This window comes from Panicum virgatum, chromosome 9N (assembly GCF_016808335.1).
Source record: "Panicum virgatum strain AP13 chromosome 9N, P.virgatum_v5, whole genome shotgun sequence".
In the NCBI taxonomy this organism is placed as follows: domain Eukaryota; kingdom Viridiplantae; phylum Streptophyta; class Magnoliopsida; order Poales; family Poaceae; genus Panicum; species Panicum virgatum.
Window position 1 is genome coordinate 9,893,599 of NC_053153.1, and position 276,611 is coordinate 10,170,209.

At 48.3% G+C, this 276,611-nt stretch overlaps 19 protein-coding genes, 1 long non-coding RNA gene and 1 other non-coding gene across 30 annotated transcripts; 8 read left to right on the forward strand and 13 right to left on the reverse strand.

Annotated features, from left to right (window-relative positions):
- Positions 1 to 16,521: 16,521 nt before the first annotated feature.
- Positions 16,522 to 16,660, reverse strand: LOC120693665. The gene has a single exon (XR_005683121.1). It is a non-coding gene; the product is annotated as a small nucleolar RNA Z247 (small nucleolar RNA).
- A 5,747-nt stretch (positions 16,661 to 22,407) lies between these two features.
- Positions 22,408 to 27,239, forward strand: LOC120690287 (probable LRR receptor-like serine/threonine-protein kinase At2g16250). The gene is made up of 4 exons (XM_039972886.1): positions 22,408 to 24,584; positions 25,286 to 25,414; positions 25,993 to 26,015; positions 26,233 to 27,239. Exons 1-4 carry the CDS (start codon positions 22,936 to 22,938, stop codon positions 26,805 to 26,807), a joined length of 2,376 nt encoding a protein of 791 aa, XP_039828820.1. The 5' UTR covers positions 22,408 to 22,935; the 3' UTR covers positions 26,808 to 27,239.
- Positions 27,240 to 28,457: 1,218 nt separating this feature from the next.
- On the reverse strand, positions 28,458 to 31,532 carry LOC120691569 (phosphatidylinositol transfer protein 3-like). The gene is made up of 6 exons (XM_039974665.1): positions 31,271 to 31,532; positions 30,059 to 30,134; positions 29,749 to 29,925; positions 29,548 to 29,646; positions 29,184 to 29,429; positions 28,458 to 29,039 (listed from the first exon to the last, which is right to left on the reverse strand). Exons 2-6 carry the CDS (start codon positions 30,119 to 30,121, stop codon positions 28,731 to 28,733), a joined length of 894 nt encoding a protein of 297 aa, XP_039830599.1. The 5' UTR covers positions 30,122 to 30,134; positions 31,271 to 31,532; the 3' UTR covers positions 28,458 to 28,730.
- A 2,229-nt stretch (positions 31,533 to 33,761) lies between these two features.
- Positions 33,762 to 55,839, reverse strand: LOC120691087 (phosphatidylinositol transfer protein 3-like). 5 transcript variants are annotated; one of them, XM_039974048.1, is made up of 7 exons: positions 55,709 to 55,828; positions 47,703 to 47,707; positions 35,763 to 35,866; positions 35,143 to 35,319; positions 34,972 to 35,070; positions 34,629 to 34,874; positions 33,958 to 34,461 (listed from the first exon to the last, which is right to left on the reverse strand). In XM_039974048.1, the coding sequence occupies exons 3-7, from the start codon at positions 35,823 to 35,825 to the stop codon at positions 34,159 to 34,161; spliced, it is 888 nt and encodes a 295-aa protein (XP_039829982.1). In that variant the 5' UTR covers positions 35,826 to 35,866; positions 47,703 to 47,707; positions 55,709 to 55,828; the 3' UTR covers positions 33,958 to 34,158. The 5 variants fall into 5 exon arrangements, with proteins under 5 accessions (XP_039829984.1, XP_039829982.1, XP_039829981.1 ...); XM_039974050.1 differs by lacking the exons at positions 47,703 to 47,707; positions 55,709 to 55,828 and adding an exon at positions 36,749 to 37,040 and having other exon boundaries at positions 33,762 to 34,461; positions 35,763 to 35,864; XM_039974047.1 differs by lacking the exon at positions 47,703 to 47,707 and having other exon boundaries at positions 35,763 to 35,864; positions 55,709 to 55,839.
- LOC120691088 (CRAL-TRIO domain-containing protein C23B6.04c-like) lies at positions 37,428 to 55,938 on the reverse strand. Its single transcript, XM_039974052.1, has 6 exons — positions 55,709 to 55,938; positions 39,128 to 39,220; positions 38,839 to 39,015; positions 38,623 to 38,721; positions 38,222 to 38,467; positions 37,428 to 38,035 (listed from the first exon to the last, which is right to left on the reverse strand). The coding sequence occupies exons 2-6, from the start codon at positions 39,188 to 39,190 to the stop codon at positions 37,736 to 37,738; spliced, it is 885 nt and encodes a 294-aa protein (XP_039829986.1). The 5' UTR covers positions 39,191 to 39,220; positions 55,709 to 55,938; the 3' UTR covers positions 37,428 to 37,735.
- A 4,871-nt stretch (positions 55,939 to 60,809) lies between these two features.
- On the forward strand, positions 60,810 to 62,374 carry LOC120688693 (UDP-glycosyltransferase 73B4-like). The gene has a single exon (XM_039971082.1). It carries the CDS (start codon positions 60,810 to 60,812, stop codon positions 62,250 to 62,252), a length of 1,443 nt encoding a protein of 480 aa, XP_039827016.1. The 3' UTR covers positions 62,253 to 62,374.
- Positions 62,375 to 62,882: 508 nt separating this feature from the next.
- Positions 62,883 to 82,423, forward strand: LOC120691780. Of its 2 annotated transcripts, XR_005682378.1 has the most exons (5): positions 62,883 to 63,129; positions 80,412 to 80,589; positions 80,704 to 81,301; positions 81,656 to 81,738; positions 82,013 to 82,423. It is a non-coding gene; the product is annotated as an uncharacterized LOC120691780 (long non-coding RNA). The 2 variants fall into 2 exon arrangements; XR_005682377.1 differs by lacking the exon at positions 62,883 to 63,129 and having other exon boundaries at positions 79,085 to 80,589.
- A 10,342-nt stretch (positions 82,424 to 92,765) lies between these two features.
- LOC120689628 (dehydrin DHN1-like) lies at positions 92,766 to 93,700 on the forward strand. Its single transcript, XM_039971986.1, has one exon. The coding sequence runs from the start codon at positions 92,843 to 92,845 to the stop codon at positions 93,446 to 93,448; it is 606 nt and encodes a 201-aa protein (XP_039827920.1). The 5' UTR covers positions 92,766 to 92,842; the 3' UTR covers positions 93,449 to 93,700.
- A 45-nt stretch (positions 93,701 to 93,745) lies between these two features.
- Positions 93,746 to 98,342, reverse strand: LOC120689627 (BTB/POZ domain-containing protein At1g63850-like). The gene is made up of 2 exons (XM_039971985.1): positions 97,107 to 98,342; positions 93,746 to 94,348 (listed from the first exon to the last, which is right to left on the reverse strand). The coding sequence occupies exons 1-2, from the start codon at positions 98,271 to 98,273 to the stop codon at positions 94,073 to 94,075; spliced, it is 1,443 nt and encodes a 480-aa protein (XP_039827919.1). The 5' UTR covers positions 98,274 to 98,342; the 3' UTR covers positions 93,746 to 94,072.
- An 8,507-nt stretch (positions 98,343 to 106,849) lies between these two features.
- Positions 106,850 to 107,823, reverse strand: LOC120687792. Its single transcript, XM_039969809.1, has 3 exons — positions 107,491 to 107,823; positions 107,262 to 107,389; positions 106,850 to 107,178 (listed from the first exon to the last, which is right to left on the reverse strand). Exons 1-3 carry the CDS (start codon positions 107,775 to 107,777, stop codon positions 107,099 to 107,101), a joined length of 495 nt encoding a protein of 164 aa, XP_039825743.1. The 5' UTR covers positions 107,778 to 107,823; the 3' UTR covers positions 106,850 to 107,098.
- Positions 107,824 to 109,263: 1,440 nt separating this feature from the next.
- Positions 109,264 to 112,725, reverse strand: LOC120691581 (SCARECROW-LIKE protein 7-like). Of its 2 annotated transcripts, XM_039974678.1 has the most exons (2): positions 110,935 to 112,725; positions 109,264 to 109,643 (listed from the first exon to the last, which is right to left on the reverse strand). In XM_039974678.1, exons 1-2 carry the CDS (start codon positions 112,599 to 112,601, stop codon positions 109,550 to 109,552), a joined length of 1,761 nt encoding a protein of 586 aa, XP_039830612.1. In that variant the 5' UTR covers positions 112,602 to 112,725; the 3' UTR covers positions 109,264 to 109,549. The 2 variants fall into 2 exon arrangements, with proteins under 2 accessions (XP_039830612.1, XP_039830613.1); XM_039974679.1 differs by lacking the exon at positions 109,264 to 109,643 and having other exon boundaries at positions 110,208 to 112,724.
- Positions 112,726 to 128,548: 15,823 nt separating this feature from the next.
- LOC120688639 (cyclase-associated protein 1-like) lies at positions 128,549 to 133,797 on the forward strand. Its single transcript, XM_039971036.1, has 10 exons — positions 128,549 to 128,955; positions 129,290 to 129,461; positions 129,545 to 129,609; positions 130,669 to 130,990; positions 131,082 to 131,247; positions 131,924 to 132,033; positions 132,108 to 132,163; positions 132,254 to 132,310; positions 132,731 to 132,874; positions 133,378 to 133,797. Exons 1-10 carry the CDS (start codon positions 128,674 to 128,676, stop codon positions 133,462 to 133,464), a joined length of 1,461 nt encoding a protein of 486 aa, XP_039826970.1. The 5' UTR covers positions 128,549 to 128,673; the 3' UTR covers positions 133,465 to 133,797.
- LOC120688640 (glucan endo-1,3-beta-glucosidase 7-like) lies at positions 133,761 to 136,833 on the reverse strand. Its single transcript, XM_039971037.1, has 3 exons — positions 136,485 to 136,833; positions 134,268 to 135,328; positions 133,761 to 134,181 (listed from the first exon to the last, which is right to left on the reverse strand). Exons 1-3 carry the CDS (start codon positions 136,552 to 136,554, stop codon positions 133,987 to 133,989), a joined length of 1,326 nt encoding a protein of 441 aa, XP_039826971.1. The 5' UTR covers positions 136,555 to 136,833; the 3' UTR covers positions 133,761 to 133,986.
- Positions 136,834 to 150,617: 13,784 nt separating this feature from the next.
- Positions 150,618 to 156,900, reverse strand: LOC120691480 (ATP-dependent DNA helicase DDM1-like). Its single transcript, XM_039974552.1, has 16 exons — positions 156,794 to 156,900; positions 156,576 to 156,638; positions 156,351 to 156,474; positions 155,719 to 156,240; positions 155,521 to 155,619; positions 154,670 to 155,016; positions 154,404 to 154,599; positions 154,137 to 154,312; positions 153,201 to 153,451; positions 152,996 to 153,100; positions 152,824 to 152,918; positions 152,560 to 152,679; positions 151,744 to 151,863; positions 151,477 to 151,575; positions 151,298 to 151,399; positions 150,618 to 151,151 (listed from the first exon to the last, which is right to left on the reverse strand). The coding sequence occupies exons 2-16, from the start codon at positions 156,590 to 156,592 to the stop codon at positions 150,924 to 150,926; spliced, it is 2,601 nt and encodes an 866-aa protein (XP_039830486.1). The 5' UTR covers positions 156,593 to 156,638; positions 156,794 to 156,900; the 3' UTR covers positions 150,618 to 150,923.
- Positions 156,901 to 158,194: 1,294 nt separating this feature from the next.
- Positions 158,195 to 164,166, reverse strand: LOC120688240 (SWI/SNF complex subunit SWI3D-like). 4 transcript variants are annotated; one of them, XM_039970473.1, is made up of 8 exons: positions 163,602 to 164,166; positions 161,901 to 162,442; positions 160,704 to 161,402; positions 160,458 to 160,624; positions 160,109 to 160,383; positions 159,839 to 160,024; positions 158,838 to 159,010; positions 158,195 to 158,737 (listed from the first exon to the last, which is right to left on the reverse strand). In XM_039970473.1, the coding sequence occupies exons 1-8, from the start codon at positions 164,014 to 164,016 to the stop codon at positions 158,492 to 158,494; spliced, it is 2,703 nt and encodes a 900-aa protein (XP_039826407.1). In that variant the 5' UTR covers positions 164,017 to 164,166; the 3' UTR covers positions 158,195 to 158,491. The 4 variants fall into 4 exon arrangements, with proteins under 4 accessions (XP_039826407.1, XP_039826405.1, XP_039826406.1 ...); XM_039970471.1 differs by having other exon boundaries at positions 159,839 to 160,045; positions 163,602 to 164,154; XM_039970472.1 differs by having other exon boundaries at positions 159,839 to 160,036; positions 163,602 to 164,132.
- Positions 164,167 to 170,533: 6,367 nt separating this feature from the next.
- Positions 170,534 to 172,179, forward strand: LOC120690682. Its single transcript, XM_039973427.1, has 2 exons — positions 170,534 to 171,352; positions 171,973 to 172,179. Exons 1-2 carry the CDS (start codon positions 170,534 to 170,536, stop codon positions 172,177 to 172,179), a joined length of 1,026 nt encoding a protein of 341 aa, XP_039829361.1.
- Positions 172,180 to 173,642: 1,463 nt separating this feature from the next.
- On the reverse strand, positions 173,643 to 174,388 carry LOC120690684 (probable histone H2AXa). The gene is made up of 2 exons (XM_039973429.1): positions 174,112 to 174,388; positions 173,643 to 174,011 (listed from the first exon to the last, which is right to left on the reverse strand). Exons 1-2 carry the CDS (start codon positions 174,298 to 174,300, stop codon positions 173,790 to 173,792), a joined length of 411 nt encoding a protein of 136 aa, XP_039829363.1. The 5' UTR covers positions 174,301 to 174,388; the 3' UTR covers positions 173,643 to 173,789.
- Positions 174,389 to 177,010: 2,622 nt separating this feature from the next.
- Positions 177,011 to 179,609, forward strand: LOC120690683 (calcium load-activated calcium channel-like). The gene is made up of 2 exons (XM_039973428.1): positions 177,011 to 177,856; positions 179,275 to 179,609. Exon 1 carries the CDS (start codon positions 177,241 to 177,243, stop codon positions 177,853 to 177,855), a length of 615 nt encoding a protein of 204 aa, XP_039829362.1. The 5' UTR covers positions 177,011 to 177,240; the 3' UTR covers position 177,856; positions 179,275 to 179,609.
- A 21,643-nt stretch (positions 179,610 to 201,252) lies between these two features.
- On the forward strand, positions 201,253 to 203,622 carry LOC120690310. The gene is made up of 2 exons (XM_039972916.1): positions 201,253 to 201,617; positions 201,784 to 203,622. Exons 1-2 carry the CDS (start codon positions 201,497 to 201,499, stop codon positions 203,439 to 203,441), a joined length of 1,779 nt encoding a protein of 592 aa, XP_039828850.1. The 5' UTR covers positions 201,253 to 201,496; the 3' UTR covers positions 203,442 to 203,622.
- Positions 203,590 to 224,166, reverse strand: LOC120690309 (protein ILITYHIA-like). Its single transcript, XM_039972915.1, has 60 exons — positions 223,771 to 224,166; positions 221,963 to 222,336; positions 221,752 to 221,883; positions 221,245 to 221,626; positions 221,010 to 221,153; positions 220,746 to 220,930; positions 220,466 to 220,592; positions 220,302 to 220,375; positions 219,911 to 219,987; positions 219,776 to 219,812; positions 219,458 to 219,624; positions 219,132 to 219,315; positions 218,978 to 219,055; positions 218,133 to 218,252; positions 217,992 to 218,051; positions 217,317 to 217,439; positions 217,036 to 217,129; positions 216,779 to 216,957; positions 215,929 to 216,231; positions 215,699 to 215,815; positions 215,512 to 215,613; positions 215,295 to 215,435; positions 214,993 to 215,157; positions 214,383 to 214,559; positions 214,173 to 214,295; positions 213,998 to 214,078; positions 213,812 to 213,928; positions 213,512 to 213,684; positions 213,045 to 213,122; positions 212,827 to 212,974; positions 212,243 to 212,365; positions 212,067 to 212,123; positions 211,875 to 211,985; positions 211,558 to 211,749; positions 211,289 to 211,462; positions 210,813 to 210,923; positions 210,654 to 210,723; positions 210,499 to 210,577; positions 210,317 to 210,419; positions 210,070 to 210,240; positions 209,834 to 209,956; positions 209,639 to 209,752; positions 208,864 to 208,970; positions 208,741 to 208,792; positions 208,562 to 208,668; positions 208,401 to 208,460; positions 208,204 to 208,318; positions 207,960 to 208,070; positions 207,717 to 207,854; positions 207,516 to 207,638; positions 207,272 to 207,343; positions 207,012 to 207,124; positions 206,208 to 206,366; positions 206,035 to 206,131; positions 205,759 to 205,941; positions 204,777 to 204,971; positions 204,531 to 204,698; positions 204,312 to 204,444; positions 204,047 to 204,131; positions 203,590 to 203,948 (listed from the first exon to the last, which is right to left on the reverse strand). The coding sequence occupies exons 1-60, from the start codon at positions 223,898 to 223,900 to the stop codon at positions 203,909 to 203,911; spliced, it is 7,878 nt and encodes a 2,625-aa protein (XP_039828849.1). The 5' UTR covers positions 223,901 to 224,166; the 3' UTR covers positions 203,590 to 203,908.
- A 44,596-nt stretch (positions 224,167 to 268,762) lies between these two features.
- LOC120691814 (transcription factor MYB52-like) lies at positions 268,763 to 270,684 on the reverse strand. Its single transcript, XM_039975008.1, has 3 exons — positions 270,223 to 270,684; positions 269,324 to 269,746; positions 268,763 to 269,173 (listed from the first exon to the last, which is right to left on the reverse strand). The coding sequence occupies exons 1-3, from the start codon at positions 270,335 to 270,337 to the stop codon at positions 269,004 to 269,006; spliced, it is 708 nt and encodes a 235-aa protein (XP_039830942.1). The 5' UTR covers positions 270,338 to 270,684; the 3' UTR covers positions 268,763 to 269,003.
- Positions 270,685 to 276,611: the final 5,927 nt, after the last annotated feature.

A 276,611-nucleotide genomic window follows, 5' to 3' on the forward strand; every position in this document is an offset into this window, starting at 1 on the left:
CTAGACTTTTTACAAATACCTGCGGCTCTATCCGGAGATCATTTCATTCGCTAGATTCTTTTTTGAAAATGATTTCATACGCTACAAGCGTTGAACAAGGCAATACAAACAGCATCCAACCTGCAGGCTCCTGCACTGCAGTCGCCTCATCATTTGGGGGTTGTTGTTGTTCCAAATCCAAACGCTGACCAAGAACAATCCAAAACACACACGTCACAGCTTGAGCCTATATAGCAGTCTAGCAGATGCCCAATTCCGGCGCCGGCAGGCTTATCTTATATATCTTATGAGTGTCAATTAGTGACCTTTAGGTGCATCTCCAGCCTTTTAATTCAAAATTTTGTACTATTTCTTCAAAATCGAATCTTATTTTAAAAAATTAGTACAAAATTTTGAAAAAAAGGGTAGGAGATGCACCTAAGGATCACCAATTTGCATCTTAATTTATCTAATCCTGCAACGTGTGGTCTATCTAATCTCTGCTGATGAGAGGAGCACGCACAATTCCGTTCGTGCAGCTCGAGTGCTCGACGCCTCTTTCAATGCAGTACAAAGTGAATCAGCTTATTTTCTTTTACATAACACTATTGAATCAGCCGATTTTTTACTAGTGGCGCGCTTGCCACATATCGCTAGTACTGTACGGCCGGCGATCGTACAATATGCCGGTGTTGTACTGCTGACAACAGCGATAGCGCCACCAAATACTTCCACCGGTTTTACTTATACATGGCCATGCAGCCCAAGCCCGTTAGCCCGGCCCAAGACCCGTTTTTTTGGCCCGGCCCAAGCATGGCCCGGTCTAGTGACCTACGGGCCCGGGCTGGCACGGCCGGGGGTGCAGGCCGTGCTTGGGCCGCACCCCAGGCACGTGGGCCGGCACAGGCACGGCCCGGTCCCAACGGCCAGCCCGGTAGCGGCCCGGTAGCACCCCTCCGCGGCTCTCCCTCGCAGCCTTGCTGCCGGCCCAGCCCACGAAATTCCCCCTCCCCCATATAAAATCCTGACACCCCTTCCCACCCCCACCCTAACCCTAAAAAAACCTAACCCTAAAATTATGCACCTACCGGCCTACCGCCGCCGCCCGCTGCGTCCTCTCGTCCCTCCCGCCGTCCCGCGCAGGAACGGCCTCACCGCCGCGGATCCAGCTCGCCCGGCGCCCCCTCCCTCCTCCTCGTCCTCCCGCACTGCCATGAACGCCGCCAGCCGCCGCCTGGACCCTTCGGGAGCGCCTCCTCCTCCTCGGCCCCCGCGGAAGACACGGCCAGCGAGCCACGGCCTGGACCCTAGGCCGCCGGCCAGCCGCCCGCCTCCCACCCTCCCTTCCTCACCAGGAACGGTGCTGGGGTGAGAGCTCATCCGTGCTAGGGGTCGCCATGGCCGGGGTCCGAGCTCGGGGTCGCCACGCGGACGAGCTGGAAATTGGGATGTGGGCTGGCACGTCCCGTTGCTTTGGGCGTGCTTCATGGGCCGGCACGACCCGAAAAATAGCCCATAGTGCCATGCCTGGGCCGAAGGCCAGGCACGAAGCATGCAGCGGCCCAGCCCGTGAGGCACGACGGCCCGTGACGGCCCGAGTACTAACGGGCCCTGCCGGCCTGATGTCGTGCCGAGCCGTGTCGGGCTGGCCCGTTGGCCATCTATAGTTTTACTACCTAGCCTGTAGTTATACTCTTGCGGATGGATGTGCCGCGAGATTACTAGAGCAGCACTGCATCCTTAGATTAGAGCTACTCCAACCCACATCATATTTGACCTCCTACTCTACATTTAGGAGAGAGAAGAGGGAAAAACATCTCCAACCAAACTCCTATCTCATTCCTAACTTTGAGAGTCTCTTAAATCTATTGGCCTCCCCTCCTATATTTAGGAATATAATGAGAGTCTCTCATCTTTTGAGAGTGTTGTTGGAGGCCATTGTCAAATAAGAAAGATAAATAGGATGAGAGACCCTCGTATAGATGGAATAGGGACCAAAAGTAGGAGGTGGGTTGGAGTTGCTCTTACATACTCACGCTGCCACAGATCGTGCGAGTATGTAAGGCCATGTTTAGTTCCCAAAAAATTTCAAGATTCCCCATCACATCGAATTTTTGGACACATGCATGAAGCGTCGAGGTGGCTGGTTCCGGTGTCTGCGGGCCTGGATCTGCGGCCTCGGTAGGCGCGGGTGACGAGGCCTTCCGGCGGTAACGACTTGTGCTTGGGTCTGCATAGGCGGCGTCTGGACGGTGAAGTGTCCCCACATAAGTAGAGACTAAATGTGATACAAACATCAGTCCCAGGAGGCTGATACACATTTATTACATCAGATGGTACGTCACCGTACAAACCTCCGAGGAGGTGGACACTCGATACAGACAATAATAAGAAGTAAAAAGGCTACGGTGATACATCAAAGCACGACCCACATGGGATCCAGCTCGGGCTCAGAGTATCGCGCTAGCAGAATTAACTTGCAAAGGGCCAACACCACAGGCAAGGTTGCGGTTCGGACGCAACCTCTACTCGACGTCTTCAACAGCGTAGTCCGGATCTTCTTCTGAATAAAAACCACAAATATATATCGGGTGAGTACAAAAGTACTCATCAAGTCCAACCCCATCCACGGAGGGGGGTAACACAGATATGCGCATGATAAATCAAGGATAGGGCAGAGGTTTATTTGTGGTAAAGCTAGATTTTACACATGCAGGGGTTTAGTTTTTTTAAAAAAAGATTTTCTTAAAGCAGTTTCTCACTTAACCGAATAATCAGTGGGGTTGATCCTACACAAAGGATCCAAGTTTAAATGCTACCGGACTCCTCATCCGCAGTAGCTCACGGCACAACTGCCGGACACCTTCCAAAAACAACTCACACCATGAAAACATCCCTCCCAAAAGTCTAGTTTTGTGACCAAACCGTTACTCGTTCAATACCGTGAGCATGGCTATTCGAATAGGTTCTACATTCTGCAGAGGTGTGCAACTTTACCCACACGTGGGGTACCACAGCACGATCACCTTAGTGTCGGTGCAGATCCCATCAAAGCCATTACCCACCTTAGCTAGATCAAACTAGCCAACACGGGCTCCACCAAGGGGCCATTGACCTGACACCGAGGTTTAACCGGGGCATAAATCACCACGACCTTATCCCTTCTCCTTGGTCACCCGTTGTTCTCAGCTCTCCTGATGGCTATCAGACTAACTAGTGGGGTTTATGCTAAACCATTGCCACATACAACGGTCGAGTGGTTTGCACGATAGTTGAGTCAGGCAAGATGACACATCACCTCGGTCCTTAATTGTGACAGGATAGCTATCTCCCAACCTCCTTGCTCTACCACAATGGTACGAGCCTCCAACGCATGACAATCCACCCAGGGGATGCCATTCATCCATCCCATCTTAACATTTTATTCTTTACAACCCAATTTCCCTTCTCTTAATACTCATGCATTTTCCTTTTTATAAAAAATGTTGCAACCATTTTAGAGTATAATAAAATGAGTACCGGGTCCTAAGCGGCGCTCTAGCAGCGATCAACATCCAAATAGAATAAATCACATTTAGACATTAATCTAGGTGGTCAAGGAATGGTTATAACAAATCAAGGGGTGGCTATCCAATCATGTTTTCAGCAGTAAGAACATATGCAATTTTGTAAAACAGGTCAATAGGTTGTGTTTATAAAACTGGGTCGAAATATGCAATCAAAGGATGAGATTGAACTTGCCGTCTTTAAAGCCTTCCGGGAGGTCCTGATCGAGGTGCTGTCCTTTGGGTTCGGGGTCACGGTACTGATCCTTGCACACCTGCTCGCGGTACTGCTCATCGACGGGTTTTCCCTCGTTCACACCATGATCTACGGTGCACACAAACAAACACACAATAAAAAAAGGAAATAAAGGTTTTATCGTCGAGCTCGAATCGGAAGAAATTAAGATATGGATATGGGAGTAATATTTTTGGGTGGTTCTCTAATGGCATGGCCGAAATTATGTTAGAAATGGTGTGGTAAAGTTTCGGGGCAAACGGAGGATTTTTGGTGCATGAAATTATGAGTCGAAGGAGTGGTTAGGGGTTAAACGGGAGTTCAAGGGCTTCTTTGTAATTATTTTTGAGAGTGGAAAGAGTTGATTATAATTTTTGAAAATACTTGTGTTACTCCGGAAAGGGGCAGGGGTCTATTTGAAATTATGTTTATATGGTGGGAGGGCTTATTCATTAAAAGGAATAAGAGAGGGGCTTATTGGAAAATACTTCTAGAAGAGGAAAGGACTTAGTTGTAATTTCTAGAAATATCTGGACTGAACTAGAAAGGTGTAGGGGTCTAGGAGTAATTATTTTGTATAGTGGAAGGGTCATTTCTTAAATAGAGAGAATGGGGAGGTTATTTGGCAAAGAGTTAGAAAGGGAAGGGACTCTTAAATAAAAGAAGGAAAGGGTAGGGGCCTAAGGGAAATTTTGCCCTGTCTTCTCCTTCCTCCCGACCGAAACAGGGGAGGGGGGAACAGGGGCGCCGGTGGCGCCGATCCCGGCTCTCCGGGCCACGGCGGCGGCTGGGGTGAGGGGAAAAGAGGGAGGGGGCTACGGGGATTCGATTCCCGGCCCTACCTCGGGCTGGGACGGCGCGAGGAGGCGGGGCGACGAGGGCCGGCGGCGGTGGGCGGAGGTGGCCGCTGCGTCGGTGCTGCAAGGCCGGGGAGGGTGCGCGCGGGGGCTGGGCGGGTTCGTGGAGGAGCGGAGGCGCGCGGAGTGGCCTATTTATAGGCTGGCGAGGGCGAGGGGGAGGGGCCACGGTGGTGGCCGGTGGGAGGTAGCTCGGCGGCCATTAATGGTGTGGGGCGGTCTGGGCGTCGCGAAGCGGGGCAGTGGCGCTGAGGCGACGGCGTGCAGGGATGGACGGTGGCGCGTAGCGGGGAGGGGCGCGCCTAGGGGAGGTGCGGCACAGGGGGGGCTACTGACGAGGCGCCGCGCGGCGGCCGGCTCTGCTCCGCCGTGGCTCGCCAGGGCGGGCGCGAGCGCCGAAGCGGGCAAGGGGTACGGCGGCGCAGATGGACGGGACGGGGCAGCGCAAGTGGAGGCCGCAAGTGGAGGAGGGGTGGGGGCCGGGTGCTCGGCGTCGAGCTCTGCTCGGCGCCCTGGCGTGCTGTGCGTGGGAGAAGAAGGAAGGAGAAGGAAGAAAGAAGAAGGAGGAAGGAAAAAGAAAAAGGAGGAGAAAAGGAGAGAGAGAAAAAGAGAGAGAGAGATGCGGCGTGATTCGCGGCGGCGGTCGACGCACGCGCACGGCGGCTTCAGTCGGAAGCGACTCGCACACGGAATGAGGAAAAAGGGAACACAAGGACAGGGATTGAATTCGGGTGTCGGATCGGCGGATGATCGGAAAAAGATTTCGGAGAATCAGGAGCTCGGACAGGAAAGAATTTAGGAATGATTTGAGCTCAGCGACGAAAAAGATTTTGGAAAATAATATTTTTAGCGGGTGATTTATTTGGGCGTATTTTCGGGTTGTTACAGATGGCTCCGCTCCGGTGCAGCAAGATGGGATGGCATGATGGCGGCGCCGCACTCGGTGCGCGTTTCGAGCTGGGCACGTGCTGTGGCTTGGGTCGGGATGATCTGGGCGAAAGCCCTGGCCGCCAGTCATGCTGACGGCGATGGCGGCGGCGCCTTCGGGCGTCGCTCTCCCCGTTGGGGGCGTCATTTTTGAGCTCCACCCACCTTTGTTTGGGGTTCTCTGGGCGAATGCCCAGTCCAGTTCCTGGACGGATGACGGCGGCACCATTGGCGTCGTGACCTCCTTGGAGGCGTTGCTCCTTGAGACCCAACATAGTCTGGAAATCGGCGGCTGAGGGTGGTGCCGGCTATGTGCAGGAGGGTGAGCTTCAAGGGGGTTTACAAGCTCACGTGATGGCGTCTCGCTGTTATGGTGACGACCAAAGGTTGCTTCATGGTTGTTAGTTTGGCGGCATGCAGTGGATCACAGCGGCTGGCGCGGCTTAGTGGCTGTCAGTTCGGTGTGGCACAACGTCTGAAGGCGGCGCTTGCGGCAACGGCAACGTGGGACAACTTGGCTTGCAGCGGATTACGGGCGGGTGGCTCAGCTATGTTGTAGTCACTCCGGCGTTGTTCATCGTCGAAAGATAGCGCAAGCGACAACTTTGGGTTGCTGCCATGATAGCGGAAGCTTACGTACGTGTGCGTGCAACGAGTTGCTGTCGACCGACGGGGCGCGGTTCGGCGGTTCGATGGAGATCTGGGAAACAGGGCAACATTGTTCATCTTACTGATGGCAATTCATTATACGGATCCGTGACATGGAGTACTGAGGCAGACATGGCGAGGCCCCCGTGTACGGTGTCTTCGGCGTGGCGACGAGAGGTGGCGTCCAACGGCGGGCGAGGCGAGGCCCCCGTGCGTTGTGTTTTTCGCGGTGGCGGCTGCAAGGCAGCCAGCGAGAGGTCCAGATTCGGTGGTTCCACTCCGTCGGACGGTGGATTCCGTTGCAGCGGCACTATGGTGTCAGGTCCTGCATGGCGGTGGCCTGGTTGGTGCAGGGCTATCTGTTTTTCTTGTTTTCCCTATCGGTGTTGGATCGTATCTTGGTGGCGACTTCACGGGCAGGAGAATGTTGCTTGTCGCACCAGCTTGGCTTTGCTCGGCCAGCGTTGCCTAGTGGAGTGGTCTTGACCGCTTTTCGAACCGGTCAGGGCCTCTCGAGTTCTCCTCGTGTTGATGACCCAATCCAACCGGGTGAGTTGTGTTGTATTCCCCGTGTTGACGTCCCAATCCAACCGGGCGATTCTTGTTTTTTCTTTTTTCTTTTTGTTTCCTGGCTATGGCCTTCCAGAATCGTAGACTTGCATTTTTCTCTGCTATATCAATGAAGCTCGTACTATCTTGTGCGGTTCGTCCAAAAAAACGATGCAGTGCTGCTCTAGTACTACTTTAGCAGCCGTCCCTACCCTACTACTGCTACTCGCTTTGGGCAAGCAAATTCCTTCCCCTCGCTCGCCTGCAGCTGGCGCCGTACGCTGTGAATCTCACCGCACGGTGCCCGGCACGTGCGACAACCTTGTTCAGCGCCGCTCCAGCCCGCCGCTTGCTGGTACGGTACAGTGGCACAGTGCCCTGCACGGCTGCACCCCAACCCAAGTGGTGGCGACTGGTGAGTTGGCAGCGCTTAGATGTTACAGTGGGAGTACTGCATGGCATGGCAATTGTACTTGTCACGCGCGTTTAGTTCCCCATCCAAAAATTTTTGGATGTCAAATTAGCATTTTGACCGGATGTCGGGAGGACTTTTCGGACACTAATTAAAAAACTAATTTTAGAAATCACTTGGAAACCACGAGACGAATCTTTTGAGGCCTTTTACCGCGTCATTAGTACATGTGGGTTACTGTAGCACTTATGGCTAATCATGCACTAATTAGGCTTAAAAGATTCGTCTCGTCATGTACATCCAAACTGTGTAATTAATTTTGTTATTTAATTACATTTAGTGCTTCATATATGTGTTTAAAGGGGAGGTGAAAATTTTTGGGTGAAAATTTTTGGGAACTAAACGCGCCCTTTGTCACTTGCGGTCGAGGTTCCTGGTCATCCAAGAGTTCAACAGTTTCGGTGGTGGAATCTGGAAAGGAGAGGCGTCTGGACTCCGTGTGACTGTAGAGCTTTGCTTTAATAATTATTGGCCTGCATTGGCAGGCAGGCGTAAAGCAGGAGGTCCCAGAAATAGATGCGTCACCCACTCACGATCTAGCTTTAGATCCCAGCTTTATTATCCGCTGAAAACTTTTTTCGAGAACGATTTTGGCGTTTGTTTGTTGCGTTAACGTACCAAATTCCCTGGTGTATAGTTTCAAGTTCAAATGAGGTAGTCCCGGCCCTCCCGTCTAATAAAACGACATTGCTAGGGTTTGGACATCTGGTCAAAATTTTCATAGGACAGTCAGTCACAACATTATTGCTAAATAACAGTTGCAATATAAAAAATCAATGTTTGCACGTATCAAAAAAACACGTATAAAAATAACTCTCATATCCATTTCGAGGGTGGAAAATTTGCACCGCAACATTAAATCATATTTCATATAACATGGGTTGCATAACATAGAAAGCATAATAACTGCAACATCGGTACTTACTCTTGCAACATAGGTTTGATTTTTTCTGCTCGTCAGACAGTCTAATTCTAGCATTACCGCTAATAAAAACATAACACTCACACGTGCTCTAGAAATTTGCAATCTTTGGCCGACAACTAAAGTTTGTTCACGATGCTAAAACCGCCGAGAGCACACCTCTTAATAGGTACCAAATGAAAACTGCACTTCGCAAAAATTTCCCGAAAGGAAAAACATGCAATGGAGTTCCGAACTTAATCATGAAACTAGTCGCTGTTTCCTCGCACGCAAGGAACCTACCAAATCCGAAAATGGTCCTCGGCGTTTACCAACACATAAATACCGAGTTTATGCCGCCTGGTCGCAGACAGGCTGACCTGAAGAGGGGGAGCCTGACCTGAACTGTCTGGGCCAAGTCCCATCCATCCAGGTGGCGAGGGCGCTCGTTAGCCGATCGTTTACGGTTGGTCCGCACCGTACCGTTGGAGTATGGTAAGATTAATGATCCCACTCTCGAGTCTCGACACGACACATGGAGCTGGTAATACTGCGTTGCCCCGTGCCCGTACAGGCGCAGCTGCGTTTGGCCCGTACCCTGCCAGTAGTTCAATGCCGTGTTTAGAGCGGATCAAGTTGGTGGGAGAGTGTTTCATGGGCTCTCCCCATGCATGGCCATCATTAGCAGCCTAACCTTGTTCAATCAGGATCATCGAAGGCCCTTGGCTTGCACGTTTTTTTTTTTGATAAGATTGGCTTGCACGTTACTTCACCAAAAATGCAGCTAGTAATCGAATCCCCTGACCCGGTTCCTAATAAAGCTGGAATTTTCTCATGATTTTAGGCCTCTTTTCTGTTTGATTCTTGGTTTCACGAACGAACAATCTGACTGACTCCGGATCAGTGGCGGAGCCAGGAATCACGGCAGGAGGGGCTGCTTCCCTTTCTTCCTCCTCTAGCCCCTCCCCTCCTTCTTCCTTCTCAAATTTGTAGGAGGGGCTTAGGGGGGGCTTCATGGAGATTACAGCGGTAGGAGGGGCTTGAGCCCCTCCCGCCCCACCGCTGCCTCCGCCAGACCGCCCCTGCTCCGGATGCCAGAAGTCGTAGCTTTCGCCGGCCTTGCCAGTTGCCACGGGACCCGGCACTGTGTGTGCTGCACTCGTCAATGGCAGCGAGGCGATGCCGTGGCTGGCGGCCGGCGGCCGATCGCGCGCACAACGCTTTGGCGTGAAGCCTCGGGCATCGGGGCCGTCGTCCCCCGGACATTGTCGAATTGCCGGCGCCGGCGACGGAGACCTGGCCTGTGCGGCAGCGTACAAGCCAAGCCAACATGCCCCATTGCGCTCGCTCCAGTCCCGGGCGAGAAATCATCGTAGAAAACGATGGGCGCGCAGTGGCGAATCCATAAATTCTTAAAGGGGAGGTTGATTTCTTCTTTCCTCTCTTCTTCCTCTTCTTCTTCCTCATCTTTTCTTCTCTAAAATGAGAGGGGAGGGGGGTGCGCTAAGGGGGACTCCATGGTGTTTTTGGGTCTAGGGACTCTGCTGCCTTTGCCCCTGCAGGCGCGTATATATACAGACCAGAACCCTCGGTGCTGGCTTTGTCTTCTAGTGCCGTGCTAGCACTCAAGTCCACTACACTCTCGGCTCTACAGGTCTTCCAGGCGACTTGCTGTACACACGCGTACGTGTATTGCTATGGCCCATGGATTCAATGGATTGCTTGTCATATGGCACAGGTTTTGGCTCTCGTCTTGACAGGGACGTGTTGGATCACGTGGAAAACTGGAAATCGGTGTAGTTGTACGTTAGTCACTATGGTGCATTCGTACTCAGTTAGAATAGTGGAAAATTGTCCAATTGATCCGAGGTGCCGGGCAGGGTTACGTGCTCATTAGATCGTGGAATGGAAGAGGAAAAAGGGGCTTGGATCTCGATAGCAGTAGCAGCCAGGGCCCACTGCCCATAGTCAAGTGTGAGACAGTTGCGTAAAAACATTTCACGACCGGCACCCCGTCTGAATGCAGAATCTCGCTCACGTCTCACGAGGTAGAGAGCTCGTACCTGGGATCAAATCAATGGAAGCAACGTTACCAAGGCTGTGTTTAGATCGTGCGAAATCCTGCAAAATTGGCACTGTAGCGAATTGTAGCATTTTTTGTTTGTTTGTGGTAAATATTATCCTACCATGGAGTAACTAGGCTCAAAAGATTCGTCTCGAAATGTACATCTAAACTGTGAAATTAGTTATTTTGTTTACCTACATTTCATATTTCATGCATGCGTCTTTTGATACATTTAATAATTTGATGTGATGAGAATTTTGGAAATTTTGGAAGAAGTTAGGGGGAACTAAACACAGCCCAAGATACTTCACATGATCCAATCCAACACAACACATACAACTCGCGGCCCGCCACGCGAGCGCCGCCGTAGCCCCGCCCGCCATTACGCCGCGCGATCGGCATGCACCAACCGCGCGCGGACGGCGACGGCGGCGCAGCGGCGGGAGATGGCCGCGCCGCTCAGCAGAGCCATTTAAGGAAAGGTCCGATAGGCCGCAGAAAAGGCGCCTGGACTGGATGTAGCCCGATGGATATCGATCGATCGGGGGGCGCGCTGCCTACACAAAAGCCTACGGCCAACCGCTCCCCTCCAGGCCCTTGGCGCGCCCGGGCATTGAAGCGGCGCGCCTATATATAGCCGCCGCGCGCCGGGCAGGATGGGCGAGAACGACAGCGCCATTAACGCCGCCTTGAAGCGCCGGCCAGCTAGCCCGCCAGCCGCGCCCCGGTCCGCCGCCCGGCCGGCACCCCGGGCCGGGGGTCAAACGAGCCCCGAACGGGGAGTGTAAGTGTAACTACGCGCATGTGACGGTGGCCGGGCCCGTCGCCGTCGGTTCTCCGCCGTGCCTGTTTCTCCCGCTCGAAGGAACCGATCGATCGGAACATGGTGGAGTACTTGACAGTGGCATGGCATCGGCCTTGGCGAGAGCGAAAAGCGGCCGGCGAGGTGGAGTGTCCCGGCGCGTGACGTGAGCAGCGGCCAATCGCGAAACATGTGCTTGGGGTCAACGGCTGAAACACTAGTACGCGAATGCTTTGACTCGGGGCCCACGCTTGCAGCCTTGCAGGGAGCCAGGGAGGGAACACCGAACACGCACGGAGGAATGGAAGATGAGGAAGCGCAGTTCTAGCTACATTTTTTTTCTCGGTTGACAACTTTTAACCAGGAGGCCCACGCGAATTTTTCACGTGTAAATGCGTGTGCGCGATTGTGAGGATTCGAACCCACGACCTCCGACCTCGCGCAGCTTCCTTACCATACCACCTATGCATCACATGTGATGGGGTGGACCATGCATTCCTTTTGAAGTAACACGTAGATAATCATTAAGCACCGGACCAAGACACCGGCCGGTACTAAACGGCGTCTTTTAGTACCGACCGGTGTCTTGGTCCAGTACTAAAATGGTTCGTGGGACGTTTAAATTTGGACCTGGTACTAAAATGACCGCGGAGCGACTTTATTACCGGACCAAAAGTTAACTGGTACTAATGTGCAGGGATGAATGATCATTTTTCTAGTCGTGGAAGTTGCTTTGCGTGATAGAAATCGTTTTGAATTTTTCTTCAGTCCACTCTCGCGGCTAGAGATATGTATGTGCAATCTTGAAACGGTTAAATATATCAACGCATGGAAAAGTATCATGTCAATCCTTGCTAGTGTGCAGGCTGAACCGCTGAAGAAGAGGTTAGGTCAAAATCGAAATGCTTGTTTTCAATCCTATCCTATCTTTTGGAGTGAGGCTTAAACAATAATATCAACGATATTTTCTATATTATTTTCTTAGGAAAGTAAAATAATTGTTTGTACTAAGTATGTCTCGCATTGAATGGATTTTATTTGAACCAGATTGGTAAACCTAATTGTTTATCGTGGGGCTGGCCGGTCATCAACTAAGTTTTGTCCTTTTCCGGTTCGTAATATTTTTTTAACAGAAACCATACTTTGAAGTTGTATTCAGTAGCATTTCTTTGAAGAGAGAAGTCTTTCAACAATTGGTTCCTTGGTGGGTGAAAAAAGTACCCATGGACATGATTGGATTGTTGTCTTATACTCATCAGAATGTCAATGAGTTTTTTCTCCACCAACATCCAAGGAGTACGTAGAAGAGTAATGGCCGCATGTGTGAGAGTTAAAAATATGTATGCAGTAGACTTTGACTATCCACAAACGCATTATTGTTGCCTTCTGAAAACTACTACTGTAGTACTTTATGCCAATTGCACTATATTCTCCTATCTCATTTGTTGGAATTGGAAGTTTGGAACGGATCAAAGGCTGGCTCTCTGCACTCTGCGGGACGGGGAGGATGGTAGCAGCCTGGCAGGGGTGAATAGGTGTAGCATTGGCCTCTGTGTAAAATATGGTGAACGCCCTTACCCAGATTGGGTGGCCTGGTTTCTATTTATATGCAGGTATTACGTACAAGAGATAAAGTCCAAATCATCAATGGTTACATGTTCGTATCAACACAGGATACGTTTCTATACATAGCTAAGAGATAGAATAGAATATACGGAGTAGACTCCGAGATAGACTCTCTAACATCCTCCCTCAATCTAAACTTCCACTAGCCACGAAGATTTAGATTGCGTTGAAACTCCTTGAGACTTTGGACTGACAATGCTTTAGTAAAGCCATCCGCCACCTGATCCTTAGAAGAAATAAACTTGATAAGAAGCTCCTTTCGTGCTATTCTTTCTCGCACAAAATGATAGTCAATTTCTATATGTTTTGTTCTAGCATGAAAGACTGGATTGGCTGACAGATATGTGGCTCCTAAATTATCACACCACATTGATGGTGGTTCTTTGAGATGAATGCCAAGCTCACCCAGCAATGACTGCATCCATATCAATTCGGCAGTTGCATTAGCAACAGCTTTATACTCTGCTTCTGTACTTGACCGTGAGACCGTTGCCTGCTTTCTAGCACTCCATGAAACCAAATTCTGACCAAGAAAAATAGCAAAGCCTCCAGTTGAGCGCCGATCGTCCAAATCTCCCCCCCAGTCGGCATCTGAGAATGCATGTAGTTGCATTGACGCAAATTTGGACAAATGCAACCGAAATTTCAATGTTCCTTTCACGAATCTCAAAATTCTTTTAGCTGCTGACCAGTGAGCCATCGTTGGAGCATGTAGATACTGACAAATCTTATTGACTGAAAAAGATATATCAGGCCGAGTAATAGTTAAGTACTGCAATCCTCCAACAATACTCCTGTACCTTGTACAATCTTCTGCTGTCAGTGGTTCACCTTTGAATGCTGAAAGTTTCTCAGATGACGACAGTGGAGTAGGCGCCGCCTTACAATTCTTCATGCCAACTCGTTGCAGGAGATCCAAAGCATATTTTTCTTGAGACAAGGAAATTCCATCTGAAGTTTGATTCACTTCTATTCCCAGAAAGAAATGCAGATCACCTAACTCTTTGAGTGCAAATTCAGATCTCAACTCCTTCAATAGTGTAGAGATAGTTTTATCACAGGATCCAGTGACAATAATGTCATCAACATAAACTAGCATATACAAGGTAACTCCAGAATGTTTGTAAATAAACAATGAAGTATCTGACTTTGATGCAACAAAACCAAGCTTGAGAAGTTTTGCACTTAACCTTGAATACCAAGCTCTCGGGGCCTGTTTTAATCCATAGATAGCTTTATCAAGTTTGCACACATAATTTGGAAATTCCAAACTTTCATACCCAGGTGGTTGCTTCATATAAACCTCCTCTTCCAGAACACCATGCAAAAACGCGTTCTGAACATCAAGTTGCCTCAATTTCCACCCCTTAGTCACAGCAACAGATAAAACAAGTCGTACTGTAGTAATTTTAACAACTGGACTAAAGGTATCTTCATAATCAATTCCATACCTTTGTTTGAACCCTTTGGCTACTAGACGTGCCTTGTATCTGTCTAATGTGCCATCTGCCTTTGTTTTGATCCTATAGACCCATCTGCAGTCTATAACATTTTTTTCTTGAGATGGCGGCACAAGATGCCAGGTGCCATTCTTCAAAAGAGCAAAATATTCGTCATCCATTGCGGACTTCCAATGTTTATTTGCCAAGGCGTCGCGGACACTTGATGGTTCCGCAGAACATGAAAGGCCATACCGAACAGTCCCATCAGTATATTTTTTAGGTTTACTAATTCCCTTTTTAAGCCTGGTGACTGGGCCAGCTGGTGTTGAGGACGCAGCAGGGCCTTGTGTTGAAGACGTAGCAGGAGTTGGGGCCACGGGTACAAGTGCAACAACAGCGGACGCGTCACCATGCAAAAAGGTCTCGCCATCAGTGTCGATTGCTGCGCCAACATTGCCCGCGTCCAGGCCAGCCAAGTCCACACCAGCACCACATCGCGTGTCAGGGCTAGCCGAGTTCGCGCCACATCGGCCATTGTCGGGGCTGCCACTGCATCGCCCGACAGAATCCTCGGAATCAAAGAGGGCAGCGCGCGCAGGTGTCCCTGGTACGAGGATCTCATCCTCAATTGGCGCACCAGGCTGCTGGACACCATATTGCACGTCACCAGCACCGTTTTGAGCAGGAATTGCACCATTGTTGTCCAAATGTTCAGGCCGATTCAACTGAGAAACCTGCAACCCATCAAGACAGCTAGAAGCACACTGATTATGATCATTAGTCACATCAGTAATGCAAATATCATGATCCCCATTGCGTAAGAATTCAGGAAGCAAAAGAATTTCTTTTCGAAGACGAGCACCGGCATTCTCATGAAGCTTAGAAAAAGGGAAAATTGATTCATCAAAAATAACATCACGAGAAATATAAACACGGCCAGTGCTAGGATCGAGACACTTGTATCCTTTATGAAGAGGACTATAGCCAAGAAAGACACACCTAGTAGAACGAAAGGCAAGTTTTCTTGTGTTGTACGGACGCAAATTGGGCCAACAAGCGCAACCAAAAATGCGGAGCATGGAATAATCAGGATCATGACCATGAAGGATTTTAGTGGGGGTATCAAAATCAAGAACTTTGCTTGGCAAGATATTTATGAGATAGGTGGCAGTGAGAAAAGCTTCATCCCAGAATTTTAATGGCATAGATGCATTTGCAAGAAGGGCAAGACCAACTTCAACTATGTGGCGATGTTTTCTTTCTGCAGAGCCGTTTTGTTGATGAGCATGAGGACAAGAAACATGGTGAACAATGCCAACTTTCTGGAAAAAAGAGTTCAATTTTTCATATTCACCACCCCAGTCAGTTTGCATAGTTTTTATTTTGCACTGGAATTGTCTTTCAACAAAATTTTGAAAATTAAGAAAGACTTGATAAACATCAGACTTCTTCTTAAGGAGATATATCCAAACATATTTGCTAAAATCATCAATGAAGCTTACATAATATTCATGTCTACCAACTGACGTGGGAGCTGGTCCCCTAACATCTGAGAAAACAAGCTCAAAAGGAACAGTAGACACACTAGTGGAAACTCCATAGGGAAGCTGATGGCTTTTTGCACGTTGACATGAATCACAAACTGACTGGGACTTAGACTCTGCTAAACATGGAAGATTTCGACTCTTAACAATATGCCTAACTATAGGAAAAGCTGGATGACCTAATCTGCTATGCCAGACTTCAGAGGATGGACGTTGGACTCCAAGGATGAGCTTATCATGCGCTTTTATATTTGGTGCTGGCAAGGGATAGAGTCCCCCTTCACACCTGCCGTGGAGGATGACTCTCTTCGACACCTGATCCTTAATGAGAAAGAAGGATGGGTGAAATTCAAGAAAAGCTTTGTTATCTTTGGCTAAACGATGCACGGAAACAAGGTTTTTATGGGCGCTAGGAACACAAAGGACATCTTTAAGAATCAGATCACGATTATGCATAGGGGTATGAATAGATGCATTACCAACATGACTAATAATCATACCTGATCCGCTGGCTGTGTGCACCTTGTCCTGCCCGTGGTACTTGTCACGCGTTGTTAGCTTCTCGAGCTCGGACGTGACATGATCCGTCGCACCGCTGTCCGTGTACCAATTTGTATCAACGCCATATGATGCCACAGCGTTGGCACTCTTCTCATCTTCAGCCTGATAGCTTTCATCCCATCTGTACCAGCAACGAAGCGCTTCATGTCCGCCTTTGCCGCAAATCTGGCATGATTCCTTCTTCTTGCCACCACTAGTGCGACCTCCCGGTCCACGACCTCCTGGACCACGACCTCCTGTTGTGCGGCCACGGTTGGGAAGACCACGACCCCCTCGATAGCCACCGCCACGCCCTCGCGAAGCAGCATTGACGGAGGACTGAAACTGACCCTCACCATCAGGAGTTTCCTTGAGCATTGCAAGACGCATCTCAAAGGAAAGTAATTCAGCATAGAAGTCGTTGATGGTGATGGTGCCAATACGTCCCAAAACAGAGGAGACGAGGGAGTTGTAGTCGAAGTTGAGCCCGTTGAGGACGAACGAGATGAACTCCTCATCGTCAGGGCCCTTGCCGGTCGCCACGAGTTCGTCGCGAATAGTCTTCATCTTGGCGTAATATGCGGCTGCAGTCATGCCGCCCTTCCTTGTGGTCGACAGCAGCATCTTCAAGTTCGTGACCCGCGCCTTGGAGTGCGCGGAGAAGAGAGACGTGATGGCTGCCCACGCTTGTGCCGCCGTCTTGGCTTCAAGCACTTGGATCAACACGTCCTTGGACAAAGAATTGAGGAGATACCCAAGAACTTGCTGATCTTGAGCCACCCATAGGGCGTACTCAGGATTATCGACCTTTTTGATCGATTTGTCGGCCGCCTCGACATCAATGGTCTTGGTCGGAGCTGCGCGCGACCCATCAAGGAGCCCGTCGAGCTGTGCGCCTCGGAGAGGAGGAAGGATCTGCGCCTTCCAGAAAAGAAAATTATCTCTGGTGAGTTTCTCAGAGACAGATTGACCGAGGAGTGAAGACGTTGTTGACGAAGTCGAAGTTGAGGACAACGCCATTGATGAACTCTGCGGAAGAGGTTGCTCTGATTACCATGTAAAATATGGTGAACGCCCTTACCCAGATTGGGTGGCCTGGTTTCTATTTATATGCAGGTATTACGTACAAGAGATAAAGTCCAAATCATCAATGGTTACATGTTCGTATCAACACAGGATACGTTTCTATACATAGCTAAGAGATAGAATAGAATATACGGAGTAGACTCCGAGATAGACTCTCTAACACTCTGTTGACATTAGTTCATCACATCAAACCTCACCCGCAGTTTTGCTGCTACTCTATTTCTTTGGTTGCATATAAATAAGTTCTTTTACCATTCAGATTTGAAAATAAGTCTAACATTATTCATACATGGATCAGAAGAAAATTCAGGTATTATGAAAAATCACATCACAGTTTGAGACTGGATTTTCTGAGTATATCAGGCCAGATATGAAACACCTTATTTGACACATGAGAGACGATTCTGTTTCAAAAGGAGTCCAAGAAGAATAAACTTACATTTCGGACGAACTCCCTAGCTCCTCTCCCTCCATTCTTAAATAGATGACGTTAATTCAAGAACTACTCCGAGTAGTTTTTCTTTCTGAAAAGGAGAAATTCACCTACTAAATATGTTTATAACATGTTCAACTTTAGCTGTGGAATTGCAAATTAATTAATTTCTAGACAGTGGCAGAGCCAGGATGCCTATGACCGAGGCACAGAGCAGTAGAGGGCAAGGCACAGAGCAGCGGAGGGCGAGGAACCACGGAGGCAGCCGAGGGTGACGAACCGACAGCCGCCGCCGCCTTTATTCATGCATCAATTTTGACAGTTCAGCTCTAGGGAAATGGGCCGGTCATGGGCTGAGTCTGAAGTGTAAGAGCAAGTATTATGGGCCACGGGGCGTCGGCGAAGTCCGAGCTGGATGAGAGATAAAGCAAGAGAGAGAAGGAATCGGGCGTTTCGCGAGACGCCCGCGGAAGCGGGCGGATGCAGAAGCGGGAGGCTCCCATTCGCCGCTGCGCTGCGCCGCTGGCTGCCCATTGGCCAATGCGCTGCACCGCACACGGCAGCTGCTGCAGGAGCATTAAATGGACGCCAAGCTGGCTTGTTTTTCGCCCAGGTGCCGGCGCAACCATAGCTCTTGCTCTAAGAGCATCTCCAGCATATTATTTATCTCTCAATTCTATATATTTTCTTTCTCTCTCTATTACCAATAATAATATTATTTACATTTTCTATAGCCAGTGATGTAGCAGAGTACTCAAAGGATAGGATTGAGGGAGGAATCCCCTTATATTGGAGCAAGAGGGAGGTGTGTTTTTACGATCACCAGAAAATATATAGGTATTGGCGATGGAATTAGTTGCTAGAGAACCTCCCATTACCAAAAGAATATATTTTTAGTATTGGGGAGAGAGATAAGCAATTTGTTGAAGATGCTCTAAATATTTTATCTTGTTCTTCCTTCAGTTTCCATCCGAATAGACCTCTATTCTCATAGTGGCTGAACCTCGCATGAACCGGCACCGGAGTGTTCGACGCCCCCAGATATGGCGGCCGCCATGGCTCGCCATACTGGTGGCTCCCCACCGTTCTGGATGTGGTAAGGAAACATGACTGGACGACCTAGCATGCATCAAGGGATCGAAACAGGTACAACGGATACCTCCAGTTGGTTCCTGATGATAGCGGAACAGTAGACATTGATCATGCATGCGTTTAACTTCAAGCATAGTAGTACCATCCCTCGTACTGCAATTAGGACAAGTGTTAGTAATACTATACTGTTTGGAGAGCAGTACTAGTACCGCACAACGTCTGGCTACAACCTACCGCTTGCTAGCCTGTAAACACTACTGTTGCATAAATCACAAGAGGGTCTTGCTTTTTTTACATTTCTTTTTCTTCAATTTGCGTGCTGTACATATTTGGCTATCGCCCTTCCGGCCTCCGGCCACTTGGACCGGCAGGAAGCTTTTTCAGGTTTGTGTTAGTTTAAGCCAAGTAGGCTAACTGAATCACCAATAATGGAGCGACCGATCATACGGGCGCATCCGTGCATGCATCATGCATAGTATCCCAGATACAGAAGCTGCCGCAGTTGGTAGGTTACAGGTAGGGGGGAGGCTCGACTGGTATGATGCGGGCGGGCAGCTCGATCGGCAGGGGAGCAGTGCGTGCACCTAAACCCTCCCCGGCCTAAACAAACGGGAGAGCTCGCTTTGCAACCGGGACCTCATCGTTTTTTCAATCATGCAGATATAGTTGTTTAAGATTAGGAAAACCCAGAATAGTGCTGCATCCACCCTAAGCACATGCATTTACAGGGGACACTTCAACTAACACGAGAGCTTCTAGCTAGTGGCAGCAGCAGCTGCTGCTGCTGTGTGTGCATGGGTCCATGCAGATCTCGGCTGCATAGTGGGATCGAATCTGGCTGGCACGTTGGCGTGGTGTGGTGCCTTCCGAAAGGAACTGTGAAAGTAGTGTGCGCCTTTGCTGGGAATAAAGGCACGTATGCCATCTCAGAGGACAGGAGCGAATATATTTTGCTTTCAAAAAGCAAAGTTCAGATTTTATTTTTGAAATACCAGTCACGGTTCAAATCTGTAATGGAGACGTAAGGGCGTATTTTTTTTTAAAAAAATACCGTGGCTTTGATGAGCACATGCTTTTGCAAGTACGATGCATCCAAAGGGGAAGAGAAGAAACGCCCCCGCGATCCGCCTAGGCACGACCACCCGGGCGCCCGCAGGAGAAGCGGTCAAGTCAAACGCGCAGGGCGCAGGGCCGGAGCGGCGGAACATTCCCCCGTGCGGCCGGCGCCCGTGGAGCCGCGTGCGAAGCGAACAGGAACAGGGATGCGCAGGCGCAGATGGTTCCATTCCTACGCGCTCCCTCCCGGTGCTGTCTCGGACTCGGTGTCTCCAGCGCCAGCAGCCGCGGGGGCGGCAGCCGGCAGGGGTGGTGGTCGCGGCGTCGCGCTGCTGCCCGCTGCGGTGGCTGATGGGCGCAGCATGTCAGAGACTCAGAGGTGGCTTTCTCGGAGCGCCCTGGGCCCGTTTGGATGACACTAGCACAAAAAAATTTTTGCCTGTATGAAGTACTAAACGAAGTTTATTTGTAAATTTTTTTACTGTAACTTTTCGCGACGAATTTAATGATAGTAATTAATTGATGATTGACTACAGTGATGCTACAGTAACCAATTTCTAATCGTGCGGTCAAAGTCCTCATTAGATTCGTCTCGCAAAATAACATAAGTAATAGTTGTGAAGTTAATTTTACAAATTGTTTTTATTTAGTAATTAGTGATCAAAGTTTTTGCCTACTGGAGTAACCAAAGGCCCTGGCGTGGCGGGTGCCGGGTGGCGCCGCCGGGCAGGCGGCCCCACGCGCTGGGTGCCTCGTCCCGTCGTCCGCCGAGGCCTTGCCGCGCGTCCGGTCTGAGCTCCACCCATCATCGGCGAGAGCCGAGAGGCCGCTGGGTGGTCGTAGGCAGCCACCAAGTTGACTTTGACTCTCTCCTTGGTGCCCGATCGGCGGGTTAAGGGGGCGTTTAGTTAAAAAAAAAATTTATGCAGTATTCATTACATCGAATTTTTGGATATATATATATGGAGCATTAAATATAATTGAAAAAAATAATTAATTACATAGTCTAACTAATTCCTACGAGATGAATCTAATGACGCTAATTAATACATAATTAAATATTATTTGTCAAATAACAACGAAATGTGCTATATTACCAAAACTCAAACTTTTTCACCAACTAAACACAAACAATCAACACGAGTCATGTCGGGCGGCACGGAGCGTTTGCGTTGGTCTGTCTTTTCTCAACTAACGTCTGGTTCGAAATTCAGGCCGCGGCAAGCCCGAACGAACGCCGCGAAGTTTTATAGCAATTTAAATCGATGGGCAATTTTCTGCAGGATTTGCTCCGAATACAGCTAGTTTCTTTTTTTTAAGCATACAGTTAGGTTTCTTTAACCATTTCCAGCTCACCAGGGTGCTGAACGCTCGATTTTTTTATTGTAGCTAATGACATACCGTAAAAGGAATTGTTAACGCGCTACGTTCGCCTGGCAATTTTGCTCCAGCACCCGCTAACAGAACAGACATCGTCGAATCACTACAGCTAACGCGGCCACTAGTAAATGCTTAGATCTTGGCAGTCAATGCTCCAGAAAATGTACAGCCATGGTGCGCTATTCACGAGCTACTTTTTTCGGAAGGAGCTGAAAGTGGAAACGCAATTGGCAACACACGTATATTCAGAAACGATTCACGCACATTATTCTACAGCCTCCTGTAACATTTAACACCGTTCCATGTTTACCGTCATGTGATGCCAAGCTACCGGTCTACCCTGCAGGGCAGATCGTTGGGACGCACAAAGAAACCGAACCAGAACCCAGCGGCCGGCGGCCGCCCACGATCCAGCCACCAGCTGACCCAGTGGCCGCGCCGGCCAGCCGGCCGCAGCCGCAGGCCCGCTTGACCCAAGCACAGACCACAGCAGCAGCGGCCCCTAGCATCGTTGACCCTCGTCCCCGCCCATCCCATTCCCATCCCATCAAAAACCCCACCAAACCCCCCGAACCGGCCACACCCACCCGACCAACCCACCGCGCACCAGTTCATCTCATCACGGCTGCGCTCGCTCGGCTCTACCCATTCGGCCCCAGAGCCGAAGGGGGCCAGCGCCGCCAGATCGATCCCCAGGAACCTGAAGTCCACAACTGCCTGAACATCCACAGCCAGCAGCCAGCCGCGCTGCCGCCCGCGCGGTTCGGCCTGGCTGCGAGTGAAATGAAACCAACCAAACGTGGCAACAATGGTCTTGTTTGGTTCTCCAACGCTATTAGTGCTATAAAAGAAATCTCACATGTATAGTGTGCTAAATGAAGTCTATTTGTAATTTTTTTTAGAAATAAGTATAACTTTTCGCGACGAATCTAATAATGGTAATTAATTGATGATTTGCTACCGTGACACTATAGTAAACATCATCTAATTACGCAGTCAAATGCCTCATTAGATTCTTCAGGATCACTAGCGCAGGGATTCTGAAATTGATTTTGTAAACTAATTTTGTTTGACATTATAATTAACAATCAAAATGTCACTATTTAGTACGGTACAAACTAAACGGGGCCAATTCGCGGACAGCGCAGAGGGAGGGGAGGCCAAACCAAACCCTTCCCATTCAAAGCCCCCGAGGATTTCAAAAACATTTAACAGCCTGCTTACGCAAAAACAAAACCCCGGAATACGAGCACCGGCTTCCCTCCTCTCCCGTCTCCTCCCCCTCCTCCACTTCTCTCGTTCGTCTCCTACCTCCCTCTCTCTTCCCCCGCTCCGGCCGCCTCCGCAGGCGCCGCGCCTGCTGCTCGCCGGCGCGCGTCGCGGCCGCGGCGAGCTCGGGAGGTGCGGAATTCGGGCGCCGCTCGTGCTGGTTTCGAATCGGAGGGAGAGGGGGAAGCGGAGGAGTAATAATTGGGAGGCTGTTGGGGGGAGTGTAACTTTGGGCATTAATGGCCGGGTGGTGAGAGACGCCAAGGGAAGGGAGGGCTCGCTCCTGTGGTGCTGGTGGTGGCGCCCTGTGTTACCTGCGTAGCTCTGCCTCTGCGCCCCCCCCCCCCCCCTCGCCTTTATTGCGTTTAATTTCCCTCCGAATTCCAGCGCTTCCGCCTCCTCCCCAATCCCATCGACACCTGTAACGCGGAGTGGCCATGGAGGGCGGCGGCGCCGGCATCGGGAGGAGGAGGAGGCGCTCGAGGTGATGGTGCGCGCGCGCGGGCTCTGGGCGCTGCTGCTCGTTGCGCTGGCGGCGGCGGCGGCGGCGCCCGGGGCGGTGCTGGCGCAGGGGAATCTGACGTCGCGGTCGGATCTCCGGGGGCTGTACGCGCTGCGGGGCTCCCTCGGCCTCCGAGCGCGGGACTGGCCGCGGCATGCCGACCCCTGCGCGGCGTGGGCGGGCGTGGGCTGCCGCGGCGGCCGCGTCGTGTCGCTCACGCTCGTCGGGCTACGGCGCACGCGGCTGGGCCGCCTGAATCCGCGCTTCCAAGTCGACGGGCTGCGGAACCTCACTCAGCTCGAGGTCTTCAACGCGGCGGGCTTCGGGCTCCCCGGCTCCATCCCGGCGTGGCTCGGCGACGGGCTCGCGCCCACGTTCCAGTCCCTCGACATCTCCGCCTGCGCCGTCTCGGGGGAGATCCCCGCCTCGGCGCTCTCCGGCCTCGGCAACCTCACTACACTCAACCTCGCAGGGAACAAACTCTCGGGGCCCCTCCCGGCCGCCGCGCTCGCGGGGCTCACGCGGCTCAGGACCCTCAACCTCTCGGACAATGCCTTCTCGGGCGCGCTACCTGACGCGGTCTGGTCGCTCTCGGTGCTCAGCGTTCTCGACATCTCTCGGGCCAACCTCACCGGCGCATTGCCCACGACAGGGCTTGCGCTGCCAGCCAATGCGCAGGTGGTGGATCTGTCGGGGAACCTCTTCTATGGCATGGTACCGGAGGCCTTCCGCCGGCTGTTCGCTGGGGTGCTGCTGGCCAATATCTCTGGGAACTACTTTGACGGCAAGCTAAATGTGACCGATGGTGGTGGTGGGAATGCGTCGTTTGAGTTGAATTGTTTCCTTGACGTGCCTGGACAGCGTACCCAGGCCGATTGCCAGCAGTTCTATGCCAGGCGTGGGTTGCCCTATGATGGGCCAGTCAACCCACCCGCGCCGCAGCCTGAATCTGCACCGGCAAGGAAGAAGAAGCACAAGAAACTGAAGTACATACTGATTGGGGCCATTGGCGGAGGCCTCCTGCTGGTAGGTGCGCTTGCAGCCCTTGTGTTTTGTTTTGCGTATTCTGGGAGGAGGAAGCATGACCAGAGGGAAAGTGGGGCAACGCCAAGTGCGCCATCGGGAGTGGCAGCTACCGCCGCGGTTGGAGCTTCTGGTGGCACACAGCCTTCTGCATTGTCTGCAAACACGGCGAAAGTTGGCGATTCATTTGCTTATGACCAACTTGCCAGTGCGACCTCAGGATTTGGGGAAGAGAGGCTTATCAAGCACGGTCACTCAGGTGATCTGTACCATGGGGTGCTCCAAGATGGAACTGCCGTGGTGGTGAAGAGGATCACGGCGCGCGTGGCTCGTAAGGATGCATATCTGGCAGAACTAGATTTGTTTGCGAAAGGAATGCATGAAAGGCTGGTTCCATTCCTGGGGCATTGTCTTGATAAAGAAGAAGAAAAGGTTCTTGTGTATAAGTTTGTTCGAAATGGTGACTTGTCAAGTGCACTGCACAGAAAATCAAGGGATGACGATGAGGGCATGCAATCTTTGGACTGGATAAAGAGGTTGAAGATTGCAACAGGGGTGGCTGAGGCTCTTTGCTACCTGCACCATGAGTGTACTCCACCGATGGTTCACAGGTATGACCTTGTGTGTAGTTTTATGGATGTTATATTTGTTTCAATTGGGTATTTGTTAGCAATTTTTTTGTTTAATATGATAAATTCATAGATTTATTGCTGAAATTTGACGCTTATCTCAGCTCATTCATTCTTCTGATCATTACACGGGGTTTAGTTGTTGAACATCAGTCATCACCACTCATATTTCACAATTGATTTTTCTTCCTATTCATACTGGGGGTTTGAGCAGTTGCCGCCACCAAATTTACCCACAGAATTAGTGACAGCTAGGAGTACACCAAATATACGTAATCTATCCCAGCGACCCTGAATCAGCAATTAAATATTTTGTGCTAGATGCGACATATTCCATGCCTCATTCAGGTCCTGAAAATTCGATGCGGCAATGATGTTATTTGTTTTAGTTTCTTGTTAAGAGATTTGTTTTCTGCTGGTCTATATCATTTAAACACCCACCAATTTCGGCATGCAAAAGGCGGGAAGTTCTTTGTTGTCCTGATTTCACCAGGCATTTTTTTTTGTTTTGTTATCAATGTGAAACATGTAGTAGATGACAACAGATACCGATTTGTGGCTTCTCAGTTTTATAAACACAAAGGATTCTGACGGCAGAGACACTTTTTTTTTCCCAAGATCAATAAATTAGATGCAATGCGAATGCGCTGTTGGCTAATTTTATGAGTTATCTTCTATTACAGGGATGTGCAAGCCAGCAGTGTCCTTCTTGATGATAAATTTGATGTACGCCTTGGCAGTTTGAGCGAGGTGTGTCCTCAAGAAGGGGAAGGACACCAAAATGTCATCACAAAGCTGTTGAGATTTTCTTCGTAAGTTTTAGAGCCCGCCTCTCCATGGCTCATTTCTCTTTTCCATGCTAAACGCTTGTGTGGAGTTTGCAAATCCATACTGCATTCATTATTTGCATCATCCTGTTTCATTGGTAGCTTTATTAAACTATGCTAACCAGGAATTTTAGTAGGTGAATTAATTTTAAGATGAGCAAATGAATATTTAGTGAGCTTAAACAGCAGTGTCAGCATTATTTGAGCCAATCATTAGACAACCCTACTGTAAATTCCTGGGCCTGTACTTTGTCACGTTCATGTTTTCCTCTGTTGATGTGATGAAAACAAAATCCAAATGATATCAGTAAGTGTGATAACTAGAGCTAGTAAGAAAATGCAAGCCTAGGTGCCGTAAGCTATTTTGTCTGCCTTCCTCCCATTGCACTTTCCATATATTAGCATCCATGAACACATTTGTCTTATATTAGCATCTATGAACTAGTAGTACCCTTATGTTATTTTATAGTCAGATGACCGATTGTATTATTTCAGTACTTCCAATTTCTTATATTAAGTAAATCCTTTTCCATCTTCTGATGCCATATTTTGTGGAATCGCAGGACGGCGGATCAAGGTTCTTCTGGTGAGTTTGTGCATACAGCCTTTCATTTATTTCAAGCATTTTCATTTTCCAATCTATAGAATTGGTCATCAGCCCTCAGTTTCCTGGTGAAAATAAACTGATAAAGACTCCAGTCTCCAGTGTCCCATTTGTCTGTGATAAATGCTTCAATATCATCTCTTAATTCTAGTTGTTAGTGGATGCAAGTTAATTGATCAAATCTCTCTGATGTAAACAGGTTCTCCATCTGCAACTTGCTCATATGATGTCTATTGCTTTGGAAAAGTTTTACTGGAGCTGGTGACAGGAAGACTTGGCATTAGTGCATCAAAAGATGCTGCCACAAGTGAATGGCTTGATGCCACCCTGCGGTGTGTCAATATTTATGAGAAGGAGCTTATGAGCAAAATCATCGATCCAACGCTTATCATTGATGAGGATCATTTGGAGGAAGTCTGGGCAATGGCGATTGTTGCCAAGTCCTGCTTGAATCCGCGGTCTTCCAAACGCCCGCCGATGAAGTACATTCTAAAAGCACTAGAGAACCCCTTGAAGGTGGTCCGGGAAGATAACGGTTCCAGCTCGGCCAGGTTGAGAGCTACATCATCACGGGGTTCATGGAATGCCGCACTCTTTGGTAGTTGGCGGCATAGCTCGTCTGAAATAGGTCCTTCAAGGGATGACAACATTCTGAAACGATCAGAGACAATCAAGTCATCTGGTGGGAGCAACGGTGATCATTCTTCCTCCCGCAGGAGGCAATCCAAGGAGATCTTCCCTGAGCCTTCTGGCTCTCGTGACACCGAGGATTAGTGATAAAGGAGGACCTTTCTTTCTGATCCTTACGGTAAAAGGGTGGTCTCCATGAAGGGCTATGTTGGAGCTCCGCTGGCAACTTCTGATAGAATTCATTCGTCCAAAAAGTCAGGAATGTGAATTATCTCTTCTTGTCAATGGCTACACATCAGCACTGGCGCCATGGTAATCATTTTTGGGGGAAGTTGCGGATGGTATGTAAGGTGGACCTTGGTTGACGACAATGGCGTGCAGTTGGTGGTGGTAGTCAAGAATTCTTTCACTGTTGGAAGTCTGGTGTCTCTCTTCTGTCCATTTTCCTTTTCTTTTCCCTGATTAAAGAAAGAATGCGAGCTGATTCTTTTTCTTCTCCCTACTGTAATTGATTGCTTCATTATTGATCATAGTAGAAATGTTCGTTTAATTGATGCCTGCCAGGCTCTTGTGTTTTGTCTCGCTCCTTTTGGATTTCTTCTTTTTCTGTTCCAGTTTAGACGGGGTCCCGGAATGTTTTGGAGGTGTGGTGTCACCGTATGGGAAAACTGATAGTGCCATTCTAGGTGGGCCAGAAGCACTAGAAAAGGCCGAAAACCTGATGGTGCCTTTAAGAAAAGGCCAAATCTTCAAGTGTTGTCTGTTTGTGACGCGCTATTGTGCCGACGGCCCGGCCCAATAGAAAATGGCGGGAGCAATAAAAAGCAGAGCGCCTGTAGCTCAGTGGATAGAGCGTTTGTTTCCTAAACAAAAAGTCGAAGGTTGGACGCTTGATGATTCAATCTGATTGCGCGGAAGTCGTGGAAACAATCCACCAAGGTGGCATGCCTACAACAGCAAGTGCTCATATCTACGACGAATGCGCCCAGATTTGGCAAGATTTTATTTCGATATCAATAGAGCATTGTAATAGAGAAACAAATTGTGTAGCCGATGAATTAGCTAGAATGGCAATGGCCTCGAATTTGACATGTAATTGGGTCGATGAACCCCCTAGGAACATCCTAGAAGCTTTGGTGAACGATGTAACAATGTTCCAAGATCAATAAAGTGCGCCAAATGGCTTCAAAAAAAAGTCGAAGGTTGGAACCCTTCCTGGCGCAATTACCATTTTTCTATTCATGCTCAGATTTTATATTTGTTGCCTTTTTAAAATGTTAATAAAAAATTGGTTGCCATTATTTCCGGTATGGGGCATGTTGTACTCACTACTCATGTGACCGTTTGATGTCCATGCCTTCACAATAGTGACGCCATCAATTATGGCCAACTCCTTGCCTCATTTTTTCCCTTAAACTCGTCACATCCTCTTCTCATAATTGAAAAGGAAAACCTTTTTAAAAAATATATTAATGAAATTACTAGATGTCACAACTCACAAAGAATCTGAAAACCATTAGATGTCTGAGGATGAACAGACAAAAACACGAGGGTAAGAACATAGAAGCAATACATAGGCTACAGAGTTTCTTCTATAGTTCTATGCCATGTCATTAGAAAGGATGTAATGTCCAGAGTTATTGTCATTAGGATGTTCTATCACAAAAACATTTTAAAAAATAAAACCATTAGCATGGAGCTGAAAGTTCTCAAATCATCGACAATATCACTCAAGTTTCGAGTGTGAAAAGATAATCCTCGTAAAAAAGCAACATATTGAACAACAAATAATCAGAGTGGTACTTATGATAGGTACTTATTCATCTGACAACCACTGACAAATAGTATTAGTTATTCACTAACGAAGTACCTTGTACACCATTTCTCTGGGCATAAAATCAACCATGGTGATATCCAATTGTACCATGTACTGAATGAAATTCGAGTACTGCTACAACTTTGATTATGAACGAGTAATACAATGTCTCTTATTTTCATTTATTCATGCGAACACTCCCTTGGTCCTGTCCTCGTCAATTTCCTGTCAGCATAGCAAGCAGATACTACTCAGCTAGCTTTAGCAGCAAGTACCGATGGCTGCGGTTTAACTTCAGGAACCATGGTCCCATTGGTGACAGGGTTAGCATGGTCAGTTTTTGCATCATCTGACCAAAAGTTAGCTGTTTCGATGTCATCCTTGATCATCAGCTCTGAGTACTCCTCATGGTTGTAGATCACATCGCTGTTCCCCCCAAACTCTACCGGAAGGACTTCAGGATCAATGTACTTGTACAGGACCTTCATGCTCTCCTCATCCTTCTGGTAAACAAAGTTCACCTTCTCGATTGTTTTCGGGTCAAGGAAAACTTTAATAACCTGAAAGAATTTGCAAAATTTTAAGTTTGAAAAAAAGCAAACAATTTTTTTCCTGTATCAACACACATGATGGCATTGATTTTTTATGAAAAAAAACAGATACATAGAGTAAATTTGTGAAACGAGAAGGTTGAGAGTCCATACCTTAAAAAAAGCCTCAAATACTTTTGGGGGATTAAATAGAAATCCAATAGCCAGCCTGTCAGGGTAATGATTTTGCAGTATGTTCGCAGTTTCTCTGGCGGTTTTTATGGGCGAGGCATGGGCCATTGTCCATCCTGTGAAATCTATCAACCATACCATTTTCTCTTGAGCTTCAGGCAGGTGGAGGATAGCATTCTCCAAAGTATATACAAGGAACCGTATCTGCCCTTCATGGGACGAAGTATTCTGGAATTTTAAAAATAGCATACAGGTGAATCCTGAGCTATTGAAGCTAGAGAGACGAGGATTTTCAAAACGTAGCAAACAATAGAAAGTGTGAGTTTTAAAAGAGTGAAATTCTTGCCTGTTTTGTAGGCCTCATAACTACAATAGTTCTGTCCTCTCTGTCTCGGAAACTTGCCCTGTACATTTTACCTGTTTCCCCTTCAGCAGAAACATCAGGCTAAAAGGAGGTCAATATGACGTTTAGTCGCTTGGCCAGGATTCAGAAAAAAGAATAACTTGAGCAACACATGCAGGGACAAATAAGGAAGAGCAAATTTACCCAGCGAATGTCCTCAGGCCTGTAAGCTGCTCGCCACTTCAGACTTTCTTCCAACATTTTTCTTGACTTGGCAACATTCCAGTTCCTGGCTTCTAGGTATCTTTTCAAGCACGCTTCACTGCAGTACTTCTCACCACGGGCAGACAAAGGCCCAAGTGCAACTTTCAGTTCATTTATCTGCTCATAGGAGATTGTTGCGTGAGATTTCTCTGCTCATAGTTTATCAAAGCTAACAAAATGCACCAATATTTGCAAGCCATGTATTGTGCATTCACAGATTTATGATGGAATGAAAATTTTTTAAACTTACCTTTGCTTTTCTCTGCTCAGCATCATTTGAGTTAAAGTCAGGGGCATGCTTTCTCCTAAACATTATTTGTTCCGCTCTGAATGATGCTCAGACATAAAATATATTATGCATATAGTCAAAATAACAATACTACATAACCACACACCAAATACAAAATTTCTCTAAAAAATCGAAATCAAAGAAAAAAGCATTGACGGCAAGGTGAAAAAAAGAGAGATTTACTTGTTCGTATGGAAAAAGAGGGTATTAAATATTATTGATTCATAGACAGGTTGTAACACTTTGCTTTCAGGATATTTTACAAGCTGTGCAACCATTAAACTATACACTTTCTTTTCAGGGAGGGAAAATAATGGAGTAGACCACATCCAGGATGGCCCCATTTCTGCATGCCCAAATAAAGACGACACCACTGGCGGAGCTTCATGCGGGCCAAAGGGGGCCATGGGCCCCCCTGGCTTTGCAAATTTTACACGTAATGAACAGTGATTTTGACACTGACGTGTTAATTGTTTCAATCCAAGAAGAATAGCATGGGCCTCTTAACCTTTAGTGCCTTGACATGAACATCCTAATCAATAAAGGACACCAACATTAAAGAGACAAGCATAGAACAGGCAGCACCCAGTTACATCTGGTATGCCCCCGCTTGAATCCCGGTTTGCAATTCCTCTGTTTGTCTGATAGCTGCAGTGTCAAATTTCCTGTGATTACATAAGACGGCAGCACGGAAGGCCGTAAAGAGCAGGGAGCAGCTCGTATTTGATTTCGACCGGTTTGTTACCACTAGTCGAGGGAAAACTCTATTGCTCTAAACAATTGCTTGCAGGTGCCAATGAGCTGACACAGGTGAATTCTTATGGATCTGACATGAAGACATGGCAGAGGTAAGACTACAAGAGCATGCACATTCCCAAGGCAGGGGGCCGAGATCTCTGGACTCCTAAAGGCTCCGCGGCGAATCTGCACAACTTCCCCCCTCTAAAGGCCATTGTTTTACTTATTTCATGCCAATGCTAACGGTATAAAGTACTCTAAACAAAGAACATAAAAGGCGGCTTTAGGGGGATTGGTACAAGAGAGCATCTCTGTAATCTGCAGTCCGTACCATGCCAAGTTCAGAACTCAAGCGGCAGCGAATTCGCCACGGCCTTGCAGGACTCGACTCTACCCAAACAACAGGAAGGAGAGGGGGAAGGAAGGGTTCCGTACCAGGCAGGATACGCAGGAACCCGCGAAGTGGCGCAATGGAGAAAGGCTGTCAAGAAAGAGCCTCTGCCAGCGCCGCGGGGAAGAAGGGGGACGCGAGAGTTGGAGCGCGCTTTCTGCTCCTCCCCGTCCCGCCGTCCTCCAGCGCTCCTGTATTCTCGGGGCGCAGGGATTAACGCAACCGCCCTCGGCAATGGGAATGGGAGAAGAGCCACGCCGTTCGCGGCGGGAGAGAGAAGGTGGGTTGGTCTTGTTTAATGCCCCTGGCTTCCACATTTCTTTGGATCCTCCATGATGCCGCTGACGTGTGCCCAACGGACGGGCACGATGCCGGATCAGGCTAGTTGCCGCGGACCGACGGCTGAGATTCGGGTGTGGTGCGGAAGCCGCCAGCGCTTTGGCCTTTGGCGGCACGTGGGTGCAGATCAACGGGGATCGGGGGGCCCATTTGTTCCGGTTCCGCTCCCGCGACTGCAGGGACTGACGCGTGGACCCGACGGGCGTCCGGGTCCGCGTGTGCACACTCTGCAGTCGACTACGCCGAGAGCTTGCGCCGACGTCTTGAGCAGGTCCGAGTTACTGTATGCTGGAAGTAGTTTCTGCAGTGCTGCAGAAAAGACTCATCCGTTCATGCTGGTTCCCACGCGACACACCGACACCGCCGCACCGTTGCCGGCGGCACGGAGCGGAGCGGCGTGCACGGTGGTGTTCTATGTCTTGTTTGGCAGGCAGAGCTCCGGCCAGAGACCAAACGGGTGCTCATGCACCGGCTCCGGGGCCGGAGCCCCCCAAATCACGCTCTCTGGAGCTCTTCGGCAGAGCGGGAGCCAAAAAAAGGTGGCTCCGCGCGGCTCCTCCTATCCCTGGACGCCCTTGTCCTCGCGAGGCGGTTGACAGCGAACGGAGGGAACGAGGCGCGGAGGGAGCGAGGCGCGGCGGCCGGCGGCGCGCGGAGGCGGGGGACCGGCGGCGCGCGGAGGCGGACGGGACCGGCGGCGCGCAGAGGAGAGGCGGGCGGGACTGGCGGCGCGCGCCCTCGCTGGAGTTTGAGGAGGCAGCGGCGGGGCTGGGTGACAAGGGAGTTGCGAGGAAGGAGGAGGCGGGTGCGGGCTGGGCGAAGGGAGAGAAGGGGGAAGAGGGAAAAAGAAAAAGGAAAAAAGGAGGAGCAAAAAAAGGCAATTTAGACTTTTTACAACTTCAATCCAGTAGGTGAAGCTGTTTTGCCAAACGTTTTTCAAAACGACTCTAGCTCCACCAGAGAAACCACTCCACCAGAGAAGCCGGAGCCGGAACTGTTTTGGAGGAGCTGGAATCCTGCCAACAGTGGCGGAGCCAGGGTGAACTGCTAGGGGGGACTGAGCAACGTTGATATCACATTTAGGGGGGCTAAGCACTGTTATTTGCATGGAAGATAAGATGATAGTGGAAAAAAAATCTATGGACTGCCGGCCAGTAGGGGAGCTGGAGCCCCCCCGCTCCGCGCGCTGCCTGCCAAAGACCCCTAGGGCTCTGTTTGGATCCCAACTTTTTTTTCAGAAGTCCCTATCACATTAAAAAGAATCTTACTATTTTATAGTATTACATAAAATCTGTTTATAAATGTTTTTTGACAGCTGAGTGATTTTTCGCGAGACGAATCTAATGAGGCTAATTAATTTATAATTTGCTACAGCGATGCTACAGTAACCATTCACTAATCATGGATTAAGATACCGTATTAGATTCGTCTCGCAGTTTAGCTCCAGGGTTCTGCAGTTAGTTTTATAATTAATATTTATTTAATACTTCTAAATACAAAAAAATCTCTGAGACTTTCTTTAAAGTCTCTGTTTCAAAACACCCCCTACTCGTTCGGTACGAGATCCTGGATCTGTTCTGTTCTGCCAGGCCTGCCGCTGCGGCCTGTGGGCGTCGGACAAAGCCGTTCTCACTGCTCTCATGAGTGGTTTGCGACACCGGCACACCGCATACTCTGCTCTATGCCATTTTCACGCAGGGAGGCTTTGAAAAAAATAGTACTCAGAGTCAGACAGAAGAGAAACATGCAAGATAATTAATTTATGTAAGGTTGTGCCGGACAACCTTAGTAGGGGGTGTTTAGGAACAAGAACTTTAAAAAAAATCCCAGAGACTTTTTAGTATTTAGAAGTATTAAATAAAGATTAATTATAAAACTAACTGCGGAATCCTGGAGCTAAACTGCGAGACGAATCTAATGGTGTATCTTAATCTATGATTAGCGAATGGTTACTGTAGCATTACTGTAGCAAATTGTGAATTAAATAGGCTCATTAGATTCGTCTCGCGAAAAAGCACTCAGCTGTCAAAAAATATTTATAAACAGATTTTATTTAATACTATAAAATAGTAAAATTTCTTTTGATGTGATAGAGACTTCTGAAAGAAGTTTGGAACCAAACAGGACCTAAACTTGATCGAGTTTCTCACATGGTTAATTGATTGTAGCTGACAAAAAACATCTGCACAGCTGAAGTACTTTAAAGTATGAATCAAGTTGCATTTTTTTATGCAACGAGCGTGTTTATAATTTGGTTCAGAACATGCACGCCCTGTGTATCGAGCATTTGGACGCCTAGTAACACGGCGTACCTAGAATGATTGAAGTACAGTAACTGGGCTGCACTTCCAGCCTCCTACCATGTACACCATTTCTTTTGGGCCTTCCGGCATCCAATAACCCATGAAGAACATCCTCTGGTTACAACTCAGTGTATAGTAGATAAAACGTTCGAGCACTATGAACAAGTAATATCTATTTTGTTACTTCGTTTATTTTCTCTTCACTATGAACATTGTATTAGCACCTCAACTTACCTATTTCTTCCATTAAAGCTATTCGAATATCTCCCGTCAGAACAGGCTGATACTCCTCAACTGGCTTTAGCAGCAATTAGCGACGACTGAGGCCTGACATCGGCAACCAAGGTCCCATTGGCGACACGGTTAGCAGGTTTCGCGTCATCTGCCCAGAAGCTTGAGGTTTTGTTGTCATCTTCCAGCATCAACTTGGTGTACTCCTCGTGGTTATACACCACATTGTTCCTCCCTCCGAAGTCCACCGGAAGGACCTCCGGATCAATGCACCTGTACAGGACCTTCATGCTCTCCTCATCCTTCAGGTACACGAAGTTCAACTTCTCGATTGATCTCGGGTCAAGGAAATATTTGACAGCCTGAAAGGATCGAAGAATTTCAGACGCTAAAATTAGAATATGGAAAATAATAAAAGAAATATGAACATTTTTTCTGTATCAAATCTACAGATAGATTTCGTATCTTTGTGAATAAAATAAAACACAGATACTAAATTTACGAAAGGGGCAGGGTTGGGAGCCTTTACCTTATAAAAAGCTTCAAATACTTTTGGGGGATTAAACAGAAATGCAATACCCAGCCTCTCAGGGTAATAATTTTGCAGGATGCTTGTAGATTCTCTAGCAGTCTTTATAGGCGTGGCATGGGCCATTGTCCATCCTGTGAAGTCTATCAGCCATACCATTTTCTCTTGACCTTCAGGAAGGCTCAGGATTGCATTCTCCAAAACATATACAAGAAACCGGATTTGCCCATCATGGGACGTTGTATTCTGAAATTCGAGAAAACCATACAGGTGAATGTTGAGCTGATGATTTTTAGGAAGGAGGCAAAAAGGAGGAAAGGCTGTTCAAAAGAGGACGCCTTGCCTCCTTTGTAGGTCTCATAATTACAACGGTTCTTCCCTCTCTATCTCGAAAACTTGCCCTGTACATTTTGCCAGTTTCCGCTTCAACATCAACATCAGGCTAAAAGGCAGTTAGCATTTGTTTGATCACCTGGCTAGGGTTCAGAGAACAAAGTAACTTGAGCACATTTACCCAGCGAATATCCTCCGGCCTATAAGCTACCCTCCACTTGAGGCTTTCTTCCAGCATTTTTTTCGACTTGGTAACATTCCAGTTCCGGGCTTCTAGATATCTTATCAAACATGCTTCACTGCAGTACTTCTCACCGCGGGCAGACAAAGGCCCAAATGCGGATTTTAATTCATTTATCTGCTCATAGGAGAGGATTACCAAGTAAGTGAGAAATCGACAAGATGAGGGAGGGAGGGAGGGAGATCTTTGTAGAAATTAAAACCATTTGCTAAGCTTAAACAGATGAAGGTCCAAAAGCAGTTCTCTTTATGACAATATCATCCAACTATTTATGGATACTTAAATTATTAAAATGGAAAGGTTCGCCTGAACTGGCACTAAGTGCAATACACGAACATCAAAAGGTATGCGAGCTCTGATGGGCAAGGGTACTGTGGTGTTTCATTTGCAGCAAAAAAAAGTGTGAGTAGATGAACAAAGTGCTCATGTGCTGATGAAACACGTACTCCTAGAGAGATTCAGTGTGGGCTTCTACGTATAAACAAATTTCAAATAGAACGCTTAAGGAAAACCTCAGTATGAACAAAAACTTGTGATGAGAAGACAATTATAACAGTCACCTTTGCTTGTCTTTGCTCAGCATCACTGGAGTTGAAATGATAGGCATGCTTTCTCCTGAACATGATTTCTTCCACTCTCAAATATGCTCAACCCTGATGATGCTGTTGGTAAGAAAAAAGATAAATTTTAAGCAATAGAGAATAAAACACATAAACCAAAGTTAGACACTGTGGAGTTACTTGTTGTCAGAATATTTAGTTATATAATGTTGGAGTCTGGATGAATTTTATGCTTTCCTTATAAAAAGAAATGAAGGAAAAAAAATGAAGAATAGACCATAACCAGGAATTGGCCCCCATTCTGAATTTGTAAATAGCCTAGACGTGTTCGAGTGTTTCTATCCTGGAAGAAACTATATGTGCTACTAAGTAATTTTCTTTTATTCTGTAGGCCAGAGCTTGCAATGACAAGAAAGGCAATAAGTGATTTAGTATTGGCATTCAATTAGAATATGGAAATAAGCAGGTGATAGCAGCATCTACTTACTACATACTTTATGTCCCCTTGACTCCCATCTGAAATTTTCTACTGATACTGAAAGTATCAGCGAAAATGACAAACTTAATTATGATGATTAACTGGGATGACACCATTGATATTTTTTCCCGGTTCCTATAATCCCTAGGCAAAGAGAAAAGGCTGTTTCTCGTAACCTATATCCATGAACTCGAATTGAAGAAGAATATTAGATCTAACAAATTAACATAATAGATACAAACAAGAACATCGATCGAACAGGCATCGAGATCTCCTAATTCTCAACCAGCACATCTTTCCCCTCAAAGATGATCCTGTCCATACAACTTACGGCATAAATTTCTACAAACAAAGAACAGAAAAGCAGGATTGTAGCAGAACAGGGACTTTGGCTCACAAGCCGGCAACGAATCCACCAAACCTTCCAGCAATCCACGCAGACGGCAAGACCGCGAACGGAAACAAGGGGGGGGGGGGGGGGGATCAAGAAAGGCTCCGTAGTCCGTACCAGGATACGCGCGGCGCCCGGCAGGACGAAGATGCGAATCACCGCAATGGCGGCAAGACAGATCGACCTGACCAGGCCCGTCGCCGCGGTGGAGAAGAAAAGGAGAAAGGGAAGCGCTAGAGGTTGACTGGCACTTTCCTGCCTCCCCGCCGGGCTCGCTGGTCCTCTCCTCCTGTCCTCTCGGGGGCGCAGGAATCAACGCACACCGGCCACCGCCCTCCGAAATGGAATCACACGCGCTTGGCACTTTGCCAGGAGAGAAAAGGGTTTAGTCAACCGTCTGTGGCGGGCCTCTAGATTTGTTCTACGTATTTCTTTCAAAAAAAAGATTTTTTCTACGTATTTGTATACTCATGCAGCTCACATTGTTCTCATCTGTGCTTCCAGAGCCGCCGCACCGCAAGCGCGCAGGCGCGGTCGCCGTTCGCGCTACGGTGTCTTTTAGCGCAAGTTATATTGACTGAATCCCGATCGACTGTGTGTGGTGGCCTCTTGGCTTGGCCAGGGCGGTTAAGCTTCAGGGCCGTTTTTGGCATGAATGAGAAAACAGATTGGTCTAGGCTACATTTAAATTTTGAAAAAATAATCCAAGTGCGGTTTAAATTTGTTCAGATTTGATGTGGTTGTCTTGGCCTCATATGACATCAATATAACTTCATTTACTGGGATGGCAAAAAAGAGTAAAATTCGACCAAATTTGCCGAAATATTATACCCTTCATTCTTTTGGGGTTGGGGGTCTGACCGATTCCCAATCACCAAAGATGAAATTCTCTTGAAGTAGAATCGTCTGGACTCTGGGTATACCGTTTGATTACATGAACAGGTTTGAGTATGACCAAGTAATACATTATTTGTTATTCATTCATTTCTGTTTGATTGTCAAGTGTCAACAACTCAACATTCCACTACCTGTCTATTTCCTTCCTTGAAAGGTATACGAAATAGCAACTCTTGTCACAGGAGGGGTTGACACTCCATAACAGGCTTAAGTAGTAAGTAATGACGGCAGAGGGGTGACCTCAGGAACCAAGGGCCCACTGATGACATGATTAACATGGTCAGTTTTTGCATCTTCTCCCCAGATGTTAGCAGTTTTGATGTCATCTTTTGTCATCAACTCAGAGTACTGCTCATGGTTGTAAACCACAACGTTCTTGCCCCCAAACTCAACAGGAATGACTTTCGGGTCAATGTACTTGTGCATGACCTTCATGCTCTCCTCATCCTTCAGGTACACGAACTTCACCTTCTCTATCGATATTGGGTCAAGGAAATACTTGACAACCTGAAAGAATTTGCGACATTTAGGTTGCAAAAGAAAACAGCACCATTTTTCTCTATTGCTACTCCGTATTTTTGTTTTGAATATTTGTAAATATTTTTTTGATTGAACTTGAAAATATTTTTTCAAACGAATAATATTAGTGAATATAGACATACGTAACATTGGGGGAAGACTAAGAGCCTTTACTTTCCAAAACGCTTCAAATACTTTCGGGGGATTAAATAGCAATGCAACGGCCAGCCTCTCAGGGTAATGATTTTGCAGGATATTTGTAGATTCTCGGGCAGTCTTTATGGGCACAGCATTTGCCATTGTCCATCCTGTGAAGTCTATCAGCCAGACCATTTTCTCTTGACCTTCAGGCAGGTTCAGGACAGCATTCTCCAAAGTATATACAAGGAACCGTATCTGCCCCTCGTGTGACGATGTATTCTGAAATTCAAAAACAATACACAGATAAATATTTTTTTGACGAATTACTCAGATAAAATATGACCTTGCCTTAGAGACAGAAAGTGTTTTCCAAAGAGAACAAGACAATATCAAGGGTATAATAGTTTTTTTTTTAAAAAGGACTTCTATCTTGCCTGCTTTGCCGGTGCCATAACAAGAACAGGTCTCCCCTCTCTATCTTGAAAACTTGCCCTGTACATTTTACCTGTTTCTGATTCAACAGAAACTTCAGGCTAAAAGGCAGTTAAAATGATGTCAAATCACCTGGTCAAGAATCAGAAAATAATATAACTTGCGCAATACATGCTAACATGTAAATAGCCAAGGACTATGAGAAAGAACAGATATACCCATCGAATATCTTCCAGCCTGTAAGCTGCTCTCCACTTGAGACTTTCTTCCAACATTTTTCTAGCCTTAGCAACATTCCAGTTGCGGGCTTCTAGATATCTTGCCAAGCATGCTACACTGCAGTACTTCTCACCTCGGGCGGACAAAGGCCCTAGTGCAGATTTCAGTTCATTGATCTGCTCGTTCGTGGTGGTTGTGTGAGAAATTGATAAGGAAACACAATGCTGCAGTTTAAAGCCATGTATTTTGTATTTCTAACAGTTCCACAATCTTATGTTTAGAAATTACCTTTGCTTTTCGCTGATCTGCATCAGTAGAATCGAAATGAGAGGCGTGCTTTCTCCTAAACATGGTTCCTTTCACTACCAGCGTCGCTCAACCCTAAAATGGATGGCACATGTAGTGATTTTTTTTTTGTATAGAAATGACTAGCAGCAGACCAAATTCAATCCCAAAGACATAATGCAAAAGTACAAAACAGTGATTATGCCAGTTGCAAAGCAATACACTTGAATGAAATTTACTTATTCCAATGCAAACATCAGAAATAACAGAATATGTCCTCCAAAAGAAATAACAGAATATAGTTGCATATTACTGGTTCTTTGGCCAAGCAAAGAACTGTGAAAATCAGTACATGGAACTGTTCAGGTGTAACCCTGGTACTTTCCCAATTAAGTATCTAGGAATTCCTATTCACTATAGGAGATTGTCTAACAGACGAAGGTCCTAGAAAGAATTGAAAAGCGGTTAAGCAGTTGGAAAGGGAAAAATCTCTCAACTGGTGGCCGACTGACATTGTCGGTACCCTATAGCAGGGATACCCACTCCTACTGCAGCAAGACAGGACTCGTGTAGCCATCCGAAACTACGCGATAAAGGACGGAGCAGCCGGGCCCCACAGGTCAGGCTCTTTCCTCACCGGGCCAACGGCCCCGGACCCGCTCCCCGCTCTGGGACGGGTCCGGTGACGCCACGTGTCCCTGAGGAGGGGAAGCTCCGAGCCAACAGCCGAGGGCGTGGACCCCCCATAGGGGTCCAAGACCTCCCACGCGTGTAGAACCAGCATACCGCCGCGGCAGGGTCCAGGGACGCCACGTGTCCCGCAGGCGCGGGCGCGAGTCTTCCGCTGGAAGGCTCGCCCACCCACCGCATTCAATGCGGGTAGTTAAGGCGTGCTCTGCCGCCGCGGCACGCGGAGCAGCCTTTGTCAGGCCTCACTAAAGACCGCATATTACCGAGGTACACAGTGCAGCCGCATCCGCGCAGAGCCGTCTGCCGCATTAAATGGATACGACGGCACGTCACATTTTCATCATACCGTCTACGCCGCAATCTACACGGCCCGTTCAGATACGCTGCAGGCAACGCCGCAAGCTACACCCTGGCGCCGTTTCGACAAGACAGGTCATAGATATGCCGGACGGAGGATCTTCACGGGCAGAAGGAAATCCGGGAATGAGATCTCCTTCGCCTGCAACGCCATAATGTATGAACAGTATGTTATTTTATACTACATCGATTGGGCCCACCTGTCAGGGACCCAACGGCCATGTACGCGCCTTCCTTGAGATATAAAAGGGAGGCGCTCGCTGCACACGGGCGCTCAAGCTCTCGGACACACAGGCTCTCAAGCTCTTGGAGCACTAGCAATACAACACACAGTGGACGTAGGGTATTACGCTTCGGCGGCCCGAACCACTCTAAACGCGGGTGTTCATTGTGTTATAGACCGAGATCGAACTAAGCGCAGCTACCCCTCGAGTTCATACTCCCTTAGGGCTTAGGCGGGTGCCTTCCGCCACCCGGCTGCGGGTTAGCACACCATGACATTTGGCACGCCAGGTAGGGGGTTCAGCGAGTTTTAGTTCATCTCATCCTTGTCTCCATGGTATGTGTGGTGGAGCACTCTCACCACGATGACGCCGTGGAGATGGCGGAGGGTGTGGCATCATCCGCGCCACGCAACTCTTGCTTTCCTGCGCCGGGGGCAACCGTGCCCGTGGAGCAGCCGCCGTCAGCAGCGGCGCACGCTGCACATCAGCGAGTGTCAGGGCGCCCGTCAAAGGCCCGCTCACAAGCTGCGAGCGGCGGGGCGCTGGCGGCAGCTAGGGAGTTGCTCCGCAACCCTCCGGCTGCTGCAGCTTCACCAGACGCTCTGAGGCAGTAGCGGGACGACGTTGACCGTCTCCTCCACCTGGCTCAGGCCTCCCCCAGTTCTGCAAGGACTGGGCAACGACCTCCGCCCGGCAATGCGGTGGTACCCTACCACCGAAGCCAGGGCGGTGCGTCGACATCCGTGCACTCCCCCACTGTGAGTGCGCGAACAGAAGACCTGCGGGCGGAGCTTAACCGCAGGCGTGCGGGTGAGGACGCCCGCGTCTCCCTCGAAAGGGCGCGAGAATGCCGCCTCAACATCGAGGGCCGCAATCTCAACGCCGACTTGGATGCAGCGGCACCCAAGCTTCCGGGAAAAGCCCGGGCACCAGCGCCTGCCCCGGTTGCCGGGGTCGGATGCGCCACACTCGCGGATCATCTCCGCGCGGTGGCCTGGCCGTCCAAGTTCCGCCCGCACCTGCCGGAGAAGTACAACGGTACCACTAATCCGTCGGAATTCCTGCAGGTGTACGTCACCGCCATCACAGCAGCTGGTGGCAACGACGCTGTCATGGCGAGCTACTTTTATGTAGCCTTGACCGGGCCAGCCCGGACTTGGCTCATGAACCTCACTCCTGGGACGATTCAGTCCTGGGAGGAGCTCTGTGCGAGGTTCACTGCGAACTTCGCCAGTGCATACCAGCAGCATGGTGTGGAGGCTCACATCCACGCCGTGAGGCAGAAACCCGGAGAGACGCTCCGGGCATTCATCTCGCGCTTCACCAAGGTACGAGGTACCATTCCTCGTATCTCTGACGCGTCTATCATTACTTCTTTCCGTCAGGGGGTACGTGATGAGAAGATGCTCGAGAAACTGGCGACGCACGAGGTGGAAAGCGTCACCACGCTTTTCTCCCTGGCTGACAAGTGTGCCAGGGCCGCTCAGGGCCGCGCATGGCACTCAGCCCCCCAAGGCGGAGTCGCCGAGGATGGTGGCTCCGGAGCCACCGTTCAGGGCGGTGGCAAGAAAAAGAAGAACAAGAACCGCGGTCGCGGGGGACCCCAGGCTGGAACCCCAGTTGCTGCGGCAGTAGCACCAGCTGCAGCAGCGGCAGCTGGGGGCCAGAATGTGAACGGCAAGCGCCCGCGCCCGCAGGGCGGTAGTGGTGGTTCATGCCCAGTGCATCCCACCGCTCGCCACAGCGCTGCTGACTGCCGCGAGATCTAGAAACTCGCGAAGCGGGTCAGTGGGCGGTGTGAGCCGCCCTCCAAGGACGGCTCACCCCCTCCTCGCCAGCGGTCTGGCAAGGAGAAAGTCTCCGACAGTGAGACCGCTGCCGGGGGGAAGGAGCTGGGGTACCAATCCCCTGTTAGCGAGCTGAAGGGCGTTTACCGCCACGACAACTCCGACTCCGACAGTGAGGAGCGCCGCAAGAAGCTGTACGTAATGTACGGCGGAAGCTGGGAGCTTGTCTCCCGGCGGGACGTGAAGACCCTTTGCCGAGAGGTCCTTTCGGCGAAGCCGGGGGTCCCGAAGGCGGTGCCGTACCACAGGTGGAGGGACACCACCATCTCTTTCGGGCCATCTGACTGCCCGGAGAACATGGCCGGGGCTGGTGTACTACCTCAAGTCACCGCCCTGTCATATCCAACGTCAGACTCTATCACGTGCTGATAGACGGTGGGGCTGGCCTCAACGTCATCAGCTATGCAGTGTTCAAGCAGCTGCAGATCCCGGAGTCCAAGCTGACTCCCTCTCGCCCATTCTCTGGAGTGGGCCCATATCCAGTGTTCCCTCTGGGGAGCATCACTCTGCCGGTCACGTTCGGGACCGAGGAGAACTTCCGCACAGAGAGTGTCCAGTTCGATGTTGCGGAGGTGAACCTCCCGTTCAATGCCATCATTGGCAGGCCGACTCTCTACCGCTTCATGGTCATTGCCCATTACGGGTATTTGGTCATGAAGATGCCTTCCCCTGCAGGTGTCATCACCGTGCGGGGTGACCGCACCTCTGCCGTCGCTGCAGTTGAGAAACTGCATGCTCTGGCGGCAGAGGCTGCACGTTCCGAGGAGGACCCATCCACCTCGCGAGCCAGGGCGCCTGCAAAGTCACCTAAGGTTCAGCCGTCCGATCCGGACAATGTTCCCGTGAAGACCGTGCAGATCGGAGCGGACTCCTCCAGGACGACCCGCATCGCGGGAAACATGGAGGAGAAATAGGAAGACACGTTCATCACTTTCCTCCGGGCAAATGTGGACGTGTTCGCCTGGAAACCATCACAGATGCCCGGGATCCCCAGGGAAGTGATCGAGCACCATCTAAGAATCTACCCCGACGCCACGCCGGTACGCCAGAAACCTCGGAAGCAGTCCGTGGAGCGGCAGAACTTCATCCATGAAGAAGACCGCAAGCTGCAACACGCTGGCTTCATCGAGGAGGTCCACCGCCCTGAGTGGTTGGCCAACCCGGTCATCATCCCAAAGGCCAACGGGAAGCTTCGGATGTGCATCGACTACACCAGCCTCAACAAGGCATGTCCTAGAGACCCCTATCCTCTTCCACGCATCGATCAGATCGTGGACTCCACCTCCGGGTGTGACCTTTTGTCTTTCCTAGATGCATACTCTGGTTTCCAGCAGATTCAGATGTCTAGAGAGGATAGGAAGCATACTGCTTTTATAACAGTGGATGGACTTTATTGCTATATTGTCATGCCATATGGTCTGCGGAATGCCTTACCCACGTTTGTACGAGCTATGAATAAAACTTTCTGTAACCTAATTAGAGATATTGTTGAGGTGTATGTTGATGACATTGTGGTCAAGACTAAGGTAGGGTCAACACTAGTTGAGGACCTGTCCCTCGTCTTCGACCGACTACGCGCCACGCGCACGAAGCTGAATCCCGAGAAGTGCATGCTCGGTGTCTCGGCAGGGAAGCTGCTAGGTTTCCTGGTCTCACATCGAGGCATCGAGGCAAACTCAGCCAAGATCAAGACGATCGAGGCGATGAGGCCTCCTGGCCGCATCAAGGACGTCCAGAAGCTCACTGGATCTCTGGCCGCTCTTAGCTGCTTCATTTTGAGGCTGGCTGAGAGGGCCCTCCCCTTCTTCAAGCTGTTGAGGAGGTCCGGTCCATTCTCTTGGACTGAAGAGGCTGAGCAAGCCTTCCAGGAACTGAAGCAGCATCTCACCTCACTGCCAGTATTGGTGGCTCCAGAGCCAGGTGAGACGTTGTTTCTATACCTTGCTGCGTCTGCAGAGGCGGTCAGCATGGTGCTGGTGGCCGAGAGGACGGAGCAAGCCCGCCAGGGGGACACCAGGGTCCCTCCGACCAAGGATGGTGAGCCGGGCCACTCCTCTGTCTGAAGGTCCGGAGGAGCCTCGACCCAGTGGGACCCAGAACCGCTGGGGGCCCAAGGACCTGACGTGGTGGACAAGGACGAGCCGGACCCGGTGGCCAGGGTCCAGACCATCCAGAAGCCAGTCTACTATGTCAGCGAAGTACTTCACGAGGCGAAGGCCAGGTATCTTGAGACGCATAAGCTTATCTATGCCATACTTATTGCGTCCAGGAAACTGCACCATTACTTTCAGGCACACAGGGTTGTTGTAGTGACCACTTATACACTGAGAGCGATCCTGCACAATTCCAACGCCACGGGCAACATCGCCAAGTGGGCAGCAGAGTTGACTGAATTCCAGCTGGACACCAACGTCGGACCCCCAGAGCCGGAAATCAGAACACCAGTCTTCACCGAGCCCCATTGGACACTCTTCTTCGACGGGTCCGTCCGTGAGCAGCGGGCCGGAGCTGGTGTGGTCCTCATTGACCCAAGCGGAAATCAATTGAAGTACATGGTGCACCTTGAGTTCAAGGCCACCAACAACATGACAGAGTACGAAGCATTGATCTTTGGCCTGACACAAGCCCTGTCTCTGGGGATCCGGCATCTCCTGGTGAAGGGAGATTCTCAGCTCATCATCAAGTAGGTCCGGGGGGATTGCAGCTGCAACAAACCCCAGCTCGCGGCATACCTCATTCACGTGAGGAAGCTCGAGAAGGATTTCGAAGCCTTGGAACTGCAACATGTTCCCCGCGAATTCAACTCAGCAGCAGATGGTCTCTCCGCAAGAGCATCTACCTGGGCATCTGTGCCCGAGGGCGTCTTCGAAAGACGGTTGGTGAGACCTACCGCTCAGCCGGCCGAACTGGGTGAAGGGGATCAAGCTAGCACCTCGAAGCTAGCGGTCCCAGCGGCATTCCATCTGTGATGCCCGCCCTGGGTTGTGTGCTCTGTTGAGAACCCTGGAGACCTCATAGAGCCACTCCCACCTACTCAGGGAGGTCCCGATGCATGGATCTCCGAGATCCGGGACTACCTGAAAGACAATATCCTTCCTGATGACGATGTGTCCGCTGAGCGCATAGTATGATTGGCTAAATGCTACGCGGTGGTAGAAGGGGATCTCTACCGCCGTGGCGCCAATGGTATCCCCATGCGGTGCATTTCCCAGGAAGAGGGCCGCGAGTTGCTCGCGGAGATCCATGGATGCGAGTGTGGAAGTCATTCCTCATCTCGCACACTTGTTGGTAAGGCCTTTCGGCATGGCTTCTACTGGCCGACAGCACTTCGGGATGCAGCAGAGCTGGTAAAGTCCTGCAAAGAATGCCAATTCCATGCAAAGCAAATACACACACTGGCTCAGGCTCTGCAAATGATCACGCCCTCATGGCCATTCGTCGTATGGGGCGTGGATATCCTGGGGCCATTCCCCCGGGCCGTCGGCGGATACCGGTTCCTCTACGTCGCCATTGACAAGTTCACAAAGTGGCTAGAGGTTACCCCTGTGGTGAACATCACTAAAAAATCAGCAGTCGCATTCCTCAAGTCCATTGTGTGCAGATTTGGCGTCCCAAACCGTATCATCGCGGACAACGGGACCCAATTCAAAAGCAGACTCTTCCAAGAGTACTGCGAGGACAATGGCATCCAGCTATGCTTCGAGTCCGTGGCACATCACCGCAGCAATGGATAGGTCGAGAGAGCGAATGCCGAGATCCTCAGGGGACTCAAGACACGCACCTATAACTGCTTGAAGAAGCATGGTGCCAAGTGGGTTGATGAGCTTCCGTGTGTGCTATGGGGCAACCGGACCACGCCCAGCCGAGCCACCAGGGAGACCCCATTCTTCCTGGTCTGCGGGACTGAAGCATGCCTTCCCCCGGAAATTCACCTGTGCTCACCACGGGTCCAAACTTTTGACGAGTCTATGCAGGAACAGCTGCGGCGTGACGATGTGGACTTCATTGACGAGCGAAGGTGGCGAGCCGCAATCCAAAATGCACGCTACAACCAGGCGCTCAGGCGTTATCACCAAAGGTTCGTTCGCAGTAGTGAGCTCCGGGCTGGGGACCTTGTCCTAAGGCGGATCCTGAACCGAGCGGGGCTTCACAAACTCTCCCCCAGCTGGGAGGGTCCCTTCAGGGTGACGGAAGTATGCCAACCCGGATGCGTTCGCCTTGCCACAGAAGGAGTGCCGCTCCCCAATCCGTGGAACATAGAGCATCTGCGTAAGTTTTACGCTTAGACAGAGCAGGGAAAGAACTTTTCCTTTGTAATAAGATAGAATTAGCGTGCGGTCCAGAGCGGTGGGGGTCCGTCCCTGTAAACCCGGCATCTGGCGTCCATCGCACCACCGGCTAATATTAACGCGCGGCCCAGAGCGGTAGAGGTCCGCCCTCATAAATCCGGCCTCTGGCATCCATCGCGCAAGCCATGTATATCAAGTTGCAAAGGAAAGATTTGCTCCCAGTTCTGTCTTTGTGTCAAAATTTTATTTCGCATTCCGATTCACAAACTTTTTCCCTTTCTTACCCCCGCGCGGACTCTCACTCTTGCCGTTACAACTAAGATCTGTATTGAATTGCTGGACTACCGTACAGGTCCGGACCCCCTTTGATGTTGGAAGAGGGGTGCGGACCCCTAAGGACCTGCTCTAGAGAGGGGGTGCTCGTTTCCTGGGGTGGTCTGGAGTCCTATGTAGCCAATTAGCCGGTTCCGCACCCAAAGCCTACACGCTCCACCACCTTGTAATGAGCGCTCTAGTACCCAGAGCTGGGTAATTAGGGACCCGAACCTCGTTCTAGCTCAAAGGTTGGCTTCCTAAGTCCTACATGGCAGGTCCGGATTCATATCTCAAAGGATCAAGTATGACAGAATGGTCTCACCCTTTGATAGGAGAGGTCCGGGATCCTGTGAACCAGATCTGAAGAAGAGGTGCTTGTTTCCTGGAATGGTCCAGAGTCCTACGTGGCCGCTTAGACTGGTCCCGTACCCTAAGCCTACGCACTCCACCACTCTGTAACAAGCATCTTGCTATCTGGACCTGCGTACCCGGAGCTCCGGACCTCATACTAGTTTGGGGGCCCGGTTCAGAATAGGTCCCGCGGGCCTGCTACTAAGCTTTGACTTTGAGTGGTATGCAGGTTAGGCCTTGACTGGTGGTAGCTAGCCTCAAACCATTGAGGCTACCTACCAGGGGGTCCCGGCATCCGCTTTAAGGCTTCATGCAGATTGAGGTCCAGTCTCAGTGGTAGACAGACTCAAAACAACTGAGCTTGTCTCCCAGGGGGCCCGGAGCGTTCGCTTTGAGCCAGACACCAGGAATCGATTCTGCATGCGTCAAACAGCTAAGTTGCAGTATCATTACTACCATCCCAGCGAGTTTGATTTACCTCTCTGTAGTTTTTTCTGATATACAGGGAATAAGTCGCTCGTTTGACTTGCAATCTATGCTACACCTATGCCCAAGGACACTTGGTCAACATCATATGGGGGTTCGGAGTGTCTTCTCGGCTCGGATGGAAGATAGGTTCTAATAACTGAACCTATCTACCAGGGGGCCAGGGGGCCGGGGTGCTGCATACCGCAAACCACAGCAACTGACAAACAACTCAGTTGAAATTTTCTTCTATTTAAAATTTCAACAAGTACAATGTTTTTACATCTACAGAAAACAAAACAAAAGTGCTACTGCTGTGATGGCCCAGCTCCGGAATCTGCAGGCTCACGCTTGAAGTAAGCAGCGACGAAGTCGACGACCTCCCGCACGCCTTCCCGTGTGGAAGCTTCAGTCTCCGCCACCGGACCATCAACGACTGGGGCCAGCGAGATGGCGGGGTCGTGGCTTCGGAGGCAGGTAAAAATGTGCTCCGCCACCATCAGGATCAGCCCACGGCCCTCGGCTTCGAGGTGGCCGGCGAGGACCTGCTCCAGGCACTGGAGTCTCTCTGAAGCGGAGTCCAGCAACGGGAGGGCATCAGCGAGTGAAGCTGGGGGCTGTGCCACTTGGATTGGACTTAGTCCGAGTGGCACCAGAGCCGAGCTTGCTTCAACCGCCCAGTCGATGATTCGCTGGGCCCCCTTGCGCTGGTCCTCCTGCAGCTTCCGGACCGCCTCCCGCACCCGGGCGCCCAGTGCTGCTTGGGCCGCCTCCACCTGGCGGGTCCTCTCCTGGAGCTTGGCCTCCTTCTTCGCCGCCGACTCCTTCAGGAACTTGAGGGCCTCGCGCTGGCGCGCAAGCTGGAGCTCCATGTTGGTGGCGTGGAATTCCCGCTTTGCAAGGGACTTCCTATCCTCCTCGAGCTCCATCTCGGCAGCAGCCTGCTTGCTGGCGGTCTCCTGCAACTGCTCGCGCCATCCATGCAGAGTCTCAGAGAGCTTGTCGAGCTCCTGCTTGCGGATCTCGAGACCCTGGCTGCGAGTCTCGAGCTCGGATCGCTGGGCCATAAGGCTGGCCTCCACCTTAGCAATGGCCGCCTCCCGCTGCTCCAGGGCTTTCTCCCGCCCCGCCACCGCGAGCTCCCGGCAGAACACCATCCGAAGACTGGCTCGGTAGGACTCAAGGCCGGCCTCGAGTTTGGACCGAACACGCGCAGCATGGGAGGCTTCGTCCTTCGTGCGCCTCTCCAGGTGGATGGGCCAGTCGCCGAGGCGCTGGCGCTCGCTCTCCAGGGCCGCCTACTCCCGCTGGAAGGCTGCCTCGACAGTAGAAATCGCCTCTTCTATGGTCCGCTGGACCCGGACTAGCACCCGTGGGAGGGGAACTGCATCCTTCTCTGGGGGACCCTGCAGGAGCCGCCTACTAGAAACTACCTCCAGCTCCTCCTCTGCTGCAGGTGGGGAGTTGGGGGTGGGAGCACCTGGTGCATCTGCCGCGGGCACCAAAGTGCTCGTCGTAGCTGCGTCAGCCCCCGCCGGGCTCACTGCCGCCAAGCCCGGTGCCGCCGTGGTTGGGATCTCGGGGGCCACCGCGTCGGGTGTGGCTGCGCCTGGCACTGGCGCATCCGCCGCCGCCGCGTCGGGCGTTGCTGCGCCTCGTGCTGGCGCATCGGCCACCGCCGCGTTTGGTGCCATCGGGTTAGCGAAAGCCGCCATACCCGAGTTCCCCGCGCTCGCCGTCGCTCCCGCCGTTGCCGCCGAGGCCCCGGTCGCCTGGACCCCCGCTAATGAGCCAGCGGCGGTGGAAGAGCTGCCTGGGCGAGAGGCCCTGGCAAACAAAGAGAAGAAGCCTTCAGCAAAAAGCGAAGCACCGGGAATAAGGGGAGTGAACGGAAGAACACTTACCCCGAAGCGCCGGGTCTCCAGCGCCCACGGAGGCTCGGCGACTGCTTCTGCTGCTGCTGCTGCTCCAGTGGTGGCGGCGGAGGCGCACCTCGTGGCTGCTCCTGCTCCCGTGGCGGCGGCGGAGGCGCAACCCGTGACTGCTGTTGCTGCCGGGGGGAGACATCTCTCGGCGGTGGTGGTAGCGGCGCGGCTACTCCGGGGGTCCCGCGAGAGCCGGGGGCCCAGGAGCTACCCTGACCCGCGTCCTCAGCGGTCCTCTGATGCTTTGTGGCGGGCTCCATAACTGGGGTCCCGTCGCCGCGGTGCAACCTGCGCCGGCTCGCTTCCCCCGACGACGCACCGGAGCTGCTCCGGGCCTGGCTGGGACCGCTCGCGGCGAAGCTACCAGCCACGGCCTGCTTGCCCTTGGCAGAAGGGCCAGACCCCGCAGCGCTCGGCACGGCCTGTTCCTCGGACGCACCAGGGATCCGGATTCCACGGTCCGGATCGCCTCCGGTCTGGCGCTCTGCCAGGTCACCGTCGTCGAGGGTCGGCAGGGTGGCCAGCACCGCAGTCCTCAGGCGTGAGTCCTCGCAAAGAGGAACGACACCCTGGGGAAGGATCAGGTGCTCTGGGACGAAGATCTCCCCCGTCACCGCCCGCACCAGGACCTCCAGGGCTTCCTGGGTCAGATCGCTCCCCTCTCCGCGGTGGGTCCTGCTGCAGTCGTTGGGGCCGGTGAAGCTCCAAGCAGGACGCGACCGCTGCTTCAGGGGGGCGATCCGGCGCTTCAGGAAATCCCCGAGCACGTGTAGCGAGATGAGGCCGCCCTCCACCAGAGACCTGATCTTGCTCAGCACGGGGTCGAACGCCGGCGGCAGGGACGGCTTAGCCCGCCAGGACTGGCGGTCGGAGGCGGGTCCCTTAGTCGGCAAGGCGAGGCACTCGTTGGCTTCGGTGGTGGCGATCACCCACTCCTTGCGCCAATGCTCCCACTTCCCGCCAGTGAGGCCGGGAATGTAGGGCGTCAGCAGGTCGCTCCTCGTCTGGAATTAGTACGCCCCCACCTCATCCTTCCCCTTCCCGGACTTCACCAGGACGAAGAAGTGGTGGAAGAGGATGACGTGGGGCCGCACCCCCATGAACATCTCGCATAGATGGACGAAGATTGACGTCAGGAGGAGGGAATGGGGCGTGAGGTGCTGGAGTTGGAGGCCGAAATCTTCCAGCAACAACAGCAGGAACGAAGAGATCGGCAGCCCCACGCTGGTGGAAATGTGTGAAATAAACAGCACAAATTCCCCGGCGCGCAGATCGCCGAGTGTAACCGAACCCGCTCGGATTCCCCAGGCGGTCTCCTGAGAACTCCACCCGAGCAAGCGGCGCACCACGTTCAGTTCGTCCTCGGTCTAGAACCGGCGGGGACGGACGAGTGACGCCATTTTTCTGTAAGGGCGAAGAGCAATCTGCGCAGAAGAGCAAGGGGGAGAAGGCTCGAAGGCAAAGGGGCGCAAAGGTTTGGAAGGAAGAAGGCGAATGCGGAAAAGTAAACGTGGTATGCGGTTCGTCCTTTTATGAAGCCTGACCCAACCGGCGCGCCCCGGAACCGTCGCTGGAACCCAAGCGACGCTCACGCGTGGTGTTAACCGCCCAGTCCATGACAAGGGGGCCAGGCCCACCTATCAGGGAGGGCGGGTAACAAACAAAGGTGTGAAAAGGCGAGATCTGAACCGTCGCCCGTGCGCGAAGCGAGGCGGAAGCTAAGCTGACATGCGCGCATTAAGCGCTGGCATGACCATGCTTTTCGAAAACTGCGCTGGTGGTAAAAAATCTCGTTTACTCCGGCCGCAATAATGCCGAGCGTCGCTCGCATGACTAGGTGTACCACTGTGCGTGGGGGCCACGAGTCAGTAAGCCGTTGCGATGTGATGAGGCAGCGAAAAACCCGATGGATGGTCAAAGCCGGACAAGACTCTTGCAGTATGCATAGTCTAATGCTTGAGGCTTCAAGTTATGCAGTGCCAAATCACAGTAGCAGCCCCACCTGCGGGTTCGTCCCCTCTCCCGAGATGGGCCCGAGGGCCACTGTCGATACCCTGTAGCAGGGATACCCACTCCTACTGCAGCAAGACAAGACTCACGTAGCCATCCGAAACTACGCGATAAAGGGCAGAGCAGCCAGGCCCCACGGGTCAGACTCTTTCCTCACCGGGCCAACGGCCCCGGACCCGCTCCCCGCCCTGGGATGGGTCCGGTGACGCCACGTGTTCCTGAGGAGGGGAAGCTCCGAGCCAACAGCCGAGGGCGCGGACCACCCATAGGGGTCCGGGACCTCCCCGCGTCCGTCCGGACATCCCACGCACGTAGAACCAGCATACCGCCGCGGCGGGGTCCGGGGACGCCACGTGTCCCGCAGGCGCGGGCGCGAGTCTTCCGCTAGAAGGCTTGCCCACCCACCGCATTCAATGCGGGTACTTAAGGCGTGCTCTGCCGCCGCGGCACGCGGGGCAGCCTTTGTCAGGCCTCACTGAAGACCGCATATTACCGAGGTACACGGTGCAGCCGCATGCGCCGCATCCGCGCAGAGCCGTCTGCCGCATTAAATGGATACGACGGCACGACACCTTTTCATCATACCGTCTACGCCGCAAGCTACACGGCCCGTTCAGCTACGCTGCAGGCAACGCCGCAAGCTACACACTGGCGCCGTTTCGACAAGACAGGGCATGGATATGCCGGACGGAGGATCTTCACGGGCAGAAGGAAATCCGGGAATGAGATCTCCTTCGCCTGCAACGCCATAATGTATGAACAATATGTTATTTTATACTACATCGATTGGGCCCACCTGTCGGGGACCCAACGGCCATGTACGTGCCTTCCTTGAGATATAAAAGGGAGGCGCTCAAGCTCTCGGACACACAGGCTCTCAAGCTCTCGGAGCACTAGCAATACAACACACAGTGGACGTAGGGTGTTATGCTTCGGCGGCCCGAACCACTCTAAACGCGGGTGTTCATTGTGTTCTAGACCGAGATCGAACTAAGCGCAGCTACCCCTCGAGTTCATACTCCCTTAGGGCTTAGGCGGGTGCATTCCGCCACCCGGCTGTGGGTTAGCACACCACGACAGACATTAATCAATTTGGTCCTCAGCAGTATACTGTTGTACATGATGTCCTTCTTCAAGATCCCGAAAGGGGTCCGTAAGAAGTTGGATTATTTTCGTTCTAGATTTTTCTGGTAAAGTGACGAGCATAAAAAAAAAATATAGATTAGCCAAGTGGGATATCCTGTGCCAACCTAAAGACCAAGGGGGCTTAGGGATACACAACTTAGAGGTAAAAAACATAGCCTTGCTCTGTAAATGGTTATATCGTCTGCCAACGACAGATGGTACATGGCAGCAACTCATCCGCAATAAGTACATTGGGGCAAAGTCACTTGTGCAAGTCCAATGGAAAAACGGAGATTCTCATTTCTGGGCAAGCCTAATGAAAACGAAACAGGATTTCCTGAAATTCGGAACCTTCATAGTTAAAGATGGGTCACAAGTGTGTTTTTGGGAGGATAGATGGCTAGGCAATATAACTCTCCGGGAACAATACCCTCAGCTTTACAATATAGCCAGGAAAAAACATGATACGGTGGCTGATGTACTAAGTACACAGATCCTAAACATATCTTGGCGGAGAGACCTAATTGGTAACAAGCTGATATTGTGGAACAATCTTCTATCTCGACTAGAGGGAATAGAACTAAGACAGGAGAGAGATGAATTTAGATGAAATTTAGACCAGTCTGGTGTTTTCTCTGTGAAATCACATTATTTGGGATTAATCCATCAAGATACCCCAAACCTGAATAAGAAACTCTGGAAACTGAAGACCCCACTAAAAATCAAAATCTTCTTATGGTATCTCAGGAGGGGTGTCATTCTCACAAAAAAACAACCTAGTGAGACGAAACTGGCAAGGAAATCAACAGTGCTGTTTCTGTCATGAAAATGAAACAATTCAACATCTGTTTTTTGACTGCAGGTTCACTAGAATGTTATGGGCAACAGTATATGCGGCCTGGGGATTACCCAAACCCCGCAATATGTCTAATATGATGGAAGTTGGTTAAATGGAATACCCAAAGATTTTAAACCATTAGTGCTTGTGGGCGCGGCAGCTTTGTGTTGGTCTGTTTGGCTCTGCAGGAATGCGGTGGTGTTCGATAACAAACAATCTTCCTTTTTGCAGGTTATCTACTTGACGACACGTTGGCTACGTACGTGGGTTATCCTACAACGGCCTTCTTCGCAGAATATCCTTGTAGCAGCATCTCCATTTCTTGGCGCAGGTGGCCAAGGATTTTTTTTGCCCAGGCTCATGGGTGGCGGTCTAGTCGTAGGATTGACTGTCACTAGTGTACCCTGTGTTACCCGGACACCCGTGTCTTAATTTTTTTGCCGAGTCGGATACCCCGCACCCGTGTCGGATTTCAAGTGTTATTTGCCGTGTCCCCAAAAATTCTAACGAATCGGACACCCGCACCCGAGTCGGACACCGACACCCGCACCCGTGTCCATGTAACACTGAGTGTACCTGGTTATATTAAAACTCTTTTTAGGCTGTGTGCAGTTACGGCAGAGGCCGGGAACATTTTGAGTTGATGTATCACCTTGATGTATCCTCTTGAAATCAATAAAGTTTTCCCTTTCCAAAAAATATTACTGGTTCTATGCAGAGTACTACTGTTTCAGAATATTTACGCAGAGCGGCGTTTCTGCATACCAAAATAAATACACTGACGTGTTCGATTGTCTCCAGTAACTACCAAAACAGCAAGGACATCACCCCCTTTAGCTGATCCACAATTATGTACTTGTTCTGTTATTATGTAGCTAGGCCATAACCTTTACATGCCTTGAGGAGTTAACCAGCAATACCAGACAAAACCATGTAAAAGACAAGTAATTCACTGGATTTGGCAATTGGCATCCACTAGTAGAATAGTAGTATGGAAATGAGCAGGCACAGGCAGCACCCTCTTAGTTCTGGAGTTGTGGTATGTCCCCTTAACTGTTCCTGTTTGCTGATATGTACGTACATTGACAGCGAAAACGTGAAAACATACTCAATAAAGTAAGACTGTGTTCGTAAAAGGACGGCCTTAATTAAGCAGCTGACTCTATTGAGGCCATGTTTAGTTCCCACCCCATAAATCCCGTAAACGCAAAAAAAAAAATGTCACATCGAATATTTCGACACATGCATGGAGTACTAAATGAAGTCTATTTACAAATTTTTTTTCATAGATGGGCTGTAAATCGCGAGACGAATCTAATGAGCCTACTTAATCCATGATTTGCAACAGTAATGCTACAGTAACCATCTGCTAATTATTAATTAATCATAGATTAATTAGCATCATTAGATTAATCTCGCAATTTACAACCCATCTGTACAAAAAGTTTTGTAAATAAACTTTATTTAGTACTTCAAATTAGTAAGATTCCATCGCAAATTTTTTTTGCAAAACATCTAAACACGGCCTGAATGTCCGGATTGTTACTTACTTGGAGTTAAGGGGATAGGCTCATATACCTAACATCTGCCTGCGAGAAATAGTAGATCTGACGAAACGAAATGACCGTATGATACAACCAAGAACTGAAGAACATGAGTTCCACAGGTAGGCCCCATCAAGATCTCGGTGTCTCTATAGTCTATAGCTGTTGGGTGAACCTGCACGGTGCCATCTTTTTCCTCAAAAGATAATCCTTTTTTTCTTTTTTACGAACGGGGCACGTTCTTCGTTAAGAGGCTTCATTAAGATATAAAGATGGTCTTTTCTTTCATACCACTAAGACGATACTCCCTCTAATCTAGCATGTAGGTTGTTTTGACTTTTTAAAATTCGTAGTATTTGTTATGTACTGAACCGCACATCAAGAATTCAAGAATCTAGAAAAGTTACAACAATCTAAATTTCGAAATGATGAGGAAATAACAGAGAAGCCGTACAAAAGGGCTTGGACGGACGATCACAAGGAATCAACAAACAAACATAAGATTTCCATGCCACAGGACAAAAAGAGGACTCTACCAAACCAGTTTGCAATCGAGCAACAGCAGAAACAGGAACAGAGATGAGGATCGAGAAAGGCTCCATACCAGGATACGCAAAGAAGGCAGGCGGCCCAGGGAGCTGCGAGCCTGCGAGTCGTGGCGCACTGGCGGCAAGACGGGCCTGGCGAGGGCCGGCGCTGCGGGGAAGAAGAAGAAGAAGAAGAGGTGAAGGGAATCGGCGCTAGAGTTGGACTGGAATTTTCTTTCCTCCCTCGCCAGTCTCCACCACGCTCGCCGGTCCTCTACTCTGGAGGGCGCAGGAATCAACGCACTCGCGCCGAGACCGAGGAAGGGAGGGGGCCTTCTAGAAGGCTTTCGTGGAGGTCAGCGGAGGAGGTGTGGGGAGCTGGGAGTTTTTTTCTATTTTTTTTTTCGCCGGTCCTCTCTTCTCTCCTCGTGTCCTCAGTGGTGCCTCAGTGCGTGGAACACGAGCAGGGGCGCGCGCGTGCTAAGGTCCCCATGAGCGTGGAGTGATTTATTGGGTATTAAAATCTGCCCAGCTTAAGAATTATTATTAGCACTCGATTAGTTAGTATAATCAAATTTTCTTTCAAAATTATCAAAATTTTGAAAAAAAGATTGGTAGGTCCATATTTTGGTATGGCGAATTTTAGTATCCAACAACGGAGACTTTTTATTAGCAACACATCACCGTCGCCAGCGTTTTGTAGGTGCTATTGCGCAGCGAGCAAAAAGAGCCTCCTACGAACCAACGGGATCACGGCCTATCTGCCGCATGTCGTCGCGTCAACAGTGCTGGCACGGTTGCACCACCGGCTTCTGTCGCTGACTCGCTGTCCATCTGGACAGCAAACGATTCCACACTTTTTTTTTTATTTTGAGAGAAGATCACCATGGCTGCACCATGGAAAATCTGTCGGTGGAGTGGAAGGTAGCCGAGGTGGTAGAGAATGTAACAGGGTTATTGATTAGTTGCGTTAGAGCAAGTATTATGGTGGACGAATAGCCGGCGTATACAGGGGCGGATGCACACCCCAGGCCACCCGGGCCATGGCCTGGGGTTCGGCCCAATTTTTTTTCATTTTACAGTAGTTTCTATCTCTGGACTTGGATCAATTGCTGAAGAAGAATAAATATATTACTTCGCGATGACGCTTTTTGTATGTTATCTATCTTTCCGTTTATATTTTCTGTATCTTTTGAACTGTGAGTTTGTGGACGTCTATACTTAAAACTCGGCTCGGGGTTCGACTTAATCCTGGTTCCGCCACTGGGCGTATATCTACGTGGAGAAGTGAGAAACGAGGAGAGAGAAACAAACCGGCGCCTGGCAACGCACCCGCACTCCCGCAGGGGTGGGCGAAACTCACTGCGCGCGATGTAATTGGGTGGGCAAGAATCTGCAAAGCAGCGGGACCTGCTCCTGTGGCGCATGCCTCGTCGCCCGCAGCTGGCGCGGAGCGGACGTAAACATGCTCTTAGCTTAGCTAGACATAATAATCATTCAGTTATTCTAAGACTTAGACGTCCGATATATGTTCATTGTTGGACGCTCAACACATATTGCGAGAGACCATCACCAATGCTGCAATTATTATTTCTTTATGTTTTGTGTGAATGTTGTATGAAATAGAGTATTAATATTGCGGTGAGAATTTTCTATCCTCAAATCAGATGTCAATTATTTGAATACATATTTTTTTATTACAAATGGTTGATTTCGGATGTTGCAACGGTTATTTATGATGATGTACCGTCTAATGAAAAAGTTAGGCAAAATAGGCATCTTGGTCCCTCAACTTTCCACCAAGGGTCAAGTTGGTCCCTCAACTATGAAATCGACCAATCCAGTCCTTCAACTTTTGTTCTTAGGTCAAGTTTGTCCCTTAATTTTCAAAACGGTTAATCTAGTCCCTCAAGTTTTATGTTTGGATCAGGTCCATCCCCTCGGAAGCTCATTTTGTAAATATCTAAATATGTTTAACATCTTCCGCATACTTTTATGTGTATGTTTATTACAAAGATCGACTGCTACTTCTTTTTAACTATATGGTAAGTCTAGAGTAAGCACTCATATTAAGTTTGCCAAAAATAGTTAGCTTGCAGAAATCCGGATAAGCATGCAAATTACCGAGTTTGAACTTAATTGGAAATATATTTCTTAAAAAATAATTGGTCTAATCAGATAAGTAAAGTGGACAATTGGGCAAAAAAAAGTTAGTGACTTACCGTGCGCATAAATAGATTGATTAAGCACATAACACAAAATAGATACAATAGATATAAAGCATTAATATAAGCTGCCTGAGAAATTATGGTGCTTCAAAATAGTGAAATGAATATAAAAAATAGAATTTGAGGGATTACTTTGGCCAAAAAATGAAACTTGAAGGACTAAATTGGCCGATTTAAAAGTTAAGGGATGAATATGACCTAAAAACGAAACTTTAGAGACTAGATTGGCCAATTTAGAAGTTGAGGGACCAACTTGACCTTTGGTGGAAAGTTGGGAGATGAATTTGTCTATTTTGCCAAAAAGTTATTACGACGTACCGTCCAATGAAAAAGTTTCAGATCGTCAGACGTTAGGAGTGTCAATACTCATTCAACAATCTGATTGAGGCAGGCTCGTGCGTGTCACACTGTCACTGATCTCCTGATCTAGGGCTGGAAAAATAGCTCGAAGCTCGTGAGCCGCCTCGAACTCGTTGCAGCTCGGCTCGGCTCGGAGCGGCTCGCGAGCCTGAAACGAGCCGAGCCGAGCCGAGCCGCTCCGGCTCGCGAGCCGGCTCGAAGCTCGGCCCAATAGAGACCCATTATGGCCCGTGAGGCATCCAGCAGTCCAGCACTAAGAAAATAACCCTAACCCTTTTAGATCTCAGGCGCCGTCTCCCTGGTTCCCTCCCACTCCACTCGCGCCGCCTCCCAAAGCGCCGCCTCCCTCAGGTGTTTGCGCCCTCCTTCAGGTCGTCGCACCACCGGCCCCCGACGGCCAGCACCCTCGGCCAGGCGCGCGAGATGGGCGTCGGGGCACTCGCCGGTGGCCTCCTCCTGGCCGGTGCGTGGCGTGTCCCGGACCCCGACGGGCGACGGCAGCCTCCCCTCCGACGGCAGCTCCGACCACGATGGCGCCACCGGCGCGCGCGGAAGTGGCAAGGCGGAGGAGGATCGAGACCCTAAAGATTCTGCAGTACAAGAAGCAGAGTTGAGACTTGAGAGCAATGCTCAGTGCTCGCGACTTTCTACCGTGGCCACCGATGCGTGGAAGCTTCCGCCGTCTGACGCACGGAGAATCCAAGCTGCAAGCTGGAGTTCCTCGGCGGGAGGCGCTGCGGGGGCAAACGGAGGCCGCCGGGAGCCCGAATCCCTGTCAGCGTCGTGGGAGGCACCCCGGATCCCAGGCGGCCCGGCTGGACCCGGGCACGTCGAGGGGTTGCGGGCTTGCGGCCGGTACGTCTGGCGCCGGCGAGGAACAGCCTGACCCCGGCTGGACCTTGGCGATGGCCGCGGCGAGGACAGAGCGAGGCCGACGACGCGAACAAGACGGCGGGAACGGCGGCGGTGGTCGGTGGAGGACCCCCTGGCCTGCGCGTCCCGGCCCCCGACGGCGGCCTCCCTCTGGCCCCCGACGGCCGCCTCCCCTGCCTCCCCTACTACGTGTAACGGCTCGCGAGCCGGCTCGAGCCGGCTCGCGAGCCTTGTACGAGCCGAGCCGAGCCTCTACCACGGGCTCGAGAAAACACCGAGCCGGGCCAAGCTCGGCTCGCTCGTCCACCGAGCCTCGGCGAGCCAAGCCGAGCCCGGCTCGGCTCGGCTCGTTTCCAGCCCTATCCTGATCTCAACAACACTGATCGTCTAGTAGTTAATAGAACACTCTCAACAGAAGAAAAAAATGGCGGGCCGGCAGCGAGCGGTGCGGTCGGGAGTTCGCTGGCCGAGGACGACGACGTCATCGCTGAGAGTCACGTCGAGCCGGGAGAAGAAAAATCCAAACCGACTACACACTGTCTGACTTATGAATCTATATTTAAAAAAACAAAATTTCAAAAATATATGTCGAATAGGGAAATTTTCAAAAAAGGGTGCCTGTCGCCCCCCTAATGGGCGACAGGGTGCCTGTCGACAGGACCTAAATGTAAAAAAAATTACATTTAGGTCATGGCAACCATGACGCATTAAACAATGAACTTGTAAAATCTATATAAAATCGTAGAAAAATAGGAAAAATACAAACTCAACTATTCTGGATTCTATGAAATAATATCTACAACTTTTGTTACATAAAGTTTTTCATTTGATCAATGTATCTAAATCAAGAAAATAGTTCTTGTACCTAGAAAAATAGGAAATAATTCATTTGGTCTAGTTGTGCTTATCTAAAATTTACCAAACTTTTTTTATAGCTCTTAGAAAATAAAATAATGGTACTGTAAAAGTTATGGCTTCTAATACTCAGTATAGCAGCATGGATAAATAACCCATTTAAACTAGACATATTGCAAGATCTAATTTTAAAACTTATTCTAGAAATGTTTTCTGGGCCTACCAATTTTGTACAAACCTATGCTCACCATATGCAACACTCTGGTCAAAGATGACATACATACAAAGGATGGATCTTGAGATTTAAATAAAAGTGCATTAAACTAGTATTTAAAATAGAGCAATATACATTGATCAAATGAAAAAATTTATGTAACAAAAGTTGTATATATTGTTTCATAGAATTAAGAAAAGTTTAGTTTGTATTTTTTTGATTTTTCTACGAGTTTATATCGATTTTACAAGTTCACTATTTAATACGCCCTGGGCACCAGGACCTAAATGTAAATTTTTTTTACATTTAGGCCCTGTCGCCCTGTCGTCCACTGGATGGGCGACAGGCACCCTGTCGCCCATTAGGGGGCGACATGCACCCATTTTTGAAAATTTCCTATCCGACATATATTTTTGAAATTTTGTTTTTTTTTAATATAAAAATGAAAAAAGCGCCTACACACTTGTCCTACCGTCTCAACGGCCCAACCTGCGGCACATCTCTCGTGACCGGCGATTATGGGGGCCCAATCCCACACGGATGTACCTCTCTCCCCCCAACCCACACCAGAAAAAGAAGCCCAGCCCATCCACCCCGAACCACACACCTCCGCGCCCACCCGCACCAACCACGAAGCCGAGCCGCGACATGTCGCCGCCAGCCGAGCGATCCGGCCTCCCGGACGCGCCTCTCCACCTCATCTTCGTGCCATTCCTCGCGCGCAGCCACTTCGCGCCCCTCGCCGCCAAGGCTGCCGACGCGTGCGGGCAGCGGAGCCGCGCTACCACAACCGCAACGACGGCCGCCATCGTCACCACGCCGCACTTCGCGTCCCTCGCGCCGCCGGGCGTGCCTGTGCATGTGGCGGGGTTCCGCTGCCCGGGCGGGCACGAGGACTTCTCCCACCTCCCGGACGGCGAGGCCTCCTCCGCGCCGGCCTTCTTCTCGGCCGCGGAGGCCGCGCTGGCGCCGGCGCTCGCGGCCGTGCTCCGCGCCCAAGACGGCCCCGCGGCGGTCGTCTCGGACGCCGTGCTCTACTGGGCACCGCGCGTCGCTCGCGAGTGCGGCGTCCCGCACGTCACGTTCCACACCATCGGCGCCTTCGCCGCGGCCGCCATGGTCGCGGTCCACCTCCACCGGCCCGAGGCCTTCCCGGACCCGTTCGACGTCCCCGGCGGGTTCCCGCACCCCGTGAAGCTGCGCAGGGCGCAGATCAACGAGGAGGCTCTGGCGCACTTCCCTCTCTTCCGCGCCGCCGAGGCCAAGAGCTGCGCCGTCGCATTTAACAGCTTCTCGGCGCTGGAGGCCAACTTCGCCGCCTACTACCAGAGCCAGCTCGCCGGGCGTCCCAAGAAGGTGTTCCTCGTCGGCCCTGTGCGCGCCGCCGCCGCCTCTCCCCGCGCCGTCACCAGCGGCGCGGAGCGGGACCCCATCCTGCAGTGGCTCGACGGCCGCCCGGCGGGGTCGGTGGTGTACGCGTGCTTCGGAAGCACGTGCGCGCTGGGCGAGAGCCAGCTCCGCGAGCTCGCCACTGGGCTGCGCGCGTCCCGCCGGCCGTTCCTCTGGGTGATCCCAACGCCCGGCGGGGAGGCCGGCGCCAGCGCGGCCCGGGAGGAGCGCGCGTCCAGCCACGGCATGGTGGTGGCCGGGCGGTGGGCGCCGCAGGCGGAGATCCTGGCGCACCGCGCGGTGGGCGGGTTCGTGACCCACTGCGGCTGGAACTCGGTGCTGGAGGCCATGTGCGCCGGCGTGCCGCTCGCGACGTGGCCGCTCCGCTCCGAGCAGTTCGTGAACGAGGCGTTCCTCATGGAGGTGCTCCGCGTGGGCGTGAGGGTGCGGGAGGTGGCGCGCGGGGCGGACCTGGAGGCCCTGGTGCCAGCCGGCGCGGTGACGCGCGCCGTGGGGAGGCTCATGGGAGACGGCCAAGGCGAGGCGGAGGCGGTCGTGGCGAGGAGGGCCAGGGCCAAGGAGCTCGCCGCCGCGGCGCGCGCGGCGGTAGCGGAAGGCGGCTCGTCGTGCGGTGACTGGACACGGCTGGTAGAAGAGCTCAAGGCGTTACACGGTCGCGACAGCGATCCGCAGCAGCTGTGATTAACCCAGGAAATTAAAAAAAAGGCGAAATACACAGATTGTTCTGCGCTATCTCACGGTTTCGTGATCATAAGCCATAGGGACATGATTACATGACGGTAAAAAGAAAGATCATATTGCCATGGCAGAAAATGCACATTCAGTGAATAGGTCACTATTAAGAGAATTAACCATGCCTCGTTTGATGTATAAAGAAGGGGGTCTGAACTATTTACAAAGTTTAGATTAGGGATAAAGTGGTAAAACCATCCCACTGGGTCTGTTTGGATTAGGTGCTAATTTTTAGTCAGTCAAAAATTAGCTCTAGATTATCCAAATAGGGAGGCTAAATATGAGCTAAAACTTCCAACTAAAATTTAGCCTATTAGTCCTCCAAACGAGGAGCAAAATATCTTGCAACACGTGCTTGTGCATGGGTATAAGCAACTTTTCACAATACAACATCTAAAGTTTAGCCTAATCCTTCAAACAAGACTAATTTTAACCAACTGGTAAAATTTAGCAGTTTTGCTCCTTGTCAACTGATTGATTTTCCACTTATCCGTCAATCAACTTGCTGGCACGTCCGATTGCTTTGTGTGCAAATTATGCTACCGGGTCCGCTTTTGGTACGTTTCACGCCTGTTAATGCTTAGCAGGTCGGATTCAATTTTGGTGGAGACCCATCCTCTGTTTTGTTTGTTTGGCCTTCTCGTTTTCATCCCCATCGAAAGGATAGAGGTGGGAGGTGCAGGTGGCAGACAGCTCGCGGCGATTTCCGGTGATTTTTGTTCCTCTCCTCACCAGATCGAGGGAACTGAGGCGAGAGGGACAGTGAATCGGCGCCGGGCGTGTGCTCCTTGTGGACGGCGGCAACACAGCGATACGCGTTTTATTGGTAAATCTCCACACCAATCGAACCTACCAGATGTGATTTCCCCCTTGGTTTTCTCATTTGTCGGTGTTTTCTGATCCTCCTTGTGCGTTTCTAGCCAATGTGGGTGTTGTCTGATTCTCCTGTGTGCGATTCAAGCCGATTTAGCTTCTGTTTTGCTGTTATTTCATTTTAGGGTTCCATTTCGGGGCTGGGTGGGGGGGGGGGGGGCTGGTGCCTTGGGGTCATCCTAAGCAGATTCGGTAGTGGATGGGGATAGGGTTGAAAACGGTCGGGATAAATCCCGTTCCGTTCCGATTTCTACATTTTACCGGTCCGTTTTCATATTTTCGGACAAATTCGGAATCAATACGAAATACGGGATGTCAAATTCGAAAACGGGACGGAAACGGTTTGACCTATATTCCGATCATTTTCGTATTTCCCGTATTTGATCGGGATATCCCGTTTTCACTAATTCGGGATATACCGTTTTTTTAGCTTAAGCCTAACCAATTTCAAACCCAACCCCTTATGCCTTGATGTCCCCGCCTCCCTCCCTCGCCCGCTGCCTCTCTCCGCCTCTCCCTCCACTTACCATCACCAGCCGCCTCTCTAGCTCTTGTCCCCTGAGGCCTCGACTCCGGTGTCCAGTCGTCCTCGGTCGTCGCCAGCCCCTCCTCCGGTTGTGAGTTGTGGTTGTGACTATGTACCGTTGTGGTGGGATTTCTAGGGTACCCACAGCCGGGTGGCGGAGCGCACCTGCCTATTCCCAGAGAGGGAGTACTCGGGAAGGTACTAGGCGATTGGGCTGATCTAGCTCTAAGGCGTGCACACAAGAACACACGATCTAAAGTGGTTCGGGCCGCCGGAGCGTAATACCCTACGTCCACTGGGAGAAGTTTGGATCTCTGTATGAATCTATCCTCTGCCGGGCCTTGGCTTTCATCAGCCTGGCCCTTCCGCCAAATGTCGTGGAGCTGCAACCATGGCCGGGTGGCGGAAGGCACCCGCCCTAGCCCAGAGGGTGTGTACTCGGGGGTTAGCTAGTCCCAGAACGATCTTCCTCAAGAACACGATGAACACAGCAAGATTTAGAGTGGTTCGGGCCGCCGGAGCGTAATACCCTACGTCCACTGGGTGTTGTATTGCCTCCCCACGAGAGTGTGAGAGCTTGTGTTTGTCCGAAGCTGTCCTGTACACAGCGAGTGCCTCCCTTTTATATCTCAAGGGAGGCGCGTACATGGCTGCCGGGACCCCGACAAGTGGGCCCAGCGATGCGGTATAAAATATAGTACTGTTCATCATTATGGCGTTGCAGGCAAAGGAGATCTTTCTCTGGATATCTTTGCCTGCTCTTGGAGTCTCCCGTTCAGCATGTCTAGGCGCTGTCTTGTCGGAACGGCGCCCGTCGTAGCCAGCGGCGTCGCCTGCCACGTAGCTGAACGGCTGTGTAGGGAGCGGCGTAGGCGGTATGATGGAAAAGTGCCGTGCCGTCGTATCCATTTAATGCGGCTGACGGGCTCTGCGCGGGCGCGGCACAGGCGGCTGCACTGTGCACCTTGGTAATACGCGGTGCACAGCGGGGCCTGTCAAAGGTTGTCCAGCGTGCTGCGGCGGCAGAGCATGCGTCAACCATCCGCATTAAATGTGGTGAGTGGGCGAGTCCCCCTTGCGGAGGACTCGCGCATGAGCCCGCGCCCGTGCCCCCGGGACACGTGGCGTCTCCGGACCCCCGCACAGTAAAGGGGGGTCCGGACGGCGCAGGAGGCCCCGGACCCCTATGGGGGTCCGCGGCCTGGCTGTCAGCTCGGAGCTTCCATCCCTTAGAGACACGTGGCGTCTCCGGACCCATCCCCAAGCGGGGAACGGGTCCGGGGCCATTGGCCTGGTGAGGGAAGAGCCTGTCCGGTGGAGCCTGGCTACTCCGTCCTTACGCGTAGTTACAGATAACTACGAGGGTCCTGTCTTGCTGCGGTAAGAGTGGGTACCCCTGCTACAGGGTACCGACACACGTCGTGGAGCTGCAACCACGGCCGGGTGGCGGAAGGCACCCGCCCTAGCCCAGAGGGTGTGTACTCGGGGGTTAGCTAGTCCCAGAACGATCTTCCTCAAGAACACGATGAACACAGCAAGATTTAGAGTGGTTCGGGCCGCCGGAGCGTAATACCCTACGTCCACTGGGTGTTGTATTGCCTCCCCACGAGAGTGTGAGAGCTTGTGTTTGTCCGAAACTGTCCTGTACACAGCGAGTGCCTCCCTTTTATATCTCAAGGGAGGCGCGTACATGGCTGCCGGGACCCCGACAAGTGGGCCCAGCGATGCGGTATAAAATATAGTACTGTTCATCATTATGGCGTTGCAGGCAAAGGAGATCTTTCTCTGGATATCTTTGCCTGCTCTTGGAGTCTCCCGTTCAGCATGTCTAGGCGCTGTCTTGTCGGAACGGCGCCCGTCGTAGCCAGCGGCGTCGCCTGCCACGTAGCTGAACGGCTGTGTAGGGAGCGGCGTAGGCGGTATGATGGAAAAGTGCCGTGCCGTCGTATCCATTTAATGCGGCTGACGGGCTCTGCGCGGGCGCGGCACAGGCGGCTGCACTGTGCACCTTGGTAATACGCGGTGCATAGCGGGGCCTGTCAAAGGCTGTCCCGCGTGCTGCGGCGGCAGGGCATGCGTCAACCATCCGCATTAAATGTGGTGGGTGGGCGAGTCCCCCTTGCGGAGGACTCGCGCATGAGCCCGCGCCCGTGCCCCCGGGACACGTGGCGTCTCCGGACCCCCGCACGGTAAAGGGGGTCCGGACGGCGCAGGAGGCCCCGGACCCCTATGGGGGGTCCGAGGCCTGGCTGTCAGCTCGGAGCTTCCATCCCTTAGAGTCACGTGGCGTCTCCGGACCCATCCCCAAGCGGGGAACGGGTCCGGGGCCGTTGGCCTGGTGAGGGAAGAGCCTGTCCGGTGGAGCCTGGCTACTCCGTCCTTACGCGTAGTTACGGATAACTACGAGGGTCCTGTCTTGCTGCGGTAAGAGTGGGTACCCCTGCTACAGGGTACCGACAGTGGCCCCCGGGCCCACCTTGGGGGAGGTACGAACCCGCAGGTGGGGCCACTACTGCGATTTGGCTCTGCATAGCTTGAAGTTTCTTGCTGCAGAGGTCTTGACCATCCATCGGATTATTCGCTGCCTCATCACATCGCAACGGCTTATGGACTCGTGGCCCCCACGCACAGTGGTACACCTAGTCATGCGCGCGACGCTCGGCATTCTTGCGGCCAGAGTAAACGGATCATTTACCACCGGCGCAGTTCCCGAAAAGCTCGGCCACGCCAGCGCTTAATGCGCGCACGTCAGCTCGGCTTCCGCCTCGCTCCGCGCGCGCGTGGGCAACGGTTCAGATCCCGTCTTTTCGCACCCTTGTTCGTTACCCGCTCACCCCGCCAGGTGGGCCTGGGCCCCCATGTCATGGACTGGGCGGTTAACTCCAGGCGCGGGCGTCGCTTGGGTTCTGGCGACGGTTCCGGAGTGCGCCGGTTGAATCGGGCTTATAATGGGATGAATCCGCATTCCGCGGTTACTTTCCCGCATTCGCCTTCTTCCTTCCAACCTTTGCGCCCCTTGCCTTCGAGCTTTCCTCGCCCCTTTCTCCCCCACACAGGTCGCTTCTTACTCCACCGAGAGATGGCGTCCCTTGTTCATCCCCGCCGCTACCAGACCGAGGGAGAGTTGAACACAGTGCGCCGTCTGCTGGGATGGAGTGCTCAGGAGACCGGCTGGGGGGTGCGAGCAGGCTCGGTTCCCCTTGGCAACCTCCGCGCCGGGGAGTTTGTGCTATTTATCTCGCACATCTCCACCGGCGTGGGACTGCCGATTTCTTCGTTCCTGCTGCTGCTGCTGGAAGACTTCGGCCTCCAACTTCAGCATCTGACGCCGCACTCCCTCCTCCCTGACGTCCATCTTCGTGCATTTATGCGAGATGTTCGTGGGAGTTCGGCCCTGCGTCATCCTCTTCCGCTATTTCTTCATTCTGGTGAGGTCCGGAAGGAGCAAGGACGAGGTGGGGGGGGTACTACTTCCAGGTGAGGAGTGACCTGGCGACTCCTTACATTCCCGGCCTTGCTGGCGGAAAGTGGGAGGAGTGGCGCAGGGACTGGGTGATCGCCACCACTGAAGCCAACGAGCGCCTCGCCCTGCCGACCGAGGGGCCCGCCTCCGACAAGGCATCCTGGAGGGCCAAGCCGTCGCTGCAGCCGGAGTTCGACTCCGTGCTGGACAAGATTAGGTCACTGGCGGAGAGCGGCCTCACCTCGTGGCACGTGCTCGGAGACTTCGTGAAGCGCCGGATCGCTCCCCTGAAGCAGCGGCCGCGTCCTGCGTGGAACTTCACCGGCCTCAACGACTGCAGCAGGACCCAACGCGGTGAGGGGAGTGACCTGACTCAGGAGGCCTTGGAGGTTCTGGTGCGGAACGTGACTGGGGACACCTTCATCCCGGAGAACCTGATCCTCCCGCAGAGCGTAGTCCCCCTCTGCGAGGACTCCGCGAGGGTGGCGGTGCTGGCAACCTTGCCGACGCCGACTCTGGACGACGGGGGACTGGCCCCACGCCAGACCGGAGGCGACGCGAACCGCGGGCTCCGGATCCCTGGTGCATCCGGGGATCAGTCCACGCTGAGCGCTGCGGGACCCGGCGCCACCACGAAGGGGAAGCAGGCCGCGGCTAGCAGCGCGGCCGCAGCCGGCTCCAGCCGGGCACAGGGCAGCTCCGGTGCATCGTCGGGCGACGCGGGCCGGCGCAGGCTACTCCGGGGCGACGAGACCCTGGTCTCGGAGCCCACCGCGAAGCGCCAGAGGTCTTCTGAGGGCGCAGGCCAGGGTAGCTCCCGGGCTGCCGGCCCCCACGGGCCCTCTGGGGCGACTAGACCACCACCATCGCCGCCGAGGAATTCCTCCCGCCGGCAGCAAGAGCAGCAGCAGCAGCCGCAAGAGCAGCGGCAGCAGGCACGTGGGCGGCAACAGCAGCAACAGGTGCGACCCCGGGTTGCGCCCATGCCGCAGCCACAGGGACAGCAGCAGCGGGAGCAAGCCCGGGTTGCGCCTGCATCTGCAAGGGCAGCAGCAGCCGCAAGAGAAGAGGCCCGGGCTCCGGGGACGCTGGGTACCCGGTACTTCTGGGTTAGTGTCATCCTGCTCTCTTCCCTTGCGCCGGTGCTCTGTTTTCTTTTTTGAAGACTTTTCTGCTTTGTTACCAGGGCTCCTCGCCCCAGCGGCTCTTCTACCCTCGCCGGCACATCGGCAGGTGCCCAGGCGTCGGCGGCCTCGGCGTCGACAGCGACGGCGACAGCAAATGCGGTACCCACAGGTACGGCGACCTGCTGCTAGCTTCGTGGCGTATGACGTGATGCTGACTGGCGTGTCATTTTTAGACTCTGCAGCGCACAACGCGGCGGCGGCGACGGGGGCGCCGGTGCTGGGCGCAGCCGCGCCCGACACGGCGACAGTGGAGACGCCGGTGCCGGGTGCTGCCGCACCCGATGCCGCGGCGGCTGAAATGCCGGCTCTGGGCGCCGCGGCCCCCGGCCTGCGTCGGCGAAGGCCCAGTGCTGGGCGCAGCGCACCCGACTCGGTGGTGGAGATGCAGGTGCTGGGCGCAGCCGCACCCACGCTGCGGCGGCGGAGGCGCCGGAGCTGGGCGCAGCCGCACGACGCGCGGCGGCGGAGGCGCCTGAGCTTGGGCTGCGCCGCGCCCGACGCGGCGGCGGCGGAGGCGCCGGAGCTGGGAGCAGCCGCACCGACGCGGCGGCGGGGAGCACCGGAGCTTTTGCGCAGCCTGCACTCGACTCGGCCGCGGCGGAGGCACCGTAGTTGGGCGCTGCCGCACTCGACGGCGTCGGCGGCGGAGGCAACCGGAGCTGGGACAAGGCCGCACCCGACCGAGCGGCGGCGGAAGGCACCGAGGTGAGCTCGGCCGGCGCCCGACACGGCGGCCACGCGGGGGCGCCGGAGCTGGCACAGCTCGCGCCCGACACGACGGCAGCGGGGGCGCCGTAGACAAAGTGACCGCAAAGGCGGAAGCCCCCACTTCCAGCTCCGGTCCGGTTGCAGAGGAGGAGTTGGAGGTGGTCTTTGGCCGGCGGCTCCTGCAGCTCCAACTCCCGGAGGAGGATGCGACTCCCCTTCCCCAGGTGCTGTTGCAGGTTCGGCGGTCGATCGAGGAGGCAACCTCTTCCGCCGAGGTGGCCTTCCGGCAGGAGTGGTCTGCCCTGGAGAGCGAGCGCCAGCGCCTCTCCGACTGGCACACCCGCCTGGAAGCGCGCACGAAGGCTGAAGCCTCCCTCGCTGCGGAAACTCGGTCAAAACTCAAGGCGGACCAAGAGGCCTACCGAGCCAACCTTAAGAAGGTGTTTGACCGAGAGTTCGCAGTGTCAAACCGAGAGAAATCCTTGGCGCAGTGGGAGCAGGACTTCACCCTGGAGGTTGTTGGCTTCGCTGCTCAGCGGTCCGACCTCGAGGCTCACCTCGCAGCTCAACAGTCCGAGCTGGAGGCTCGCAGCGGGGACCTCGAGGTCCGGAGGCAGGAGCTCAACGTCTTCTCTGTGACTCTGCAGGGATGGCGTGAACAACTGCAGGAGAGAGCCCGCCAGCTAACTGCCGATGAGGCGGATTTGGAGGAGGGCCGGAAGTCCCTCGCCTAGCGGGAGGCTCACGCCACCGGCATAGAGAAAGAACTTGGGCGCCAGCGTGAGTCGCTCAAGAAGTTGAGGGACTAGGCGGAGGAGAGGGAGGCCGAGCTCGAGGAAAGGTCTCGCGAGGTGGAGGTGGCCAAGGCGGCCCTGGACACCCGGGTGCAAGAGGCGGTCCAGGAGGCGGTCCGGAAGCACTAGGAGGACCAGCGCGCGGGAGCCCAGCGGATCGCTGACTGGGCGGCCGAAGCGAGCCTCGCACTGGTGCCATTGGGGATGAGCCCGATCCAGGTGGCGGAGCCGCCAGCTTCGATAGCTGACGCTCTCCCAGTGCTGAGCTCTGCTTCGAATAGGCTCCATCGTCTGGAGCCAGCCCTTGCTGGTCAGCTTGAAGCCGAGGGTCGCGAGCTGATCCGGATGGTGGCGGAGCACATCCTGACCTGCCTCCGGAGCCATGACCTGGCCATGTCACTGGCGCCCGTGGTCAATGGCCCTGTAGCGGAGACGGAGGCCGCCGCTCGGGACAGCGTGCGAGAGGTCGTTGACTTCGTTGCCGCCTACTTCAAGCGGGAACCTGCGGACCCTTGAGCGGGGCATTGTACCTTTTTCCTTTTGCATTATGCAACAAACATTGTATTAGCTGAAATTTTTTGAAGTAGAAGAAACTTCAACTTAGCTGTTTGTCTGTTGATTTGCGGTATGCAGCGCCCCGGCGCCCTGGCCCCCTGGCGGATAGGTTCAATTGATTGGACCTGTCTGCCACGTGAGCCGTAGGAGATGCTCTGGACCTCCTTGGCATTGGGCTGCATAGTCTGTAAGACGAGCAAGCGCCTTGTTCCCTATGTAGTATACAGGACTACAAAGAAAAGAAACAAGCTCACTTATATAGTAGCAATGATATCGCAACTTAGCTGCTTGACGCATGCAGAATCCGTTCGTGATGTGTGGAACAAAGCGGATGCTCCGGGCCCCCTGGAAGATAGACTCAGTTGTTTTGAGTCTGTCTACCACTGAGACTGGATCTTGATCTGCATGAAGGCTTTGAAGCAGATGCTAGGACCCCCTGGTAGGTAGGCTCAATGGTTTGAGGCTGGCTACCACCAATCAGGGCTTAACCTGTGTACCACTTCAAATTTACAGCTTAGTAACAGGCCCGTGGGACTCGTCCGTGACCAGTGCCAGGCTGGTACAAGGTCCGGGGCTCTAGATGCGCAGGTCCAGGTTGATCAGCACTTGTTACAGAGTGGTGGAATGTGTAGGCTTAGGGTACGGGACCAGGCTAAGGCGCTACACAAGGCTCCGGACCATTCCGGGAAACAGCACGATCTTCCCGGACCTGGCTTCATCATCCCAGGCCTCTCGCAGCAGTGGCAAGATCACTTCGATGTACTCGATCTTTTGAGTTATAGGACTGGGCATGCCGTGTTGGATTTAGGAAACCAACTCTTGAGCTGGAACGGGGTCCGGGCCCTTAATTACCTGACTCCAGGTACTAGAGTGCTTGTTACAGGGTGGTGGAGTGTGTAGGCTTTTGGGTACGGAACCAGCTAAGCGGCTACACAGGACTCCGGACCACCCCAGGAAACAAGCACCCGCTCTCCAGAGTAGGTCCCTAAGGGTCTGGACTCTTCTCCAGCAGCAAGAGGGTCCGGATCTGTACGGCAGTCCAGCAACTCAGCTCAGATCTTAGTTGTAGCAACAAGGGCAGAGGTCCCCGCGGGGGTTAGAGAGGTAAAAACTTTGTGAATCGGCAAGTGAATTTAAATTTTAACACAAAGACAGAACTGGGAGAAATTATTTCCTTTGCAATCTTGTTGTACATGGCTTGCGCGATGGATGCCAGAGACTGGGTTTACGAGGTCGGACCTCTACCGTTCTGGGCCGCGCGTTAGCCGACGGTGCGATGGATGCCAGAGGTCGGGTTTACGAGGGTGGCCCCCAACCGCTCTGGGCCGCACGGTAACTCTATCTTATTACAAAGGAAAGGATTATTTCCGGCTCTGCCTAGGTGTAGAACTTACGCAGATGCTCTATGTTCCATGGGTTGGGCAGCGGCACCCCATCTTCTGTGGCGAGGCGAACGCTTCCGGGCCGGCATACCTCTGTAACCCTGAAGGGCCCCTCCCAGCTGGGGGAGAGTTTGTGAGCCCTGCTCGGCTCAGGATTCGTGTGAGGACGAGGTCGCCAGCCCGGAGCTCCCTGCTGTGCACGAACCGTTGATGATAGCGCCGGAGCGCCTGGTTGTAGCGTGCATTTCAGATTGCTGCTCGCCACCTTCGCTCATCGACGAAGTCCACGTCGTCGCGCCGCAGCTGTTCCTGCATGGATTCGTCAAAGGCCTGAACCCGTGGCGAGCCCAGGTGAATTTCTGGGGGAAGGCATGCTTCAGCCCCGTAGACCAGGAAGAACGGAGTCTCGCCGGTGGCTCGGCTGGGTGTGGTCCGGTTGCCCCATAGTACGCATGGAAGCTCGTCAACCCATTTGGCACCATGCTTCTTCAAGCAGTTATAGGTGCGGGTCTTGAGTCCCCTGAGGATCTCTGCATTCGCTCTCTCAACCTGTCCATTGCTGCGGGGGTGTGCTACGGATGCAAAGCATAGCTGGATGCCGATGTCCTCACAGTACTCTTGGAAGAGTCTGCTTTTGAATTGGGTCCCGTTATCCGCAATGATGCGGCTTGGGACGCCAAATCTGCACACAATGGACCTGTGGAAGGCGACTGGCGATTTCTTAGTGATATTCACCACAGGGGTAACTTCCGGCCACTTGGTGAACTTGTCGATGGCGACATAGAGGAACCGGTACCCGCCGACAGCCCGGGGGAATGGCCCTAGGATATCCACACCCCACACAGCGAATGGCCATGAGGGCGGAATCATCTGCAGAGCTTGAGCCGGGGTGTGTATTTGCTTTGCATGGAATTGACATGCTTTGCAGGACCTTACCAGCTCAGCCGCATCCTGGAGTGCTGTTGGCCAGTACAAGCCATGCCGAAAGGCCTTGCCAACAAGCGTGCGAGAGGAGGAATGACTTCCGCATTCGCCTCCATGGATCTCCGCGAGCAACTCGCGGCCCTCTCCCTGGGAAATGCACCGCATGAGGACACCGTTGGCGCCACGGCGGTAGAGATCCCCTTCTACCACCGCGTAGCGTTTAGCCAACCGGACTATGCGCTCAGCGGACACATCGTCATCAGGGAGGATGTTATCTTTCAGGTAGTCCCGTATCTCGGAGATCCATGCATCGGGAGCTCCCTGAGAAGGTGGGTGTGGCTCTGAGAGGTCACCAGGATCCTCTACAGGGCACACGGCCCAGGTTGGGCACCACAGGTGGAGTGCTGCCGGGACCGTTGGCTTTGAGGTGCTAGCTTGATCCCCTTCACCCAGCTCGACAGGCTGGGCGGTAGGTCTCTGCAGCCGCCTTTCGAAGACACCTTCAGGCACGGGAGCCCAGGTAGATGCTCTCGCAGAGAGATCATCTGCTGCTGAGTTGTGCTCGCGGGGAACGTGCTGTAGTTCCAAGGCGTCGAAGTCCTTCTCGAGCTTCATCACGTGTACGAGGTATGCTGCGAGCTGGGGATTGTTGTAGTTGCAATCCCCTCGGACCTGCTTGATGATTAGCTGGGAGTCCCCCTTCACCAGGAGCTGCCGGACCCCCAATGAGAGGGCTTGCGTCAGGCCAAAGATCAGCGCCTCGTATTCCGCCATGTTGTTGGTGGCCTTGAACTCAAGGTGCACCATGTACTTCAGCTGATCTCCATTTGGGTCGATGAGGACCACACCAGCTCCGGCCCACTTTTCGCGGGGCGGACCCGTCGAAGAAGAGTGTCCAGTGGGGTTCGGTGAAGACTGGTGCCCTGATTTCCGGCTCCGGGGGTCCGGCGTTGACGACCGGACCCCCAGGATTGCTTGGGGAGGGAGTCCACTCCGCTATGAAATCGGCCAGGATCTGGCTCTTGATTGCATGGCGTGGCTGGAAGTCCAGTTGGAACTCTGCCAGCTCTGCCGCCCACTTGGCGATATTGCCTGTGGCGTTGGAGTTGTGCAGGATCGCTCTTAACGGGTAAGAGGTCACTACGACAACTCGATGTGCCTGAAAGTAGTGGCGCAGTTTCCTGGACGCAATTAGTATCGCATAGATAAGCTTATGCGTCTCAAGATACCTGGCCTTCGCCTCGTGGAGGACTTCACTGACGTAGTAAACCGGCTTTTGGACAGTCCGGATCCCGAGTACCGGGTCCGGCACGCCCTTATCCACCACATCAGGTCCTTGGGCCCCCAGCGGCTCCGGGCTCCCACTGGCACAAGGCTCGTCCGGACCCCCTTGTGCGGGGCCCGGGGCTTCAGGCAGAGGTGAGGCGGACGGGCCCCCGTGTCCGGGTCCGGCTCACCATCTTTGGCCGGGGAGACCTTGGTGTCCCCCTGGCGAGCTTGCTCCGCCCTCTCGGCGACCAGCACCATGCTGACTGCCTCCGCAGACGTAGCAAGATACAGAAACAACGGCTCACCGGGCTTTGGAGCCACCAATACTGGCAGTGAGGTGAGGTGTTGCTTCAGCTCCTGGAAGGCCTGTTCAGCCTCTTCGGTCCAAGTAAATGGACCGGACCTCCTCAATAATTTGAAGAAGGGGAGGGCCCTCTCAGCTAGCCTCGATATGAAGCGGCTAAGAGCAGCGAGAGATCCAGTGAGCTTCTGGACATCCTTGATGCGGCCAGGAGGCCTCATTGCTTCGATCGCCTTGATCTTGGCTGGGTTTGCCTCGATGCCTCGATGTGAGACCAGGAAACCCAGCAGCTTCCCTGCTGAGACGCCGAAGATGCACTTCTCGGGATTCAGCTTCGTGCGTGTGGCGCGGAGCCGGTCGAAGATGAGGGACAGGTCCTCCACTAGTGTTGACCCTACCTTAGTCTTGACCACAATGTCATCGACATAAACCTCAACAACATCTCTAATCAGATTACAGAAGGTTTTGTTCATAGCTCGTACAAACGTGGGTAAGACATTCCTTAGACCATACGGCATGACAATGTAGCAATAAAGCCCATCTACTGTTACAAAGGCAGTATGCTTCCTATCCTCTATAGACATCTGAATCTGGTGGAAACCAGAGTACGCATCTAGGAAAGACAAAAGGTCACACCCGGAGGTGGAGTCCACGATCTGATCGATACGTGGTAGAGGATAGGGGTCTCTAGGACATGCCTTGTTGAGGCTGGTGTAGTCGATGCACATCCGAAGCTTCCCGTTGGCCTTTGGGACGACGACCGGATTGGCCAACCACACGGGGTGGTGGACCTCCTCGATGAAGCCAGCGTGTAGGAGCTTGTGGACTTCTTCGCGGATGAAGTTTTGTCGCTCCACGGACTGCTTCCGAGGCTTCTGGCGCACCGGCGTGGCGTCGGGGTAGATCCTCAGATTGTGCTCGATCACTTCCCTGGGGATCCCGGGCATCTGTGATGGTTCCCAGGCGAACACGTCGACATTTGCCCGGAGGAAAGCGATGAGCGCGTCTTCCTATTTCTCCTCCAGGTTCCCCGCGATACGGGTGGTCCTGGTGGAGTCCGCTCCAATCTGCACCGTCTTCACGGAAACATGGTCCGGATCGGACGGTTGGACCTTGGGAGCCTTTGCAGGCGCCTTGGGCTGCGAGGTGGACGGATCCTCCTCGGAACGCGCAGCCTCTGCCGCCAGAGCATGCAGCGTCTCAACTGCAGCGACGGCAGCGGTGCGGTCGCCCTGTACGGTGAGGACTCCGGCAAGAGAAGGCATCTTCAAGACCAAATACCCATAATGAGCAATGGCCATGTAGCGGTAGAGCGCTGGCCGGCCAATGATGGCGTTGAACGGGAGGTTTACTTCCGCAACATCGAACAGAACGCTCTCTGTGCGGAAGTTCTCCTCGGTCCCGAACGTGACCGGCAGTGTGATGCTCCCCAGGGGGAACACCGGGTGTGGGCCCACTCCATAGAATGGGCGAGAGGGAGTCAACTTGGACTCCGGGATTTGCAGCTGCTTGAACGCCGCATAGCTGATGACATTGAGGCCTGCCCCACCGTCAATCAGCACGTGATAGAGCCTTACGTTGGATATGACAGGAGCGGTGACTAGAGGTAGTACACCAGCTCCGGCCATATTTTTCGGGCAGTCAGATGGCCCAAAAGAGATGGTGGTGTTCATCCATCTCTGATGCGGCGCCGCCTTCGGGACCCCCGGCTTCACCGAGAGGACCTCCCGGCGAAGGGTCTTCACATCCCGTCGGGAGACAAGCTCCTAGCTTCCGCCATACATTACATACAGCTTCTTGCGGCGGTCGCCGTTGTCGGAATCGGAGTCGTCGTCGTGGTAGACGCCCTTCAGCTCTCGAGCGGGGGATTGGTACCCCAGCTCCTTCTCCCCGGCGACGGCCCCGCTGTCGGAGGCCTTCTCCTTACCGGCCCGCTGGCGAGAAGGGGATGAACCGTCCTTGGAGGACTGCTCACGCCGCCCACTGACCCGCTTCGCGAGCTTCTGGATCTCGCGGCAGTCAGCGACGCTGTGGCGAGCGGTGGGATGCACTGGGCATGAACCTCCGCTTCCACCTTGCGGGCGAGGGCGTTTGCCGTGTGCATTCTGGCCCCCAGCCGCTGCTGCCGCAGCCGGCATCGCTGCTGGCGCCGCTGCTACAACGACTGGTCCACCAGATTGCAGTTCCCCGCGATTCCGGTTCTTGTTCTTCTTCTTCTTGCCACCGCCCTGAGCGGTAGCACTGGAGCCGCCAGCCTTGGCGTCTCCACTTTGGGGGGCTGAGTGCCATGCACGACCCTCAGCGGCCCTGGCACACTTGTCTGCCAGGGAGAAGAGCGTAGTGACACTTTCCACCTCGTGCGTCGCCAGCTTCTCGAGCATCTTCTCGTCACGTACCCCCTGGCGGAAAGCTAGTGATAATAGATGCATCTGAGATACAGGAATGGTACCCCGTACCTTGGTGAAGCGCGAGATGAAGGCCCGGAGCGTTTCTCCGGGCTTTTGCCTCACGGCGTGGAGGTGCGCCTCCACGCCATGCTGCTGGTACGCACTGGCGAAGTTCGCGGTGAACCTTGCACAGAGCTCTTCCCAGGACTAGATCGTCCCAGGTGTGAGGTTCATGAGCCAGGTCCGGGCTGGCCCAGACAAGGCTACATGAAAGTAGCTTGCCATGACGGCGCCGTTACCACCAGCCGCTGCGATGGCAGTAACGTACACCTGCAGGAACTCCGACGGGTTAGTGGTACCGTCGTACTTTTCCGGCAGGTGGGGGCGGAACTTGGATGGCCATGCGACCGCTCGGAGGTGGTCCGCCAGTGCAGCGCAGCCCACCCCGGCAACTGGTGCGCCTGGCTGTATCCGGGCGTTCACTGGGGGCTTGGGTGCCACCACATCCAAGTCGGCGTTGAGGTTACGGCCCTCAATGTTAAGACGGCGCTCTCGCGCCCTCTCAACGGAGACGCGGGCATCCTCTCCCGCGCGCCGGCGGTTGAGCTCCGCCCGCAGGTCTTCTGTTCGTGCACCCCTCATGGTAGGGGAGCGCACGGACGCCGAAGCACCGCCCTGACGCTGGTGGTAAGGTACCACCGCATTGCCGGGCGGAGGTCGTTGCCCAGTCCTTGCAGAACTGGGGGAGGCCTGAGCCAGGTGGAGGAGATGGTCAACGTCATCCCGCCACTGCTTCAGGGCGTCTGGCGAGGCTGCCCCAGCCGGGGGGTTGCGAAGCAACTCCCTAGCCGCTGCCAGCGCTCCGCCGCTCGCAGCTTGTGAGGGGGCCCTTGATGGGCGCCCTGACTCTTGCCGGCGAGCAGCGCGCGCTGCTGCCGACGGTGGCTGCTCCACAGGCACGGTTGCCCCTGGAGCAGGAACACGAGGAGCGTGTGGCGTAGAGGACGCCACACCCTCCGTCATCTCTACGTCGTCCACACGAACCATGGGGACGATGAGGAGAGGAACTGTGACCAGCTAAAGAAATCCCCTACCTGGCGCGCCAAATGTCGTGGAGCTGCAACCACGGCCGGGTGGCGGAAGGCACCCGCCCTAGCCCAGAGGGTGTGTACTCGGGGGTTAGCTAGTCCCAGAACGATCTTCCTCAAGAACACGATGAACACAACAAGATTTAGAGTGGTTCGGGCCGCCGGAGCGTAATACCCTACGTCCACTGGGTGTTGTATTGCCTCCCCACGAGAGTGTGAGAGCTTGTGTTTGTCCGAAGCTGTCCTGTACACAGCGAGTGCCTCCCTTTTATATCTCAAGGGAGGCACGTACATGGCTGCCCGGACCCCGACAAGTGGGCCCAGCGATGCGGTATAAAATATAGTACTGTTCATCATTATGGCGTTGCAGGCAAAGGAGATCTTTCTCTGGATATCTTTGCCTGCTCTTGGAGTCTCCCTGTTCAGCATGTCTAGGCGCTGTCTTGTCGGAACGGCGCCCGTCGTAGCCAGCGGCGTCGCCTGCCACGTAGCTGAACGGCTATGTAGGGAGCGGCGTAGGCGGTATGATGGAAAAGTGCCGTGCCGTCGTATCCATTTAATGCGGCTGACGGGCTCTGCGCGGGCGCGGCACAGGCGGCTGCACTGTGCACCTTGGTAATACGCGGTGCACAGCGGGGCCTGTCAAAGGTTGTCCAGCGTGCTGCGGCGGCAGAGCATGCGTCAACCATCCGCATTAAATGTGGTGAGTGGGCGAGTCCCCCTTGCGGAGGACTCGCGCATGAGCCCGCGCCCGTGCCCCCGGGACACGTGGCGTCTCCGGACCCCCGCACGGTAAAGGGGGGTCCGGACGGCGCAGGAGGCCCCGGACCCCTATGGGGGGTCCGAGGCCTGGCTGTCAGCTCGGAGCTTCCATCCCTTAGAGACACGTGGCGTCTCCGGACCCATCCCCAGGCGGGGAACGGGTCCGGGGCCGTTGGCCTGGTGAGGGAAGAGCCTGTCCGGTGGAGCCTGGCTACTCCGTCCTTACGCGTAGTTACGGATAACTACGAGGGTCCTGTCTTGCTGCGGTAAGAGTGGGTACCCCTGCTACAGGGTACCGACAACCGTCATTTGTCTATGTATTTTTATGTACTCATGTCGAGTTTGTTGGATGACTGGGCACGATCGTACGGGTCGGTGTTTCTGTTTTACCTTTCCGTAGACCGTTCGCTTTCGACACTTATCCATTCGAATTGGTTCGTTTTCGTGAGTCCGTATTCGTATTCGTGTTCGTTTTCGATATCGCTTTCGTATTAAAATGTAAAAGTGAAAATGGTAACGGGGTTATCCCGACCGATTCCGACCGTTTTCTACCCTAGATGGGGAGGGGGCGGAGATCCGATGTTGGAACCAGAGCCGGAGGGGACGTGATGCGCTGCACCGAGGCACATCAATTTCATGCGCCAGCCACTCTCATCATCCTTGATCCTCCCCTCCCTCAGTAGCTACTACAGGCTAGCAGGCTTTTGTGCCGTGTTTGTTAGACTATTTTTGTGTTCAAATTCCCCACATACCTCTTCCATTTCTAGTTCACGACTTTGATAAAAGAGTTTCATGTCCTTGTAAATTTGTGTATGTGGTTGCCGAAATTTAGTGAGGACAGCTGCTCTATGTCTGTCTATCTTTTCATCTTTCAAACTATTGTCAGCTTGAATATTTAAGTTAACAATGAGGAAAAAATTCCTTCATTCTGAAGTCAGAACTCGGCTAGCAAGAGTGGTCCTCTCGGACCTGTGCTTTCTGCAGCCATCCATCCTGCTGCGACATTTTTGGCACTTAATATATTGAGCAGTTGTGCATGTTCGCAGCAGCTGAGGATTTTTGGGAACTGTGGGGCAAGTTTGCTGCGGTTCCTGGGTGGGGTTTTGTCAGGCAATGTGAGAGCTGGCCTTCTTATTGATGGATCCTCCCCCTCTCTCATTTGTTTTATCTGTTTGTATATGCACTTTCTGAATTTTCGCTTACATTTCATGCCTTTAAGATTTTGAGAATGCCATGTCGTAATGCTTATTTAATGTAAACTGATGAATCCTAGATTATCTTTTGTTGGTTCCTTGTTATTTGCATGTCGTAATGCTTGTTCCTTGTTCAAATGTTACCACAAATTTACGAAGTATTTCTATAATTTCACTCGGTATGAACTATAGTTTATTTAATTTGACCCATATCTACTACTTTCTGTATACCATCATCGAATGTATTTTGTGAAATAGGAGGAAGAGAGGGGTTTAATGAGACACTTATCATGTCCATCACTGGGATATTAACTCTGAAAATTGTAGAAATGCTCTTAGTATTGGGTGTGTTAAAGACTTCAATTAATCTTAGTTTACTGACCAGCAAGAATGCATCACTATTTGTGTGTGCGTGTGTGTGCGCGCGCGCGCGTGTGCGTGTGCGTGTGTGCGTGCGTGTGTGCGTGTGTGTGTGTGTATGTGGGTGTTCCAGATTTTGTTTTCTCTAAGTAGCCTTTTGAGTTATCTGTCTTATTACAATACCCCAAGCAGCTTGTATCCTGTTACTATGCATGTTAACAAATCGACCCACATTTTTTCGGCTGTCAAGTATATGCTATCTCGGATTGATTTTTTGCATTTGGTTACTCATATTGTCTTTTAAGAATGCTTTCTACATTTTGGCATTATTTTCAGCAAGGAGGTAATCAACTATGACAATGTCCGTGTTACCTTTGACGAGCTTGGGAAATCAATGAGTCGAAGCCATAAAAAATCTGTGCACATCCATGTTATTAACGCATTTTGCAGGAAGTTGTTCAAGGATAGACACCCAAAAGATTCGGGGAAATATTATTTCTTCTCACCTGTTGGCGTATGTGTCCCTCAAATTTACTCTTTCTTTGGTACATATGTTGATTTTGTTGTCCCTCTTTTCAACTATATGATTATGTAATATTTATTTGTAGTCTCTCTATTTCTTACATAGGATTATCTTATGAGCCATGAAGTCAATCAATCTTATATGTTTGAGAAATGTGGGAAATGCTTCAGACTTGCAAATGGGAGCTTCAACTTTGCGTTGTCAGATTATGTATGCCTTGCATACCCTACTGTGCTACTTCAATTTTTGTTTAATGCCTCTCTAAGAAATATATTTTCATCATTTATTTTTTGTCATTGTCACACCAATTTTTGAAATGATGAGTACACCTATTTCAGGATGCAACACATGTGAACTGTCTTTTCCACAATGGTATAATTTTCATCATTTAGTAGTTTGTAAACAATCATGAATTCATTACTATATTATTCTTTTTTCACTCACAAACCTGTGAACATTGTATTGAATTCCACGTATCTATATATCTAGCATCATTTCCCTGTATTATATTTTTCAAGATTTCGTCACTTGTAAATATCTATAATGCACTACCTAAATGATTAAGAATAATGAATATGTAAAACACAGCAACTGGAGCACCTATTTTTTTCTCACCCGTATGTTCTGTGGATTTGTGCATCCTGGATTGTCATCATGATCGAATGCGCCAGAAGTGATGTTACCTGCCTCCAATCATTTCGTGGTATGTTGTTTGTCTTTATTTATTTTTTACAAGCACCAGTTCAAAAGTCTCTTACTAACCATAGTAGTATATAACTTGCGATATAGAGGCCGGGATATGATTATTCCTTTATCTAAAAAAACCATAGTAGTATATTGTAACCATATACTATCATATTCATTAATGATTCTCCCCTCAACCCAATGCATACCTCAACATGTTGCTGGCAAAATGGTGGTTCTTGAGAGTTTCTAATCTGTTCCATCATGAGCCCAGTATACCTCTCTTGCATAATCATGTTTGAGTTTGACATAAAAGCACCGGTTGCTACAGGAACATCATGCTCTTTTGGACCTCTACCCCAATTGTTTGCAGTGAAATTTCCCACCTAAAGCACAAAATTGGAACAACAATCAGCAGAACCAACAAAGGGGCGGCTGTCACCATGAGGCATCATTGTAAGTAAACAATCTAACATCTTAATTTCTAAATTCTAAAATAATTCCACATCTAGCACTGCTGAAACTGAGGATCTTAATATAACTGTAACAGCTAACTAGAAATTAGTATGACTGCTCATCAAAGTACAAAATAGACAATGGTTTTGCAAGTCAAATATGTTGTTTTCTTCATCTCAGAAAAAATGAACGTCAGCATCCCATACCATGTTTTCCATGTTCTACAGATTTATGCCTAACTAAACTGACAAGAGCACCTAATCTTTTTTTGTAGATTCACTTTTTTAATTAATTGAGTTCGAGAAAGTGCCCGTGAGGTCATTAAGTCATCAGCTGGAAGGAGGAACACAAAGAGGATAACATGGGGTGGGTGGGGGAGAGAGGAACTGACATTGCCCGCCGATGCATCCTGCTCATATTTTTGTTGATCCCCCCAATAGATCTCCATCCGCTGCTTTCTCTTGCTTTTGGGAAGGTTTTCCTCCATGGCTTCACGAGGCTTACATAGCAGATTTGTTTTTCCTTTTGTGTGTCTGGGGCTGGAGGCAGAGCTGTGATAGATCACGTTTTTTGGCGGCTACCATAGCATGCATTCGCGCCTCTTTTTTCTGTGTATTTTTTAGATCAATTTTGTTAAACTATGTAATGGGCTAATGGTATAATTTTGTTTTTGCATGTTCTTTTATTGGGCCTCCAAAAAAGTTTCTATCGGGCTGGATTTTAAGCTTTGGTCGGTTAGGGGGTATGGTGTGTTTAGGGGGACGTCAGGCAGAAAAGGCCCCACAGCAGACAACAGGCAAAAAAGGCCCCCAGCAAACAGGCAAAAGGCCCCCAACAGACAACATGATAAAAAAAGCCCCCATCAGACAACAGGCAAAAGGCCCCCACCAGACAACATGAAAAGAAAAAGACAAAAGTCTATTTTACCTCCTCCAACTATCACCAAAGTTTGGTTTTCCTCCTACAACTATAAAACCGGGTATTTCACCTCCCTCAACTTTTCAAACCGTCCATTTTACCTCCCTCGAGCGGTTTTGAAGACTGTTTGCTACAGTAACCATAGTTTTGTCTTTTTCTTTTTTAAAAAAAATTCAGTTGAATCTTTGAAAAATCATAGTAAATCACAAAAAAATCATAAAATAGAAAATCCAATTTTGTTGGACTCCACATGAGTAGATATACGCAGTGAATATATTATATGGTATACTTTAGTACAATTTTTTTACTGTAACTTTAGATATATACTTTTCTGTAATTAATTTATAGCTACAGTTTTCATCGTCCCATTATGGTGAAATTTTTATGGTAGGCTAATCATTATATGATTGAGCTATAGTAAAAATTTTATGATTATTAGATCATGTATGACTGAGTTATAAATTTATCTATAGATTCGTCTAGATTTTTCTATAGATTTATCTAGTTTATATAGATAAATCTATAGATCAGTCAAACATGATCTAATAATCATAAAATTTTTACTACAACTCAATCATATAATGATTAGCTCACCATAAAAATTTCACCATAGTGGGACGACGAAAACTGTAGCTATAAATTAATTACAGAAAAGTATATATCTAAAGTTACAGTAAAAAAATTGTACGAAAGTATACCATATAATATATTCACTGCGTATATCTACTCATGTGGAGTCCAAAAAAATTGGATTTTCTATTTTATGATTTTTTTGTGATTTACTATGATTTTTCAAAGATTCAACTGAAATTTTTTTAAAAAAGAAAAAGACAAAACTACGGTTACTGTAGCAAACAGTCTTCAAAACCGCTCGGGGGAGGTAAAATGGACGGTTTGAAAAGTTGAGGGAGGTGAAATACCCGGTTTTATAGTTGTAGGAGGAAAATCAAACTTTGGTAATAGTTGGAGGAGGTAAAATAGACTTTTGCCAAAGAAAAACCACCAACATACAACAAGCTAAAAGGCCTCGAATGGAACAAAAGCCCACCAACTTGATAACAGGTCTGGAACAATAAAAGTGCGCCAGATATGCTTACTAACGGGTAACAAACATTAAGAAGCAGGCTGGTTTTGATCATATGTTGGTGCATGAGAGCGATGGGAGGAGTGGAGGCCTATTGTTAATGTGGAAGGAGGAGATCAAAATCAGCAGGAAAGATATTACGAAATATTATATTGATATAGTGGTAGAAGAGAAGGGTGGTTGGAGATTTACAGGGCTATATGGTGAACCAGACTGGAATCAGAAAGCGAGGACCTGGGAGGCGATCAGGTCACTGAAACAGGACTTGGTTGCACCATGGCTAATTATGGGTGATTTTAATGAGATTTTGTACAATTCAAAAAAGGAAGGAGGAAGACCAAGATCACAGAGGCAACTACAAGCTTTTCATGACGTACTGTCAGAATGTGAACTAAACGATATGGGTTTTACAGGAGATATTTATACATGGCAGAGGGGTCAAATCAGAGAAAGACTGGATAGGGCAGTTGCTAATTTACAGTGGTCCAACTTGTATCCACAAGCAACGTTGATCAACAGTGAGATGACACGTTCGGACCATAGACCCATAGTGATAGATACACAGTATCTAGCGCCAATGCAAGGAGGAAGAGGTGTAAAAAGATTTGAAGCGAGGTGGCTGCAGGAAGATACTGTAGAAGAGATGATAAAGGCGGCTTGGGCTAGAGCAAAGGCGCGGGGCCAAGGTCCTTCCTTTGCAGAGAAGGTTAAGGATGTCCATGATGATTTGCATAAATGGGATAAAGAGGTGTTGAAGAAGCCTGAAAAAAGAATGGCCAACCTAAAAAGAGAACTAGAGAGATTGAGAAGAGGACCCATGACGGATGCCAATACTGAAGCAGTGAAGCACAGAAAGAGATTATGGTCCGTCTAGAACTTATGCTTGAACAGGAGGAGATCTATTGGGTACAGAGAGCCAGGGCAAATTGGCTCAAGGAAGGGGATAGAAACACCAGTTTTTTTCACAATTATGCGTCAAAAAGGAGGAAGAAGAATACTATCAAGGGGCTGGTGGATAGTAATGGTGTGCTGCAAGAAGATGGGGAGGCAATGTGTAATATCGTACAAGATTATTTTCAGAACCTGTTTATGTCGGAGGTTGCGGAGGTGGATCAGAATATAATGTCAGATGTGTTGCCCAATGTTACATCCGACATGAATCAAGCTCTTACGAAACCCTTCTCCGGTGAGGAGGTGAAAAAAGCTCTATTTCAAATTGGTGATCTTAAGGCACCGGGGCCAGATGGAATGCACGCAATTTTCTACAAGAGGTTTTGGGAGCTATTGGGAGATGACCTGGTGAAGGAAGTACTGGATGCTGTGAATTCGGCCAAAATACCGGATGGATGGAATGATACGACAATTGTTCTAATCCCAAAGGTAAAAAATCCAACCATGGTATCTCAGTTTCGGCCGATAAGCTTATGCAATGTGGTGTATAAAGTCATTTCCAAAATGCTTGCGAATAGATTCAGAGCTACTCTTTCAGATGTTATTAGTGACAACCAAAGTGCCTTTGTGCCGGGTAGATTAATTACTGATAACATTCTGTTAGCTTATGAGAGTATTCACACCATTAAGAAGAAACGTGGAAAGAAAGGTTGTTGTGCTATTAAGCTGGATATGCACAAAGCTTATGATAGAGTGGAATGGTGTTTTTTGGAGAAAATTATGCTGAAAATGGGGTATGCTAGAAGGTGGGTTGATTTGATTATGACTTGTGTTAAATCTGTAAAGTACAAAGTCAGGGTCAACTCCATGGAAATTGAAATGTTTAGCCCAACCAGAGGTTTGAGGCAGGGAGACCCCCTCTCTCCCTACCTATTTCTATTGGTTGCGGAAGGATTATCAAGTTTATTGAGGGGTGCTGAAGAAAGAGGAGAGATACAAGGGGTGAAAGTTTGCCGGAATGCGCCAGTTGTTTCACATCTTCTCTTTGCAGATGATTCCTTAATCCTGATGGAAGCTAATAAGGATCAGGCTGTTAACTTGAAGAGCTTGCTCGACAGATATTGTGCAAATTCCGGCCAGTTGGTGAGCGATGCAAAATCGAGCATTTTTTTCAGTGAAAATACAGAAGTAACAGTGAGGGAGGAGGTGTGTGCAGCCCTGAACATTGTCACAGAATCGTTGAGTGATAAGTATCTGGGCTTGCCGGCTTTGGTGGGGATAGATCGTAGTGACTGCTTCAAACATTTGATCGACAGAGTTCGTTCTAAAACAAAAGGGTGGAAAGAAAAACTACTAAGCATGGGTGGCAAAGAGATTCTGATTAAGTCAATTGCTCAAGCCGTACCTGTTTTTGCGATGATGGTATTCAAAATCCCAAAAAACATTTGCAAAGGGATGACAGATGCCATATCACAATTTTGGTGGGGTGATGACGATGACCAGAGAAGAATACACTGGAAAGCTTGGTGGAAGTTATGTATCCCAAAGAGTAGAGGAGGGATGGGTTTCAGAGATTTAGAAACCTTTAATCGGGCTTTACTGGCCAAACAAGTATGGAGATTATTACTTGAACCAGAATCTTTATGTGCAAGAGTCCTAAGGGCAAGATATTACCCGGATGGAAAATTATTAAATGCTAAACAGAAGAGTGGAAGTTCATACACTTGGCAAAGTATATTGGCGGGACTGGATTGTTTCAAAAAAGGGTACATTTGGAGAGTAGGAGATGGGTCACAGATTAACATCTGGGAAGATAGTTGGGTCCCGGCTAGTCACAATCTGAAAGTTCTAACCCCAAGGGGTCACAACCTGCTCACGACAGTGGATGAATTGATTGATCCAGTGACAGGTAAATGGGATGAAGAGATGATAAAAAGCATGTTCTGGGATATTGATGCAAACAGAATATTGCAAATTCCTCTTGTACAAGGAAGAGAGGACGTGGTAGCCTGGCACTATAACAGAAAGGGATACTTTTCAGTGGGTTCTGCATACCATACACAATGGCTCCACAAATTTGGGGATAACAATGTGGATCTGAATGCGGGAAGTTCAGGGGGAGAAAGAGTATGGAAAACCTTGTGGAAGCTGAATGTCCCAGCGAAAATAAAAATATTCGGCTGGAGAGTTCTGCATGGCTTGTTACCTTGTCGTGGCATATTAGCTAACAGGCACATTGGAGAGGATAGCAGCTGTCCTATATGTCGACAAGGATGTGAGGATATAAAGCATATTTTGTTTTCCTGCGAAAGATCAAAGGAGATTTGGAGAGTGCTGGGCATTTCAGAGGAATTAAACAGACTCTCTGATACGGATCGATCGGGGTCTGTACTGTTGGCTGATATAATTAAACAGTCAAAACAAATTAAGCATCTGAATCAGGTGGGTCTGGCTGAATTATTTCTAACCGGAGGGTGGTATGTCTGGTGGGAGAGAAGAAAACAAGTTCATGGTGATACTGTTCAAAATCCGGCAAAATCTGCTATGTCTATCGCTACACTGACGACGAACTATATGAAGGCTGAGAAGAAGAATATAAAAATCAAAACGCAGTGGAAGAGGCCACCAGAAGATTTTCTATTGTTGAATGTGGATGCTAGTTATAACTATGAACGGAGTACAGGAAGCTCAGGAGCGGTGATTAGAGATGCAAGGGGTGTGTTCGTAGCTGCTGCCGCAAAATACTACGAAAATGTGCTTGATGCTCACATGGCAGAAGCGATGGCTCTCAGAGAAGGAATGTTACTAGCTTATCAAGTGGGGTGTCGACGCTTGATGATTCAATCTGATTGCGCGGAAGTCGTGGAAACAATCCACCAAGGTGGCCTGTCTGCAACAGCAAGTGCTCCTATCTACGACGAATGCGCCCAGATTTGGCAAGATTTTATTTCGATATCAATAGAGCATTGTAATAGAGAAATAAATTGTGTAGCCGATGAATTAGCTAGAATGGCAATGGCCTCGAATTTGACATGTAATTGGGTCGATGAACCCCCTAGGAACAGCCTAGAAGCTTTGGTGAACGATGTAACAATGTTCCAAGATCAATAAAGTGCGCCAAATGGCTTCAAAAAAAAACATTAAGAAGCAGGCTCAAATCAGGAAAAGTGTGCTCAGAGGATGGATTATAAATAAATCTACGGCCAAAACTGGTGATTGACACATAATGTAAATATCAATCAATTGACGTGGAGACACACCCAAAATTTAAACATACTTTAGCTATAGCTAAACTTTAGTCCATCCAAAAAATCATGATCAATTCGGACCCTCCAAAAGAAAATAGGAATACAGGCATACACCAAGGTCGTTGCCGGTTGGAAAAGGACGAGGGCGACGTCGACGTCGACGACCCAGTTCAATCACAAATGGCGCAAGATCGCGAGTGCTCACAAATTAAAATTACCTTAAAGATGCCTGATCCGCTGTGTTGCTAGTGGTAAAACCTCTACTGATGAGCTACTAGTGTGGTGTACTAGCTAGCGGCGAATTGGATATCATCAATCATTTTACATTTTCTGGGCATCAAACATGGAGCTTACGGTTACTGATTTGATCAGCTAGGTAGTTGAGACTTGGGAATTCCTCCCGGGCTCGGTCGTCGCGTGTGTTGACTGTTCACCAAGACTAATCTTTCCGTTTCTGTGGGTCTTGGCGTGTGAAAGAAGCGAAGATGTCCGGCGTGCATGTATCGACGCCGACTCGCCGCGTAAAAAGGTTTGCTCGACGTTTGAGGTTTTAAAAGCTTGCGTTTTGGTTTCCTATGTCGAAAACCATGTGATGTTATCATTATCACGGACCAAATATTTGGTGCATACTGAAGGTTCTATTTTGGTTGTACTGGAGTAATAATTGGTTTTACAACTTTACAACCAAATAGAACTTTTCAAATGTTTCCAAAATGAAAATTTCCACGTACTGATATGATATATGATGCTTCACGACAAATCTACTCCCTCTGTTTCAAATAATTAGTTGTTTTGATTTTTCTAAATAAATCTATCTATTATCTTAATACAATAGTGTTAAAAGAAGCCACCACATTCAACGAGAGGGCCTAGAAATTCCCATGTTAATCTAAAAAATAGAAGAACCTACACCGTTGGATTTTATGAAAATCTAACGGTCAAAACTAACTCAAAGAGTCCATATCTAATACGATCAATAAATACATAAATTCGAAATTAAAAAATAAAAACATGAAAATTGATTTCCATACAAAGTAGGAACCAAAATAGGAACCAAAATAGCTCACCGAAAGTATCATATGGATTATAAATATAATAAAAGGAAACATGATTTCATAACCCATAAAAGGAAACATGATCCAGTTATATATGTTTTTTTATTAACGTGTTATAATGGCCTATCCATAGCTTTCAAGAAGACATGTTCGTCCACCAGGACAAAAGGAAATAAATAGTGTGAGCAGAGGGAGTGCCACGATCGTGATGCTTGAAGAGAGGAGGATCAAAGCAATATGAAAGCTAGATAGATATAGAAGGGAAAACATTATACCAAAGCAAGACAATGGCGAGATTGATCCGTTGGACCAATCTCCACGCACAAAAGGTCACCGTGAACTCCAGCAAGATTGTTCCGCAGGACCAGTTGTAAATTAACTTGGCCGTAATGTTAAAGAAGCCAATGTTCATTGAAAGCATGTAGAAATTATGATGTTAATTGGAAAAAACAAAAGTACATGCACCATTGGATTTTATAGAGATATAACGGTTTAGACTAGCCTAATGTGTACTAAGTGTAACACTCATCTGTAAGGTTCCTTGTGATGGAACCAGTCCTGCCAGGTTCAATTTGACTCGGCACTAGAGCTCACATTTTCCTGGATTTATTCCCAAATTTAACTGATGTTATTCTTTCAGTGATAGGCAATGTGCCCGTCAACAGCGAGACTTTTATGCTGACTTCGTCAATATCTCAGGAATCTGCCAGCTCAGCCTGTTGAATATACTAAGGTGTAGGGTAGGGTGCGTGTATATACCAAGAAATTAAGTGAATTTCTGGGGGAATCAAAAGATGATTCTGATGAAGAACCAGCCAAGAGTCATAGAATGCAAGCTTCCATAGCAAAGAAGGTGATCGATAATAGATTGAACATGGCACCTTCAGAACATATTCCCTATGTATTTTTTATGAGTGTATTTCAAATAGATGTTTGAAATAAAATATAGAAGCGACCATAATTTGTATGTAAACAAAAGTGAAAAAAAAATCAAGAGGCAAATTAATATTAATCATGTGGTTAGCATGTGGAGGAGCTTGTGAGTTTGCAAACTTCAAATTTTATGATGAAAAAATACAGTTAAAGAAAAAAATAGTTATGATGCTTTCAATACATAAAGGAACGTATCTAGTGCAAACCACAACCTTCGTGAAAACTCATGCAAACCATACTAAAAAAGTTGTCTAAATTCATCAAAAAAAATTACACATGTAGATGGTATGATGATACACAACTTTGTAAAATATCTTATTCAAACTCGATTTCATTTGTGTGATATAAAAATAACAAATTTCTAACAAATCATCTGGACAGCTTTCTGGCTTGAAATTTGTTATTTTTATATCTCACAAATGAAGTTAAGTTTGGACAAGATATTTTACAAAATTGTGTATCATCATATTATCTATATGTGTGATTTTTTTGATGAATTTAGACGGGTTTTTGCCATAATTTGCATGAGTTTTCACGAAGTTATGGTTTCCACCAGATATGTTCTCATACATAAAACCATACTTCTCGACAACTAATCTCCTCTTTATCATGAAAATGAATACACATTCCACGTCATACAGTAGGATGATATAAAAGAACAGTATCTTGGTATGGGCCACTTCAATGAAACAATGATAATGAAAATAATATAATTTAATAAATTTATTTCCAAGTGAAATTTGAAAATGTTAGTATAAAAAACAATCTAGCTACCTGCGCTATTTGCGCAGGCAACTTTGCTAGTTGATATTATTTAAAAGACCAAAACGGCTAATAATTTAGAACAGAGTAAGTACTTAAAATTTGGAGCATCAGTTTAGAAGTAAAAATTGCTGGCGATGTGTTTGCCCAAAGAGCCATCTGAAGGGACCACGATCGGTATACAAAACCCAATTTGCCATCCAAAGTTTGCGTTTGGTCCTAGATCCAATGGTATACGTACGAACAATATAAAAGAAGTTAAATAGAATATGTCGGTTGAGTATTGCATCCAGATTACAAAATATTTCCCCTTAAATATTCAGATTACAAAATCAAGAAAAATGCAAGTGCAGCCAAAAGAATCATAGTACTTAAACTCTCATATTTTCTCCCTTCGTATTATTTGACTGGACGCATGCTGCAAAATGCACATACTACTACTTGATTTAAAATCTAGAACCATAAAAATGCACTTCATGTCATAATATCCTCGCCTTATGTATCACAAAAAAAAAAAGAATGCCCTTCAAATGGTAATTTCGTTAAACACCATCACTACAGGCGTTGTCTTGAACGAATAGCAATTCCCAGCTGAAATTTCAGCTCAATCGATCCAGACCCACCACTCACGGATGCGGTCAAATAATCACGGATTTGACCGAAATTTAGGGCATCTCCCGAGATGCTAACCCTACTTGAGGAAACGGCAGTGATCATTGCTTCTCCACCGTACCAAGCAGAAAAAAGTCTACTTTGCCTCCCTCAACTTTCACGAAAGTCTAAGTTTCCTCCTCCAACTACAAAACCGATCGTATGACCTCCTCCAATTCTTCAAAACCGGTCAACTTTTCTCCCTTACGGCTGAGGTGACAATGGTTTTGAATTTTTTTTGGATTTTTCATATGTGCAACTTTAGAAGTAACAAAGTATAAAAAATTATGATATTTAACAAAATGCTAAACTATAGAGCATGGATAACATTACAATAAGATGTACAAGATTTTGTTGAATGCAATTTAAATTGTTGAATTTCAACTGGACATAGAATCCAAAATTTTCCTAATTTTTTAGGTACCGAAATGATTGCTAAAAATTTGATAATATTATAATTGTGTATCCTTTAAAACCTTGTTGATGTGATATCTTTGTTTGGCACATGCTATATACATGTATATAGCATGTGCCAAACAAAGATACCAATCATTTGGGTACCATAAAAATTTAAATTTTTTTGATTATGCCTCCTTTTAAAATTTCAATAATTTAAATTTTATTCAACAAAATCTTGCACATATTATTGTACTATTATTCATGGTCTGTTTTAGCGTTTTGTGAAATATCATGATTTTGAGAGCTCTCTAGGTGATACTTTGTTACTTCTAAAGTTGCACGTATGAAAAATAAAAAGATTTGTCAAAAACACTATCACCTCAGTCTCAAACCACTTAGGGAGGAAAGTTGTCTGATTTTGATAAGTTGAGGGAGGCCATATGTCCGGTTTTATAGTTGGAGGAGGAAAATCAGACTTTCGTGAAAGTTGGAAGAGGCAGATCAGACTTTTTCCTATCAAGCAAGATCCTCTTGAAGATTCGGAACTTGGAAGCTCTTCTCGATGACGGGCTAGAAGCATGAGCCCAGAAAAATCCGCAAATTGCTGGCCCACACCGTCAAAATCCACGGACGCGGCGGCCTCAGCCACCGGCATCAAACTGTACGTCTCCCTCACTGCCCAGCGGGTCCCGCTCTTCGTCCAGGGCGACACGCCACCGAGCGGACCGTGTGTGCACGATGCCGCCAGCCCCGCCACAGAGAGCACGACGCCTTCCTCCAGGTCAACCACCAGCTCCGAGCAACGCGATCCGCCGGGCCGGACGGGAGAACTCCTCGTCAAACTTTTCCTCCGATTATTCATTCCCCTGTTGCTAGTTTATGCGTCCCCTTTTGGAAGTCGCGTCGCCATAGGCCACCCCACCACCACCACCATGCTTGCAGAGGATTTTATCCTCCCGACCAGGGGCGGAGTCAGAATTTTTATTATTATTAAGGGGGCTAATTATATTAATTTATATAAAAATTTAATTAAAATTTAAATATTCAATATAAATTTAGGAACCATACAGCTAGGCCCCTGTCTCCACCCCTGCTCCCGACGATCCGAGACCGAGAGAGAGAGAGAGTTTGCATGGTTTGCGGCGCCAAGAAGCTCGTTAAATATGGACATCCTGGATCACTCGGACGATGAGGAGGAGCAGGGCCGGTACGCCACCAGCAGCGGCAGGAGGCCAGGCTCCAGGTTCGGCGCGCGGCGGCTGAAGCGCAGGCCCGGCGGAAGCCACCACCACTCGCTGCTCATGGACTGCGTCGGCGGCAGCGGCGGCGACGTGGACGGCGCGTCGGAGGAGACCGTGCCGCTGCCGGACTACGAGCGGCTCTCACAATCCACGCGCCTCCCTGAAGACCCTCCCGGTGACGATGCCAAGAACCCGCCGCCGGCTCCGGTGGCGCCGGAGCAGCTGAAGGCGCCGGCAAAGCAGGCGGCGGCGTCCCCGCCGCAGCCTCCCCCGCCGCCGCCGACAACGCAGCAGCAGCAGCAGAAGCCGGCGGCGTGGAGGCTGATCGAGTACGTGCGGTCCAGGCACAAATCGGGGGGCGCCGGGGCCGCCAGCGGGTGCGGCGCCGCGTCGGACGGCGACTCGAAGAGCTCCGAGGATGGCAACGACGGCAGCGAGGACGGGAAGAAGGACAAGGCTAAGAAGAAGAAGCGGTCGTCGTGGCTGCCGGACCCCGACCGCCGGTGGCCGGTGCAGGGCTTCTACTAGCGAGCGCGAGCTCGCGTACGCCGTCCTCTTCGCAGTCTCGTCGGTCAAAGTAAAATCGTTAAAGGTCATGATGCGTCTCTGACTCGTGCATTGGTCCAGTTTTTCTCTTCATTTTCCTTCGTCTCGCTGTGGGTTTGCAATTTGCAATGCCAATGCATGGAGAAAAATTAACAAACATGGCATGCTTTTGGCCTGTATGACAACAATGTAATAATCTTTTCTAGAAATGCAAGGCAGCATCTTTTCTCCACAGCTTCCGAAGTACGGCCTCGATATCTTTAATTCTTAAGTCCCGAATGTGTTCGGAAAATTCGTGTCCATCTATTTCACAGCAAGTTTACACCAAATTTCAGAACCAGTTGCAGTGCTCTATAAATACTGCCACCGAAAACACCGCACATTGAGTGAAATTCACACAAACAGTGTTAAGTTAAAAACACGGAGCGACAGTGAAAAGGAGCACGGACAGTCAAAAGCGAAAACATCAAACACTATACAAAAATAGAGACGCAAGCACTATGCTAAATCCAGAGGATTTAGGTTGAGGCCTACAGCTAGCTACAGGGGAGACTGCACAGGCAAGCGCGCACTGATTGGACGATGCCAGACATATCCGCTCATGTCTCAGTTGTCCCCGCCCAGAGGAGCCCGGCCAGCGCGCCGGAACCACGTCTTGAACGCGGCCACTAGATGAGGGCAGTCATCGACGTTGCGGGTTGAAAACCCAAGGCATTGGCGCAGCAGCTCCTGGGCCTCTGGGACGGGCAGAGTGGAGATGATCTGAAGAAACACCTCCTCCAGCTCTTGGCAGTTCGTTGATTTGTGGAGCTGCATTGGTTGGACTATGTTCCGGCAGACATTTAGGACAGGGAGCCAGCAACGGACGAGCTTCATTCTCACCTGATGAATAGACAGACCGTAGAAGAGCATCAGATACACAGAGAAGCGCAGCTTCAAATCTAAAATGCATGAGGTAGATGGCATCTGTAAGCTATTGTCTAGAGGCCTTTGTCATTATTCATTCAGATAAAATCTTAAGAACTGATGTTGCAGGTTCAGTTTGACATCAAAGTACTAGTACGTTGATCACAGGAAACACTAGCCAGTAGCTACATAAACTGCAAATTCACAAATGGAATGGAACTGGAAAGAGAAATTTGTACCAAGAATTGAGCATAAACAGTACGCATGCAACAAACCATAAGATTTAGGGGTGTTAATTGGTGACCCTTAGGTGCCCCTCCAACCCTACCTAAGGATTACCAATTTGCACCCCTAACGAGATTTATACCATCTGAAACTTCTATCCTGGTTTCCTTTGAGAGGCAAACCAGATACTTTGAAGAAAACATTGATTGCAAGGAAAAGAGATGGATATAAGTGCATGTGCATAACAATAACACAAGAAACATATGTGCAACCAATGAATAGACTTATCCTTCAAGAAAACAATCCATGGGCACAGGCTGCTGGGGCATGATTGTATTATAGACATTACATGCCAAATAAATCAAGAACCAGTTCAACATCTTGACCTGTCATCTCAAACATATACTAGTAACTGAGAAAATAGGACTTCTTAATTAGTCATAAAAATTACAAACTCTGCAATCCAATGACGGTTTGGGTAGAAATCTGCAGATTAGCCTCTTCAGCACAACCAACTATTATAACCTGCAGCTATATACCACTTCGTTTACTGGCAGTCATGATGTAGATATTTAGTCATGTAATGAAAAGATGGAGGGTCTGCATAATTCTGGGGCATGCCTTTTGTGGTGTAAAAATGTAAACTTGCTTAAGATTAGAAAAATAAATGCATCCATGGATCTCATTAATTTGGGGGCTTCAGGCAAAGCTTCATTTTATGATGACAAGATACTGTTCTATCGTTTAGGAGATTTGCAATGGTGTAGCTTTGTTGATAAAACTGAAAGCAGACCTGAGTGTTTTTGTTTGCGAGGCTGGCCTATCAAAAATATTCAGCTGGATCTGCCACATTCACCTAAAGGAAGAAACCACTGATAGTTGGCCCACAATCTGGCCAAATGTTTTTAGGCCAACTCTATTCAACCTAGCTTAAAGCTTTATATACAAGGCCTTTCTTCACATCAAACTCCTTAAAGCATAAGTGCAAAACAATAAAGCATTAAAGCATTCATTAATACTGACCCTCTTATCTGCGAAATCAGATCTAGGCCTAACTTATCCTTTCCTTTTTTCCCCATCTTCTCTTTTCTGCAGGTAGCTTAAAGCTTTTCATCTGAATTCAATCCAGATTTGTTTAGTATTCCTACCATCTCCTAGGAAGATACCTTTCCTTGAGCTCTTTACCATCCTCAATCCAATAATATTATTTGTATACCTATAAATCCAAGCTTTATTGGAACTGCTCCTATATGTAATCGCGCAAATAGACATTCAAGTTCCCAAATCAACAGTAAAACACTTATATACAGGTGTATTACCAAAATAACGGCAATGCAATCCACACCATTTAAAATTGGTTAATTTAGCACTGATCGTCTGAATTCAATCTGGATTCATCTAGTATTCCTACCAACTCCTAGAAAGATACCTTTCTTTCAGCTCTTTACCATCCCTAACTCCAATATTATTTACAAACCAATAAATCTAATCTTTATTGGAACTGCTCCTGTATATAATCACGCAAATAGACATTCAAGTTCCCAAATCAACATCAAAACACTTATATACAGGTGTAAAAAATAACGGCAATCCCCATTTAAAATTGGTTAATTTAGCACTGATCGTCTGAATTCAATCCAGATTCTTCCTACCAACTCCTAGAAAGATACCTTTCTTTCAGCTCTTTACCATCCCTAATTCCAACAATATTATGCACATAGCTATAAACCCAATCTTTATTGGAATCGCTCCTGTATATAATAGCGCAAATAGACATTCAAGTTCCCAAATCAACATCAAAACACTTATATACAGGTGTATTGCCAAAATAATGGCAATGCAATCCACACCATCTAAAAGTGGCTAATGTAGCACCGAAACACGCATCAAAACATAGATCATCACAATCTATTAATCCAGTTAACGCATGAATAACACTTAACATAAATGAAATGAAATAGAAGCTAATCAATTTATTCAGAAAAGGTGTCTATGCTCAGTTATGTGTTACACCAGCAAACACCTAAGCAAAATTAGATTTAGGGGTCAATATTAAGAATCCCAAGACAATTTAACACACTGGGCGATGGGCACTACTTCGTATTAACAATATATAACCTATTTTCCTTGTGGTGACTGGTGAGTCATATAGACAAAAATGTTATGAAAGTCATGTCTGGTTTTCTAAGCTTTCCTATAAACAATTGACACACTGGGGCACTACTATGTATTGAGAGAAAAAAGATGCTAAGCCACAAAATCATTGTCTTCTAATATTGGAGCATTCAATTAAAATATCTTATAAACTGCAGATAGTTAAATCATGCTAACAGAGCATGGTATTATGTCGATATATGCAATCTATCATCAACCGCTTTGTAACAGAAAAAAATCACATGGGGATAGCCATATTCTTACCAAATTGTCACATTTAATATTGTTATTTACCTTCATAAGATATGATATGCATAAAAAGACATTAAGCGAGATTATCCGTTAGCAGGCTAACCTGCCGAGGTACCAGAGTCTCTCCAGTGATGACTGAATTGGCAAGCCTGAGTGTGCATCTTGTCACAAGCATCGGCAGCCCAGGTGTCATGTTCCTCCACATGTCTGCATCACTCAGCAACTTCTGCAAATCAGTAGCCAGTGCAGCCTGATCACTCCACAGCGTCACAGCATTATCCGCCACCCTCAGATCGACCATCCTCTCAATGAGCCAATACAGGTGCTTCACATTCAACGCCGCAGACTGCAGGTTCAGCTTTTGTATGGCCTCGCGTTCGTCACTGTCCACCGCGACCCTGAAGTCTGGGCTCGCGTACTTGCCCATGAGCTCCTTTACTGTATCCAGGCGCGACAGAAATGCCTCGTCAAGCACCTTGCGGACGCAGTCCCGCGACGGGTAGTCCTTCAGGAGCATCGCGACGAAAGCCTTGGTGGCAGCGTGGACGGGGTGGCCGTGGATCGCCGAGTGGATCAGGCCGTGCAGCATGGCCTCGGAGGGCGACCTGGCGACCTCCCCTTCAGCGGAAGAGGGACCGGGGGCGACAGGGGAAGGGGAGACCCGGGCGAGCAGGTCGGCTGCCTCATCGGCGGGAAGGAGCGGCGCGATGTCAATGACGCGGGCCTCCTCCTCCTCTGACCAGGGCACCGCCTCAAGGAAGCGAATGCACGCCTCAACGCAGGCGTCGAAGAGGAGCTGGAGCGCGACGGGTAGGAGGTCGAGGGCATCGGCTGGGGAGCGGATGGCGCCCGCGAAGTCGAGCGTGTGGAGGAGGCGGAGCACCTCGACGTGGGCGTGGAATGGGCGGGGGCAGGAGGGGGCCGCCGCCACGGCGAGGGAAAGACGGCCACCCGCGGCGGCGAAGGGGGACGGGGACCAGCGATCGGAGAGGAGGGCGGCGAAGTAGCGGGAGCGAAGGAGTGAAGCCGACGAGACGTGCAGGTTGAGGAATGCTCCGGGGGCGGCGGAGTGGTCGCAGTCGGTGCCGGGCTTGACGTCGGCGTCGTCGGGAGAAGAGGGGTCGAGGTGGAGGCGTAGGAGGAGGTCGGCGTTGGGGAAGGAGAGCGAATCGGGGGAGGAGGCAGAAGCAGAGGGGGGAGGGGACGGCGGCGAGCAGAAGGCGGTGAGGCGGGAGCTGCTCGCCGACCGCTGGCGCTTGCGGAGGGACATCGCCGGCGGGGTTCGATTTGGGGATTTTTTGCTTTTCGGGAATGGCGAGAGGGAGGGCGGTGGAGTGCGTCGGTTGCGCGCTTTTAAAAGAGGAAGCGAGGACATGGGGCCAGGGGGGATGGATTAAGATTAGGATGAGGATCCATCTGGATAATGAAGCCTGAAGCCTGTATAAGTTTAGCTTTGGTATGATTGTCTAATTGGAGTGTCAGCATGGAGAGCCAAAACGTAAGCTGTCCAATTTTGAATAGACGGAGTAGATTTTAAAGGGGAACTGTAAATCAACTTTTTGGTGCAATCATGTAAACTTTAGTCTGAGCCACTGAATTAACATCCAAACGACAGCGCAGGGGGAGTGGGAAGGGATATACAAAAGTATAATTAGAGACGGATGATTAATTGTAAAATTACTCAATCTCACCATACCTCTTGAATGTTGATTCGGTGACCCAGATTAATGCTTGTACGGTTTGCACAACAAATTTGGTTTGCATATGATATGTTCCTATTTTAAAAACTTACTACTCCTTTCATTTTAAATGTATTATTTCTCATTTTAAGCATATTATCTCAAACATATTTTATATAGAGCAAATTAATTTGTTCGAAATGTATATAAATAGATGGGGCATATCACTATCTTAGCGAAGCATTTCAACTCAAATACTTGGTTCAATGATTGAGCGTATTTTAAATAATTTATTTAGAAGAAGAAACAAGGTGAGATGACAGTTGTCATAGATAATAAGCTCATCCATGAGATACTATTGGTACAATATTGGTATCCTTGCATCTCAGGAACCTTAAATAACCACTACAATTTCCTCTATCGATTGAACAATCTACAGTAGTTATAAAATCAATTGAAGCAATTATAGCTTCTTAACAAACTGGAGCTTTCCATCTGGTGCCTGTTACTTGTCATACAGTGTCTTAGAGGAAGCGAGATGGATTTCTAGTGAAGGTAGAAAAAGTATTGAGAAATAAGCTAGTACTTCCTCTATTTTTATTTAGATATCATATTTGGTTTATCCTAAATCAGCTTTGGTCTTGTTTAGATTCCAAAACGCAAAATGCTAAATTTTTGTAAATCGCTTGCATAATGTACTAAATGTAGTCAAAAAATAAATCACATTACACAAATGGACTGCAAATCGCGAGACGAATCTAATGACCCTAATTAGGACATGATCAGACACTAAATTGCTACAGTAATGCTACCGTAAGAAGCTCTAATGATGGATTAACTAGGTTCATTAGTTTCGTCTCGTAGTTTACAGACGAGATCTGTGATTAATTTTGTGATTAGTCTACATTTAATACTTCAAATATTGAAGATTCTCCTCTAAAAACGCAAAAATGCAAAATACAAAGTAAACTAAACACACCCTTAGTTGATTTTAACTAAATCTATAGAAAAATAGAGCAGCAACTATATTGCCCCTATGAATATATATTTTAGGCACCGGGTGACTGAAAATTGAAATCTCAAACGCCAGACAAATGGGTCAGATGTGGCAGTGCTCCTGCTAGTTTTAATTTGGTTTTGTTTTTTCGACAAATGGGCCAGGCGAGACGAGGCAGGCCGACGTAGCGAAGCAAGCCCACGAGGATGGGCTTCACCTTTAATCCATGTGTCAAGGTGTGTGAATTATGCGAGTTTGGCACGGATGTCAACCTGCAAATGATTTGAGATCCGGACCATTTCAATAATATAAACTAGAAAAAAAATTATTTTTGTTTCTCTCAACTTTGAGCCGAATTTGTTTTTCCTCCCTGGACCACAAAACCGTCCGTCCAGCCTCCTCAGACTCACAAAACCGTTCAAATAACCTCCATGAGCGGTTTGAGGGTGAGGTGGCAGCGGGTTTTCTAATTTTTTTTATTATTTATTTTGATTAAATCTTTAAAAAATCATAGTAAATCATCAAAAAAATCATCAAAGGGAAAATCCAATTTCGTTGAACTCCACGTAAGTAGATCTACGCATTGAACATATTACATGATATACTTTAATATAATTTTTTTCTATAGTTTTAGATATATGCTTTTCTGTAATTAATTTATAGTTATAGTCTCCATCATCAAATTATGATGAAAATTTTATGGTGGACTAATCATTATATGATTGAGCTATAGTAAAAATTTTATAATTATTGGATCATGTTTGACTGAGCTGTAGATTTATCTATATAAACCTAGATAAATCTAGATCAATCTATAGTTAAACCTAGATAAATCAATAACTCAGTCATACATGATTCAATAATCATAAAATTTTTACTACATCTCAATCATATAATGATTATACCACCATAAAATTTTCCTCGTAATTTGATGATGGAGACTATAACTATAAATTAATTACAGAAAATCATATATCTAAAACTACAGAAAAATATTTGTACTAAAGTATATTATATAATATGTTCAATGCATAAATCTACTTACGTGGAGTTCAACAAAATTGGATTATCCCCTTTATGTTTTTTTATTTACTGTGATTTTTCAAAGATTTAGTCAAAATAAAAAAGAAAAGAAAAATAAAAAAAACCGCTGCCACCTCACCTAAAACCGCTCAGTGAGGTTATTTAAACAGTTTTGTGAGTCCGAGGAGACTGAACGGACGGTTTTATGGTCCAAAAAGAAACCATAGCGGATCTGAGGATAACCGGATGTAGATGAGGCCGACGGTGTACTTGGCCTCTTGGAGCGTGAGGCGGAAGCGCTTGATGTCCTTGGCGTGGTGTTTGGACTCCTCCATGGCAGGATGCCGTAGAAGATGGGGATGAGGAGCTTGCGCGCCTCGACGATGGAGGCGAACTCGGGGAGGCAGAACTCGGAGTCGAAGTAGCACCTAGAGAAGATGGCAACGATGACCTTGCATTGCTTGCTGCCCTCGTCGATGCTCCCCCCGAGCCTATCCCCGGGGCGCATGGACTTGTTGTCGAGGAAGGAGTGGATCCGGCCGCCGCTGAGGTGCTCGAGGCGGTCGTGCAGCAGGACGCCGCCTCGTTCTTAGTCGCCACCCGCCGCCAACCCTGTAGCCGCCGAGCCGATAAGGGCGACGAGAGGATGAGACGATGGGACCGATATTTTCTGTTGGAACCATTAGCAAACCAGATCGGACTAGACCAACCCATTCTAATCCTTAATCCCAATCGAACCAACCCAATAGCCTTTTCAATCCAGTTACCACCAAACTAGGTAGGGCCAAATCCAAAAGCCGAACTGTAGAGACCGATCTGAATCCGAACAATTATCAGATTGACACAGATGAGACAAATTATCGGATAGACTCCATTCTGACTATCTGAGCCATTAGGATCAATACCAGAGATTAACAAACCTAGGAACGTCCAGGGGCGAAGCTACATTATCATTAGGAGGTGCTAACGCGCCCCCTAAAAAATAAAAAAATAGTGATTATACTTAAATTTCCACCATATTTATATTTACACCTCATAACAATCTTATATATCCACGAGGCAAGCACATTTCCTCTTAGTTTGCTATAGCTTCGCCACTAGGAACGTCCTTAGGCCCATGTACTGTGACAGAACCGCCAAGTTAAAACGCTTAATTAAGCGTAATGGCCATCATTTGAACTTATCAGACACATTAGTTTAATTAAGTGTAATCTGACAGACTGTTTCCAATCCACGGGCCGATCGAAACATCACCAGTAGTCTCGCACGACGACAAGCGCAGATGGTACTAGCATGATATAATTTCACAAATATAGATAACAACATAAATATTTACAAAAACATCTTTAAATTTAGAATTTACTTACAATAAATGATAGCAGTGGAAGCGAATATAACCTAAGAGAAGGGAGTTTGTTTGAGAACTAATAAAACAAAACAATAACTACGAAAATGTGAGGACGTCACATCGAGCCCACTGATGCGAATCCTAATTAGTTTCTATACCTGAAACAGGGTAAACAACAAACCCTGAGTATACTAATACTCAGCAAGACTTATCCGACTAAGGGTATACTTAGCCCATTATCTAGACATGCACGGTTTTCTGGCTAGCGGTTTGTTTTGCAGAAATGCCTCTATAGGTGGGTCCTTACTTTCAATATTTTAGCTGCATATTTTATATAGATAGACTATCAACTAATATTTGCATATCTAAAGCAATCATGGTGGATCATTCAATATTAATTCAAAGTAGTATCCATCATAGATCACAATTATTCTAACTCATTTTCTACGAGGCGACAAAGAGAGCAAGACTCTCATATCCGTGAAACACGGCAAATCGATCCGATTTAACCTTACAAGGTGGACCTAACCAACACGGCACGAATAAGCCCCGTCGACCACACGCACCAACCATTCCCCTCTCCGCCTTGAATTACAGGACCGCCCCACCATCATATGGTCAGTCAAGCTCAACGTGAGACCACCAAAAATAAATATGCATCCCTATTTCTCCGCGACTACTCGACTACCCTAGGAGGTGAGTTGAAGTCATGTACTTTCGAAGTGAGGCAGTACTAGTCTTACCGGTTTCAACTACCTCCTACTCCCGACATGCGGTTAGAACAGTTCAATCCCCGATCAGCTCTGCCGACAACGACCGGTCCTTAATCGATACAGACGGGGCTAAGACACCCAGGAACCCTGTCCTGCTGCCATACCTATATATCATCAATATTCCCCGTTCGGTCTCAAATTTCCATTCATTTCCACATTTCATTTCATATCTCAAATACTGAAGTATAAAGATAATTATATCTCGCGAGCAACCGGCAATTACTCGACTTCTAAATATCCTGTGTCTCGCGAGTGACAAGAAATCACCGGTCTTCTACCAAGACCTATTAAGCATGGCATCGCTATTAACCTATACATAGTAGTATAAACTCAGGAAAACCTAAGGATCATGCAACTAGGGTTCCAAATAATTCCTAAAACGTAATACACAAGTAATAAATAAACATATATATAGTGAATTATAATTTAAAATAATAGGACATACACTGGGGCTTGCTTGGGGGTAACACTAAGTTGGTGTTAATACTATTAAGGCATTGGGTCCTTCTTTCTGCCCTTGGGCCGGGTCTTCGGTTGACTCAGTGGGTCCTTCCGTTTTTTTGAGATATCCACCGAACACCGTTGTTGTGGCTCTAGGAGGAGGGCCACAGCCGTGTGGCGTAGTGCACCCGCCTAATCCCTGAGGGTGGTTTCTCGGGGAGGTGCAAGCGATACCTCAGATCTACTCTTCAAGCAAGAACACAAGAACACACGAGGATTTAGAGTGGTTCGGGCCGCCGGAGCGTAATACCCTACGTCCACTGAGAGTTCTATTGCTCTAGAGTTCGTGGATGAGTCTATCCTCTGCCTCTAAGCCTCTTTTGAGACTTGAGTCATTCTCTAGCGGGAGTCCCCCTTTTATAGCGCAAGGAGGACGCGTACACAGGCGTTGGACCCCGATAGGTGGGCCCAACAAAGATGTATATTTTACTATCAAAAAGACACTAATTGTGCTACAGTGGTTGAGAATCTCTTACCGGATACGCTTCATTGCACTGTAGACTCTGACCGAAGGGAGTCTTCACTTGTCCCATCGGCGAGGCGCCCGTTGAGGCAGTGTAGCTTGCGGCGTAGACTGTTGGGTCTACCGCGTAGGCGTTATGATACTTCGTTGCCGAGCTGTCGTGTCTAACTGGCGTAGCAGACTGACGCGCATGGCGTGGGTGGCGCCAGCGACTGTAATGTGCGCCTTGGTAACGCGCGATCAGCAGTACAGCCTGTCAAAAGTCTCCTCGGGCTCTGCTGTGGCAGAGCGCACTTAACATCTCCCGCATTGAATGCGGTAGGTGAGCGAGTCTTCCCGAGAAAGCTAGGTGGCCGCGCGCGTGCCTGAGCCTGCGGACATGTGGTGGCTCCGGACCCCCTTAGGCGGGGTGTCTGTTCCCTCCCCGCTGAGGGGTCCGGATAGTATATGGGGGTCCGGGACCCCGTGGGAGGTCCGGGGGCCCCGACTGTTTTGGCTGAGCGCTCCCTTCTGCAGGACACGTGGTGTCCCCGGACCCTAGCACGGGGCGGGTCCGGGACCGTTGGTCTGGTGAGATGGAGCCGGACCCCAGGGGTCCGTCTGCTCAACTCTTTAGGGCGTAGTTACGGATAACTACGCGATTCTCGACATAGCAAGAGAGGGTACCCCAGTCTTAAGGTACCGACAACCGTCTTGTAGTTCGGCTCCATCACCGTCTTGTAGTTCGGCTCCATCACCGCGTGCTTCACGTCCGTGCGTTGTACATCTAGCGTACCTAAATGAGGTGCAACAATACATATGTATAAATGCATGGACGATGCAACAAAAAGTGCAGCAATACAAGCAAGGTCACCATTACCTAAACCTAAACAACTACATAAGCGGAGGATAATTAAACCTTACACGAGTCTAACAAAGTTAACCCAATTGATTTTATATTTTTAGCACATTCCTAACTCTATTTACGCATTTAACAATCTAGAAAATTATTTATCTAGTATAAATAAAACTGCACATAAAAAGTTGTCAAATAACACATTTCATGGTTCTACCATGTAGAGAATAAAAATACAAAGCTAACAAAACTGGTTTTGTATTTTTCCTATTTTTCTATAATTTTCTACGTATTTTACAAGCACTGAAGGTCAGTACTGATCGGATGATCCAACCCAACGCGGGGTGATCCGACCACCATCAGAAAGTTTTGGCTTCGGATTGCCGTTAAGTCCCCTTGGTCGGATGATCCGGCCAAATAGTATTTTTTTTGCCACTGGAAGGTGACGGATGATCCGACCCTAGGCCGGATGATCCGAACCTGGGTATTTCTGGAGTGAGTTTCGTTTAAAAAAAGAGGGTTGGGTCGGATGATCCGGTACTAGGCCGGATTATCCGAACCTGAAGAGGCGGCGGTGCGCGCGCGGCGTGTGATGGCGCTCCGGCAAGGGAACTATAGGGAAAATGGCGGGGAAGGTTGAGGGCTCACCGGGAAATCGATTTGTGCAGTCGGGGGCGAGGAAAAGAGCCGAAAGAAGCGGATCGACGGCAACTCCGAGCTTCAAGCGGCTCCAATGGTGGCCGACCGGAGGAGTGTCGATTCCCGTCGATTTGGTCGGTGAGAAGCTTGGTCGGGGGTTGGGAAAGATGAGGAGCTCACCACGAATCCCTTTGTGCGATCGATTTGAGCGGAGGAGGGCCGAAGGAGCGGATCGACGCGAAGGGGCGGAGCTCGGGCGATACTCCCATGGCGGCCAGCGATGGAGGGCCGATTCCGGCAGGGAAGAGCTCAAGCGAGGCATGGGGAGGTGTGGAGGAGCTGCGGGACGAGGTTGTGGAGGTCCTTGCAGAAGGAATCGACGAACAACGGCCGGAGATGGCCGGGGCGCCGGCGTGAGCGAGGGAAGAGCCCAGGGAGTAGATAAGCCTGGGGAGGTCCGGATGATCCGGATCTCACTCGGAAGATCCGAATTCACGATCCGGGGTGTTACATGTAGACAGTGCGAGAAAGGGCCCCAAAATATAAATACACCATATATATGGTAATATAGTAGACTTTGATTTTTCTAAATTTGTATTCTAATTTGTAGTAAAACAGAAACCCAAATTACAATAAAAAATCATACATATTCATCATATACATATCCGATTGTGGAGCTCCCCGAGCCCCGACGCCCGGCCTTCCGCTTCGTCTCTGCGGAGGCAAGACACCCCTATGCCACTTCGTCTCCTGCCGCGTCACGCGACACTCGTGCCTCGCCCTCGCGCACGGCGAAGGCGTCAGGCGGAGCGGATTGCGGACTCGCCGAGGCTAGCGGTGTCGACTCGCCAGTGACCTACGTCGCCGGTTGGCGGTCACCAGAGCCGAGGCCCAGCCGAAGAGGCGTACGCCAGTGCACAACCAGGACAGCGAGTTAGACTTAAAAACATGTTTTTTATTTCATCATTTTATTATGTCGATAATTAAAATACATCTATTAATTTTGTTTTGTTCTTCGCAAATGGTCTCGTCGGGAAATCAATCAGAAAATATAATTCCATAACCTGCGGGAGAAAAATTAATTATGAGCGCATTATTGAAAATTTTATTTCAAAAATACCTAAAAATAAAGTTTTTTAGAATAGTTTTTGAAATATCCTATATGCATTATTAGGTATATGTATCATATATGTTTTATTATTAATTATTAGTTGTTACTATTGTTTAAATTATTGGTTGTTACTATTACTTAATTTTATCAAATCACTAAAACCTATCTTAATGTTTCACTACACTAGACCCCAGTTCAGCCGGGACACTCGACCCAGTTTGACCGGAACGCCCCTGAATAAACATAACCTTCAGCTTCTATAAAACTAGGGCTTTGGCTCTAAATCTAAAAATTAACAAACCCAACGAGTATCGAATTCTGATCCTATTTTGCCTACGGCGCAAAGCGGACGTGTCTTGGGCCTAGATACATCGATCAATGGAATCCCATCTTCGATCGCCTAAACAAAGCGCTGCGAGTCGGGTTCATTCGATCGACAGGACACGTTTCATATGGTGAGATGAAATCCTCACTTGGTGTCCTACTGTCCTTGATTAGGATCGGTCACGGGTGTTCTTATTACGAGAAGAATGGAACAGAGATAATGCCATGGAAGGCCATCCAAGACCCCCCAAGTTCTTATCTTACACAAGAGCAGAAAGAACTTATAGCACCAAAGGTCCTTAAGACAGATTACAGAATTTTTACTACATCTCAGCAAACTCGGAGCTAAACTAAACGACGAGTCGGCAACGAGCCTGGCTCGAGACGTGCGTCGCTCGCCGCCTAGGTGGCGTGCTTCTCGTCCTTGAGGTGGCGCGCCTTCTCCTTCTCCTTCACCTCCGACCCCTGCGTCGTGTCGTACTCTGCACAGGACCGCACAGCCGGTTAGCCCAGCCCTCCTCCGCGGCGGCGCAAGCAAACGGCAACAGTGCGCGCGGTCACGTACCGGGATGGCTGGGGTGGATCTCCGTGCCGGGGTGCTCCACCGGGTCGTTCCCGCCGTACACGCCGCCGAACCCCTCCTCGTCGGAGCGCGTCGAGTACCCCTCCCCGAACGAGTGGCTCATCACGTCCCTGCGCGTCGTCACAGGGGCGCAAGGTCAAATCAAGCACGCTCCGCTGCGCCCGGGAGAAGCTCAAGGCACGGGGAGGCAAACGGCGGCGGATTAAATTACCCGGTGGTCTTGTGCATGTCGTCGCGCTTGCCCTTGCCCCCGGCGTCCTGAGGGGGCACCTTCGACTTCGGCTGCTGCTGCTGCTTCGGATGCTCCATGGCCACGCCCTGGTCCCCGGGCACGGGCGCCTCGGCCGCCGGCGTCGCGGAGACGCTCCTCCCGCGGGCCGCTCCTGCTGCGGCGGGCACCACCAGGCCCAGCGCCGCGGCACACCCGCCGCCTCTCCTGCCGAGCGCGAACCCGAGTCCCGTGCTGCCGCTAGCCGCCCGGAGCGTGTACGAGGACATGGGCAACGAAGCAAACGCGCGCCCGGCGAAGTGTGTTCCGGGAGAACGGGCGAGGGGAGCGGCTTATAAAGCGGCCGCGCGTGCCGTGGCGCTGCCGCCGTCGCGGTGGCGCCTCGCGCGGGGGCACACGTACGGGGGGCGCCTGGAAGGCGCCGCGGGCAGGCAGGCGTGGCGCCGTCGCGCCAGCGGCGGGCGCACACGTAGAGCAGCGATCCACGCGCCGGGCGCGGGAGCGGCTTCGGGCCTGCGGCCTCGGCGCGGATAGGGACGCGTCTTGTCAGTCGCCCCGGTCTATCTCTCACGCGAGTCGCGTCGCGGCCTCGCGGGTGGCACGAGCGGTCTGTGTTGCACGCACGGGGGCCGGGAGAGGAGCGCCAGGGTGGAAATGTTTCGGGCCGCTAGGGATGCGGGCTGGCGAAATAAGTTGAGGTTGGGCTCTAAAAGCGGAAGGGCCGGTAAGAATCGTGGAATCAGCCCAAAGTAGCTCGATAAGTATTCTATGGCCCAGTTGAAGCGCAAAAGGGGCCCAACCTCTATATGTGGGTTCGTTGGCGTTTCATCTCACTGAATTGTTTGATCATCATCAGTGATGCCATGGAACTAGTTTCTGAACAAAAACAACACCGGGACTTCAAGATCGATGCATTTCTACCGGTGAAAACATGTGAGAAAGCAATGTAGTGACAAAAACAACACCCCTCGATGCTTGGCAACTCCCACCACCGTACCCCAATGCTGTCGCGGTGAGCTCTGTCGTTCCATCATTTCTGGCTCGACAGGCAGTACAATCGCTGGGAATGTCCGGTGTTATCCCGTGATCCTACCATGTGGGACTGCAATTATGCGCCCATGAAACACCAAAACGGAGGACAAGAATGTGATACAGTGCACCTAGGGCCTACGCGACCAGTCGACCGCGCGACACTGATCAAGTGATCATAAGGCTAGGCCAACCAGATTGCTCTTCATACCGAGCCCAAACTCCTCGTCCTCCTGGAACAACTGTTCCGCCAGACAGCCAGGGTCAGCTCGTTTGGTGCAACCACTTAAATGAACTGAAGACGGAGCTCACAGCCCAGATAGCTCTAAGCATTCTGATGGTTACGGTTACAGGGTTGCCTCCCCAGGAGACCGAAGCAACTGCAACGCTGATCAGCCGGCTTCAGTCGAATCGGACGGGCAGGAAACGTCAAGCAGACGATGATGATTACAACCGCACTGGGCAGCTAATGGCGATTAGCATCACGCATCGCCTCGTCGATGTTTCAGCTTGCTAATCGCCGGCGTCGATGTCAACGTGGGACCTGCCGACAGCTTGGAGTGCCCTCTACCTCAAAACGTCATTGGCGAGCAAGAAACTCAACTGGGAGGCGGCCGCTAAACGTATCCGTGACAGCACCAGTGCACCACCCCAAGCGCTTGTGTTTTAGGTTGCAATCAGGGATTTTTTTGTCTCCAAAATAAAGTTAAAACCTTCAGGCTTAAGTTGCAGTTAACTTGCACAGTATTCTCTATTAATATAAAAAACGAACTTGTATTATCCAAAACAAATTGCGATCGAGTTGACACTAATCAAATTACTACTAATACAAATACATGATTTCCATAGAAATTCGATTCCTGTAACTGCTTGGCCGCTTGTTATAACTTGGGGCAGGCCACTAAACCAAACAAGTAGTTGCTGGGAGTCCTTATGACTGGATGCGTTCTCATCATACAAGAAAAGGGAACAACCGAAGCAACATTGTCCAGGTAACCGAAAGAACCAGAAATTAACATCGGGCACTGAGATCCCTTTCTCGAAAGCAAAGGATGTTTGCTAGCTCAAATGCGCAAAAGTCATGAAGATGAGTAGCAATTTTAGCCCTAGAAGAAAAGATAAAGTATCAGCAGAAAGGAAATATGCTGCCTTCTCCATCAAGATAAAATGCCAAGCAACAAATTGCACGAAAATGACAGCTCGCACCCAAAACAGCAAGGATACAGAGCAACGCTGGAATAGGATAACTAGAGCATTACTTATCTTTCACACAAATGGTTGCGTACATGACGTGCATCAGAACAAACTGCTAACAGCCATATGCAGCTAGAAACAATGCCCGCTATCATTGAAGAAATCTTGAGAAACTAAATTCAAGTAAAGCAGAGACAGGTACATATATAAGAACAGAGGACATGATCTAACACTACCTTGAAACTGCAAGATGGAAATTATTACACTGTTGAATTGACTAGGGGTCCTGCCTGAAATTTATTACGCTGAATAGACAAATTGAAGAAATGCTTGAGAAACTAAATTCAAGTAAAGCAGAAACAGATATGCATATAAGAACTGAGGACATGAGCTAACGCTAGCATGAAACTGAAAGATGGAAATTATTACACTGAATAGACACTACCATGAACTGAGGACATGATCTAACACTACCATGAAACTGAAAGATGGAAATTATTACACTGAATAGACAAAGGGGTCCTGCCAGAAATTTGTTACTCTGAATGGACAAAGGACTAAGAAGGAAAAAGGTGAACCTATACAAATAAAACACACAGCAAAAGGTGAACCTATACAAATAAAACATACACCAAGGAAACAAATGATCTGGGAGGAAACAATCTCAAGGTAGCCAACATGATTAATGAAATAACTGGACTAACTAGGTTGGGAAATCAGCCGTGTTGCCAACTGAACAGAAGTTCATTTGAAGGAACAACTGAACAGAATTTCGTTTTCAATAGTACACTACTGCTACAACCAAATAAATGAGATCGGTTGTTGCAATGATAGTTCAAATGAACATTGGTTATAATTAGTTTTACCACTATAAGCTTACTAATTGCAAGGATGGAGGTGCTAATATGATTAACCCATTCATACACAAGCGGTATGCCAAATGTCACCAGAAAATCACATGAGCAAGCAATCTACTCCACCTGCTTTAAATTTCTATACAATTAGCACTAAATTTGCTCTAGCTACTCATCATATAGTAGAACAGACATCAAACAAGTAAACTAAATTCCCCAATTATACCATCTAGTCTTGTCATCATCTTGGGAGAAAGCTAATACAATGCAAAACCAATTCTAATCATTCCTTCCCTGATTCTATGACAATGCTACATACAACAACGCCGATTGACCAAAAAGGACTCACCGCCAAGCAGACACGGTGAGCAGCGGCCGCTTCTCCCATGCCAGGGACAAGAATGCTGGTGGCAGCTCAACAAGTGAATACTTGTACTTTGCATCGTAGTTCCACAGCAAAAAATCAGCCTGGCTCCTGGCGTAGTTGCTGAGCTTGACGGGCTCAAAGCCGCACCACTCCATCAGCGTCTGCCACTCCCTGCTAGCTGCCATCCTATCTGTCCTCTCCACGCCTTCCTCTGGTCCAACAGCCCTCCGAATGCGCTCCCCAAACATACATCGCTCCACTCTCACCCTTTCTGGCGAGTCCCGTGCCATCGCCACATCCAATGACTCGAACACTGGCTTGTAATAGCACAGTGCGTTGGCAAAACGGTCGACGAACCCAGCTCGGTTCAGACTAATCTCATACTCCCCGAGGGTAACTACTGATGGACGAAGTGATTTGGCGAGCCGAAGGACTCGCCGCACCCGCTCATCAGAGTCGCCAAGAAGGTGGTACAGCTGGAGCATGAAATTGACTGCCACGGCCTCATCAGGCTCAACAGAGAAATCCGACCGATCCAGCTCGTGCACTGGCCGCAGCAATGGGACAAACTGGAAGTCCACCCCGAGAAGCTTGGCGAAGTCGCGGAGACGGGCACTGGTTGCGGCGAGGGAGGCCGCAGGCTTCGGCCCCAAGTACGGTGAGGGTACACCGGAGATACGTACCCGGGATGGCTTCCCCTCGGGGCGAGTGGCGAGTGCCTGGAGCAGCGCCGCCCATTGGATACCCTGCACGATCCCGAAGTCAACGATATGGATCTTGGTCGCCGTGCCCGTGGCCTCCAGGATGGCCTGGTTGGCGGTCAGGTGCGCGAATTTGGAGTACGGGCAGGCGTCATTGAGCGTCTTGTAGCAGAGCGTGAGCTCGTCGGAGACGAACCGCGCGTCCGACGCCGTCGAGGGTTGCGCCCCGCCTCCGCACGCAAGGCGGCGGGCGAGCGCGTCCGCGAAGTAGAACGCCACGCGCTCCGCGGGGTCCCCATCGTCGGAGGCGGCGGCGCGCACCTTCACGAGCTCCACGGCAGCAAGCGCCGGGTCAGCAGCGGCGGTACGGGAGCAGGCGAGGAGGGACTGGAGGACGGGCTCGGAGCAGGACGCGTCCAGTGAGCTCGAGGAGGAACACGCTGCCGGCGCGGCCACTGCGGCAGGCTGGGGGAGCGGCGCCGGAGCTGCGGCCTCGGGCTGGGCCGCCACGTCGACGGGGGGCGCAGCCGGGGCGGGGACTGGGATGGGCGGTGGCGGGGTGGTGAAGATGAGGCGGTCGAGGTCGGAGTCCGCGAACGGCGGGTCCCCTATGAAGCTGTCCATCCACACATCGGAGTCGAAGTCCGCGGCGGCGGCGAGGTCCGAGAACACCGCGTCAGCCGCGGACGCCCCGACGAACGTGTCGGAGAAGAAGTGCTCCGAGTGGGCCCACGCGCCGCCGGCGTACGGCAGCGCGGCCGCCGGGATCTGGCCGTGCAGGGGCGCCGGGGCCGTCGGCATCTGCGGCGCCTGGCGCGGCGGGAGCTGCATCGGCGGCGGTGGCAGGTGATGGTGGTGGTGCTGCTGCTGCTGTTGCTGCTGCTGCTGCTGGATCACCTGCTGCGCGATGGCCATGAGGTTGCCGCTGTCCGCGCACATGTACGCCATGGCGCTCCCCGCCGTTTCCGGTGGGCGAATCGCGGAATGGGTGGGTGGGGAGCGGCGGGGCCGGGGGATTCGGCGGTGCGGGTTCGTGGGGAACGGAAGGGAAGGGGAGAGGGGGGGAACGGCGGAGGTGAGCGGCGGCAGGGGATTTAAAACAGTAGGGCGTGAGCGCGTGGGCTCTGGCGCACTGTGGTGGCTCCCTCGCAGGCACTGTGCAGGGCGCAATTACGGGTGTGTCCTCAGGCGTACAGAATCCTAGAGTGGAGTACCTGCCTGCGTAGAGTAGAGTAGTGTACTGTGCAAGTGTGTGTATGTAGCGGTGGCTTCCACTTTGGTGGCCGCCGCTCGCCGGGACGGACGGCCCCAACGGTAAAATGGGTGCGAGTGATGAGGGTGATGCGGCTAGGCTTGAAGCCTTGAACTGCGCTGTTCAGTGTTCAGGTATGGCTTGCTAGGATCTTCCGCGGCGGGAAATTTCAGAACTCAGCTTGTCACTGTAGCTCCAAACCAGTATTGAGAACTGTTTGGGTGCAAAATAAAAATCTCAATGAAATGAAGTGAAACCATTTTAATTTCCTTCCAGTTGCAGATCTAAATTATTTTTTGTCTAAACTGGATACCCAAATGTTGTTTTCATATATTCCGTACTAGTGAGACTTCACTAACTTGTTCCCTTTGATTATGCCCTTGCTAATTATAAATGCTCCCACTTCATATAAACAAATGTGTTGTACTTGTAGTATTACTCTCTCATTTATACTTTCATTCAGCATATGTGATGATGTAGCAAATCAATAACAAAAAGACAAGAGAGGGGTTTCCGCTGCATGGAACCACATGGTCATTCTTTCTAACACATTTATTCCTATAAAAAATTGTTGTTTACAAAAAAAAAACAGCACATTATTGTCATGCACTACCATAACCATCAGTCATATACACGTATTCTTGTTTGGCATTTAAAAAATATAAATATGAAATCTCTCATAAGAATTGGCCTGATAGATGCATGGTATTATGGCGCTTTAGCATTTCGATAATTTACATAAGTCAATGGTGTCTACATTGGAAACCCCAAGTAGCATTACCTTTGGTATGTGGATAACTTGTTTATCTTGGCTACGGATGGTGACTTTGTTGTATTTTTTAAAACATATGATGTATGAGAGTAACAAACACAACAACAACATACATAATAACCCATATAAAAGTTAATTGAATTGCCAAATCGGATACATTAAGTTGTTTTCTCGACAACAATTCCGTAAAACGGTAAATCTAGCATAAGTCATAGATGTCACGCTTGTTTATAACTTGGAAGGTACTGCTCATGAATCATTGCTAAATTGGTAACAGGTAACAGGCGATGCGATGCCACCATAGTTAAAAGAAAAATACAACAACATTTTTTCATCATTTCATGCTCTTGCGCATGTTCAATCCTCCTCCTGCCAAGAACAAATTAGTGTCACCCATCTCAAAATAATCAATAACCTTGACTTGTAACTTTGACAAGTAGGAAGAGATTTTCCCACAAAGAGAAACAAATTCGCAAATATCCTGTGTTTTCGGAGCAACATCAGACAGTGTACATCACACTTCACACCAGTTCCAAAATCAGGTGGGCTGCTAGTTTTCTTCGTCCAGATACCAGATATCATCTGCACCAGTTGTTCGTGCGCCGGTCAGGATACCCGGTGGAGTAGCGATTGTGGCTCTGGTGCCGGGCACAAGGGACAACGAAACGGTGAAATGGCCGGACGCCGCGCCGATCCAGACTGCAGTCAGTCAGTCAGTCTCCAGCTGCCTATCCACTTGCCACTGCACGGCTGGTTTCACAGAAGATCTTCCAAACCAACAACGGGGCCGGTGGGACCACCCTGCCACGCCAACACGACGACCGTTTCCTCCCGCACACTGGCGCCCACCCGTCCGTGACGTTTCGCTCCCTGCCACCCCGGACAACGCGGAACTGGGCCCCACCTGCCAATGGGACCCAGCCAGAGGTGGTACGCACAGCGCACGCCCGGGCCGGGCAGCGGACCCGCCCGGATCACGGCGCGCGATCGTGGCGGCGTGGCCATCCTATTCCTTCCTCCCTTCTTCCCGCCGTGGCCGCGGCCGCGGCCCGCGCCGGCGTGCCGCGCCCGGCCTTGCTGCCTCGGGACGCCGCCGCGTGAGAAGTAACCGAGCGGTTCCCACTGTTCCTGACGGCCTCGCGCCCGGCAGTCGGCGGCCCCCACCGCGCTGCCGCACTGGCGCAGCGGCGCTCTGCGCGGAGGGCCGGAGCCGGAGGGAAGGGAGGGACGCTCCGGGACAGCGCCTCCCGGCTCGGCCGTACGTGCGAGGTACAGGGCTTTGACTGTCCTGCCACGTCTGATCGGCTGACACGCCTACCCGCTACTCGTCCTGGGTCTACGTGGCGCGGGACCCGGGGTCATAACCCCGAAGTTAATGCGGTGGAACAAACAAGTTCTGGCCATCGCGCGGCCGCTTTCTGCCCCCCGAATTCCGGACTGGCCGTAGCTGCGAACTGGTGATAGGCCGGCCAGCTCCTGCTCGTTCGCGTCCAGCCAAACTCCAAGGAAACCACACGGACACGGCCACTCTTGCTCGTGAAGGAGTTACACGTGCAGCAGAAGAAACGGAGGGGTCTCCGATCCTGTAAATCCATCACGGACATGGAGATGTGCCGGGGCTGGGCGTACTGCCGCGCCCCACGTCGACGCTGTTCCAAGGACGAGCTCGAGGTGAAGCGTCAAAGGAGGCTCCTCCCGGTCATGCCGTGTTCACGCTACACAGATGGTGCGCGCACTGTGCAAAGGGCTCGATGACCGCCTCACAGGCGTCGCATTGATGATCTTGCCCGCGCTGCTGCCTTGCCGTCGGTCGCACGGCGACGACGTCCGCGCGCGAGGGGCCGCGGCCGGAGCTGGCCGGACAGGTTCCCGGCCCGGCCGGCCGTCCCCGGACCCCGGTGGGATGCTCCAGAGTCCAGAGCGAGCGCCGCTCGCGGGCGAACGACGCTCGAAGCGGCCCCGCCGACGACGTCAGCCGCGCGCGACGCGAGGCCCCGGCGGGCAATCTCTCGTCCCCCTTGTCTCGAGATCTGTCGGCTTCCTTTTCCCGTACCCTTTGCGGCACACGAATCTAGGCGCCGTCTGCCCCTTTCCAGTTTCTCCTCCTCGCATTCCACGAGCAGACGCCAGCCGGATAACGTTTTGCCGACGCTGACGACGACAACGACGGTACGAGGACGGCAATGTAACCACACCAGTCGCCGCCCGTAAGCTCACACTGTGCCAAGAAGAAAAGAAGATTAACTTGGTAACCACTTGTTTACATTGTTTGAAGCACATGATTAGAAAAAAAATAGCAAAGGGAAACGATCGTGGCAAGGCAATCATCATGTCTAGCCGTATCGGAACCAGGAGAGATGAGCCCCCTTATCTAAAGCACGCACCACGGACGATCGATCTCGCTCCTAGTCCTACGGTCCTCCCACACACACACAAAAAAAACGAGTGTGCGCCCTCGTAACCTGATCGTTTTTACACGTGCGCCGGTCGTGCGGGTGACGTGTCTACCGGGGCCTGAAAATGATTGTGCCGCGACTTTGAAGGCCAAATTACGTACGCTGAACACCAACCCCCGGTCAACAGTGGTTTTTTTATAAGCGTTTGCGCTGTTGGGACGTGGATCTCGAGCGGCGACTATACCTCCCGCGAGCTAGGGAAAGCATGCGTCCGGGCCTACGATCGGGTCTCGTTAATTTCCGGTTGATCGTAGGAGGGGCTCCCTACGGTCGATCTCCCGATCGTTTTTTTTCATTTTTAGTAATTTTTTTGTCGTTTTCCAATTTTGGAAAAAATTTTGTAAGATAAATTTTGGAGAGAGAAAATTTTTTGACAAAAAAGTTAGAACAAAAATTTGAGAGACAAAATTGAGAAATTTTGAAAAGAAAAATTTTACATTCAGAACAAAAAAATAGTAAAAAAATTGCATAAAAAAAATGCTTATAGAAAAAAAATTGCATCTAAATCAAAAGAAAAAAATTGCAAAAAAAAAATTGCCTGGCGCGCGGCAGCTCGCCGCACCGCCTCCCCGCCGCGGCCCCAGTGCCGGGGGGCGTGGATCCGGAGCCCGCGAGCCGCTGCCGCCGCGGATCCGGGGCCGCCGGAGAGAGGCGGAGGTGCCCGCCGCCGCGGTGCTCCCCTCCGTCTGCTCCGCCGCCGCCGCTCGCGGAGCCCGCCGCCGCACCGCTCCCTCCGTCCGCTGCGCCGCCGCCGCTCGCGGAGCCCGCCGTCGCGCCTCCCGAGAAGCCCGCCACGCCTCCGCGCGCGCTCCCTGAGGGGCGGAGCTCGCCGCCGCCGCCTTGGGCGAGATCCCGGGGGAGCTCCCCTATCGCCGTCGCCTCGCCTCCGCGCGCGCTCCCTGAGGGCGCGGAGCTTGCCGAGCTGAAAGAGAAATAGAGAGAATGGAAGAGAGAGAGGCGGACGGAAAGGATATTTGTTCGGCTGGGAATGGGGAATGATATCACGTGGGTGCCGGGGCCCACCACGTGGGTGCTAGCGCGAGTCGGTGGAGTCGACCGTGAGTTTAGAAACTCACGGTTGACTGTAGAATCAGCTTTGCGCCTACGACCCCGGCGGGGGGGGAGCGAAGGAGCACCATGATTTGGTCTTCCCCCAGTTCGCAAGTTTACTTGGCACTCGATGAATTCGGTCGCAATCTTACTCGCTTGGGTTAAACACAGCTCATTTTGGTGAATTATGCACGCTTTATTTTTCTTTCGCCGGCTTGTGGTTTTCTTACGTCCTTTCCCTCCTGAAATCGGCAAAGCGCAGCACTTTGTGCATTCGTGACTCGCGACGACTCGTGGTTTCCGTTCGTTACCACCCGCGATAAAAAAAGGGAAAAGCTAAAGCACACCCGAGTGTTTCTGTCCGTCTCAGCACTCGATTTTGTGACCGTCTGATCGCTGGTTTTGTTTGCTATTGTCTGTCCGATCCATCCAGCTGTCCGCTGATCTATTGTGTATTTTATTTTTGACGATAAGCTGGTCCCACATGGCAGGATCTCCACCCAACACACCACGTTCATTCTGAAGTCGTCGTTTCATTTCTCCTTCCTCCGGCTCGACCGCTCGAGAGCGGCGATAGGCATCAGTCTTTAGGGTTCGTTGATTCAACTCTGCTTTTCTGCTTGTTCTTTGGCTGATTCCATTTTGATCTTATGTGTCTGATCCCCCTTTCTCCCAATCGATATAGTTTCAGTTGCGGATTTTCAAGGGCTGCGCCCAATGCGATGTGTATTTGTCTTGAACTTGTGATGAATCACAGGTGATTTTTATGCAATTTGTTGGTTTAGATGTTTGATTCGCTTGTCAGATCTGCCCCTATCTGTGATAAGCGGTTGAATCGTGTTTTGGTTTCTGCACAGTTTGGGGATCGATTGCTTCCTAGGTTATTTGGGGGCCTGAATGAATGGTGATCCCCCCGTCCTTGGAGGGGCAGTCAACTGAATCGACTTTTTATAGTATTCTATCTATATAAGGTTGGTATATCTAATTAGTAGGAATGCTTGCCGATGTTTATGTTCGTGAGTCAATTAGATAGGGGTGGCTGCTTCTGTAGGTCACACTTTTTTCTTCATATTCCTGGGAACATTTGTAGTTTCTTGCCTAATATTTTAATGAGATTTTACTATGCACCTTTATGTATGAGTCTGTTCACTTTGATAGTCATTTTATATCCATAGTCTTGCAGATAGACGGTGTGCTCAATCCTATTATATGATTACATTTCCAATTGGTGTTAGTTTGTCAGCATGATACATGTGTTATGATATTTGCACTATTTCCTACAGTTTTGCAAGTCTTGCATTGTCTTAGCCTTCCTGAGATTGGGTAAGATCATAAATCCCTTGCATATCAGAAGGCTTCCTGCAATAGTATGCTTAGCAAATTTTGTGTAGCATGAATTCTATTATGTTTTTTCATTATCGTTACAAAGTATGCTAATCTGATTCATACAATGCATTAATTACACTATCATTTCGATGTAGTTTTTATGTGACTATAATTTTATAGTCTAAAATGAGATTCTGTTTCAGAGAATAGTAAGTGCATGGATAAAGGTCTTATCTGACTAATTGTTATTGTTATATCATTAATTACACTATCATTTCAATGTAGTTGTGGTGTAAATAATTACCCCACATAGGTTTGAATCCTTTTAAAATTTGATTTTCTAAATTTACAGTTAGCACTTACTATTTTTACACCATTAGTTACATTGTCATTTCAGTGTAATCTAGGTGTAAATGATTACCTCCTTAGGTTTGAATCCTTTTAAAATTTTAATTTCTAAATTTACAGTTAGCACTTACTATATTTACACCATTAATTACACTGTCATCTAAGTGTAATCAAGGTGTTAACCATTTTCCCTTTTATGTATTTGAATATGTATTTGAATTTCAAAATGGTCCTGCCATTTTATTTTGAATTTTGAATAATTTTATTTCCTAACTAATTGTCTGGTTCCTTTTATGCAGAGCGGATTTAATGTTTTTGTTGTGAATTGATATCCTGAGGTTATCATGCATCTGATCTATTCGATTTGCTTGATCCACTCCAGGGTTCTTCAGTTTCCCCTTTCTTCTCTTATTTTCTTTTGTTTTTGCTTGTGGATTTGGATCATTTCATTGTGAATTTTTGGTTGCTAGCATCCATCTGATTTGATTTGCTTGATCATTTTGTTCATCAGACCGCATCATTTCACAAACCTCTATCTCAGCGTTTTAGTTTGAATTGTTCATCCTGTTCTGTGCTTTTGTGCATGTCAATAGGAGCAACAGCTCACTCTTTTTAGTGGCACATTTTTCTTTTTTGCAATCTCATGCATTCAAGATTGAAGTGTTCAATAGTTATTGGCTACTCATTACCTTGGATTAGTTTATTCACTTGTGCTTATTCATTTTATATAATTTTGCATTACTAATACGAGAATATGAAGATCTTGTATCTATCTTTTTGATGTATGGAAATATAAGTAGTACATCCATATGTATATATGAAAATTTTAAATCTTACACTACGAAATCCAGTTAGTTATTATATAGATGTTTACAGTTCTATTTTTGAACTTACAGTTGGATCATATAAAAGTTACAGTGACTTGAGGACTGTAATTCCTATATAATGGTGGTGTAACAGATCCATATATTTGCAAGGGCTATGAGATCCCCTCTGGTTTAATATGGGACAATTTCATTTGTTAACTTTGTTATAGTAAAAGTACTTGCTGCACATCTACTTCCCATTTGGATCAGCCTAGTTTTTTTCCTACTATGAATTCAGAAGCTCGATGTCTCCATATGTTGGATTTTAGTAAGGCCCCTAGAAATTTAAATATTTGGAATCTGTAGAAATATTTCTAAAAACTTTGATCTGTTTGCTCCTAAAAATTCCAAGGTCACTCTACATGGTCATTTTTTGTTAAACAATAGGGAAGATCCCTACTGGATCACTCCACATGGGCTTATTGGTGTTAGGCCACTTGTTTTGCCTTCTGGATCACTCTATATGGCCTTTTTGTCTTTGGTTCTTCAGATGGGAGATAGGTACCTGTAGACCTGCCAGAACATTTTACCACTTCATAGGCATATGCTTATGTCAAAGTATATGGTTCTCCTAAAAACTGTATAAAGTTAATTTTTGTTGGCCCATGATTAGTTGCTATTTTCATATCTGTGATGTTTCACTAAGTACCCAAACTATTTTTGGCAATTGACTGAAGCTAGAAACAATGTTACCATTATATTTGCAAATTTGTCGTATGCATCTTATGGGTTCTGAACTTTCAATCAAGCCAAACTATGTATACTTTAACTGGCCATAGAAATAATCTTCTTTCATATGTACATTCATGATTCATTTAGGACCCAAGTTATATTTATGATTATGAATATGTATATTTGCCATTTGCATATGTGGGGTTTCACTCATTAGATAAACTATGTTATTTGACTAACCATAGAAATATTTTGAGTGTTTGAGTTTTTTATTTGATATTTGCATTTTTTGAGCTTCAATTAAGATTCAATCTATTTTTTTGAGAGGTCATAGAAATAATATGAATTTGAATTTTGTTCATTGCATCTGTTTGGATTGACTTAGGATCCAAATTCAGTGTTTTGATCCAAGTGAAACTTTTATCCATCGAGCCGGCCTCCAGCTATGAAAGCTTGTCGGGACATGCTAGTTGATGGAGTGTACCTACTGGTACAGTGTCCTTGTGGTGCTGCACTTTGTGAATATATATGAAATCTAGTGTCAGCGGATACCGGTTGCATTGTTTGTAATCTAGTGCTGATACAGTGTCCTTGTGGTGCTGCACTTTGTGAATATATATGAAATCTGGTGTCAGCGGGTACCTGTTGCATTGTTTGTAATCTAGTGCTGTGAGGTTGAACAAGCTCATGGCTATCCGATCATAGTTCTGTGAAACATGAGTATAGCTATCGTATATGCTTCTCTGTCAATGTGATTTGTGTTTGATTAAATTTGAGAATATATATTTGTCTAATTGGATGTCTGAGATGTGAAATATAAAATTTGAAATTGTCACAACTACAATACACTAGGCGACAGGAGCAGCTGCACCTGTACCATTAGTATGTTGGTTCTAAATCGGGTGCTAGCTTCCCGAGAAACACTCGATTTGTAATCTGAGTGCTTTGAAGTGTCAAGGCAAACCAAAATGCTTGGGTGTTTAATCCTTCCAAAACACCCAAGTTACAGATAGACAGATCCAAAAAAAAAGGTTGCCCGAGAAAAGACAAAAGGCGATCGCACCACCGAGCGCAGCAAGTCCCCAAAGACGGAGGCAAATCCACCGCCCCGAAGCCCCCCAAAAAGCGGAGCTGAGGTCAAGCGGCGCCTTCACACCAGGGCCACGGCGCCCCGCCAGTGCGGGGGCGCGCGCGGACGTCGCAGTCGCCGACCGTCGCCTCGCCAGGTCTCGGCGCCGTCACCAACCCGGCTGGCGCGACGTCGACGCCCGCGCTCGCTAGCGCAAGTCTCCCGGTCGGTCAGGTGCTCTGGCTCGCGCGCGCGCGTCCCTGTCCGGGATGCGCACGGCGCCACTCAGTGGCGTGGCGTGGCGTGGCTCTAACTAGTCTCGTGGTCTCCGGGACTCCCAACTACCGGGTGCGCGACAAAGTCGGCCGTCGTGTTCAGACCTCGTCGCGACGCCGTCGTGCGGCTGCCTGGCTCCACCATCGGCGAAGACGGGCGACGAGCCGACGAGATGGGGGATTGGGGGCCGAAAGCTGCGGCGAAGACGTGCGGCTGCTGAGACGCGCGCGGCTGCCGCGGACTACACTACTACCCTAATCCTGGATTATTCCTGATATTTCTCAAGGAATTTCATTTCGTTCCTAATCCAGTAATCCTGGTCGTACAAGCAAACGTTGCTGATCTTGAGTCGCTGAGATCAGTTCTCCAAGTTTTGGAGCCGTGCGTGGGCGCCGCGCGGTTGACAAACCAGCGCGAGCGTGACAAGGTTTTCAACGGCGCGTCAGGCGTTGGCACGTGTGACAGACTCATCAAGTTAAAATGTTTAATTAAGCGTAATCGCCATCATTTGAACACATCAGACGTATTAGCTTAATTAAGTGTAATTTGACAGGCTGTTTCCAACCCACCGACCGATCGAAACACACCAGAAGTCTCGCACGAAGGCGAGCGCAGAAGGTACCACACGATATAAACTTACAAAAATAGTAAACTACGTTAAGACTTTTACAAAACAACTTTAAATTTAAAATTTACAAACGAAAAGATAGCAGCAAAAAAGAATCTAACTTACAGAGCATTTTTAATAGAGAATAAATAAAACAAACTAAATCAATCGAGAACTACCGAGACATGAAGACAAGACGCCACATCGAGCCCACCGATATGACACCTAATTAGCTCCTAAACCTGAAATAGGGTAAATAACAAACCCTGAGCAACTGATACTCAGCAAGACTTACCCGACCAGTGGGTATAACTTAGCCCACATACCTAGACATGCAAGACCTTTGGCTGATGGTTATTTTGCAGAAAACAGCGACTAAAGTGAGTCCTTAATTTCCATATTTTAGCTCCAGATTCTATACAAATTAACCCTAATCTACTATTTGCATAAACAAACTATAGCAAACATGGTGGTGCAATCAAGAATAATTCAATATGTTCAACATTATATATATATATAACTCACATTCTAACATTTTGCTACGATGCAGCAAAGAGATCAATGCCCTCATAACCGCGAGACACGACGAATCGATTCGATTTAACGTGGACCTAACCAACACGGCACGTATAATCCCCGTCGGACCACACGCACCAACCCTTCCCCTCCCCGCCTCGAACTACAGGACCGCCCCACCATCATATGGTCAGCCGAGCTCAACATGAGACCACCAAAAGTAATACATGCATCCCCATTTCTCTGCGACTACTCAACTACCCCAGGAGGTGAGATGGAGTCCTGTACTTTCGAAGCAAGGCGGTACTACGACTACCTCCTACTAGGGTTGAAAACGGCCGGGAATGGTCGGGAAAACATCCAAACCGTTGCTGTTCCTGTTTTTTTTGCCGGGAACGGAAACGGGAACGGGAAAAGCGGACGGGAAAACGGAACCGATATTACAGGATATTGGAAACGGAACATATCGGTCGGGAATATGTCGATTACGATCGGGAATCGGTAACTCAAGATGGAAACATCATACATGTAACGACTCAAAACATTTAGCTCGACACATAGATTACAACCAACCATCAATCAAATGCAAACAAACATACTGTCATGAGATAGTTTGATGAACATAATGTCGATAGGAACATAACTGACAGAATGCCAACAGGCAACATAGGTTACAACTTACGACACATGCATGCAACAAACATACTGTCCCACTGTCTCCATCAAACCATGACCCACACGACACGACACGACACGACACAGTTCAAATTTCAAAGGTCGAAACCTAAAAAAAACATGCCAACAGGCAACAGATCACAACTTTCAAGCATCAGTGCATACGCTCTAGCCTCTAGGCCTCTACTACCGCATTCCCCCCTCTGATAAGCATCACAGTACCAGTATGCTACACAGTCCACAGAACACAGATTAATAGATTCACATGTTCTACTCATCAATTAGCTGATGTTAGAGTCCGAGTAGGAGCAGCAAGATTGGTGGTATGCACCACCAATGGCAATGGCGGCTCTAGGATGAGCCGACGCTGGGATGCCGACGAACCAGCAGCTGAAGCAGAAACACATCCGGTCGGTGGCTTCTTTGAGCCTGGTGCGCCGCCGGCCGTCGATTCCATGTCCGGAGGGGTCGGGTCATCGTGGACTCGGCCACTCGGGGACGCAGGGGCACTGGGCGTCCGGGCGCGCACAGCGCTGGCGCTGGCGTAGCGCCTGCTAGCCAGGGAGGCTGAGGCAGGGACTTCGGTCGGGTCTCCGGTGCGGCCGGCGGCTAGGATGGGTGGGGGAGGCGGAGGGGAAGGAGGGATGACTGTGGGTGCGGCCGTGCGGCGGTGCACGGGCGCCTGGCGAGTGGCGGGCGGCGGCTGGGATGGGAGGCGGAGGCGGAGGACTACTGCGGGGTGTGGTGCGGCGGGGTGCGGGCGTGCGGGCGGCGGCCAGGTAGGGAGTGGTGGCCGGTGGGGGTGGCCTGGTGGTGGTGGAGGACACGATTAGGGTTTCTATTTGGAAGGGGTCTTGTTGCCTGTTGGGCCGGGCCGAGAGGGAGTTGTGGGGAGGGCGGGAGACCGCTGGGCTGAATTTGGCATGCAGGCTGAAAACGGGAACAACCGCCGGGAATTTCTGTATGTAATATGGTAACCGCGAAAACGGTCCAGAAATGTCCTCTCCTGTTTCCGTTCCCATTACCGCCAAAATTTCCCATTTTTTCCTGTTCCCGTTTTTTTTTGCCGAAACGGTACACGGTCAATTAATACGGGATTCGGTGCCGGTCGGGACGGGATTTTCCCATCTCGTTTTCAACCCTACCTCCTACTCCCGGCATGCGGTTAGTACAATTCAATCCCCGATCAGCACTGCCGACAACGGCCGGTCCTTAATCGACACAGACGGGACTAAGACAACCAGGAACCCTGTTCTGCTGTCATACCTATATATCATCACCATTCCCGTCCGGTCTTCAAATTCCATATCAACTTCCATATCTCATGTACTGGAATATAAATATATCCTAATTCTCGCGAGTAACCGGAAATTACTCGACTTCTAAATATCCTATATCTCGCGAGTGACAAGAAATCACTCGGCTTCTACCGAGAATTATTAAGCATAGCATTTATATCGTCCTATACATACTAGTATAAACTCAAGGAAACCTAGGGATCATGCAACTAGGGTTCCAAACAATTCCTAAACCTAATACACAAGTAATAGAGACATATATATGTGTCATAATTTGAAATAATAGGACATGCACCGGGGCTTGTCTTTCGGGCTGCTGCTCAGAGCTAGAGTCAGACGGGCCTTGGGCCAGGTTCTCACGCCTCTCCCCCTGGGCTCGATCCGGCTGCTCCTGTGGTGCCGCTATCACCTCATACACGACGTCCTCAATGGCGGATGCTACACGAATGCATATGAAATAATTGAGTGCAGCTCAATGATGCAACTATTATACTTCAACTGGAATGCCCTGCGGAATGTCCGTGCCCAAGTGGCAGACCGTCCGCAGTACAACTCTGCCGACCCACCAGAACTAACTACCTCTCTGGACAAATTTCAATCTATACGGAGGACCGTCCGCTCTAATATAGCGGACTGTCCGAAGTTTAACTCTGCAATACCACCAGAGGCAACGACGCATCTGGACAAAATTTTAATCTCTACTGCGGACCGTCCAGCCCTACTTGGCGGACCATCCGCAGTTCACTCTGCCAATTCCACCAGAGACGATAACGTCTCTGGACAAAATTATAGACTATACGGTGGACTATCCGCTCTCCAAAAGCGGACCGTCCGCAGTTCAACCCTGCGGAACCCACCAGAGACAACATCGTCTCTGGACAAAGTTCGAACTCTACGGCGGACTGTCCGCTCTCCAATAGCTGACCGTCTGCAGTTCAATCCTACGAGAACACCAGAGACAACATCTTCTCTGAACAACTTCTAACTTGACCTGTGGACTGTCCGGCCCTCCTAGGCGGACCGTCCGCGATTCACTTTTGCAAACCACCCGACAGGCGGCAGTAAGCACGGCGGCGGCGGCGGCGGCGGCGGTGGCAGTTCACCGGCGCCTGCGGCGCACAACATGAGGGGGAAAGAGGACAGGGGGCCCAAGTGACTCACCACGATTCCATTCCCGCGGTCGGTTCGAGCGAAGGATGACCGAAGAAGCGGATCGACGGTGGAGCAAAGCTTCAAGCGGCTCCAATGGTGACCGGCGGTGGCGGGGGCGATTCCGGCCGGGAGAAACTGGGCTGGGGGTTGGGGAAGGTGGAGGAGGTGCCGGGGAAGGTGCTCGCGCGAGAAATCGAAGTATGGTGGCCGGAGGAGGGAGATCAACGGAAGGAGGCGACTGCGGCGCGAGCAAACGAGCCGCTCGTCTCTGGTTGAGGTGGGAATGAGGAAGGAGGAGATGACGACCGGGCCCACATCCAGCTAAATATCTGGGCGTTACTCTGGCGGACCGTCCACCGATCCCTAGCGGACCGTCCGTGGTTTTTCCTGGGTGTCACAGCACGTTGCTTGGGGCACTTGACCATCGCTTGCACCTTGTTTAGATTCAAAATTCAATTTTCAAAAATGTCACATCAAATATTACGATCTACTTTTAAAATTAAATATAAATAAAATAAAAAACTAATTTCACAGTTACTTGTAAATTGCGAGACGAATCTAGACATTAAACTGCTACAGTAACATATGATTTAATGATAAATTAAATAGATTTAATAAATTTGTCTCGTAGTTTAAAATCATTTATTTTATAATTAATTCACATTTAATACTTCAAATGTATACCATCAGTCCCGATCTAGTGGTCGATGAGTCACCCTCCTCGAGCAGGTTAATGCTCCAACCGCGCTTGTCTCCGCTTGCACGTAGCAGGGAGCGTGTCCCCGGCGTCATCTGCAGTGCACGCAGGTTACTGCTAGCTGTTTACCTAGATACAGAAATCGTGCGGGGCTACGGGCTAGTGGCTCTTCCTCTTCTTTTTTCCCTGGTGATAGGCAGTGGTTCTAGTGGTCCGTCTTGTCTCGTTCACCGGTCACGGGTGTCGACTTGTCGTCTTGTACGCAAAGGGCGTGTATGATTGATCGGGCGACGGCAATGGTCCGGTAGAGCGTAGTATAGTACTCTTACGCACGGTACGTGTATAAATGTACTGTATGTGGAAGCGTATGCTGCCGTGGACCCATCACGTGGTGGATGCTTGGAGCAGCCCCTGTGTCTGTGTGGTCTCGATTCAGACAATCTGTTACTTGTATCGTATTCGGGCCTACTAGCGGTAACCTTTGCTACACGGTAGACAAATGAAAGAGAAAAGAACACACGCCAGCCGCTAAACCTGTGGGCCGGCCAGACACACGCTGCATGAGAGCAGCTGAATTGCTCGGCTCGTCAGATTTGCCAGTACAGCGGAGCTATATGAACCAGAAGGCCGCGCAGTTCAGTTGGGCTCGGCCCAAATCGATATTCAAACAGATTATCCATTTGGGCCCCTGGCAGGCCATCCTCAGCGTTTGTCTGGCCGGCCCAAGGTCCAACAGAAGCCCACTCTCTCTCTCAAAAAAAAAAACAGAAGCGACATCGCAGCGGAGCGTTATCAGTTGAGTCATGCACGGTGTTTGCTTGGCTTATCAGCCAACCAACTAACATTACTGTTTTTTCATATTAAATCAGCATCAGTCACTAATCAGTCAGCAGTACTGTTCTTTCATAACAAATCAGCACCAACCATCAACCACAGTCAAACGAACTCAGCGCTGGGGACTAGAAACTCACCAATAAGTCCAATGGACTCATCACTCATGTGAAGCAGGAGCACATGAGATCATTTCATCAGTAAATAAACAAAAGGAAAAAGAAAAAGAAGCAACACAACCGACGTTTTCTGCCGGTGGCCAGCACAAAATTTTGGTCGCAACGATCAATCGGAAAGCCGCGCTGTTGCAACCCCCCCTGGTCAGTCCATGGTACCTTTCGACTTTCGGCAGCTCGACCAGCTCATCGATTCCAAAAGGGCACAAGAAAGATCTTGTGCCGGTGCTGGATGCTGGAAGTCCAAACGTCGTGGCGGTGAGTGATGAGTGATGACCGGTGACCTTTGTTGGGCTTCTGGGCACGTAACACTCTTGATTTCTTGCTCTCAGAGGCAAGCACCCAAGTGATGTCAGACAAGTTCCTGCTCCAACAAACCGTGCAAATCGATCGATTCAAACCATGTTCGTGCACCTACCGTACAAACCAATTACGCCATACTCCCTCCGTCCCAAAATAAATACAATTCTAAGGCTAAACATGCAAACCAATACATAGTTTAAAATTAACAAAATACCTCTTGTCTTTTATAAGAAGGATCTAGATAATATATTGTCTTTTTTTAAAAAGTCTTCGAAAACTCTTGTCTTTTGTAGTAGTTGGGTCAAAATAGCACTCTTTTGTGGGATAAATTTTAACATTTTGAGACGGAGGGAGTACAGCTGATCTGCACGGTACAGGCGTACAGCTATGGCGGGCAACGGGAGGTACAGGTATTTCCTGAAATTATTCGATAATAAAATAACTACGTCATCTCATGTATTTGCTGTCGCCGGAAAAAGAAAAAAATAATAACGCGGAAAAAAAAACACCGCGAGCCGAGAAGACGCAAAGCCATAAAGCCGCCACAGCTGGTAGGAAGCGGCGTCAGGGAGACGCACGCCGCGTGCACGGTGAGGAAGGAAGAGTGCTTGGGGAGAGAGGGGAATCGAGGCCTCGAGGGACACATCCGCGTGGCTTGATCAGTTGATCTCAGCAGCGATGGAGGCGGCGCTAGTGGAGCGGCTGGAGGCGGCGGTGGCGCGGCTGGAGGCCGCCGTGGCCTCCGGCGCCTCGCTCGCGTCGGCGGCCCCGCGCGACCTCGACGTCCCGGCGGCCGCGGATCCGGCCATCGTGGCCTACGAGGAGTTCGTCGCGGAGGCAGTCGGGCGGCTCACGGCCGCGGCAGAGAAGATCGGCGGGAAGGTGCTCGACGCCACCAAGCTGCTCGCCGAGGCCTTCGCCGTCGCCAAGGATCTGCTCGTCCAGGCCAAGCAGCTCCAGGTACGGGACAGGCGCGCTTCCGTCCTCACTTGATCTGGTTGCGTCGAATGTGCTCCGCGCGTAGATCTCCGGGTGTTCTGCCCATGAGATACGTGGGATTTTGGGGGAGCGACCATTGAGCTCATGTTTGGGGGCCATGTTTAGTATAATCCAGGTTTTGTTGATCACGAGTAGTGGCTTGATAAGATCATTCTGCTGGAGTGGTTTCTCTAGCATTGAACTGTTCAATGATTGATTTCGTACATATTACGAGCTATGCAGGCATCGGTGGATCTGAACAATGGGATGCTTATTACTACAATCAGTGAGCATTTTAAGCTTTCTTTTTGTGCAGAAACCAGCATCAATGGCTGATGCACAGGACTTCTTTAAGCCCCTAAGTGATGTTATCGCCAAAGCAACTGCAATGACTGAAGGAAGGAGGCCCGACTATTTCAACCATTTAAAGAGTGTTGTTGACAGTCTCCCTGCTTTGGCTTGGGTTGCATTCTTAGGGAAGGATTGCGGTTAGTAGATTTGTTCACCTGGGTTTAATCTTTTCAATCTAACACAAAATATGCCACTCATTTTGGTTTCCCTTCTGTGTAAGGCATGAGTTTCCCAACCGCTCATGTAGAGGAAAGCTGGCAGATGGCTGAGTTCTATAATAATAAGGTGTGCTTTTTTTTTCTGTGACCAGTTTGTATTTTCTTCCATACTATACCTTGGACATATATTCATATGGTTAAAATTAGACCAGCATTTTATTGAAAAGATTATCACACTTCTTCAGGACAGGTTCATTTCATATCGGACAAGGGGGATGTAATGAGAACATGTTGTGACTATATTAATTTTCTTCAAACAATGCTTTAGCATTTCTGTTAGCAGGGGTTATGCCATTTATGGTACCAGCTAATTAATTTTTTTAGGTATTTGATGCAGCTTCTATTAAATACTTCTCAAATGGCAGCGTTCTTGGCCATATTTATGTAACTATGATTCAAAGATTACCAAGTATGTCTAGTCTAGCAACAGCAGAGATGGGAAGTTTTTGTTTATCTAGTATATCCATTTTATATGAAATGTGTATTTGGTTATTTGCCACTTCAAATAACACTATCGAAAATATGCCACATACATAACCCAGGAAAACACATTGTCCTACTAATATTTTCTTAAATTTTATCAATGTTGGATATATGAAAATTTATCTTACTAAGTTTTTCTTACCTTTCATAAATATTAATATAAATAAACTCTAAAAGCACCTTTACTCCATTAATATACTTAAAGTTACAATATTGACTATATGAAAATTTATCTTTGTAGATTTTTTTAGAAGCGCTTTCATAGAAGTAAGATTTTATTAGTATATTGTATATATGGGTTATAGATTTAAATTTAGAAAGTAGCTGTCAAAGTTATGTTTCAAAGGAAAAATTCAGTAGCACTAGCACCAAAAGATAACTGCATCCTTCTTAAGGCGCAACTCTAGAACAGCTTATGTACACATAATCACTATCGTATGCTTTCTTTGCTGATTAATTTACTGCAATGCTCTATGCTCTTACAACAACAACAACAATAACAACATAGCCTTTTTCCCAAGCAAGTTGGGGTAGGCAATGCTCTATGCTCTTAGCAATTCAATTTTTTATTCTACCATGAAGCAATTGCATCTTTGCAATGTTCTGGCTGAGGTAGCATTACATCATTGTTTTCCCTTTTTAGGTTCTTGTGGAGTACAGAAACAAAGACCCTGATCATGTTGAGTGGGCTAAAGCACTGAAGGATCTATACATGCCTGGTTTGCGGGATTATGTTAAGAAGCATTATCCTCTTGGTCCTGTCTGGGGTCCCGCTGGAGGTGCTGCTGCTTCCCAACCAAAGGTTGTTGCTCCTACACCTAAAGCACCAGCAGCTAAGGCTCCTCCTCCACCGGCTCCTCCTTCAGCGCCTCTTTTTACCACCGAGAAGTCTCCGAAATCTTCACAGCCTAAACAAGGGATGTCAGCTGTCTTTCAAGAGATTAGTTCCAAACCTGTGACTGCAGGTAGATGGAGACACTTGTTAGGATATGAGGATTCCCTTGTTACTCTCAGATCTTATTAACAAACATATTAAACCACATTATTTTTGTGCAGGGTTGCGAAAGGTTACCGATGACATGAAAACTAAAAACCGTGCTGATAGAAGCGGTGTTGTCAGCAGCTCGGCTGCTCCTCCTGCAGCTCCTGAGAAGACCTCTCGTGCAGGGTCTTTCTCCTTCAAGTCTGGACCCCCAAAGCTGGAACTTCAGATGGGACGCAAGTGAGTTTTGCTAGTTCCTAAAATGGCACACCGTCTAGTATGTTATCTAAGAAATTGGGCTTAATGATTGGTAACCTGTAACAACAGCTACCAGGTGTCCACGTCCAAACCCAACCATGTCGATGTTTGGATAACATATTGTTTTGTTTGCTGGGTCTGGTTGCTGTAGCGAGCTGGCACGGATGTGCACCAAAATGGGTCCTTGGATTTTGTGCATAATAGGAAACAGGATGTGGAGCTTAAATTAACCTGTTCGTTTTTTGGTCAGGTGTAATGGTTTGATAGTTTGATTAGATTATTTATTTGATTGTATCAGAACTTTTAAGATGGAATATTGGAAGGTGATGGATGAAGTTAATTACTAAGGGTTATTTAGGTAGAGTAGACAGTTAGCTCTCTTAGTGTTCTTTAAACCTCATTACACTCTCCAAACACAGTCTTTCTGTCATCTCAAGCACACCTTACTTGCATTTCCTGGTTGCATCTTAAGCATCCCTCACTTGCATATCCTGATTGCATCCGTCATCTCAAGCATCCCTCACTCAGCAATACCTGCACACAAACAATACACCACCCTGTTCCAACTTCCCTTGTTTTTACTAACATGTACTTACGTGTTTACCATATGATGTCCATGTGTGTTAATATGTGTACCATCCCTTGTAACTTATGACAGATGGGTAGTTGAGAATCAGGTTGGTAAGAAGACCCTTGCTATTGATGATTGTGATTCCAGACAATCCATCTATGTGTACGGATGCAAGGATTCCGTCCTTCGAGTAAATGGTAATGTGTATTTTAGTTTGGATGTACACCTTTCTCTATGTTCTGGTAACTACAATTTTATAAGCTTTTTGCAGGCAAGGTTAACAATATCACTGTTGACAAATGCACTAAATTTGGAATTGTTTTCAAGGTTAGTAACTTGTTCGAGGCCAAGAGGTTCACAGCTAATTTGTCTTATGGTCCTGGCAACACTAAGTTAAGCTACTACTGTGTGTTTCAGGATGTTGTAGCAGCTTTTGAGGTTGTCAACTGCAATGGCGTTGAGGTCCAATGTCAGGTATTCAATGTTTTGTAATACCTTAATTTTACGTGTGCATGTATTTATCTTGTTTGTTTTTCATTTTCTGGGATCTTTTTTCACATTGTTTCCTCGGCAGCTACTCTGTTATCCTTTTGAGCAGGTGTCTAGGCAGTCTATTGTATGGAAAGTGTTTGATGATTGTTGGCCTATTTATGATCTCTAATTTCTTTCCCCTCTTTTATCACTCACACAGCTTCCTGAATTATGATGCGATGGCTTTCTTATTTGTAATGAATTCTTCAATTCTAAGGACTTAAAATGCCTTTCAGAATCTTGGTTATAATTTAGAACACAAGCTAATTATTCTTTCCTCTAATACACAAACTATTTTAAATATATTTGTTACATTTTCTACTTTCATTTTTTTCAACAACTGAACTTGTCTTTTACTCTCAGGGTACAGCACCGACAATATCAATCGACAACACATCTGGATGTCAATTATACTTGAGCAAAGATTCGCTGGGAGCTTCAATTACTTCTGCTAAATCTAGTGAAATCAATGTGATGGTTCCTAGTGGTGCTACCGATGGTGATTGGGTAAGATCTGCTCCCTACATTTGTACCTTTGGATGATTGTCAAGTGTTGAAATAATAGAATAAATGTGGCAACATGTCATTTTGCAGAGCATTAGATCTGCAGAGTGCAGACACTTATTGTTGTAGAAATACTTCCTAATTAGGAAGAAATAGAGTGGATGGCCAAGTAAATCGCCTAATCCTGATTTGATTTTGAAAGTTGGTTTTAGATGCCAGAATTAAGATGCTAGAATATGCTTCGTCACCGCCCCCCCTCCCCCCTCCCCCCTCCTGACATTCCTCATCACCTTGTTAGCCATATTTCTTTTTCCCTGTATTATGTAAAGTGTTGGTACTTGCTACCAATGCATTGCATTTAACTTGGTGATTTAATTAGCAGTTTTGATTAATAGCCTAGATTTTTGACACTCTGGAAGTCGGTAATTTGGGATGGATAGCCGTATTACTGTTCTGTTAGTGTACCAACAATCAAAAGCTTGTACCTAACTTGAGATCTCATGTAGGTGGAGCATGCTTTGCCTCAGCAGTACATCCATAGTTTCAAGGATGGGCAATTTGTCACGTCACCAGTTTCGCACTCTGGAGCGTAAATACAATGATTATTACTGCTATTGTGTGTGTTTGTTTGACTGGCATTGCCATGTTTGAAGATGATGGTATGCTGAGATCTGTAGCAGTTTTGGGGTCTGTTGCAGCACTGTACCGGGGCTGCAGTGTTGTTTTTGCTGTCGGCTCAGTGCTCGGTGTGTATGTTTTGTTTACACACTGGTTTGGTTTGGTGGTTCCGTTTGTTTGTTTGTTTATTTGTTTTTTTGTATTCCAGCACACCCGTTGGTGTATGTCTTCAACTGTTCATTCTTTGACACCTGATCTTACCATATTTCAATTGATGTGGACGGTTGCTCCGTGGAGTCACTTTTTCAGATGATTTGCCCTTTTACAATGTGACAGATGGCAACGCATTTATCGTACACTTGAATATTGAAATCTTGACGTGTTGCTTTGGATCGTGAAGTTGACGTGCTTGGATCGTGAAGGAGCCACACACTAGGAATACAAAAGTTGCCTCAATACATTGGCTGGGAAAAGCTTCTAAAATCTAAAGAGAAAGGTCATATTAACATCTGCAAAGCTGTGAACAAAAGACCAGCAATGATAGTTAGCACCGAGAAAGTGCGAGACGATTCGGCAGAACTATTATGACGGGAGCAAGCGACGGCAGCTCCCCTCGCCGTCGCAGTCCCCGGCGTGCAGGGGCCGGCAGCAGGCCCAGCCACTGCCGCCGAGCCCGGCTGAGCCGGAGTCACCTGCAGCAACGGTAGCGTTCTATCAGAACTCTGAAATTCGCAAGCGAACGAAACAGCAGCAGCTTGTATTGTAACGTAACCCCCACCTGCGGCTGCTGCCCTGGCTTTGGCAGCGCCGGCGCTGGCTGCACTGCCGTTGGTGCCTGCGCCGGCGCCATGCCCGGCCCCAGCCCGGCCGTGCCGTTCCGGACCAGCCCCGTCGGGTACGTCTCGGTGAGGCTGGTCTGGAACAGCCCGAAGTAGCGCTCCGACCCCTTGCCGGGCTTGAGGTCCTCGTCGTACACGGCGAAGATGTACGTTTCCACCGACTTGCCCGGCACGCGCGGCGTGCCGGCCAGGGACCGGAGGTGGGACACGAGGCCCGACACGAACGCGCGCGCGTTCTCCGCCGTGGCGCCGGCCTCGTCGGGGTCGCCCTTGTGCGGCCACCCGGTCTCGGCGACGACGATCTCCACGTCCTTGTAGCCCTTGGCGTCCAGCGCCGCGCGCACGGCGTCCACCATCGCGTCGAACATGTTGGTGTAGGTGAGCCCGGACCCGGCGTCCGGCCGCCCGGCGTTGGGCTGGAACAGGCAGAAGGCCAGCGTCTCCGGCCGCGGGTCGCTGAGGTACGCGAAGTAGGGGTACGGGTTGATGAGGAACGGCGAGCCGGTCTTGCTCAGGAACGCCAGGACCGGGTTGAGCGCTGCGTCGAGCTCCGGCTTGAACGCTCCGGAGGACGGCGGGTCGGAGCTCGCGAGCACGTCCATGGCGTGCACGGTGGAGACCTTGATGCTGGAGTTGGGCGGCAGCGCGCTGTACAGGTTCTGCATGGCCGGGACGAGCTGCGAGGCGAGCGACGCGTCGGCGAAGAGGACCTCGTTGCCGACGGAGACAGTGGAGACCGCCGGCGACGAGGCCGGGATGTGCGCGGCGACCCAGGCGGCGGCCGCGGCGAGCGAGGACGCGAGGTTGGCGATGTCGCCGTTGGCGGCGCCGAGGAGGAGGGAGATCCCCGTGCCGGCGAAGGCGGAGACGACGGCCGGGTCGGTGCCGTAGAGGCGGACCTTGGAGATGGTCGTGGACTGGATGAGGCGCGCGGTGGACGACGGCGGTGGGAGGTTGTCCGCCACGTCGCCGTAGTTGATGCCGATGAAGGATTGCGGCGCTGCAGACACGTTTGCCAGCTAGTCAGCGTATTGTGCACAACTGCACATCAACCATTAACGACAAGAATGCAGGCAAATCTCATAAAAAAATTAGACATCTCCATAAGTTTTCTTTTCAAAAAATCCAAAAGAAGTCAAATCGAACACAAGCAGTTGAGCAAATGTAGAAATTCAGTGCACAAAGATTTAACTGAATTTTGTCGCAACGAGGTGAAGAATGAAGAGGCAAGGTTTAAACTTTCAAAAATCACATGTCAAAACCGAAATCCCATGCGAAAAATTCAAACCGGTTATTAATCACGCCAAACAAACCTGCGAACTGTATCTGTATGTCAGTAGCGGCAGGCAGGCAGGTGTCACCGCGTCACTGCCCGGCGCTACACGTCGCCGTCGCATGATGTCCTGACGACCGGTGACTCCGCGACGCGGCCATGTTGACACATTGACGGTGGGATGAATGTGGCTCAGACGAAAGCTCCAGAGAATGCCAGCACGGCTGTATTCTACACGGGCATTTTTTCGCTGTCCGACAACGAACAGGGAAAGCCTGATGGAGGAGTCCAGAGAAGCAGTGGCTTGACGAGGGGAAAGAAGAGCGTCGCAGGGCACAAGACGAGATCCAGCTATCCGAGTTGGGAGCTGGAGTAGTTTGTACTCCCTTTGTATTAAATTATAAATCATTTCAAAAATTTTAAAGGGTCAAACTATCTCAAAGTTTGATCAAAATTATAGAAAAAATATAAAAATATATGACATCAATTAGATATACTATAAAAATATAGCTAACAAAGATTCTAATAATACTTAATTTGTATCATAAATAAATGTTATTATTTTGTTATATAAATTTGGTCAAATTTGAAAAACTTTGACTCTCCAAGATTTTTAAAATGACTTATAATTTGAAATGGAGGGAATAGCTGGCTATTAGCATATTCAGCTATGCTGAATTTCTCTTTGAGAATTGGGAATCAGCTTTGCAACTGGTAACCAACATTTGATGTTTCAGCAAAGAACAGAACCCCGATGAACTGACGTTCAACCCAAATCCCCAAAAGAAGAAAAAGAAAAGGAAAAAAGAAAGATGCCCTCGAGTGTTTCAGCAAGAGCAGAGTTGCGATGAACTGACAGAGTCGAACACAAGAAGACACTCACCTGCGAGAGGAAGACGAAGGAGCTGGACGACTCCCAAGAGCGCTAGCACGACCCACCCCCTCTCCGCCATCTCCACTGACCACTGTCCCTTCCCTCACACAAACAAACGGAGAGGCACGATCTGATCGGATCGGACGGACTCCGCGTGTCCCTCCGGCTCTCTGCTGCTTCTTATCCTGCGGGCTTCGGGCCCTCGCTTTTCCCGGCAAGGCGCGGCGACCCAGCCCTGGTCGGCCCTCCACCCCCAGGTTGCTTAGCGAGGAAGAGAACGAGGCAAGGAACACCCGGCGGGCGCTCTCGCCGCAGCCTTTTCCGGAGCAATAACAACAACAAGGCCGGCCGCGCAAAGCTTTCGCGAAAACGGGTGGAAAAGCAGAAGACCAAAGCGCTAAAGTCCCTCCGCTCCCGCTGAAAACAAAGCCGCCCTCGCGTTCCGTCTTTAGAACGGCCGGCGGTCTTGAACTGTGCAGCAAGCAGGGGTAGAAGGAGGAAGCCTGTGAAAGGATGGCAATGGACCACAGGTGATCTTGTAGGGTGTTTATACAAAGAACATGGTGAGTAATCGTGGAGTAATCTTGTCGATTGATTGGGGGTAATCTGACGTATCTACTGATTGGATCCTTTCAAAGTTTCCACATGCTTTGTCACAGCTATAGGATGGTGACGCGTGTACATTGACATGGCAAGCCTGATTTTTTTTTGGCGATCCCAGTCACGCCGGCCGCACCAAGAAGTTTCGAACAGAGAAACCGGTGTCAGGATGTTGGGGGCTTAAGCTTTCAACTCGATGCAAAAAAGAAGATCCTTCTTTTTTTTTTCTTTTGGCAGTCCTTTTTTTGCGGTATTTTTAGAAGAAAGAAGCTTCATTATTTATGGAGCATGATTCTCGCGGCGCAAAATTTTTGAAAGGGAAGATGGCCATCATATCTTTGCCTAGGACTTTGGGAGGCCGCTAGGAAAGGGTCGGCATGGCCGCCATGGTCTTGCTTGCCGTGCTGCGCATATGCAGTGTGCCGGACGGGATGAACTCCTGCCTACCACTACCAGCAAGCCAGCAAGTGGTACGACGGCACACGCCTATCATTTTTTGCGCAACGCGCATGGACGTGGTGACAGGTAAGAGGCTTGCCGTGCATTGCCAATTGCAAGTGGGTGCTGAAGGTGCAGGAACTTGGGAGTTTTTTATTTTTAATTTCTGGTTTTCCTTTTCTACTGGGTAAGATGAGCCATATGGGTGTTGACACTTCAGAGATGTCTCATGTCACTATTGCAGGCAAGTGCCTGCTGCTGCGTGACGTCAGGAGACACCAGGCAAAAAAGATTGGGTATGCAGAAGTGGAAAGTTGCCTTTGTTGACGGCAATAGGGCCAACTGGCAAATATCTATTTATGGTTAAACAGTCTGTCCAGTGCCATCTCTTTGTGTTTCTACTCGCGCTAGCCTTTAGAGGCGTGGTTGCAAGTTGCAACTCTTGGCAGCAGGTTATGAATTTAAACGAGCAAATATAGCGCTTGCAACTGACGGCGGAGGCAAATGCCTGTACTATACATCTGTCCGGAGAGGAGGCACCAAAGATGTGCTAAAATACAAGAATACCCTAAAAAAGAGATGTGAAATAATAAAAAAAAGTCGAATAGAGGTCATTCAGCAGTCGTCGTCCAGTTCATTTTCCATATGGCCCAGTGACAAACTAAAGCGCATAGCGAAGCCCACAAGCCAGCACATGCATACGGGCCGACGGCCACCCTTGTAACTCTAAGCTCGGCCCATTTGTAGATTACTCGTGCGCTAAGGGCCTTGTTTGGTTTGAGCTAGGGAAATTCTGGAACACATTTGACCGTCCATTAGGGGTGTCAAATAAAACAAGTTTACAAAACCAACTTCAGAATCCCCGCGCTAGAAACCCTGAAGAATCTAATAAGTCCTTTGGCAACGTGATTAGAGGATGGTACTGTAGCATCACTGTAGTCAATCATCGATTAATTACCATCATTAGATTCGTCGCAAAAAGTTACACCCATCCCTAAAAAAGTTTTTTCAAATAGACTTCATTTAGTACTTCATGCGGGCGTGCACTAGGATTCTCTAGCGTGAACCAAACACGGCCAAGAAGGCCGAGCGGCGGCGGCGGCGACTGCGCCAATAGCCCAATACTATAATACATCTGATGTTATCCATTTTAGAGATTCGTGTGGTTCATGGGAGCCTCCCGATCTCCCTCCTCCTCTTGCTCACGTTGTCCGAAGAAGTGTGAGCTAGAGGAAGGGAGGGGGAGGGGGAGAGGAAGGGGTGGAGGTTCCGCTTACGGAATCGGAGGTGGAAGGCGCGGGGGGGGGGGGGGGCGACGGTCGGGTGGTGGTTGAGGCTGTGGCCGGTGGAGGTTAAGGTTTCGAGTTTCGAGCTCCAATGGTCACCGGCAGCTTTAGAGGAGGAGGTCCGTGGCGGTGGCGGCCCGGCGATGGTGGCGATTCAGCCGGCGGCGGAGGAAAGGAGTGTAAAATCTGAACCAAGAGCTCAACTCAAGTTTGAACCTAGCTGCAAAGTAGAACGCCGTTGCTGCAGGCGTGCTCCCTGTCCCACCGTGCACTTCGATTCTGTGTTGCAAACTTGCCAAGGAACTCAGAGCAGTAGGAAGCTCGCGCCAGCGGTGACGAGGAGGTACGAGCCGGTGGCCCACAGACGATTGCCCAGACCAAAGCGCGCAAGGGCTGGTCCTCGAAGGAATTGGGCAAACGGCGGCGGCGGCATCCACGTCCTCGGCCAACGAGCCTGCTGACGTGTTCATCACGCTCCAATGGCGCGCCAGACCTTAGACTGACCCCAACAACTGAGCATCGGGGGAGGCAAATCCATTTTGCCTCGCCACTGGCTACTGTAGTGGAAGTCCGCGTCTCCAACAAAGAGAGGCACACGGAGAGGCAAAATGCCTCGGAGGAGAGAGGCAATGGAAAAATGCGCTCCCTCTCTCCTCTTACGCATTTGCCTGCGCGGTGGAGCAGGGAGGCGGAGCGCGGCCGCGGGCAGAGGAGGCGAGGCGCGGCTGCGGGCCGGAGCAGCAGCAGCTAGAGCCTGGCGCGGCGGAGCAGGGGAGGCGGCAGGGCTGTGGCGGCGTGGCACGGTGGTGGAAGGGGAGGGAGGAGGGCCGCCGGCGCCATGCCGCCAAGGACCGTCGTGGCCGGCCCGCGGTGGTGCGGAGCTTGGCTGCCCGCCCGCCCGTGGTGGCGCGCAGCTCGCCCGCAGCATCACGTGGATCTGCGGACGGAGCAAGCCGCTGAGGGAGGGAGCCACGGACCGAGGCCGGAGGAGGAGGTGGCCGGCGGCGCCGGAGCTCGAGCGGGCGGGGAGGGGAGGGGGTGGCGCCGGTGCCTCCGCGTCAGCCGCGCGGCCGCGACCACCAGCGGGAGGAGGGGAAGGGGCGGCGCGGGTGGCAAATGGAGGAGGGGAGGGGGCGGCCACCGGCGGGAAGGGGCGGCGGCGGGAGGAGACCGGCAGGAAGGGGTGGCGGTGGGAGGGGGCGGTGCGCGCTGCGCTGCGCTGTTGGAGATCGGCTTTTTTTGTGTGTGTGATGCAAACTGCCGAATGCCTTCCTCGTTTTGCTTTGTCTTATTGGAGTCAGTCTTAGCCTCCGACCTCCGCCATGGTGCTTGCGGGCTTTGGCATTCAGCTCCCGGCCATGGGCCGGACGCGCCAGGCTGACAAGGACGATCGAGTCCTCGCTCCATCTGGGCTGCATGAGTCAGATCCAATGGGTAAAATGGTACCAGAGCCCACGGGTGGACAGTATTTTAAACACCGTCCACCCTCGGGTGGCATTTCGAATACTGTCCTCCCTATTTGTCGCCGGAACGCCACCGTGGCTGCATGTCATGCCTCGCCGGAGAGCCGCCCCCGCCCCGGCACTTTGTTGCCTCCCTCTCCTATCTCCTTTCCCTCTTGAAAGGGGTCAGCTTGTGTGGCATTCCTCGTTTGCACTGTACCGATCATGACCAAGGCCCGAGGGCCACGAAGAGCTGTGCTCCGGCACTCGAACACCGAACACCCCTTTTGTAGTTGTGTCGCAACACCCTCGTCTCTGCTGCATGTGGTGGCTCGCCGGAGCGCCGGCTCATTCAGATCGTGCTGAGTCGCACTCGCTAACTCGCTATGCCGCGCACGTCTTGTGCGCTACGCACGTTCGACATGCACATGCATGCCGATATCGTGCTCGGTGTTTCGAACGACGACAACCATGGCAGGTGCCCATGAATGCCACCTTGCACTGAGCCTTGGGCTCGGCGGAGCACCGCCGGCGTTCGCCGTTCAGACCGTTAGGTGTTGCTCACCTTCCACCAATGACACGTCGAACATACTCGCATCGATCTGTGTTACATTATTTGGGGGAATCGTCTGAAAAGACTAGCAGGCATGCTCCACAGCAGCGGGTGTTCTGCAGATCGAGCAACGGAGCAAGCACAGACAATGTGGCATTTTCTCTTCAGATTGTCCACGGGTTCAGACTTGCATTCTCAGTCTGAAGATGATTAACCCAAAAGCTTAAACTGATGTAGAGAGGTGGGCAAGTTCAACCATATTGAGTTGCATACACCGACCAGTTCAACCTAAAATCTTAAACTGATGGAGAGAGGTGGACAATTCACTTATATTCCAACAAAAGTTACGTATAGTGGAAAACATAAACTTGTAGCACATTTCTCAAGCTGTGCATTTGAGGGGCCAAGCTAAAAATCTCACTGACCACTACAGTGTCTCAGAAGTCGCTGCTGTTGCACTCCGCTAGGCAAGGAGGACATCCTGATTCGCACTGGGATTGTCATTAGTCAAGACAGAGGCCCATGATGTTGTGCAGCCTCACCCACAAAACAGACAGTGATTCAAAAACAAGTGCAATGGTGCAAGTACAACTATGAAGTCACAAAGGGCACTACCAGTATACTCCAACGTCATGAAGGAAATTGGTGAACGTCATCTAAGATCAGCATGACATTTCTGTCGCTACATTACACTGCACATGTCAAACCAACAACATGCTTATTATACACGGTTATACAAGAAACGGTAGCAACTTAACCTGAGCCCTGATTTTCAGCACTTTGCTTCTCCTGCTCGGCCAATGAAATTGCCACGCTCAGCTTCTTGTGTAGCACCGTGCAGTCCGGCTTCAATGCCATGAGTACACTCTTCTCCAAATCCAGTCAGCTAGTCACTGAGTGGACATGCAAGTAAAGCAAGCTTCAGTTCACAAGATAGACTTTCAAATAGCTGAGTCAATGATGAGCAAATTTAACTGTGATAAGAATGCCAAACTCTAATGATTTTCGAAAAGGGTACAACATCAGGCATACATCCATCCACCCTATTACTCCATTTCATGGCTTGGAGGGAGAACACAGCATGACGGGAACATATCAAGTGCAAATCAACTTTTTCGTGCAAACCATGCAAACTTTAATCTGGATCATCGGATCAACATCTAGGGGCATGGGGGATTGGGTAATTTTACAATTAACCACCCACCTCTAATCACATTTTTGCAAATTCCGCCTCTTACTACCCTGCGCACCTCCTTGGATGTTGATCCGGTGGTCCAGATTAATGTTTGCACAAAAAGTTTGGTTTGCACCACTACCGGAAAATCTATGTTTGCCTTGTGTTTCATTGTTTGCCGTGTGCTTTTTATCGGGCACACGACAAAAAGCCACTTTGCCGTGTGCCACAACAAAAACACCCAGCTTAAAAAAATACACGGCAAATCCATGCTTTGCCGTGTGCCTTTTCTTTGGCACACGCCAAAGTCAATAGTTTGCCGTGTGCCAAAAAACACACGACAAAGCATGGATTTGCCGTGTGCCAAAAAAAGCACACGGCAAAAAGAATAATTTATTTTCTCCTTCCAACTCGAAACTTTTTCTACTCCCTACATATAACTTGTGGTACTTCATATTAAAATTTGGTATATTTTTTGTATTTGTTGGCTATATTAATTTTTTGAATTAAGTCAAATTTTATCGGGTACCATGATTAGGGGCCCCCTAACCAGGGGACTAAAATTGCCCTAAAAACGCAAACACATGTTAGGTAACCGGGCCCATGAAGGCCTACAGCCTCCTTCCAATCCGGAAGAAAGGAAAGGACTCAAAGAAGCCCAATACGTAGCCCACATACACAGTACGGCCCATCCAAGCTCCCCAAACCTACGGGGTGATCTCCGCCTCGCTCGAGGGCTCCCCGCCGAGACTCTCGACCACGCCCCGCGTCTCCGCCTCGCCCGAGGCCACCCCTCGACGGAAAGGACAAACCACCATCCGCCCCGCTCTCCCGCCGTACGGAGGCATTAAAGCCAACCACTCCTCCGTAGCGCCCGGGTCAGACGGTATCAGGACGCCACTCCGTACAGTGGCTGTGACCAGAGTCCCGTCCGCCAACTCCGGTCACTGCTCCGCCATTCCGGACGCTGTGGCGACACTGTGGGAACCTGCGACGCAGTGCAAGACGTGCTCGGCACTGCTCCAGCCACTGTGCTGCCAACTCTCCGTACCTTCTTCGTGCTTTCCCCTCCGCGGAACCCTCGAACGACAAGGGCACGGCTCTCGGAATCGGCTCCGGCCTTGACCAGGACAAGACCCTGGCCAGCAGGACCCTCGGAACGTCGCCACGCCATGCCTGGAGGACGGTACCACCTACAGCAACGACCACGCCGCCCAATGTTTTCAAATCGGCTGGTCGGTCCTGGTCGCCTAGGGACCGACCAGGCGATTAATCGCGATTAGTCGACGACCAGGTCGACCTGGTCGAGCCTGGTCGAGCCTGGTCGTTCCCTAATCGTCCATATGTCTACATGTTCAGTATATACTATATAGTGTATATATAATTATATATATATACAATATAGTATACAGCAAGCAATTCTGCAGGTTTTGGTGACTTACTTTTGATATTTGCTCTCCAGAACTCCAGCTTCTTGTCCAAAACTCCATATTCTTCTTGCTGAATCCCTGCTGCTGAAACAAAAAAATGAAGTTGTTAGGAGAAAGTGAGAAACCTTCATGCTGCCCTGGTCGAGAAATGCCCTGGTCGACCGACTAATCGCGATTAGTGGACGACTAATCGGACGACCAGGTTTCTGGTCGCTCTGGTCGGGTCGGTGGTGCTGGTCGGACTTGGAGAACCGACCTGGGCGATTAATCGCGATTAATCGCGATTAATCGGACGACTTGAAAACATGGACGCCGCCCGCTGGAGCTACAAGGATGCCGGCGCGATCTCCGCAAGGTCAAGGACGATGCCCAGGACGACTGCCACGCCAGACGCCATACCCTGCAGTATTAAAGTGCTTGACCACTGCACCCCCGCGATTCGGAGAGAAGACGATGACTTCCACGATCTCCTGTGCATGTACATCGCCCCTCCTTGTATCTATAAAAGGAGGAGGCGGGCTTTATCTTAGGGGCGGATCCATCGACATCCATCCGGCAGAACACAACACTCAGCACCACACACATGTGCACATACGCTCTTCTGAACCCCGATATTAGCACTCGCCTCAATCAACTCCTCCTCTTGCAGAGACCTGGGAGCTTCCCTCCCTCTCTCGCCTCGCTTGTACCCCCTACTACAGGCACCCCCGGTGCAAGACAGTACAGTGCTCTCGCACACCCCTTTGCTGGACGTACGGTCCCATGGCCGGAACCAGGATAAACCCGTGCATTACTGAGTTGCCTCTTGCATCAACCATCTGGGACGAGGAACACACAGCATCATCACTAGTTGGTGCCGGACCATCGGGTCAGGACACCGACAGTTGGCGCGCCAGGTAGGGGAAGCTGCGTGACATTTCTCTTTTGTTCCCATTTGATATCCAGGGATGACGGGCAGATCCAACCCATTTCCCATGGGCGCCTCGGATCCGCTCCCAGCGGGATACGAGATTCGGTTCGGGAGTCTTGAGTTCAGGGCAACCGGCAACGGATACCTCATGGAGCTCCTTTCGCCCAGATGCAACCCCGACACTCCGACTTCACCAGCCCGGCGCAACAGGCGCTCGGGCCAGTGCTCGCGACAAGCGCGCATGGGGCGGCACGCCTCAGCTCCCCCACGTGGGTTGAGTTTGTCATGTCGCGGCTCAGTGTCGCGGCCGATGGAGCCACCACTTCGTCATCACGTGCTCCGGCGCCATCTGCGCCGGTGCCATCATCGACTGCAGCCCCAGTGCCTCCCAGGGAGGGTGCGACTGCGTCGTCGCCCTTTCCCTTTGGGATGCACAACGCTGCCACCTATGCCTCTTCATCCAGCACCAACTTCACCGAGTACGAGGATTTGCCGGGTCATCACCTCTTCTCGATCCGCAACCTCATCGCGTCATCTCCTGATCACTCCTACCCCGAGACGGCGGGCTCGATCGCCGACGACATCAACTTCTTCATGGACAACTTCACGGCCGAGGAGGCCGAGGACTACTCCGGGGTCCGCGACCTCGACGCTTTCCGCTCGTTCCAGCTCGCAGCGGCTTACTGCCTCACCTGCTCCGAGGACTCCAGCGAAGGGGATTACGATCCCACTCGGGAGTGCTTCATGGTTCAGCTCGCGGACGGGCAAATCGGCGACGCTCCGGGCAATGACGGGAACGACGGGGCAAACGCACAGGCAAACCAAGCAGTGGTGCCTGTCGCGACCCCTTCTTCTTCGTCAGGCTCGGCGGCGCGGCAGGCACAGCTGGCGCAACTCAAGGATGTTCAAGCCAGGCTCGACTAGCAGCGCCGGCAGACACAGGAGCTGCGCACTGCGCTCGAGCAGCAGCGCACCGCGCGTGGCGCGCAGGCCCGGACAGGGGGGCGCGTCGCCCGGGAACGGATCCTAGCTGACAACGTCGCCAGACCACCGGAACTGAAGACGGCCAGCGAGAAACTCATCGCTGCTGCCTACCTACTCCAAGCAATGCCCGAGCCATGTACGACTTCGGGCCACAACCTGCGCCACGAGGCACAGGTGCTCATCGAGCAGGCTACTGTGCAGCAGGCTGAGAGCTCTAGATCTCGCATGCGCTCGACAGTCCCGAAGGTCAGAGGTACAGCACACCAGGGCCGCGAGGCCTCGGTGCACTCTCCCCCGGAAGGAAAGGGCAAGGCATCCGCAGTAGACGGGGCGAAGGCACCCTCGGTGCATGGCCGTATCGGAAGGACTCCCGCGAAGGAGCGACTCCACGACACGCGCGGACACGCCGGTGACGGCGACGCCAGCAACATCATCAATGGCAGGAAATACACCCCTCGACGGGGTGGTCGCTTCGACCCCGAGCACGACAGGGGCGAGTCACCGGAGCCTCCGGGCACCCGTGTGTTCAGCTGGGAGATTCGTACCGCTCCCTTTCCCCCACGCTTTCGACAGCCCACCACCCTCGTCAAGTACTCGGGCGAGACCGATCCCGCGGTCTGGCTCAACGACTACCGCCTAGCATGCCAGCTGGGCGGTGCGACGGACGACGCGGTCATCATCCGCAACCTCCCCCTTCACTTCGCTAACGCCACATGAACGTGGCTCGAGCACTTGCCCACGGACCAGATCCACGACTGGGCCGACCTAGTCAAGATCTTCGTGGGCAACTTCCAGGGCACTTACGTGCGCCCTGGGAACTCCTGGGACCTCAAAGGGTGTCGGCAGAAGCCCAATGAGTCCCTGCGCGACTACGTGCGGCGCTTCTCCAAGCAATGCACCGAGCTCCCCAGCATCACCCACGTCGAGGTCATCAACGCTTTCCTCGAAGGCATGACGTGCAGGAACCTGGTGCACGAGCTTGCGCGAAGCCGTCCCGCCAGTACCAATGAGCTATTCGATGCTGCCACCAACTACGCCGCCGGCGAGGAGGAAGTCGGTGCCATCTTTGACGACAAGGCAAACAAGCGCAAGGAAGATGCGGTCGCAGAGGGCAGCAGCGCCAAGACCAACGCCCCCGCCAAGAAGCAAAAGCGGGGGAAGAAAGGAAAGAAGCCGGCCCAACCGAACCAGCGCGGACCGGGACAGGCGGAGGACTCCGACGAGGCCTTTGTCGCTGCCCCGGACCATAAGGGACCTCGAGGCCCCCCTCGAGGCGGTGGCGGCTTGTTCGACGATATGCTCAAGAAGCCGTGCCCTTACCACAAGGGCTTGGTCAACCACACCCTCGAGCAGTGTGAGATGCTCCGGAAGTACTACAACCGTGTCGCGCATCGCGACGAGGACAAGAAGAAGGATGCTGGCGACAAAGGTGGAGATGACGAGTTCCCCCCGGTGGAGAACGCATTCTTCATCTTCGGAGGGCCGCGACGAACATGACCTCTCGGCAGCGCAAGCGAGAGCGCCGAGACCCTCGACCGCGCCCCACGTCTCCACCTCGCTCGAGGCCACCCCTCGACAGAAAGGACAAACCACCATCCGCCCGCTCTCCCGCCGTACGGAGGCATTAAAGCCAACCACTCCTCCACAGCGCCCGGGTCAGACGGCGTCAGGACGCCACTCCGTATAGTGGCTGTGACCGGAGTCCCGTCCACCAACTCCGGTCACTGCTCCGCCATTCCGAACGCTGTGGCGACGCAGTGCAAGACGTGCTCGGCACTGCTCCAGCCACTGTGCTGCCAACTCTCCGTACCTCCTTCGTGCTTTCCCCTACGCGGAACCCTCGAACGACATGGGCACGGCCCTCGGAAGCGGCTCCGGCCTTGACCAGGACAAGACCCTGGCCAGCAGGACCCTCGAAACGTCGCCACGCCACGCCTGGAGGACGGTACCCCCTACAGCAACGACCACGCCGCCCGCTGGAGCTACAAGGACGCCGGTGCGATCTCCGCAAGGCCAAGGACGACGCCCAGGACGACTGTCACGCCAGACGCCATACCCCGCAGTATACTTTCTATGGTGCTTGACCACTGCACCCCCGCGATTCGGGTAGAAGACGACGACTTCCACGATCTCCTGTGCATGTACTACGCCCCTCCTTGTGTCTATAAAAGAAGGAGGCGGGCTTTATCTTAGGGGCGGATTCATCGACATCCATCCGGCAGAACACAACACTCAGCACCACACACATGTGCACATACGCTCTTCTGAGCCCCGATATTGGCACTCGCCTCAATCAACTCCTCCTCTAGCAAAGACCTGGGAGCTTCCTTCCCTCTCTCGCCTCGCTTGTACCCCTACTACAGGCACCCCCGGTACAAGACAGTACAGTGCTCTCGCACACCCCTTTGCTGGACGTACGGCCCCACGGCCGGAACCAGGATAAACCCGTGCGTTACTGAGTTGCATCTTGCATCAACCATCTAGAACGAGGAACACGCAGCATCATCACTAGTTGGTGCCGGACCATCGGGTCAGGACATCGACAAATTTGAACCGCAAGTGATTCAAATTTGAAAACTTGCGGTTCAAATTTGAATCACTTGCGGGCGACGTCGCGACGACGGTGCGGCGTCGCGAGGCGGGGCGGCGGCGCGGCGGCGCGGCGATGCGGATCCGCCCCCGGCGGGTGGCGGCGCGGCCGAATCTGTCCCCGGCGGCGGCGGCGCGGGCCGATGGCTAGGTGGCGCCGGGAGGCAGTGGAGCGGCGGCAGCGGCGACCAATGGACGGCGGCGACCAGGACAACGGCCGCGAGATTTTTTGTTTTTTTAATCCTTTCGAAAATATTTGCCGAGTGTCGACCAAAGCACACGGCAAACTTTACCTAAGAATGGCAACGGGTCGGGTTCGGATCGGGTGGAGTCTCCGTGCACCCAAAACCGAAACCCAAAATCGTAACCCGAACCCGAACCCGAAACCGATTCGGGTGGAAATCCATCACCAAAACCAAACCCGCGGATACCCGAAACCCGAATGGATACCCGAAACCCGCAGATAAATATACACATATTCACATGTATAAACAAGAGGCAACAAATAATAAATATTTTCATGACTCAACTTTCAATAAATTTAATAGTCTAAGTAAACAAATTATCATTAACATATTATAAAACATGAGTTTTAATTCCAAATAATTTATTTCGGATATCCATTGGATATCCACGGGTGGAAACCAAAACCCGAAACCAAACCCGAACCTGAAAACCGTTAGCGAAAAACCAACACCAAACCCGAAACCCGAAAAACCGAAACCCGCGGATACTCGCACCGAACCCGATCCGCTGCCATCTCTAACTTTACCGTGTGTCCGACAAAAGGCACACGACAAAGGTGCTCTTTGCCGGCCTTTATAAGCCATGAGCTCTTTGTCATGTGTACCACACGACAAAGAATTTGCCGTGTATATTTCGTCTTTTGCCGTGTGCTCCAGACACATGGCAAATAAATGGAATCCCGTAGTGTACATTATATGTTAGCTCAACAAGAGCTGTAGAGCTATAAATAGAGAGTAGAGTAGCCTCCGGAGATGACATGGCGAGGAGAAGAGAAGTAGCTAGCTAGTTGTTGAAAATCATTAAGTACTAATTAATCTGTCAATTTCATACCAAATGAGGGCACCCGTACGTCCGTATAGGATCAAGCAAGGGCATATGCCCCCACTCGTACTCTAGCTAGTTTCTAGTAGACTTCACTCTAGTTTTTGTGGAATTTAGCCTATATATTTTTATTTTGTGAAGTTACGATAGCTCATACACTGATAGGTCCTCACTAAAATTTTATACTAGATCAGCATGAAAGTATTCGTGTAGCCGAGTGCCGGTGAACCGAGAGACCCAAGAGCTACTAAATCATTTGGATGCATACATGTTGTCTATAGCGGGAACATGGCTGCATGCCGCAAATATTGGAAGCAGCATTTCATTTTCTCATTATTCATGCTACCAGCAGATTGGCAAGGACGCTCATGTTGCTTGCTGGTTATTGATCTATATGTGTCTGTGGTACTCTTTCCATTTTAAAATAGAGATCATTTTGTTTTGCTCTAAGTTATCTTTCTTTTTTTCATTTTGATTAATTTTCTAGGAAATACATTAACTTATTGTTTGGAAGATAGGTGGGATTATGGAAAATTAGAAGTTGTTGTATACGAATCTGAAGGTAAAAAATAAGAATAGGATTGCCCAGCGCGGCTTCAAGCATATAGCCCGTGTACTCTTTCTGATATCCTTGGTCTTGGTGGTCGTATTTTTCACTCAGATTCAGCATGTCACCCAGTCACACTTCCTCGTGCCCACGGATTTTTCCGGTCATTGTTTGGCGACGGACTTGGCAGAAACGATGGTAACCACCGAACCCGACGGCCCAACACGCTGCCACGAGCGCGAGATCAAGGATCGGGGGCGACCACAAGGCTAACATTTGGTTCACCGATAGGTATCTTTTCTACATGAGAAAAAGTCTAATTTTCACCATCGAATTATCACAAAAATCTGATTTTCAACATTTAATTACGAAACCAGATAACATAGGCCATCCAACTGTCAAAACCAAACAAATTTAGCCCTTAGGGTGGTTTTACATTTTCTAAAAAATTAAATAAATCTAATTAGATTTAAAAAATCAAAACTAATTCACTTTAAATCAGAAAAATATGAAACTAGTACCAAAATTTTTCTAAAAATATAACATATCTATTATTGCTCCATTTGAATCTTAGTTATTAAAAATAATAGACATAACCGCAAGTAGCCAAATATTATGAGCATAAAAAAATTAGATCTAAATAGCTCACAAGTCATGTGACAATAGATATGTTACATTTTAAAAAAACTTTTGATACCCATTTCATAATTTTTTTACTAAAATGAATTACTTATAAATTTTTTAGTGTAAAATTGAATATTTTTAATTCTCACAAAATAAAAAACCACCACAGGGCCAAATTTGCCCGATTTTGACAGTTGGATGACGTATGTTGTCCGATTTCGTAGTTAAAGGTTAAAAATCAAACTTTTGCGATAATTAGAAGGTATAAACCAGACTTTTCCTTTCTACCTGAGTACTGGTCGACGGAGCTGGAGCACACGGTTGAGACCTGCGACGCCCAGCGAGTTCGTCGCAAAGCTTGGTGGCGACGCAGGTGGTGTTCCAGGAAGCGTCCCGCATGCCGGGGTGCCATGCTTGAGCAATCACTTGCACACGTTTTACCTTTCCCAGCCTTGTAGCAATGAGCCCTGGCTTTCAAATTTCCCAGCAGTTGCAAGTGAATTCAAAAGAGCCAACGTATTTAAGTGCCCTAAGGCATTACAGTTTAAACGCCTGCATTTCAGTGGAAGCTGCATTTCAAAGGCGTACAAACCTTTTTTCGAGGGCTACAGGCTCCACCAGCAAATGCAGCAACAGAAGCTCACACAGCTCACGTCACAACGCAGATTCCAGCCTTCCAGGGGCCTATAGCACAACATCGCCTACTCTACTTGCTGCAGGCGCAACACCCCTTTTCAACAGTGTTTTCGGGGGCATATGTGCAAAATATCGCCTGATATGCAGCCAAAACACAGCGCCGGCGCTCAGCTGGTAAGCGACGAGAGCATGCCGCCACCGCTCTTTGTGGGCACCACGACCTCCCAGCCAGGGCCTTTCAGAGGGATCAGTGGCACAGCGTCAGCAGCACCAGGCGGTCCTGACAGGTCGCTCCGGTCCATCAGCTTCAAAAGATCTTCGTCGCTGATGTCGGTCTCGATCATCTTGTCTTCCTCGGCCTGCTCGTCCCTGAGCAGTGCCAGCAGCTCCCCTTCCTGCATTAACATGGAAAAATTGTATCCGTGACTATTTTCCCATTCGCATTTACTTTGTTTGCTGTCCAAAATTTTGGTGTTGCGGATCTGAAGAAAAAATTGTCGCTAGCTTTATATATACTTAGGAGTTAGTATGAAGCTATTACCTCTAAGACATTAGGCTTTGCTCTCTCTTGTTCAAACTGTCCCTTCCCTATCACCACGTGCTCTAGTTTCAACTTCCCAAAAGCTTTCTTGATGATCCGCCCCTGCAATGTCGAAAAAGTGAGTAAACCTGAGAGTAGGCCAAGCAACAAATCTGAAAATACAGATCACTGAACCGTACCTCAACAGAATGTGATGTTGCCAGCCTATATACATGCACTGGCCGTGTCTGACCAATCCGGTGGCATCGATCCATGGCCTGTAGATCCATCTGAGGATTCTGAACGATGAAGAAAACATACAGCAAATTAGAACTAGTAGGTAACTGAGAAACATAGCTGCATGAATAACCAAGAGCCCAGGAATGTAGTCAGCAAGAACACATCTTAACAAGCCAACATAAGAACATTTTGGTTCATGGAGTACAACACTAAAGATAGAATATTACCCAGTCGCTGTCATATAGGATACAAGTATCAGCAGAAGTAAGGTTGATACCAAGCCCACCAGCCCGTGTGCTCAGAATGAAGACATTCATATTGCTATTCAAGTCATTAAATTCTGCTATCTGTGATGGAAAAGCGCAAATGAGTTTTATGAAGTGAAGACAGACAAACAATAACCGAGAAGCAAATAAGGAGCAACACAAATGCAGTAAAATGCAGCTTGCTACTTTTTTAGTGTTCACCAAATGACAGAAACTGTTCTACATCATCGAATTTCAAGGAATCATGGCTGCAGGGAAAATGTGATGCCATGACCAACTAAACAATTAGCTAAACGATCATGCTGAAACACAGGCAGTATCATGAAAACAACAATATACTATGTATGTCAATCACCAGGAATACGATTACCAAGGGCTCTCAGTTGTACTCCAAGAATGTGCAATTCAACAAGTGGCTTCAGAACAGTGCAAGTTATTGAGTTGCATGCACCGACCAGTTCAACCCAAAAGCTTAAAGCTGATGGAGAGAGGTGGGCAATTCACTTATATTCCAACACTCCCCCTCACGTGGAAGCTTCCTCAAACCTCAGACGTGGAATAGGAGCAAGCAACAATTATTTTATTTAATCGCGCTAACCAGGATTCGAACTCAAGACCTAACACAAGTAAGAAGTCACTAATGGTTGTGCCATGGCACATTCCAAATTTTGTACATTTGCAAAATCCCAGCAAAATACAACCAAGCATAATGCAATTCCTCAAAGTTTAGATACTCAAAGAAAAATAGCAATACACTTGCATAGGCTAGTAAATTACCTGCCTCCTCCTCTCTTCCAACTTAACACTACCATCAATTCTGCAAACCTCGAGGCCTTTTGAATCTAGGTAATACTCAATAATGTCCAAAACTTTTGTCCATTGTGAAAATATTAGAACCTACAAATATATAAAGGTTGAAATAAAGTTAATATCCAATATTAGAAGGAAAAAAAGGACAAACTCGTGGTTGAACTAAAGTTAATGTGTGCTTGGATATAAACACAGCTAAAACACAACGCAAGAAGAGGAAAAACCATATACCTTGTGCTTTCGTGCAAGTAGCGAAGTTAGTAATCTGTCCAGAAGCTGAAATTTGCCACATTGCTCTAGAAGCTTATCAACAGGTGGGTACAGGCCTGCAAACAAAAATACATGATAATGTAAAGAGAGATCAGCAAACAAGCCCAGAATTATTAATGAGAAGTATACTAACTTGTTGTTCCAAATGCAGCTTCCAAAAGATCAGGATGACTGCAATTCTTCCTTAGTTGAATAAAAAGACTATTTAGCTTTGCCTTAATGCCAGGCCTCCGCAACACTACAGTACAAAGACAAAAAAAACTGTCAGAATACAGGGTTATTCATTTATACGCATGAAGTACTGTAAGTCTGCAGATGAACATATGTAAATGTAATACCAATATCTGATTCTTCATTCAAGTAGACATCAAATGTTTTCTCAACTAAGTGATCCTGGATTCGCTTCTGAAGTTCAGTCATGTTAGCATAAATGATTATCTCTTTCTTTCGTGGAAGCATCTGCTCTACATCCTCTTTCATCCGCCTTAGAAGGAATGGACGCAAAATGGCATGAAGCTTTGAAACAACATGAACCCTTCTTTTCTCCTCAGTTTCTTTTTCTTCACTTGCTTTTCCAGAAAAATCAAACCTTCAAGAAGACAGGAGTCACCACAACTGAGGCAGAGGGAGTCAAATCAAACATAATGCATGGAATACTTAGCAACAAATATAATCCAGCTATTTAGTTGTTATCTGAAGATGGGAATATTACTTGGAACCATAAGTGAATTTGAGAAAGTAGCATTTCCGAATGAATATTAATGGGCAAAAAATACATTGTGAATCTCTGTCGACATTTAACAGAGGCTGCAGAAGATATGACGTGTAGATGCACAATATAAATCAGCAAACATAAGTCTGCTAACCCATGAAATTTAATTTCAACTAAAGTAAAAATCTTATGAACAAAACATCCCAAGCATAAAATTGGAACATGTGCATTTATTAGGCTTTATGAATTCACAATCTTTTTATGTACATTGAAACCGACAATTCACTTGGGTACCACAAAACAGTCTATATGAATCTGAACAATGACCAAGGAAAATTATAAGAGTTATCAATAGCAGAGCAAGCTAAATGAAAGCAAAGCCAAAATGGTACATTGGAAGGTTTGATTAAATAACAATCAGTATTAATACAAGGCAAGAAGGCATCAAGATTGCCATCAGTAAGATGAGTGCAAAAATGCTGAAGCTGAAACTACAAATGGGACACGTATAAGAAGATCAAATGGTATTGGTTGCCAGATGAAGTGATTGAGCAAACCATACCATGATTCAAATTCCTCATGTGATGAGAATATATCAGGCAAAATGAAGTTCAGTAGTGACCACAGCTCTGCAAGATTGTTCTGAAGGGGTGTCCCAGTCAAAAGGAGTTTATTATCCATTGGTATGCGCTTCATCTCCCTTAACAATTTACACTTAGAATTTTTCAAACGATGCCCCTGTAGAAATCATATAACTTAAATGTAAATACAAAAAAGGGAAAACTGCCATACAAAGTTAAAAATTTATGAAATTTGCTTTTCCCATCACCTCATCCACAACAACATACTTCCACTTATAGTGAGCAAGAAATTTTGCATCTGACATGGCCATCTCATATGAAGTCACTACTATCGGAAAATCAGGGCTAACAGCATCGTTAGTTTTAGGCATGAATTTTCTTCTTATCTCAGCCCGGACCACTTTATCTCCATGATAAATGATACTAGTGACAGATGGAACAAACCTGGAATCAAGTGTCTCATCATTAGAACATCAATGTTAAGGATGCTAAAAGAATGCCTAAAGATAATTACCTCGAGATTTCATTCACCCAGTTCGAGAGAGTGGACAAAGGAGCGATTACCATGTATGGACCGTGCATTCCTTTCCCTTTCAGATGAGCAAGAAATCCAATTGTTTGGATTGTTTTCCCAAGGCCCATCTGGTCAGCCAGTATCCCATTGAGCCCATTCTGCCACAATGAAATTAGCCACTTCACACCCTTTATCTGGTATGACTTCAACTTCCCACCAGTCATTAAAGGCACAAGATTGGCTTGCTCTTTGTTCCACCTTTCTTCTTCTGAGAGAGTACAATCATCAGCGAGGCGTTCTTCACGAGATCTTGTAAGCATGGCTGCCACTGCCGTCTTAGCCTTTTTCTGAAAAATATTTTATTTAATATTTATGGATGTCAGAACAGAAATGACACAAAAAAATAATGCTTTATTCTGTGAACATTAATTTTCTGCTGACCCTTCTTTGCTTGTTAGATCATCCCCAGAAGACCAGAACATATGTGTAAAAGTTCCATAACTCTATGCCCATTAGATCAGAAGGAATCAAGAAGTCTAAATCAAACAAACCATGCAATGTACGTGTAATGAACCCATCCTTGAACAGCTTTCAAATATATTTTTAGAGTCTATTAAATATAACAGAAAGATGCTACAACTGAAACGTGGCCATCACATCACCATCCCTACCGTAATTTCCATATAAAAAAAACTAACATCCTACTGGTGGAAGTCCAAGTGAGCAGACGAGACATATTATTGTAGTTAGTAATTATATGTCCAATGTAACATCCATGTAATCCATCTATAGAAAACATTAAACTCAAAAATTATAAAAGACAGGGATAATTTAATGAATCCTGCACTCACATCATTGTATTGGGGCACAGCTTTAGCTTTTCTCTTCCGGCCACGTCCTTTCTTCTTTTCTTCTGCCGGCGGCTCTTCAGCTTGAGGTTCAACAACTTCCTGCTTAGCAACCAGGTAATGGCATTAATTGACGACAAAGAAGAAAAAAAACTATTGCAAATAAACATAAAAACTGCCAGCACCATGAGAGACACATACATCAGCGATTTGATCCATTTTCTGAAGTAAAAACTCTGAAAAGAGTTGTGTCTTCGACAGCAAGTCATCTAACTTGCTATACCGTGCCTCAGGATCAAAAGCAAGTCTTGCAGCTTCTTCCCTCTTCCTGGTCTCCTCTTCTTCCTCTGCCTTAATCCGCGCCTCCTCAAGCAGCTCCTCTTCCTTCTTCATTGCTTCTGTGATCAGGGATGCATCGCCATTCTTGGCCTCAAGATCAATAGGCACAGATAAACTTTCATCCAAGAAACCATCAACTTCCTCCTCCTTGACAGGCTCCGGAAGCTGCTCTTCCTCCACGACAGGGTGCACACTAGCAATATTGATTTCAAGGTCATCCGGAAGCTGCTCTTCCTCCACGACAGGGTGCACACTAGCAATATTGATTTCAAGGTCCACAGGCAGGGACGAGCTTGCATCCACAAAATCATCCGAGCTCTCCTCCTCTTGCTTAGTTGGCTCAGTGGCAAGGGAGGCGTTCCCGATATTGGGGTGAGAAATTTTCTGATTTTACACAAAAATATGGTGTCAGCAACTACATTCAGGCCAAAAGGTAGAAATGTTTGGAAAGCTTGGGCACGCAAAATGCACAAATCTGCAGGCCAGAAAATAACCTCGTCCTCCAGAACGGATTTAGGAGAATCTGCCGTGGCAGCGGCGGGGGCGACTTCCGCCTTCACCCCGTTCGCCACGGCGACTACCATCTCTTCTACCATGGGTCTACCACCAGATAAAGCCCTGCCGAAATGTTTCAGAAAAGAATCCCAAATCATCGAAAGATCTAAAAAAAATAAATCATCGATCGATCTAAAATAATAAATCATGGATCGATCTAAAACCCTAAACCCCATTTCATCACAGCTTCATCAGATTAGTACCACCTCAAACCAAGAGCTAGAACCCTAAATCAGGAGTACCAAATTAGCAACTCAAAATAGGAGAGTCCGACAAACATGCAGAATCTGCACTCTCAGAGTGGAGATTCAGACCAAAAAGAAAATGCCATTTCTCGGATGAACATCCGAACAACAGAAACTTCAAGAGGAAAACAAAATACCTCGATTGATGCTTCCCCAAGCACAGACAATTTATCAGAAGAAAAGAAATCAGGGGAAGTCGAGAAATGGTGGGAGTGGGGAGAGGAACAGGACGAGAGCACGAGCAGGGGCCTTAATATTTATTTTTAGTAGACGGCGAGGGCTTTGGGAGGCGAGAGGGTTTCAGGCGGGAAAGTTCGAGGAGCGGCGGGCGTAATGGCCCTCGATTTCTCCTTGTATTTCCTCTTCTGCCACCGAGGGCATATTTCCTCAGGTAGGCCCGCGTCCGCAGCGGGTCGTGCTTGGGGGTATTTCCGTAATTTAGGCCGTGGGGCTTTTCAAACTGCGTTTCTGCTGCTGGGCGACCTGGACTTTCACTTGCGTTTCCAAAGAGGACGTGTACAGCCATTCCTGAGCTGTCTCCCCACTGCCATCCTGGGTCCACCCGCGCGACCCCACGTGTCGGTGACAGGTCCCAGCAGCCACCGCTTGGTTCTCTGGGGTGGCTCGTAAATGGGAAGCACGGGCGCCTGCCTGCCTCGATCTCGGCAGAAGGGGATGGTACGGCCTCCCCCTCAAATAGATCGGGTCCAATGGACCGTCTCCTGCTGACATGTGGATCATGATGGAGGTCACAGGTGAAACCGCAGCGGAACGGGTCTACGTGGCTTGCACTGGTGGATAGTGCGTGGCGTGTTGTGCTCTGTTACCGCGCAGATTGGGCGGACCGGGTGAAAAGCCAACGGCCGACCTCGCGTTCAAACTGTGGCCTCCTTTGGTCGTTTCGATGGCTGGCTGCGTCGGAGTAAATGGGCATTCTGACCGTTGGAAACCCGGGGCCGACCGGCGAGAAACCGGAGTTCAGTATCCGGTTCAGCTCGTCGTCTGCTACCGTGACTCCGTGAGAGCATCGTAAGATGTGTTCATAGTTTGAACTGAAAGATTTGTCAGATTTCTAGAGAAATTTACATGTATATTGAGGTTTTGTTTAGATCACTTTGCATTTTGGATTTTTGGATTTTTAGAAGAAAATTTTCAACATTTGAAGTATTAAATATAGACTAATCACAAAACTAATTACAGATCTCGTCTGTAAACTACGAGACGAATCTAATGAGACTAATTAATCCATCATTAGAGCATGTTTACTGTAGATTTCTGTAGCAATTTAATATCTAATCACGTTCTAATTAGGCTCATTAGATTCGTCTCGCGATTTACAGTCCATTTGTGTAATGCGATTTATTTTTCGACTACATTTAGTACACCATGTAAGTGATTTATAAAAATTTTGTATTTTGACTTTATAGATCTAAACAGGGCCTGAAAGTTTCCACGGTGCAAACAACGCAAATGCAGCTTACGCAGGTGAAGCCTAGCTACCAGTAGCATATCTGACAATATGCAACATCGATCAAATCTGATGGAATGGAAGCATACTCCAATTACAGAATATGATAAAAATTATTCTCTATTTTACAACATAGATCAAATCTGACTGAAGGTTTAAAATCTTTGTGGAGCTATTGCGTCCCGAGAAGCGGGTACAATCGAAAATTCAAGCGAAAAATGGTGAATTTTCATGGCAGCAGTTATACAGACAATTGTACAATGTACTTTCTAAAAAATGCTACAACAAGCTGGTAGGTTTGAGTCTTTCAAGTATGCTTCTAAAAGAATGAAGTATAGGTCACTAGGAGTCTGGAATCTGGATTTCCTCAGCTGCTCTGCCGCGGCATTGCATTTGGCGGCCGTACAGCGGGGTTGCCATATCCAGGCGGTAATCTGTGTCCAGCTACACCAGGCTGATTTGGCCTAGATGGCAATGCCCCCATGCGAGCTGCAATTATCGCATTTCGCTCCAATAGGAGCTTTTTTCTGGTCTTCTCTGTGTACTCTCTTGTTCGAAGGACCACCTGCTCAATCTCAGCAAATAACGACATCTTCACTTCTATTTTTTGGAACTGCATGAAATGAATAATCATATTTAACAATCACAGTTATAAGTAGTAGAACACACAAAATGAAGCAGGTACGGTTCCATGATCAGAATTTTCACACTACCAGTTTTTCGATCATCAGTGCTGTCAACCTTCGAACTTGATATTCCTCCTGATCACCAAGAAATTTAGCTTTCACAGCAGCTGCCGATATAGCAGTGGCTGCTGCTCGTTTGAGCCTAGTTATGGAATCATTCTGGTTTACGGTAACTATAGAGCCCTTCTCTTCGTTAGGTTCTGCAAGATAGACAGCATAGAGCAAGGGAAGTCATCAGCTGATAAAGGATGGAGACTGAGCCATTTCCAGAATTCTGACCTTCCCCCTAATGTGCTCAATTCACTGTGATTCCATACACAAAAGTCAGGGCTTTTGTGGTAAAAACTTGCTATATGTATTCCAAATGGTTGGGAGGATATGTATGTAACAGATGTCATTGATGTTTGGAAAATTGTGGACAAATAGCAGAGGCAATAACTGATGTAATTGTAGTAATCACCAAACTCATGGGGAGAAAGATGAAATATTCTGGAACTTTAAAAAAATTTACCCCACACACACAAACCCCAAATGCACTTGCTTGTTAATGGAGGGCTGACTGATTATACTTAAACACATACTAGCAACAAAAGATTTACTTCGTTAAAGTTTTGGAAAATGGAATTATTCATTGGGTGTTTATATTCAATCAGGAACATATTCATGCAGTACCAGCAAAGCAATTAGCAAGGCACATAATTCTGAATTTATCTACGGCAGCCCAGATAAAGCTCAATCCAATGGCAGCCTGGCAGGCTAGCAAATGATGGTGGATATATTGTAAAATATAGAATTTTAGCCACTAAAGTCAGCAATATGCTTAACATGTGAATCAGTCACTAGTGAATTGTACAGGCAAATAGTCACCAGTGGGTCATCCATACTAGTAAATAAAAGCCATGAACTACCTATTTTATAGAAAAAAACAGCAAACAATAATGAAGTTTTAGTTGAAACAGAATGAAAATGCGTGGTTATCCTTTACAGTTCATACAAATAGTTTCGATGAGAAAAAACAGATGAAGTACCTCCCATATTGCCATTTTCCAATGTTTCACTTTGCTTATCTTCCTGTTGGGTGGCTGGTGTAGCAACTGCATCTTCAGTCTTATTGGGCCGGTCCTTCCCTTTTAAAGATGAATCGTCAGGAGTCTCCACCTCGACATTTGGTTTGTTATTTACTTGTTTAGGGTTACTTGCACCTATATTACTTCCTGCAAGAACCACTGGTGAAGCTAATAAACCACATTCAGTCATATTATCTGGAGTAACTGAACCTTTAATGGAACTTATCAAACCTTTTGTATTGTCGGTTGCACTCTTATCCGCAGTAGCAGTTGAATCACCTGACTCCTTGGCATCATTAGTTTTGGCCTCCTTTACGGGGCAATCATCACGTGAGGCACTCTTACCGTCTGATTCTTGGTTGTTGTTTTGTGAGATAGATGAATTATTATGCTTTTCCGCAGATAAAGAATTATCTTTGTTCTCATTGTTTTCCTTTTTCTCAGTATCAACTGAATTTTGAGTGATCTCCTCATCTTTTGTTTGATCACCATCTGTATTTTTATTACTGCAAATTTTATTTATATTGTCAGAAAACTCTTGCGAGCACTTCTGTGTAAGATAGTTGCAAGCATTGCTTACCTTACACTAACACAAATGTCTTTCAGATCATTTGGTGGTTCCTCAAGAATAAAACAGTGCCTACTAATTAATTGGAGCGCAGGAGACACCTCAGAGATAGCTTTTAGGGAACTACGGCATGAAGTGGTAGCGCTATCATCTTCCACGAGGCCAGCTAAAAATGCTGCCTGCAGAGACATATCTTAGGCCTTGGGTAGTACATACTGTACAAATAAGTAAAAACAACAAGTAGTTTAAAGAACTTACTAGTGCCATAACTGGGTTTCCTGAATCAGCAAATGAACCTTCGTATTCTGGGCTGTGACCAGCAGCCTCGAACGCAGATTTTAGGATATCAATAGCAACATTCGACAGTTTTTCACCAGAAGTGTCGACATCAGCAGAATTCTCCTTTACAGTAGGTTGCTCATCAGATGATTGTTTTGGCTCTTCAATGTTTGGAGATGCAGCTGAATCTTTGCTAACTGAGATCTGAGCATCTTTATTTTCGACAACACTTGCATCTTCAGTTTTCGTTCCTTCACAGTTGCCCTCTAATTTCTCTGAGGCCTTCTCATCTGCAGTATCTTTTCCTTCCGCTTTATCTTCAGCGTCCATTTTCTCAGATGTTTCAGCAATGCCTTTCTCAGTTGTGACTTGCTCTGTATTTCCTGGGATGTTTTGATTAATATCTTCGGCATCATGGAAGCGGTCCTCGATTTGCATTTGAAGGAAGTGCAACATGCATTGTGTTTTTGTTTTAGTAGCAACATGTTCAGCAATCTCGGCCCATTTTCCACCAAAAATTTCTAAACCTTCTAAAAGAAGCAAGGTCTCCTCATCAGTCCAGCTAGTACCACTAGCACCTGAAACTTCTGAAGAATCCATGAGGATGAAGTCAGTTTTGGCCATGCCTGGATCGAACTTTCCTTCGCTATAGCAATCACAGCACAGGTCAAAATCTGCCTGTAGAAATGAATGAAAGATCAATACTACCGATCGTCGGATTTAAAACATAACTCTTTCTTTCTTAAACAATAGCAGTAACAAGAAAAGGTTGACTTCAGAATGAAGGTAAGCACTAAGTAGTAGTGGCTACAGAGAAGTATTAAAGTCGCATCAAGTTAATGTTGATAGATCTCTGCAATGCATAAGATATATCAGCATTTTGGCAGGTTAATGGCATCCAAATTCCATATCCAATGATCTAATGGTTGTTGTTTACGCCATATAGCTGTTGCCAATCAATTTGGGAAAAGGAGTAGAAAACAACACTGATAGAAAATAAGACGTACACAAGAACTCCAATCGGCCTATAAATAATACAGCATGCATCTCCATATACTATACCGAACGAGTGCTAATAAGTGTACCCAAAGTGCAGATATATAGGTGCTAACAAATGTGATGAGACATACAGCAAAGTTTCAGAAGGGACTGCAGTACTGAATTAAAAATCCAAACCTGGGTCCGACAGTGGTAGCGCTTCCGCGAGCAATCAACTGAACAGGAGTTGCAGTGGTACTCAACAGAAGGCTCAGCTGCTACAACTACATCTTCAAGAAGTACAGGATCATGAAACAAGCTAGGCAGAGGGGGTGGAGCTCCCACATCTTCTTTCTTGGGTAAAGGCATCATATATGATTGAACCGGTTCAAATTTAAACAACTTCTCAATCAAAGAAGCTTTCTCCTCATCATGAGAATTGTCTTGGCTCTCCTCAGGCTTACTCTCCTCTTGTCCAGCTGGTGGAAAAGGGTGAAAATTTATCAAGCCCCAGTGATCCAAGAACTCCAAGACTTCCTGCCGAGCATCGATCTCCCCGAATGACAACTCGGCTAAATCTTTGGACTCCAGCTGCAACTGAGGATTGGCATGAAATTTCATCATGATGGAATTTCTAATCGCCAAATATATCTCAGGTGTCCGCTTCTCAGATTTGCCATTAAAAAAGGAAGGCAAGGTCTGCTTCTCAACCGGGTGGATCTCTTTCCATGAAAACCATCCTGTGGAAGAAAGGGTTATTTTTTTGTAATTTTTTGTTCCCAAGCAAAATTTGCTTTAAACAATGAGTAGAGTCATAGAGAAGACAGCAAGAACCATGACTGATACAGTTGAAGGTGGGACCTTGAAGCTCACCATGAAACAGTGGAATGCTTTCTCGGGTAAGTTATATGTGAAATACTTTAATTCCACCCAAAGAAAAGATTATAATGCCTTGAGTAGACAAAAACCATGAATTACATTAAGGTGTTGTTGGAATACAATCTTATAGAAATAGAAAGGGTTGCTAATATGCCTTGAATATTTAGAAACTGTGCAGTAGAAGAAATGAGGAGTTATATTGATTAGCATGGTGTGAAGTAGTCACTGGCCAACTGCAACCACACGAGATAGGAAAATTATTGAACTATCAAATTCTTTTACTCTCTAACAAGTCATTTTATTGTTTCCATCAGAGAACGTATTAAAATAGTACATAGAGGATACTGCCAAACTGGCAACTACATGGAACTCTGAACAAAAGTCTCAAAATGGAATGAAAATTGGCTGCAAGATGGCATTATTTATTGCAGTACATGTTACAAATCCTTGATTATGTCCAAGTTAGATAATATGCATTCATCTTTAGAGTTAGAAAATGCATACAGGGACATAGACTGGACACAAAGAAGCAGTTATCACAGCTATTCCCTTGGTTACATGCACAATGAGAAGCACGCAAAATGGATCAGTCCCCACAGCAGCAGAAAACTCAAAAGCAAATTACTGCTACTAAAATTAGCAGCATGAAGCTATATAACAAATTAAAAATTAAACTAGTTAAATACTTCAATTAACAGCATGTTATACAATTCTAAGTTCAATCAGTTAACTACTTAAATTAGCAGTATGCCACCAAATAAAGCTACGCATATACCAAAAACACATGCAATTAACACATCATGAAGCAAACTACGCATAAAAATGAGCTGGTCTTCGACAAGACCATTCAAATTGCACAACAATAAGCTAAAGGGGGATGGTTTCCAGTGGACTAATCTACCGAACAACTCCGCCCAACATCCTCTACCAAGTCGCGAACTGGACAATTGGTCGCGAGCATCCACAATTCACAACCCCAACCGAGAGATCACATCAGTCTTCGTGGCGCAGAGGACTCACCAGCAAAGGTAGGGACCACATGGACGCTGGCGCCGCGGGATCGGACGGCCTCGAACACCTCATCCACCAGCGGCTGCTCCGCTGCCGGTGTCTCCTCCCTTTCGGCCCGGATCGCACCGACCTCTCCCTGCCCGCCGCTCACCCCATCCCCAGCTGGGGCCGCCGACGACGCTGGTCCCGGCTCCGGCGGCGCGCCCGCGAGCTTGTGCGGCGACTGGCGCGCGGCGCGCGTGAGCGGCCCGCTGTGCAGCAGGTGCGGGGGCACGTGGAAGGCAGCGTTCCTCTCCTTTGCCTGCCGCTTCGACGGCGTGAACGAGGACCCAGACGACTTGCGCTTGCCGCCGCCGCCGCGGCGTCGAGGGGCCTCGGCCGCGGGCGCGTCACCATGCGCCGCCGAAGACGGCTTGGGCTCCATGCCGCTTCGGCGGCTTCGCTTCCCTTACTCCCGGCGAGACCAGCCGGAGATGGGGAGGGGAGCGCGGCCCCGTCTGCCGACTGCCCCTACCAGTGCTCCGCCTCTCTTCTCTCTGTGCTCTCCTACCTCTCTGCTGTTCGGTGTGAAGTTGCGGGGATGTGGCGTCGGGTGCCCATAGCAACGCCATATGTCTCACTGACTGGTGGGGTCTTGGTACCGGCAGCTAACTCCTTTTTCCGGACTGCCCGTCCGGCGTCCGTTTTTTTAAGGGAAATTTGTGTCCAAGACACTCTGAAAGACTGGTTTTGTGTGAAGCACACCGTAAAAGTTGAATTTATCTCCAACACATCGTAAAATTGCAATTTTGTCTCCAACACACCATGCTGAGTATAATAATCAATTTTAACTTAGAGATGGTGTAAAAAGACCATTTTGCCCCTGGGCCCACTTGTCATCTTATTTCCCTTCTCTTCTCTCTTTCCCCTCCGTCTCCTCCCTGCTGCGCCATCGCGGCCTCCGCGGCCGCCCCACCTCGCGCCCTACGGCGGCGACCCGCGCCTCGCCGTGGCCACTCAACGCCGGTCCGCGCCACCTCTGGCCCGCGCCGCCGTGGACCCTCGCGCACTTCAGCATCCTCGCCGACGCGTGCACCGTCATGGTCGTGGCCGTCGTGGTGAAGCAGAGCCCGCCCTTGCGCCCGCGGCATGCGGCGCCGGCCAGGGCGTGGCGGGGCGGCCTCCACCCGCGGCCTGTGGCGCCCAGGCCCGTGGTGCGCCCAGGCCATGGCGCGGTGGCGTGCGGGGCGGGAGCCGCGGCGGCGCGGGGTGGCCGGGCTGGCGTGCTGCTCCTCCCTCGCCGGCCGAGGGCCTCCATGGCGTCGAGCTCCCCCTCCCCTGCCCTGCTCGCGTCCCGGCGCGGCTGGCAGGACGACGGCTGGCAGGAGAGGGCGCTCGTGCGGGCGGCGTGGGGGCCAGGCACGGCGGCGCCCAAGCGCGGCTCCGCTCGTGCCCGAGCTCGCCGCCGTCGCCTCCCTCTCCTGCACGCGGCCCGGCCTGGAGCTCGTCGCAGCTCGGCTTCACCGGCCATACCGCCCGCCGGCCCTGGCCCTCCTCCGGCCGCCCCTCCCAGGCTCCCTCCGCCGGCGTGGTTGCTCAAGCTCGGGAGCAGCTGCTTCCTTCCCCGCACCGGCGCTCCCTCCAGATCCGGCGTGCCGGACGGAGCAGGCGGCCGACGGCAGAGGCGGAGCATGCGGCGTGCGGCCAGGCGAAGCAGGCTGCCGCGGGCGCGTGCAGTCGGAAGAAGAAGACGCCCCTAACTGCCCTTCATGGTAGACGCGAGGATGGGAGAAGAAGAGGATGCCAGGTGGGCCCAGGGGCAAAATAGTCTATTTACATCTTCATTCAACTGAAAATGATTATTATAATTGCTATGATGTGTTGCAGACCAAATCAAACATTCGCGGTGTGTTATGGACAATATTCAATTTTGTGATGTGTTGCACACAAAATCACACTTTCACAATGTCTTGTAGACAAATTTCCCTTTTTTTAACAGCGTCCGATTTGCATTTTGGAGTGCGCATTGCTTGCAAATTGCAAAGCAATGGGCCAGCACGAATGACCGGTGGTTTTATTTTGAACTTTTACTTTTACAAGGTACACATTACTTCATAAAAAAAAACTTTTGCCTCCATGTTTGGATCGAGAACTGAAAAGCCTATCTTTGGATGCTAGGGATAATGGTTAGCCCTCCCCTTTTAGACTAAATTAACCATCATATATCTAAACAGATGGGATCATTTTGGGCTACACTGAATTAGCCCACGCCAAATCCTTAACCCCTCCTAAGGGTGCTAATGAGGCTAATTTTGGGCCCTATAGAGCAATTATTGTCCCCCCTCCCCACGAATCCCTCGTTCGGCCGTCATCTGTTGTTCCCCATCCCCCTCCTGCAGCGCAGCAACGTTCTCCATCCTGCAATGCGGCGGCTCTTCCCTCACCGCCGTTGGCGACCTCCACCACCCTGAGCCTCCTCCATCAGGTCCTCCATCCGCGCCGCCAACGCCACCCAGACTGACCAGCGCGTCGCCGTCGATTTGCTCTCGTCGGATCCACCCCGCCCGCCACCGTGGTCGACCTCCTGCGATGGAGATGGAGGGCGACGGCTCCCTCAACTCCTAAGTGGGCGTGGGCGTGGCGGGCCAGCAGCAGTGATGCATTTATTAGGAAAAGTGGTCATTACATCAGCATTAGCTCATGTATCCAAATAGTCCAAAATTAGATACGTAAAAAAAGTTTAAAAGTAGATCAAGAACTTTTCAAAACTCTTTTAACTCTAATAAGTGTTAAGATACAACAAAGATATTGGAGCGATGAGATCGAATTCACCAAGCTGCCGACCATTCTTGATGGATTTTGGAGCGGGTGTCTGGCCTTTTCATTTGTGGAATTGTCTGTGCTTCTTGTACAAGAGATTACTGAAGAGATTACTGAATCAATAAATGGTATGATCGCCTGTTACTTACATGAACACCTAGCTGAGGCCGAGATTACTCGAGGAAGAAACTACTCTCGTTGGAAAATCCGTATGGTTTTGCAGTGTTTATGCGTGCTCTGCTAGGATCTGATCGGAGTGTATGTGCAGATGCATTCTGCAACCTTGATGACAGAATAAGGAAATCAGCTAGTGCGCAGCCGCGAGCACCACCGGCCGTCGACCGAGCACCAGCCATTCGTCGCTGCAACCTGCAAGTGGAATGCGACAAGGAGAGGGGCCGAGCCAGCAGCGCCGAGCTTTCTATCTTGTGCTCTATCCACCCCGCGCCAGCGGCCCCGCCGTCCGCGCGCAGGCGCCGCACGCTGAGCTGTAGGTCCGGCGATCTCAGGCCACCGCGGCATCTCTAGAAGAGCGAGCGCCTTCGGCGTCACGCGAGGGGGTGCGGGAGTCAGAGGATTTGCGCGGGAACTCGTCGGACCTAGCGGCGGGTCTAGCGGAGGTCACCGGCGGCAGCGCGACCTCGCCGGAAAAAAACCATGTCGCCAGCCCGGAGTTTTTACAGGTAGACCCTTAATATTTTCTTATAACCTCTAATTCAGATCCTGATCCATAATCGTGATCCAAGTTAGGGTGTAATTGTAAATATCTGGCCCCTGATCTATGACCTATTATATTGTTATAAAGATTAATGTGCTCGATTATGGTTGAAGTTTCTGAAGATCCAACAAATGGAGGAAACTGATTGGCGCTTGCTAAGTTTTTGAGGCAAGCGTATTTGGTTGTCTAGGAGAACAGTGATCATGTCACTCATGAGGTGATGAGTGATCCAAAGAATGTCTGTCGGTACCTCTGGACTAGGGTACCCCTCTTGCTGTGCCAAGACTCACGTAGTTATCCATAACTACATCCTAAAGAGCTGAACAGCTGGACCCCTGGGGTCTGACACCATCTCACTGGACCAACGGTCCCGGACCCGCTTTTCGCTCAGGACGGGTCCGGTATCGTCCCGGAGAACGGAGCGCTCAGCCAGGACAGCCGGACCTCCCAAATACTATCCGGACCCCCAAATACTATCCGGACCCCTCAGCGGAGAGGGAACAGACACCCGCCTGGGGGGGTCCGGAAACACCACGTGTCCGCAGGCGCGGGTACGCGTGCGGCTGCCAAGCTTCCTCGAAAAGACTTGCCCACCTACCGCATTCAATGCGGGAGACGTTAAGTGCGCTCTACCACAGCAGAGCCCGAGGAGACTTTTGTCAGGCTGTACTGATGGTCGCACGTTACCAAGGTGCACAGTCCAGCCGCTGGCGCCACTCACACCACGCGCGTCAGTCTGCTACGCCAGATAGACACGACGACTCGGCGACGGAGTATCATAACGCATACGCGGTAGACCCAACAGTCTACGCCGCAACCTACACTACCTCAACGGGCGCCTCGACGATGGGACAGGAGAAGACCCCCCCCCTCGGTCAGAGAGTCTACATGACGATGAAACGTATCCGGCAAGAGATTCTCCATCACTGTGGCACTATTAGTGTCTATTCAGTATAGTATACATCCTTGTTGGGCCCACTTGTCGGGGTCCAACGTCTGTGTACACATCCTCCTTACTCTATAAAAGGGAGACGCTGTTAGAGAAGGACTCAGGTCCAAAAGAAAAGGCGGGCTGGGCAGAGGATAGACTCATTCATACCAAGAGCAATACACCTCACAGTGGACGTAGGGTATTACGCTCCGGCGGCCCGAACCACTCTAAACCCGAGTGTTCTTGTGTTCTTGCCCCCAAGCTAGATTGGCCTAATCGCTCAACACTTTCCCGAGTACTTTCCCTCAGAGATGAGGCGGGTGCGTTCCGCCACCCGGCTGTGGGTACCCCTAAAGCCCACGACAATGTCTATGCTATTGGAGCTGGTAGAACTATTGTCCCACTTTTTTCGACCCTAAATTTTGTTTGCCCAGCTGTAAACATTAACTTGATTGGCATTTTACCCTTCATGTTGGTAAAATGGTTTATGTTCAGATTCTACTTATCTGTTTAGTGTTCAATCATTACTTGATCTCTTCCCTTAATAGAGTATGTGCGAGGTAAACAGAAATTGGAAAGGGTTCGTTGGAATTGTAAGAAGGAGACAATCTAATGGAAAACTGTCGAATAGAGATTATGCTTTCTACAAATGGCTATGGACATAGAGATAATATTACCTGCTACTTTAGTGCAGTACATTTATGAGTTGTAGTCATTATATTTTTCTGCTAAAGTTTCAGGAATTGTGACAGCTTTAACAAATGCGAGCACAAGAAGAAAATCCATCTATTTTGCAGCTCATTGCACAGAGATGAGATTACTCATTTGCTGATTGAACAGCCTGAGAAACCCGCTTGTCTCTGCTGGGCTGACACTCATCGACCCTGTTTGGATACTATAGAGGTTACGGGTAACTAAAGTAGAGATTTGAATATATATTAATCAGCAGGAGCCTTGCGCCTCTTGTTCTCTCTCTCAAAAATAAAAATAGTGATCCAAATGTAGTCTCAGTAAAATTAACAATTAAGTTATCGCCAACAAAGCATATGAAGAAATTACTCATACAGACCGGAAGATCATATTCGAGAACCTGTGCCTTGCTTCTTCGTGGTTTCGTGTCCACCGTATCCAAGCCGGAAGATCATATTCGAGAGAGAGAAAAAAACCCCGGAAGATCCACCGGACTACCGGAGAGCGAGCCTGCTGCGTGCGCACGTCCAGCCCCTGTGCCATCGTCGGGCGCTCTCGCCAGCCATCGCGATCCGCTCGCCCAGCTCGCAGCTCCCCATACCAGCGGGGATGCCCAACGAGCCGCGCCTCGCGCCGTCCCTAGGCCTGCGCCATCCTTGCTCACCGCTTCCCGAATGCCTAGGGGTTGGGGAGGATCGAGCGCAGATTCGTCGGGATGAGTTGGGGCTGCTGGGTAGAAATTCTCAGGGGCATTTGGTCCACAAAACAAATGTCTGATAGATTGAGATACAATTTTAACGGAATGGCTAATGGATCTCACGGAAATGCTAAGAAAGGAATGAAATATAAATTATGGTGTCAAGTAAGGGCAGTGTTTGGATGGGGCTGAAAAAAATTTCACGAAAACTTTTCGCCACTTTGATCACTAATTACATGTATTAAATAAAGTCTAATAATCTCCACAACTATGGTACTAAAGCATGTACTAGCTAATGAGATATTTGACCGCACGATTAGCAGATGATTAGAGGAAGGTTATTGTAGCATTACTGTTGGAAATCATAGATTAATTATGCTCATTAGATTCGTCACGCTAAACTACACTCACATGTGAAAAGGTTTTAGCATTCATTTAGTACCTCATGCATTGAAAATTCCCTAGGTGAAATTTTTTTCAGGGTTTAACCAAACACGCTGCTAAGGAAGGTAAAAATTTTCAATGTCATATATGAAATTGGATTTTTATCTAGTGCTATATAGGGAATTTCATTCCTTCCATCGCGGCATGCAAGCTGGTCAAAAGCACGTCCCTGGCTGTGTTTGGTTAAACGTCTGTCAAGTTTATATAAAAAGACAAACACCCGCATGAAGTACTAAATGAAGTCTATTTGCAAAACTTTTTCAGGGATGGGTGTAACTTTTCGAGACGAATCTAGTGGCGGTAATTGATTGATGATTTGCTACAGTGATGCTACAGTAACCATCTTCTAATCGCGCGTTCAAAGGCCTCATTAGATTCGTCTCGCGATTTATACGGGGGTTGTGGAGGTGGTTTTGTAATTAGACTTCATTTGATACTCTAAATTAGCGGTCAAAGCATGCTACAGTATTCCCATGAAAAAAACCAAACACGACCCTTGTTTCGCTCTCGTGACGCGCGAGCATGCCGGGTCAAATCTGAAGCAGCGCACGCCCGCGCAATTCTCCTATCCCTCCCATCTCTCCGCCTTCCCTTCCCGTTCTCTACGTCGTCGACCGTGGCACCCTCTTGTCCTCGTCCTCGTCCCTCTCCTCTCTGCAACGATGCCGAACGACGCGCCGCCGCAGCCCATCCACAGCGCCAAGGACGCCTTGGACGCCCTCGCGGGCATCCTCGGGGGCGCGCTCCCGGGCCCCGTGGCCGCGGCGGAGGACCCCGCGGCCGCGCTCCTCAACGACCCCGACGTCGCGAGCGCCGTGACGGGGCGCCTCCGCGGGGCCGGGTCGGGCGCCGGGAACGACACCCTCTGCCGCTGGCTCTACGACGCGTTCCGGGCCAACGTCCCCGAGCTCCAGCTCGCGGTGCTGCGCTTCGTGCCCACGCTGGCCGGGGTGTACATGTGCCGCGCCGTGTCGCGGAAGCCGCTGGCCGGGTTCGAGGCCGTGCTCCTCGCGCTGTACGCGCACGCCGCGGCGCAGCGCGGCGCCGGCCAGGCCGAGACCGTGTCGCTCCCGAACCTGGCGAACCCGAGCCCGTACCACGACGCCAAGGGGCCGCCCAAGGGCAAGCCCGCCGACCTCGACGTCGCGGTGCTCTCCCCGCCGCTGGAGCCGCACGGCACCATGCGCGCCACGCGACGCGCCCGCATCGTTGGCGCGGTCCTGGAGCTCTACAACAGCAAGCTCGCGCACATGCCGATCTCATCCAAGATGGACTTCTGTGAGTTCTGCGTCGCCTGGGCGGGGACGCAGAGCAAGCTGGACGGCGGCGACAAGCCGCGCCTACCGCCCGCCCCGGACGCCGCCGCCGCCGCCGGCGCGGAGAAATGGCGGCGCGTGCCGCTGCCGTGGGAGCTCTTTCAGCCGGTGCTGCGGATCGTCGCGCACTGCCTGCTGGGCCCGATGCGCTCCGACGAGCTGAAGGCGCAGGCAGCCCGCGCGGCGGGAGTGCCTGTACTGGAGGGGCCGCCGAGACGGTGGAATGCGCCCGGCGTTGCTGGCCACCAGGAGCCTCGTGAGGCTGTCGCAGATGGTGGAGGAGCCAATCCCAGAGCCGTCTTTCTCCTCTGGCGCCATCGAAAACATGGCGGAGCTGGAAGCCATGAAGGCCAACATCCTTAGCACGAAGAACTGATAACTGATCGCGCACAAGGGCACATTGGTTTAGCAAGACGAACTGAACAGCCGATCTCGCACAGGGAAGCACATTGGTTTAGTAGGTTGGATTGGTGATCAGCGATTAAGGTAATGCAACCACAGTTTTCGTGATATATGGCAAATAGATAATTTTCTGGTTATCAGATAGGACAAACTTTCCTTATGCTTCTCTGTTTGTTCAACGGAGAATTTGGATCCAGTAAATAGTGCGTCCATTCATGCTGGACGGCGGCGACAAGCCGCGCCTACCGCCCGCCCGGACGCCGCCGCCGCCGCCGGCGCGGAGAAATGGCGGCGCGTGCCGCTGGCCGTGGGAGCTCTTTCAGCCGGTGCTGCGGATCGTCGCGCACTGCCTGCTGGGCCCGATGCGCTCCGACGAGCTGAAGGCGCAGGCAGCCCGCGCGGCGGAGTGCCTGTACTGGAGGGCCGCCGAGACGGTGGATGCGCCCGCGTTGCTGGCCACCAGGAGCCTCGTGAGGCTGTCGCAGATGGTGGAGGAGCCAATCCCAGAGCCGTCTTTCTCCTCTGGCGCCATCGAAAACATGGCGGAGCTGGAAGCCATGAAGGCCAACATCCTTAGCACGAAGAACTGATAACTGATCGCGCACAAGGAGCACATTGGTTTAGCAAGACGAACTGACAGCCGATCTCGCACAGGGAGCACATTGGTTTAGTAGGTTGGATTGGTGATCAGCGATTAAGGTAATGCAATCACAGTTTTCGTGATATATGGCAAATAGATAATTTCCTGATTATCAGATAGGACAACTTTCCTTATGCTTCTCTGTTTGTTCAACGGAGAATTTGGACCCAGTAAATAGTGTGTCCATTTGAACAGAAGTTCATAATTCATAATTTGGAGTTTTTTGTGTGCAAGTATTGCATTTCTCCTTGACAATTCCTACATCGCTTTCAGAAACTTCTGGCTTTATGGTGTTTCATTTCTGCATTGCATGGCTATACACATAACCTGCCATGCAAGAGCGCGCATGATCATCATGATTAAAAAAAAATCTGATCTTACGCTGAACTGGCAAGGGCATTACCACATTAGACATTACAGGCTCACTGATCTTATGATGGATTGACAAACATTGGCCAACGTCCTTAGCATTAGGAACTGAATGCTGATCTTGTGCATTTGCAGATATTCAGGTACATGTAAATAGATAATGTAACCAGATTCAGGTACACCATAGTGCTTCTCTTGCACTGTCCAACAGAGAGATTGGGTCGTGCAAATACGGTATCCATTAGAAACAAACGATCAGCCTGCATCACCTTCATGGATTGCATACAGTAAGTGCAAAACGCTCACAATGATCCGAACAAGCAATGAAATAGAACAGCAAGGATATTTGTATTTGGTTCAGACCATGTACTGAACAGAACATAATGGCCTTGTTTGGTTTTTTCCCGTGTTACTTTGACCACTAATTACAGTGTCAAACAAAATCAGTTTACAAAACCAACTTCAGAACCCCGCGCTAGTGACCCTAAAGAATTTAATGAGGCGATTAAAGGGTGGTTACTATAGCATCACTGTAGCCAATCACTGATTAATTACCGCTATTAGATTCGTCGCGAAAAGTTACACCTATTCCTAAAATTTTTTTGCAAATAGACTTTATTTTGTATACCATGCATACGATATTCACGTTTCAAAAAGCGTGCGCGCTAGGATTGTTACGGATCCAAACAAGGCCAATGTCAGTGTGTCATCTGACATTGAAGATTCTCAAGAGTCGTCATACAGAACAGCATAACACAACAAGAACAGCAGTAACAAACTTCAGCATCGCTGCCCAGTACGTGATCTTTGATCTCCTTTGCAAGGGGCAAAGAGGGACTGGTTGACCCCTGGACTGGCACCTGTGCCATCACCTCTCAAAAATCTCCAGCATTACTGCTCGAAGCTGCTACCAGAGGGATGCAGATTGCAAGTATATCCAACTTGACAATCAACCATGTCTACCGATTTATAAATGCACCATCCTGTACAGTATGATAAACAAATCGAATTCGAATGCAAAACGCAGAGCCATTTCAGAAAGAATAAATCATGGTAAATGTTCTCTTCTATTCATTGATTCGCGAACCAACGCACTGCGTTTGTTTACATCCAGCAAAGTTCCATCAATCCCAACTCATTCCCAAACATCCCAAAATCCGGAAGAAACATCACCGCCATCCGCCGACGCGCTCAGAACTCCTGGGAGGCGGAGCCGATGTCCCCCTTGTGGCCGCCGGCCTTCTTGGGCAGCAGCGTCTGGTGGATGTTGGGCATCACGCCGCCGGCGGCGATCGTCACGGTTCCCAGCAGCTTGCTCAGCTCCTCGTCGTTCCGCACCGCCAGCTGGATGTGACGCGGCACGATGCGGTTCTTCTTGTTGTCCCTCGCCGCGTTCCCGGCCAGCTCCAGCACCTGAGAAAACCCACGAAACCATCCATTCAAAACGGGGGAATCGGATCGGCGCTGATCGAAAAATCGGGGCGCTGGATGAGAGCGGGGATCGGGAGGTTACCTCAGCGGCGAGGTACTCGAGGACGGCGGAGAGGTACACGGGGGCGCCGGCGCCGACGCGCTCGGCGTACTTGCCGGCCTTGAGGTACCGCGCGATGCGGCCGACGGGGAACTGGAGCCCGGCCTTGGAGGACCGCGACACCGACTTGGTCGCCGGCTTCGCCTTCCCGCGGCCGCCGGAGGAACTCATCGCCGCTTCGCGTTGGTGGGGTCTGGAAACTTCTGAAATCTTCGAGGCTGGGGGCGCTGTGGAGACTGGAGATGTGTTGGAGGGAGGGGCGGGCGGCGCCTGCGGTTTTATAGCGTTAGGGTTTGGGTGGGAGACGGGCTGTGGTTGGCTGGGAGTTCGGAGGCGCGGATCGGTGACGTGGCGAGACAGCTTGCCCGGGTATGAAATGGAATGCTCCCCTTTTTCTCAGGCGGGGTATTTTCCCCCCCTTACACACAAAGCATTCACATGGATAATTCGAAAAGTTCTTTTTTATCTTAAAATAGTGTATTTGGAAAAGAACAAAAAGAAATTCTCATACTCCTTAGAATTTTTTTTGGGGGGGGGGGGGGGGAGGGGGGGTTAGTTTTGCTTTAGTCAAATTGTTTGAACATTCACTTGTGTTTGCTCCCTATAATCTCTTCGGTCCTACGACGCTATGACCCTTCAGACCTGGTTTAAGTTGAAGAAAATATTTTTACATGAATACAAATATACAATTTGATCTACTTAGAAGTACAAGAGCAACGCTGTCTTTCCTTCACCCTCGCATGACGCCGTGGCCTCACTTGTCTGATTTGTCTCCAGCTGGGTTCTCCGTTGTTCTGATTAGGGATGAAGGATGGGTCAATGGATCTTAGGCGAAAGCCTTGCTTAGGTTGACGCAGGCGACATCCTTGGATGCCGTTCGCCTTGTTGGCGGCATTGTGATGACCCTAACCCTGGTTCCTTAGGTGAAAACCGGATCTCTGGATGTCCTGAACTCAAGAATGAAATGGTGGCGTGCTTATGCGTTGTGGGGTGATAATGGACCATGACCCTAGTGATTTCTTAACAATTCTATTTAACTCTTATATATTTTTAGCTCAAAATTTATATAGAATTAAAACACGACTCTTGAATTATGTAAATTAAATTTCAAGGCCCTTTACCACACCTAGTTGTGTCCTTGTTGTGTCCTTGTTGAAGGCATCGTCTTTAAGGAATTCTTCATCGACATGGTGCCGGCTGGTTTCGATAGTCTTTACTCTTTTGTGTGCAGAATGTTGGTTATTCGGTCGTATCTATTTTGGTCTTTCGGCGGCGGTAACATGCTTCATTGCTTCTGAAGTTGAGGTGGTCCGTGGTCGTTCTCTTGTCTCCAAGCTTAGGTGGTGGCTCGTCCCTCGACAAGGATAGGACTTCGCGTTTGGTGTGTTCAAGCTTGTGGTCTTTGAATTGTGTGGCTGGTTACCCTTTGCGCATGAAATGCATGCCCACGCATGTTCTCGGGGGAAAAAAGAAGTATAAGAGAAAACGAAGGTTCCTGTTGGTGCTAAATGCATGGCTTTAATAGAAGGGGGTGTTTGGATTCCATTGCTAATTTGTAGCCAACAACAAATTAGTATCATCTGATCCAAACATATCGCTAAAATATGTGCTAACTTTTAGCAAACTCCCCTACTTGTTAGCCCATTAGTTGATCGAGCGGTGATTAATTTGGGTTAAATAGATTTCCAGCAATCTATTAGCTATTTCTTATTAGCCCTTTATCCAAACATCACATGGCTCATTTTAGCCAAATAATTTTTTAGCAAACTGATATTCAGTCCCGACTAAAGTTTAGCTTAAGCTTTTAGTCCATCTAAACAGAGCTGAAGTTGTGCATAATGATTTTGTATCACACTTTAACAAATGATAATAAGTTATAAGAATATGCCGTTAACAGATGAAAAAAATTAGAAATGAAAGCTGGTGTTTTCATATTAGAAATGTTGCGCTCTAGGTATTAATCCAAGCAATCTCGGTAGAAGCTTTGTATTTTGCTACGGTTGGGTGTTTGGGTGTCCTCTCATCTTTTCAAACCTATATGGTGTTTAAGTCGTTACCTTTTTTTTTCAGCCAATATTGCACGATTTTAGCCGCATTAGATGATTGAAACATTCGTTTTTCATTGATTTTTGTTTGTCTGAGGAGTCATTGGACCAGAAATTTGGAGAATGTAAGGATTACCTCATATTTATTCGTTTCTAATGGTAGAAGTGGTTCAAATGTTCGGAACAAACAAAGGACGTGGCATTATCCAGCGATGTTCTTATCAATGGCATCTCTGTGACTCCAGGGCACAGTGCATTGTGGTTTTGCTGATCTTGCTTCCGAGCAAAGCCTTGTTCGGTTAATCGATGACTTGAGAGGATTAGTGTTCTCTTGATTTTCATTCTCCTCGAACAGTTCAGAGAATGCAAATGCAGGTCAGTGACGAGGCACTCTGCCTTGACATTTCCCCGCCGAAACGTTGGGTGACGATGTTGCTTGCCTTAATATTGCCTATACTTGACAGGGAGCATGCTGCTTGCTCGGTGGAATTGATACACGCTGAAAGTGCCTAGTACAGGAACTAGTTTTTTCTTTATCGAATACGCAAAAGATTTGTGTATCTTTGTGATTAAGGTATAAAGATTTGTTACAGACAACACGCTTCAACGAGCACCCTAGGATATAGTCTAGAGAATTATAGCTATGGACTGGACCATCCTAGCGAGGAACCAGAGTTCGATATTACATAAATGATGATAGTTCACTCAAATGCTTGGACGTGCAGAACCGACGAACTCAAGAAGAGGGCGCGCCAGACTCGCCTCGACTGGGCCCCGCACGTCAGGCACCCATCTCGCCGAATAGTCCCCCATCGCCAGAACAGAATCCACACAGCGGCGGCGGCCGCGGCCAGGCAAGCCGCCAGCAAGGCAACAGGGCGCCGCAGAGCCGAGCCAACCACCCCGCGGCCGTCAAGCCCCGAAGATCCCGGGCGCGTCCCGTTCCGCAGCCAAATCGAGATCTCTCTCTCCGACTCCCCCCGTGCAGAATCCCACCCCTGCCGGACGGACCAGCGGCATCGCGTCGGGCGGAGGAGCCGAAGAGGAACCGGAACCGGAAGCGGGGATGGCCTCGGCGCTCTCCTCCCTGCGCTACGGCGACAGCCTCTCGGTGGTGGCCATCTCCGCCGCGACGGCCGTGCTCTGCGAGGCCATCTCCTGGCTCCTCATCTACCGCACCGCCACCTACAACTCCCTCCGCGCCTCCATCGAGCGCCACTCCCGCAAGCTCGACGCCATGAAGTCCGGCGCCGGCTCCTCCGCCTCCTCCGGCGCGGGGGGCGGGTCCTCCTCCGCGCAGCCCGCCTCGTCGCGGGCCAAGAAGATGGACCGCGTCGAGACCAGCCTCAAGGACGCCGCGCGGGAGCTCTCGCTCGCCAAGCTCAAGTCCGGCGCCGTCGTCGCGGCCGTGCTCTTCGTCGTCTTCGGCCTGCTCAACTCGCTCTTCGAGGGCCGCGCCGTCGCCAAGCTGCCCTTCTCGCCCGTCCCGCTCGTCCAGCGCATGAGCCACCGCGGCCTGCCCGGGAACGACCCCACCGACTGCTCCATGGTCTTCCTCTACTTCCTCTGCTCCATGAGCATCCGGACCAACCTCCAGAAGCTGCTTGGCTTCGCGCCGCCACGCGCGGCTGCTGCGGCCGGCGGGGGCCTCTTCCCCATGCCCGATCCGAAAGTGAATTGAGGTACCAGATCGATCTCTTTGCTTCAATTTCGTCGGTACGCTTTACTGATTGCGCTAAAATTCGGATCTCTAGTGTCTTACAAAGATTATTAGTAGATCATAATTCTCAGCCCTGATGAAAATTGTTATATCAGACCTTTTGGATACATTTGGATGTGGGTGATAAGTGATTGATGTTTTCAGATTGATTGACTTGCGTTTTGTTAGTGTGACCAATTCCTAGTTTCAGCATGATTGTTGTCATGACACACAGGATATCCTCCTCCTTTTGTTATACATAGTTGTTAAGTAATTTGCATGGCACATACTTATTAGATGATGCACTTAGACCTCTCCTGCCCTAAGGAACACTGTGCCAACACTATAACTTCTGAGTCTCTTGGTCATCTATACGGCAGATCACTGTTTCACCATATAGTGCAGAGGTGAAGCTGTTGCTAGTGATTTGTTTAGATAGCAGTATAGCACAAAGTGCCTGTTGATTAGGATTTGCTTGTTTGAGGCTCTTGAATTACAAAGTACTACTGAACTACAGATAATTGATGAACCTTTTTTTTTCTGAGAACGATAATTGATGAGACTACCCGCACTGGCTACTGTAAATTGATCCTGCAGTAGCAAATAGCGGATGAGGCGTGCTGCAGCGGCGTACGCGGTGACATCCAGTACCCAAGCGGACACCGCGCCCTCCGCTAAATCTGGCGCAGTACAGGAGGTCCGCTACCCCACGCCAGACTCACTCACCAACGACCGCACGCCTGCCATTGGTCCCATCAGGAGAGAGAGAGTGGATGGGGAGAGTGAGTAAATAGGGAGGGAGAGTTGAAATAGAGTATGACGCGTGGGTACTATCGGTGGTAGTTGATATAGAGGATGATATATAGAGTATGATGAGTGTAGGAGAATTGGGTATAGAGGAGAGAATCTTGATGACTAGGATATAATATTCCTTTTAGAGAATTAAAATAGAGAATGATGAGTGCGGATAGCCTGAATCATATTTGCCTTGGTGAACTAAGAGTTTGTCAGAGTCAGATTCTTTTAAGTTTTGGGGTCCTGGCATAGCATTCCTCATTCCTGTGCAGCCCTTTTCAGTTTCAGACATCCCTTTCTAGTTCTTTTTATTTTTCAGTGTATTATTCATTCTAGGACGCCATCATTAATCTCAAAACTACATGGAGTGAATTTAGCTACTTTGGGGAGCATCTGTGCTATTATTAGTCATGTGCTTGAAATGTGGAACTAAACTTAACCAAAATATCTCGAGGGGCATCAGTAATAAGAGCAGCAATTCAGAAAATACATTGTGACAATAGAAAATGCTCATATAGTGTTGTTTATTCTTATGCAGTATGCACAATAATTTTCCTTTTGCTTTTATACCTCACTATCTGATCTGTCAACCATATTTCTCTGCAGCTACGCCTACCACCACCACGGGTTTGTTTCTGAGAGGAGTGAATCTGGATGAAGGAATAGCATGGTCGCCCTGGGAAGAAGGTGTTATAGACTCTGTACCAGTAGGTGTGTCAAATTTATTTTCCACAACTCACCGGTCTTCTGTTGGATCGATGATCTGCGAACATGAAGGTTAACTTATTTATTGCATAGACTGAACAAATGAGCTTGAACTACCTGCTGCTAGGCTGTGACAATGTGCAGCCTGATTTTATACTAGGATTGGTTATGTTGTTGATCTCTTTGCGGACATAATGTTTGGCTCATAAATATTTCATAGAGATCCTTGTTTCATATGCCCTTTGTCCGACATAGCTATCTTTAAATTCTCAATGAGGCAGTTTTTTTTGAAAGGAAAAATGAGGCAGCTTGGATCTGCATTTTGTTCATCAGCTTCAGCTGGTAAATTCCGGCCCACATGCCTTCTTCCGCTCCATACTTCCAGGTTCCAGCTCAAATGGACATACTCCTAAATGATCTGCCGTTTCTAGCAATTGTTTGCACAATGCTCGAGTCTGACTACACGGCCGATTTCTTGTCATTAAGGCTGTGTTTAGTTCCCCTGAAATGCACTGTAGTGCGGGGAGAAATACAATGTAGCATACTGTAGCACTTTTCGTTGTTTGTGGTACATATTGTCCTACCATGACCTAACTAGGCTCAAAAGATTCGTCTCGCAACGTACATCAAAACTATGCAATTAGTTTTTTTTATTTACCTACATTTAGTACTCCATGTATGAGTTATTTGTTATATTTAATATTTCGAAGTGATGGAGATGTGATGTTTTTGTGGGGGTTTTTGTGGGAACTAAACACAGCCTAACTTGTCAGCCGTTTGTTTGCAAACACTGCGTTCGGCTGGTCTCCAGCGCTACAGGTTTTCCGTTTCATACTATTCCAGCCACCAGCCAGATAATAGTGTTTTTCTCTTACACTACTCCAGCTCCAGCCTCTAGCTCCAGCCTGCCGAACGCGGTGAAAGTGTTTGTGCTTCCCCTCTGCACAATGAACAGGCGCACCCGGAGTCTGGTAACTCTGGCTGCATCCGTGAGACTGTGACTCAGGACAATTTCATTCACCGCGTTTCAGGACAATCTCCCCATTCCCTGGGCCTAAACGGCAACGCATGTCGGCATGTGGCCCAATCGTTCGACGCTCGCGAATTTTTTTTATTTTTATATTATTTTTTATTCGATTTATCAAAAGTATATGTCGCTATATTTTTTTTTGCAAAAATGTCACCCTGCCGCCGGTTCGTTTGGCGGTAAGGAGTTACCGCCGGATGAACCGGCGGTAAAATCCTTGGCCCACGGCCCATGAAACTTACCGCCGTTTGATCCGGCGGTAGCTCCTTACCGCCAAACGAACCGGCGGTAAGTGCTACCGCCGGGCTACAGCGCGGCTATAGCCGCCCTGTAGACGGCCAGCGCCCTACCGCCGTTTGAAACGGCGGTAGGTATTCCCACAATTTTTTAATTATTTTATATGCTCTCACTGCTGTAATTAATTGTATAATTATTTTATAGGCTGTCTGAACTGTAATTATTTTCTTTACATTTAGAGATATTTCAAAAAATAATAGAGATAGCGGAGGTTAGGGAATTTTTTTTAAAATTTATACAAATTAGATTTAACTCTAATAGTATGTGAAAATATATTTTTATGAGATATTCATGAGTTTCAATTACGATTTCGATGTCCTGTCACCTTGCATCAGATTCTTCTGCACCCCCACTATAATTAAAAATGTGGGAGGACCTACCGCCGTTTGAAACGGCGATAGACATGCGTGAACCATGCCTATAGACCAAATACCTCCATCTATAAATAGAACATCGTCCCATCTCATATGAAGTCAATAGCCATCTCATACGAAGTCTTTAGCCATCCCCGCACGACCACCATGTCTTTCTCTGGTTCTACCTACATTCCGTGGAACAAGATTAGAGAACCTGTGCCTCAAGGAGTGTAGGTTCCAATGTGCTTCTGCGGTTCGTTGTGCAAGCTGATGGAGTCCAAAGTTTTGGGCGATGACTTCGGCAGGAGGTTCTTCATGTGTGAGAACTACGAGTACGATCCGCCAAAGCGCTACGGCAAGGACAAAGCGATGGTATCACCTCGCACTATCTAGTTTGCGTCTTCGGAGTTCAGTAAGTTAATTCTAACTCGGCTTGGAAATAGAGTCCACCACCTCTTTGTGATTTCATACAGTGGCTGGACACGGAGCAATCGACCGAAGCTAAGGAACACGTTGAGCGCGAAGCAAGGTGAGCTGCGGAAAGGTGGCAGCGAATGCTGCAAGAGGAAAAAATGGAGGAGAAGCGCAAGAAAGATAAAGAAGAGATCCAGAAGAGGTTCGCAGATGTGGAACGTCGGCAGGCGGAGGAGCGTGAAGCTGATAGGGAGAGGAAGCGAGAGAGGCCCCGCCGTGCGAAGGAGGCGGGACCCGAGGCTATTAGGAAGGGGAAGTATCCTCGGTGCACTCAGTAGATGACTATCATGTAATGTTCGAATTTCATATTCCCTAAGACATGTTAGGTCTAGATGGAACACGACGTTAGCGTGTTCCATGTACATGCCAGTGCAATTGTTATTGTAATTTCAATGTCAAATTAATCTGCATTGTGTAATTTGTACTAGCTATAACTAGATTTTTCAGAAGCATTGCCCTACAAATAAACTTTTCAGACCGACGCGATGACAACTCCATGGGCATATATCGGCCAGTACACACAATAAAAACAATAAAAAACAACCACCGTTCATACATTGAACACAAATTAAATAGTGGTCCACACAATTCAACGCACAGAACACATGACATGGCATGTCAGGACCTATTGCAAGCTACAATAACGAGGTCCAAGACTAAACCTAACATGTCTTAGGTAATTCGAACAAACGTTACATTATTTATTCAGACGGAACAGTACAACATCAATCATTCACGGGCAGTACCCTTATCACGTCCCGCGATGTCTGCTTTTGCACGCTCGCCTTTGCGTAAATCTTCATTCACCTTCTTCAACCACTCTATATACTGCTGATCACGATGAGTGATCCACGTGTCAATCCACTCATGGAAATGACACCAATGAGTATGCGTGTCATCACCAGCGTACTTTTGCAAACAAGAAACGATTCAAAATTAATAAAAATAACAAAAGCATATTTACAAATTAATCTATACCTGTGATGTTGCACCTCTTTGTAAGGATCACCGGGGTATCCGACCCTAGAGGGGGAGGGGTGAATAGGGTCGCTAATCGCTTTTTAACCTAGGGCTCAATCTAATTGCATAAGATAAACCTAACACGTCCTACACATGCTAGTTATGACTAAGATTTATCTATGCTACCCTCTACTTACCCCAAAAGATTTGCAACCTATAGCCAATCCTAATCAAACTAACTAGGAAAGTAAAGGTAAGTAAGAAAGAGTAAATGCGGAAACGTAATGCGGTAATTAAAGCGGTAAGGGAGAGGATATGCAAACTCCCGTGAAGACACCAAGACACATGATTTAACGTGGTTCGGTTAGGACACCAAAGTCCCTCCCTACGTCCACGGCCACTTGTCCAACACGAACAAGTGTGATGCCGAGTCTCTTCGCTTGATCACCGTCTTGCGTTGGCCACCAAGGCACCCGGCAAGCAAAGGCTAAGTGCCACCAAGTCACCAAGACGAGGTCACCGCCACCGTCTATCTCGAAGCGTCACCACGGCACCATCTTCACTATCGGAGCTTCTCACCAAGAGGGGTCTCCTTCCCCGCACAAAGTGTCGTTGCCTCTCCACACCAAGTAGGAGGGTCACACGACGAGTACAAGTGTTTGCTTGCCGCAGCAAGACTTCTCTCAAGTGAGCTCTCGCAAGAACTAATCCCTAATCAAGCACTAAGCACTCTAACAAGTGTGCTTAAGCCTATATGATGTACAATGAAGCTCTATGGTGGTTGGAGATGATCTTTGGCTCTTGTATACTTCCTTGGTCTCCAGCGCTCTCAAATGAGCCGTGGGGTGGTATATATATAGCCCACACACCCCAAACTAGCCGTTGGAAAAAGGCTGACAAAAACCCTTAACGTCGGTTGATCCGACGCTCAACTTTTTGTCATCACCGGTTTAACCGGTGAGTGCATTTTCCAACTAGACGTTATACTTCAACGGCTACCTCAATCGACCGACGTAATCAACCGGTTAATGTAATAGAAACATCGGTTTAACCGGTGAGTGTAGTTACTGAAAAACTAACTCTCTGGACAACTGCACCGACGTTCATCAATATGTAATCGTCGGTTTAACCGGTGTATAGAATTTTCTGTCTTCATCTGTCAATGCACCGATGTATGCATTTTCTTCAACGTCGGTTAATCCGGTGTAAAACCCTAGCCCGCAGACCTTCTCTGTGATTACACCGGTGAGTTCATTTTGCCCTACGTCGGTTTAACCGATGATAGCAAAATGCCTCAATTCTTGTCCCTTGGACCGAAGAGCCTGAGAATGGTTTTCTTAACAATCATATTAGTCCAAGTGTTGTGTTGTCTATATCAATCACCAAAATATTATATTGAAATATGGCATGAGAGGCCATTTCCGCTACACTCTTTTTTGGATTTCCTTGATATTCTTGCAACACCAATACCTCTAGCCAAAAGTCTCGTAATCACGAGATATGTTCGGAACACAACGCATTTGGCAATAGCAATCGGGTGGCTCTACACCTTTCGGCCAAACCTTGCAATCTGTAATACATCTATTGGGATCGTTAGGAGAGGGTGCTAAATTAGCCTCCATTTCCCGACAGAAAGGTGCTCTTTTATACACGCAGGGCTGCCTGCATGTCCAAGCACTTTGAACATAGATATTACCTCTCACTGCTCCACAGTCGTCCACGGTTCTGCACTCGCACGCTCCACAGCGCGCACTCATTCCACTTTAAACAACAACAGGACCTCTCATTGCTCGTACCATTAGTACTCGCACGCTCCACAGCACTCACTGCTACCACTTTAAACACGGATTATTGCATCGACCTACTCATCGCATCGACCACTTTAAACTCGTCGTACTGTCACTGCATCGACCTACTCGTGATTATTGCACTGCCCTGACACATCCCATCGCCTGGAACACTACACGGTACCGGCGTGATCGTCATAATGTAAACCATAGGAATTACATCATAATACAACGTTAATGAAACACACAGCAGAAATGCAGTGGCATGACAGAACCCGTTGCAACTACGGTAAACATATTCTGATCTAAGCTAACATGCCTTAGGTAATTTAAAAAAACCCAACAAATACAATGATGCGTCACTAGCACTAGGTAGTCCTAATAGCCGTACCCCCACGTAGCAAACTGCGTTGAGCCTTCTCCGCAGTATCCACCCATTGCAGGTGGTGCAGACGGTGGTGCCGGAGGGGCAGGGCCCTTCTTCTTGTGACAAGGGCAGTTGTAGTAAGGAATAGTGCATGGTTCATCTTGTTAAGCGGCAGCATTGCTGGTATCATTATCTTCGTCGTCTTTGTTACCCTCACTCACTTCCTCGTAATGGTTCACCTTGCACTCCAGATCAAAGATCTTTATCTGGAGGTACTCGATGAACTCCTGAACTGAATCAATTGGTGCAGGATCGACCCACCTGGTAAATCCACAGTTTTCTGGAGCATCTGAAGACTGCAAAATAAATTTCATGTAAGGTGTCTCAATGAAGATAAAGAAATAAAACAACCGAGTATTACCCATGCGTGTGGGCATTTGAAGAAATGCCGACCGCCATCCATCCCGTCGGTGCACATCTGCACTAAGCAGTCCTCACCATGTCTGCATTTTGGCCACGGTTCTCTACGGTTATCGTATTGTCGAAGAGGAGTTTCATTGGTAAATTCACTCTTGTGCTGTGGCGGAAACTCAAACACTGGTTCCGGAAAGGAATCAGGTCCAAGAGGCCCCTCCCATATTATGGGGTCTCCCTTTCTTCCCCCTTTTCCTTTCCCAAAACCGTAGTAATTCTTTCCGCTAGACCCACCTCCAGACATTGGGTATACAATGAGCTTTGGAGTTTGAGTGGTGCTGGGAGTTCACAAACTGGTGAGTATTTATAGGCGCACAAAGGTCTGATACCCGGAGTGTGGAGTGTAAATGCACATGAAAAGCCTACAGTATTCGCACGCTCCACAGCGCTCACTCCTACCACTTTAAACACGGACATGACCTCTCGTTGCTCTTGATTTGTACCCTCGCACGCTCAACACCGCTCACTCCTCCCACTTTAAACAACGACACGACGTCTCACTGCTCATGACTTCAGCACTTGCACGGTCCACAGTGCTCACTCGTGATTATTGCACTGCCCCGACATATCCCATCGCCCGGAACACTGCACAGCACCGACCTAATCGTCATAATTTCACTGCACGGACATATACCGTCATCCAAAACACTGCACCGGCCTACTCATCATAATGGTACGTAATGGACACATCCAATCATAGTCTGCACAGGCCTACATAACATAGTATGACGGAATAAAGTAATTAACAAGCTACAACCTGTAAACTAGATGCGTCCGCGCTTGCCCCCTCTCCTCCTGCCACGTCGCTCTGCAGCCTGGCCCGCCCTAGTGTGGTGCTGCAAGTACGTCAGTGGCTCCGGCGGGATGGTCTGGCGAGTGGACCGACGACCTTGCTCGGGAACAGGCGTCTGCTCCACCTGATTGTAGTCCTGCGTCGCGAGTGGGGCACCCCCAGCTGTGAAGTGCCAACGACCTCATGCATCGGTGCAGAAGAGAAGAACGTGTTCACCCACTCCATCTGCGCGAGGTCGTCCACCTCCTGAATCTCCTCATCGTCGTCTGTCCCTCCCACCTGCCGGTACTCTGATTCACAAACTTCCATCCTTCAATATTCAATTAAAAATGTACTTGTTATCGCAAATTAACAACTGGTCTTAGACGTACCTAAATCGTGTATTGGACGACGAAGAGACGAAGATCCGGTGCCGTAGGGATCTATCGACGGAAACAACGACGAGCCGGGCGCTACACGAATAAGAAGTACAGGTTAATGAATAAAGTTTTACATGATACGGTATTGTAAGTGACACGAGGTTAGAGTACGATTTACCTGCCGAGTACAAATGTGCCGGTCGTGGCACGTATGTGGGCCGAACTGCAGAACCCGAAGGTGTCGCCATCGTGTCAGGTGACGGTGGCGGTGGACCTAACTGTGCCGCGGGTGCAGACCGTCGTGACGATGGACCGGAAATAGGCACCGGCCCCGAACTGCGAGGTGGGAGGAAGGTGTCGTCCTCACGACAGGTCACGGCTCGTCGGAATCGCTTGCACATATCGACGATCTTCTGCAGCGTGCTCTGGTGCTGGGCGGGCGTCATGTCATGGTACTGGCCCATACTCGACGAAGCCTCGGACTCAATCGCTCGTATGACATCGTACTGTACCGAGAAAGTAGTAACATCATATGAAACCAGTTTTGTATACTGCAAAATTAATCAGAGAAACGTACCGCTATGGCGAAGTTCTGGTCTCGAACTACGGGGTACGTCTCCGACACCCTTGCGGCCTCGATCCGAGCCTCTGGTGGAACGTGCACGACACGTGTGCGCGTCCTCGGCAGGTACCACCGTAGGTAGTCCACGAACGCCTCGTCGTTGTGCGGCCGATCCTCGAAAACGACGTCGTCGAGGGCCGCGGCCCAAGAATCGACGTAAGGACGGACCTTGTCGGCCCACCGCGAGCCTGGTGGCTGGCCCTGACGTGTCCACCTATAATAGAAAGCTTGAGCGATTCAATGCTAAATGGTAGGTTATAAAAAAAAATGAATTATTAATAGAACTATTTATTCGGTACCTGTGGATGTGGGCATCCACTGAGTGCACAATCGGGACCGGGGTCTGCTGCTAGAGACCGAACTGCCTCATAACCCGGTGAACGTGGTACTCCTCGACGTGGATGTCGTAAAGGATCGGCTTCCTCATCATCCAGTACTCGTGATCTAGCAGGCATAAGGACAAAAGACCGCTCGGTGCCCGGGCGTAAATGTCGGCTGCAGTGTACGGAGTCCACCTCACGTCCGTGTCCACAAGAGCGTCAAACTGTCCCACGAAGTCGTGGTACGACTTCCTCATCTGCACGCCGACCCAAGAAGGCTGCATAACGAAAAAATAAGTTAACCGCTAAATCGTACATTTGTGCAGGCATGTAACAATAAGTAAAACAAACGATGTAATGTACCCTCCTGAGGCACCACAACGAACCCATCGTAGGTCTGTCGACATCGTCGTGGTCTGCGGACAGCTGGACGTACGGCTTGAAGTCCATCTCTGGCCTACCGACGGGAAAGCGCTCGTACGACCAGAGCTGTAACAGTAGAGGACACCCAACAAAAATGGGCTCCTCTGCTGAGACCTTCGTCACGCCCGTGCAAAGACCCCTGTAACTCGCAGCCAAAACGGCAGAACCCCAGCAGAACTGTGGCATCTCGTGAAGTGGAGCATCAGCTATCGACCTCGCTAAAGGAATGAGCTGTTTGGGGCACGAGTCACCCTGCGAGCTGCAGAACATGACCCAGCCGAACAGCCACAGTAAGTAGGCCTCGAAGTGCCTGACAACCGTAAAGTCGTCTGCGTCTGCCCTCATATAGTTCGCCTTCAAAATGGTACGAGTCGTCAATGCAAATACGTATCAATATAAGTACGGAAAGAATCAATATTTATGTACTCACACTGAACTGTAGGAGCCACCTCTTTGTCGGTCCGTGTGCGTGGTTCGCAGGCAAGGGCCGGTACGACAACGCTAGCTCGTTGCGCTGAACCCCGGCGAACCGAGCCAAAAGGTCGTCGCGTCACAAGAGTCCCACGTCCTTTGCACCCACGGCTCGTCCAGCACACGGCAAGCCTAGAAGCATCGCCACGTCCTGAAGAGTAGGGATCATTTCACCGTCCGGGAGGTGAAACGTGTGCGTCTTCGGACGCCAACGGTCGAGAAGTGCCGCGAGGAGGGACATGTCGAACTGAAACCGTGGAGCCCTGTGTCTAGGTCGACGTGCATGGTCAGCCATATCTCCCTCCACAAGTCGCGCAATTGGGAGAAGCACTGAAGCGTGTAGCCTGCATCGCGAAAATGAAAATCAAGTTAAAACAAATGGTTAAGGAAACAATTAAAATATGTGACAAATATAACCCGTACCTAGGAACCCAGCGACAGTGTATCGACATCGTCGTCATGGGCACACGAGCCCGAAACGTCCCTAAGCTTATGCCACGGACCGCAGACATGTACGACCGGTGGCGCTTGTCGACGAGAGCATCGAGCAACTCAGGGGTGGCTCCTTCCTCGTGCGCCATAGCTGTATAATAAGATTTATTACAAAAAATTTCAGAACATAAATAACAATATTAAGCATAATAACATTAACGTAATAAAATACTAAATAAAATTCCAGAACATAAATAACAATATTAAGTAATACAACAAATTTTTAATAAAATACTAAATAAAACATAACGTAATAAACTAATAAATGATGCACAACAAATTATATATCATATAACTTCAATTTCCAATTACAGCAACAAAGTTGAACATACATTTGCGCCACATATTACAACAAATATTCGCACGCCAAGACGAAATTAGTTTACGACATATTAGTTCTTAATATTACATAATTTAACATTGAACATGATTCAATAGTGAATGACACAAATGACAATCGTCATCGATCACATAAGGCCATCGTTGTTAGGACGCCGGCCACGACGACCCGTTGCCTGCGTTGCCGGATTTGGAGCAGCTTCTGATGGGCCCGCTCCATCTGTGCGGCCACCATAACTCAATGCCGTACAATCCTTGTACGTATGACCCGTCTCATGGCACTTCGAGCAGAGGCGGACATCTCGACCAGCCTCCGATCGATCCATGTTATTTCTAATGCGTTTCTTCTTGCGTCGGCCCACCCCTTGAAACATTTCTGGATCTGGATCCGGAATGTAAGTTGCATTGTGTCCAGGATCAGTTATGAAGTCTCCCAGGATGCGGAACCCATAAATCTCGTGCCTCCAAGTCATCCAAATAGTTTCCTTCATGAAATAATTTGAGACATACATAGGAGCCTGTAGTCCACCAGCTTCAAAACAGGCAGCAATGACATGTGTGCACGGCAGGTGCAGCAGTTTTGGCTTATGACATGAGCAAATACAAGCATCAGGACGGAGAACACACTCCTGCACATGCTTCTCACGCCGGCCCCCCATTCGGCCTTTGTCCCTACACATCACCTCGTACCGACGTTCCATAGAGCCAACTGGAGTCACCCGATGTAAACGGGCCTTTTTGAAAGCTTCCTCCATATGCTCCGTAACCTTGTATCCGTAAACTTTGCGATTATTGACCATATCTTTCTGTGCCACAGCGTAACGGTCCCTAAAGTACTTGCAAGTGCGATACAAGAAGAACTCCACGATCCCAACAAGTGGCAATGATCTTACACCACGTAGCACCCAATTGTATACCTCGGCTAGGTTCGTAGTCATTAAACCGTACCTAGCACCTCCATCAAGCAGTAAAGCCCATTTCTCTTTTGGTTCGTGCTCAATCCACTCCGAGAATGTCTTAATTGCCCTTCTCCTTTTGCGCCTGACATTCGGACCGTCCAAGCCCACGTCTTCAAGTGAGACCTGGTCGTCCTCCTCTGTATTGACAGATCTCTTCGCTAGCTCCGCCGTTTGCTTTTTTGTTAGCTCATCCAATTTTTTCCATAGGAAGTTGAATTTCGTTTCCTGATTCTGGCTGCATAACTGCTTGAATAGCTTCATAAGGGTTTTGTTCTTGAACTGGCTATGAAAGTTTGTCCCCATATGCCTCATGCACCACCTACTCTTTAGGTCCGGCCAAAGTGCAGTCCTACTACGCTCAGTAGAACCATTCTGTATGTCATCGATTGCTTGTAATATACCCTTTGTGCCGATCATGAATCAAACACACGTTCTCTACATTTTTGACAATCATCTGCTTCACCCTCTGCAAAAACCAATACCAAGTATCCCCTGATTCTTTCTCCACAAAGGCAATTGCCAAAGGCAACAATTGTCTGTTACCATCAGCTGCAACAGCTGTGAGGATTGTGCCTTTATACCTTCCTGTCAAAAATGTCCCATCTATACAATTGACTGGCCAGCAGTGCGGAAACGCCTCAATGCAAGTACCCAAGGCCAAGAACGACCGTTGGAGTACCTGCTTTCCAGGCTTCTGGGCACATGGATACGTTTTCAAGTCGTAGTAGCTACCAGGATTTCTAAGACATATAGTGTGCAGCAATGCCGGCATATTGTGATACGAAGCTTCATATGTCCCCCACCTCCTCTGCAGCGCTTTCAGTTTCGCTCTGTAAGCTTTGTTGTAGCTAATTTTATATTTAAACTCCTCCTCAACAGCACAAATGATTGACTTAGGTTCATAACTAGGATTGTCCACAATCAAAGGGTACATGTAGTTAGCTATGAAACCTGCAATGAGGTTGCGGTGCTGTGGTTCTAATTGCTCAAGTAGGCATGTGTGCTCCACAATTTTTTTGACCTCCCAGAAATCCTGCCACTTGCCCATAGAAGCATACACCCCGAAAGGACATTCGCTTCTCACACAACGCACGTCATATGTTCTCGGAGTCGTGCCGACGAACCTCGCCCGTCGTGCTCCCGCACCGTCCTTATCCGCACGGAGTCGTGCCGGTTTTCGCCTCCCCGTTCCCCATTCCTCACCCCTGTGGAGCACGCAGCCGCGCCCTAACACGAGCAGAGCTCGTCGCCGTTCGTCGCTCCGACCACCCTCGCCGCTCCGCTTCGATTGCTCGCACACCAAGCCGATTTACCTCGCCCCAAAGCTCTACCACCCCTTCTCGAGCTCGATTGAGCCGCTCCCCGGCCAAATCGGCGCCCAGAACACCGCGGCCACCATTGTTGCCGCCCGAAGCTTCGCCCCTCCCGTCGAGCTCCCTCTCCCGGCCCTCCTCAGCTCGATTCGAGCGCACGGTGAGGTTCCTCGCGACCTCCTCCTTCTCCCCATCCCTTTCCCCGCTCAAATCCCGCGCCGCCGGTGTCGGAACGCCGCCGCGCCGTCGTGGTCGCCGGACTGTGCCGCCGGCGCACGCCGCGGGCTGCTCCTGCGCGAGCCCGGGCGCCCCCGCCGCGCTCCTTGGGGCCGCGGAGCTCCCCTGGCCGCCGTGCTGCCCTGCCCCGCAGCCGCCTTGGCCCATAGCCAGCAAACCAAGCACGCCACGCCGCCGGCAATGGCCCTGGTGGCCATGGCGTGACTGTGTTGCTCGTTTGCTACTGTAGTTTTGTCGTGTGAATTTGTTTCATTTCATGTGAAGCTTGCAAAATACATAAAAAAATAAGGAAAAATGCTAAAAATGCAAACTAAGTTTTGTTAGTTTACTTAAATCAAGATCTTCAGAGGAAAAAATACCCATGCATGTTAAATGTCAGTTTTGCCCCTATTAGATTTTGTTTTGTGCTTAAGCTTGTTTAATTTATTTTCTGCTGTTTTGTTGCTCTGAAAATTGTGAAACTTTGGCAGTAGCTTACTCTTTGAACGGGTAGTGCACTGAAAAATTTCCATGTGTAGAAGCTTTGTGTAGGTTGCAAATCTTTTATGCTCGATTTATTATGGCTAGGGGCAAAATAAATGTTTTCTTTTCGCAATATTTGTTAATAATATATTTTTTTCTTGCATGTGGTACCAATTTATTTCCATGCTGGTAAAAGTTTGTTACTATGTCATATCTGCAGGTTAAGAATTTGCAAGTGTTTAGTTCCTAGCCACAGTTTTACTTTTTCTGTTATGAAGTAAATTCTTTTTCGCAATGTACCTTTTTAACAGTGGTTTGGTTCCAGCTTAGCCCATGTATTCTTGCATTAGGATCAAAATAGGTTGCACTTGAGAAATATTTGGTTCTATTTGCTTGTTCATAATTAAATCTCTAATAAATCGTTGCCAATTGTTTCTTTCGTTTAATTGCCGTATTGCATTCTGAGTGCCCTGCATCATTTCATTTCACCATTTTAAGTCTTGCATGGCATCTTTTTTTCATACGTGTAGACGTCACGAGCGAAGCCGTCTACGAGTTGGTCGCTGAGCCAATCCAGGAGCCGCAAGCAGGGGAACCACGAGCTGAAGCAGCCGTCGAGCCAGATCCAGAAGTTGCTAACCCCGCTGGCTGGCAAGGCAAGCCCCGGTGCATTACCCTTAATTTCAGTATTCAATAATCGTTATATAATTATTGTGCATTTAAGTTTCTAGGAGTTGATTGGAACCTTAGATGCATGATCCCTAGGTTTCCTCAGTCACTCTACTAGTATACAGGTCGTTCGTACTGCAATACTTAATTAGGATTCGGTAGAAGACGAGTGATTCCTGTCACTCGCGAGATATAGGTTTGGTTACTTATGAAAAAGTTGCTGGAGAATGAATCTTTGAGAAAAAGAAAGGAAAAATGGAGACCGGGCGGAGATGCATTGGTTATGGATATGGAAGTTATGGAAAGTAAGCCTCCGCCTGTGTCGATTGAGGACCGTACCGTTGTTGGCACTACTGATCGAGGATTGAACAGTAGTAACCGCATGCCGGGAGTAGGAGGTAGTCGAAACCGGTAAGCTCAGTACCATATGTGCCCCGGTAGGCGGACTTGATACTGTCTTCACCAGTGGAGCTAGTATACAAACTCATGGCTGACCCTTCGTTGGTATCGGTGGGGCTAGCAGTCCCGGGTCGCAGGGCAGTTCGCCTATTCGGTGTGCATATGTGAAGGGTTGGTGTGTATAGCCCGACGGGGCATATACGTGCCGTGTTGGTTAGGTCCACCTTGCAAGGTTAAATCGAATCGATTCGCCGTGACTCGCGGATATGAGAACCTTGATCTCTCTGTCACATCGTAGTAAAGAAGTGGAATGAGTCTGAGCTGAGAATGTTGGTTGTGGTAAGCTGAAAATATAATGTGATCAACCATGTATGCTCTAGAGTACTAGGCAAACCTAAGTTATAGGGGTCAACTCAATTGGCGCTAAAATATTGAAAGTAAGGATTCAGTGCTAGCTGCTTTTCAGCAAAATAACTCCAGAGCCAAAAAGTCTTTCATATCTAGTTAATGGGCTAAGTATACCCATGGTCGGGTAAGTCTTGCTGAGTATTAGAATACTCAGGCTTGTTGTTGCCATATCTTTTGAGCAGGTTGTATTCCGGAAGTCTTCGAGGAAATTAGTGTGTCCTGGAGTGGTCAGCCTCTTCCTCCAGGTTGGACGGTTGAGTGGGTCCCGTCTTCTCCGTGAAGTGAAGGCAGGTGAGCCTCACATCAGTGGGCAAGATGTGAAGTTCGTCTTCTGTCGTCGACGTTATCTATCGTATTGTTTTAAAGCTTGTTTTCAACTCTAAATTGTTTTCCGCTGCGTTTGAACTCTGAGTTTTGAATTGTAAAACTGACTTGTAAACACTTGTTGTAGTTTAAGTTGGTGCTTCTGTTAAACTCGGTTTGTAAATGTCTTTAAACTGCTTTTATCGCTGGTAATCATCTGTGCTCGTCTTTTGGCGAGAGTTCATGTGCAACCGATCCTGGTTACAGCAGGCGGTCTGAGTGTACTGGTTGAGTGCAGTAATTCTGGTCTGAGTTAAGTGTTAATTAGTGCACTTGATCGGTATTATTAGGACTGTCCTGTGACATTGACCTATAGAACACTTGAAAATACAAATCATATCACATGCCTGCCAATATTTACGACAATAATTACTTGTCCTTAGAATTTAATCAACGCTAATAAATAATTCTGCTATTTTTACATCTATCTTAGTTATTTCTCTACAATTTCTATTACTATTTACATCTATCTTAATTTCTATTACTATTACTGACATATATTCATAGGTTTTCTATGTAGTATTGTCGGTACCCCAGGACTGGGGTACCCCTTCTTGCTGTATCTAGGCAAGAGCCTTGTAGTTATCCTTGACTACGTCCAAACAGCCGGACCCCTGTGGTCCGGAGTCCTGATCTCTCGGCGATGGTTCCGGACCTGCCTCACGGCTGGGAAAGGTCCGGGAACGACGCGTGTCCCGGAAGAGGCGGGCAGCCCAAACAGCCGGGGCTCCGGACCTCCCGAGGAGTTCGGACCCCCGCGGAAGTCCCGGACCCCTCATAGGGTCCCGGACCCCTTGTATGGTAACCGGACCACTCGCTAAGGGAAGAAGTCGACGTCCTGCCTCGGGGTGGTCCGGAGCGACACGTGTCTACAAGCACGACTTTTCAAGGCCGCTTGGTCTCCATACTAAGCCTCACCCACCACTGCATTTATTGTGGTAGGTGGACACCCGCATTGATGCGGTGGAAGCCAAGGCAATTCTTTGACCAGGAGGCACTATTGATCGCGTATTACTAAGATAGTGGAGCTGCTGGCGCCGCCCACGCCGCGCCTGCCAGTCTGCCATAACAGACGGATACGACGGCTCGGCTTCGCCCATTATGACGCCTACATAATAGCCTCCACAGGCTACGCCGCAAACTACGCTCCCCCAACGGACACCTTGGTGACGGGACAAGAGAAGACCACTGTAGCGCTAGTAGAGCGTATCGGAGGAAAGATCCGTAACCACTGTACCCATCTGAATACTCTGCGTAGTATGCTGCGCAGTCACGTTGGGCCCACCTGTCGGGGCCCCAATGTCCTATGTATCCGCCCCCTTGGTCTATAAAAGGGGGCGCCCGCTAGAAGGAAGACTCAAGCTGGAGAGCTAATGCCCGGCAGAGGATAGATTCATACACAACAGAGATCAAAACTTCTCCCAGTGGACGTAGGGTATTACGCTCCGGCGGCCCGAACCACTTTAGATCGTGTGTTCTTGTGTGCACGCCTCAGAACTAGATCAGCCCAATCGCCTAGTACCTCCCCGAGTACTCCCTCTCTGGGAATAGCGGGTGCGCTCTGCCACCCGGCTGTGGGTACCCTCGAAATCCCTCGACATTTGGCGCCGTCCGTGGGGAGGAACAGGCGCTGGCTGGATCTTCAGGCTTCTGGGGCCGTTTTCATCCTCTGCAATGACGAACAAGAAGATGAAGGAAGGCAGGGCGTCACCCACGCCGCATGCTGTGGCACTGGGGCGCCAGCGCCCTCGGTGCGACAGTGCACGGCAGCTGCGCCTGCTGTGCGTCGCCACTGCGACGCCTCAGAGCCGGCACGGTGGTGCGCGGGGGCGACGCCTGTCGCGTGCCTCCCCGCGCCATCCCGGTGTCGGCTCAAGGTTTTCTCTCAAGCAACGGCCATCCTTCCCCTCCGGCGGCATGACGTCGGCTCAAGGCTTCCTCTCAACATGGAGCCCGGAGCCGACGGCTATCCCGGAGGAAGTTGGCCGTGTCATCCTGCCGTCGCCAGCACCGGAGATCCGCCTCAGCGTAGCTCGGTGCTGCTGCAGACAAGGCCCCGTCGCTAGGCGTGGGGACCCCTAGCGCTAGCACCAAGGACAAGCCGGCGAGCGACCGCACCTCTCCGCGCTCCACGTCCGGTCCATCTGCTGCGCAAGGGCGTCTGGTTTCCATCGGCAGACGACGACGGCGGTAGGGGGGCCTCTCCCACTCAAAGCCAAAGAATTTGTCTCATGCTACCTAAGCATATGACAGCTCTTAGGCAAGGAGTGGCCCCCCGAGCTCCCGAGGTGATACTGGATGATGCAATTCAGGCACATCTAGGGCGCCGTCGCCTCCGACGACTATGAAGAATTTAGGAGTGGCCGTACCACTTCCAACCGAAGAAGAACACGCTGTATAGCATGCAGCCGTAGGTTACTCCTAAGAAAAGATTAAGAGAGTCCTCCTTTGTAATAACATGGCGCCTATGTGTGTGTCCAGAGCGGTCAAGGTCTGACCTTGTAAACCCGTCCTCTGGCCCTATCACACAAACAGGCAAAAAGCGGTCCGGAGCGGTGGAGGTCCGACCTCGTAATCCCGACCTCTGATGTATACCGTGATAACCACACTAATAAAGGAGAGTTATTTTCTTAGTCTTGTCTCGCCACCACTCTAATTACATTCATTCGTTCTGATTGGCTATTTCTTGGTTAACCGTCTCTCCCCCCCAAACAGAGTCTTTTCTTTTGTTGGCGATCCAAGTTAAGTTGCCGGCTTGAAGTCAGGTGAGGACGCCCCTTCTAGCTGGAAGGCAGTCCGGACCCCTAAGGACCTGCTCTGGAGAAGTGGTACTCGTATCCTGGGGTAGAGGAGCTCCGCGTAGCTTAGCCTAGTAATGTACCCTAAGCTTACGTACTTCACTACCTTGTTACAAGTACTCTAGTATCCGAGACTGCTGTCTTTAGAGGTCCCGGGCTCCCTTCTAGTATAAGGCTTGGTTTCTTGCACCTTACTGTGAGGTCCGGTGACATTTTCCTTTGGTTCGTCAGCAATGATCCAAGTCCACTCTGGTGGCCCGCTCCGGCGGAGACCGCTCGCCACGGTCGCCTCAAGTCCACTCCGGTGGCCCGCTCCGGCGGAGACCGCTCGCCACGGTCGCCTCAAGTCCACTCCGGTGGCCCGCTCCGGCGGAGACCGCTCGCCACGGTCGCCTCAAGTCCACTCCTGTGGCCCGCTCCGGCGGAGACCGCTCGCCACGGTCGCCTCAAGTCCACTCCGGTGGCCCGCTCCGGCGGAGACCGCTCGCCACGGTCGATCAAGTCCACTCCGGTGGCCCGCTCCGGCGGAGACCGCTCGCCACGGTCGCCAAGAGCCAGGTCCAGGAGGTGGTGTTGCTCCCTGAGCGGTCCGAGGTCTGTGTAGCCGCTTAGCTTGGTTCCGTACCCTAAGCCTACACCTTCATCGCCCTGCGGAGAGCACTCTAGGGCCTGAACCTGGCAACCGGTGTACCGGCCTCAGGGGTCCGGAGCACCCGATCTTTGTATGAGCACACCAGCGTAATCAGGTTACGTAGAAACACATCACGATAGTGGCCCCACCCGCGGGTTCGTACCTCTCCCGAGGTGGGCCCGGGGGCCATTGTCGGTACCCCAGGACTGGGGTACCCCTTCTTGCTGTATCTAGGCAAGAGCCTTGTAGTTATCCTTGACTACGTCCAAACAGCCGGACCCCTGTGGTCCGGAGTCCTGATCTCTCGGCGACGGTTCCGGACCTGCCTCACGGCTGGGAAAGGTCCGGGAACGACGCGTGTCCCGGAAGAGGCGGGCAGCCCAAACAGCCGGGGCTCCGGACCTCCCGAGGGGTTCGGACCCCCGCGGAAGTCCCGGACCCCTCATAGGGTCCCGGACCCCTTGTATGGTAACCGGACCACTCGCTAAGGGAAGAAGTCGACGTCCTGCCTCGGGGTGGTCCGGAGCGACACGTGTCTACAAGCACGACTTTTCAAGGCCGCTTGGTCTCCATACTAAGCCTCACCCACCACTGCATTTATTGTGGTAGGTGGACACCCGCATTGATGCGGTGGAAGCCAAGGCAATTCTTTGACCAGGAGGCACTATTGATCGCGTATTACCAAGATAGTGGAGCTGCTGGCGCCGCCCACGCCGCGCCTGCCAGTCTGCCGTAACAGACGGATACGACGGCTCGGCTTCGCCCATTATGACGCCTACATAATAGCCTCCAAAGGCTACGCCGCAAGCTACGCTCCCCCAACGGACACCTTGGTGACGGGACAAGAGAAGACCACTGTAGCGCTAGCAGAGCGTATCGGAGGAAAGATCCGTAACACTGTACCCATCTGAATACTCTGCGTAGTATGCTGCGCAGTCACGTTGGGCCCACCTGTCGGGGCCCCAACGTCCTATGTATCCGCCCCCTTGGTCTATAAAAGGGGGCGCCCGCTAGAAAGAAGACTCAAGCTGGGTGAGAGCTAATGCCCGGCAGAGGATAGATTCATACACAACAGAGATCAAAACTTCTCCCAGTGGACGTAGGGTATTACGCTCCGGCGGCCCGAACCACTTTAGATCGTGTGTTCTTGTGTGCACGCCTCAGAACTAGATCAGCCCAATCGCCTAGTACCTCCCCGAGTACTCCCTCTCTGGGAATAGGCGGGTGCGCTCCGCCACCCGGCTGTGGGTACCCTAGAAATCCCTCGACAAATATAATATCAATTAATAATATTTTTATGACACTAATATGTCTGTTTGGACTCATTAATATTTATATATGAAATTATATTCGTCTATAAACTAATATTTTCAATTTCAAGTTCTATGATTTCATATTAAAAATAATTATACGTAAATCACTAATATTTAGTAAAACTATTTCTACATCTAAAACTATATCTAAATCACTAATATTTCTAATACTAATCTACAAATTATTATTAGTAAAACTAAAAATAAAAATATACCTGACACACTAGTGGGCGCGCGAACCAAAGGGTGAGCGCGCGGCCGGGGGAGCGGGGGCCGCGCAAACCCCGGCGCGTGGGGGCCGACCCTCACCAGCTGCGACGCGGGCGGCGGAGCGGACGGGCCGCGGGGCTGGCGGGCGGCGCCGCGCGAGAGCGAGCGGCGCTTAGCTGGCGGGCGGCGGCGCGGGGAGTGAGCGGGCTGGCGGGCGGCGGCGGGCGGGCGGGATTAAGAGGGGGGGCCTTACCACCGGTTGGTCCGGCGGTAGGTTCTTACCGCATCTCATCTGGCGGTAAGCGCCAGCTACCGCCAGTTCAACCGGCGGTAAGTTACCGGCCCACGGAGGCCCATTGGCCTGGCCTCTTACCGCCGGATGAACAGGCGATATGTTGACAGGCGGTGGGCTAGAACCCTTACCGCCGGTTCATCCGGCGGTATCTCATTACCGCCAAACGAACCGGCGGCAGGGTGACATTTTTTCAAAAAAAAATTGGATATATATTTTTGATAAATCGAATAAAAAATAATATAAAAATAAAAAAAACTCGACGCTCGCCGCTTGCGAGTTGCGACATCACCGTCTGGCCCAAAGGGCCAAAGGTCTCTCAAGATCGCTAGCGGCCGCTATTCGCTCGAAAACGGGCGCTGCGTCTGGTTCACCGCCGTCTACCATGACGCCGGCCGCCAGGGGGCTATTTCCAGACACAAATGTGACTGGGATCCGATCCGTCACAGCCTCCTCCATTTTCTTCCTCCGTTGTGGGCCGCTCATGGGCTGGCCACGCTCCCGCACCTCCGCCGCCGCTCTCTGGCTCCGGCGTCGTCCAGTGCCTCCGTCGCCCGTGCTAACTAGGCACCCATCCTCAACCCTAGCCTCTTTCTCACTCCCGCCGCCGACCTCGCCCAACGGGATCCAGTCCCATGCCCAACCAGCAATGCTGCCGCGCTGTCTTGCCTCTGCCGCTGGCCGAACCGCCACCGCCGTCGGACTACCACCGTCCACAACCTTCCCTCTATAGCCGTAGATCATGGAAATCACCCAAACCTCAGCAACCCCAAACCCTAAAGCCACTACCTTGACCACCACCCCGACCGGCGGTGACCTCGCCGCCGGCCGCTCCCCCCACCGTCTACCCCCGGTAGCCTCTCCACCCCTCCCCCCTTCCCCTACCTCGTCGGCGCAGCCAGTGGTGATGGCAGTGGGCCGTTGTTGGGTCCTGTGCGACCGGTCGATTGCCACCCGCGCTCGTTATCCCTAACATTTGCGGACCGCCATGCGCCTCACTCACCCTCGTTTCAGAAGTGGTGGTAACAGGTGATAGACTTAGTGGTCTCTTCACAATTCAATTTGATCCTTATATATTTCTACCTTAAAATTATAAAATTAGAGCTCGATCCTTAGATAATCTAAGTTAAATTTTAAAATCCTTTACCACCCCTACGTCGAGCTATACCCTCTAGTCTCTCATCTGAACTGCATTGACATGCCATCAGTACCATTGCCTCGAAGCCGAACGCTTTATTGCGGCCCTGTTTGGTTGCTTTTGTGCTACTTGCACTAAAAAAGAATCTTCTATGCATGAAATACTAAATAAAATTTATTTGCAAAAAAATTTCACGGATGGATATAACATTGCGCGATGAATCTAATGACGGTAATTAATCGATGATTGGCTACATTGATGCTACAGTAACCATTCTCTAATCGTGCGGTCAAATGTCTTATTAGATTCGTCTCGCGAAATAGAGCAGATGTTATGAAATTAATTTTGTAAACTATTTTTATTTAGTATTTTTAATTATTGATCAAAATTTGTACACTCGGGCAACGGAGCAAACCAAACAACGCTGCCCGTACCAGCCGTTTCGCCTTCCATTTGCCCATTTTTCGCGTTGCTAAAATTCACCATTCACCATCCATTCACAACCGGACACCTGCTATACTTGATTGCAGTAGTGGGCCTGTCGGCAGCATGTCGTCCACCGGCTCGGGCCACCGGCGTGCACCGCGCGGACCAATCGGGTGAGGTCCCGCCGGACCGAGGGGCACGTCGGGTCGTCGGCAGCGCGCGACCCCCGCGTCCCCATCGCCTTCACTCCGCATGGGCCGTGTTTGGTTAAAATTCATGGATTTACTGTAGCATTTTTGACCAAAAATTTAGAGTAGCAAACGAAGTCTAATTATAAAACCACCTCCACAATCCTCCGTGTAAATCGCGAGACGAATCTAATGAGGCCTTTGACCGCACGATTAGAGAATGGTTACTGTAGCATCACTGTAGCAAATTATTAATTAATTACCGCCATTAGATTCGTCTCGAAAAATTACACTCATTCTTAAAAAAGTTTTGCAAATAGATTTTATTTAGTACTTCAGATTATCTTTTCGAAAAACGTGCGCAAAAAATTTTGTCAATAACCAAACACGGCCATCGATGCGCTGGTTGGTGGGCGCCGTGCGGACAAAGTCGCGTCGGGAGGATTCGGATTCCAATCCACAGGTGGCAGGCGCCGTGTCCTTTTCTTGTTGGCGCGCGCGGGGGCCCCCCGGCCCCGGCCTTTTCGGGTCGAGGCGGCGAGCGTCAAACGGAAAACCCTGTGGCGAAGCAAATCCAGCACCGTGCGCGGGCGGAAAGAAAATGCCCTCGCCCTTCCCCAGGCCGCGGGCCGGATCGTGGTGCTCGGCTGCTTGGCGCCGCTGGCTGATGAGCCGATGAGGCGCGTGCCCCCCGGTCTTTAGCCTTGCCGGCCGTCCAGCGCGGAGCCTGTCCCGTTCGTGTCCAGCCGGCACGCGATGCGCCAGCGGTGGGGCGGCTGCTTCTCGGGCGGCGACGTCCGCGTGGGCGGTCGCCCGCTCGAGGAGCCGGAGCCGGAGGTCTTCTCCTTCGCCGAACCCCTCCCGGCGTGGCCCCCAGGTGAGTGGCGGCACATCCTCCATTTGTTCTGGATTGGATTCTGGCACTCTGCCTCCGCGGGCGTGCGAATGCCGCTAGATTGTTCCCGCGAGGGCGAGGCCGCGAGGGATGGTTACCGTTGCTAATTGGTTGGTTAATGGATGGATTTGGCATGGCATTCTTGCAGGTGGGGGATTCGCGCGCGGGAGGATGTGCATCGGCGGAGGGGAGCTGGAGCTCGCCGCGGCCACGTCGTTCCAAAAGATCTGCACCCTGTCGTCGACGTGGCGGGGCGGCAGCAGCAGCACCACCTTCTACCGGCCGGTCGGCGTCCCGGAAGGGTTCTGCCTCCTCGGGCACTACTGCCAGCCCAACTGCCGCCCGCTCCACGGCCACCTCCTCGTCGCGAGGGCGGGGGCGCGCCCGCCCGGCGCCCCGGCCCAGCCGCCGCCGCTCTGCGCGCCGCGGGACTACTCGCTCGTCTGGGAGTTCCGCGCCGGTGGTGTCGGCAGTGGCACCCGTGGCGATGCCGGCTCCTGCTACGGCCTCTGCGACGCCTACTTCTGGGTCCCCGTGCCGCCGGAGGGTTACAGGGCGCTCGGATGCCTCGTGACGACGGAGCCACAGAAGCCGCCGCTGGACGAGGTGGCCTGCGTCCGCGCGGACCTCACGGACGAGTGCGAGCCGCACGGGTCGCTGCTCCACCTGCAGCTCGCGCGGCGGCGGCCGCCGTCGTCGTCGGAGTCCTGCGCGCCGGCTTTCGCCGTGCGGGGCGTGAGGCCGGTGCACCGGGGGATGTGGGGCAAGGGAGTGGGCGCGGGCACCTTCTGCTGCGCCGCGGACGGGACCGCCCCGCGGGAGCAGGGCATGGCGTGCCTGAGCAACGTCGAGCTCGACCTGTCGGCGATGCCGACGCTGGAGCAGGCGCACGCCGTGATCCGGCACTACGGCCCCACGCTGTTCTTCCACCCCAAGGAGGTGTACCTGCCGTCGTCCGTCTCCTGGTTCTTCAAGAACGGCGCCGCGCTGTACAAGAGGGGCGGGGACGGCGCGGGGGAGGAGGTCGACGGCGAGGGGTCCAACCTCCCGGGCGGCGGGTGCAACGACGGGGAGTACTGGATCGACGTCCCCGGCGGCGAGCGGGGCCGCGCCGTGTGCCGCGGCAACATCGACAGCGCGGAGCTCTACGCGCACGTGAAGCCGGCCATGGGCGGCGCGTGCACGGACGTGGCCATGTGGGTGTTCTGCCCGTTCAACGGCCCGGCGCGGCTCAAGCTCGGCCCGATCAGCCTCCCGCTGGGCAAGACCGGGCGGCACGTCGGGGACTGGGAGCACTTCACGCTCCGCGTCAGCAACCTCACCGGCGAGCTCATGGGCTTGTACTACTCGCAGCACAGCGGCGGGCACTGGGTGGACGCGTCGGCGCTGGAGTACACCGACGGCAACCGCCCCGTGGTGTACTCGTCCAGGAACGGGCACGCCAGCTACGCGTACCCCGGCGTGTACCTGCAGGGCTCGGCGGCGCTCGGGATCGGCATCCGCAACGACGCCGCGCGGAGCCGGCTGTTCGTGGACTCCAGCGCCAAGTACCGCATCGTGGCGGCGGAGCACCTGGGCGAGGGCGCCGTCGCCGAGCCGCAGTGGCTGCAGTTCATGCGAGAGTGGGGCCCGACGGTGGTGTACAAGTCGAGGAAACGGATGGAGTGGATGATCGGGCGGCTGCCACTCCGAATCAGGGGCCGAGCGGAGAACATGCTGAACAAGATGCCCAACGAGCTGTCCAGGGAGGAAGGGCCAACAGGGCCCAAGGAGAAGAACAACTGGGAGGGGGACGAGAGATGGTAGAAACAGGGACTCAGGATTTATGTGTGTGGCTATTACTATTGGCGTGCTTTGTTGTACAACTGAGATGATTGTGCTAGAACCAGCAAATCAGATTGTTTGAAAAAAAAACTGTCGAGTGCTTGAAATCAGATTGTTTGCAACATAACTGTTGAGTGCTCGAAATTTGTGCATCCAATTGAAATGAACAGGTTCAAACTCAGAATGTCCCAGGAAACACTTGGTAGCCAGAATTTGTAGACTAATGATAACGTAAAGTAAATACTGTTGCTTTGTCACAACAGTCAGATATGAACAATGCCGATGTGTCTTCCTCTGCTACTATATGTTGTCAAAAAGGATTTTCACAAGGGTCACACAGAAAAAACGACCCCCTCATCCACACCATGAATGTAGCTAACTATATGTAAAGATCATATATATGACTGCAACTGAGAAAAGATTGCCCAGAAGGCTGCTGTGAGTAGGGTTTATGTCCTCTTGTCATCATCACTGCTCTCACTTCCATCACTGCAATGGGAAAACATGAAGTTCAAGTGGCGATCCAACTTTATGAAAGATGACAAAGCATCACAAGCTGTAGAGGTTAATAAGCGAACTACACATACCTCTCCTCGTTCAGCTTTGCGATTTTCTTAACTTCCAAGCTAGTCATGCCAAGGTATTTTTGCGCAGCTGTAACATTATCTGGCCCTGGAAGAGGAGGCAGTATCATTATTTTCAGTTCTTATTAGAAAACGGGTGTGCAATCTCTATAAAGTTTTTACCACAATCCTACTTAAAGTTTACCATAAATTCATAAGAAAAAGAACACCATACAAGGAATAGATGACATGGTGGTGGTAGAAAACAAAGAACAAGAAGTGGATGTACCTTTAGTCAATTGGAAAACATGAAGGGCACAGCGTTCCGCTGCTAGACGTACAGGCATGCTAGAGTCCTTCAAAGCATCAGCAATTGCCGGGCCCAATATTTGGTGATGTGTAGCAAGAGCTGAATGATTTATCTACAAGAAGGAACCACTAAATTACCACAACAACACCAAGAACAAAGTCACCAGTGAACAATAAGATAGAGGCTCCAATTATGAACCTTTGCAGCAGCTTTGAGACATGACAAAGATCTCCTCCTAACTTCGCTTGAATCATCACGCAAGGCCAAGACAAGCAACTGAACCAGCTGCGAGGTACCGGTTTCTGACTGTAACTGAAAACAGAGTATCCTTCCTAGAGTTCTTGTGGCAACTTCACGAACAGGGAACTTCACAAAACACAGATGAGTTACACATAGCACCGAATAATAGTTAAAACAGACAAGGCCTGCAACTTGATCCAATACCTTGTCGTCTTTAAGAGAATCTTTCAGAAGATCAACAAGAGATGGGAAGGATGCCAAATGGCACAATTTTGATGGAGAATGCATTGATATGGATGAGAATCCTAACAAAGCACCATGTCTGGTACACCAGTCTGGTGAGGTGCTCAGGTTCAACAGGATTTGCACCAAATCTGAAATCTCAGTCTCCTCCATGTACTGTAAAGAAAGCATGGATGAATATCACAGTCGATAAATGTGGCAAAATTATAGTGAAAATAAGGCTAAGAAATGCATGAAAGAGAATGGATCTCCACAGATCCAACAATGGCAACTTCATTCATGAGTGATGAGTGCACTGGAGAACATGATAGTTCCCTGAAATGTAAGGCATTTTGGTTTGTCCTAAGCCAAACTGTTCTAAGTTTGACCAAGTTGATAATATTTGAATGTTAAATGAAAATAATTAGATCCATTATGAAATATATTTTCATAATTTATTTGATGTGTTAGATGTTAATATTCTTCTCTATAATTTGGTCAAACCTAGACTATTTTGACTTAGGACAAAACAAAATGCCTAACATTTCAGAACAGAGGGACTATAGCTTATAACTGCTGCAGGCTATCAAGTTATGTCATCTTCTGTTTCTTTGTCGCAACACTCATCAGTTAAAAAATGAACAAATAAACTTGGGGAAGAATAGCAGCTGTGTAACATTCCTTCTTATTCCTTCTTATCTCAACCAAAAAAACATATAAAAAAACCATTGTCTCATTGTAATGGGAATTATCACTTGACAATCTTTTTGTTAAAAACAAGTACATGGGATGCATATTGAGTTACATTTTGAAAATAATTCACCTTTTTATTTTAGAGTCAGCAGACTATAGGCTTTTGAGACAAATGTGAAACATTATTTCTTATAGCATCAAACTCTATGATACATCATGAATGGACAAGTAAAGAGTGATGTATCAGATGAAAAGTAAACATTATAATTACCAGAGACAATGTGCCAATCACTTTTGCAGCACAATAGCGGACATCATCAGCATCAGCCTGCAGCAGATCTTTGAGAAGATCACATCCACGAGATCTAATTGCAGCACTAACACTTTTCCCAGCATGTCTGATAACACCTTTAAGGGCAGAAAGCACACTTTCTTTGACAGATTCATCTCCTGACTGAAAAAAGAAAGAAAGAAAAACTTAAATAACTTTTAAACTTACAGCGGTATTACACAAACACAAAAGGATAAGAGATAGAACATCCACAACCTGCAACATGGACAGAAGATCACTAACTAATGGATCCACCCGCGTGCTAAGTGCACTAAGCTTTCCAAGGGCAGCTGCAGCCCTCGTACGGACAGACCTGCAATTCAAATATATTCACATGTGTAGGTAAATCCATAACAGGAAGGGACATAGAAAAGGAAGAAAATACTGACCTATTGGTATCCTGTAAACATTTTACAAATGTAGTCTGAAGTTGTGGAAGGAAGGGCTTAAGTGCAATTCCTCCTTTCGTGATGATGATCGTCAGTGTTGATAGGATGGCTGACTTAACTTGCCATGGAAACCGATCGCCAAGGATGCGAATAAGAGGTCTGCATACATCCAAAAAATCATTCAACTTAGAATGAAGCAAGTATGAGACATAGTGGTTTGACAGAATGTTTGGAGAGCTGTTTTGTTCACAGGGTAGCTTCTGCTTTTGGCTTTTCGCATCTAGTATAGTTAGTAAGGTTCAGAAGCCATGTATACAGCAAGTTAACAAGTACCTTACCCTTTACTTGCCTGGTTCCAAGTATACAGCAAGTTAACAAAGCAAAAGCTACAATTTCTTTTCCCTGTACTTACCTTGTTCAAAGTATACAGCAAGTTAACAAAGCAAAAACTACAACTTAGCAGCAATAATGTGACGATGCTATTCACATTGTGGTACATATGTTGCCCACTTAAATATATGACCTGAATTGAACAAATGGTGAAGCAGTAGACAGGTGCAAGTTAAAGAAAATGATTATTCCAACAAGAAATTATATATATGCAACCAGCTTAATGCATCAATACTTGACGCATAACCAAACAGAGAACATGCGACAATGAAATATGCTTATGAAATGTATAATCTAGTTCATTTCATGGTCACTAATACCATTTCAGGGCCTATTTTTCAAAGAACAAATGCCTCATGGTTGTAATGGAGTCAATCATAAAATAGGGCCTATTTTAAGAAGACAAAGCCATACCCTGTAATTGGCACAACAACTTCCTTAAGAGTTTTCTCGCTTGTCACGTCAATTAACTCTCCAAGACCTTCAGCTGCCTGTTCCTTTGTTTCGGCCGTCCCACTAATTAAACCCTGGAGTTCAACAGAAAGATGTATCAGATGTGCTCACGCCTGAAATTGATGACAAAATAGGAAACAAGACTAGCCTAATCTTGTGCTGCTTTTTCTTACTCTGGAAATTAAAATATTCGTACACTTACAAATTTCACAAATAAATACCTGCTGAAATATGGGAAGGAAAGGCTGCAGTGCTTTAGGAAGACATAAGCCAGGCACGAGAACAGGCACACCCTGAAAATGGACAAGAAACTATTAGTCTAGGATAGAAACACCATCTCAAAGATTTGGAGCAACTTCAAAAATAGTGGGTACTGGGTACATTTTTTTTCCTCCCTTCTTTTGAGCTAGGAGGCTACAATGCATGCATAAAACAAATTTTAGTAGTTCCAAGTCAAAGTAGCACCTTTCGCCTTCTACGCTCTTTATCTCTGGCTGTAGAGACAGCATCACGCACTAGTTTTATATGCGTTGGGAGCTGCTCCTTTGGAATAGACCCAACAACCCTTGAAAATGCTTCCAAAGCAGCCTGTTGATCATCATAAACGAATAAGTCTCAGAAGAACTAGTGAAGTGGAACCATGCTGCAGGTATGGAAGCTACTCACTGATACAGTAGCCTTGTCAGTATCACTCAACAAAATAATTAGGGTTGACATCATATCAGCAGCCTCATCAGCCAGATATAATTTAGTATTTTTAAAGAGGAAACCAATTAGATAGGCTGAGCCCCGCCTCATTGATGCCTGCACGCAAATAATACGTTTAAAAACTTGAACAAAAAAGAGATAAAAGCAAGGCCTAATATTGTTAAAAATCCCAAATTAAAAAAACTCAGGCCAAACAATAACCTGACTGTCATTGATCCCTCTTAGAAGCTCAGGTATCAAAGTTTCAATTCCTTCCTCATCAATAACTAACAAAACAGTTTCAGCAGCTTTCCTGGCTGAGTTTTGTACATCCTGTACAGATGGGAGAGAAAAAAAATGTAAGAAACAAGAGAACATACGGCTACCATTCCTAGATAGAACTAAATGAATAATAAACTAGTTAGATGCCTAGATACAAGATGGTTGTGTTTAGAATGCATCTCACCGCATCTTCATCATCCATAGCAAGAATCAATGCTGGGAGGACAGTTCCAATATGTGAATTCAAACCTGGTCCAGCAACCTCTGCTAGGGCACCCAATGCATGGGCATTGAATGAACTGAACCAATAAAGCAATTTGTAAATAAAACAGGGTTATCCGAAGACAAATAAAAAGAATACAATATCAGAGGCCAACTTACGAGAGGGGGGGCTGGACTAATTTGGGCAGTATATGGGGCAAAACAGCTGCAGTTCTGACACTGCAAAATCAGATCACGAGTTCAATATTTGTGTCGAGTTCAAGTAAGACATCTGGTTTCACCAAACTAATGAGAACCAAAAAAAGAGAGGAAAAAAAGACCTTAAAATCTGCTTCAGACCATCAAGGGCTGTTGCAGATGTATCATCATCTTCCAAAGCCCGTAGCAATGTGGGGACAATCTCATCAATGGCTTGCAGTCCAGCACTCTACATAATGTGAACATGTTGAAGAAAATGGAAAATCATCCATAATATTCAGATTTGGTTCAGCTCAAATACCTTATACAGAGTACTAAACGCTAACCCAGCAGATTCACGGACCTCTTGGGTGCTGTTACAGGGAGATACGGCTAAATGAGACATCAGATAAATACAGCAAAAAGGTCCAGTAAGAAAGCATACCTATCACATAGAGCAGTACGGATAGTAGGGATAAGTTCATCCATAAAACTTAAGAGCTGATGTTTTCCGGCACTACCCATAACCTCACTCAATCCAATGCAAACCCCCTGAGAAGAAATGGGTTGCATGAAACAAAATAAATGGTAAGTTCAAAATAATAAACACATAAAGTAGGGTCTCTCGAACAGAACATCTGGACGAGGAGAGATTTTGATAGTAAAGTGTATCTTGACAATATTAATATTTTCACTACTATCTACTTAAAAATAAAACATCCTTGTAAACATAAGTGGAACCATGAAAGTTCTATGACATTACTGAACTTCTTGGATGGAGTATTCCTGGATAAGGTCTAGATATGGGGGGAAATAAGAACAAACTGGTCCAGCAAGCCTTAAATAAAGTTACAGATATAACAACAACAAATTAATGATCTAAGCACAAGCAAGTTTGGATCAGCTACAGCTGAAACCTCACCAATAAGTAGCAAAAGAGTAAACAACACATTAGAACCGGTAAAAGTAAAAGGTGTAGCCACCAACAGGGTTTGGGCACATGGATGGGGTTACTACTAATATTTTAAAATACTTTTTTGCACATATACATTCAACCAAAAATAACACAATGTTATATTAGGAAACATACAAAGAAAACCATTATGTTATTCAGAAAATGGTGAAAACATTTTGGGCTATTTCAGGCACATTCTAGGGCGAGCATGAGCAGGTCAATGCAGTTGCAAGATTTCACAGACGTATTTGATTAAGAAACTTACTTGTCTTCTGCTAGCATTTGGATCTTTGAGACCCTGTGACAGGATTGGAATAATAGAGGGCAAAACTCTCTCACCAAGCTTCCTTACAAGTTCACCAAGTGATCTCCCAGCAACCTACAAAATGACAACACAAAGAAAAATTAAAAATACAATACATCTCCACAGGTACGAAACAGAACATTAAATAGGTCAGACCTGACGCCTTTCTGAGGAAGATGATGCAAGAGATGAAATCAGTGTGTCCATAAGTACTGGCATTATTTCTTTCAGAGTTCTTGGAGTATTTGCTACAATTGTCTTCCAGACATGTAGTGCAGCCTGAGATATAGGGGGGAAAAAATTGGAACAAGGGCTATCATGGAATGCTGAGAAGTGGTGTACTAGAAACACAAAGAATAGCTATTAATGATGTCTTGGGATAAAGTATATACCTGCCGGACAGTCAAGCTGACATCAGAACGGACCATATAAATGGCAGCAAGAACTTCATTGCGTTTCTCCCTTCCCAGCACTTCAATAATTGCACGTCCCTGAGCCTCTGTACTAGCACCTTCATCATCGCTTCCACCCTCAAGGATTGCCTTCCCAGAAGTTCCAGCAACCTAAAGATAGCAGTATTAGCAGATGATGTAACATAACTAATACCTGAGTTCAGTACTAAATAAATGAGGCATCAACCTTAAATAAAAGATCTCCAAGAAGTTCAACAGAACTTTGTCGGATACGCCAATTATCACTGAAGATCCCATCCTCAATAGCAGGAAGTAAAAGCGGTAAGGACCTATTCAACAAAGAAAAATCCATCATATATCAATAAGCTGCAAATAAAATCAGTAATTAATTCAAAGAGGATGGCATACGATGCTGCATAGTGCTCCACAAAGACATGGCCAGCAGAAAGTGCAGCATCACGGACAGATTCATTCTCATCAGCAAGCCCTGATAAGAGTAAATGGTTAAGAGAATCAATGTGACAAGTGCAGAGCTGAGAATGATAGATATTGAACAATCTTACCATCTAATATAGCAGGAAGAACAGCCTGCAAGTAGTTCTGGAAAACACCGCCCAAAGACCTTGGCAAATACTATCAAATTGATATAGCAGTCATCAATAACACAGAGTGTTACAGGCATATAGTCATATGATAACACAGGAAAGTTTGGGAGAAATTACCCGGAAAAGTGTAAGATGTCCATCGCGGACAGAAGCCTTCTGGTGGGAACAGTTCCGGATGATGTCAGGAAGAATATGGTCGAAATAATCTTGGCCAAGAGCAGCTAAAACCTGGAAATTATATGTGAACAGGAGACTTTTCTTATTGCACCAGTCATCCATCACACAAGCAACCATCAAGACTTAAACATTTCCAGGAATATGTGACAATCATATTGAGCAGAATGAACTTCAGATTGGACACACACACACACACACACACAAATCCCTATTTTACCATAGCTTGTGAGAAAAGTATGTATGTGTGTCAGCATTTATGCCTTAACATCCATTCAATTGACTCAACTTTAATAAAAAAAATGCGATACCAATAGATCAAACAATGGCAGCAACAAAACATAACACCCTGCTAGGCAAAAAAAAAAACAATATTACAGAAAAGAAGGCGCTCAAGGCAAGTAAAAAAGAAAACCGACCTCACTCAGTCCCTGGGCAGCACCAGATCTTTCAACGTTACTATTATCTGATTTAAGAGTATCTAATAACCATGGCACGAGATCTGGGAAGATTTCTTCACCCATTCCACTTATAAGAGACCCAAGAGCTCGAGCAGCCACTGCCCTGACTTCAGGTATAGGATCAACTAGAACCTGCAAGATATAGTCAAACAAAGCATAGCAAGCAAGGAAACTACAGTCAATTGAAGCAACAAACGAACTGCTATAAACGTAGGAAGAGAACTTACCTTCTTAACTTCTGGTAGGAGCAAACCAATGTAAGGGATCATATCCTTTGGTTCTGTAACTAAAGAGGACATGTTTCCAACTATTTGAGCAGCTTTCTTTTTAGTCTCAACACCCCTCTCCCTCAGTCCTCTATGCACAATAGGCACAAGCAATGCAAGCGATGGTGCATCTATCGAGTTAATAAAAGTAGTCTGCCAAAAAAGATAGAAGATGTAAACCTAAACAATAATAGCCAATCTTTGAATTCTTAATTGGCAAAGCGATGCAAGCATCGAAAGTCAACAGTTTGGGTGAACACTATCTTAGATCTTATTACCTGAAGAAGGATGTCAAGTGAATGTTTCGTGTGGTCATTTGGATCTGTCAGAGCTGACAGAAGAATAGGGACAAGTGCAGAAATTTCAGGATTCTTTATGACACTTCCAACCTGGCAAAAGAAAACAAAGCAGAGTCCATTAAAGATAAAGCATAATAACATACAGTCATGGTAAATAAGAGCAAACATTACCTCCTGGAGAGCTGTCTGTCCTGCCGCTTGGACTTTGGGATGTGTGTCTGTCAGCACCTGGAAAATATATTGCATAATATATAAAACTTGATTGTTAAGTTATATAAGCAGCTTTGTTTCAGGAAAGTAATGGTTATATAAGCAGCTAAGCTCAAAATACGAATAACATCATAAACCTCTGTTAGCTTTGGAACAATCTTCGGAAGACACTGAGACAGTTGCTGAGGAGCACAATATGCCATGGCACCAAGAAGTTGAACGCTGCTTTGCTTAGTGCGCCATGCTTTATCTTCTAGACCCTGGAAAAACGTGTTAATGATATTCATCCAAATAAAATCACTGTATGACACTTCTAGAGAATGGATGTGACTAGTATTGTATTCTGTCAAAAGTATCTGAATATCTATTTCATCTACTTTTAAAGAACAAATATAAAAAGGTATGGTCAATACAAATACAAATGAGAATAAGGGAACAAAATTTCTGGAATGTGTATAATTAATAAAACAATGGGATACCCTATAGATCATTTGGATACAATAAAATGATAAGGGAACATGAAGATGTTCTGCTCTTTCTAGTTAATGGAATCAACTAGTAGTTTATTACTGGTGCCAATGGCCTAAAAATTCAGCAGACGATTTAGTGGTTAGGTCAAATAAAAATATAACAAGATGAACTGACCAGCTGTATGGCTGTACCCTATAGATCATTTGGATGCAATAAATTTACAGTTTGATAGCATTGAACATATTGATACCTTAAGAAGTGAAGGAAGGACAAGCTTAACACCAGGACCGGTGAGCTGAGACATCATTGCCCGAGCAGCACACTCAGCAGCTTCACGCACTGCCAGGACTTGATCAGAGAAAGACACAAGTAACAAGGGTAGCATTTGAATGACATACCTACACAGCAAACATAATAAGTCACCTTGAATCAGACCATAATTTTCAAGTGAAAATGTGCATCACTTACGGCTCAAATAGTCTGCCGAGCTTCTCACACAGGCACTCAAATCCAAGTAAAGCTCCTTCACGAGATTTTGCAGACATTCTGCTCGCAAATGGAAAATTTAGTGCTACAATGACAAGCGATCAGAATTGCAAATACATTGAATGCTTTATTAAATAATAGGTGAGAACATAAGATGAAAACGGCATGTCAGAAACAATCCCATGTTGCAAAAATGCATTAGATAGGCTCATAGGCACTATGCCTCCAACTTCCAGCTTTATGGTGCAAATGAAGGCACTAGGCTCTCCATAAAAGAGAAAAAGGAACTGCCCCAAACCTTTAAAGCCAAATGCCTAGAAAATAACAAGACATGAAAACTGAATACAATGGCTGCAGCACATAATTAGGCCAAGAATTGTAATTAACATTGTGACAGGTGAATGCATACTGATTCTATTCACAGTCTCGAAGTAGCACTAATAACCAACCTGTCTTCCAAACTTTGCCGCAATATTGCAGCAATACCGTATTTCTTCAAGGAAGAAATTCCAAATCCTTTAACCACCCCTGCAAGGCCAAAGGCTGCACCACGTCGCTCGCCATACTTATCACATTTCAACATCCGATCCAAGAGTCTAGAAACAAGAGCTTGACCCTCTTCCTGGTAATACAAAGAAGTGAACTGATAATAAAATGAACCAGAAAAGGAAAAGCATAAAAAGTGGATAAAAATAGGTACAAAATCATCAATGCAAGCACAGAACCCAATGGTACAAAAGACAGCTCACCTGTTTGGAGACCATAAGTGGGGACAAACAATCTGAGACAGCACGTTGAACTGCCTCTGATGGGGTGTTAAGGACATCTAACAACTTCTCAATAACACTGTGTACTTTAGGATCGTCCTGTTACAAACTACACTTAGTACAATGCATGCATGTTTTAAATAAAGACAGTTCGGTATCCATCTGCACCTTTGATAGATGTTTCGCCAGAGCACCAGTGAAAATAACAACACCTTCCCTCACAAGATCATACGTTTCCTCATCTGATGCCTGTGAAATATGGATTATGTAGCAAATATGAAATGAAAGAGACACAATAATTAAATAGTATTAGTACAATTATCAATAGGAAAATAGTTCTTACCCTTTTATTCAAGTAGCTCTCAAAAATAGGAAATAGTAAAGGAACATTTTCCTTTCCATGCCTATCAATAATAAGGATGCCAGCATTAATCATTCGACCACGAACATCAACATTTGGATCAGCCTGTAAGTTCACCGTAAGATGCATTAAAAATTGAATGTACGCAGCACTGCAGTAATAAGATCCACAAAAACGAAGGAAACTACTTACCAGGGCACGTGATATGAGAAACGTCATGACAACAGGAAGATCTTTAGAAGCCAAAACATCAGCAATAGAGTGAAGTGCTAATGCAATGCCCTGTCTTCCAAGCCAGTGCATATCTCCAAATTCACCACCAGGACCAAGATCACGAATGTACAAAGAGAAAAGGGTAGAAAGTGCATCCTATCATAATACGACACCATAATCAGAAATTTACTCCAAATCAGCTAGAATAATTTGATCAAGGTGGCTCTATTCAAGTTTGATTTGAATATGAAATAAAAGACACGGTAGCACAACTACAGGCTGTACCCAAATACATGGCAATATAGGTTCCAATTTTTTAAATACACATTCTATGACTATGATTTCGAGATGTGTACTATTACAATTTTTCCTTATATAGCCTCCTAGTTAAGTGGTCCAAGTCCAGTTCAAGTCCTTAGAGTAATACGAAATTCCATGAGCAATAACTAACCCAAGACAGTCTTTAAATGTGGGTATCATGCTACTTTGTAAGAATGCCTTAGTTGTCTTGCAAAATCCTAGATTATTCTATATAGTTGTGGAGGGAGTACAAATGCAGAACAGGAAATTTGCACCATTGGATACTTACTTGCATTTTGTCGGGATTTTCATCCAACGCTGCAGCCAGAGCCTCAGCAGATGCAGCACGAACATTGTAATTTTTATGGGAAAGTGCATCAAAAATACCACAATAATCAGTGATTATATCAAAACCATAGAGGTCCCATAACTCTTCTGCTAATTCAGCAACCACCTAGAGAAGGTACATGTGCAAAGTGCAAATAAGCATCATTTCTTGCTCTAGAAACAACAAAAAAGTTCATATTTCAAGAACATAAAAAGGATTAATAGAACAGTTCCATGTCAAATTTCATAGGGATGCTGACAAACCTTCTCTGGATCATGAGCAGCAATCCAGAGGCTTGTTGACACCTGCAGATCCCGTTGCACTGAGTGTGTAGGGACACATTTTATAGCATGTAAACAGGCGAGCCTAACATGCACTTCTTTAGCATATACACCAACAAGAGCCTGAAAAAAGAAAAGTGTATGAACATAGAACCAGATGAAACAAAACAAGCTCAATAACAAACTACAGAATAACCACCTGTGCTAACTCATGGCTTTTTAGACCCAGGCATAACTCATTCAGCATAGGCCCAACTGAAGGATGATAGGCAGGAACAGTGCTTAGCACATGATAAAGAACCTAGTGCACAGAAACATTTAAGATGTGAATTAGGACAACAAAACAAGGAAAATCATTAAGTCTGAAAGAAGTAAGAATGTTTAACTGATAACATCCTAGGACGAGGAAGTGGTAGTATTGGATCCAGATGCATAGATAGTATGTGAAGCACAACATCATGAAGACACGTCTTTTTTGAAGACAGAAGGATCCGTTCCATTATCTGAACCAAAGGTAGCAAATAATAATAATAAGAGGAACAGGGGAAATAAATGCTGAAAGGGAAAGATCAAGTGGAACAGATGTCAATCTACTAAAGACAAAGTGGAACAATACCGGAAAGATGAAAGTAAATGAATCTGCTGGAAGTGGTCCTGCTTTGCATGCAGCTGTCAGCCCATTTACTATTTGTTCAAAAAGGCCAGATGATGGCTTCTTCTTGCTATCTTCTTCCATGATTACAGGCATAAGATCCAAAACCATTTCAAAATCACCGACAGATATCACACGGATCGCAGCAGCAATCTCAGGAGCCCAATTGCAAAGAGGAGGTGCTGTGCATCGAGCAAGCCTCAACATTGTACGAAATGCAGCATCACTTACTATTGCAGAACTTAGCAAAGGTTCAACATAATTTACCTGCATTCAGCCACAACAGATATGATAAACACAGATGTAGAACAAGCATCACAATTAATAACCATGTCATACATGCCAAAAAAAGACACAGGAACCTAAAAGATTTCTTCAAGGCTCTATGAGACAGTGATCACAAGATACAATTTATACTGCTTTTTAACTGAATATCTGGCGGTCAGTTGTCACATACTCACATATGCTTAGATATCATTATTTGATTGTCCGTAATAACCAGTATCACAACAAAATAACAAATCAAAATCACCTGTGATCTATTCACACGTTTCAAAAAAAAAGTAAACCTAGGTACAGGCATAAAAGAAGAGATCAAGTTTTGTTCAATTCACTTCTTATCATTTATGCAATTTCTTGCAAAGCTTTTTGTGTTTGAATTCAATAAGATGTGTCCACTGTTCAATACTACTACTACTCTACTAGAAGTGCATATTGCTCCCTCTATCTAGCAGTCTTCAATATCAAGATAAAGTTCTGACAAAACTACAGTGAACATGCAAACAAGCTACAATGGGAAGAAAAGAATGCTAACCAGAGATGGCAGTTGACCGTGAGCAAATATAGGATTAGCAATAGCCAATTCGCCAAGAGTATCCAACATTAAGGAGAGATTCTTCTGCACTTGCTCAACCTTCGTACGTACAGATGCTTCCTCCTTCAGGAGCAACTCTCTGGCCTCCTCTTTAGCAGTCTTAGCCTTATCAACAGGAGCTGACAAAAAAATATTAAGCGTAAATTTTCACCAACACACTATACATAGCTTGTGTCAAGACTAAGAGCTTGAAGTACCATTCTTTTTTGTAGATTTCCCAGTCTCTCGCTTGCCAGTGCCTGAGGATTCTCTCTTCTCAGTCTTTGCAGGGACAACAGAGCGAGCCGTGTCCTACAAATCACAGCAACAACAAAACTTAACATCTGGACTAGGTTACTAGCAAGCCAGACGCATGTGACTCTCAAGTCTCAACTAGATTACATGTTTGGTAGATTATTTAGCGAAGCCTCAGAAGCTACATATTCATTGCAATTCAAATAAAAAGATTAAAAAAACTTGCAAGAACAAAATAAATTACCACATCTTGGTCATCATATGCACGAAAACGGCCCTTTGCAAGTTTTGTATTTTTTGAAGCAACAGCCTCGGCAACATAAACTCCTTGCTCAGTTGACAACTGCCCCTCTGGAGTATAGAATATCTACATTGGATTTAGAAGACCTGTAAGACTCTCAATCCTCAAAAAGAACTCTAGTGAACTACAAAGCTATTGATAAAGGCACAAAAGCAACAAATATTAGACCTTCATTGCACATGAATTAACAATATCACATAAAAAATTGTTTGTATGCCAGCATTTAGGCTATTCCAGAGATTGTGGTATCCAAGAACATTAGTATAATATAATATATCTCCATATTCTAATGCATTGGTTGTATAGTTTGAGAAGATGACATGGAGTAGTCTAGAGGGGCAAAAAAGAATAATGGTATGGACATTATTTGCAACATATGGTGACAAAGCTTATGGAACAAAAGCAGCAACAGAAATCATTTTTGCAAGAGCGAAAAAAAATCTTTTACATGCATGTCCAAAGCAAAAACAGTAATTTAACTATGCTAGTAAAAATAAGTTAACATCATTACTGGGTAATCAGGACAATTATGACCTAAATTATTGCGATGCGCTGACAAAAAGACTTCCAATTTTTTTATTTGAGATCGAATTTCATCAATAAGTTCACAAAGTCCACCTTAATATCATTCTCTGAGAAGGAATCATGCAAAGTGCGCTCCTGGAGTCCTATGAAGTGCTGGATAAACAGAAACATAAATTAACTGTGAGAAAAAAGATATGACAAGCTCCATTTGAGATAACGAGGCAACAAGATAACCTTCTCAAATTCTAGAAACGTATCGTTAGGAGTAATTGTCATCAGCGTCGATAGCGAACATAATGCTGCACTCTGTATTTGCTTGTTGGAACTAAATAGCCCATCCTGTGAGAGTAATTCCTGAAAAGGAAAAACTACTGGTTATTGACCCAAAAACTGATAACAATGAGCAGGGAAATTCTGGATGGTAAGTAAATCCTAAAAATTGCACAATAAACAATTTATGTCCGAAAGGAACTTCCTCAACAAGCAATATATAGTAGCATTCAAAAAATATTCTGGAGCAATGTAGGCATGATGAAGCCACAGGCATGGCTCACCTTTTCTCAGCCACAACATCCGACAAAACGAAATTGTCAAATACTGCAAACCATAAACCAAGCAGATATGGAATTGATGAAGGACCACCAGAACTTCGCCAGAGACAACCTATTTTGGAATTTTATTTCCCTTTTACAAATTTTCAATTGATTTTCATGCTCACAAGAAACTAGAAATTGTTGCCTTATGTTATATGAATGCTAACTTTGGGAAGATGCCCCAAGAGACCAAGACTATAATAAACTTGCATCAAAACCTATGATCACGCAGATTTGAAAGTGCACCTACAAAGGCTAATCGCTACTGCTAAACAACCCAATCATAGTTTGTGATGAAAAAAATGAACTACATAGCAAACTTTTGCTAACATGTTCCTCTTCAACACCTTTTGATAACTTAACGAAGTATCATGACAATTACATGCTAATGGCATTGCTACAGTAGCACCGCAAACAAACAGAAACAATAACATATGACAGGTCTTAAAGCAAACCCCTTAAAAAATATCCAAATTTCAGAATTACCTTACAGATAACAGAAATGTTGGGAGTAATTAAGTCAACAAAGAGAATCTCTTGTTGTTTCAACCTTCTTTGCAACCTCTGAAAATTTGATAAACAAAAAGCAATCAGACACAAAAACAATTCAACAGAAGACAGCTAGCAAGATTCATCAAACCTTGTATACACCAGCTGGGCTTGCAGAGCCGGAAAGACAAGGGTGGTGGGAGCACAATATAAGTCGAGAATATGATCTCGGACTATGCACAACAGCATAAGGTGCAATCAAAAACAAGCACTTGACAAGGACCTCATTAGATGGAATGAATGGTAGTTGTGAATCCGAAGAGCTATCCATATCACTGATTCAAAAAGAGAAGTGTCAGCACACAAGATAGGCAAGTTCTGAGGATTCAGATGAAGAAGAAGTAACAACACATTGGAAGGGGAAGACAAAGAATCAAGAATAGGTAAGCATTTGATATCAATAGTACAGGTGCATACCCTTGTTTCAACATTGACAGTCTCTCTCCAACTAATGACAACCAATCTGTGAATAAGAATAGAGTATCTCCAGCCAGACCACTGGAGCTTGAGAGGACTTTCTTCGTAGCATCGTAAGCTACCTTTCTGACTTCCCAACTTGGATGGCAAGCTAGATATATTAGCACCTGTACCGAGCGACAATGAATAAATGCACACAACAGGCATATAGCTGACATATGATGGGCGAATACTTCTCCAGTAATAAAGTAAAGCATGTGTATATTCATTGAAGATAAGAAAGTCAAGAATCAACAATTTAGAGCATTGCAGCCCTACCTGTAGCAATGCCTGGATAGAAAAATATTCCCGAACCCTGCAACACAAAAGATGAATTAAGTAGACAGCATAAAACAAAAGGTACTTGTCTAACACATAACACCCAGTTTAATGAGGCAAAGGCTAGTGCTAGACCTGAAGAGATGGTCTACAAGCAGTGATTGAAGAAGATCCACGGCAGCTAAGCAATCATCATCTGCTAGTTTGGGAAGCTGCAAGGAGAAAAAAGTGTTTAAGTAAACCTTAATACAAGAATTTTAGTTTCGGGTTAGCACCGAAAGATCTTGAAAATCAGAAGAACTAATGCCAATGACTACACTAAGGTACCAGACTTTTTGCAACCACTAATCACTAAATTCTCCAAGCACAATTTATATAAAAGCAGGTACCATAATGTACCAACTCAATATATTCTAAAAAAATAAAGAAAAAGGTACATGAGATGCATGAAGTAAATCCACGTCTTGTGTCATTTTGCTGGATAACAAACTAATCTTGATGGAAATTCAAATAACAATAGAATTACCAACTGTAAGGAGATCAATGAGGGTTCATTTTGAGCAATAAGTAGCCACAGTTTCTCCTTCAGAACAGTTCCATCTGCATATTCATCAAAACCATATTTAAGGAAAAAATGTACTTGCATATATAAAACTTGGCACTTGGATAAAACACGAAATAGTAGAAAACCTGCTTTCGTATCAACAGCAGCAAGCCTCAATACTGCAAAGAATGCATAGATTCCATCCAACCGCTGTGTTGCCTTGCTGAAGCCAGTTTTTGACAACTGAATCAAATGATCCAACAAAGAAGTAACCTGGAGAATAAGAATTTTATTAATAGTTAATAACAGCCAATGCTTAGTGCCAGCATTTATTGTTCGCTCAAATGACACTTCCTTAGGGAAAGAGGAAAACATGAAGTAAACAAGGTGTTCTTTCTATATAAAAACTGGAAGCAACTCCCTTACCTTTGTCAAAGAATCAGACTTTTTACATATAACTCGTAATAATTTCAGATGCCCCTTCCTCAAAGTGTCCTTCTCCTTCAAGCCTGCAGCAATAAATGAAACAACATCTGGTTGGACAGCTTCAGCTGATACTGAAGCCCAGGACCCTAATGCTGACAGAATTGCCAATTTCACCTCCTCAATACCTGTCATAAGATAGATAAACTAAGAATTGGTGCCATTATATATGGCTACGGATCATAGAATGGAACTGCTGAACTTTACCATCATCCTTGTAACAAGTTAGAAGGAAAGTAGATACTGAAGGAGCAAGTCTGCCTATTTGCTTCGGAGGAGATCTTGATATCTGTTCTAAAGCATTTATCGTTCCAACTCTCTGGTATGGAAGTGATAGTTTCCCCTCTGAGCCTGCCAAAACCAATTTTCCAGGAGTTAGGCATTAACACAACCTAACATGATAGGTCAATAACAATTTTTCGAAAATAGAAACTAGTAATACCTCCTAAAATTGCTTTGATAGCATTGACCATTGAAGGTAGAGCATCCGGATCACTTGATTTCTCACTTAGTGTTTCTATAATATTCAAAGCATTAATCCTCCTCTCTTCATCTGAATGCCGAGCTTGATGCAGAACAACTGGCATAAACTCCATGCAATACTTGCTTAAGTCTAAACGGACCGTCTTTAGAAGATATCCAATAGATTGTAGTACGATTTCAGGATTTCTTTTCAGCATCTTTATGCATGACGGCATAACAGTATTCTTAAAATCCTCATGCCCAATTTCCAAGAAAAGAGGCTTAAAAGCTTCAGTGGCTGCTATCGGTGGCCGGTCTTTTGAACTCAAGATGGTTTTGACATACAAATCAAGGAACATTGACTGAAAGGCAATAGCAACATATTGTCAAACACATGTGAGAATCAACAAAAGGCTTCAACAAATTAGGTCAAAATATTGGGTGAATACATAATTGCTTGACTACTAACATGAGGTTAAAGATTTACCTTGTACTCAGCAGATAATGATGGAGATGTAATGGTAAAATCCAGTACTAGATTTAAGAATGCAGGAGAATCCCTCATAGAAATCCTTAAATCTCTGACCTCCTCTATGTACATCTTATATATTCCAGTAGGCTGTAAAATGGAACAAGATAAGATATGGGAAGGAGACAATTCTCACTTGCTCTTCAGTTATTTACTTGTTAATAATTACCTCAGAGAAAAGATGAATGAATAACTCTTTGCAAGTCCGCCGCCGACGAAAGGACCCATTCATTAGGACTTGACATAAGACAGCTTGTGCATTGGCCAGTCTGGAAAAGGCGCCTTTTGAAAGTGTGGCAAACTGGCTCCATTTCAGAAGAAAGTGTGACCATCTGAGAAGCTTGAAGCTTGTAAGGGGGTTTGTAACCTTTAGATTCTTTTCCATAGATTGTACAAGTGCTGCAGCAATGGGCTTCATGAAGGTGGGTTCACCAAGAGCCTGAATAACCATATCATCTACTGCTTTTCTTGATGCCCGATCGTCATATATAGGCAATGTCTGGAAAATGAGATCAACTAACAATGCAGTATCTGATGGTGACTCTGCATGTAAAACAATGTAATTTAAGAAAAATAATTGCATAATGACCTCCTCAGTAAGAATTGAATAATGAGCTGCGAAAGTATATAAGCTTGAATCACATGAAAAATAGGGACACACTTCACCCGACGCCCAAAAAAACATCTGGAATAGTGGCACATAACCTGTCTAAGATCTGTGGACTGTGAATACATTTGAATGTTTTGGAAACATAAGTACATAACCACTGGCAAAAGTGTGATCTGGAGGAGGGTTCAGTTAGGTGCCCTAATGACATGATAATATATCCCCATGATAACATTCACACATGTATTCCTCAAAGTTTATTAAATCTAATGCTACAAGATGCTGGATGCAAAATATTGGCAATTCTCCAGGCATATGGCTAAGCTCTAGAACCAAGTGGTAGTAACTCCCAACCATAGCATATATCCAGATAAACAATTGACTAAAATCATATTGAAGCATAGCTAAAGTATAGGATAATGACTAGTAGTCTAGTTGTAGCATAGGTGTTAATACATGCTCTGCATGATGAATCCTGGTATGAGCAGAATAATGCTTTATTGCCATGGCCCATGGGGATCATATGTATCTCACAATAGGCGCTCAGGCCGCACTGTACATTTGCTAAATCTCATTCCTGACTCAAACTGTTGAACTAGGATAGAATAGGCCATTAACATGGGTTAAAATGCCTTGCAGTGCTCAATATAGGATACGCGACAGAAGCAGTCATAGAATAGCCCCACAGCAACCAGCAACACATCATGTGCAACCAAACAAACTAATAATCAGCCAATGAAAGTCATTAGCTTAACTGCAAGGCAATCACTTTAATCAGACAGTACAAGCATCATTATCTTGTCTACAAGTTCCATACACATGTTGAAAACCCACATGCAGACCAGGTAGGTTGGGTCTATACAGCAAAATGTAACTCCAGAAACTGCACAGTTAATTGGTGCTGACTATGTATGATCTCAATAACTACAATAACACCACAGATCGCAGGAGGTAAGTCGAGTAGGGCTAGGGCATGCATCAAATCAAAAACCATAAATGACCATAGAAGCGGAGCAAAGCCACACGCTATTCTCAACCGAAAGTCGACACATGCTGCTAAGCACACCTGCACACAAGCACGAGAGGGCGGAGCTAATGAGCTACGATCGACTGCAAGTTGAGCGGAATTGAGCATGCAAACAGACACGCGAAACGTCACGATCCACAAGGAGATCCAGCTCGCGCAAATCGAAGCGAATCCGCCGCCAAATGTCCGTCCGATCGCAGAGCCCTGACCAGTGAGTCCCTCGCTGGAAAAAGTAGGAGCACGGGAACGAGCTGGGGCGAACGGGATGGAGACCAAAACACGCAGACGACTGCACGAGAGCCACCCCGAGAGGGGAGAGCGGAGGCAAAGGTGGGATGGGTACCTGAGGCCTTCGCGACCAGAGGGGGCAGGGTGTGGCGGAAGAGGCGGAGGCGGCGCTTTACGGAGGAGGTGGAGACCTCGGCGGCGGCGGTGCGCAGCACCTCCTCCACCGCCGTCTCCTGCGCTCCCATATCGCGGAGGAGGGGCGTTGGCGTGGCGGCGGCGGCGTGGGAAGATGGGTCGCAGGCAGAGTGGTGTGGTGTGTGCTGCGGCGGCCAAGGACTGGGCAGCCGCGGGCAGGGTTGGGGCCTTGGGGGAGGACTTGTAAGTTGATTGGGGTTTAAGACTACTAGTAGACTATACAGGCGAACTGTATGACGTATGGGGCCTCCATGTCAGGTGATATTAGGCTTTCCTTTGTGCTATCTTCGGGTCCCAGGGATCAGCACCGGTTAATGGAGTGTAACTGTAGCGCTGGGTAAAGAAGGCTGCAGCTTCCCTGTTCCCTTTGCGTGTCTCCATGCGTGTCCCCGGACACATGGAGGGCATCCATTTGCTTCTTCCAGGAGTTGGGCCCTCCTTTTCTGTCCACTGCCATCAGAGAAAACGGTGTCATTCCGTTCTATGTTTTTCCTCTTTCCTGTTTGATTTGGGATCCAGGAAGCTCGAGCTCGGTAGCGGGAGCCTCAATTCTTTAGTGCTTGGTTCGATTTAGGTGGATAGGGCCGTGAATTCTGCTACGGCTTCTAGATTTTGGTGGTGCAAAGTACAATTTTGATGGTTGAAACATCAATTCTTGTTGCGTTAATTTCGATTTGAGTTTCCAGGGTTCAGGACCTTGATTATTGCTGCGTAATTTTGGTTTGGGTGGATATAGTACCTTGAACCTACAAATCGAGAACCTACAACTCGAATCTGTTAGGTCTAGGCCACCTAAATCAAAATCAGAGAAACATGAATGAAGACCTTCTTCACCATAAAAAATTGAGTTCAAGCAGCTGGAATTGGGAGGATTCAATCACCAAAAATCTGGTGCCTGCCATCGAGTTCAAGCTTGCTGCTGCCCAAATCGAACTTCTTACTGCCCAAGATCACGCAACCCAAATTGAGCATGTTGCCCTCGAGCTTCAAGTTCCCATCACTAAATCGAGTCCTGATGCCTTGTGCCAGATAGAGCGGGGGTGACGGTGTTGGAAATATACTCTAGAGGTAATCATATTTTTTTTTATTCATGATTAATAAAGTGTTCTTTGAATATCCATGGATGACAACTTGTATTGATTAATGCTTAGGTGAAGTATTTGTGAAACTCTTTACTTGTATGGATATTCTAAAATGTTCCTAGTCGGAGTTCATGTGAGGACACACATGAATATTAGACTGACACATGTATTAGTTGATTGACTATGTTTCACAAGTCATGGACATGGGGATGTCAAACTAAAAATGTGGTCTCATGTGAGACATGAGACTGAACTGACCCAACACGAGATGATGACTTCTCATTACACAATATGTACGCTGTGTCCTAAGACCTGAGATCGTCGTATGTACTTAAGATGTGAACCGACTTACTTAGGAGCCATCAAACGCTACACCGTAACTGTATAGTTATAAAGGTGGCTTTTGGGTCTGTCAAGAAGCATGCTGTGAGACATGGTCAGTTAAGATGGGATTTGCCCCTCTCTGCAAGAGAGAGATATCTCTGGGCCCCTCGAGTGATTCGGATCAGGAAATACATGGCCATGCTGGGGGTTAAGAGTTAACAAAGGATTTCGAATCACAGGATCGAGAAAAAGCGGTTGGCTTGGAGCTAGACCAAATATCATGAGGCAAAAAGAACAGCATGTATATGACATTGTGACAGCTCGTTTGATATGATCTTTGCGTGCATATAGGAGTTGACATGTCTTGCTTTGGGCCGAGTAAGAGTACTCGGGCCATGTCTATTCGCTTGTGAGCTCATAGGGTCACACACTTAAGGAAAAGAAATCTAATAAGAATGAGATCCAAATTAGACTAGATTTAGGTGCACTAATGGGCCTCTCAGGCCCAAAGAAGGCGCCCAAGAGGAGCCCACCTAAGGAAGCGCCCAGGGGCTATAAAAGCAAGGGGAAGGGGGCACCCAAGGCTAACCCTACTCTTTTCTCACGAGTGAGCAGTACCCTGCTACAGTACCTGCGTGTGAACAGTAGTAATTTCTGGATATGAGTAGAAAATTTTTGTTTTTCGGTGCCCGTTTCCCTTCAGACGGACCCGGAACCGTTCTGTTTTCTCAAGCGCCAGGCTGTTGGCAGAAAAAAAGGGCCCAGCTCCGGGAGGAAACAGTACCAATGAGCTCCACGTGTGAGGAGACACCAATCGGGACACCAAAAGGGGACAGGCAAGCCCCGGCCGGTAAAGAAGCCTTGGCAAGTCCGTAACAGCTAGGGATTGCAGGTTAGATTTTTTTGTGTCTAGATTGACCTAAAAGGTTGATAAAATAAACTAGAAATGGTATTATATGTAAATAATTTAATAGGAGAAATGAACTAAAATGATATGTCATCATAATTAGTTAGCTGACCAAAAAAATATCATCGGTTACCCACTTACATCCTTAGACTCACAACTCACAAATCACGTAAGGAGGTACGGCGATTCGCTGTGTTTGCTTGGCTGTTGCTGATGGCTGGTGCTAATTTATTATGAGAGAATAGTATTGCTGACTGGCTGATAGTCAGTGACTGGTGCTGATATAGTATGAGAGAACAATACTGCTGTCTGGTTAGCTGACAAGCCAAGCGAACACACTCGCCATCAATTTTTGTGTTGATCTCGTGCAACCGGACAAACATTTGACATGGAATCAATCAAAGGGATTTTCTCATCTCGAGGGAGGGGTAAAGGAGATTGACTTTCCATGTGCATCACTTCGTCCCTTAATTTAATAAGTATAAATCTAAATAAATTTAACTAACTTATATGTGATTCAACGAGTATGACTACAGTTCAAGCATACAATAATTTGCTAACCATAAAAATTTCATCACAATTGGATCATAGAAGCTGCAACTATAAATTATTTCAATTAAGGGGGTGTTTAGTTGCGCTCCGTAAATTTTTTGAAAAGTCATCTTTCTATAGTTTTACTATAATTTTTCAAAAATTCAGCGGAAATAAATAAAAAAATAAAGATAAAATTGTGCCACTGACTTTGGGGAATTATTTGACCAGTTCAGGGTAGAATATCCTATTTTATTCTAATTTTATAGTTTGGATGTGAAATAGTCCACCATAAATAATTAAGGGGGTTATAGACTTTTTTCAAATAGTTTCACTCTGTTCGCTTGCCTTGTCAGACAATCATTCAGCAGTGCTTTTCTCCTATACAAAATCAGCATCAACAATCAGCATCAGCCAGTCAGTAAAACTTTTCTCTCATAACAAATTAGCATTAGCCACCAGCTACAACCAAGCGAACGGCTGTGTAGTTTAGATATATGACGTTTCTAAGTTCGTACTTGGTATATGAATTGCTAGTAGCACGCTCACTTAATATGATCCAAATGTAATTTAAAATAGAAGGATCTAACCATTAGGGTGTAAGGGTGTTTCATTTTCCAACTCAAAGTGAACCTAAGTTTTTCATAACTTAGAGCAACTCTAAGAGCTTCTTCAAAATAAGTTGGCTAGCTAAAAGTAGCAAAACAGAGATAAAAATAGAATCCAACAGTCTCTCCAAATGCTCCCATCACTATCTGACTCGGTATGGAGCCTCCTCTGCTCGTCATTTCTTCATAATCCCATCCGCTTGCTACTCTGCCACGCGCGCCTCGCCCGCCTCCTCGACTGCTGCGCTCCTCAGTGGCGGCCCATGGCGGCGGCGCCCCTCCACGTTGCTAGCTCATGGCGGCGGCGCCCCTCAACGGTGACGGCTCATGGCGGCAGCGTCCCTCCCGCGGCGACGGCGCCTCTCGGCTGTTGCGCCCCTTGGTGGCGGCGCCCCTCGGTGGTGGTAGCCTCCGAACGGCGTCGAGCTCGGCCTTGAGCTCCACCTACGGCGCGACGTCGAGGTTGGTTGTGGTGTCGAGCTCCGCTTGCAGCGCGGCTTCAAGCTCGGTCGCGGCATCGAGCTCTGCCGCGAGCCCGCGACGACGACGCCTTCACCATGCTGCTCAACGCGGGGCCTCCTCACCATCTCCTCACGCAGTGCTAGACAACAAGCTCGCCTCGAGGCTGGGCAGGGACACGGCGGCGTCGACCGGGACATCTGTGCCCTGTCCTTGCTGCAAGCCGGCCTCCAGGAACGGGGCGACGCCATGTACCGCGCCGTCCGCGACCGGGAAGCGGAGAGGATGTGGCTGGAGTGCGTCGCGACGACCAACCTCGCCCACCGCGGCCACCTAAGGCTCGGCGTCAAGTTCGGCCGCGGCGTCGAGCTCCGCCGGAGCACGGTGTCAAGCAGGATAGGGACGGAGTATGTAGAGTGAAGATTAGAGACGTTGTTGGTTGCCCATCCTTAAAAAAGCTAAATGGCTAGCTAAACATGCATTTGGCTAGTCTGATTTAACTAAGCTGTTGGAGTTGCTCTTAGAGCTTGCTTGGATCTATGGATTAAATTTTAGGTAAAGTTTAGTCATCCAAACAGGTTATAGACTAAAGTTAGTTTTACTCCAACTAAAATTTATCCAAACAGGTTATGGACTAAAGTTTAGTTTAACCCTAACTAAAATTTAGTCCATTAGTCCTTAAAACCCATCTAATTTGAACTGAACCAACATGCGAATTCAAAAACACTAAACTATCTCTCATTATGCACGTCTAGGCACAATAACAATATAATCCAACAGTAAAAATGACATTTTTTTGTACATGTGTCCTAACTAAAATTTAGTCCATAGATCCAAATAAGCATATTAAAGTTTAGTTACTTAATCTTTAATCACCTAAAGTTCAATCCGAACTAAAATTAATTTTTTCCCCTATGGAATCCAAATAAGACCTTAGTCTAAACCTATACTATCGTCGTCCGGAAATGCATAGGTTTAATATTACTACTATCAAAACTGATTAATAGCGATCTTTCTTTAACAGCTCTGAGACAGGCACAAAAAATAACCACATCTATTAATGTCCAACATTAACCGAGGCGGTCCCATTTAATTAACCGGAAGGTTACGAAAAAATGCCTTGCAAAATCCATTAACAGAGGCGGTTATTATAAATGTGACCGCCTCCAGAAATACACATATTTTCCGAGACGGATAAATTATAAGAATAGCTTCAATTAATTATTATCAAACCCTAAAAACCCAACCCAGTCCGAGACCCCTCCCTCTCATCTCTCTTCATTCTTCGATCCACTTCTCCCTCTCTCTCCTTCTCCATTCTCCGATCCACTTTCCCCCTCCCAACCCAGCTTGCGAGCGGTGGATGCGGTGGAGGCGGCGCACATGCACACGGCGGATGCGGCGGCGGCAGATCCAAAGTCGGCGGGTGGACGCAGCGGCGGCGGAGCTGATCGCAAGAGACTTTGAGAATGTAATGCTTTTTTTTTTGAGCGGAGAATGTAGTGCTTCTAGTTACTCTGATTCTTATCCCACTCGGCACAAACGGCTGTTAGGTTTTTGACTGTTGACTATCCTATCCGCAGATGACTCACAAGGCTATTTTGGATGCAAATAATTAAAACTTAGGGGTAGAAAGATTTTGTGCATATCTTGCTGTTTGAGATTTTTTTTTTGAATCGAACAAAATATTTATTTGAGTCGAACAAAATGTAGATGAGTAAAACAGACAAATATGAAAAAAGCGACTAGTTGCATTGTTTGAATATGTGAAGGAGAGCAATTTTGCGACAACTTACCCGTGACCATAAAATTTTAACTACTAACTGCACATGTTGGGTGCTTGTTGTAAGAGTTGTCAACATTCCATACGAAAGACACAAACGACGCTGATGAGAGAACGATGATAGAATCGACCGCCAGCAGTCTCTCTTTCCCCAGTAAATTGATAATACTAGGGGATTCCCCGCACGTTGCTGCGGGACTTGAAACATAAATGAAAAATTATTTTAGCTAAATAAAAGATTAACGACAAAATAGCATCATAAAGTATGAGACTTTTTTCATTTTATTTCTTTTTATTTTTCTTTTTCTCTCATATTTTATTTTTTTCTATTTATTTTCTCTACCTTTTTCTTTTCTCCTTTTTTTCCTTCTTTTTTTTCTTTTTCTCCCTTTAATTCTTATCCTTGTATTCTTATTATTATATTATTCTTTGCCCACATCTTTTTCTCCCCATCAGAAAACCATAAAAAAGGAGATTGAAAATCAAACACCTTGAAGATGAGCGTAAACACCACCAAAGGCATTTCATCTCATTTTTCCTAGATGTTGCTCTAGTTGGGGAGCGGACGGCGGGCATGGAGGTTGCAGCCCTGTAGCATGACGGCGGCGTTACCGAAGATGAAGTCGACAGTGCCCTTAGCTACAGCCGTGTCGAGTAGGGCAAGGCAGGCCGAAGGTGGAGTGGAGTTATTTAAACTCGATTGCAGGGACAATTTTTGGGTTTCTTCGTATTGTAGTGACGCCATGTGGTTTTCTTCAACTCCTTTCAGGTGTGTTTGTTGTGGTGGAGGAATTATTTACGCTAGAATTGATGTCTTACAATAGTGACTTGTGGTTGTGCACAGAAAATTGGTAGAAGGCATAAATAGAAGGTCCTAATGAATGATGATGTGGATAGCTTGCATGTTGAGAAAAATAAAATTAATGACTCTTGGTCCTAGTGGATGATGACGTGGATAGCTTGCATATTGAGAGAAATAGAGTTAATGATTCTTAGTGGGGACTCTTGGTCCTAGTGGATGATGACGTGGATAGCTTGCATATTGAGAGAAATAGAGTTAATGACTCTTAGTGGGGACTAACTTTATAGGTATTATATATTAGAAAAATAATATACTCTAGTGGTTTCTAAAATCTCTGATTATTATTAAATTATCCTAATATTTTATCCCAACTCTTCTCGGGGAATTTAACTCTTATAATATGTTAGTTGTATTATTGGGATAAGGTTATTATTAGCGAACTGTAAAAGTATATTTCCCACTAATATATAAAAGTAGTATTGAGATATTCCAATACCATCTTATTTGGAGATGTTTATTGAGAAATTGTTGGAGATAATCTAAACTTTCTTTAAGGACCTCATAAACTTTTTCTTATACTCCCGTTACGAAACTTTTTATCTTTATTTCCCCCTTCCGATGGAAAGCCGATCGAACTTCCACGGTGCATTCGGCCCTGCAATAAACTCTCAGTTCTCGATCCAGTGGCCCATTTATAATCCAGCCCGCCCGCCCAATTGCCCAAAGACCCCAACCAAGACGAGACTATGCAGCCCACCAAGCTGAGCCACGGCGCCAGGGCACAGGTCTTCGGATCCGTGCCGATCCAGTCGAGCTTTTTTTTAAATTGGATCTGTTCCATTATAATTGTTCGAGTTCAGTGATCTACTATTGCAATTCGTCTATTTTGAACCGTGCCATTACAACTTTGCATTACTTCAAACCATACCACTATATACCCCTTCAGTATGTTTCTAAAAAATTTTGGACCAAAATACCCTCATCTTCAACCTCCCACTCCCAGCGCCCATTCTCAACCTTCCTCTCTCACGGCCGCCGCCCATTCTCCTGCCCGATCCCGCACTTCCACCGCTCGCCCGCCTCCTGCCCCTCGTCATGCGCGCTCCTGCTCGTGAACCAGCGCGGGGCCCGCTCGTGAACCGCGCTCGTTAACTCGTCGCGTGGAGTGGCGTGGCGAGCGGCGCTCGGCGGCGCTCCAACGAGGGAGGGCGAGCGGGGTCAGGCCGGGGAGAGTTGGTGGGAGGTGGGGAACCGGCCCTGGGGTCTAGCTCGGGCGGAGAAAGACCGGAAGTGGAGCTCGGCGTGGAGGAGCTAGGCGGCGGGCATGGCGGGCGGCGGCGCAGTTCGGGCGCAAGCAGGGGAGGCCAGCGGCGGGGGGGGGGGGGCACTGCAGCCAGCGCGGTAGGGCGGAGCCGGCGCGCACGGCCGCACGGCTTAGGGCTCTGTGCGTGCGGCCCGCAGTGAGTGAGCGGCGTTGGCGGGCTGGCCAAAGGCGGCGCAGCCGCATTTCTGACACGGTGGCGGCGAACGCGCCGAGTTAGCGCAAGCATGAGCATCGCGGGGGTATGGCAGTTTGTCTTTGCTGCTTATCTCGAGCGAAGTGAGGCCGAGGCGAGCCGACGATGGTGAGGTGGCCATGGCGGGTGGTGGCGCTCCGGCGGGTGGGGAATCGTTGATTCCCAGCCGGCCAGTGGCCGGAGCTCGGCATGGAGGGATCAGGAAGGAGCTAGGGGATGTGGCGGAGCTGTAGGCGCGAGTGATTGAAGGAAAGAGGCCGGAGCAACGAGGATTTGGGCGGCAAACCGAGGGGACTCGGGCGAGCTCCACGCGGCCGGAGGAAGAGAGAGCGGGAGAGAGAAAGAGAGAGCGGGAGACGGAGGCTGGGGGAACCAGCATGTCGGCGGCGAGTAGGAGGGTGAGGAGGGGCCCTGGGAGGCCGCGGGGCATGGCGGCAGCGGGGCGGCCATTGGGCGGACGGCGCGATTTGGGGGTGGCTCGCCAGAGAGAGAGGAAGGAGGAGATGAGAGGTTGAATATGGGGGTATTTTGGTCCAAAACTTTTTAGAAACACACTGAAGGGGTACGTAGTGGTATGGTTTGGAGTAATGTAAAGTTGTAATAGCACGGTTCAAAATAGACGAATTGTAATAGTAGATCACTGAACTCGAAGAATTGTAATGGCACGGATCCAATTAACCCCCCCCGGGGGGTCTATTCATCGCTTTATGCGATTCCCCCGAATCCCATCACAGAAGCCCTGTTCATCTTCTCCACCCCGCCTCGAGTCCTCCGCCCCCGCCTCTTCGTCCTCCGCCCCGGTCGGCGGCTCTCGCCGCTACGCCATCCACCCATCAGCCACCGCCGGCGCATCCCCGCCCTCCCCCGCCCTCTCCGGCGCCACGCCCCACCCGAGACCTGGCCCGGCTGCCGGCGCCCACCACCCCGGCCGCGCCGCCTCGCCGCCCGCCCACACTCCACCACCCACCGCCGGTCGATTCCTCCCCCCCACCTCCTTTTCTAGGTCTGGTGGCCATGGATCCTTCCACGCCGCCGCCGCCACCCAGCAACCCCAGATCTTAAGGCCGCCGCCGCTCTCCACCACCCCGGCCGCCGGCGACCTCACCGGTGGCCGCTCCCCCCACCTACCACCCCCGGACCCGGGCCACCCCCCTCCCCCAACCCCGCGGCCATAACCCTCGCGCACATCCAAAGGTGGAAGAAGCACAGTGACGTGCGGGCTCGCCTGCCAGGGACGGCCTCCCCCGTCGTCGCGCGTTTCTGCGATATGATGATCATTTATCGCGCGCGTGATAAATAGCTTTTGCGCCCTGCCCCCTACCTCCTCCCTCTTTTTTTCAGCGAACCGTGTGCCTCGGCACCTCATGCTACCATCTACCACTGGACGCGCTCACATAGTCCTTCGAGCGAACTCCTCCGAGCGCACGAGTATGTGGAGAATTGGCGATCGCGCGGGGCCGGGCAGGGTGTGGCTGCTTACACATCTGAGGTACGGTTCGCAGTTCAGAATCCCGTATTTTTCAGAAAGGAGACTCCATGGTGGCAAGGTTGCAGTTGCAGTGCTTGTTATGTAGGGTTCATAAACCGAGGGTGTTCGCTTATTTCTCAGTAGAAAACTCTTTGTGTATTTTTCTAAACCATTGCGACCAAGGCTCGTTTAGAGGGACGCAAGTTTATTCAAATCTGCGTATAGGATTGTTGATGCAGAATTGCGCCAACACACTCGAATGCGCTAGAATGCGCGGACAATCGTCAAAACGATCAACACCCGCGAAACCTTTGGCAGGCCGGTCTGACCGGTGCCGCCGACCGGTCTGACCGGTGCAAGCAGGGCGTCGCCGGAAACCTAGAACAACGAGCTCGGGAGGGACCCCGTCGGAGCTCGTGAACGTAGGGTTGCTCTGAGGTCGGCAGGCCACTGAGAATGTCTTCAAACGCCGTCGAGACGAAGGAAGAAAGCAATCTAGGGTTGGAAAGGCTAGGGTTTGAGAGATAAAAAGTAATGCGATTTTTGTATTGATTCGATTGGGTATTTCCCTCAATCGGCCTTAGCCTTTATATTTATAGGCCGGGGAAGACGTACCCCTTCACGAGTAGGATTATATGAGGACTCTTTATAAAAAACCTAATTCTACTCGGACTGTACAGACCAGACCGGTCTAACCGGTCGACCCGACCGGTCAGACCGGTCGGCCTCGGCAGGTGCTAAATTTGGCTGTCAACATATGTCCCCCTGCTTTTTAGTGAGTTTACAAGCTAAAAAGCAAAACAGAAGTATTCTATACAATACTAGGGCCTAAAAATACTGCTAAGGACAATTTTTATAAACCGGCCATCTTTCTTCATGCATCTTGTCACACGCTTGGGTAGAATTTCTTAAAGTACTTCCCATTGATAGCTCTAGGTAGTCGATCCCCTTGCAGTGTCTCCATCATATAGGAATTCCCGAAGATAACTTTAACAACTCTATACGGACCCTCCCAACTTGGTGACCACTTACCAAACTTATTGCTTTTCATCCCAAGAGGTAATATTGTCTTCCAAATTAAATCCCTAACCTGAAAAGATTTATCTTTTACCTTCTTGTTGTAAGCTCTAGCAACCCGAAGCTTGTCCTTTATAATCTCCTTTAAAGCCTTGGTATCACCATGACGAGATATACGATGAGCCCACAATGTTTCGGATAACACTTCATGCCACCTATTAGGATTGTCTTCTATTTTCTTCTTAATAAGCTTGATCAAAATCTTGTTACTTGACTCGGCCTGTCCATTGGCCTGAGCATAATATGGAGATGAATTGAGCAACTTGATCTTGTAAGATTCGATAAATGCACGTACCTCCTTTGATATAAATGAAGAGCCTTGATCCGTAGTCAAAGTTTAAGGAATACCGAATCTATGAATAATATGCTCAGTTATAAACTCTATCACCTCTCTATGTGTCATATTCTTCAAAGGAACCGCTTCGGTCCACTTAGTAAAATAATCCGTAGCAACCAACACGAAGTGATGCCCCTTTGAAGATGGAGGATTAATTTGTCCAATAAAATCCAACCCCCAACCTCGGAATGGCCATGGTTTAATGATAGGATGCAACGATGCAGCAGGTACCAATTGCAAATCTCCAAACCGTTGACATTCTTCACATCCCTTATAATACTTGAAACAATCCGAAATCATGGAAGGCCAATAGAAACCGGCTCTCCTAAGCAACCACTTCATTTTAGGAGCTGATTGATGAGTACCACATATACCTTCATGAACTTCTCCCATAGCAATCTTGGCCTGATCCGAGTCCAAACACTTGAGAAGCAAATCTTCGGCAGTTTGACGATAAAGCTCATCATCAATTAAAATATACCTGAATGCTGCACGCCGAATATTTCTTTCTGCACCACGACCAGGATCTTTAAGATAGGAGATTATAGGAACTCTCCAATCCTGATCTTCGGCTTCTTTCATGGCCGAATCACTGTTTTCTGCTATCTGATAGGTTAGACCGGTCTGGGCGGTTAGACCGGTCACGTCAACCGGTTTGACCGGTTCGTCCAGAAACTGCAAATCGGCTATCATCTGTAACACCTCAGGTGTCAGTACACTTAAATACAATCACTGTACCTTACTTAAACTTAAAAGAAAAATGGGGGGAAATTAATTCAAAAAGAAGGGGTCAAATAAAAGTCAAAGTAAACAAAAGAAATTAAAGGAGAAAGGGAAAAAGAGTGGAAAGCTACTCAAATTTCAATTAAAAAATGTGCACAAAATTTTAGTTGGCTCATGAGATGTACTTCAATTGACATGTGCTCAATTGAACTTCAGCCAAAAACAAATCAAAAACTGATTAAAATCAAAGCCCTTTTGTGCAAGTTTGCAAATTTACAAATAGTTCAAAATGTGAGTTTCAAATGAAAATTTGCATAACACGAAAGTTGTAGATCTTGAAAAGTTATGCAAAATTGGTATTAGACACTTTTTCATTTGATCCCTCTAAGTAGGAGATATTTTTAGTTTACCGACAGGTCACTAGAATTTCAGAAATCACAGATATGCCCTCACCTCCATCTCTCTCCTCCCGGTTCCTCTGTTTCGCCCGCCGCCCGCCGTACGCCGCCGGTGGACCTCGTCCACGGCGCGTCCGCGGCCAAATGGACCCGGGGAGCCCTCCAGCGTGACCTGGCTGGCCCCTTGGCACCTCCCCACGCTCACACGCGTCCTGGGTGTCCTCCCGAGCCGACACGACACCCTCCATGCGCAGCGCCGCCTGCTCGCTCCGCCCGCTCGTCGTCGTGCGCCCCGGACCCAAACCCGCCTTCCCTAGACGCTACTCCCCTCACCCAGGTGCTCTCTGGCCTATAAGTAGCCCTGGAGCCCCGCCGTTGCGCGGCTTCTCCTCCTTCTTCCTCCTCCCGCCGTTCCGCCATGGCCGGCGAGATCTAGCTCGCGCGGACCAGCCACCCCAGCCCTGCATTGCTCCATTCGACCACCCCACAAGCTTCTCCACCTTCCAGTTGAGCTCCACGCGCGCGGAATCGAACCAAATCCCTTTCCCGGCGCCGTTCCCCTTCTGCGCCGCCGCCGGCGAGCTCGGGCTCACCGCGGACCGGCCAGCCCAGAGGGAGACCGAGCACGACAGCTACCCCAGGAGCATCCTCACGCTCTCGCGGTGCTCGTGCGCACCCCGTTCTCCTACCCCGAGCCCTCCTTCACCTACAACGCCGGCGACCCGAACATCCGCTCCGCCATTGACGCCGACGAGCTTGATTCCGTGCACCGAGCACTCGAACGCCGACCAGGGTAGGTGTTCCTCGATCTCTACTCTCCCACGCGCCTCCCCGTTGCAGCCCCGGTAAGCCCTGCCTAGCAGAACACCACCGGGCGAGCTGCAGTGGCGGAGAAGGCCGGCGAAGGGCCCGGTTGTAATTTCTTTTTTTTCGTTCAAGGGTGTGTTTGCAAAAATTCCAGTGAATATCAGTGAACTTCAAAAATGCAAAAAAAATCGCAGGAAAATCATAAAAATGTAAACTCAACTGATATGGAATCCATGTGACAAGATCTACAAGTTTTGTACCAGTCAGATCTGCAGAAACTCTACCAAAATTAATCTAGGAAAAAGAATAAGAAAATCGACCTATGCATGTTCAGGAAGTTCTACTCAACTAATGACCTTGATTTTTGAATATGTTATCACTAATCGAATATTAAGCTCATAGTAAAAAGATGACACCCAACCAAAATAGTTATCATGTTGGAACAATCAAGATTCTCTAATCTGTTGTTGGCTTCCTCGATTTAATACTGGAGAATATATGCATGAAATTGCTCTGGAATTTTTAATTCGTACATGTATAACTGAAAGCTTGTTAATACATAAATTTCAGATTTATTAGAGTTCATTTGCTATATACCATGTTTTATGCTTGTTTAATCAACTTAATTCTTCATATATATTTATTGTACTCAGAAAAATCTATGTTTATTTCTGAAGTCTCACTTTAGTTCTGTGGTCCTGCCTAAAAATTTTGAGCTGCAGTTACTGAGCCTAGCTTTAGTTAATAATCATGCTTAGTATATCATGGTTAGATTTACCATTTTTGTGCTGAGTAAACTACACTATATCTGATCTTGATTTTTGGACATGTTCTTGTTTAGAGTATGTTCTATCTATAATAAAAAGTTCACATGCAGTACTGGTTAAATGAACTTTGAGAAATTTATGCTAACTCATGTTAAGTTAACTGCATAACTAATTTATCGTAATGATATAAAGCTTGATAATTTTTCTGGAGTATGTTTATCTCATGATTAGGCTCCGGTAAAAATTTGAAAATCATATTCCTAGTATAAATCTCTGTAGAATTAATCTTAGTTAATGGCTTGCTGTTTTTGTTCTTTTTGTCACCTCTGCTGTATAAGTGAATAAAATCTGGATAAATTACAGTACTGAGTAGATGCTTTGTAGATGCTCCCATAAAATTTGTAGCTCCAGAAACCTTGTCAAACATTCTGTGCAAAAAGGTGAAGCAACTAGAGTAATCCACTTACATGAATAGTTATGGTAATTGCTTTATGGTTAGATGCTGAAATTTACACCATAAATGCTTAAGTTTGGATCTGTGTTACTTTAGTTTTTCATCACTAGCTCATTTGTAGTTTTGTTGTTATGAAATAATGAAAGCATACTATGTGTTGAATTTGAAAATGAAAACCAAAACCCCCACTCATTCTTGAAGAAACATAATTGTGGTTACTACTCTATAAATGACTGCCCATGAAATGAAATGTTAAATCATCACTAAATTAACTTTTGTTGAACTACAACTTTATCATGAAGGAAAGAAATCGTTATCCATGAATAACTCAAAATCTTGCATTGCATATAGAAACGGTCAATCTCGCGGACGGTGACTACGAGTTGGTGCTCGCGGACTCTCGTGTGGATCAGGATGTCAATTTGAACTGTGCTAACTTGTCTCAAGACCTGGGCCAAGCCCCAGAGGCTTTTCTGCCTGACAGTGCCCAATAAGGCAAGCCCCGGTGCATTATGCCTTATTTTCCGAGTTATTATTCATTTACCTATTTATGATGTGTTGTAATAGTTTCTTTCTGCATTTAAGTTTTCTAGGCGTTGATCGAAAACCTTAGATGCATGATCCCTAGGTACCTATGTTTGATCCCGGATCTTTTTGTCGACTAGTTGCCATGCTAATTAGGTACGGTAAAAGTCAAGGGGTTTCCTGCCTCTCGCGAGCAAATAGGAATTTGACTGACTTTAATTCCTGCTGAAATATAAGGACAACAGGCGGGGTTGTGTAGTTGTGATACCCCACTGGTGTAGTAAAAAATGGCTAAGGTCGCGGTGTGTGGCTCATTTCGTTAAGCGTTTGAAAGTACTAGCCACATACCGAGAAATATGGTAATCGGTAAGCTTAAGTACCTGATTGGACCGGCGAGTGGAACGATCTCGCACCCTCCTGGTAGAAGTAGGGTTTATATTTTTGTCGCGACGTACGGGTGCAGAGACGTCGGGCTCTGTAGTCGGGGAGGGTGTTCCGGATCCACGGACTGGAAAGAAAGAGGAAAAGTAGCGTGGGCGGGAGCGAAGTCGATCCCCATGTGTAACACCCCTGTGTTAATCGTGCTCGCTAATCACGATTTATCTCGCTAATCGTGGACTCAATTCGTCGTTAACGCTAATCGTGTTTGCATAGTAAACATCTACTTAGCTGTGTTCGATCTCGTTTTTGTCCTTGATCCGAGCTCCAAATCATTTTTTGCCCAAAACGAAAGTTGTAGATCTTTTCTTCCTCTACAACTTTTATTTTTATCCAAATTTCAAGTTTCTATATGAAAATTTGAGTTTTAACTGGTCAAACTCGGGCAAAAAATCATTTAACGAAGAAACAGTGTCTCCACTGTGTTCGTCACTGTGACGCCCGACGCCATACCGGCGACTGTGGCCGGCGGCGAGCTTCCACGTGTCGGCCATCGCGTGTGAGCGCCGCTCTTCACCTCGCGGACGCCTCGAACCTTCCTGCCTCGTCTCGTTCTTCCCCTCCATCCCCATCCTCGAGCTCGAGCGGAGTTAGGTCGAGCAGGGTCGCCGTCGCTCGTCGCACCGGCCTCTGCTCGCCACCCCGCCTCGATTCATCGCGCCCCGAGCTGCGCAACCTCGCCCCGAAGCTCGTCCATCCCTCCACGAGCGCGGCCGTGCCCTACCCCGGCCGAATCGGCCAAGCACTAAGCTCAGACCGCCGCTCGCCATCGCCGTTTCCGCCGAGCTCCGCCCCTCTCCGTCGAGCTCCCTCTCCGAGGTCTCCTCCGCCCAAAATCGACCCACGGTGAGCTCAATCGCGCTTTACTCGCCCTCCCCGACCTTTTCCCCCACCCGAATCGGCGCCACCGTCGTCGAATCGCAGTCTCGCCGCCGCGGAACGCACCGCCCGCCGCCCACGTGCGCCGTCGGAGCTCCCTGCTCCAGCTCGCGGCCCCCTACCGCGCGCCCCTAGGCCTCTTGGCCTCTTTGAGGTTCACGCCGCCCGCTCCCGCCGCCGCCGAGCTTCGCCGCGGCCGGAACGCAGCGCGCCGCCCGCGCCACCACCCCGCCGCCCCTGCTGCCCACGTGCGCCGCCGCCCAAGCGCATGCGCGCCCCTGTGCCCTAGCCCGCGCGCGCCCCCGCAAGCCTGCCCCGCCCTGGCCACGGGCCAGCGCCGCGGCGCCGCCGGCCGGCCTCCGCCGGCGAGGCACGCCGCCGCCGCGGGGTGGCCTGACCGCGCGCCGGCCGTGGCCCGTGCGGGCAAAACAGAGGAGCTGAGGGTGGCCTCCCACTTACACGTGGGGCCCGCCTGTCAGCCCTTTTGTTTTTTTTCCTTTTTATGTTTTCCTGTTATTCTTTTTAGCTGAAAGTTCATAATTGCGTAGAAAATCGCAGAAAAATGCAAAAAATGCCAAACAAATTTTGTTAGGTTTCTAAAATCATGATCTTCAGAGGAAAAATAATTAATCATGCATTTTATCATTTTTCTCTGATGAAAAATTCAATTTGTGTTTAACCTAGTTTATTTTGTCCCACTTGTTTTGTTGCTCTAAAAATTATGAAAAATTCGCAGTGGCTTACTCATTTCATGTGTAGTTCACTGTAAAAGTTTCGTGGCCTATTGCTATGCGCTTTTGGGTAGATCTATTTATACTTCGTTTACTTGCTAGGGTTAGTTATTTGTTTCGTGCATGCAAAGCAAACTCTTGTTAATCCATGCTAACCTAAGTCGTTTTAGTAGTTGTTTTTGTTGGAAACACTTCAGGCTAAATGTTTGAACTTTGATTTCGCATCATAAGCTCCCATGCTTTGCGCTGAGTTCTAATTTGTTGCATGGCATATTTTATTCGTGTAGACGCCACGAACGACGCTGTCCACGAGCTAATTGCTGAGCCGGTCCAGGAGCCACGAGCAGGAGAGCAGCAGGAGGTCGCCGTTGAGCACGCTCCAGCAGATTTTGTTAACCCCGCTGACCTGCAAGGCAAGCCCCCGGAGCATAACCATAATTTAAAGTATTCAATGTTTATTTAAGTATTGTGCATTTATGTTCTAGGAGTTGAGTGGAACCATAGTATGCATGTTTTCCCTAGGTACCGTGGGCCTATACTAGTATGCAGGTGTCGATAGAAATGCTTTGCTAAATAGGATTTCGGTAGAAGTCGAGTGATTACTGTCACTCGTGAGTTTAGGATCTTGTTCCCTTAGCTTGGGCTTGGAAATGCGTTGATGAATAAAAAGAATTGGAGACCGGGCGGGAATTAGTTGGAATAGATGAGAAAATGAACTCCCGCCTGTGTCGATTGAGGACCGTACCGTTGTTGGCCCTGATGACCGAGTTTGAACAGTACTAACCACATACCGGAAGTAGGAGGTAGTCGAAACCGGTAAGCTGTGTACCACGTTACAGCGGTGATTTGAATTCCGCCATGCTACGCTGGGCGTGGGAGTTGGCGGGTGTTGGATAGGATGCCGCCTCCGGGTTCTCCGGGAGTTCACCGCGAGGGGCCCATCACCTGGGTTTTAGCAGGCATAGTTCAGATGCCGTGGTAATGTGGAAACAGTTGACGCGCATGGCCCGGCGGGGCATACATGTGTCGTGTGAGTTAGGTCCACCTTGCAAGGTTAAATCGGATCGATTCGCCGTCTCTCTCGGTTAAGAGAACCTTGGTCACTGCGTCACATCATAGTAAGAAGTGAAATAAGTATTGAAAGATAGCGATGGGATGTTGTATCTGTTGTTCTGAAGAATCATCTTCTCCACCATGTGTGCTCTAGATGTTTAGGCGAATTTAGTTAATACTCACTGTACTAAATGGAGCTAAAATATTGAAAGTTAGGATTCACTCCTAGTAGCATTTCAGCAAAAGAACTCCAGAGCCAAAAAGCCTTGCATGTCTAGGTAATGGGCTAAGTATACCCAAGGTCGGGTAAGCCTTTCTGAGTATTAGTATACTCAGGGTTGTTGTTGTACCCTTCTTGTAACACCCCTGTGTTAATCGTCTCGCTAATCAAGAGTTAACTCGCTAATCATGGACTCAAATTCGTCGTTAGCGCTAATCGTGTTCGCTTAGTAAACATCTACTTAGCGATGTTCGATCTCGTTTTTGTCCTTGATCCGAGCTCCAAATCAACTTTCGCCCAAAACGAAAGTTGTAGATCTTCTTTTCCTCTACAACTTTTATTTTGGCCAAATTTCATGTTCCCATATGAAAAATTGAGTTTTAACTGGTCAAACTCGGGCAAAAATCATTTAACGAAGAAACAGTGTCTCCACTGTGTTCGTCACTGTGACGCCCGAAGCCATACCGGCGACTGTGGCCGGCGGCGAGCTTCCACGCGTCGGCCATCGCGTGTGAGCGCCGCTCTTCACCTCGCGGACGCCCTCGAACCTTCCTGCCTCGTCCCGTTCTCCCCTTCCATCCCCATCCTCGAGCTCGAGCGGAGCTAGGTCGAGCAGAGTCGCCGTCGCTCGTCGCTCCGGCCACTGCTCGCCTCCCCGCCACGATTCATCGCGCCCCAAGTTGCGCAACCTCGCCCCGAAGCTCGTCCATCCCTCCACGAACGCGACCGTGCCCTACCCCGGCCGAAATTGAGCTCAGACCGCCGCTCGCCATCGTCGACCTCCGTGAAGCTCCGCCCCGAGCTTCGCCCCTCTCGTCGACGACCACCTTCCGGCCATCCTCCGCCCAAAATCGATCCCCGGTGAGCTTCCCCGCGGCCTGCTCGAGCTTCTCGACTTTTTCCCCAACCGAATCCACGCTGCGCCGCCGCCGTTGGCCGCCGCGCCACCGTGGCCACGCCGCCGCCTCCGTGCGCACGCCGCCGGGGCTCCCTGCACCAGCTCGCGAGCCGCCGCCGCGCGCCCCGCAGCCGCATGCCGCCGTAGACCGCTACCCCCGCCGCCTAGCCCGCCTCCGCCGCCGGCCGGGCCGGAACGGCCGCGCGCCGCCGCCGCCCAGCTCCTGCGCCACCGCGAGCCATGCTGCGCGCGTGCCCTAGCGCGCCGCCGCGGGCTCCGGCCTCGCCTGGCCGCTTGGGCCGCGGGCGGGCCGCGCCGCGCCGCCGGCAAGCTGCGGCCGGCGAGCACGCTGCCGCCGCCGCGGTACCAGGCCGCCTCGCCGACCATGGCCGTGGCACGGGCGAAACAGAGGAGGGGGGGGGGGGGGTGGCGGGCCTGAGTCCCTGGCAAGTGGGGCCCGGCTGTCAGCCCCCTTTTATTGTTTTTTTATTTAGTTGATTTTGTCTGAAACCTTCCAAAATTTGTAGAAATTCACAGAAAAATGCGAAAAATGCCAAACAAATTTTGTTAGGTTTCTAAAATAATTATCTTCAGAGGAAAAATACTGGTTCAGGTGAATTGTCACTTTTGCTGTGATGAAAATTCAGTTTTTGTTAAAGCTAGTTTAATTTTGTACCACTTGTTCTATAACTCTAAAACTTATGAAAAATTTGCAGTGGCTTTATCCTTGCATGTGTAATCCACGGTAAAATTTTCAGATGCTTAGCCTTTGTGCGTGGTTGTACATCTGTTAGTGTTTGCTTTCCTTTTCTAGGGCTAAAAGAAATGTGTTTCTATATCATTAATTGTTGGAAAAATTCTTTGGCATGCTTTACTGTCTTCGCATTACGCTGTTTAATTGTGTTGCTAGATCATGTTTGCAAGTTAGGGTTTTGCTTATAGTTTGCCATAGTCATGCTCTTTTCGTTAATTAAGTGTTGTCAGTGTTTTTGGCAGGAAACACTTCAGGCTAAATGTTTGAACTTTGTTTTCGCATCGTAAGCACTTATGCCTTGCACTGAGTTCTAAATTGTTGCATGGCATATTTTATTCGTGTAGACGCCACGACCGACGCTGTCCACGAGCTAGTTGCTGAGCCGGTCCAGGAGCCACGAGCAGGAGCGTAGCAGGAGGACGCCGTTGAGCACGCCCCCGGAGACCTAGTTAACCCCGCTGACCTGCAAGGCAAGCCCCGGAGCATAACCATAATTTAAATTATTCAATGTTTATTTAAGTATTGTGCATTTATGTTCTAGGAGTTGAATGGAACCATAGTATGCATGTTTCCCTAGGTACCGTGGGCCTATACTAGTAAGCAGGTGTCGATAGAAATGCTTTGCTAAATAGGTTTTCGGTAGAAGTCGAGTGATTGCTGTCACTCGCGAGTTTAGGATCTTGATCCCTTAGCTTTGGCTTGAATTTAAGTGTTGAGTAAAGAGAAATGGAGACCGGGCGGAAATGAGTTGGTATTGGTATGGAATGGATGGAAAGTAAGCTCCGCCTGTGTCGATTGAGGACCGTTCCATTGTTGGCAGTGCTGATCGAGGATTGAACAGTACTAACCACATACCGGAAGTAGGAGGTAGTCGAAACCGGTAAGCTGTGTACCACCTTACGGCGGTGATTTGAATTCCGCCATGCTACGCTGGGCGTGGGAGTTGGCGGGTGTTGGATAGGATGCCGCCTCCGGGTTCTCCGGGAGTTCACTGCGAGGGGCCCATCACCTGAGTTTTAGCAGGCGTAGTTCAGATGCCGTGGTAATGTGGAAATAGTTGACGCGCGTGGCCCGACGGGGCTTACATGTGTCGTGTGAGTTAGGTCCACCTTGCAAGGTTAAATCGGATCGATTCGCCGTGACTCGCGGTTATGAGAGCCTTGATCTCTTTGTCACATCGTAGTAAGAAAGTGGAATGAAAACGGAATGGAAAAGACTGGTTTGGAAGTTGCTAAAAGATAATCTGATCCACCATGTGTGTTTTAGTTGAATAGGCGAACTTAGTAATACTTGGTATACTAAATGGAGCTAAAATATTGAAAGTAAGGATTCACTTCTAGCAGCTTTTCAGCAAAAGAACTCCAGAGCCAAAAAGCTTTGCATGTCTAGGTAATGGGCTAAGTATACCCAGAGTCGGGTAAGCCTTGCTGAGTATTAGTATACTCAGGGTTGTTGTTGTAACCCCTCTGAGCAGGTTGTGTCCCGGCGGACTTCGGGGAGATCTGTGCGTCCTGGATTGGACAGCCGCTTCCTCCAGGTTGGACCGTCGAGTGGGCCCCGTCTTCCCCGTGAAGATTGGGTAGGTTGGCGTCACATCGGTGGGCAGGATGTGGAGCTCACCTTTTATCATCGTCGTAGCGATCGTATTGTATTTCGAACTCAGTTTTAAACTTCCGCTGTGCGTTTGAACTCTGTTGTTTGTATTTAAGACTTTTATGTAAAACTGGTGTTGTAAATTAATTTGAAGATTTTTGTATGCTGGTAACACCTGTGCTCGTCTTCGTACGAGTCTAAGTGCAATTGTGATCCTGGAGTACAGTAGTTTAATCGGGATTTTACCCGACAGCCTGTCAGGTTACACCGTTTTAAGTGCACAGTAACTTGATTAAGTATTAAGATGATGGTTAGTGCATTTAAGCCGGTTTAATTTGGACGGTGCTGCTACAGCTGGCATCAGAGCTCTATATTGCACTGGGGTGATTACCTTGCAACGATTTCGAGTTTTTCGAAAAGTTGACGCTAGATGCGCTAAGGAATAGAATAGATAGTTCGTATGCCCTAAATATATTATATAAGTTAGGTGGCAACTAAGTATCTATTTTATTCCAGCACTTTCAGCTTTTACTTTTTGTTAAACCTTACTTCTGTAACGACGCATCTACGTTGAGGTAAGCAAGGTAAGCATTCTGGTAGTCCTTAGAATAGCCCACGTGTTTCATACGTGCGCGGGTCCCATATGTTGAGCATACGAGGAGGTGATAAGGCTCAATTCAAATGAGCCTGTCGCTATCTGCCGCCTGATATGGAGTGCGGATTTCTTGCCGTGTGATTGTGATCACGGCTATTTCGTAAGGCAATGTTACGAGATGTAAACCTGTCATGCGGTTGGCCATGACCGTGACCCTTGGGACACGTCTACCCTTGGATGTCTCGTAAGGCGAGTGTACGGGAAGTGAATACGTTGTTATGACGTATGCAGCGCTGCCCATTCAGCGTCGAACGTCTGGGTGCCATCTCTATAGTGGATGGTAATGTATGTGTGAATATGTGGGAAACTGCATATGCGTTACCCGTGTGGCGTAGGACACATGGGGGCCGTTCGTGTGTGCTGGCATGAAGGGTCCAGAAATGGATATTTATATCTGTCTCTGTGTTCTTCTGCAGGAAACTGACCACGTAAGCGCGTTATAAAATCTTTGATCGTAGGAACGACTAGTCTATATATAGGGAGAGTACGTAAACGTGCCACCGATTGTTCTCGTATACCATATTCTTGGTACTTGTTTGGGTGAGAAACGCTAGAACGTGGCATGCATCTTGCATCTTGCATTCCTGAGTTGTTGTTTGTTTTGTTACCTTCGGTTGCGCTTCACAAAAATTTATTTGGATCACCATATTTTTACTATGTGTTCTTAAAAAATTATTTGTGTTGCGTTACCAAGTTTAAATCTATTCTTTTAAAAATCTATGACTCACGTTAGCGCTATGTGTTCTTACAGATGGCTAGCTTCACGCACGTGATCGTGGACGCTGAGGGTTGGGCGCACCCCAATGCCCTCCACACCGGCCACTTTCCTCGTCTGCTGTGGCAGATGCTCAGGGCGTTTGACTACACTGAGCCCCCACAGTACTCCGGACACGAGTCTAGCTTGCTGGGCACAGAGCGCTGTCAGATGATTGTGAAGATTCCTGCTTGCCCCGCTCGCTTGGATTGGGACTCGTGGCAGCTCACTGTCTATGGTAGGAAGCTGGCAGACTCCTGGGAGATTGCAGCTAGGAAGGCTATTGAGGAGTTCTCAGAGAAGCATAATGCAGAGGTGATAGATACTCCTTACAGTGTGTTTCCTCTGAGGGATGAGACTACTCAGGCCTATACAGATCGGGTGAACCGCAACCTGAACTACATGATGCCCGACTACAATGTCAGGACAGCACTCTCGTTCAGCTACTCCTCAGCTTTGAGCAACATGTATGAGCAGCTTCGCGAGGAGAATGCGATATGCAGGAGCAAGGCTCGAGAGGCTCACCTCCATGAGCAGCACATGATTGGTACCCAGGACAAGATCAAGACCCTGAAGGCCAAGTTTAGAGCAAGGAAGATCAGGATTCAGGAGTTACAGGAGGAGTTAGAGAACAGGACTCAGATGGTGCAGCACCTTGAGGGGCAGCTTCCGCAGGCCCAGGAGTGGATTGAGGACGCCCAGGCTCAGGTGCAGGCAGCAGCAGAGATGGAGGCTGATGCAACAGAGGAGGAGCCAGAAGAAGAAGAAGAGGAAGAGGACCCTGAGGAGATCGAGGGAATGTCTGGAGTCGAGTCGGGACCTGGGACTCCGTGAGGACGCAGCGGGATAGTGTTGATTCTCCCCTTGCAGTGTAGCCTAACTGTAGGATAGTTGGGTAGGATCACCAACATAGTGCTCTAGGCTAACCTTGGGTTGAGAATTCTTTTGTGGCTCAGTAGTTCGAGTCATGTAGGATAACCCCTCGCTAGTGTGGTGTGTAGCCAGGTCGTGTAAGACCCCGTAGTGGTGTGTTGTAGGGTCGTTTGTGAACCCTTCTCCCATGTTAGTTTGTTGCCGTAGCACGGCTTGGTTTGTACTGAACCTTGTTCCAGCTGAAGCAGCGTGGCTGCTTAATGTAAATTTTACTCCCGTGATGATCTTTTCTGTCACCGTGTGAAATTTTAGCCATGAGTTGCGCTTCGACTGTCTTCAAATCTGAAATTGATGATGAGCGATGTTTAGTATCGCATACGTTAGAGCTACTCTGGACGAAACTTGTTGTGTTGATGTACTTTCAACCAAAGCAAGTTAGTTTATCTTCCCTTGGTGAACCATATCGCGAGGGGAAGGATTCATGCTGTGTGTTCATATTATATATGCACATTCTTTATATTGCATGAATTAGTCCTGATAGCGAAATGGCTAACCAGGGGAATGATTATTTTGCAGATGGGTGATAATCATGACAATGACAATCACGAGGCACTGCCCCAACAACCTCCCTCTTTGGCTCAAGCTGTTGCAGCTCTTATCGCTGACCGCAACGAGCAGATGGAGTTGATAAGGCAACTGGTGCAAGCCCAGGTCAATGCCAGCAGAGGTCGACATGCTCCCCCGCTAGCACCAGTAGAAACTGACTATGTCGGTTTTCTGGCCACCCAGCTACCTCTGTTCCATAAGGCCGATGATCCCCTTGAGGCTGATGCCAGGATTCGCACTATTGAGGATAAGTTCAGCATCCTCAATTGCACAGAGATGGACAAAGCCGCCTTTGCGGCGCAATAGCTGCGAGGACCTGCGAAAATATGGTGGGTCAATCACAAAGCTCTACTTCCCGCTAGTACACGTCTCACCTGGGATGAGTTTGTGGCAGCTTTTAAAGCCCACCACATCCCGACAAGTTTGATGAGGAGAAAGATGGCAGAGTTCTTAGCTCTGAAGCAAGGGAACAACACTGTGCTCCAGTATGCCCAGACTTTCAATCAGTTATCCCAGTATGGTGGTTTTCATGTGGACACTGATGAGAAGAAGCAGGATTGCTTCAGAAGGGGACTTAGCACAAAGCTTCAGGACAAACTAGCTCTCACCACATGCAACAACATTACTGATCTGGTTAATAAGGCCATAACGCAGGAAGATGCCACATTGGCGCACAAAGCTGACAAGAAGAGGAAGGCACCTGCTGGATCTTCCAGCAATGCACCCCAGAAATACAAGCTGGTTCCGACAGGGAATCAGCAGGCTTCAAACCGTCCTCCACAGCAGGGCCGTTGGGTCGCTAGGCCACCCCAGCAACAGCAGCCGTGGGTACCTCGTTTCCCGACACAGCAGCAGAGACCCCTAATGCTACAAGCTCCACGCCCCAACAACTACCCCTGTTACAATTGTGGTAATCTGGGGCACTTTGCACAGACTGCCGTCTGCCACCTCGGCAGAATATCTACAAGACTCCCGCGCTGAGTCAAGGTTCCAGCCAGAAGGATCAGAAAAAGAAGGTTGTACCTGCCAAGACTGGTCGTGTGAACTACACCACTCTGGAGGAAGTCCCGGAGGGCACCCAAGTGATGGCGGGTACGTTCTCCGTTAATCACTGCCCTGTTACTGTGCTATTTGATTCTGGAGCATCTCATAATTTTATCAGTGAAGCATGTGTGGCACGACTTCACTTGCAAGTAACATGCCTAGAGAGACCCTACATTATTCAGACACCTGGCAACCGATTAAATGCTGGCCAAGTAGTTCGAAATATTTCCCTTAACTTGGGTGGGAAAAATTTTCCACTTACTCCCATCGTTCTTCCAAGTCAAGGGATAGATATCATACTTGGAATGAATTGGATGAAGAAGCATGGCGTTATCATCAATACCTCTTCTCGTATCCTTCAGTTCAACTCTTCCATGTATGGTTCTATGGAAATTCATCTTTCCCAGCATGCAATTCCAGCCACTGTCATATACCATCTTGAGGGGAAAATCCTAGAGGTAATTCCAGTGGTTTGTGAATACCCCGATGTGTTTCCGGAGGACTTGCCAGGTATGCCTCCCGATCGGGATATTGAGTTTGTCATTGAGTTACAGCCTGGCACAGCGCCCATATCTCGAAGGCCATATAGAATGACTCCCAGTGAGTTAGCTGAATTAAAAATCCAGTTACAAGAGTTGCTGGATAAAGGCTATATCCGACCGAGCACCTCACCTTGGGGTTGCCCGGCTCTGTTCGTAAAGAAGAAAGATCACGGACTGAGGCTATGTGTGGATTATCGACCGCTGAATGCAGTCACCATCAAAAACAAATATCCACTTCCTCGTATTGATATTCTTTTTGATCAACTAGCCGGAGCTAAGGTATTCTCAAAAATAGATCTGCGATCTGGCTATCATCAGATAAAAATCAGACCGGTGGATATACCAAAAACAGCCTTCTCTACTCGTTATGGGTTATACGAGTATTTGGTGATGTCCTTTGGATTAACCAATGCTCCAGCATATTTCATGTACCTCATGAATTCGGTATTCATGCCGGAGTTAGACAAGTTCGTCGTGGTCTTCATTGATGACATCTTGATCTACTCCAAGAATGAGGAAGAACATGCCCAGCATCTTCATATAGTACTTCAGCGTCTGAGAGAGCACCAGCTTTATGCCAAATTCAGCAAGTGTGACTTCTGGCTGAAGGAAGTACCATTCCTCGGTCACGTCATATCTGCTGAGGGCATCTCTGTGGATCCCAGTAAAGTACAAGATGTACTCGATTGGGAAGCTCCCACTTCAGTTCCTGAAATCCGCAGTTTCTTGGGTTTAGCTGGGTATTATCGACGATTTATTCCAGAATTCTCCCGAATTGCGAAGCCGATGACTGAACTTCTGAAAAAGGGTGTCAAGTTCTATTGGAGTAATCAATGTGAGGAAGCTTTCCAGAAATTGAAAACACTTCTCACTTCTGCTCCAATCTTGGCCCAGCCAGATACTACAAAACCATTCGATGTCTACTGTGATGCCTCGGGCACAGGACTTGGCTGTGTTCTGATGCAGGAGAACCGAGTGATTGCTTATGCATCTCGATCACTCAAGCGTCATGAAGAAAACTATCCCACGCATGACCTTGAATTAGCAGCTGTGGTTCATGCTCTGAAGATCTGGCGACACTATCTTTTAGGTTCATTATGCAACATCTATACGGATCACAAGAGTCTCAAATACCTTTTCACTCAAGCTGATTTGAACATGCATCAAAGAAGATGGCTTGAGTTGATTAAAGATTATGAACTCGAAGTGCATTATCATCCTGGCAAGGCAAATGTAGTGGCCGATGCGCTAAGTCGCAAAGCCCACTGTCATTGCATCTCAGCTATACCATTAAGCGAATCTCTTTGCTTTGAAATGGAAAAGCTGAATTTAAGCATTGTACCACATGGCTCATTAGCTCATCTAGAGCTTACTCCTACTCTTCGCGATCTCATCATAGCGGCACAAAAGCAAGATAAAGGGGTGAAGGAAATTCAGAGAAGACTATCAGAAGGAGACCCTAAAGTGAATTGCTTCCACCAGGATAATAAGAATGTGTTATGGTTCAAGAACCGATTAGTGGTGCCGAAAAATTTTGAGCTCAGAAAACAGATCCTTGATGAAGCCCATACTTCACGACTATCAATTCATCCGGGTAGCAACAAGATGTACCAAGACCTGAAGCAACGATTTTGGTGGACTCAGATGAAAAGGGAAATAGCCAAGTATGTGTCGGAGTGTGATATCTGTCGGAGGGTTAAAGCCAGTCATCTCAGACTAGCTGGGACTCTCCAGCCCTTGAATATTCCAGAATGGAAATGGGAAGATATAAGTATGGATTTCATCATCGGCTTACCTCGAACTCAAAAGGGTTATGACTCTATTTGGGTTGTGGTCGACAGGCTAACTAAATCGACACATTTCCTCCCAGTTAAGACGACGTACTTGACCAAGCAATATGCGGAATTGTACATGGATCGCATACTATGTTTACATGGTGTGCCAAAGACTATCATTTCCGATCGAGGAACTCAGTTCGTTGCTCGTTTTTGGGAGCAATTACATGCTTGCTTGGGAACACATCTTATTCGCAGCTCTGCATATCACCCTCAAACAGACGGTCAAACCGAGAGGATAGATCAAATTTTGGAAGATATGCTCCGTGCTTGCGTCTTGACCTATCCACAGAAATGGGATCAATGCTTGTCGTTAGCTGAATTCTCTTATAACAATAGTTATCAAGATAGCATCAAAATGGCACCATTCGAAGCACTGTATGGTCGTCGATGCCGTACACCTCTCAATTGGTCTGAAATCGGAGAAAGAACGATCTTTGGGCCCGACATGGTTCAAGAGGCCGAAGAACAAGTCCGCCTTATCCAAGCCAACTTAAAGATTGCACAAACTCGACAGAAGAGCTATGCGGATAAAAGAAGGGATCCGCTCGTCTTTAAGGTCGGTGACCATGTCTATTTAAAAGTATCACCTTGGAAAGGCGTGCAAAGGTTTGGAATAAAAGGAAAGCTAGCTCCCCGCTACATCGGTCCATATCCAATTGTGGAACGATGCGGTCCTGTGGCTTATCGGTTGGATCTTCCAGCGAATCTTTCTGCAGTTCATAACATCTTCCATGTATCGCAACTCAGATTGTGCCTTAGAGTTCCGACTGAAGCTGTTGAAAGTGACTCGATTCAATTAGAGTCTGATCTCACCTATCCTGAGCATCCTATCAAGATTATTGATCGCAAGGATCGAGTTACTCGTCGCACAACCAACCGATTCTACAAAGTTCAATGGAGTAATCATTCCGAAGATGAAGCCACTTGGGAGAAGGAGGAATTCCTGAGATCCAAGTATCCGGAGTTTTTAAACGCTCATCCAGGTATTACATCTTCGAACCCTTTCCGCCTGTTGAAATTCTCTCGTGCGTGAATCTCGGGACGAGATTCCTTTAAGGGGGGAAGGCTGTAACACCCCTGTGTTAATCGTCTCGCTAATCAAGAGTTAACTCGCTAATCATGGACTCAAATTCGTCGTTAGCGCTAATCATGTTCGCTTAGTAAACATCTACTTAGCGATGTTCGATCTTGTTTTTGTCCTTGATCCGAGCTCCAAATCAACTTTCGCCCAAAACGAAAGTTGTAGATCTTCTTTTCCTCTACAACTTTTATTTTGGCCAAATTTCATGTTCCCATATGAAAAATTGAGTTTTAACTGGTCAAACTCGGGCAAAAATCATTTAACGAAGAAACAGTGTCTCCACTGTGTTCGTCACTGTGACGCCCGACGCCATACCGGCGACTGTGGCCGGCGGCGAGCTTCCACGCGTCGGCCATCGCGTGTGAGCGCCGCTCTTCACCTCGCGGACGCCCTAAACCTTCCTGCCTCGTCCCGTTCTCCCCTTCCATCCCCATCCTCGAGCTCGAGCGGAGCTAGGTCGAGCAGAGTCGCCGTCGCTCATCGCTCTGGCCACTGCTCGCCTCCCCGCCACGATTCATCGCGCCCCGAGTTGCGCAACCTCGCCCCGAAGCTCGTCCATCCCTCCACGAACGCGACCGTGCCCTACCCCGGCCGAAATCGAGCTCAGACCGCCGCTCGCCATCGTCGACCTCCGTGAAGCTCCGCCCCGAGCTTCGCCCCTCTCGTCGACGACCACCTTCCGGCCATCCTCCGCCCAAAATCGATCCCCGGTGAGCTTCCCCGCGGCCTGCTCGAGCTTTTCGACTTTTTCCCCAACTGAATCCACGCTGCGCCACCGCCGTTCGCCGCCGCGCCACCGTGGCCACGCCGCCGCCTCCGCGCGCACGCCGCCGGGGCTCCCTGCGCCAGCTCGCGAGCCGCCGCCGCGCGCCCCGCAGCCGCATGCCGCCGTAGACCGCTACCCCCGCCGCCTAGCCCGCCTCCGCCGCCGGCCGGGCCGGAACGGCCGCGCGCCGCCGCCGCCCAGCTCCTGCGCCACCGCGAGCCATGCTGCGCGCGTGCCCTAGCGCGCCGCCGCGGGCTCCGGCCTCGCCTGGCCGCTTGGGCCGCGGGCGGGCCGCGCCGCGCCGCCGGCAAGCCGCGGCCGGCGAGCACGTTGCCGCCGCCGCGGTACCAGGCCGCCTCGCCGGCCACGGCCGTGGCGCGGGCGAAACAGAGGAGGGGGGGCGGGCCTGGGTCCCTGGCAAGTGGGGCCCGGCTGTCAGCCCCCTTTTATTGTTTTTTTATTTAGTTGATTTTGGCTGAAACCTTCCAAAATTTGTAGAAATTCACAGAAAAATGTGAAAAATGCCAAATAAATTTTGTTAGGTTTCTAAAATAATGATCTTCAGAGGAAAAATAATGGTTCATGTGAATTGTCACTTTTGCTATGATGAAAATTCAGTTTTTGTTAAAGCTAGTTTAATTTTGTACCACTTGTTCTATAACTCTAAAACTTATGAAAAATTTGCAGTGGCTTTATCCTTGCATGTGTAATCCACGGTAAAATTTTCAGATGCTTAGCCTTTGTGCGTGGTTGTACATCTGTTAGTGTTTGCTTTCCTTTTCTAGGGCTAAAAGAAATGTGTTTCTATATCATTATTTGTTGGAAAAATTCTTTGGCATGCTTTACTGTCTTCACATTATGCTGTTTAATTGTGTTGCTAGATCATGTTTGCAAGTTAGGGTTTTGCTTATAGTTTGCCATAGTCATGCTCTTTTCGTTAATTAAGTGTTGTCAGTGTTTTTGGCAGGAAACACTTCAGGCTAAATGTTTGAACTTTGATTTCGCATCGTAAGCACTTATGCCTTGCACTGAGTTCTAAATTGTTGCATGGCATATTTTATTCGTGTAGACGCCACGACCGACGCTGTCCACGAGCTAGTTGCTGAGCCGGTCCAGGAGCCACGAGCAGGAGCGCAGCAGGAGGACGCCGTTGAGCACGCCCCCGGAGACCTAGTTAACCCCGCTGACCTGCAAGGCAAGCCCCGGAGCATAACCATAATTTAAATTATTCAATGTTTATTTAAGTATTGTGCATTTATGTTCTAGGAGTTGAATGGAACCATAGTATGCATGTTTCCCTAGGTACCGTGGGCCTATACTAGTAAGCAGGTGTCGATAGAAATGCTTTGCTAAATAGGTTTTCGGTAGAAGTCGAGTGATTGCTGTCACTCGCGAGTTTAGGATCTTGATCCCTTAGCTTTGGCTTGAATTTAAGTGTTGAGTAAAGAGAAATGGAGACCGGGCGGAAATGAGTTGGTATTGGTATGGAATGGATGGAAAGTAAGCTCCGCCTGTGTCGATTGAGGACCGTTCCGTTGTTGGCAGTGCTGATCGAGGATTGAACAGTACTAACCACATACCGAAAGTAGGAGGTAGTCGAAACCGGTAAGCTGTGTACCACCTTACAGCGGTGATTTGAATTCCGCCATGCTACGCTGGGCGTGGGAGTTGGCGGGTGTTGGATAGGATGCCGCCTCCGGGTTCTCCGGGAGTTCACTGCGAGGGGCCCATCACCTGGGTTTTAGCAGGCGTAGTTCAGATGCCGTGGTAATGTGGAAATAGTTGACGCACGTGGCCCGACGGGGCTTACATGTGTCGTGTGAGTTAGGTCCACCTTGCAAGGTTAAATCGGATCGATTCGCCGTGACTCGCGGTTATGAGAGCCTTGATCTCTTTGTCACATCGTAGTAAGAAAGTGGAATGAAAACGGAATGGAAAAGACTGGTTTGGAAGTTGCTAAAAGATAATCTGATCCACCATGTGTGTTTTAGTTGAATAGGCGAACTTAGTAATACTTGGTATACTAAATGGAGCTAAAATATTGAAAGTAAGGATTCACTTCTAGCAGCTTTTCAGCAAAAGAACTCCAGAGCCAAAAAGCTTTGCATGTCTAGGTAATGGGCTAAGTATACCCAGAGTCGGATAAGCCTTGCTGAGTATTAGTATACTCAGGGTTGTTGTTGTAACCCCTCTGAGCAGTTTGTGTCCCGACGGACTTCGAGGAGATCTGTGCATCCTGGATTGGACAGCCGCTTCCTCCAGGTTGGACCGTCGAGTGGGCCCCGTCTTCCCCATGAAGATTGGGCAGGTTGGCGTCACATCGGTGGGCAGGATGTGGAGCTCACCTTTTATCGTCGTCGTAGTGATCGTATTGTATTTCGAACTCAGTTTTAAACTTCCGCTGTGCATTTGAGCTCTGTTGTTTGTATTTAAGACTTTTATGTAAAACTGGTGTTGTAAATTAATTTGAAGATTTTTGTATGCTGGTAACACCTGTGCTCGTCTTCATACGAGTCTAAGTGCAATTGTGATCCTGGAGTACAGTAGTTTAATCAGGATTTTACCCGACAGCCTGTCAGGTTACACCGTTTTAAGTGCACAGTAACTTGATTAAGTATTAAGATGATGGTTAGTGCATTTAAGCCGGTTTAATTTGGACGGTGCTTGCTGAGCCAGAGCGTTAGCCTGTCCATTTTCTTCTCTTGGCAAATTACTTATAACGAATTCATGAAAAGAAGAAATAATTTCGAGGCACTTATCAAGATATGCATTTAATGAACCATTATAACATTGGCATACCTTGGATACTTGCTGCACAACGAGAAGCGAATCACCAAAAACTTCAGCATGCTTCACGCCCATGGATTGTAAAATTTCCAAGCTGAATAATAATGCTTCATACTCAACTTGGTTATTTGTGCAATATTCTTCTAATCGGTTTGAGAACTCAAAAACAGCACCACTTGGAGATATAAGGGCAGAACCATTCCCTCTCCCATCATCACAAACCGATCCATCAAAATAAAGCTTCCATGGTGTGCAAAAAATATGGCCGATTTCTAAATCATGCTCATCATTAATCCGATGCTCAACAATGAAATCCGCTACAATTTAGTCTTTCATAGACTTCAAAGGTTCACAAGCCAAATCATATTCTATCAAAGCATATGCCCACTTGCCGATTCTACCACTCAAAATCGGCTTTTGCAACATATGTTTTATCACATCAGTTTGACATACTACTATGCATGTACTAGATAGTAGATAGTGTCGCAACTTAGTACAAGCATGATATAAAGACAAGCACAACTTTTCAATAAAAGTATACTTTGTTTCCGCATCAATAAGTCATCGGCCTATATAAGTAACAACATACTCCTTTCCTTCGGTCTCTTGAGTCAAAATAGCTCCAATAACTTTATCTTCGGCCGCTATATAATGTTTAAAAGGAACACCTAGGTGCTTTAAGAACCGGTGGCGAAGACAAATAGTATTTAATTTTCTCAATTGCCTCTTGCTGTTTTGCCCCCCAAGTAAATTCGGCTTCATTCTTTAACCGAAGAATAGGAGTAAAAGCATCAATCTTTCCGGACAAATTAGAAATAAATCTTCTCAAATAATTTACCTTGCCCAGAAACTTTTGCAAGTCTTTCTTGCAAGTAGGAGCCTCAACTTTGCTCATAGCTTCAATTCTTTTAGAATCAATCTCTATGCCCTTCTCATGAATGATGAAACCAAGGAATTTTCCCGCCGATATTCCAAAAGCACATTTGAGTGGATTCATCTTCAAACCATACCGCCGCATCCTTTCAAGAGCAAGTCTTAAATTGGCTAAATGAGAATCCAAACTGGCCGATTTAATAACAATATCATCAATGTACACTTCCAAGATAACACCAAGCAAATCATGGAAGATTAAATTCATAGCCCTCTGATAAGTTGCACCGGCGTTGTTTAAGCCAAAAGTCATAACCACCCACTCAAACAAACCAACAAATCCGGGACACACAAAGGTCGTTTTAGACGTATCTTCCTCGGCCATGAATATTTGATTATAACTCGCATTACCATCAAGAAAGCTAATAACACGATGTCCCGATGCTTCATTAATTAGCATATCGGCTATAGGCATAGGATATTCATCCTTGGGAGTAGCTTTATTGAGATCTCTAAAATCAATGCAAACACGAATCTTGCCCGAATCTTTCTTTTCAACGGGCACAATATTAGAGATCCAATCTGCATAACGACAAGACCGAATAAAACCAGCATCTAATAATCGATTAATCTCCTCTTTAATTCGGTCATAAATACTAGGATTGAAACGTCTAGACGGTTGTTTATAAGGTTTAAAACCGGCTTTGATTGGTAAGCGATGTTCAACAAGATCACGACTCAATCCCGGCATTTCAGAATACTCCCAAGCAAAACAATTGATATATTCTTTTAATAACTTTATCAAATCGGCTTTAAACTCAACCGATAAATTCTTGTTTACAAAAGTCGGCCTAGGAATAGTACCATCACCTAGATCTACCTTTTCTAAAGGATCAGCCGACGTAAAACCTTGGCCCAGCTTGTCCGTGTCTTCTGATTCTTTAATAGTTTCGCACATATCATTCGTACGCGCCCTATAGTGCTCAATGCGTTGCTGGAGCCACTCTGCGTTGGACTGGTCTGACCAGTCTGACCCACCGGTCCGACCGGTCGGCTCTGATGGCCAATCCGAAGAGGACCGGTCTGACCGGTCGTGGGACCCGGTCTGACCGGTTGCACCTGAGTCGCCTGCTGGACTCATCTTTACAGCATTAAGTGATTCAGCCGATTTTCGATCGGCTTTAGAGTTGCAGGAACGAAACCCTCCTTGGTGCAACTGATAAGCTCATAATCGGACAGATCCAAGCCCGATAAGCACTTGACGTTGTCATTGGCACCAATGGAATTGGAATCGGCGGTAGCTATGAAGGAAGAAGTGTCACCAGGCACTATCTCAACCTCATCACCGATCCATTGAATAACAAATTGATGCAAGATAGACGAAACACATTGATTAGCATGAATCCAATCACGCCCAAGTATTAAACTGAAGTTACCTTGCACTTCCGAGACGAAGAAGGCTGTGGCAAGCGTCTTACTCCAACGGTCAACTCCATGGACGCAACTCCCTTGGCACCAATGGGATCACCTCCACCTACACCGCTAACCGTCATGTTGGTCTTGATCAGCTCCTCATCCTCCCCCAAGCTTTTTATACAATGAGTAGGGCATAAGATTTACAATAGCCCCACCATCCACTAACATGCAAGAAATCGGCTTTCCATTAAGATGTCCCCTCATGTAGAGAGCTTTCAAGTGGTTATCCGATTCCTTGGGCTTCTGGAACACAGCATCACGAGGCCCAAATTGAAGATGAGCCACCTCCTCTTCAGGAATTATGAGATAATCCGAAGACATATGCACAACGTTAATCTCCAAATTGTTGCGCTCCGGGGACGCCTCATAATCCACCAGTTCTTCTTCTTCCGTTACTGGAGGAGCTGGTTCCACTTCATCAACTCGAGAAACCAAAACAGGCATCGCTGATTCGGCTATACTCTCTGCACTGGGCTCAACCGGTCTGAACGGTGGCTCAGGGCGGTCTGACCGGTCGAGAGAACCGGTCTGACCGGTCGCCGTGGTTGGTTTGACTGGTTCTTCTGATGGCTGGTCAATCATCTTGGCCTGCCATACTTTGCCTTGAGGGATCATGGGCCTGTACTTGTTGAAGTACTCATCCCTCGCCTTCTCTGCCTCCTGCTCCCTCTTTTCCTTATTGCGAAGACGTTGGAGCTTCCTCTTCTGGGTATGCGTCAATCCCTCGGGACACCAACAGGGTTGATGGTATTTGTCCGTCACCTTGCTGCCACCAGCCTCATGATTGTTAGCAGTAAAAGGTTTCTAGACAGGAGGAGCAGAAGAAGTAGCCGATTTATCAATCACCATCGGCTCCTTACCATTATCTTGCACAACCACTTTAATCTCGCCGATCTGAACAACAGTATCGGCTTTAGCCTTCTCTGGTGTAGCTCCTGATTGCACCTCTAACTTCTTTTCCTTCACGCGGTATTCAACCTGCGGAGGAACAAATCGCACCGGTCTCTACTGAGACCGGTCTGACCGGTCATAGGGGACCGGTCTGACCGGTGGCGCCTGCTGAGCTGGACCAGATTGGTGTACTCCCAATCGGTCGTGTACTAGCGTCCTTGATCTTTCCTCCCTCTGATATGGTGGTGGGTATGGCATTGGACAATACTGGAGCCAAATCCCCTCATGTTCCCACACCGGATTAACTGCATTTGACGCCGGTGGGGACCAAGGCATAGTAGCATACACCTTCTGTGGAAGAAACTGAGGATAATCACTCCTGCGCCTGATGAATTCCCTCCTTGGAGGCGAAGCATTGCCCCGACGCGGTGGTGAATGAGGTCTGTTTTTTAATGGCTGATCTTATTGAACGGCCTTAGTGTACTTGTTCAAAAACTGCCCAAAAGTAGGTCCCTGATTTGTACGTTTACCCTACAGTTTTGGCACATTTGTTTTCCAAGTACCCTCTTCCGGACGTTTTGGCTTGAAAGTTCGGGGCTGCTCCCTGGGCCGGTCTGACCGGTTGCGCCTGGACAGCAGGCTGACTGGAGGAACTTGGTTGCCCCCCGGGCTTAGGAGGATTAACAAAAATCCTCAAAGTTGGCTTCCCATCAGGAGTCTTCTCAGCAACGACTTCTCGAGCCAGAATCTTGCCATTTGCATTCATCGGCCTCGGTTCTTCAATCAAAACATTATTCCCTTGAGCCCCTTCGGCTTGCTCCGGCCGAAGGAGAACCTTTGGATTATTCAGTTCCAAAGTATGGACAGGGAAGGGAGTCTTGTCTACTTGCATCTCAGAAAGGACCAATCGTCTTTAATCCACAGCCGATTGGATCTGTCGACGGAAAATATTACAATCATTAGTAGCATGTGAGAAAGAATTATGCCACTTACAATATGCATGCCTTTTTAATTCTTCCGGCGACGGTATAGCATGAGACAAACGAATGTTTTCATGTTTAACTAATTCATCAAAAATCCTATCGCACTTGGAAATATCAAAAGTAAATTTCATCTCATTTTACCGATTCTTTTGAACCGGCTTAAGCGAAGGACACATAGAAGGTTTGTCCTTTGACGGCCAAACAAATTCAGCGGCGTACACTCCCTTTTCCTCATCGTCCGAACAGTCGGAATCATTCTCAACAACATGCATGTTAGACCGATGAGGCTTAAAGGAATCTTTAAAATTTTTATACTTAAATTCGACACCAACAGCTCGCATTTGCAAATGATTAACCGTAATGTAATCAAAACCTTCAAGTTTCTCTTTCAAATAAGAACGCAATCCATTAAATGCCAAATCCGCCAAATCTTTTTCAGAAAGAGACGAATTGAAACAACGGTTTTTCAAAGCTTTAAACCTCTGGAAATAATCCAAAACTGATTCATCTCGATTTTGTCTAACCGATGTTAAGTCTAGCAATCTAACTTCGACTTCCCCACTAAAGAAGTGATCATGAAATTTGCGCTCTAATTGATTCCAATTTAAAATCGATCCCGGCGCAAGCGAGGAAAACCAAGAGAAAGCGGTTCCGGTCAAAGATAAAGAAAATAAGCGAACGCGCAAAGCATCGTTAAGACCTGCTTCTCCCAATTGCAAGACATATTGGCTAACATGCTCCCAGGTCGTACGAGAATCTTCACCATTAAATTTCACAAACTCGGAAACACGCCAACCAGCAGGATATGAAACGAAATCAAACTCTGGAGGATACGGCTTTTGATATAAATGCGACCCACCCATATCAATCCCAAGTTTAGATTTAAGTACACTGGCCAAATCCTCTTTAAACCTATTGAAATCGGCCTGATAAGTACCGCTGGCCGATGCATGCGAAGAGGCGAAACACGTTGCGTGGTAGGACCGGTGTAAGTCATGTTTGTGTTAGGAATCGGCCCTCGGCGAGGTCCAGATTCCTGTTGTGATGTAGTATGAGGCCCGGCATGCATCACTATCTCATTGGTTCGGCTAGGGACAGCCGAACCGGGAATAGAAGCGTGCGGTGCAGAGGGCACTGGACACTGTCCCGTTGGACCGGTCTGACCGATCATGTAACCGGTCTGACCGCCCGCACCGGTCTGACCGGTCGAGGAGACCGGTGGGACCGGTGGCGCGTGGACAGTAGATGGCAACGGTGTTTGCCCTAGAAATGAGTTCGGCGGCATCCCAAAGAATTGACTCTGGGTGGCAGATGTGCCAGCCGAATTCGCTTCTGGAATATAAGTGCCATCCTCGACACTTTTGCCCTTTTTAAGTGCCTCAATCTGATCATTGAGCCCAGCAAAACTCTCTCCTGCAGCTACTTGCGCGGCGGATATTTTCGAATCTACCATAAGAGAGAATTGCTTGACTAATTCAGAGGGATCATTAGGAAGTACCTCGACCTTGTCTTGGTTCAGCTTGAATGATGGCATCACGAACTCCCCGACCCTCTTGAATAGGCCTCCTCGCTCCTTCTTGAATTCTTGAAGGAACTGCTCTTTCAGGTGCTCTTCAGCGATGAGGTAGGACATGCGCTCGTCTTCAGTGAGTTCCTCCATGGTCGCCTTGATGATGTTGTCGTTGTGAATTTCACCATGAGTACCCATCTTTCTGGAGAAGTTAGAATAGATCGGTTTTAAAAACCAAATTAATCTGTCCCCAGCGGAGTCGCCAAAAAATATGTTGATGTAGAATTGCGCCAACACACTCGAATGCGCTAGAACGCGCGGACAATTGTCAAAATGGTCAACACCCGCGAAACCTTGGGCAGGCCGGTCTGATTGGTGCCGCCGACCGGTCTGACCGGTGCATGCAGGGCATCGCCGGAAACCTAGAACAACGAGCTCGGGAGGGACCCCGTCGGAGCTCGTGAACGTAGGGTTGCTCTGAGGTCGGCAGGCCACTCAGAACGTCTTCAAACGCCGTCGAGACGAAGGAAGAAAGCAATCTAGGGTTGAAAATGCTAGGGTTTGAGAGATAAAAAGTAATACGATTTTTGTATTGATTCGATTGGGTATTTCCCTCAATCGACCTTAGCCTTTATATTTATAGGCCGGGGAAGACGTACCCCTTCACGAGTAGGATTACATGAGAACTCTTTACAAAAAACATAATTCTACTCGGACTGTACAGACGAGACCGGTCTAACCGGTCGGCCTCGGCAGATGCCAAATTTGGCTGTCAACAAGAATAAATCTTTTTTTTTGCGCAGGATTCACAAAACCTGAAGAACTCTTTTTTTTTTAGATCGAACCCCTGCATAACTCGTTTAGCAGATGGCTATGCAGTATGCACGTTAAAAATGTTTGCGGTCCATCGAAATAACTGCTAGTGCTTTAACCCCTGCGCCGCTGCGCGCTATACCTGACGTTGAAAGAAATCCTAACCTCGTTAGCGCTGTCCCACCAGCCGTAGCGGAGCGTGAAGCAAGAGGGACCAATTTGCTTCCGAATGGCTGCTTTGTTCCCTATTTATCAATATGACATTACGAGTGAACCCTGAATTAGCTAGACACTTGAATTGGATGGACTGCTGCATCTAAGGTCTTCAAAAAAAATTTGTGTGGTAAGGGAGGCATTTGACCAACAATTACCGTATTAAAATTTACATCAAATTTACATCACAAAATTGTACCCACCTCTGTTTCAAAATAACTGACAACTTTGACTTTACTATTTGAAGTTTGACTATACATCTTTTACATGAATATTTGCACTTATAGGTAGAAGTGTACCGTACTTGTTGTCACAAATCTAATGATGCATGTTTCCCTTTACCAAGTTTTTTAATTAAAGAAATATTGTTGGTCAAAATATGTAAATAGTAAAAGTCAAAGCTGTCAATTATTTTGAAATAGAGGTTTGTATTTAATAGAGTAATTATTAATCAAATATGTATCCCAAAATAAAAATATGCCTTGTAAATAGAAACAATATATGGAGTAGATAGACAATGCTACGACTATAAAATCATAGTTCCTCGATGCGGAGCTTGTAGCATAGCCAAACGGAAAGCCAAAAGGTAACTATTTGGCCGTATGCCACTACATCTAGCTCGTAAATGTATTTAAGCTTGAGAGAAGCGGTTAAGTTCTTAAAGCTTTGGCCACCAACAATGCATGTTTATTAGAGAATAGTGCATTGTTGTAAAATAAATAAATGAATGTCAATAAAATTATTGGTTAGCACAATATTTTGCCAACCATTTTGATTCCTATATCTCAATGTCAATGATAAGCATGCGTAACTAGAGGGAATGCTACGTAATATTCCTACAAGCCTTTTTGCACAGTATCCGTAGCCCATATATGTCGGCGGTACTATTTCTATTGAATAATAATGGCATTCTTTATCATGGACATATTATTAGAGGCTTATTAATTAATTATAACTAGAGCCGTTGTATATTGCAAGTTATGAAGCTATGGGGCTACATAACCGTGCAATTATCTAGTTATGCAGTTGTACGGCTTTCGATCAGCTTATATTTTATTACTACTAAGGGTCTATTTGGATGGGCAAAGTTGAGAGCTAAATTTTAGCACCTACTAGCAGTCTAGCACTTATACTTTTGCTAATTTTTTTGAGTTTTGGCTAAAGTTTAGCCCACCCAACCCATCAGCACTCTTGTTTGGATATATAGGATAGTGCTAAATTTTAGCACCTATTAGCACTTATACTTTTGCTAAACTTTTTGAGTCTTGGCTAAAGTTTAGTCCACCCGGCCTATTAGCACTCCCATTTTGATATATAAAATTGTGTGAAAGCATCTAGGCCGATAGATACACATGGTAAGTTTTGGTGATTAATGAGTATGTGACTAACGTGTGTTTTGAAAGGAATATCTTTTATTAGTTAAGTCTCGTATGAAATGTGAAAGGAGACACCATCAATTTGATTGATTCTACGTGTAAAGGACTTAAATTCGAAGGTTAAGGATCTTTCTAGTATCAAGTGTCATAAGGAGATGAAGGACACTTGATATAGTTCAGGTTTTATAGTTTTTAGTTCTTGATCGTACTATTAAGGGGGTTCTTGAGTTAGTTAGTAGTTTGACCTAGATCGAGTTGGCCTTAGAAATCTTGCACATTTGCTCAAGCTCAGTTCAAGACAGCTCAAAGAAGCCAAAACATCACTTGGAAGAAGAAATCAACTCCAAATCAATTGAGCAGAAACAAAGGAAAACCAGCTGCACCAGTTAGACCGATGACCACCTGTTAAACCGATGACCCTGTATCGGTTTAACTGACACCCTAGCACCGATGTAATTCACTGTGCATTTGGGATTCAGAGCAAAGACTTAGTAGTAGCACCGGTTTAACCGATGGCAGTGTCGGTGTTTTCACCGTACTAATGTCAGAGAGCACGTTTTGGGCACCTGAAAATTTCTTAAGCACCGGTTTAACCAATTGAAAGATGAAGCATCAGAGTATTGACCGAAATATCGTCCCATCGGTCAAAATCATCGGTGCAATGACCACAGGCTACACACTGTGTCAGAACTGCAACAATTACTATTGAGGATTAGAGTGACCAATTTAACCGATGGGGGCATCGGTTTAACCGATGCCCACGACTTTTGTGCATTGTTGCATGTAACGGCTATGGGAGCCTCTCAACCCTATATAAAGTGACCCCCCGGATCATTTATATGATATCTTTTATGCATTGAATACCTGAGGCCACCCCAGAGCTAAGGAGATAGTGCTAGAGCTATGAGAAGAAGATCTTGAGCAGTTGAGCTAGAAAATTGTTTCAAACAAGAAGATTTCATCCATTTGAGAGTAACAAGTGTGCTTGAGCTTAGGGCCAGCTTAGTGAGGGTCAAGTGAAGGCTTTGGAGCTTGTTACTCTTGGTGTTTGATGGCACCTAGACGGTCCTGGTGATCAGAGGCTCTTGGTGAACTCTTGGAGTTTGTGGGAGCCTCAAAATGAAGAAGTTGTACACGGTTTGAAGCTTGCCGTTCTGGAGATGCAGAAGGAGCATTCTTAGTGAACACTTGCTCTTCATAAGGCAAGGGAGTTTAACCCTTTGTGAGTGCTCCAACATGGATTAGGGAGGAGCGTCAACTCTCGATACTACGGGAAAAAATCTGGTTGTCCCGTGTCAATTGCTCTTACATTCAAGCATTTAATTCGGTTTATGGTTACTGTTGCTCTTTGATTGTTTGTTTTGTTAACTAGGAGCTTAATCATGCTAGTGTGCTCTTGACTAGACTTTTGCTTGATAGTGTGATCTCAATTAGGCAAAATGGGCATGTTAGTGTATTTACATACCTAAGAAAATGCATTGTTTTGATATGTTTTATTTTATAGATTAGACAACACTAGGGGTAGGTTCAGAACCAAATTGAAATTTGAAAAAGTTTCCTATTCAACCCTTCTTCTTCGGCCACAATCCTCACATAGTGCTAAATTTTAGTACTTTAGAGCATTAACATATTGATCTAAACACCCCCTAAATACTACTGCACCAGCGAGATTAATAATCTACTACAACTACATGGTGTTCAATATAGTTTTATTTCTTTCTGAACCTGAGAAATCTAGTTAGGACCGTACTATTGGAAACCACATAGATATCCAACGGTTCATGCATCTTAGCTAGAGGGCCAGAAAGCAACATCACATCCACTAATTAATCCCACCATATTAAATTAAACCAGTGCTCTGATCGGAACTAAAGTAAACCCGGGCCCGTTGATGGATCGTTGGACCTTTGCTCCCTGCGGAGGAGGGAAGGATGATCCAACTCGTACGTCACCGGCCCCACGAGCCACGCGACGCGCACGTTGCACCCGCACTGATCAGACGCTAGCTCGCCGTCGCCGTCGCCGTCGCCGACCCCGACCATCCATCCATCCCCACTTCGGCCCCACTATGCACCCCCATTGAAGCCGAAAAGCTAGAGGCCGCGCCGCGCACGCGACGCAATCGCGAGCTCTCGCCTGCAGGCTCCCTCTCAACGCGCCATGAAATAACGAAACGGCAAGCGACGACCGGTCGATCGACCGAGCTGTCGCCGCCGGACGGTCCCCGCTTGCCCGTTACTGAACCGCCGCCGCCGCTTGCTTTTGCGCGCGCGGGGGGAGAACGCTCGCCCGCTCGTTGGCGCGGTCACGTCGCCCACCAACAACGCGATGTGGGCTCGGCAGCTAGGATTGACGCATCGAGGGAGCCCCGGCGGCTCGGAATCTTCGCGCGCGTCACGTACACGTAGCGCCAGCTAGCAGCGCGGGGTACCCTGCTTGTCCGGCCGCGCGCGACGCGAGCGCGCCATGAGCCCATGACACGCACACGCCGCGCGCCCCGGGAAAGTGACGCCGGCGCGCGCGCGCTGCGCCGCCCCACCGTGCAGTGCCAGTGCGCGCGGCGGCGACGGCCCGGCGTGTACGTCGCCTCAGTGGTGGCGCAGCGCGGTCGGGGGCGCGTAGGTTGCTTGCGATCAAATTAAGCTCGTCATCGCGCCAAGCTTGCTATACACCTTCGCTCCCGATCGAGGTAGTGTAGCTTGCGCGGTTGCTCTCTGCTGATCGACGATGCTGACATCTCTGGCAAGTACACTATAACTAACACGATGCTGGCCTCTGGCAATGATTACCAAGTCGTACCGGATCAGTTGCAAACCGGCAGATAGCAGATCCCTGTACTTTGCTCTCTCCAGGAGCAACTAACACGCGATGATGCTTGCTTAATTAGGTACCCGCGCACGGCCGGCACAAGCGTGCATGCATGGGGGGTTCCTATTTCTTCCTAGCTTAGTTTTTCGTTCCTCCCATAAACACAGAGATAGATGGTGATTTCTTCGGAGAAGATGAGTGGTTGTTTGGTGAAAGGAGGCGTAGTTATTGATGCATGCAAATCTTAAACTAATTAATAAGCCACCTACTACCTCCATTGCAAAAATATGAGCAAAGTATAAGCTGTGGTTTAATTTGACTCAGCTCTCACGGTGTCTAAAAATAGATTTTGACCTCTTTACTTGTCTTATGGTAATGTTTGTAGTATCAAAAGCACACAACTAATTTTTTCCGAGAATGCACTAATTAAGATATAGTACTTTCCCGTATGAAACCAATGATAACACTTTCATAAAAAATTCCATTTTTAAGCTGTTATTGTTGTTTAGAAAAATTAACGAGGGGTTTAAACATTGAATTTCGTGGTTGCCTTATAAAAAAGGAAGTATATTTCAATTCAAGGAGAAAATATCATTTTAGAGAAGCTGGAGAAAACGTCTTGCTACCAAACCTAATGGAACCGTATCTTATAAAAAATCGGACTAAAAATTATTTCCTCTCTCCTACCATTTTCATAAGACATGTAATAATTTGTTACAGAAGTGCTTTGCCACTTTGATTTGACTAATAAGGTGATGACTACTAGACTTCGGTTCATCACCAGTAATTAATAACTATTTAAATAAGCCATAAACACATGATATAGATGTGATATATATATATATATATATATATATATATATATATATATATATATATATATATATATATATATATGAACGGTCAATCGTCTGTTTGTAACAAATTAATTTGCTTTGGACGACAGCACAGCGCAGCATTGTAAAAAGTTCTTTCAGGTTGTTAAATGTCATGTCGACGACTAATAACTTGTCGGGCATGTCGTACAGGAGGCTTCACCGTTACACTCGTCTAGTAGGGATAATGTCACACGGTGATAAAGCGATTCGACAGAAACGTGAATGGATGAAGCAGTCTCTCTGCACCGAGAGTCGACAAAAATCATTTAGCTACTGCATCTTATTTTCTTCACCTTTTCCAAATCTTTTTGTTCAATCAAACATGACATCATAGACTTGGAAATCCAAAACAAAGCAAGAGCAGCACTGTGATTTATTGATGGTACACGGCTGCCGTAGAACACGTCACCATCGGTTGCGTATATACGTAGCTTATAAGGGGCTAAGAGTTCAACATCACATGTAAGATTGGAGTAAACAAATCATATTTCAGTGGATAATTACCGCTTATATATGCTAAATGTGATGTGCGCTACATATATTTAGAAGATCAATACTGAAGGGCAAAAAAATAAAATAAAAAGAGAATAAAACTAACTAGCTAATTAATGAACCTGAAGAATCCATGCATGCATGCATGCATGAATTTAATTAGAATGCAAGTAAGAGTGTGGAGATCAATTGCAATATACTCCCTCCTTCCCTGTTTATAAGGCATACACATATATCAAGATTCAAACCTTATCATCTTTGACCAATAATTTGACTATTAAATTTTTATTTTTATAATGCAAATTTCATATGATTGGATTCATAATCAAATATATTTTACAATGATTATAAGTTTATAATCAAAAGTGATATAATATATGATAAATAAATGGTCAAAGTGTTGTTTAGAAGACCGTGTCATGTTCCACCATGCCTTATAAACGGGGAAGGAGGGAGTAATTATGACCAGTATAGGAAATGAACCAGACTCTGTTTATATTAAATAAAATTAGAAATATATGTGTGGGAGAAATAATTAATTCTTCATTTATCTCAGAATAATTTTGCACATGTACACCAAATTAACCATGGTGGATTTGGACAGATATGTATACATCAATAAATTACATGTCATGTATGTACGGTGCATTTCGCTTCCTCTATAAGTATCTTTGGTGTTAGACTTCTATTTGCAGCATGCCTCTTTCACAAAGCATTACAACTTGCTTTGGATGCATCCCTAGTTAAATATTTATATATAAATCATTGGCGATGAGAAGCCCCAACCTCCAGGAAATCTATGAACGGCACTTGCCCTTCAGCTTGATCATCCCGGTTCTCCTCCTGCTCCTCAATGCTCGAACAGCACTTGGTGTCGCTCGAGTTTGCATTCACTTGGAGAAAGTCGTAGAATTCAACCGATTTGTTCATGTCTGCCAATCAGATTGAAATTGCATATAATTAGACTGATATTATTAAGACATTCAATTAATTCTCTACATGCACACACATATATATCAGATAATGAAAAATGTGTGCTAGTGTACAGTGTACATGTAGTCTTGCATGCAAGATATATTCACCTTCTTCGTTAGTAGTTGAACAATAATCCTCCTTGTTGCTATCATTGTTAATGTCAAAGGGTACTGCAAATTCTCTTCGGTACTTGTCTACCAAGGATGCCATGCTGCTCGAATCCGTCCTCGGCTTCTTGGCGTTCCTAGGGTTATTTTCATCTTCCGCAGCACCGCCGGTGGCCGCACCGGGGGCGCCGCGCCTGTTCGACGACATCCTCATCCGCTCCCTGCACCGCCTTGCCATGATCACATGCCAGTGGTTCTTCACGGCGTTGTCGGTGCGCCCGGGGAAGAGCCTGGCGATGACGGCCCACCTGTTGCCATGGACGCGGTGCGAGGCGAGGAGCAGCTCCTCCTCCTCCTCTGAGAAGGGGCTCCGGTTGATCCTCGGGTCCAGCTGATTGAACCACCTCAGCCTGCAGCTTTTCCCTGAAATAATTCGTCATTTTCACCAGTTAGCTCCCTTAATCACGCTACTATGTCCTGCATGCTGTGCCCCATGGCTTGTTCAAGGAAGAACACGTACGGCCACTCGGATAAATTAGAAAGCAAGAAAAGTTAAACTCGTTAGAGGAACATAGAGAGATAAGATTGCTCTACAAGAGATGCAGATGTGATGTGCACATCATGGAGAATATATCGTGTGTCGACGAAGAGGAGGAATGGCTGATGAGCACACCTCTCTGATATGACAGCCTAACAGATCTAAACTTCTTTTAACTAAACATCCGCATGCCTAAGCACAAAGTCAAACTCGACGCAAAAAAAAAAAAAAATCGAACCGAAAGGAAAGAATTAAGCAGACCAACATAGCTCCCAGCCAACAGAAAACTCAAACACGCATCATGCATATATATCCATGCTATTCTATCGATCTGATGAGATCATAGTCTTGATCACAGCACCTGATCTCCCTTGAAGCTTCTCGGCGATGGCGTTCCAATTGTGCGGCCCGTATAGCGCGACGAGCTCCTTCAGCTTCTCGTCCTCCGATGGTCTCCAGTGGCCCCTGGTGCACATCCTCTCGATCGATCGATCACCCAATCACCAGCAGAGAGAGATCACTTCTACCTGAAGCTCTATGTATCCTTCGCACTAAATCTTGCACCACCTCTTACTCAGCTTCCTAATAGCTGATCGAGCTAGGCGAGCGTGGGCGGAATAAATTAATTAGCAGCAGGAGAGGAAGAATCACCAGCTGATCGAGCTAGGTGGTATATAGGAACGAAGAAGAACAAGGGTGGATCGATCGAGAGCGCGGCTGGGCTGGAGGGAGAGGGATGTGAACTGAACAAGGATGGGAGAGGGAGGACGAGGGATATATAGCTAGGCAAGATAAGGGTCAGGGGTATATAAGAAGGGAAAGTGGTGGCGTTTTTTCCCCCCTCTTTCTTTCGGCTCTAGGTGTTGTTGATCGTTAGGGAGAAGATAGTGAGTTAGGAGATGGTTACACCAGAGTTAGTTTGATGCTACGTGTGGGCTAACGGGTGGTTTTGTACGTTAAGCTTCGGCAGGGGCAATGAATAGAAAATGTTAGTTACATGCTAGAGGTCCACAGGATCGACTAACTACCTCGCCGGTTACAATTGTTCAACAAACAACACATATAGCTAGCTACTAGGGCCCAGGGCCCAGCAGGCAGGCACGATCTGCATGTGTTGTAGTGCCAACTACACATGACATTTGCAGGAAGCAGCATATATTATTTAACAGTTTTATTGACTATTTATTTGTAACAGTTTGGGAGCTACAAAAGATTAATTATTTGAAAAAAATTAGGACATGATGAGCATGTTTCCACATGCATGTAAGTGCGAAAAATAATCAAATTTGTTTTTATCATATCGAGCTTATTATGCTAGCCTACATATATAGCAGCACGCGTCTAATTAAGATGCATGGTTTGATTAGACAGACACATACCGACCATTTAGTATCTGCACCTTATTGGTTTTCGCGGAATATAATATTAGAATGTACGTACCTTTCAGAAAGATCACTTGTTATTTTCTCGATCCCAAGCTGGATCGTTGTGTGCGAGGGAATTCTTCACCTGGCGCACCTAATGGTTTTGGGAGTTTGGGAGGAAGGGGGAAAGAGATGTGCAGCATGCGGCCGTGTAGGGTTGCTTGGTGGGGGGAATTCTGTTGTTCAGGTCTCAACATCCCCTCTGATGTTTCAAACCTACAACGTCTACTTAAAACCAAACCCATCACTCTCCCTCCCCGAGCGTACCCGGCACCTAATTATAGTAGCATACCTTAAAATATATCCTGCATGCGTTGGGCGACCCTAATCAGCAACGTTATGTGTAGAATACATCAGATCATCTATCAGACGACCGGTTTCGAGAAGTGCAAGCTAATGCTTTAGAAATGGGAGCAAATAAACTACCATTATTGACCCACAAAATAAATAAATCCATCTCATTTGTGTTTATTATTAGTTGTTTGAGCAGTTTGTAGGCTCATGCATGCAAGTGTGTCGGACACTCATCAGAATTCAGAAGTTGCTCCTTTCATACAGTACAAGTTTTTCTTCTGCCTGTAGGCCGTTGCAGCGACGACGAAGATCCAAATAGCAGCTGGTTGTAGTCGCTGCGGGTTTTCTAGTGCTGATGGGCGCCTCGGACCTACCCGGCCAATAATCCACACACTTCTCTATTGGCCTGCATCACTGCATGCTCTGCAGGTCAACTGGGTTGTAACTATATATGTACACTACTTCCATCGATTGCTGTTAAGTGTTTCTATTTTAATACCTCGATCACCAACACACTCCTAGCTAGAACTGTGAAACAGCTTCAACCATGTACGACTACATGTTGATGTCAAGACCTCTAGCTAGGTGAGATAATTCAGAAGTAACAATGCTTGCGCTATTGGTGCAAAACTGAAAACATATATATGTCCATGCATGCAACTAACTGAACCATATAGAGAACCTTTCCAATACTTTCTGAAAAAAAAACCGAAATGTTTTGGATGCACAGAAATCTTTAGAAGAAGAATAAAACCCAGTGCTATAGCTTGATTGGTCTTTGTTGCACATCTTTGTACTTCCAGATGGTCATGATGTGCATGTGTCTCCATTGTTCCTGATCTGCTTCTTTTTTCAGATATGGTAGAACCTAGTAGACATATGAAACTTGGGTCTTTTTATGACGAGAATCGATCAGGTGATGGGGCCATGGCAACTACATACAGGAGATGTCATGCATTCTGGTGACCGGCGACCCCATATCATGGTAACAGCAACTTGCTATCAGATGCTAATTTATTTCGACATTGTCCGTTCCTTCCCGGGATAGATTGCTTCCGCGGTCAACAACTGAAGATCATCAGGCTGCTTGGGAGCTTCTGCCTGTTCTCTGCTTCCATTGCAGGTTACATGCGCCACAAGATGAAGTAGGGAGCGGGATGTCAGCTTCAACCGTTGGCCTAACCCTGTTCCGTATCGCAGATAAAAGTTCTTAGAAATCAAGCAAGCAGCACCTAATAAGCTTAAACAATAGGAAACCGACACAAAATAGAGCCAATGGCATAGCTCAAAAATTCAACCCGTTGCGCACCGGTCTTCTTTCTACCCTTCTCTACAAAAAGGAGGGGGGGGGGGGGGTGCATCTGATGCATTCTATAGACTACAGCACATTTCTATCTTCGGAATCCGTACACCTTTCGTCGAAACGCTTTGAGGGAAGTCTTTATTCTGTTTCCCAGAATTTTCAAGGTGATTTTTTCTTACCGTACTTAGTGGCACAAACTTTGGACCGATCATACGTCCAGGCTGCTTGCATATCAGGCACATTCTCTCGGTTCTCACGTGTGCAGAGAGCACTAAACTTTTGTACGCGCCGTGTTTTCCAAACATTTGAAAGAGGGACCACCGAAAATCTTTGTGCGAAAAGACCTGTAGCCTAGTGGTTACAAGATCGAGTCTCGGTTCGACTCCTTGTGGGAGCGAATATTGTAAGACTTAACGGCGTTATATTTTCAGTGACAGACAACGTTTTTGTGGTGACTTCGTTAATCTCGAAGATTTGCCGGCTCAATCTTTGAAGATGCTCATATGAATAGAATTTGCCAATATATTGTTATAGGGATGAGTGTGCGTACGTAACGAGTTACACTGTAATTAAAAAAAAAGATAGGAGATCTAGACGTGGGTGATCAATCTCACGGACGGAAGGACGACGAAGAAGTAACGGTGCAAAAGCGACGCGTATGTACGTACCGTGACGCGGGACGTAACTGCCGAATCTTCAGTCACAAGATGCCTTGCCTGCCTGTGTGCCCAGGTGACCTAATCAGCGCGGAGCCGGGAGCCGGCCGGGGCTTTCAGGCCCCGGTTATTCCTGCCTACCATGTTTGAACATGACCTCATCGATCGGGAAGGGAATGGCCACTCCTACTACGTTGAAGTGACATGCAAGACAAGAAAAAAAAAGGATTGAGCCGATCTGGTCTCGATCGGGTCCGTTCCGTGCGTGCGTGAACCAGGTCGATCCTCTCCTCCCTGTGAAAGTTTCGCAACACCCTGGTGACACGACGGGGTTTACCGAATATACGGTGTGCTCGACGATCGGGACACGGCCGGACCGGATCAACGGGGCTTGAAATGCTGTACGTGTATGTGCACATGCGAAATCTATGCGTGAGCTACAGGGGCATTGACTCGAAAGCCTTGCTTTGGACTCCGTAGCAAAAGCGGATTGGATCGAGGAGCCGAGGATCGGATCGGATCGGGGGAGCATCTTTGGGACATGAGGATTGGAGTTTGGAATCGTGAAACTCCAAAGAAAGACTGAAGCATTGCAGATCATCAGACAGTCGTCTCAGCAAAAGCTACGACGACTTTTTCAGGCTTTCAGGTAAAGGTTTCGAGTGGTGTACGTACGTACGCGGCCGCCCAAGCCATCATCTCGATTCTCACCTCGCGATCGAGCGCCATTGCCTGGGATCAAGCTACGTAGTAGTAGCCTTGGATTAATATTTGACAAATGGCCCGATGTGTAGTAGTGACCTCGAGTACGCGCTCCGATCGATGTACGCGGCCCACCTGCTGCTCCGATCCCGTCGTCTCGCGCCGCGACGGATCCGATCCGTCTATCCATCAGAGCCCGCGCCGCGACCGATACGTATCGATCTGAGAGTTTGGCTTGGAGTTGGGCACTCGGACACCCACCATACACGATCGAGAGCGTCCGGTACGCGTCGATCCGATGGGATACGCCTCCGATCCGCCTCTTCTCGCCGGATCGGAAATAAGCCATCCATGGTCCATCCTTCAACGCACCCGAAAACGACCGCTCCCGGAGCGGAGGAGAAGTAACCGCGACGGCGGGCAGACCGCAGACGCATGCCGCCGAGACGACGAGGCCGGCCGGCCGGTACGGTATTCCTCACACTGCACACCATGCAAGCCCGAGCGAGCGATACCTAACTCACCTAACCACCACACCACGCATGTGATGGGTACGTATACGCGCCGGGGGAACTGAGAAGGCGCCTGGCGTTAGAGCTCGATCGCCCGGTCGAGCTGACGGCTGACGCTTTGGCTTTGCGGCCGGCCGGCTTTATTGGTCGCCTCTTCACAGCTTCGCAAAGTTAGCTTTGGTGGTAAGCATGCGGCAGCGATTTCGTTTTGGAAAAATCTAACCCGCGATTAGTCGCGCAGGTGCGTGACAGCGCGACTCTTGAGCCAGCAGATCCGTCTGGTCTTCCTCCGCTGATAGCCCATTACAAGAGAGTCACATTCATTAGCCCTCGTGTCCAAGCAAAACACGTCAAAGCAAGATAGCGGCCTGCTATGCACGTGGCATCTCCCTCGTGTCCTTCCCTCTCCCTCCCTTCCCTTACATAATTTTTTTAAAGATGCATGTCCATATAAATATTTTATCTTCTTTATATTACCTCGTCTTGAGAACCGATTACACTATTGTGTTCTATGTGACAAGACGAACAAAACTAGATCCCACTTGCATATATTTTGACGATATTTGTGAAGTAGTATTAACTTATATGACGATTGGCTCTCTTTCTGTAGCAACTTATGTGTATATATTGGTTCACTGTAGTAACAACTTATGTGAATAACAACTTTTGTTTTGTGGTGTACGAGTGTATGATATATTTTATTTGTAGTAACTTATATTTTATATGTGTGGCAACTCATGTGTATAATAGATTCTGTTTTTAGCAACTTTTATATAAATGTGTAATAATTTTATGATAATTGTATATAAACTTATATGTACAACAACTTACTCTTTTTTACTACTTATGTGTATGACATCCTGTGTTTTTGCCAACTTATGTATACGATATATTCTATTTTTGTTACAACTTGTGCTTATAACAAATTATGCTTTTGTGGCAACTTTTTTTTAATAATTTATAAATATTTTTGTGGCAACTTTTATCTTATATATGTATGGAACTTTCCGATTTTGCAGTAACTTATGTGTAAAACAAATAGCTAGTTATACACAGATAATATGACATCTTATATTATATAACTTTTTATCTATTAAGATCTTTCTGAAAATACTATAGCAACGGATATAACTACAGTAGCAACTTATAAGATGGAGATATTATGATTAGTATGTATTTTATAGCCAAAAAAGCTAATAATTCTTACATGCTATGCACGTAAGTTGATACATATATACACTAGCAAAAATTGATACATATACATGCTAGCAACTTATATATGTAAATTGTAGCAAATCCTTCAATATTATGAAACTTAAATTTACACATAAGTTGCTACTAGTATAAAATATCTTAAAAATATATGCAAGTGGGATCTAGTTTTGTTCATCTCGTCACGTAGAATACAATGGTGCAATTCGTATTCAAAACAGAGATCATATGAAGGAGATAATTTTTTTTAATGAACAAGCGCATGTTAAAAATCCCCACATGCATCTTACATCTTATATGTGAGTGGCAGCGAAATGAGTGGCAGCGAAATCAGGCAAGGTCAGGGGAAAATGCATGAGGTGGAGGGAGGTGCAGGCGGTCGGCAGAGATAAAGTGAGTGAGAGGTTCGCGCGCTTCCCCTTGGACCACCCGTCGCGCGTTAACTATGTCCTCTGGTTTTATATGGGTGAGCAGGCATGAGGGCGCGGGAATCTTGCTTGTTTGCTTTTGGGGCTGCCTCGGATGGGACAGCACAGGCGTACGTGCATATACTCGTAGCCTATAACTTATAAGTTATAACTAATCAATGAATTAGCATAAGAAAAATAATAAGTTAATAAAGGTCGGCAATATTGGACATGTGTTAT

Excerpts from the sequence above, each read along its gene's own strand:
- LOC120691814 (XM_039975008.1), bottom strand. The coding sequence starts at position 270,337 with ATGTGCACCAGGGGCCACTGGAGACCATCGGAGGACGAGAAGCTGAAG. Across the intron at positions 269,747-270,222 it reads GAAGCTTCAAGGGAGATCAG|GGAAAAGCTGCAGGCTGAGG; the intron begins GTGCTGTGATCA and ends GAATTATTTCAG. Across the intron at positions 269,174-269,323 it reads TTCAACTACTAACGAAGAAG|ACATGAACAAATCGGTTGAA; the intron begins GTGAATATATCT and ends TCTGATTGGCAG.
- LOC120687792 (XM_039969809.1), bottom strand. The coding sequence starts at position 107,777 with ATGTCCTCGTACACGCTCCGGGCGGCTAGCGGCAGCACGGGACTCGGG. Across the intron at positions 107,390-107,490 it reads GACATGCACAAGACCACCGG|GGACGTGATGAGCCACTCGT; the intron begins GTAATTTAATCC and ends GACGACGCGCAG. Across the intron at positions 107,179-107,261 it reads GATCCACCCCAGCCATCCCG|AGTACGACACGACGCAGGGG; the intron begins GTACGTGACCGC and ends GGTCCTGTGCAG.
- LOC120688640 (XM_039971037.1), bottom strand. The coding sequence starts at position 136,554 with ATGGCGGAGAGGGGGTGGGTCGTGCTAGCGCTCTTGGGAGTCGTCCAG. Across the intron at positions 135,329-136,484 it reads CCTTCGTCTTCCTCTCGCAG|CGCCGCAATCCTTCATCGGC; the intron begins GTGAGTGTCTTC and ends ACGTGTCTGCAG. Across the intron at positions 134,182-134,267 it reads AGCCAGGGCAGCAGCCGCAG|GTGACTCCGGCTCAGCCGGG; the intron begins GTGGGGGTTACG and ends CCGTTGCTGCAG.
- LOC120690309 (XM_039972915.1), bottom strand. The coding sequence starts at position 223,900 with ATGGGAGCGCAGGAGACGGCGGTGGAGGAGGTGCTGCGCACCGCCGCC. Across the intron at positions 213,685-213,811 it reads CACTTATGGTCTCCAAACAG|GAAGAGGGTCAAGCTCTTGT; the intron begins GTGAGCTGTCTT and ends TTGTATTACCAG. Across the intron at positions 208,793-208,863 it reads CGTACTGCTCTATGTGATAG|CACCCAAGAGGTCCGTGAAT; the intron begins GTATGCTTTCTT and ends TCCCTGTAACAG.
- LOC120691088 (XM_039974052.1), bottom strand. The coding sequence starts at position 39,190 with ATGTTTAGGAGAAAGCACGCCTCTCATTTCGATTCTACTGATGCAGAT. Across the intron at positions 38,722-38,838 it reads GGCTGGAAGATATTCGATGG|CCTGAAGTTTCTGTTGAATC; the intron begins GTATATCTGTTC and ends ACTGCCTTTTAG. Across the intron at positions 38,468-38,622 it reads TTATGGCACCGGCAAAGCAG|AATACATCGTCACACGAGGG; the intron begins GCAAGATAGAAG and ends TTTGAATTTCAG.
- LOC120688240 (XM_039970470.1), bottom strand. The coding sequence starts at position 164,016 with ATGGAGCCCAAGCCGTCTTCGGCGGCGCATGGTGACGCGCCCGCGGCC. Across the intron at positions 159,011-159,838 it reads GGAAAATGGCAATATGGGAG|AACCTAACGAAGAGAAGGGC; the intron begins GTACTTCATCTG and ends TCTATCTTGCAG. Across the intron at positions 158,738-158,837 it reads CACTGATGATCGAAAAACTG|TTCCAAAAAATAGAAGTGAA; the intron begins GTAGTGTGAAAA and ends CATTTCATGCAG.
- LOC120688693 (XM_039971082.1), top strand. The coding sequence starts at position 60,810 with ATGTCGCCGCCAGCCGAGCGATCCGGCCTCCCGGACGCGCCTCTCCAC.
- LOC120690682 (XM_039973427.1), top strand. The coding sequence starts at position 170,534 with ATGCCGAACGACGCGCCGCCGCAGCCCATCCACAGCGCCAAGGACGCC. Across the intron at positions 171,353-171,972 it reads TGCGCTCCGACGAGCTGAAG|GCGCAGGCAGCCCGCGCGGC; the intron begins GCGCAGGCAGCC and ends GACGAGCTGAAG.
- LOC120689628 (XM_039971986.1), top strand. The coding sequence starts at position 92,843 with ATGGACATCCTGGATCACTCGGACGATGAGGAGGAGCAGGGCCGGTAC.
- LOC120691569 (XM_039974665.1), bottom strand. The coding sequence starts at position 30,121 with ATGTTTAGGAGAAAGCATGCCCCTGACTTTAACTCAAATGATGCTGAG. Across the intron at positions 29,647-29,748 it reads GGCCTGAGGACATTCGCTGG|CCTGATGTTTCTGCTGAAGG; the intron begins GTAAATTTGCTC and ends ACCTCCTTTTAG. Across the intron at positions 29,040-29,183 it reads TATTTGAGGCTTTTTTTAAG|GTTATTAAAGTTTTCCTTGA; the intron begins GTATGGACTCTC and ends AAATTCTTTCAG.
- LOC120690684 (XM_039973429.1), bottom strand. The coding sequence starts at position 174,300 with ATGAGTTCCTCCGGCGGCCGCGGGAAGGCGAAGCCGGCGACCAAGTCG. Across the intron at positions 174,012-174,111 it reads TCGAGTACCTCGCCGCTGAG|GTGCTGGAGCTGGCCGGGAA; the intron begins GTAACCTCCCGA and ends GGGTTTTCTCAG.
- LOC120688639 (XM_039971036.1), top strand. The coding sequence starts at position 128,674 with ATGGAGGCGGCGCTAGTGGAGCGGCTGGAGGCGGCGGTGGCGCGGCTG. Across the intron at positions 129,610-130,668 it reads CTGAGTTCTATAATAATAAG|GTTCTTGTGGAGTACAGAAA; the intron begins GTGTGCTTTTTT and ends TTCCCTTTTTAG. Across the intron at positions 131,248-131,923 it reads GAACTTCAGATGGGACGCAA|ATGGGTAGTTGAGAATCAGG; the intron begins GTGAGTTTTGCT and ends AACTTATGACAG.
- LOC120690683 (XM_039973428.1), top strand. The coding sequence starts at position 177,241 with ATGGCCTCGGCGCTCTCCTCCCTGCGCTACGGCGACAGCCTCTCGGTG.
- LOC120689627 (XM_039971985.1), bottom strand. The coding sequence starts at position 98,273 with ATGTCCCTCCGCAAGCGCCAGCGGTCGGCGAGCAGCTCCCGCCTCACC. Across the intron at positions 94,349-97,106 it reads AGACTCTGGTACCTCGGCAG|GTGAGAATGAAGCTCGTCCG; the intron begins GTTAGCCTGCTA and ends TCTATTCATCAG.
- LOC120691581 (XM_039974678.1), bottom strand. The coding sequence starts at position 112,601 with ATGGCGTACATGTGCGCGGACAGCGGCAACCTCATGGCCATCGCGCAG. Across the intron at positions 109,644-110,934 it reads CTCACCGTGTCTGCTTGGCG|GGCTAAAATTGCTACTCATC; the intron begins GTGAGTCCTTTT and ends CTTTTCTTCTAG.
- LOC120690310 (XM_039972916.1), top strand. The coding sequence starts at position 201,497 with ATGCGCCAGCGGTGGGGCGGCTGCTTCTCGGGCGGCGACGTCCGCGTG. Across the intron at positions 201,618-201,783 it reads CCTCCCGGCGTGGCCCCCAG|GTGGGGGATTCGCGCGCGGG; the intron begins GTGAGTGGCGGC and ends GCATTCTTGCAG.
- LOC120691480 (XM_039974552.1), bottom strand. Across the intron at positions 153,101-153,200 it reads GAATGAAGAATCAGATATTG|TGTTGCGGAGGCCTGGCATT; the intron begins GTATTACATTTA and ends TTTGTACTGTAG. Across the intron at positions 151,152-151,297 it reads CAAAGCCTAATGTCTTAGAG|GAAGGGGAGCTGCTGGCACT; the intron begins GTAATAGCTTCA and ends ATGTTAATGCAG.
- LOC120690287 (XM_039972886.1), top strand. The coding sequence starts at position 22,936 with ATGGTGCGCGCGCGCGGGCTCTGGGCGCTGCTGCTCGTTGCGCTGGCG. Across the intron at positions 24,585-25,285 it reads ACTCCACCGATGGTTCACAG|GGATGTGCAAGCCAGCAGTG; the intron begins GTATGACCTTGT and ends CTTCTATTACAG. Across the intron at positions 26,016-26,232 it reads GGCGGATCAAGGTTCTTCTG|GTTCTCCATCTGCAACTTGC; the intron begins GTGAGTTTGTGC and ends TGATGTAAACAG.
- LOC120691087 (XM_039974050.1), bottom strand. The coding sequence starts at position 35,825 with ATGTTCAGGAGAAAGCATGCCTATCATTTCAACTCCAGTGATGCTGAG. Across the intron at positions 35,071-35,142 it reads GGCCGGAGGATATTCGCTGG|CCTGATGTTGATGTTGAAGC; the intron begins GTAAATGTGCTC and ends ACTGCCTTTTAG. Across the intron at positions 34,875-34,971 it reads TTATGAGACCTACAAAGGAG|AATACAACGTCCCATGATGG; the intron begins GCAAGGCGTCCT and ends CTCGAATTTCAG.